General features: G+C 43.8%; 1 protein-coding gene across 1 annotated transcript; it reads left to right on the top strand.

The window, feature by feature from the left end:
• Window positions 1-48,409: 48,409 nt before the first annotated feature.
• LOC126416106 (protein dachsous-like) lies at window positions 48,410-281,200 on the top strand. Its single transcript, XM_050083615.1, has 3 exons — window positions 48,410-48,795; window positions 113,108-114,918; window positions 281,125-281,200. The coding sequence occupies exons 2-3, from the start codon at window positions 113,152-113,154 to the stop codon at window positions 281,158-281,160; spliced, it is 1,803 nt and encodes a 600-aa protein (XP_049939572.1). The 5' UTR covers window positions 48,410-48,795; window positions 113,108-113,151; the 3' UTR covers window positions 281,161-281,200.
• The last annotated feature ends 7,158 nt before the right edge of the window (window positions 281,201-288,358 follow it).

The following is a 288,358-nucleotide window of genomic DNA, read 5'->3' as shown; positions in this document are numbered from 1 at the left end:
CAGAAAGTAAAACAAAAAACATGGAGCATTTGAATATAATACTCACTTCCCTAAACATTTGTCAGGAGACCGTCAAGAACTGTAAATATATACAGCAAACTGCCACTGCTAATATTTACAAAATTAATACACTCTCAGAATTAAACATACTTCTGCATTTTAATAAATTTATCGCTCACAAAATACCAATCTTAACTGTTGTGACCAAGTGCTGTCAAAACTGAAATCTAACAGACATTTTTATTTAAGCTGATTTAACGGTCCCTGTTAAGATATTGTACTGGATCCCTTATTGGACCAAGGTAAGTGATTTTAGGTCTTCATGTAGATTGTTGTTATTCCTAGCATTGATACTACGTCCTGAGCTATTGGCCGGAAATAGAGACAATGTTATTGGCAACAAATTTTATTATGTAACAAATATATTGAGCAGCAATGGTTAGAATATCCGGTTCCCTGAACAAGTTTCTACATGGTGTTCTTGAATTTACATCACTAATGAGGATTATTGCATGCTTTTGCACTCTAAAATTTTTTGCTCGGCTTGACGAGTTACCCCAGAATATGGTCCCATACGACATAATAGAATGAAAGTAAGCAAAGTATGCAAGTTTTTTAAGTTTATGTCTCCTACATCTGACATCATTCGCATTGCAAATACGGATTTGTTTAGGTGCTTCAGCAATTCCGTGGTACGCCCTTCCCAACTGAAGCTGTTATCGAATTGTAATCCAAAAATTTAACATTGTCAACCTCATCCATTTGCATGTGTTCATACGTAATACACACGCTGGAGGGAAATCTCTGCAGGGTTCTCCACTGCGTGTAGTGGGTCTTTTCAAAGTTTAATGACAGTGAATTAACTTTAAACCATTTATTAACGTCAGTGAAAATTTGATTAGCAGCCAGCTCTAAATCTGTACTTGGTATGTTATTTATTGCAATGTTTGTATAATCTACAAACAAAACAAACAGCATCTAGCAATGCGACACAGAAGAGGTCTTTAATTTACTCAAGAAAATGCGACGGATCCAATGTGGAACCTTGAGGAACATCACATGTAATTAATTCGCAATCGGATGAAGACTAATTGCTTATTTCACAGGTATTTCACAACGCCACATAATGTTTCCCATTAGTTAGATAAGACTCGAACCATTTTACAGCACTGCCAGTGAAACCATAATATTTTAATTCACTTACGAGAATCCTGCGATTCACACAGTAGAAGGCTTTTGATAGGTCACAGAAAATGCCAGTAGCCTCCAATTTATTATCTAATTAATTGGGTACATTCTCACTGTAAGTGTAAATAGCCTTCTCTATATCGGAAGCTTAGTATCGAAATTGTGACTTGGATATATATTATTTGCAATCAGATTCTCAAGAAGGAGCTTTAACACAACCTATTCAAAGGTTTTTGAAAAGGTCTAGATTGGATTGATTACAGCGAGGACAGAACATAAAAGCAATCAACGTTTCCGCACTCCATACGCGACTGGAAAGCGAAGAAATCGTAACAGACGGTACACTGCTAGTAACCTCTTTCACTGCGATGTGCAGACTATGTATGTAGGTGTAGATAATGATAGTGTAAGGTGGCTATTATTTCGCACCTTACAAGCACTCATCCACATTCTTTTCCGTGATCTACAACGACATTAGGTATTATTTGCCAGGTAGTACATTGTATATATGAATTTAAAGGAGACTGAGATTGTCACATACGCCTTGTAAATAATTGTTAACGCTTATTGCAGCCGGCCGAAGTGGCCGTGCGGTTAAAGGCGCTGCAGTCTGGAACCGCAAGACCGCTACGGTCGCAGGTTCGAATCCTGCCTCGGGCATGGATGTTTGTGATGTCCTTAGGTTAGTTAGGTTTAACTAGTTCCAAGTTCTAGGGGACTAATGACCTCAGCAGTTGAGTCCCATAGTGCTCTGAGCCATTTTTGAACGCTTATTGCATGAGAGGTGACGGAGTGTCTTTATTATCATACGAGTGGAGGTTGGGACGACAGTGGAAATGAAACGGCAGACGGAACTCAAGCCCTGGGTGGAAGGCCCACACAGGTGTGTTGGTCCTGCTTAAAGACAGGAAATAGCAAGACGGTCGTCGTAGCAGCTAAGCGCTGAGCACAATAGAGTCGCGACCGGTCAGTTGTAGCCGAACCGGAAGGATTATACTTCGGAAACGCTGAAAATCTTGGACGCAGGTAAGAGGAACGAAGGAGCGGCGCCTCGGAAACTATTCAGGCTGGGATATTTCCAAGGATTTTCACTCAGAGGTACGAGTATAGGCTTTTCCTCGCAAACTTTCCGCGCTGGACGACAAAAGACTAAAATATGGTTGGGCGGTTTTCGGAAGAATCTGTAGAGAGGGAGAATACTTCGTGGTTTCGGGAATATGATTCGTTTTCGGAATTACTATGGTGGGGAGCCGAGCCTTGCTGGGAGGCCAGCGGTGGAGAGACGAGGTCTTCCGTTGTGAGCGTCCTTGTGTGACGGTCGTCCGATATCAGCTTTTGCTGGTACAGACGCACTTGCTGTCTTTGCTCTCAGGAGAGTTTATAGTTAGAACAGTTAGGAACTGTATTGTTGCGAACTTACACGATTCTGGACTTCACCTCCGGGTTGGAAGTCGTCGTTGAGTACGCAGCGTTCACTTCCTCTGCCTATACTTAACGTCGAGACGTTATCTGAACTCCGATCTTGTGGCTGGGAGTTCGTGTTTCTCGTCTGTAGAACACAGAGAGGAGAAGACAGTATTAGAGTATATTAGTCAGAGGACCACCTTCCGCCGTCCTAGTGTTTGAAAGAGTTTATTTGTGGCTGGAGTCCTTCCATCGTCGCAGACGAGTACGAGAACCGTCACTTCGACGCATTGGGCACGGTACGTACGGTGATATGGCAAATCGCTTCGGCGTATTAGGGCTATAAAAGCCAAACAGCTGTGATCACGTTAGTTTATTTCCACTGAGGTTCGACACCACCGTAGGTCATCTTTGAAAGTAGTATGTTCTAGTGTTTGGTACGTAAATGATGTCAGTCATCCCGCGTTATTGATATTAGATCGCGCAGTCATAATAAGGGGCAGAGTTGGGAAACTGATTAGTAATTTTACTTAGGAAATGAAAACTTTGTAATATAAAGGTTTTTTTAAATCTACAATAAATATATAAGCAGGAACAACGTTTATCATTTAGCAGTATTAGTTGCCTTAATCATTCATTTATGTTTACGTTGTAATTTATATGTTGAAGTCCATTAAGAGATCCTGAGATCGGCTTCAGGGGATAGTCAGACAGGGCCAAATCTACATTTCAGCGTTTATTATTTTCCGTTGCGCACATTCAGTTTACAGCCGCCTGGAGTAGCATCTTCTGTAGAAATGCAGTTAGACGGCCCCTACCAGCGCCTTTTGTGCCGCCAGGTTTCGGCTAGGACATTGAGTATGCCGCGCAGCTTGCTTGTCTTTGTTGACGGTAATTACCGCTGGGCCGTTCGGCACGGCACGGCTCGGCGCGCGCAATCGACGGGGCGGCCGGGCCGGCTGCGGCAGCACTCGTCGCCGGACGGGGACCCCTCGCGTTTAGGCAGCTCATGCATAATTCCACGCGCGCCCTTCTCATCCGTGTCGCCTAGCTTACGTCAGGCGCCACGTGATCCTGGTAATTCACTGTCCTCTCAGGGGCCGAGCTTCCTCCGCGCGGCCGCTGCGTTCCGCACGGGTCGCCACGCACCGCGAGCCTGCAAACGGTAATGTCCACTCAATTTCACGGACGAAAACGGAAAGTGTTACACCACCAAGCACCAGCTTTGTGGAGATGTTCGTCACATAAGGGATAGTACATGACTGAATCTCCATTCCATTCGGAACCGATGTCGATCCTCTAATAGGTTGGTGTGTAAGTTTGTAGCCCTTTCGTTTTGCTTGTTAGTAATCTAGTTGCTGGGGGTTTATTTATGGTTTGTCATTTTGTATTTGAAGTTGACAGTTGCTATTTAAAAAATTGTCATTTGGAGATGGTGAGAGGAGCTGGAAATGGAGTTCCAAGTGGGGAAATCGGAACATTTCTGACATATTCTCCCGTTTGAGTTGATTGGAGGGGGGACAGCAGCGGAGGCAGCCAGAAACATTTGCGCCGTGTATGGGAATAATACTATTGGACAGAGCACGGCAACAAATGGTACCCTCGTTTTAAGGAGGATGGTGTTCACATTAGTGACTCCCCACGTTCAGGAAGACCTTTGGGGTTTGATGAAGATCGTTTAAATGCATTAAATAACAATGGTCCTCGTCAGTGTACTCGAGAATTGTCAGCTGTGATGAAGTATGAATCATTCCACCATAGTGCGACATTTTCAATAAATGAGGAATCTTCAAAAATCGGGTATACGGATACCGCATGCTCTAAGCCGAAACCTCACAAAAATCAAGGGGTGGCCGCCTGTGCATCTCTGCTTCGTCGTCATCAGTTGGCTCGTGAACAATGCCGACGATTCCTATCCTGCATCGCCACTGGTGACGAGAAATGTCTTCATGTAACATAAGGAAGAGAAAGGGATAACTGAGCCCAAACGAAGCAGCAACTCCCCGTACATAGACCTCGGCGTATCCACAAAAGATAATGTGATGAATCTGGTGGAACAGAAACGCGGTGGTGTACTAAGAATTGCTTCCCCGAGATGTTCAAATGGTTCAAATGGCTCTGAGCACTATGGGACTTAACATCTTAGGTCATCAGTCCCCTAGAACTTAGAACTACTTAAACCTAACTAACCTAAGGACACCACACACATCCATGCCCGAGGCAGGATTCGAACCTGAGACCGTAGCGGTCGCGCGGTTCCGGACCGCAGCGCCTAGAACCGCACGGCCATACTCGAGATGTAACCATCGCTACTCACATTTAGTCTTGCAGACGCAATCCAAGAACAACGACTGCGTATAAGATGCTACTCCAAGATAACACCCGCCCGCATTCTGCTAGACTGACAACAAACACTGCACAGGTTGGTTGGTTGGTTGGTTTGGGGAAGGAGACCAGACAGCGTGGTCATCGGTCTCGTCGGATTAGGGAAGGAAGTCGGCCGTGCCCTTTCAGAGGAACCATCCCAGCATTTGCCTGGACTGATTTAGGGAAATCACAGAAAACCTAAATCAGGATGGCCGGACGCGGGATTGCACTGCACAGGAATTGGGTTGCCAAGTCATTCCGCACCCATATAATTCATCTAATGCTGCGTCTTCAGAATTTCACATTTCCCGCTCTATATCGGAAAACCTTCATGAATTTCCTTCCCGAATAAAAATGCGGTCCGAACATGGCTCGACGAGTTCTTCGTTTCAAAACCATATGATTTATACAGACGCGGAATAGAAAAGTTGCCCCGTTTGGCAGACTATTGAAAATAGTGAAAGAGAATATTTGTTGTGTACATTAAACTTACGGGAAAATGCTACGAAGTTACGAAACAAACCCAATACTTGAGAATGAAGTGCAATTAGTTGCATCGGTACAAGTCTCAAGAATTTCTGCTTCCTGTGACTTCTCATCAGCGGTCTACGGATACGTTAGAACGTCTGTCTAACCGTAGACAGATGGAATTTTCATACATGCCATACACTCTTCCTCTCAACTCTAGCTGTACTCCATATTCCTAGATTTCCGAAAAACATTTGACGCGGTACCCAGCTGCAAATGTTAACGGAGGTACGAGCATACGGAATGGGTTCGCAGATATGTGAGTGGCTTGAAGACTTCTCAAGCAACAGATGAAGTGAGCGTATGGCATTGTTGGCCGGGAGGCCCCTATACGGGGAAGTTCGGCCGCCAAGCGCAAGTCTTATTTCATTCGACGCCACTTTGGGCGACTTGCGCGCCGATGATAAGGATGAAAGGATGATGAGGACAACAGAAACCAGTACATTGACCTGGACGGCGAGTATTCATCAGAGACAAGGGTATCGTCAGGAGTGTCCTAAAGAGGTGTGATAGAACCACTATTATTCTCTGTATGCATAAATGATCTGGCTGACAGGGTGGGCACCAATCTGCTGTTATTCGCTGATGATGCTGTGGTGTACGGCAAGGTGTCGAAGATGAGTGCCTGTAGGAGGGTACGAGAAGACTTAGACACAATTTCTAGTTGGCGTGATGGCTGACAGCCTGCTTTCAATGTAGAAAAACATAAGTTAATGATTATGAGCACGAAAAATAAACCCGTAATGTTTGGACTATATTAGCAGTATCTTGCTCGACACAGTCACGCCGCGTCGTTTAAATATCTAGGCGTAACGTTGTAAAGCGATATGGAATGGAACCAGCATGTGAGTATTATGGTACGGAAGGCAAATGGTCGGCTTCCGTTTATTAGGAGAATTTTGGGAAAGTGTAGTTCATCTGTAAACGAGACCAAATGTAGGACGGTAGTGCAACCTATTCTTGAGTACTACTAGAGCGTTTGCTTCCGAACAGGTCGGATTAAAGGAAGAAATCGAAGCAATTCAGAGGCGGGCTGCTAGATTTGTTATCGGGAGGTTCGAACAACACGCAAGTATTACGAAGATAATTCGGGAATTCAGTTGGGTATCTGGAGATGTAGACTGAAGTCTCTGTTGTCTTTGGTATGGCTTCACTGTAACTAATGCATGGAAACTCGAGATCTCAAACCAGCCTCTAGCATTCTGTTCCACACGTTTCGTGGTGACACTCTGCCCGGATTTCGCCTCTCTATTCACTAGAGCCAGCCGAACACTACTACGACCCTCTTGTGATCTAGTGCTTCTAGAAGGACCCGTGCCTACTCTTCTTGTCACATCATTGTCGTGAGTCCATCTCATCACATCTGCAATCACTGCACTACAGAGAACTGTCTGCTGATCTGTCCGTGCGATGCTCCTGCGTCTCTCACGCCAATGATTGACCGCTTCTCAAAGTCTACATCTACATCTACATCTACATGACTACTCTGCAATTCACATTTAAGTGCTTGGCAGAGGATTCATCGAACCACAATCATACTATTTCTCTACCATTCCACTCCCGAACAGCGCGCGGGAAAAACGAACACCTAAACCTTTCTGTTCGAGCTCTGATTTCTCTTATTGTAGTTTTATGATCATTCCTACCTATGTAGGTTGGGCTCAACAAAATATTTTCGCATTCGGAAGAGAAAGTTGGTGACTGAAATTTCATAAATAGATCTCGCCGCGACGAAAAACGTCTTTGCTTTAATGACTTCCATCCCAACTCGCGTATCATATCTGCCACACTCTCTCCCCTATTACGTTATAATACAAAACGAGCTGCCCTTTTTTGCACCGTTTCGATGTCCTCCGTCAATCCCACCTGGTAAGAATCCCACACCGCGCAGCAATATTCTAACATATGGCAATAAAATGCGCGTGCACGTCTTCAGGGCATGCTGTATTGCGATCTCAACATGAAAAGTACCAGTAGCGAAATGCAAAGACATTAGCTACCTTCTGTTTACGTAATTCTTCGCATGTAGACGTTTTTTATACTAAAAATAAGGTCGTATAAGAATGAAAATTTAATCGCTGTATCCGACTGGCATGGAAATAATGTTAAGAAGCATTTAGTGAAGGTGAGAACGGTGTTACGCTTTCCATTTCCGTCTGTGCACGAAGCTGACGGCCGCGCAGATGGCCGCGCGGTTTAGGGCGCCATGTCACGGATTGCGCGGCCCCTCCCACCGGAGGTTCGATTCCTCCCTCAGGCATGTGTGTGTGTGTGTGTGTGTGTGTGTTGTTCTTCGCATAAGTTAGTTTAAGTAGTGTGTAATTCTAGGGACCGATGACCTCAGCAGTTTGGTCTCTTAGGAATTCGCAGACATTTGAACGAAACTGCCGCAAGGAAACAACATTTTCTTTTTTACATGTTCAGTGGATCGTGTTTGCGATATTTTGCTACGTACCAGTTCTTTCCTATCCTGCATTCGTTCTAGGGCACCACATCTACATCAGTAACGTTCTAGGCCACATATTCTACATCAGTAATATGCCTCGCTATGCATGGTGAAACGACCCTCCTCAGACATTCCGTGGCGTCGCGCGAAGCCACACTCGCGGCTACTGCCTAAATCCACGTACTTTTACCGAAGTAAGGTGCGCGAGGCGAACTAACCAACCTACTATTCCGCAGACTAATCTGAAACATTTATTGACGCACCAAGATTTATCTGTTACACTTCCACACATGTTGTTGTTGTTGTTGTGGTCTTCAGTCCTGAGACTGGTTTGATGCAGCTCTCCATGCTACTCTATCCTGTGCAAGCTTTTTCATCTCCCAGTACCTACTGCAACCTACATCCTTCTGAATCTGCTTAGTGTATTCATCTCTTGGTCTCCCTCTACGATTTTTACCCTCCACGCTGCCCTCCAATACTAAATTGGTGATCCCTTGATGCCTCAGAACATGTCCTACCAACCGATCCCTTCTTCTGGTCAGGTTGTGCCACAAACTTCTCTTCTCCCCAATCCTATTCAATACTTCCTCATTAGTTATGTGATCTACCCATCTAATCTTCAGCATCCACACATGTTAGCTCTGTCTAAATAAGGATCGCCAACCTCACTTTGAGCCACCAGACACAATTGCCAAAATTAATAATTGAACGTCCTGCAGCCATCCAACTACTGTCAGGAAAGATTCCCACATCCGCTCATTAGACTGGAATATGTTGAACACTAAAATAAAACATCAAAACAAGAACGCAGTTCAAAGTCAGTTGGGAAAATGTTGCTCAAAAACACCACGCTACAGCGATTTGTTCGGTTTTTTTTTTTTTTTTTCTGCAGCCATGTGTGACTGTCCGAATCCAGTTTATCTCTCTGCTCCTCATTATAACATTCCACAATAGGTGTGTCTCGACGACTTGACATTTGTCCTTTCATCATTTGGAAATGAAAGGACAGATTGGTTCCAGCAAACAAGTAGTGTGGATCATGGTGTTCGTGGTAACTTGATGATCTGGGAAAACGGGGAGGAGGAGATTCAGGAACAGCTGATGCTTGGGAAGAAAATGTGAGACAATATGGAATGAAATCTTATGTAAACAAATATGAGATTCTGGTTACAACTAGAAACAAAAATAAACCAAATAAATGAATAAGGATTGGAGGTGAAGAACTGAAGAACGTGGAAAATATCAAGCACTTGGGAAGTTTGATAGAGGAAAATGGAAGAAATGAGAAAGATGTCGGTGAACGTGGCAGACTGGCACAAGGATTCCTGCAAAATGTTGGGAGACTGGTTTGGGACACAGACGTCCCACAAAAAGCAAAGAAGTTATACATAGAAGTTACTATATCCCAATACTGACCTACCCATCTCAAACATGGGTAACGAAGAAAAGAGAGGTAAATAGATTATAGGCATGTGTAATGAAGTTCATGAGAAGTAGTGTAGGAGTAACAAGGAGAGACAACAGGAGGAACGAAGGAGTAAGGGAAATACTGAAAGAGGAACCCTTGCAGAGCAGGATAGAAACATAGACGCTGAGATGGTATGGGCACTTAAAGAGAATGGAAAACAAGAGGGTTCCAAGAAGATATTTGAAAGGGAGACGCGTAGGAAACGACCACGAGGAAGACCAAGGGATAGATGACTGATAGGTGGGAACGATTAAGTTGAGGCGAGGACTGGACCAGAGTGGAAACAGAAAGATGGTAGGAAAATAGGACTCGATAGCAAGCCTTATGTTCCAAACAGACCCAGCCTGGTGCTGGAAACTGTTCAAGATGACAATGATGATGATGATGATGATAATGATTACATCAACGGGCAGATTCGTAAGCGTTTCTCGAAACTCGACAAACTCATTCAGTAATGTAGAATTCCACTGCGTGTCTTCTTCATCCATCTGAGTTTTCAACGCATTCTGAGACTCAGTCAACTCCTTGTGTAAATGACACTGCACTGACTTAATCTCATTATGTAAAGTATTCTGAACTTCTTGCACTTCATTCGATAGTTCAAGCGATGCTTTAAACTCTGTTAGATCCTTCTTTAACTCTCTGGATAACTCTTGCTTTAAGTTTTTAGTTAAATCCTGTTTTAGGGTTTCGGATTGCCTAGACAGCTCCTGGTTTAGCTATTGAGATTGTTCTCGTTTATGAATTTCTAACATTGCTTGTATTTTCTGTAACATTTGGCCGATTGTATCCTGCTTTTGCTATTCTGTTGTGGCCTGTACTTCACTCTTCACCGTCTGTTCAGTTTTAGTTCTGGTCGGTCGTGCATTGTTATATTGTTTCGGAGTCAATACAATGTTCTTCCGGAAATTCCTGTCACTCTTTTCCCAGTTATTAGGATTTTTTATCTATAATCGTAGATTAATGTCCTTGTGGCAGTTAATACCATATGAAAGAAAACCGTGTAATGTTGTCAATTGTATACACACAGTCCTTTCACGGGCGCCGCACTAAAATATCCTACTTACACTATTCTTATTGTGGCTAACCTAACTTCCATTCTCGAAATAAAATGTATGTTCCTTTTCTCAACGTTCCTGAAATAGAAAAACATTACTTCGACCGGTGGGCTACTACATTGTAGTGTCTGTCCTGGTATGGAAATCTTCACTCTCATGACACAGAGAAACAGGCTGGAGGCTCGTCCGCTGAATTTGCTTCTCCCTATACGCCAGAGCCCTCGATCTGGAGCCTTTATAACTAATCAGTGAAATGGGTTACCAGAAATGGACAATTTATTGATCATTCAGTTCTTGAATCCAAATAATTCCTCAGACAACATTGGCGTAATTCAAGAATTTTTTCCAGTTTTACGTACAACTTAGTACAGAAATTATATCTTTTCAGACAAAACTCGACTCAAACTTACATTCATCCAAAACAAAAACAAACTGATATTCATATATCGAGAGTTTACTACAGAAGAATATAATGCACCTACGATAGAGTATTTGTTCAACGTAATATTTTTACTAGGCAGTTCCCATTTTTTCTGTCCCTATTTTACCAAGACGGTGATCGCCCAAAACATTGACTAAGTAGATGTGCGTACCCCATCATGTCGGGAAAAACATTCTCTCTACTGCCGTCTGTAAACCTGTGCTACCTGAATATTAACACAGCAGCAGGAACATTTTTTCCCACCACAGTACTTTCAAGCAAAGTTATTTCATAAGTCTTAAGAGAGAAAAAAACAGTGTATCAAACGCAACCTTTTACCTAGCTGTCTACAATTTTCATTATTTGGCGAAGAAATTGGCACAATGTTGTATCATATCTTGCGGCATATGGTTTAACAACTTTTTGTGTGTTAATGGTCGATGTGTAACTGCAATATTATCCTGCACGTAGACCTAAGAAGAAGATATGCACCAAAAATGACGCTAGTATGCCCGCATGTTGCCCTTTTCAAGTGTGACCAGCCTTTAAAGGAGGCGAAACAGACCAAATTCACGGGTAAAAGAAGTGGCAGAAACAGCGGCCTGACGTTGAGATAACACGTCTCCTTTTCACTGATTACATAGCTGCTTTTAACACGATTACAATACTGCCTCCACTGTATTATAGTGGAGAAAGACAAACTTTTATTATCCACAGAATGGTCGGTGTAAACACTAAAAAGCATGGCAACTGCCTGTCTTTTATGTCCTTGTGCAGTAAATTAATACTTGCAGCGGAAGAAGTCTGTTTATCTACAATGTGATTCGCCCCATCGCGTGACACTCCACAAATGCATAGGACATGACTTGTCGACCTCATGATCACCGCGCCTGTCAGTACTACCACCTGAGCTACGCAATGTAGAAGGCCTTCCAGATTGGTGAGAAAAACGTCATTTTATAATCAATTTTTTTCCTGGAATACTGGAATAACAAGCGTCCTGCATCCATGTACGTGTCAGGACCACATCTTAAACCATAGCTATACATTACCATAAGGAAACCGTTCAGTACCAGCTCGTCATGCAGCTAGTCAGCTCCACACTGAGTGCCTTTGCCGAGGTGCCGTGGCCCCCGCCTGTCTCGGCTTACCAGCCGCGCCGCCGCAAGCACACACAGATGACCGGTGCTGACGATGCACGACGGGTACCGCGCATGGCCGGCACTCGTCTTGACGCAGCGCGCTCTCGTTCCAGTTTAGTGATAAGCAAAGTCGCATAAATCGTAACTGTCACGACAATTTTATTTTGAATCATCAGTCTTCCGACTGGTTTCATGCGGCCGGCCACGAATACTTGTCCTGTGACAACCTCTTCATCTCGGAGCAGCACTTAAAACCTACGTCCTCAATTGAATGGTTTATTGCAGAAACCAGTCAAGCGTCACAACCAGAAAAAAATGATTTAATGGCGCCATATTTGTCTTTGAGGGTAACTGCACATTTCAGCGCAGAAAGTAGTCAAATACCTCCAACCGTTGTTGTCTGTCGTGACATTTATTTTCGTGTTTACATCAGAAACCAGTCAAACGACTCCGTTTGTCTGGTTTCTGCAGTAAACTGTGGGGACACTTCATGTTTCTTTGTTGTCAGTTTGTACTCGCGTTCCGAATCAACAATAGTCAGATATTCAAATGTTTTCATTGTCGCCACTCATCAGTTATCTTCAGGTTTTCGAATAAGTCAGTTCTGTTTTCCATTGTTCATATGTGATAACAGCAACCCTATATCAAAGTGAGATGTCTGCAAGTCCAGTGTGTGGTTTGGGGATCTTATGGACGCTCAACGGCGAGGTTACCAGCACCATAACAATGATTAAAATAAACGAATGTGGATAAGAACGAAAACTGTCGTACACGCATGCACACGAAATGAGCACACAATTACTCTATAGGCACTCTCACATGCACTAAAACCAATGAAGAGGCAAAATAGCTAATCAAGAAATTAAAACAGAGGTAAAATAAAACACAGAAGAGCTAAAAGAACACCAGAGAGAAATATGACTGGCTGACCACTTCCAAAAAACTTGGGTGAGCCAACTACCCTGTTGACACATTAAAAACATCTCCCCAAAATCTTGTTAAAAACGTGGGACAATTCACAAAACTTTACAACGCGAACCACATTCGTTTGTTCATAGCATAAAGTAGACTGCAGATCCGCCGGCAAATTCGCTGCAGTCCGCTGGTCAGCAAATAAAATGCAGTCCAATAAAATGTGGTGCACCGTGATCTGCACGCCACAAGCACCACACATCGAAGGGTTCTCTCGCCGAAGTAAAAATCCGTGCGTCATAGGGCTGTAGCCGATGCGAAGACGAGTAAGGAGGATCTCGTCCCGTCGACGTGGCTGGAATGAAGTACGCCACGGCCGAGTTGTGGGCTTGACCACACGGAGCTTGTTGTCGGTCACTTCTAGCCACTCGTGTTCCCAGCGACACAGGACATTATACCGCGACGGCGAGGTGAGGGCATGCACGCGCATAGCACACTGAAAGACCTGACAGTCATGACACGCCTCCTTGGCTGCTCGATCAGCCCTTTCATTCCCCAGAATTCCCGCGTACCCTGGCACCCAGCAGAAAGACACCTCCTTCCCCAGTCGCTGTAGTTGGAGGAGGGCATCCTGGATAGTCTGGGTTACTTTATCTGCTGGGTACAAACGCTGGAGAGAGTAAAGGGCGCTCAAAGAATCTGAACAGACGAGAAATCTATCACTGGGAGAATGTCTCATCTGCTCCAGTGCCCACAAGATTGCATACAATTCTGCGTCAAAGATGGTAAATTCGGGAGGCAGTCTGACCTTGAGAACACGATCCGGAAAGACGACAGAGCAACCAACGGAGTCACCCTGCTTAGACCCATCCGTAAAAACAGCTAGTTGGTCGTGCTCAGATAAAACGGCAGAAAAGACCTCATAAAAAATGGAAGCAGGAGTGCTATCTCTCCTGTACCGCACCAAATCTAAACTCACTCTGCCCCGCTCCAGTAACCAGGGTGGCCGACTGTTAAAACCCTGGACTTGGGGTCGCTCTGGCGCCACACCGAGTGACTCCAGCACATGCTGCACACGGATCCCAACTGGTATCGTAGCTTGTGGACGGTTGGAAAAAAGGCGCTCCACATGTGGACAAACAACAGTATGGTGTGAGGGTGAAGTTGGAGCTGCGAGGAACTTACGTGCTTGGCTCACCATGAGCAGCTGGCGCGGGATGGTAAGTGGCGGTTCCCTCGCCTCACCACAGAGGCTGGGTGTGGGACTGGTCCGATAAGCACCCATGGCCAGCCGAATTCCCTCCTGGTGGAAAGCATCAATGATCCGCAAACAAGAGGGCCTCGTTGACCCATACAGAAGACGAGCCTCAACACAAAAGGAAACGAGGAGTAGTAAACGATGACTCGGACAAATGTAATCGTATTCGGAAGGCTAGGGTGAAAGGAGAAGATTATGTTTCTTACTCTGGCAAGGAAGTACCTACGAGAAAGAGGCCCAGCAGTATCATTTGTACGTGCAATGCAAATTGTTATTTAAACATTAACCAAGGCCTCATTAATGAAACGTGGATATATTTTCATTCTCTTGAAAATAAAAACTGTCAAGACATCTATATTCAGACTTTGATTGAGGTTACTGAAGTTAAGCGTAGACGGGGGAAACAAGGTCCAGAAAAAAGGTCAGGCAAAGAAAGTGGTTGGCATACTGAAGGCAGTTTTAAAAGACATCACTCTTATAGATATAATGTAAAGATTGGCGGTGTACTAAATCATGTTTGCAAGAATGTGCCGGCCGGAGTGGCCGTGCGGTTCTGGGCGCTACAGTCTGGAACCGGGCGACCGCTACGGTCGCAGGTTCGAATCCTGCCTCGGGCATGGATGTGTGTGATGTCCTTAGGTTAGTTAGGTTTAATTAGTTCTAAGTTCTAGGCGACTGATGACCTTAGAAGTTAAGTCGCATAGTGCTCAGAGCCATTTGAACCATTTTTTGCAAGAATGTGTTTATGGAAATCCATGGTACGTCACATAACAGATTAGGGAGAATTTGCCATTTATTACCTCAAAATACTAGCCTTAAAGACATGAGGCACCAGAGCAGGAGTGGCAACACTCTTCCTGGCAACATTTGTGTACATATCCACGAGTATATTGAAAAATTTTAAGTTAATGAGAGCCATTGTGGTGAGCAACACAAAAAGTATTTGGATGCTCGTTTAAATGTCACAAAACTTTATGAGATGTTCATTAATGACAACCCTGACTTAAAAGATAGTGTCAAGTACCATTTTTGCTGTTCTTATTTTCATGAAAACTTTGGGTTCGGTCGACCACAGGTTGATGTATGCGGTGAATGCGAAAGCCTAAACGCAAAATTGAAGGATAAATCCTTGAATGATAATGCAAAATGTACGGTAACTGCAGAGCTCATTGTACAAAACAGGAGGGACAAAACATTTTATATTAGTATGAAAGAAGTGTCTCAAAAAGATGGCGAATAGACCGCCGCTTTGTGTTTTGATTATATGCAAAACTTGCCGCTCCCTAATATTACTGTTCAGGAAATTTTTTACATGCGGAATTTATGGGTTAACGTTTTTAGTATTCATGATTTGAAGAGCAACAAGTCCAAAACCTACCTTTATCATGATGGTGAAGGTAACAAGTCTTCAGATGAGGTGTGTAGTTTTTTATTGAATTACATAGAGACTGAAATATCCAGTAAATAGACTGAATCATTTTAGTGATGGTCCATCAGGACAGAACAAGATCCACACCGTTGTTAGGTTTTTGATGAACCTCTGCGACAGAAGGCGATTTGACAGTATCACCCACAACTTCCCTGTTCGTGGTCACTCGTATTCACCAAATGACAGAGACTTTGGAACTATAAAACGAATCGTGAAAAAAGTGGATCGAATTTATACACCAGAGCAATATATGAAGCTTACACTGAAAGCCAGTAAAACAAATCGTTTTACTGTTCACAAAGTTTCCTTTCAGGATATCAGAAGTTTCAAAACATGGTGGCCTCATGCACGCAAAAAGCTTAAAAACTCAGACGAAACTTCTGATGGAGGTGCTCCTAAAGACCAAAAGGAGAATTTCAAGATATCCACATACAAACAACTTTGTTATAACAGTAATACACATGGGAAAGTGGCCGTAAAGCCACGTATTGATGGAATCATTCAGTCAACTTTCACACTGCTGAAAACAGAGCCTGCTCCTAACTTACCCACCAATTTGGCCAACCCTTCAGGAAAAGTAACTTTATAAATAGTGTAACATATTAGGCAAATTACACAAAAATTACTGTTAGGTTTAACTATTTTCTTTCATTCAAACGTTCAGCTAAGATAATGTAGTGCAGTCTGAAATAATATATTTTTTGGCCCTTCTCCATTCGTGTTTAGGTCTGAACCCTAATTCCCTATTTATTATTTTAGGTTCCCATCAATATCCAGAAGTTGCGAGACCTAAATGCCTTAAGATCTTACCTGGTGGGGTATGCAACATTTTATGACAGCATTTTATAGTGGCATCCTACAGAGGCAGAATGTGCTGTGGGATTTGTTTATGAGGATTGAGTAGCCCCTGCCATGATCATTAGTAATGTAGTATCAATATCATTAGAAATTCCGTACTTTTCCAAATATACTAGTTTTATTTGTTGTTGTTGTTGTTGTTGTGGTCTTCAGTCCTGAGACTGGTTTGATGCAACTCTCCATGCTACTCTATCCTGTGCAAGCTTCTTCATCTCCCAGTACCTACTGCAACCTACATCCTTCTGAATCTGCTTACTGTATTCATCTCTTGGTCTCCCTCTACGATTTTTACCCTCTACGCTGCCCTCCAATACTAAATTGGTGATCCCTTGATGCCTCAGAACATGTCCTACCAACCGATCCCTTCTTCTGGTCAAGTTGTGCCACATACTCCTCTTCTCCCCGATTCTATTCAATACTTCCTCATTAGTTATGTGATCTACCCATCTAATCTTCAGCATTCTTCTGTAGCACCACATTTCAAAAGCTTCTAATCTCTTCTTGTCCAAACTATTTATCGTCCATGTTTCACTTCCATACATGGCTACATTCTATACAAATACTTTCAGAAATGACTTCCTGACATTTAAATCTATACTCGATGTTAACAAATTTCTCTTCTTCAGAAACGCTTTCCTTGCCATTGCCAGTCTACATTTTATATCCTCTCTACTTCGACCATCATCAGTTATTTTGCTCCCCAAATAACAAAACTCCTTTACTACTTTAAGTGCCTCATTTCCTAATCTAATTCCCTCAGCATCACCCGACTTAATTCGACTACATTCCATTCTCCTCGTTTTGCTTTTGTTGATGTTCATCTTATATCCTCCTTTCAAGACACTGTCCATTCCATTCAACTGCTCTTCCAAGTCCTCTGCTGTCCCTGATAGAATTACAATGTCATCGGCGAACCTCAAAGTTTTTTATTTGTAAATCCTAAAAGTTTGGAGAATTATTCCAATAAAACTACGTTTGCTCTTCTCGTTTAATGCAGAAAGCAGTTAAGTAAAATTTTTTTTCGTTCCATTGATAGCAATGTTAAATAACCCAAAATATTTTTTCTTTGATACAATGACTTGCAATATATACTACTTTCAGAAAAAAATACCGAAGTCACTACCGAAACATTTAGTATGATGGTAGGCAGTTTTCTGTGTTTTCCCAAAATGGACAAACGTGATGTTTGACTAGTTTCTGAAACAAACAATTCAATTATTTGCTGGATGTTTTCCTGTCTCTGCCTTCGTCTACAGTTTTTCCCCTCTACAGTTCCCATCCTGCGCCTTCTTCTTGTCAGTGTTTTCCATGTACTCCTTTCCTCGTTGATTCTGCGCCAAACCATCTCATTCATTAACTTGTCAGTCAACATCATTTTCAACTTTCTTCTGTGGCACCACGTCTCAAATGCTTCGATTCTCTTCCGTTCCCGTTTTCCCACAGCCCATGTTTCTGTACCATACAATGCCGTGCTCCAAACGTACATTCTCAGAAATTTCTTCCTCAACTTGAGGTCGATGTTTGACTTCTCTTGGCGAGGAAGGCCCTTTATGCCAATGCTAGTATGCTTTTGATGTCCTCCTTGCTCCGCCTATCATGATTTATTTTGCTGCATACGTAACAGAATTCCTTAACTTCATCTACTTCGTGATCATCGATCCTGATATTAAGTTTCTTGCTGTTCTCATTACTGCTACTTCTCATTTATTTCTTCTTCCGTCGATTTACTCTCAGTTCTTATTCTGCACCCATTAGATTGTTCATTCCGTTTAGCAGATCCTGTAATTCTCCTCCACTTTCACTGGGGATAGTAATGTCATCAGCGAATCTAAACATTGATATCCTTTAACCTTGTATTTTAATCTCATTCTTGAACCTTTCTTCTGCTTCCGTCATTGCTTCTTCGAAAGTATAGAATGAACAGCAGGGGCGAATACCGTTTTCATTCTGGGCACTTGCTTCTTGGTCTTCCATTCTTAAGGTTTCCTGTTGGTTCTTGCACATATTATAAATTACGCGTCTTTATGTATAGCTTACTCCTATTTTTCTCAGAATTTCGAACATCGTGCATCATTTGACATTTTCTTCAGTCCTCCTTCATTACCCCAGGGGCAAGAGGGTGCCCTGAAACTCTGTCCGCACCGCCGCCCTCTTTGACATGGGCGTTGGCAGAATGAGGGCGACTTCTTATGCTGGAAGTCTCCGGCAACTAATGCTGCTGATTTTTATTCAAAATGGTTCAAATGCCTCTGAGCACTATGGGACTTAACATCTATGGTCATTAGTCCCCTAGAACTTAGAACTACTTAAACCTAACTAACCTAAGGACAGCACACAACACCCAGTCATCACGAGGCAGAGAAAATCCCTGACCCCGCCGGGAATCTAACCCGGAAACCCGGGCGTGGGAAGCGAGAACGCTACCGCACGACCACGAGCTGCGGACTGATTTTTATTCAAAATTTAAGCGGTGGAGGGGTTCGAACCCGGGACCAAGGGCATTCTGATTACTAATAAAAGACGCTATCCTACATTTATATGAGAAATAGAATAACTATTGCGGACTCGGAAAGCCTTCGATTCACTGTTTCCTGAAACATCATACGATTACGGAACGCTTGAGGACATTGCACATGCGCCGTTCATGGTTACACAACCTGCCTGCTTGACCAGTACATATTTCCTGTAGTACCCTGTATAAGGTTAATAGACAGTAAACAGCCGATGTCTTTTAATCACATACCTATACGGTATAATCACGAGTAATCAGCAGACTAAAACTGATCAGTGATCCCTCATTCAAATAGAATCCGGGGTGTCACGGCTCCGTACACAAAGACGTCGATTCAGCTACCTAAAGTGAGTTGCAGAATAGTAGTTCATGCTATGCTGATGTGATGGCTCTGCATCACAATCCATATAATACTCAAAGAATATGTGACGTGTCGAGAATCAGCTAGCATTTTAGTCTGATGCCAGTTCGGACATTGTATATCTAAATACTGGGCTAGTTTACCATCTCCACAGTAAAAAAATAGGCTTCCATCGTATTTTCTCTTGATAGGTATACCTCACATCTGTTAATCCAACCTGATAGGTGGTTCAAGTTGATGAACGAATCCCTTATTTCATACATAACGTACACTACGAAAACCTGAAGCGTGTTATACAGGTGATAAATGATTGTAGATTGGATCGAACATGAAGGCCAATCTCGGGTATTTTACAACTGCATATTGCCGTTAGCGTGTCGTGGTGATAGTTTAGCACACATAATGTTATCTGTTGTTGTAGCGATGGAGCACTAAGCTGGTCATGTGACCAGCTTGTAATTCCTTAACAGGTTACGCATTAAGTCTGCTCAACACATTGACTCCTCATTGTTTTTATATGTTTGCCTGCAAGATAGTCAGGTCCCCAGAGATCAACAGCTATTATTTGCACTCCTCTTACTAGATTTTACCCTGTTCTTTCCACTAGTAAGGAAAACTGCTGGGATGGTGATGCTTTTGCAGTCGTAGTAACCGCAAATAATAAACATGTTTCTCAGATTCTTCATCTTATCCACTCTTGTCCCTAGAGCATGTATCCGACCACAGTAACGTAACTAAAAAATCGATTACAACGCAGACGAACTACACGGAAATTCCGCAACAAACAGCTAGTCATCAAACCGCTCCAGCCGTTAAAAATGCTGTATTAAAAGCAGACAGTCCTGTACGGCATATACACACCATCATATTGCACCAGTTTCCAGCCACAGGCTGCTTCTGTTTGCGACATAAGACTAGACATCTGATCCTATTTTCCCACCATCTTTCAGTGTTCTCTCGGTCCAGTCCTCGCGTCAGTGTTCTCCTCCACAGCTGTCAGCTGTCTCTCCCGTAGTATTCCTCGTGTTCATTTCATTCGCGTCTCCGTTTACGTATCTTTTTGGGAATCCTCTTGTTTTCCATTCTCCTTAAGAGCCCATGCCACCTTAACCTTGTGTTTCTATCCTGCTCAGTATAGGTTCCTCTTTCACTATTTCCATTACCCTTTCATGCCTCATCCTATCTCTCCTTGTTACTGCTATCCTACTTTTGAGAAACTTCATCTCACATGCCTGTAATCTGCTTGCATCTCTCTTCTTCATTAGCCTTGTTTCGGATGCGTAGGTCAGTATTGGGATGTAGTAACTTCTATATATCACTTCTTTGCTTTTTTGTGGGACGCCTTTTTTACAAATCAGGCTCCTAACACTTCGCAGGAATGCTTCTGCCTGTCTACCACGTTCACCGATATTTTTCTCATTTCTTCCATTTTCTTCTGTTTCATTTCCCAAGTAGTAGAAACTCTCCGCCTTCTTCAGTTATTCACCTAAAGTCCTTATTCTGCTAGTGGTCTATTTTTCTTTCTAAATGTTATCAGGATATCACATTTGTTTACATTAAACTTCATTCCTTGCTGTCTCACAGTTTCTTCACAAACATCCAGCTATTCCTAATCTCTTCCTCCCTGTTTTCATCAAGACATCTGTTTCTATCTTATGTTGTCCAAATTTTTTCTGGCACGTTAGTCATTATCTCACATACCATACTGAATATGAAATATAATTTGCTTACGAAGACCAGACAGTCATCCAGTAGAACAACGTAGATTTACATCATATAGGTACCCTAGTTTCGACTACTTTTCAAGGTCACGCAACCATCAGTCTCCCATATCAGAAATAAACGTATGCGGACGATAATGAACAGGAAACTTCTTAAGATCTTTTACTGGTTTGCGAAAAATACAAGCTAATATTGTCGTACAAATAATTTATTAATTTCCGCATACTCATTTACACACAGAAAATAACGTTTTCTTTATGTTTGTATCGTGTAGCTTTATTAGTATACAGCTAAATTTTTAATTTTTAATTTAAATCTGCATTGTAATCTTCTAAGCCTTCTTTCATCCAGTAATTTGACAAATATATATAAGGGGTATTCTCGACTTCTAATAGACATCTAGTTGTCTCCTGTAAAATATTAGTTGTCTGGCTTTAAAATTATTTTCGTCTCCTACTGCAAATTTTCAGGCCGAGAGCATTTGGGAAGTTTAATTTTACCTCTCACTGCCTGCATGATGCTACTGTTATAACACTCCACATCTTCCTTGATGTTTGCTACCGACTCTATTGCTGCACATTCTTGCGGAATTTCCCTATAGAACTTAAAGTTTAGAGGTTTTGCAAATGAGTGACTATTAACTGTAGTTATTCCACTGTTTTTAAGCTCTGCTAATGGCTGGTCTGTTGCTAGCTGCACAGTGACCAATCCGCCACATTTAGGTACAATGTCACCACTCTTTTTAAGGAGATCCATATGGAAATGGAGATTCGTGTATCCTTTAATGTAGTCAACATTTCTGATACCTTTGTTTTTGGCCAGTACTGAAAACCGTGACATATCTCCATTGCTGTTTATTGTAAATGCATATATTTTATATTCCCTAGTGACAGCTAGATTTTCCTATATGCTGTGTTTAAAGCAATGTGTAAACCTTGCTGGCACATCTCCGATAGTGTCTGCTTTTTCTCATAGCAGTTTACATTCATCCTTCATAGCAGTTACTTTCGTCAGATACTTCAGTACTGAGTTTTTGACTTCAACGTCTTCCAGTCTGAGTTCCCTTTTGTGTGTGCGCGTAGCACATTAACTGCACTTAAAGGTATAATTTCTTTAACGAGGAATCATTTAAGTCCACTTTTTATTAAGACTTATTCAATAATATTGTTTGTGGGTACCAATCCTAGTTCGCAAATGTGCATATTTGATGATATTGTGGAGAACAGTGCGCTAAATTGCGAAAAGTATATGTATTGTGCTTTAATATAACACTTCCGTATGCTACTTATATTGTTTTTGGTGCGGACAGTGTTAAAAAACTCCCTGTAGTTTATGGGCAAAAGTTTAAACTGTACGCATACAGAGCACAGATTATAAGATTTTCTTGGCATCGAGTGTATTGAAGATTTAGTTGCACACCTGTCAAATTACGGATATTGTTATCGCCTAAGTAGACAAACTGCAAACTGTGTTGAACAGCACATCACCGCCAGTCGTAAGCTATTCGTTACTTAGCACAGCATGATAGCGATTGGCACAGGATGAAGTGGAGTACTTTGGTGAATAGTTTAGCATTAAAGGACACGCATCGTCTTGCGCAGGGTCAAATACACGATCCATACAATAGTTGTGTGCTGTAGTCGCCATCCTGGTGATGCCAGATTCTTTAGATAAGGAGGACGTAAAAGTTTCTCATAGTCGCATATCAGAAGCCTTGATAAAATTGATCATGTGCTTACAGATAGTCTTGTGCACTCCTGGGCTTGTGTTTTGTCATAGAGATTTGTTACATACTTTTACCCTACCATTACTGGAATCATCAATGTTAAACAGTGTGAATCGCAACTGTGTTATCGTTGTCCACAACCACATTACTATTTGCCTGACAATCTCCTTGCATGAAACTTCCTGGCAGATTAAAACTGTGTGCCCGACCGAGACTCGAACTCGGGACCTTTGCCTTTCGCGGGCAAGTGCTCTACCATCTGAGCTACCGAAGCACGACTCACGCCCGGTACTCACAGCTTTACTTCTGCCAGTATCTCGTCTCCTATCTTTCAAACTTTACAGAAGCTCTCCTGTGAACCTGCAGTTTTGCACAGATCATAATTTAATCGTCGCTAACATTTGGTTTAAGAATAGTAAAAGCAGGTTGTGTATGTGAAGAGACCTGGAGACACTGGAAGGTTTCAGACTGATTATAGAATGCCAAGACAGAGATTTAGGAACCAGGTTTTAAACTGTAAAACATTTCCCGAGGCAGATGTGGACTCCGATCACAATTTATTGATTATGAGCTGTAGATTAAAACTGAAGAAACTGTAAAACGGTAGGAAACTAAGGAGATGAGACTTGGATAAGTTGAAAGAACCAGACGTTGCCGGGAGTTCCTGAGTAATCATTAGGCAATGTTTGACTAGAACACGGGAAAGGAATGCAGTAAAAACGAATGGGTAGCTTTAGGAGAAGAAATAGTGAAGGCAGTAGAGGCTTAATTAGGTAAAAAGACAAGGCCTAGTAGAAAGAGATGTTGAATTTAACCGATGAAAAGAGAAAATAAAAAATGAAGCATACAAAAGAGAATATAAAGTTTAAAAAATGAGATTGACAAGAAGTGCAGAATGGCTAAGCAGGAGTAGCTAGAGGACAAATGTAAGAATTTAGAAGCATATTTCATTGGGTGGAAGGTAGAAACCGCCTACTGCAAAACTGAAGAGGCCTTTGGGAAAAAACAGCTGTGTGAATATCAAGAGCTCAGTCCTAAGTAAAGAAGGGAAAGCTTAGAGGTGGAAGAAGTATATAGAGCGTCCAAAAAAAGGAAAGAAGGACAAGGAAGATACACTTGAAGGCAATATTATGGAAAGGGAAGTGGACGTAGATGAAGATTAGATGGGGATATGATACTGCGAGAAGAATTTGACAGAGCTCTGAAACATCTAAGTCGAAACAAGGCCACGGGACAAGACGATACTCAATTAGAACCAGTGATAGCTCTGGGAGAGCCAGCCGTGACAGATCTCTTCCATCTGGTTAGGAGGATGTATGAGACACAGCGAAATACCCTCAGACTTCAAGAAGAGTACAATAGTTTTAATTCCAAAGAAAGCAGTTGCTGACAGGTGTGAAAATTCCCGAACTATATGCTAATATGTCACGGCTGCACAATACTAACACGAATTCCTTACAGAGGAATAGAAAAACTGGTAGAAGCCGACCCCAGAGAAGATCAGTTTGGATTCCGGAGAAACCTAGGAACACATGGAGTAATACTGACCTACGACTTATCTTAGCTTAAGGAAAGGCAGATCTACTTTCATAGCATTTGTAGCCTAAGAGAAAGCTTTTGACATTGTGGACTGGCAAAATATCTTTGAAATTCTGAAGGTGGCAGGGGTAAATTACAGGGAGCGAAAGGCTGAGTACAATTTGTACGGAAACCAAACGGCCGTTATAAGAGGGGCATGAGAGGGAAGCAGCGGATGAGAAGGATCTGCGACAGGGTTGTAGCCTACCCCGGTGTTATTCAATCTCCACTCTGAACACACAGTAAAGGAGATCAAAGAAAAATTAGGAGTAGGACTTAAAGGTTAGGAAAAAGAAAGAAAAACTTTGACGTTTCCTGGTGGAATTGTAATTCTATCATGAACAGCTGCTGAACGAAGTGGAATGTAGTCGAATTAAATCAGCTGATGCCAAGGTAATTAGATTAGGAATGGGGAAGAAAGTAGTAGACGAGTTTTATTATTTACGCGGCTAAATAATGGGGATGGCCCAAGAAGAGATGATATAAAATGTAGGCTGGTAATGGCAAGAAAAGCATTTCTGAAGAAAAGAAATTTATTAACGTCGAATATAGATCTAAGTCTTACATAGTCTTTTCTGAAAGTATTTGTCTGGAGTGTATCCTTGTATGCAAGTGAAACATGGACGATAAACAGTTTAGACAAAAAGGAGTAGAAGCTTTCGAAATGTGGTGCTACAGAGGATCGTTGAAGATTAGATGGATAGATCACGTAACTAATGAGGAGGTACTAAATATAATTGGGGATACAAGAAAGTTGTGTCAGAACTTGACCAAAAGAAAGGATCAGTTGACAGGGCGCATTCTGAGACATCAAGGAATCACCAACTTAGTACTGGAGGGAAGTGTGGGGTTTAGAAATGGTAGAGGGAGACTAAGATATGAATACAGGGAGTAGGGTCAGAAGGACGTGAATTGCAATAGTTATTCAGAGATGTAGAGGTTTGCACAGAATAGAGTAGCATGGAGAGCTACATCGAACCTGTCTTGGGACTGAAGGCCACAATAACAACAACAAGGGATAATCTGGACAGTCTTGTTACCGACGTTGGAAACTAAATTACACCGAAAATGATATGCTCATTAGCAAGAAGAATTTAAATGTGTTACACCAAGTGTACTGTTATGCGATAACATTATGATAGAAAAAACCTGTGGTCTGTAAGGAGCGCTTAGGAAAGGAACATTTAGTAATGTTAAAGAAGGAGCCGTAAGGGTCATTTAGTTGAACCGGTGAGTTGGAAAAGAGGTCATATCCCAGGAGACATAAAAATCTGTTTTACTACACAACGAATGTAAGCACGATGCCGTGGAGCCGCCATGTAGCAATTGGCCTCAGAGTGAAACAATTACACCATTGCAACATACGTTAGCTATTGACTGCGGTCAGCAGTGGAGTTTGAAAGTTTTCGTCATTCGCTGCAGTGAGAAGACCATTAGCAGCAGAGTCAAAAAACTGCAAGGCAAGAAACTTTGACATTATAAATTAATGATGTCATATAGGTAAGAAAGAGGGGTGACTATGCTTTCGACTACTTTTCAGAGTCAGTCAAGTACCCACTTCCCCTGTCCGTCATACATGCATGTAGATAATCATAAACAAGGAAACTTCTTATAATTTTTGACAGGTTAGCGAAAAACGAAAGCAAATATTGTCGTACAAATACTTTCTAAATTCCGTGTACATTCACACACAGAAAACAACGTTCTCTTTATGTTTGTTTCGTGTAGCTTTATTAATATACAGCTAAATTTTTAATTTATAATGTAAATCTGCATTGTAATCTGGTAAGCCTTCTTTCATCCAGTAATTTGAGAAATATATAGAAGGATATTCTCGACTTCTAATAGATATCTAGTTTTCTTCCTGTAAAATATCTGTTTTCTGGCTTTAAAATTAGTTTCGTCTATCCTGCAAATTTTCAGGCCGAGAGCATTTGGGGAGTTCAATTTTACCTCTTACTTCCTGCATGTTGTTACTGTTATAACATTCCACATCTTCCAAGGTGTATTTCTGCACATTCTTGCGGAATTTCCCTATAGAACTTAAAGTTTAGACGTTCTGCAAATGAGTGTCCATTAAATGTAGTTATTCCATTGTTTTTAAGCTCTGCTAATGGCTGGTATGTTGCTAGCTGCACAGTGAGCAGTCCGCCACATTTAGGTACAATGTCACCACTCATTTTAAGGCGATCCCTATGGGAATTGAGATTAGTGTACCCTTTAATGTAGTCAACATTTCTGATACCATTGTTTTTGGCCAGTACCGCAAACCGTGACATATCTCCATTGCTGTTTATTGTAAATTCATATTTTTTATGTACTGAAAATGAAATGAAATGATAGTATGGCATTGTTGGCCGGGAGGCCCCTTGCGGGGAAGTTCGGCCGCCGTATTGCAAGTCCTTTTTAGTTGATGCCACTTCGGCGACTTGCGAGTCAATGATGATGAAATTATGATGAAAGACACACAACACCTAGTCATCACGAGGTAGAGAAAATCCCTGACCCCGCCGGGAATCGAACCCGGGACCCCGCAAGACCACGAGCTGCGGACTTTATGTACTGAGTTTTTGACTTCAACAACTTCCATTATGAGTTCTTTTTCTTTTTTTGTTAGTACATAACACATTAACTGCACTTAAAGGTGTAATTTCTTTGATGAGGAATCATTTAAGTCCATTCGGTACATTTACCCTTTTCTTAAGACTTATGCAGTAATATTGATTGTAGGTACCAGTCCTAGTTCGGAAATATGAATATTTGATGATATTGTACAGAACAGTGCCAAAGATTGCGAAAAATATATGTCTTGTGCTTTAATATAACACTTCTGTATGATACTTATATCGTTTTGGCGCGGACAGTGTTAAAAAAACCCTCTGTTGTTTATGGGCAAAAGTTTAAACTGTACTCATACAGACCATAGCTTATAGATTTTCTTGGTATCGAATGTCATGAAGATTTGCTTGCACACCTGTCAAATTACGGATATTGTTATCGCCTAAATAGACAAACTGCAAACTGTGTTAAACACCACACCACCGCCAGTCTGTAAGTTATTCGTTACTTAACACAGCATGATAGCGATTGGCACAGGATGAAGTGGAGTACTTTGGTGAATAGTGTTGTTTAGCATTTAAAGGACATACATCGTCTTTTGCAGGGTCAAACACACGATCCATTCAGTAGTTGTGTACAGTTGCCTCCAACCTAGTGATACCAGGTTCTTTAGATGAGGAGGACGTAAAAGTTCCTCACAGTCACATACCAGAAGCCTTGATAAAATCGATAACATGGATACCAATGACTTTGTGCACTCCTGGTCCTGTGATTTGCCATATAAATTTGCTTTACATTTTTACTCCACAAACAGTGAATCTCATTCGCTTTATCATTGTCTGCAATCACATTTCTGTTTCTTGGTAGTCTCCTACCAGGCAGAAGCCTTAGTCTCAAACGAGACACGCCCGGAAAGTAAATACCTCCTTGGAAAAGAACTCATAAAACCTTTTTTTTAGAACCAAAATCTATTTTTACAAGAAAGAGTATTTTTCAACATAGTTGCCACCATAGTTAAGATATTTGGCATAGCGGGAAACCAACTTCTTTATGTCCTCTTTAAAGAAAGATGCTGCCATTGAAGACAGTTGCTGCTGAACACCGATTTTTGTGTCTTCATCCCTGTCAAAACGCCTTCCTCCAAAATCAAGAGATTGAAATGCTCTCATCCGAACTTCTGAATAACGTTTTGAGAGACCACAGCAGAATTGGGACGTGCTTTGTCATTAAGCAACACAATTCCTTGACTAAGCATGCCACGCCTTTTATTTTGAATTTCATTCCGAAAGTTTTGTTTCACAGTATCGTGCCGCATTGACAGTTACACCCGTGCGAAGTAACCGAGCAGAATGCCCTGTCTGTCCCTCAAAACAGTGCATGTGAGTCTTTGCGTAGACTGTTGTTTTGAGTCTGGAGTGACATGATAACCCAAGTTCATCACCGGTCATAATTCTGTTTAACAATTCATTTCCCTCATCACTGTACCGTGTAAGAAATGTCAGGGCTCTGCCAAGTCACTTCGTTCTGTGGACATCGATAAGCAATTTAGGAATCTACGAAAATTTAAGCAATTTGCGACAATCTCGAGCAAAACATTTTTTTTAGCTTGTGGAAACTCGTTACAAAGTATTGCAATTGTAAATCGTCTGTTTTCAATAATTTTCTCATTCACTTTCCCAACCAAACCATCACTGAGAACAAAGGCCGCCTACTCCGTGCTTCACTTTCACACCCACTTTCTCTCCATTCAATCAGTCATTACATTTTCGCCATAAATCTCTATAAGCTGACGATGATTTCAGCTGGCTTAACGTTCTTTGCATTAAAAAATTCTACTACGGAACGTACTTCAAAGATGTCGGCCTCTGATTTTTTTTTTTACACATTTTGAACGGTCACTAGCGAGTCTAAACGGAACACATTCCGGCTGTAATGATGAAAGTGAGAAGACGATGAACCAGAGAGACGAGTGCAAATGTGCGAAAGTACTTATTTTCTGGAAACGCCTCGTATTAGGTAGCCACACATTTCCTTTTATTAAATATATCGACAAAATCTTACTGTCACACTGTCATTTCCATGTAGGAGAAATAGGAGCTTTGTCTTGACAGCGCGTCTACATCTACATCTACATTGATACTCCGCAAGCCACCCAACGGTGTGTGGCGGAGGGCACTTTACGTGCCACTGTCATTACCTCCCTTTCCTGTTCCAGTCGCGTATGGTTCGCGGGAAGAACGACTGTCTGAAAGCCTCCGTGCGCGCTCTAATCTCTCTAATTTTACATTCGTGATCTCCTCGGGAAGTATAAGTAGGGGGAAGCAATATATTCGATACCTCATCCAGAAACGCACCCTCTCGAAACCTGGCGAGCAACCTACATCTACATCTACATCTATACTCCGCGAGCCACCTTACGGTGTGTGGCGGAGGGTGCTTATTGTACCACTATCTGATCCCCCCTTCCCTGTTCCATTCACGAATTGTGCGTGGAAAGAACGACTGCTTGTAAGTCTCCGTATTTGCTCTAATTTCTCGGATCTTTTCGTTGTGATCATTACGCGAGATATATGTGGGCGGTAGTAATATGTTGCCCATCTCTTCCCGGAATGTGCTCTCTCGTAATTTCGATAATAAACCTCTCCGTATTGCGTAACGCCTTTCTTGAAGTGTCCGCCACTGGAGCTTGTTCAGCATCTCCGTAACGCTCTCGCGCTGACTAAATGTCCCCATGACGAATCGCGCTGCTTTTCGCTGGATCATGTCTATCTCCTCTATTAATCCAACCTGGTAAGGGTCCCATACTGATGAGCAATACTCAAGAATCGGACGAACAAGCGTTTTGTAAGCTACTTCTTTCGTCGATGAGTCACATTTTCTTAGAATTCTTCCTATGAATCTCAACCTGGCGCCTGCTTTTCCCACTATTTGTTTTATGTGATCATTCCACTTCAGATCGCTCCGGATAGTAACTCCTAAGTATTTTACGGTCGTTACCGCTTCCAATGATTTACCACCTATGGCATAATCGTACTGGAATGGATTTCTGCCCCTATGTATGCGCATTATATTACATTTATCTACGTTTAGGGAAAGCTGCCAGCTGTCGCACCATGCATTAATCCTCTGCAGGTCCTCCTGGAGTACGTACGAGTCTTCTGATGTTGCTACTTTCTTGTAGACAACCGTGTCATCTGCAAATAGCCTCACGGAGCTACCGATGTTGTCAACTAAGTCATTTATGTATATTGTAAACAATAAAGGTCCTATCACGCTTCCCTGCGGTACTCCCGAAATTACCTCTACATCTGCAGATTTTGAACCGTTAAGAATGACATGTTGTGTTCTTTCTTCTAGGAAATCCTGAATCCAATCACAAACCTGGTCCGATATTCCGTAAGCTCGTATTTTTTTCACTAAACGTAAGTGCGGAACCGTATCAAATGCCTTCCTGAAGTCCAGGAATACGGCATCAATCTGCTCGCCAGTGTCTACGGCACTGTGAATTTCTTGGGCAAATAGGGCGAGCTGAGTTTCACATGATCTCTGTTTGCGGAATCCATGTTGGTTATGATGAAGGAGATTTGTATTATCTAAGAACGTCATAATACGAGAACACAAAACATGTTCCATTATTCTACAACAGATTGACGTAAGCGAAATAGGCCTATAATTATTCGCATCTGATTTATGACCCTTCTTGAAAATGGGAACGACCTGCGCTTTCTTCCAGTCGCTAGGTACTTTACGTTCTTCCAGCGATCTACGATAAATTGCTGATAGAAAGGGGGCAAGTTCTTTAGCATAATCACTGTAGAATCTTAAGGGTATCTCGTCTGGTCCGGATGCTTTTCCGCTACTAAGTGATAGCAGTTGTTTTTCAATTCCGATATCGTTTATTTCAATATTTTCCATTTTGGCGTCCGTGCGACGGCTGAAGTCAGGGACCGTGTTACGATTTTCCGCAGTGAAACAGTTTCGGAACACTGAATTCAGTATTTCTGCCTTTCTTCGGTCGTCCTCTGTTTCGGTTCCATCGTGGTCAACGAGTGACTGAATAGGGGACTTAGATCCGCTTACCGATTTTACATATGACCAAAACTTTTTAGGGTTCTTGTTTAGATTGTTTGCCAATGTTTTATGTTCGAATTCGTTGAATGCTTCTCTCATTGCTCTCTTTACGCTCTTTTTCGCTTCGTTCAGCTTTTCCTTATCAGCTATGATTCGACTACTCTTAAACCTATGATGAAGCTTTCTTTGTTTCCGTAGTACCTTTCGTACATGATTGTTATACCACGGTGGATCTTTCCCCTCGCTTTGGACCTTAGTCGGTACGAACTTATCTAAGGCGTACTGGACGATGTTTCTGAATTTTTTCCATTTTTGTTCCACATCCTCTTCCTCAGAAATGAACGTTTGATGGTGGTCACTCAGATATTCTGCGATTTGTGCCCTATTACTCTTGTTAAGCAAATATATTTTCCTTCCTTTCTTGGCATTTCTTATTACACTTGTAGTCATTGATGCAACCACTGACTTATGATCACTGATACCCTCTTCTACATTCACGGAGTCGAAAAGTTCCGGTCTATTTGTTGCTATGAGGTCTAAAACGTTAGCTTCACGAGTTGGTTCTCTAACTATCTGCTCGAAGTAATTCTCGGACAAGGCAGTCAGGATAATGTCACAAGAGTCTCTGTCCCTGGCTCCAGTTCTGATTGTGTGACTATCCCATTCTATACCTGGTAGATTGAAGTCTCCCCCTATTACAATAGTATGATCACGAAACTTCTTCACGACGTTCTGCAGGTTCTCTCTGAGGCGCTCAACTACTACGGTTGCTGATGCAGGTGGTCTATAGAAGCATCCGACTATCATATCTGATCCACCTTTGATACTTAACTTAACCCAGATTATTTCACATTCGCATTCGCTAATAACTTCACTGGATATTATTGAATTCTTTACTGCTATAAATACTCCTCCACCATTGGCGTTTATCCTATCCTTGCGGTATATATTCCATTCTGTGTCTAGGATTTCGTTACTGTTCACTTCCGGTTTTAACCAACTTTCCGTTCCTAATACTATGTGCGCACTATTTCCTTCAATAAGAGATACTAATTCAGGAACCTTGCCCTGGATACTCCTGCAGTTTACCAATATTACGTTAACTTTTCCTGTTTTTGGTCTCTGAGGACGGACATTCTTTATCAACGATGATAATGTCCTCTCTGGTAAGCCGTCAGGTATTTTATCGTTTCGCCCAAGGGGGGGTCCCTCTAACCTAAAAAACCCCCGTGTGCACGCCACACGTACTCTGCTACCCCGCGATGCAGAGCGTCTCTCTTGCAGAGTCTGCCACTTGAGTTTATTAAACATCTCCGTAATGCTATCACGGTTACCAAATAACCCAGTGACTTGCTTGGAGAAATCACTATTCAGATACTTCTTGAATCGCCGAGTTGGAAAAAGGGTCATGTCCACTTTGTTTTTCAACTTACATTTACCAGAGATAACTGATCTTTGTATCTGTAAGCGTCGTGTGGCATAACATCCCATAGTATCCCATCAACAGAAGTACTTGTTAGAAGGATACTGAGTTAGAAAAGGGGCCATGCTTGTATAAAGAAGCGTATAGTGGACCTGTTCCAATAAAAAAGAAGAAATTAGACAACGTACAGAAATTTCAACAGTACCTACATGACTTTCAGAAACCATTTTATGAGTTTGTGTCATGCTGTATTTCGCTTGTGATTGTATTTTGGGTACATTATGAATAAACCTGTTTGGGAATAAAACATTCTTTTATTGCTATAATGAATATGAATACTATAAAATCTTAAACATGGCTGCGGAACTGCAACTGTGTAACTCTGAAGAGGCTGAAACATCAGCCAACCAGTTGAAAAACAAGCTAGGTTTCGATGTTTTTAAAAAGATCTTCTTCACAAGGAGTCGACCTTCTGAAGAAGATATTTTTAAAAATATCGAAACGTAGGTCAAGGGCTAATAAACCTTTGTTTTGGAACTGGTTTCCTGATATTTCAACTCTTCATGAACAAAATAAGCTTACACAACACAACCCTTCCGCTGCAAACAAAACGCTAGTTGCTTCATCAGTGTCATCAGGTTCGTAAATCTGTCTTCTCTAGCGTAACTAATTAATTTCTTATAACTACCACCCACACCCTAATCCTCTCACTAGAGAGCACAGACGTAGAATGGAGAGCAAATTTCTCAAGAGCAGTGGAACGCTACGTCTACTAGCTGAGAGCAACAGCTCATGATTGATAAGTATTTCATATCATTCCGTTACTTTTGACTACAGGCTACATTGTAATATTGTTATCAGTTCTTGTTCGATTGCTGTTGGGCGAAGACGTACACTTAACATCAGCTAATTATTTACTTTGCATGTATCTTTATCTGCAGGTGTGGATGCATTTGGAGTTATACATCGTCATAAAGTTGGTATAATTGCATTTTGGTGTATCCTACAAGTTTAAAGTTTTAGCACCCTACCTGTTTACCAATGTTACATCCAGTTTTCCTATTTCCATACTTGGTGTCCTACAAATTTCCGTATTTGGTGCCACTCCACCAACATTTTACAGACTATGATATGATGTAATTATTTCGTAGTGCCAAAAGTATCTTACTTCATCGTTTTTTTTAACTCTGCTTCTGACTGTGGCACCTGATTACCTCTCCACAGAATAGATGCCTCAAATGGAGAGCAGCAGCACATGACTGATAAAAAATACAAGTATTTTTGAGCACTGCCTCTGCAGCGCGTGATGACAGTGATATAGCATGACACCAGCATAAATGACACGCCATTGCGACGCCATGCATACGAAGCGATGCCGTCAGGTCGTTGGGATTACTTTTGGCAAAAAAATAATTTGTTATAACAAACACCCGAGCACTGAACTAGAGTGGAGAGCGCATTACTGGAAATCAGTGGGAGCTGCTTCATCTTAGAAGCGCAGACACTTGTGAAATGACAGTGTTCGTGCAACTGAATTACAAAAATTAAAATTTCTCGAGGGATGGGTGGCCGAGCGTGCACGCCGTTGGTGCCCTTGAGCCACAGCGCAATTGACAGATAGGACGATGATGTCGACGTGTGCTCCCGCAAAATGTGTGGTGGGCGCGGAGTGAAGGTGACCTTCAAAGGGTAGTAACATGATGATGTCATGCCCTTGGTGTAGATGTCCAGATGCGTTGATGTTAGAATCCCAGGAATGCTGATGTTAATTTCATCGAAATATAACAAGCACAACTGCCTAAGCACTGGATGCTGGCTTCCACGATTCCGAGAATGCTGATGTCATCAGCTGCTGCGACATCAGCGAATTCATGACCAGAACCTGCAGTTATCATCTACTGCGAATGTCTTCAAATGTTCCTTCCACTTACCCACGATGGAGCATTGATGTTTTAGAAGTTTATCCTTACCACTGAACCAGTTGGATTTCTACCAATCGTGGTTGGAGCATAAACCGATTTTGTGGCTTGCGAGAACTGTCGTATAGTGTGGGAGATTTTGTAACTCTTCAGCACTTGTTATCCACCACGCATTCTTCAACGCATGGGTAGCTCTTTGCACTTGTGCTATGTCAAGACGATAGGCTTCCTTCTTAGCAATGGAGCTCACGTTCTTTCGCCTTGCTTACAATGCTTTCGTGTTCTCTTTCCTAATGTTTCTTTGCAGGCATCCAGAATAATGACCTTCACGTTCTCCCAGTATTGGGTTGCTTCATGATGGCATTCCTTAGATAGAGTATGATGAAGCTGTTTTCTTGTAATGTGAGGTATATTCTGACTTGCCAGACTTCTCAACATCCGACGCGTGCCTACAGTTCTTTTGTTTCCTCCTCTGGACTGATTGTTACAAACGCGTGCGAATCTGATGAGTCGGTGATCTGTCGTACAGTCATCGGCACCCGTCGTTGCTTTAGTGAGGAAACATCTTGTCGATCTTTCTTGCAGGCAATTACATAGTCGATCAGATGCCCAGTGCTTCGATCTAGGATGTTGCCATGATGTTTTGTAGCGATCTTTTTGACAAAAGAAGGTGTTGGTAAATGTTAATTTATGTTCAACACATTTTGAGAAGGATATTATAAGATTCGAGTTTTCACTTCCAACTCCCTTCTTGCTAGTGACACCACTCCATACTTTGTGATCCTCACCACTCTAGGATCAAAACATCAAGTGAGATTATTGTGTCTTGGCGACTAATGTTTCAGGGGATGTGAGCCAGATCCGAAAAGAATATTTCTTTTATGTCACTATCAAAACCTGAGCGGGGGGGGGGGGGGGGGGGGGGGCACGTGCTTTGATCGCTGTGGCATGCTGACTCGACTAAAACATAAGAAAACATTGAAACAGAAAGCGTTTTTCTTAGAAAGCATTCTTCTTAGAAAACGACAGTTCTAGCAATGTATGTAAGAACAATATTTATTGTCAGTGATTAAGCTCAGAAGTGTTTGCGTCTGCCATTAAACACATTTAAAACAGATTACGGCCATTTTCTCTGATGTATAGTAGACTGATTAAACCGTCTGCTTTTCTTTTCAAGATACAGCTAGAAACATAAGAGAGTGAAACGTAGCAGGAGTGTTGTGACCGTGAAATGGTACCGCGTTGTTAAATCCATTTTCATCCTTGAGTACTTCGACTTCATCCTCTTATCATAGTGAAATCTCCGTATTTGCGGTTGCCGACAACATAAAACTATATAGTGAAATCTTTTCATTAAATTAAGAAGGAGTTCTCCGGGTTTTCGAGACGGTGTGGAGACTCAACCATAAGAGGTACTATTATTAAAGTGAAGATATAAAATTGTATAATGTACTCCTTTCTGTGCCTTTTCACTCAATTTTGCTTTTGCAATTTGAGATTTCTCCTTCTGTTCAAATGTGTTCGAAGAAGTTTTACCATACCTCCGCATTCTGGGTTTACTTGAGCTATTGGCATTTATATCGACAAATAATTTATCGTTCAAACAACAGCCCCTGCGAGTACCCCTGTTCATGTATCAGTCGGCGCCTTGTTTTAATGTATCGATCTTAAGAGTCATCCCTAAATATCTCGGCTGCCTGCAGGGGTGACGCCGTTGTTCACAAGGTTTCGTTGTTTCATTTCAGGAAATACTGTTTGGATATTAGTTTTTGTAATGCCAGTTCGATCACAAAACGTGCACAAATTTATGTCAGTGAATTCTGTTACCATTTTAATTAAGGGAATAAATTTAGTAGTATTTGCTGGACAATAAGAAGATACCTGAATAAGAATAGTCTGAAATTTTATAAGATTGTTGTCCTACTAACATGGCTAAGTGGAACTGAATCCATAGCCAGAGAACAGAGACGGAGTTTCTAAGACGTATTATTGGATTTATAAAGAACAGATAAAATAGAAAACCCTAAATGTAGGTATCAGAAGTTAGCTAAATATATGCAGCGTAAAAGCAAAGTTAGAAGAAAATACGAGGTGGACTGGATGTGTGCAAAACAAGAATCAGAGACGCTTATCAGTAGACATACAGAACTACAAACCAAATCAAACCGAAGTCCTTTAAGACCAAAGAAAAGATGGGGACCGAAACAAATAGCAAATAACTTAAACCGTGTGCTGAAGAAGAAGATTTGTTTCTCACAATGCGCTTCGAGTCTCAGCTCAGAGTCGAGTAACCACTCGGCTTGCGTTATATCTGCCGATATTCTGACACAAATATACATTTCGAGACGTCACTGATGAACAGCGTTCTGCAGACTTCTGGCGGTCATACGTTCCTGGGACATGTACAATATCCGTGCCCCACCTGGGAAGAACTAAAACAAAATGCTGTTGCAAAATGAATACGTGAACACTGACTTCTCATTCAGTTTATTTCGTCGTCCCTACAGCTTTCCCCATTGTTGCTGCTGCATGTTATTATCTGTGGTCTCCGTACATGATCACGGATCCATCAGAGTTCAAGGCGTTTCTGCAGTATTAAATTTTAATGATTGAAACTTAGCAGTCTATTCTTGGAGCCCAGTTCTCATTCTTCTTTCACACTTATGTCATTTGTAACTGTCTTCGACTCGTGCATCTATTTTTATGCCAGGCCTTTCTATTGTCTCTCCGGTAAGATTGTCTAATTCGCGTATTGCATTGTAAGTACAGATCTTAGTAGAGACTTATACTTTATTGGTGATAAATGGAATATTTACTGCAGGAAGCGAAAAGTAATTAAATTCGCATAATGACAATAATAACACTACCAACAAAAATAATACGTCTGTAACTTCCATCTAGTGAAAGAAGAAAGAGAGTGAGCAAGATGATAGCCGTGGCCTATAGTTAAGAATCATCCTAGCATTACCTTGAAATTCTGGGAATACTTTGGAAAAACCAAACCAAGAGGTTTTAAACAGGTTATATCTTGAATCGTTGTTAAAAAAAAAACATTATTTGTTCATTTCAGTTTCAGTAAGCTACGATTTCAATAATCTTAGATAACTGGAACTTAGGTATTCTTTCGGCGAGTAGAACGAGTTTACCAAGAGAAAACACATAAAATTTTTCTTGAAAATACATACTTCGTCACTGATCGTATGCCGTTCGCTTGACAACCTGCCGGAAATGTATGAGAACGCTGCGCAAAGTAACACACGCTTTTCTGAACGGTAGCCAAAACGAATTCCCCACAGGTATGTAACTCCTCGTCCCTTGGTTCGCTGAAAGGAATTAGCTGCTCCTTCTCAACAAGTACATGTGCGTAACAGACACCTGACGTGACGTTATTACTTTGTCAGGAATGTGAAGTTTATGAGCGCTCTATATGGCCGGATGACGCACTACTGAACTAAAAATAATACTTGACGGTGAACGCTATTAGGAAGCAAGCGTTGTTAACTTAGTGGTGTTGCAAATAAATGTTACACGATGAATTCTGAGGTTTGGAATTGTATCTCTTGTCGGTCCTTAGAAATGTTTGTCTTTTTCCAAGCGTGACATTCACATCTGGCTACGTTTCTGCATGCTGTAGATGTAAAATTGGGACGTGGTTCGAATTCGGCGTAAAATAACTATTCCTCCAATTACCGTTTTGGTAACTTACACATGTTAACACTTTTACCATCAGTGGGACATTACGTCACCCACCAATAGATACACTTCCTGCTGCCCACAGGGACAGGACTGTGCCACTTCCGTGTGGTACTGCGACACGTTGTTGGGCTGACGAATTATGTGAAACCGACAGGCCCATAGAGTGGGACCTGAAGGGCGGGGTTTTGATTTCTCGTTACTGAGGTCGAGTTTGTTGTGTTGAGGGAGTTTCCGCTATTATACAGTTATTTTTATGAGAGACAAGGTCAGCGAAGATATTTCTTACCTTTTTCATGTTATTTGCTGAATGATTACAGTTTACTACGACCGTTGCAGGGGTCATATTGTTTCCCCCTGCAACAAGCAAGTGTGCATAAATAGACTTTTCATCCCTTCATTTGTATTCAAAACTATTTCTGTACGTTTTTAGGTTTGAATTGTTTCTACAAACAGTTTTTTTTCTTCTTAGAACGTGCATCATCAATTTTATTTTCTATCAGAAATCTCAATAGTGAACATGTTCATGATGTAGGCTGTAGTAATGGTGTGACCCAGTGTATTTTTCACGTTGCCCTTGTGCGGCAGATTTTGATCGAGCGAAAGAAAAAGAGAAGCCGATGGCACTACTTCTCACAAAATCAAAGGAGGAGTTGTGGATTTCTTGACTGTAGTTGGCTGGAATTAGCAGGAAAATATTATCCAATAAAGGCGACAAAAAGGCTATCAAAGAATGCAGCGTACGAAAACAGAAGGTAATAAGTAATATTGTAATGATTGCAAAGTGCCACTATGTGTCAAAATACCCTTTGAAAAATTTCATAGACCTTATCTTTTGAACAATTAAATCGTACTGACACAATATTACTGCTTTTTGTTCTCTCTCCCTTTCCTCATGAAATGCATAAAATGGTTTCTTAAGTTATTATGGCACTGCTTGACTAAACGAAGTGATTGATTGATGTTACACATCGTCAGGCATCAAAGAATCGTCAGTTTGGTGATGGAAAGAAGTGTAGGTAGTAAAAATTGGAAAGGGACGCCCAGGGTGAGTGCAGTAAGCGGGTTCAAGTCGATGTATAGTTACATGGAGATGAAGACGCTTGCAGAAGGTAGAGGAACCTGGAGAGCTGCGTCAAACCTGTCTTCAGGCTGAAGAACACCGTCGCAGCAACAAGCACAACACCAAAAAAATTATTTTCATCTCGACTCCAGTGGGACGAGGACGTCTCACGTAAAAGAATGATGAAACTATTTGGCTATTTAGTCGGAAAGATTAAAGAGATTGGCTTACTCACTACGCATTCAAGTGAAAGTGCAACAATTAGTGCAGCAATATCGGTTATAAAAATTAATTCACTCTTGAAAAGGTTCATGGCAGGTACTGACGTACCATCTCCAATACGAAAATGGCTAGTAAAACACTACGTTGTTTGAACCAATCTTTTGGTTAAAGTGAATGTAGACATTTTGATTACGTCTAATCTTGACTGTTACGAATATAAATTCAAGTACACAAAAATTGAAACTACTCACTTTATTTTACTCTTCCACGGTATGTTAAGGTACATTACACGCCCATCATCAGACGGAATCAATTAAAAATTGTAAACCTAAATGTAAATTTTTTAATGTATGGTATTGTGGGTAACCTACGGGTACGTTTTCGCATAGTAGTTGCAGACAGTGTCATACATTGTTCACAAAGTCGCACATAGGAAATTTACATTTATTATGGCAAAATGCGTTTCAAAATCGTGAAATAAAAGTTTACTGGCCACAGTGCCATTTAATTACCTGTTATCCCTATATGCTCTTAAGTTATTAGCTATGGTATCATTTATGAGGAACCCAAGACATAGAACATAGACACAAAGTTCATACCACAAGGAAGAGCCATAATAGTAAATAATAATAATAATAATAATAACAATAGGAACTGGTTTCAGTGTAATTAAACAGCTCGAGATTAGAAGAACAAATCCCAATCTGTTATGTACACTAAGAAAAATATCAGTAATTATTCCATTAAAGTGGCATTAACAATAATGGAATAAGATCCAAACGCAATGTACATTTACCGAGAACAAATAAACAGGAAATATAACATTTATTTTGCTACTGGGGAATAAAAATGAACAATAAATTGCCTTATGAGATAAAGGAAATAGCTAGAACCCGCTGCTAATCTCACAGTTGAGCTCTCATAAACCACACGATAAATAAACGCACATATTTTAAACTCCGTTAAGGCATACCTCTTAAATAATACATGCCAAACAGTTAAGTATTATGTGTAAAACACAGGGTGAGTGTTGATAAAAATCTAATGTAGCTTAATCATAATAGAGAGGTCTGCCATTCTACAGTATACAGTCAATATATAGTGCAGCTTACTGTGAAATCCGCTCAAGATCTGAGTGGATAACATATTCCTGAGCTCAATATCTATTTCAGCTGTGATGGTATGATGACAAATAGTAAAATACGAAAGACATAACGGAAAGTGAGAAGTATCGTTATGATTGTGATATCAGCACCATTCGACTGTAGTAATATGGCTTTATCTTTGCATTAATAACTTTCATTTGTTTATCTCTTTGTGTTTAGATTACAAATCAGAAATCATCGTGTAGAACGTCTGTAGGCGTACGAACTGAATAACAATTATATATTGGTACATTTCTAGCATCGATTTAATGAGAGCTACATTTTATTTTGTACAAAAAAATAAGAAATAGAAAGGTAGATTACTTTGGCATCGAAAAGGTTATAATATTTCAGTAGTATATACAAGTACACCTTCCCCATGAACCATGGACCTTGCCGTTGGTGGGGAGGCTTGCGTGCCTCAGAGATACAGATGTCCGTACCGTAGGTGCAACCACAACGGAGGGGTATCTGTTGAGAGGCCAGACAAATGTGTGGTTCCTGAAGAGGGGCAGCAGCATTTTCAGTAGTTGCAGGGGCAACAGTCTTGATGATTGACTGACCTGGCCTTGCAACATTAATCAAAACGGCCTTGCTGTGCTGGTACTGCGAACGGCTGAAAGCAAGGGGAAACTACGGCCGTAATTTTTCCCGAGGGCATGCAGCTTTACTGTACGGATAAATGATGATGGCGTCCTCTTGGGTAAAATATTCCGGAGGTAAAATAGTCCCCCATTCGGATCTCCGGGCGGGGACTATTCAAGAGGACGTCGTTATCAGGAAAAAGGAAACTGGCATACTACAGATCGGTGCGTGGAACGTCAGATCCCTTAACCGGGCAGGTAGATTATAAAATTTAAAAAGGGAAATGGATAGGTTAAAGTTAGATATAGTGGGAATTAGTGAAGTTCGGTGGCAGGAGGAACAAGACTTTTGGTCAGGTGAATACAGGGTTATAAACACAAAATCAAATAGGGGTAATGCAGGAGTAGGTTTAATAATGAATAAAAAAATAGGAGTGCGGATAATTTACTACAAACAGCATAGTGAACGCATTATTGTGGCCAAGATAGAAACGAAGCCCACGCCTACTACCGTAGTACAAGTTTATATGCCAACTAGCTCTGCAGATGATGAAGAAATTGAAGAAATGTATGATGAGATAAAAGAAATTATTCAGGTAGTGAAGGGAGACGAAAATTTAATAGTCATGGGTGACTGGAATTCGAGAGTAGGAAAAGGGAGAGAAGGAAACATAGTAGGCGAATATGGATTGGGGCTAAGAAATGAAAGAGGAAGCCGCCTGGTAGAGTTTTGCACAGAGCATAACTTAATCATAGCTAACACTTGGTTCAAGAATCATGAAAGAAGGTTGTATACATGGAAGAATCCTGAATATACTAGAAGGTATCAGATAGATTATATAATGGTAAGACAGAGATTTAGGAACCAGGTTTTAAATTGTAAGACATTTCCAGGGGCAGATGTGGACTATGACCAGTTATGAACTGTAAATTAAAGCTGAAAAAACTGCTAAAAGGTGGGAATTTAAGGAGATGGGACCTGGATAAACTGAAAGAACCAGAGGTTGTACAGAGTTTAAGGGAGAGCATAAGGGAGCAATTGACAGGAACGGGGGAAAGAAGTACAGCAGAAGAATAATGGATAGCTCTGAGGGATGAAGTAGTGAAGGCAGCAGAGGATCTAGTAGGTAAAAAGACGAGGGCTAGTAGACCTCCTTGGGTAACAGAAGAAATAATGAATTTAATTGATGAAAGGAGAAAACATAAAAATGCAGTAAATGAAGCAGGCAAAAAGGAATACAGACGTCTCAAAAATGAGATCGACAGGAAGTGCAAAATGGCTAAGCAGGGATGGCTAGAGGACAAATGTAAGGATGTAGAGGCTTATCTCACTAGGGGTAAGATAGATACTGCCTACAGGAAAATTAAAGAGACCTTTGGAGAAAAGGGAACCACTTGTATGAATATCAAGAGCTCAGATGAAAACCCAGTTCTAAGCAAAAAGGGAAAGCAGAAATGTGGAAGGAGTATACAGAGGGTCTATACAAGGGCCATATACTTGAGGACAATATTATGGAAATGGAAGAGGATGTATATGAAGATGAAGTGGGAGATACGATACTGCGTTAAGAGTTTGACAGAGCACTGAAAGACATGAGCCGAAACAAGGCCCCGGGAGTAGACAACATTCCATTAGAACTACTGATAGCCTTGGGAGAGCCAGTCCTGACATAACTCTACCATCTGGTGAGCAAGATGTATGAGACAGGCGAAATACCCTTAGACTTCAAGTAGAATATAATAATTCCAATCCCGAAGAAAGCAGGTGTTGACAGATGTGAAAATTACCGGACTATCAGTTTAATAAGGCACAGCTGCAAAATACTAACGCGAATTCTTTACATACGAATGGAAAAACTGGTAGAAGCCGACCTCGGGGAAGATCAGTTTGGATTCCGTAGAAATGTTGGAACACGTGAGGCAATACTGACCTTACGACTTACCTTAGCAGAAAGATTAAGGAAAGGCAATCCTACGTTTCTAGCATTTGTAGATTTTGAGAAAGCTTTTGACAATGTTGACTGGAATACTCTCTTTCAAATTGTGAAGGTGGCAGGGGTAAAATACAGGGAGCGAAAGGCTATTTACAATGTGTACAGAAACCAGATTGCAGTTATAAGAGTCGAGGGGCATGAAAGGGAAGCAGTGGTTGGGAAGGGAGTGAGACAGGGTTGTAGCCTCTCCCCGATGTTATTCAATCTGTATATTGAGCAAGCAGTAAAGGAAACAAAAGAAAAATTCGGAGTAGGTATTAAAATCCATGGAGAACAAATAAAAACTTTGAGGTTCACCGGTGACATTGTAATTCTATAAGAGACAGCAAAGGAATTGGAAGAGCAGTTGAACGGAATGGACAGTGTCTTGAAACGAGGATATAAGATGAACATCAACAAAAGCAAAACGAGGATAATGGAGCGTGGTCGAATTAAATCGGGTGATGCTGAGGGGATTAGATTAGGAAATGAGACACTTAAAGTAGTAAAGGAGTTTTGCTATTTGGGGAGCAAAATAACTGATGATGGTCGAAGTAGAGAAGATATAAAATGTACACTGGTAATGGGAAGGAAAGCGTTTCTGAAGATGAGAAATTTGTTAACATCGAGTATAGATTTAAGTGTCAGGAAGTCATTTCTGAAAGTATTTGTATGGAGTGTAGCTATGTATGGAAGTGAAACGTGGACGATAAATAGTTTGGACAAGAAGAGAATAGAAGCTTTCGAAATGTGGTGCTACACAAGAATGCTGAAGATTAGATGGGTAGATCACATAGCTAATGAGGAGGTACTGATTAGAGTTGGGGAGAAGAGGAGCTTGTGGCACAACTTGACAAGAAGAAGGGAACGGTTGGTAGGACATGTTCTGAGGCATCAAGGGATCACCAATTTAGTATTGGAGGGCAGCATGGAGGGTAAAAATCGTAGAGGGAGACCAAGAGATGTATACACTAAGCAGATTCAGAAGGATGTAGGCTGCAGTAGGTAGTGGGAGATGAAGAAGCTTGCACAGGATAGAGTAGAATGGAGAGCTGCATCAAACCAGTCTCAGGACTGAAGACCACAACAACATAAAAGGACTTATTTTACTTTTTTAATATGAATATAGCTGTCAATTTTTTGATTCAATCATATCAAATTCGTCGACATATGATTAAATCTAGGGTATCGAACAAGTTATGGAATAAAGCCAGAAAACTGCCAGAAAAATATGTTCCCATTCCCATAATATTAAGATGAAATAAAAATTAAAATTAGGCAAAAGCAAAAACGTCAGCATGATTCAGAAAATGCCACATTAAATCTTCTCGCTATGAGGAAACAGGGAACAAACTTTTAAAAAAGGCTCATTGAACTTAGATGACATTTACGCAAATATGTTTGCTCATAAAACTTCACATTTGATCACGTTAATGTATTACATGTATTACATAGCATGACTTTCATGCTATGTAATTTTTATTGTGAGTGGCGTAACTGAAGTCGAACAATATGTGTTTTGCAAGCTACATATTTTGTTAGTTAGGTAAAATGGACTCCAGTGTCAGTATACGACACGATGAATGTAGGAAACCTCCCAAAACCATCCTCACGGTAGAATCGACTTTTAGCAGCCCAGGAGTGAAACACGGTCACCTCATGTCTCCAATTTGTCACATCATTGTGCAGCCGTGCCAAGTGGAATGCAGAATTCGTAGCTCTGTGACTGTATGTGGTGCTTTGTTACATTCATAGATGTTGAGAATGTCCCATTCCTGAAGAGAAAATCTCTTCGACCTCGAAATTTCATTTTTTTCCCTCCCTTCTAGCGCAAAACAGTATTTTCTTTTTCGTGTTACGTATTTTGATTAAGTACAGATATGCAAACAACTAGAGTTTAGCATGGCTGGTTTCTTAATAGGGCGCTACAAGAGCTCAGCCGTGTAAAACTGACTGAAGAATCAGCGAGCTATCATGGACTTTTCTTGTCCACCGACAAACGTTAACTGCTGTTTTGATTCCACTATGGAGCAGTGATGTGGGAGGGTTGACTGACGCGTATGTTACTGCAATGTTTATGATGCGTTGGGAGATGGTAACGGAATCCCTGCGCTGTGGTGTTGGACTGGCTTCTTTCTGCAGCTTGGTAAGGGCTGACAGAAGAAGCGACAAAAGAAGACTGAAGACACTATTTCGGCACTCTTCTGTAAAGATTCAGAACCAACCCTACTGCAGAACAGCGATGAAACCGCAGCCGCACCACGGAATCAGCATAATTTCTCTTTAACAGACTGTCAGCCAAGAAAAAGCCAAGATCTACAGTGATTGCTAAGCTGTCGCAGTCGGCAGTGATAAATCTGTAGTGTAATGTAGTAGTAGAGGATGACTGTTAGAAATTCGACAGATAACTTGCATACAGAGTCCAGGAGGAGGCAAGTGCCGCCTCTTGCGTCTCCTTGCGAACACCTATCGCCGTGCACGTGCTCGTCCGACAGGAATCGTCGACTCTTCGAGGCCTTTTTATGGGTACCGAAGGCGAAGTAATCGGATGGGGACAGATCAGGACTACAGGTCGCCTGCTCGAGTGCCTCCCACTCGAATTGGCGTTACTTCTGCGTTACGACATTTACGGTATGGGGACATCGGTTATCATGTCGCACCATTCAAAACGGTGGTCTTCGATAGACATGCTGCCCCGTATACATTCTTCATTCTCCGTGGATGTGTACCGGTGTTTTTCCTTCGGCAGCGAAGAAAAGAATAACAGGACGCATTTGGTAATAATGTCGCCGTTGTTCACGTTTCCTCGTTTGCCGGAAAGACGCGAATACTACACCAGTCGCTTACCTAAGTGTCGGAACTTACATGCCCTCGTCGAAGTCACGCTACGTTTCATATACCCTGCAGCAACGCCTCAAAAGGTTCCCGTTTGGATAGCGCCTTATGAACACTCTACCACATTTAAGCAGGGTTCGAGTTGTATGATTGCTATTTTCTTTTTGAGATGTTGTTAGTGTGGATGAAGAAGCTTTATGTGTATTAAGAAAAAGATGACGTATTCAACTGATCTCCAAGTTATTCGTTTCTTTCTTTCAATTGAAGTGAAACACATTTAAACTTTATTAGATGAATCAGAAAAATCGAGTGGATTGGCAGCAACCCCAAAATAGCTGTAGCACTGACTGATTTGTAACCTGCTATACTCATTCTCCCTTTTAAGCCGCAAATGCTCTCGTACATAATAAATGGCTGATGATAAAGCAATTGCTAAATAAGAATGTGTCTTTACTCACTTATTTTACTAGCCATTCTAAGTATCGGAAACGTTGGAATGCAATTATTTCCATAATGCACGTGCACTATGTGAGTGTAGTAAAACAGTTTCGAATCCATTAATTGGGGCCCATAAAATTTATAAAAGTCTTGCAAGATTAGGTACACTGTCTTATTGAAAGTCAGTGACAGCCTTGCAAAACTCTTTTCCTACAGACCTGTGTCATCTACCCCGTTTGTAGTGCACATCTAGCTTATTTACAACAGTAGTTATTTTTTACTAATTTTCTCTTTGAGGGAACTTTCTCTCGCAATCAATATCATATTAACGTAAATTTTAATGTTATTTTTGCAAACGCTCGTTGCCAGTTTGTGCAAAGGCCTCGTCGCTACTGCTGTGAAGGCCGACGTCCCACGGTAGGCCGAGTTCGCGAAAGGGCTTCTTGTGCAATACACCGCCAATACAATTTCTCCGTGTCACTCTTACATAGGTATGCCCGAGGGTCATCAGGTAACAGGATAGGAGAGCGAAGGTTTTACTACACTCTAACAAATTAGTAAGAAAGTCACACAAATGAGTTAAAAAATTTACTTATCTTTGCGACTTCTTGAATACACCGCACACTGCAACACTGCTTGTAATATAACACAAAAGGCTCTCAATGGATAAGAGCAAGTAATAGTATGTAAACCCCACACTACATAGCAAATGCAATTTACAACAACTGCCTGTTCACTTCTAAGAGTTCACTAAATGACGTTCCTCGTCTAAGTCAGCCCTGGACGATGATCTATAACCAAGTGGGCGAGAGATGCTCTTCTATCTCCCTAGTAGACTTCTGTCAGTTGTCATCGGGTCATTGGCGGATTATACTCGGCCGGCAACTGGCCGAGACAAAGTCGATATCTTGATCCTCAGCGCCGGCCGTGCCGCTGGTGGAAGTCGCTCAAGTGGCGAGTCTCAGTGGGAGTGGGGCGGGCTCGCATCTTCGCGCCTGTGGTGCTTTTTCCCTGACCGTGTCCTGTTCGGATGACACAGCAATTATAATTGCTGTTTATGAGTTAGCCACTGTATACTGTTATGCAGTTAACTGTAGCCTTCAGTTCGAATAATGAGAGTGAAGTTACGTTTAGATTGTGAGAGTCTCTGCGGGTCTGTTCAGTTAGCGTGTTATTATGTAACATATTCAAGTACGTATAGTAGTGTGTTGGAATCAGTCTCATTTACAATTTAGTTTTCTGGTATTTTATTATCTCCCCTTTTACTTTCTTTTGGAACTGATCATCCGATGAAGACTTGCTAATAAGTCTAAACCAGTAGTTCCCAAACTTTATCTCTGACAGAATTCTCTGAGAATCCTGGTACCATGTTTATTTCGAAGGTTTATATATATATTTTTTTAAATCTGAGAGAAACATTTTTTTCAGTGAGTGGTTCAGTTTTAAATCATAACCAATAATACTGGTGTTCTGCGGAACCCTGGTCCAAACCGATAATGATGCAATTTCTGTGATCTGGGGCTGAAATATAGAATTTTAAAATTTTTTGAACGTCCCTTGTAAAATATCGTTTTTGCTCCTCTTTACGAATTTTCTGACATCCACAAGGAAATCAAAAAATCGTAATCGTGCACTGCACGAAAAAAGCGAAAGTACTAATAACGTTAATCGGTCAACCTGAGGAAATTTGAACAGCTGTTTGTAGACGCCTTTCGTGTAAAACAGATGACGCTCGGGAACCGACGTTCGGTACGGTTGGCAAAATCGAGTCAGTTTGTGATACATAAACATACGAAAAAAGGGGTCCGAACTTAGGTCTCGTCTTTCGGAAGTCGCGTGGCTCGCAAACGTATCGATTGAGACGCGTCAAAAGCCGGAGACACGCAGCGTGCAGGGCAACAGGTGTCGGCGCAGTTCAAACGGTGGCGCGCCGCCCCCACCACGCGGCCCGCGCGGCGGCGGCCATCTTGGCGGCGCGCCGAGAGTCGAGTTTCCCGTTTCCGAGCGGCTCCTCCGGAGCCCCCGCCGGGGAACCTGTTGTGGCGGCGGCGGCGCGACCGGCCGGCCAGTCTCTCGTCGTCCAGTCAGTGGCAAGGTGGCTGCAGACCGCGACGGGCGTCACGCCGCGAGTTCCCGGGCACCGCCACGCGCTCGCCGTCGCCGCACTCGCCATTCGCCCTTCCCCGTCGGTCGGCACGGCGCGGCGTTCGCTCCCACCTCTCGGTCCGCACCCGGGCGCCCCCGGACGATGGAGCGGCGTCGGAAGCGCCGCGACGGCCTGCGTGCAGCACGTGTGAGGGCGACGAGTGTGACGGCGCTGTGCTGAGCCGAGCCGTGCCTCCTGTGTGTGCCGTGCGCGAGTGACCGCCTCCTCCGGCTTGTACAGTGGATTACTCCGTTCTGGTGAACAGTGGATTCGTACGAGTGGCTTTTTTCAGTGTTTTACTTGCAGTGCTTAAACGGCCTCAGGATATTGGAAGGAAACACTGCAGGTACGTCCCCTGTTCTATGAGATTGGGTGCGACTGGTAACTCAAAATTTGTCGCCGACACACCTTTCTTCATTCGTGAAGTGCTTTACAAACGCTCGAGTACGTCACAAAGATTAGTAGGAGAAACTGGGCAGTGTGTGCGTCGTAGCTGATCGGAAAGGAAAGGACGCTGTGTCACTACTCTCAGACCTTCTCGATAGCACGGTCTTCGGTGTTGTTGTGGCGCGGTGCGCGGTGACCGCAGTGCTGGCGCGTTGTACTCGTGCGGTTTAAAACGGCCCGTCGAGTAAGGCAGTGAGACGCACGTGGCCCCCGTGACGTCGGTCCGCGCCAGGCAAATTCGGCAGGCCGGTCGCGGATCCGGGCAGCAGCGAAATTCCTGGCCGACGCGTTTCTTTGGTTCGCAGCTCGCCGTGCTCCCTTTTTTCCCCTTTTCGCATGCCTCCTCTGTCAGGCAGGCCGGCGGCCAGGGGCGGCCAAGGTTGCCGCGCCGGCCCGGTCGCCAGATGCACGACCTCCCTTCCGGCGCTGCTGCACCGCCGAGATGAAAATAATGGCAGCCACCGCCGCGGGCTGCGCTCGTGAGCCACTGACCCGATTGCTTTGCCCTGTGCTACGAATTTACCCTCTAATGCGGCGCCTCTTACTGTCAAAATCGGGCACGTTTCGTGAACTGCAGTTCTTACTTAATAAGTGTGCACTTCCTTCTGCGAACACGGTAGTCTGCGCTGTCGAACGTGAACTACGAAGACTAATAAAAGATAAAATCATTGCTCGATCTATTTTCGTCAATCTGCCACCCACACGCAATAGGACTACTGGATCAGGCAGAGAAAATACAGAACACCGGTTTGTTTTGTAAGGACGAGAGACACATAGATGTTCACCAGACTGCACTGGCTGACCCTAAAAGAGGGGCATGTCGTTGAAATTCTGAAAACACCCGGACCGAGAAGTGTCAAGCAACTTGCAATACCTCGCACAGTTTCTGTTGTGGTCCTCAGTCCGAGTACTGGTTTGATGTAGCTCTTCACTTTATTGTATCCTTTGCGAGCCTCATCATCTCTGCACAACTATTGCAACCTACAACCATTTTCACCTGCGTACTGTAGTCAAGTCTTGGTTTCCTCCGACAGATCTTACCGCCTTAATTCCTTCCATTACCGAACTGACGAACCCTCGACACCTCAGCATGTGTCCTATCAAATGAATCCTTCTTTTAATCAAATTGTAGCATAAGTGTCTTTTTCCCCAGTTCTGTTCGTTACCTCATCATTAGCTAACTGGCGTACCCGTCCAATATTCGACATTCTCCTGTAGTATCACATTTCAAAAGATCTTTTCTCTTCTTGGGCGAACTGTCTAACGTCTGCATTTCACTTCCAAACAGTGCTACCCATTACAGGTGTTTTGCGAAACGTCCACAACGGAAAAATGATAGAAATTGGAGCTTACAGCAGGGGTTAGCTACGGTAGTTTTCTGAACGCACCATTCGCACGATCTGGAAAAATCCTCCGCCTTACGCCCTAACTATTTTAGTTGAGTATACAGGTACACACGTATACGTATTGGTTTAACAATATTTCTGCTACACTGCCACTTGTCAGCAAAGTTGCTTTTGTGACCACACACCACAACAGTTCTTCCACCGCACCACTGGAGAAAAAAAACTGGAAGACGTGGGAGGGAAGGAGGGGAGACGACAGTGCTGCCTGAAGTACCGTCTGCCACACTCCTTGCTGCTGCTTGTGTCGAGTATGTAGGTACACGGAGGATAAACTATTCTTCCTACGACAGATGCCTTTGTGACCACGGCAGTCCGTAAAGGATCGTGAGTGTCAGTCGATACCGAATGTCTCGACCCGGAAAACAGGACCGGCGTTGCGGGCGAGTGCGAGCGCGACCTCGCGCCGTGACGGACGGAGGCGCTAGGTGCCGCTGGGCGCGAGTTCGCCGGCCGCCGCGCCTGCGACATCGAAGCAGTGACCTCCGCTCCGCGTAAAAAGACAGCCGCGACGCTGGCTGGCGCTTGACCCCGCTGCCGAGCGCGCCCGCTTGCCTACACACGCGCTCGCCGCGCCGCGCCGCGGCAGCACGCGCTCAATGGAAGGCTGCTGCCTGTCTTCTGCACGCCGCGGCCGAGCTGCGCGTTTCTCGGACGGCCCCACCCGCGCCCGTTGCACAAGACTCGTTCGCCCGCTCGCGTTCCAGCGCAGGTCGGCCGCCGCCAGCGCGCGCTCTCGCCGTGTCTCAGCCTCCACGCCGAACACCGGTAGCTCAGCGCCAGAGGTGACGACGAAGCGGCACCCACATCCACCCGTTTGTACCTTGTCGCGTGTACTAATGCTTCATGTTCCATCTGTCTCTATAACATGTGCTTATAGAGACAGCCGATGACATTCTGGGAGCGAGAGTAATGAAATGCTGTCAGAATACGAGGGGATTTCAAAAAGTGAGCTGTACATTATTATCGCAGGCCGAGTAACTTTTTTTGAATGCTGCACTACACTTCAAAGTGACTCAGATGCGTGAAAGTACTTTTTAGCATACTCACCAAGTTTCTGTAATCGACGGTCGAAACGTACTACCAGTCGTTCAGTTCCTCGACGACAGAAATGCGTCCCTCGGTCACTGAGCGATTCGGGATCCGCTGTCTGAAAGTCCGATAGTCGAAAATCTGCGAGTGCTGCGACTCACTTCCTCGATTGCCTGAACATTGTACTCTATGGTCGATGGGCTCCCTTCCCGATCAGCATTACCGACGTCTGTCGGGCTTCGTCAAATTGTTGGCACCGTTTCGTTACGACTGGGCGCGACATCGCATATGGTCCACGTACCGTCAGAATAGCGCCGTGAATCTCCCCGCAATTTAGACGTTTGACCCACAAGAATCGAACTGTCCCGCGGACTTCAACTTGGGAGTACGTTTCCAGTTGCCGCGCTTTCTCACCCGCACGCTGCGATGCACCTGTCATCCGTACCGCCGCAGAACTGTGTCTGCAGGAAACCCAGGGCATGTACTGCCCTCTGTCAACGCGTCACTCTTGTTGCGCAATGGTCTCAGCGTGGGAGGACCTATGTAACTTACTTTGAAATCCCTAGGAAATCAGGCGTTGCTGACGAAATTAGATTAGGGAATGAGACACTAGACGTTGTGAATGTGTTTTTGTTATTTTTGCAGCATAATAATTGAGAGTGGCCGAAGTACGGAGGATGTAAAACGCATACTGACTATAGCACGAAAAGCATTTCTGACAAGAGAAATTCGCTGACGTCTGATATAAATTTAAATGTTAGAACGTCTTTCGTAAAGATATTTATTTTCAATGTAGCTTTGTATGGAACAGGAACGTGGAGGATAAACAGTTCGTATAAGAAGACAATATATCCAGAGTGTGGTGCTACAGAAGAATGTTATAAAATTATATGAGTAGATCGAATAATTACTAAGGAGGTATTGAACCGAATCGGGGGTTGGGTTGATTGGGGGGGAGGAGACCAAACTGCGAGGTCATCGGTCTCATCGGATTAGGGAGGGATGGGGAAGGAAGTCGGCCGTGCCCTTTCAAAAGGAACCATCCCGGCGTTTGCCTGAAGCGATTTAGGGAAATCACGGAAAACCTAAATCAGGATGGCTGGACGCGGTATTGAACCGTCGCCCTCCCGAATGCGAGCCGAATCGGGGAAAAAGAGGAGGATGAGATTAGTGTTTAACGTCCCGTCGACAACGAGGTCATTAGAGACGGAGCGCAAGCTCGGGTGAGGGAAGGATGGGGAAGGAAATCGGCCGTGTCCTTTCAAAGGAATCATCCCGGCATTTGCCTGAAGCGATTTAGGGAAATCACGGAAAACCTAAATCAGGATGGCCGGAGACGGGATTGAACCGTCGTCCGCCCGAATGCGAGTCCAGTGTGCTAACCACTGCGCCACCTCGCTCGCTGGGGAAAAAGAATTTATGGCACAACTAAAAGAAGGGATCGGTATATACGACGCCTTCTTAGACATCAAGGGTTCGTCAGTTTGGTAATGTAAGGAAGTGCGGAGGGTAAAAATTGTAGAGGGTAATCGAGATAGGCCGGTTCAAAAAGGATAGTTGTACTCAAATGAAGAGTACTGCACATTGTAGACTAGCGTGAAGAGATGCGTCAAATGAGTCTTCGAGCTAAAGACCACAACAATAGACACAGCGTGGGGCAACTGGGTCCGTTCCGCAATAGATTCGAGGTGGCAAGACTTTTCCGGCACCTGATGGCAGCCTATTACAAGCTTGGTGACTAACATCTGGAGCACGTTACATCGCTTGAATATTCAGTGGTAATACTAACAAGCGATTCGGAATGAGGCGAACACATGAAACCAGTGGCTTTTGTTTTCCAAACGTTGTGAGAAAGTACACTGCATCTGTTAAGAAAGTTGCACCGAGGTGCTAGTGCTAACAATGCCACGATATGCACTTCGCACTGGTTTGCAGGGTATGTTTGTAGACTTAGAATTATAGAGCATTCCTGCAGCCTTTGGAGACCTTGTCAGGGAGTCACGGCAGCAGACATCGAATGCTTTCGGAGACGGGCTGCCTGGACCGTGACGGGTCGGCACAGCCCATACGCAAGAGTAAGAGACGCTGAGGGGAAACTGAGCGAGAATCTGCGGGAGATAGGAAACGACTTTCTCGCCTGTTGTATACATTTAGAGAAACAGTATTCGAGCAAGTCTGTGCCACAGTTCTGCTGCCAGCAACGCATGTCTCGCCTAGGGATCGTGAGAATGACATGAGAGTTATCAGGCCCGCACAGAGGCGTGAAGACATTTTTCCCTCATTTACTACGCCGTTACAATACAGCAGAGAATCGTTGATATTAACGAAGTACTCTCCATGGTGAACTGCCTCGCGGAATATGTTTTCAGATTTACGCAAACACACAAATGTTCTTCGATAGTGTTTCCGCCAAAAACTGTTTTTGGCAAGATAATCAGTGTTCTTAGCATTTGGTGTTAAAGCTATGCTGATGGCAGAGGATCCTATACTGATTAATTTGAGATAAAGACCTAACAGCTGGAAATAAACACTTAATTTTCTATTAACATGAACAATATATATCTTATAATGCACGTTCCCAAGTAGCCCTGTTTGTTGTACACTGAGACTGCTAACTAAGACTCTATTATCTAGTTACTCTTCAGCCTCTAACTAGCGACGTCATGCAACAATAAAGGGAAAAAAATGTTGTCGTGGATACTGAACAGAAGACTGGTTAATGTGCTCGAGGTCAGCACCACAATCGTTGATACAGCAACGCAAGCAGCTTACGGACACGTGCCTCAAACGCACTGCTCATTCGGGACATAATGCCAACTGAAATATTTTTTCCGACCATTCGTTTTTTCAGGACAGGTCCTATTTACAAGCAGGACTTTTAGGACTTTTCCGGCTTTCTTCCTTTGCTGCATTACTGTACTCGTACTAACTTCACTAGCCGTCACATGCCGCTAAGAAATGCGCATCGTTCCACTAAGAAAAAAATTAAAATCTTCTGTTTCCTGCCATATAAAATAGCTGCACTTATAAACTGTCTTTAAAATCAGTATACACGTTCACGTGTTATTATTGCCGACTGAAGTATTAAGAATGTGTAACGGAAGATCGTCATGTTGTGTACTAGACATGCTCCGCCCCACGAGTTCTCTATTAATGTAGGAAGTTATGAAAAATTACAGTTCCTATGCCTCCGTAATCTCCCTGATCCCTCATATTTAATTCCTGTTGTAGCCACGCAAGATATACGACAGAGGCGGCCGAATCGTTACACAGTCTTGCTCCAATACCGGTTCTCTAAATTTACCCAACACGGTTACACGAAAACAGTTTTTCCTACAGAGAATCCACTTTAAATTCCCTGAGCGTCTCTGTTTCACTTACGTACCACCTATGCCGCCTTTTTGCGAGCGTAGAATAGCGTCTTGGAATTAATCGTCTTCGTTCAGTCCGACTTCATAACAACCTAACTGCTGGGACAATATCGGCCTTCTATGGCATTACCTTAACACATGTAACGCACTTTTCCGGTACCTTTTCAACAACTTATGGTATTCCATTCGCCTTATTTAACACTTACCTCACATTTTCACCGTATGCCATATCGATTCGTGGTGTCAACAGCTGATATTTAAAATATCTAATAAACTCTAGAACGGTACCACTAATGTCATAATCTGATGGTATTGAGTTCCTCCCTCCTGCAGTTGAATTGTGTCGCATTAAGACTCATTCTCCTAGCGACTATTGAGCACGTTCGACAAAAAGGAAGCCAGAAAAAATACTAATGATGTGTCTGTAGATGCTTAACAGTTTGTGGTGACGATGTACGAGTTCGGCTGTATAATTCATAGTTGAAACCAAATACAAAAATAAAAAAATACACTTTTGTAATCAGTCGGATATTTTTCGTTGATTTTGTTGCTGTTAAACGTCGCAGGTATATAATAATAAAGTCTGTTGGATAGCTGAATTGAGTGACTACCAAGAAGACCATTACAAACAAATTTCTCAAGTAGTGACCGAGCGTTGGTGTAAAACGTTGCAACCATTCATCAGGGGGACCGTGTATTGATCGATACATAGACCAGCTATTGAAATGACTGACTAAACAGCGCCGGTCTGATGAAGACCGCTGCAGCAGTGCCCGAAACGTTAAAAAAATTTACAGCATGACATGATCACATGTCAAAAAGGAAACTGTAAAAACTTGAGAAAACCTGTGCACATACTCATAACTAATGTTCACAAAATTATCACCTCAAGTTTTTTAAGTAGACGTTCGTCTCTTGTTCAGCTGGTCAGTGGCATGAGAAATGCGGAGCCATTTGCTGTGTTTCTCTAGCTGTTCGTGAAAAAATTCCAGAAATGAGAGATATTTTGTGCAACAAGATTTTGTAAAAGTGAGCTTAATTGTAGTTGTCAGGCGGGTCAGAAAGTAAAATTATTGATTAGTTACTGATAATAACTGCTACGATCCAAACCGCATGTTACAGGGGGTAAATTATTTCGTTAAATGCGCAGAAAATATAGTGTAGTAGCATATTAGGTCCGTCAGTCGGAGAGTAACCTTTGAAGCTTCAATTGTGGGCATACATTGCATCACGCAGAGACGCAAGAGGTTACTAGCGACAAAGACGAAAGCAGCTACAAGATCTTAGAGTTACACACAGTAGGTATTAGACTTCTGTTATCCTGATCGGCCGAAAATAACTGATCTGCAATGAGCCGTTGCAGAAGTGGTATTCAATAGTTCAGTCTAGCTGCCACGCTGCGTGGTTCTACCAATGGATAAGACACTTAGGGTCACCGTACCGTGGACGATCCTGGTTAGAATTTTTACCAGAATGTCAACTAACGTAATATTCTTGCAGACCGGCTTAGTAGCAGTGTTAGAGGAAGATTATGAAGGACTCAGAAAAACAATCGAACGGGCAAGTGCTTTCCATAATGGAGCAGCTTGTAACTGTTTTCCATAGGGCTGTAGAAATTGCGTTAACATACCGTATTAGAGAAACTAGTAAACATCGAATATACAGATTTTTTGTTTATTGGATCTGTGAGTATGGTTTCCTTCAAATTTTATATAGAATATACTGTGTTAGTAAAACATACAGAACAACCGCTCGTGTAATATTGACTGCCAACAGCTCCTGATTGAATCTGTTGGTGTGGTCTCGCCCAAATTTTGTATAGAACGTAAGTTTAGTTAGGGGACAGAATACAATATTTTTAAGATACTCTGAGAGTAATTATTGAGTTTTCCTAATTCTAGGTAATGTAACCGTGAGCAACAGAAAGAATTTTTCCACGCTGCAGAATTTTATAGCATCACTTTTCAACGTTTTCATTTCTACTAGAATTTCGATATGGTAATATTCACTTCACGCTTTAAAATTTTCTTAAACTGGTTTTTGCTCGTACTCGTTACCAAAAAAATATTTAAAAGTTAGTTTTGTTAGATGTTTCTGCAAGCAGTATAGTTCTACACCATAATGAATGTAGTGTTGCTCGGTGTTTTTGAACGATTTTGGGTGATTAAGAGAAAATAAAATAGAATTTTCCTCAGAATAGTATAATCGATTTTTGATCGCTCTTGTTCGGAGTTTTTAAATATCTCTCCGACGTCCCCACCTTTAATATGCTGGGTTATTCAATCACTTTATTACACGTATTACTCTTGCACGTACGATAGGAACCTTACTGCAGGTTCGAGGATGGATCGTAGTCAAGGCCAGCTAATAGTTCAGTGAGAACCATAGAATTCCTAATGGACAACTCTATACTACTTATTGTAAACTTAAATCGACGCGCTTCGACAATTGTTCTAGAAGAAACTGATACGTAAATTAAATAGATCATGTGTCTGTTTTAATAAATATTCGACACTTACGATAATTTGCCGAAAACTGACATTCTGACACCGTTGCTGTGTACAAAGTACAGGTTGATTCTTGCTAAGAAGGAAACACCAATCAGTCACTATTTGGAAAGCTATTTATTTACAAAAATGGCGTCATTACCGCTTTCTAACCGAATAGTTCATCTTGAGGCTGCTGTTCACGTCCAGATACCAGTTGTTCGTTAGTTTCCGGCTCTTTATTGTGGTGAAAGTTCCTTGGGGTGGCGATACCCTACAGCAATAAACTGTCAGAGACGACCTGTTTAAACGTAATTATCTCTAATAACGACTGAACGCAATATAAACAAATCTTTGATATTGAGTTGTTTACTTACGTCGAAAACCCGCGCCACTGTGTTGCAGCGTTGTTCGCTTGTCTTTTACGAAATTGTGCAGAGTATATGAAGCACTTCGTAAAGCACCACTCGTACACGCTGAAAAGTTTTTGCCACTTGGGAAAATGTATACAAATACAGCTTTGGCCACAAACATACGGCTAATAACTACCGTCGCATACTCGGAAGCAGGGCTAAATGAGGACAGGCAATAATGTCAGCATTCACTAGACCATTGTTTTGGTCGTAGGCTACATTTAAGGTGCCAAGAACTACAAACTGAATTTATCGACATGTGAAATGTAAATTACAATTTATGGAAAATGTTCACTACTGAACAAGTTTTTTGCGTTCGCGGACACTACACGCTGTTACTTGGAGTTGACAGTTTCACTGCTCCTTGTTGTCTCTCCAGAAGTGTCCGCCCGCTGGCACAGCACGTTACCGAAAGCCGCCCCCTCACAGTTTTACGGCGTGCGCTTTTGAAATGGACCAGACGTAGCGACGAATGCGGAAAGGCACCTGGCCGGCTTGCAGCGGCGGCGGTCCACTTTCCCCGCATGCCACAGCGCGGCGGGTCCACGGCTGCCTTTGTGGTTCTCCTTCCCTCGCAGCGCCCTCTGCGGTGAGCTCCCCTCTTATCTGCCTCAGCCAGTCCTTTTCGAGATTAACAAGGATTCTGTCCCACTACTCGTGTTACGTCGACGAAAGCTTTTTTGAATCTCATATACCATTTTCTCTGCGTCCCTCTTCGTGAACGGCTTTATTAAAAAATTATTCCCACAAATTTGTTTGTTTCAATATTTGGCTTCCATTGCTTGCGTCTTCAAATGCAAGGACGCAACAATTGCTTCTTTACCGTACGTTGAGCTTTCAGTGTTTTACATACCAATACAGTAAGGGACTTTTGTTCAGTTGTTCGAATTTTAACGGGTTACGAATCCAGTCATGATGTAATTTCACCAAGACAGTGTCCTTTTAAATGGAAACTACTAAGAAATAAGTATTCCTTTCCTAAAACTGCACAGACGACATGAAGACATTAAGGCAGTTAACTTCTAGATCTATATCGACGAATCAGTGAGAAGTGCCTGGCACGTGGTACTCTGTATTGTATTGTACGGTATCAAGTGAAACGTGGGCAGTGAACGTTTCAAACAAGAAAAGAACAGAAGTGTGGTCTTACGGAAGATTGCTGAAGATTAAGTGCATAGACGGGCTAAATAGTGAAGAGATACTGAAACGAATCGTGGAGAAAAAGCTTGCGGCACAACTTGACAAAAAGGAGGGATCGGTTGATAGGACACATCCACCGAGGCTTGAGTATGGTAAGCAGGTTGAAACAGATGTGAGTTGCTACAGGCATGCAGAGGTGAAGAGGCTTGCATCGCGTATACTAGCGTGGAGAGCTGCATCAGACCAGTCTTTGGACTGAAGACCGCAACGGCAACAATATTACGGTTTCTTTCCGTTCCTTTCACGACCGTTTGAACTGCTCTGTGCGCGCTGTTTGCTTAATTTTACCTGCACGATCACTGTGCAACAGGTACGTGGATGACTGAAAAATCTACATAGTGTCTGCCGTGAAACGTAGTCCTTGAAGTTTGTTAAGCAGCTTTCCGAGAGAGGTACATAATACGGTGAAATGTTCAAGTGTCTGCTGCCAGTTAAGGTTTATCAACATGCCAGATACGCTGTGTTGCAGTCAGACAAGCCTGTAACCATCTGCCCAACGGTTCGTCGTATCTGATCGATGCCTCCTGCTAATCCGACGTAATAGTGGTCCCATACACTTGAGCGGGTCGTCCGAGTATTTTACCTGCACTCTCTTTTGTAGGCAAACTCCAGTTTCCCAGCATCCTACCAATAAATCGTAGTCTGAAACTTGCTTCGCACAAAACTGAAGCCATATTGTCGGGCCACCTCGTATGCGGTATCGCAAATCTTTTTGTATTATTAACTGTCGGTGACATTAATCTGGTAGTGACAGTCACGTTCCGTGAAGTGCACAACTTTGCATTTCTCTTGCACATACTGGTACCATACTGAACCCATTGGGGTGGTTTTTTCAGTATTTGGTCTTTTGAATTTTAACCAGTTATTTACGTTTATTAGGTAGTTTTGTCAAAAAAATATTTTTTTTGTGGGAACTACTAAAAAATAGATGGTCCATTTCTATTGATGCACGAACGACATGGACATTGTATTATGTTCCACGTCACTTATTTGTTTGTTTATTGTTATTCCGTTGGAATCTGCGTTAGTATAATATGATAATGAAATGTATCATAGCAAGTACAATTCTTGTCGAAAAAGTAAGATCAGAATACTAATAATAATTCTAGAATGAAAAATAAGAACAGTCGGTTCTGCCTCTTTTTGAATTTATTTTTCTTTTGTTTTACTTAATTATTCAATCGAAATTTTTCAAAAATCTGTTAGTATAGTATGGTCAATTTTTTGCGTGTGATGCCTTCATCATTCATTACTGGGTTTGATCTTTAAAAAACTATTACTAAGTTGTTTAGCGAGGTGGCAGATTTAGATTACAGTGAAAAACTCGTGTTTGCTGTGAGTGTTTCTTCTCGTTTGGTGTAGGTGGCTCTCGTGAGAGCTACAATGTGTGACTGCCGGATTGTGTGATCGATATCAGGCAGCGCTGGCCACACACATAGAAGGCCTTGATTCGCAGGAGACTGTCACAGCAATGCTGCTAAGCTCCATGTGGCCGACACTCGATGAAAGACGCCCAGAATTCCGAGGAAAATTATCAGTGTGCAATTCGTGTTCATTCTCCGGTCCACTGTAGCAACCAGAACAGAGCCAGATAGACGGTTATTCGTCCCACGCTCGGCTCGCGAGTGAAAGGGTAAAATCATTAATTTGCCGCACACAGTACACATAAAGATGATTCTGCAAAAATGCGTCCATTAAGTGCATTATTGGTCTCTCTACACCGAAAAATAAATGTTACTGGTGATTTGTGTAAGCGAGATTCTTCTCTCTGTACCCGACAAAGAAGAATCGAGGAACAGAAATAGTTGCAACGATACGTTATAGCAAGCAAAGTACACTGTCTGTATAACCTAAAAAAAGTTCATGGCCATAAAACGAAAAAAAATACAGTATCAGTAGTGCCCACAGCTATTTCATATGCTTTCTTAGGCACAACGCTTCTACTCAAAGGAAAACTAGCCGCTCCTAATTTTTATAGACTGCGGAACTATTTATTGCTAGTCCGTGATCAGCTTCCAGTAGAAAGTAGCATAAGGACGCTGTGTAAGTGCTCGGAAACACTAAACGCTCCTACACATTTTTACACAATAGGTCGCGTACTGCCGACAACAATACTAGCAATACCATTGTCTTAGGTCTCAGGCGTCTTACTATTTCGTGAATAAGCGGTCTAGATTTCTGTTTCAGAATCGATTAATTAATCAAATCAGTGTAAACTGAGAACTCTGCTAGTACAGTAAGGCGAATCATCTGCTGGTTAAAAAAGTGCTGTACTGCCCTGTCTCAACTGCTCAAACGTGACAGTAAACTAAAGAGTCTCTCTTCGCTAAGTATTGTTGTACGTAGTATGTTACATATATGCATTATTTATATATCTGTAATAACACTGATCTAAATGTCTGTGAAAGAATACTAAATAAGGCACTAGGAAGATTGTTCATTGTCGTGCGTTTACATACTTCAGATGTATCCTGCTTAATATATTAAACTTCTACGTCAGTACAGAGAGACAACGTTGCGACGCCTGTAGATTCTCCGACTTCTTGCCGTTCCACGAAGACTTTTAATCACTGCATCATATTTTTCTCTTCAGCCTGTCAGCTGTTATATTATTTTGCAGTGAACACATCATGGATAGTGGGGCGATTACTCTGTTGTAGAAATAATTCAAAAGCCAAGATCGCTTAAATACTGTTTACTTGGTAACCGGTTTCAACACATTAAAGGTGCCATCATCGGATCTGAATGTAGATTAACATTTATAAACCATTTGGATATAACGATACATGAGGCAGACCAGCTGATATAAAATCATTGTCACAAAAAATGTAAAACAATTGCTCTCACGGTCATTCTTTTCCATAAGATATGTAAAACGCAAGTGACAAGATAAAACTATTTGGTACATGACCGCTGCTCGACTGACAACGGTCGGCATCACACTCATTCTTGAAGGCTATGCATCTACTAACCTGTCAGTAACACTTAGGGTTTAAAGTTGAAATTTTATGTTGCGGCTCTGCAGTTCAAAAAAAGTAACAAAATATCATTCGAATGCTGCTGAAATGTGATTTTTCCTTTGCTTATGGATCACTTCCTGCCAAGTTTTTTTGGTGGTGAAAAAATAAAATAAAATTATATAAACAGTGTGAATCGATTATAGCCATTAGTTTTCTTCTTTACTCAGCATTCCACGCGTATAAAAATAGCAACAGAAACATTACTAAAGGGCAAATATAAATATGTTTCTGGTTGCTGCAGTGTATAGTAGTCACATATACCAAAACATATCAGTTTGCATTTAGAATGGCTGGTGTAAAGATTTCCCGCAAGTGAATAACGACACTGCTCCGAAAGTGAGTAACTGGAGAGCAGAAAATGTCAAAAGCACTGTAGTTGCTTGACCAAACGCAAAAGTGGCAGTCGTAAACTTCCATCAACAGCAACGCTACAAGGAAAGTGTTAAAAGCCGAAATAGCTGTTCATGGTCTAATGGGAACTGAATCGGGCAACAGGTATATGTGGTAAACAAAATACCTTTTTGTTCCTATTTTGTTTGAAATGTCGCCGAATGCGCCTCTTCGGCATAGATAAGCCGGGCCTTGAGAGATTATAATGTGTCAACATCTTCTGCTTCTAGACTATATACAACATTGCTAATTATTTTTCTTGGCGTTCTCACTGGTCCTTCACGTATAAATAGTTACCAGACATTATGTTATGTTTCACATCTCCCGTCTATTTATTTTTATCATGACTTCTCACTGCATACGAAAATAAATTAGACCGGAATAACAAAATATGTAACTATAAAATGAAAAAGCTGAAACAGTAGTAATAATAATGAAAAAAAATTTAAGAGTCACGAAGGTCCACTGAAATAGTCCCAAGAAAAAAATTCGCCAAATGAATCGCTTTAATAAAATATGAGCTTTAAACGCTCAGTAGCAAAAATACCGACAATTTATGCTTAACAAGCGTAAGGAAAAAGTGCGGTTTGTGTGTGGGAATTCCAGTTGTCCAGATACGATGACCTACACAGACATGTTTCATAATAATCATGTGTCAACTACGAATGATAATCTGTTTGAGTCATCAAGGGTTTTTGATGCTAAATAACCATTTGATTTCACTGAGAGGACTAACACTCTAGAAGACACCTTTGGTCGTTGTTAAACCTTTACAGCGCTGTTATGTCTACAGTGTGAGTTCATCAATGTTGAAATACTCCAGATACGCAGTTCGTGAACACTTGTAGAAGTAAAACTCGCAGTTGCAGAAACAGAGACGAACTGTTGGAAACGAGTGGTGGTTTCCGTCTTGGGTGTGTACCACAGAATGTTGTGAGACAAGTACTTCTACGGAAAGCTGACATTAACGAAGAAAAGCATGTTCTGTTTACACAGTAAAATCACACGAGGGTCAGAAGTGCGGCAAGGACATACTTTTTTGTAGTCCCCTTCTATGTAGAAGGTCAGCAAAATATCCGTCTGCTGCTATCATAACCCTTTCATTGCATCCAAAACGTTGCATAACTATAGCCTAGGCTACGTCGACTTATATCTGCTTGCTGTTCATCGTATTCAAGTCTTGGCATCCATCCTCAATTTTAACGCCCCCAGCCCAGTTACTAGGTAACTAATTCCTTGATGCCGAATGATAGGCCCCATCAACCTATTCGCTCGTTTAATCGAGTGATCAGTAAGACGAACCCATTTTGCATCCCTGAAAACCCACTTTCCGCAACGTTTCCGGTGGATGAAATTGAGATCACCTTTTTTTTCGTTCAGGGCCACCAGCGTCCACCCACTGTTCTGCTTCAATTGTTATTTCGTTTCGGGCGTTACGCGGTAGACCCATGTGTCATCCACAGTAACAAATGTGCGGGTAAATCCAGATAAATTCTTCTCAGAACAGTTCAAACATAGCTGATAAATTTGTTTTCGCATTAGCTATCTGTTCGCATTCTACAAAGTCACCGCACACTTTGAATAAAACTTTCTCATCCATTCTTAATGTAAAGTGTAAGGCGTTCTTCCAATAAGTCTATGGCGTCAGGTATTTCATACAACTTTAATCGTAGCTTGCACTTTCTAGACGTTTTCCTCTGTGGACGTCCTTCATATGAATGATCTTCAAGAGAAGGTAGTGAGATCTGAACTTGGCCGCCTATTTCTTAAAATTTGAAAATGAAGGAGCTGATTCAAACAATTTACATGTTCGAGAGCACGGTATTCCAGTTTATCATTTTGGACGTAATACGTAAAATACGACCATATTGTAAATCTGTGCAAACAAACATATTCTGTAGATTAAGTTGACGTTGAACTAGGTTACTGTGAAGTAGGTACCAGTAAAATAAAAAGAGTTCACTGATTCAGTGCTTAATCTTCCATTAGACATCACCGGGAAAATGAATCAGGCAAGGTAGTTCTACGTCACCAAAAATATTCTCAGCAATCAAGAAGAAGTTCTCAAATCCTAAGGCTGAGATGTCGAAGAAGAAATTCAAGTTAGCGGAGCGAATCTGAACCACTTCTGTTTTGCTGACGAGATGGTACTCTTTGTGTATACTTCCAGGTCATATTTCAACAACCTAAGCGAGTATTTAATAGGTTGAAATTAGACCTGAAAGTCAGTTGTAATAACAATAAAATAACTTACAATGAATTCGTCGAAGTAAGTAAAGTGTAAATTAACAATGCTGGGAACCACGCGACTGCTACGGTCGCAGGTTCGAGTCCTGCCTCGGGCATGGATATGTGTGATGTCCTTAGGTTAGTTAGGTTTAAGTAGTTCTAAGTTCTAGGGGACTGATGACCACAGATGTTAAGTCCCATAGTGCTCAGAGCCATTTGAACCATTTTTGAACAATGCTGTCACGGAACCAGTTGATGATTTTTTTTTTAGGGCAATGGAAGACAACGATTAGATGGACAGCAAAAGAAATAAACGAACGAGTAAATGTGCTGTGGAGTCCTTTTAGTTTTTCAAAAACAAGCTTCCGATGGATCTGAAAATAAGAGTTAACACTCTCTAATAGTGTCAGCAGTTGACAGCTGTACGTTAGGAATTACTATCAGAAACATCAAAACAAACAAATAGACCAAGCAACAGATTGGAGTGGAAGACGTACTTCTGCTGCATGGGAAAGGTAGGGCAGGGGGAGGAGGGGGGGGGGGGGAGGGGCCAGGACTGTAGCCTGGAAAATGGATGATAGATGGACCAAGGAATTTCTTTGCTGGATTTCAAGAGATAAGAACAGACCGGTAACATAATATAAGGTAGGTTGATAGTATAGGGTGTGTATAACAGAAGACCATAATGTATTGAACAGAAGACCATAATGTATTGAAAAGTTGCAGAGAGCTTTACCAAGCAGTGGAAATCAAATTTATGATGGTGATGATGATGCTCCAAGGTATGTCGAAGCCAGGTTGAGTTCTTCTCGTGTTGTTCTTGTACGAAAGACGCGTAGTCGTGTGGAGCACTGGAATACATCTATCAGCAAGTGGCGCGCAGTTGTGAGCTTGGCTTGTACCGTATGACCGCGAGTCGCACTTGGATTCGTAGCTAGTGGGTACTGCTCGGAGTGTGCCGGTAGTGGTCAAACCTATACCTAGGCTTAGTCCGGGGCACCATCGCCGTTCACGTCTTCCACTTTTTTCCCAAGATCCTCTGCGTTACACAAGAGCTGCACTAAAATTCGTCCTCTCCAGCCCTCCGCCTCCCTCCCGCCCTTCCACGTCTACAAAACGGAGGTAAAAGCAAAACAAGAAGAAAAAGAAAGATTATTTTCGTCAGGAAATTTGGTGGTCGCTTTATGACAGTGACCGTAATGAGGCAGAGGATTCCCGCAATCTCGAAACATATAGCTCTGTACAAAAACGCCTCGTCTCGTCGCACTGAAAACGAAAATGCTTTTTTTTATTTCGCGCATCTCGACCTCATCCTCTGACGCATTACCCGCCACGCTCACCCCGCACTTGCAGTTGATGCTTATTGGGGTCGTGAATTTTCGGTGGGGTCATTAGCCCGCGGACTTGCTTCTATACCCTTCCTCACTGCTTCTTTAATGTCGTACTTCGACAGATTAGAACAGCTGCGGCAGAGTTACAAGCCGACGATGTTTAGCCCCTCGAGGCAAGAGGACAAAACCCTGCATTAGACTTATGGTGTGGCCGGAGACCAAAGCGAGTAAATTTTGTGTCAGAGCATGCCGTATTGTATGTCGCAAGTGTTCGAGTGTTATGTTCTCATATTCGTTTTTACACGACTTTTAACTTCAGCGATGCTTCGAATGTGTGACAAATTCCCAGCCGTGCCATCGTTCTCCTTCCTGGTAAAACAATTTCGTCTAGCATTTTGATCAGTAGTGAATATGAACTTATAGTTCCCCGCACTAAATAGTTTTTACTGTTGTTTTTATTAAAGTTACTTTCGTTTCTTTAACGACAAGGGATTAAGCTGAACGATGGGTGAAGATGTTTGATTTTAGAACAGAAAGTTTAAGTGACAAGTCAAACATAAGTTCTGATTCTGTTTGTTTCCCGATAAATATTCTTTCATATAAACAAAAACAAAATAGTTTTTGACTGCATCCATTGATTCGAACTGAAAGTTTTGGCTCACAGAGAGATGTTTAAGTTACGACTTGGGAGAACACTCTCAAATAGAGCATGTATCAAACAGTATGTGCCTAAACCTCCGACTCTCCAATGAAGTTGCTTGTGTTTAAAGTGCTGTCGTGGCCAGCGCATGAAAGTGTGGATATTTCAAAATAAGGAAAAACGTCGTCCATGGAAAATACATAGCGTTCGGAAAATGGAAAGAAATTGTACGGACCGTGATGGATGGGGAGGGCAGGGGACGGAGAGCGGCGCGGCGCGGCGCGGGCCTGCGTTTCTGGTCTCTTTACAGGTTAAGTATGTAAATCATAAGGTACCGTGGCGTCGGTGGCAATGAGGTTTTCAAATGACGCCGTAAATTACACAGTTTCTGGTCTATTCGCCTCTGGCGCTTTCCGATTGGTGCTTCGTGACTGCCAGTGATTATCCATTACACTCGGAGTTCGGAAGCGTTTTAATGCGGGTGATGGAGGAAGGGGCCAGAATGGCTGCGAGATACAGGCTGCGCGTCTGTGCTCGCGGTCAAACCACGCATCTCGAGAAAGTAGTCAACTGCGAAACAGATGGGACTGCAGTCTGAGTTTAATGCGTGGCGTATCAAGCACCAATCGAAGGGAATGTACTTCTGTAATAATAATTTCCTTTGTATATTCCAAACTGGAAGGCACCTTAAACCTGTTTTAAATGGGATGTTTTCTCCTGAATATCTTCCCCATAACTATTAAGAGAGTACTGAGCACACGTTTCTGAAACATCTGCTAATGTACGAGTCATCAGTTCCCTGCGTTTTAGATGAATGAAAATGTCGCATTCTTCAATGTGCTAAAAGAAAAAAAAATAAGTAGAGAAATAGTGTCCAACTTCATATTCTCTCTCTTTTTGTTTTGTTTCGTGATGGTTTAACGCTCTGTCAATCGTGAAGTGGCTAAAGGCGGAGCGTTACTACATGCCTGTAAAGAGTCGGCAATTGCCTTGTTAGAATATCCAATCTTACGTTCATCAAATAATTTTCTACTACCAAGGGAAACAACGTTAGTATGAGTTTACGGAATCACTACAAATTAAAAGAATCTATGACTATTTTGATGGTGTTTATTGATGACGGCTGGTTCCAACAATCACTTGCACATAATTAGAAAAAAAACGTTCTCAAAGCAAAACGTGCAGTGTTGGCAATCTGTCCACCGCCGATCTAAACAAAAACAGAAAAGTAAATGCTGTGTTGTTTCTCTAAGTTCCGAACTACGCTATACGTAGCACTTCTTTCCGATCCTTTGGCATTCGACTTACATACAACTCTAAACATTCCAAACACTTCAGCCTCTGCATTTAGAAACGAATAAACAAGCATAATTTCATTGTCATGAGAAATAATCAAAGCATAATTTCACGGTCATGAGAAATAATCAACGTGTGGTTTCCCAACCGAGGTGTCCATTCAGATTAACGTAAACCCTGCTGTTGACAAATCCGGCATCAGAATAAGTACATTGAAGAAGGTAGGTGACGACAATAATAATGAAGGGTTTTAAATACAGATAAAAAGAAAAAGTAAGTGCATATTTAGACGGAAGCAATTAATATAGTGTTTTATCAAATCATCCTCTGAAAATGTGACATTGTTATTTGTTGGGAAATATGTCGCTACGGTCAAACTTCTTCCCGTGGTACGAACTCACAGAAAACAAGTGTGGACGTATGTTGTGCTGTTAAGCACTGAATTTCGTGACTTCCTTTGAAATAATTGGATCAACTTTTTTCGTCGAAATTACTAAGTGAAAGGAATAAAATACAGGGAGTGAAAGGTTATTTGTAACTGGTATATTAACCAGACTTCAGTATGAGTCGACGGGCATGAAATGGAAGCACTAGTTCAGACGAAAGTGAGACACGTTGTAGCCTATACCTGGTGTTATTCAGCTGACACAGAACAAGCTGTGAAGGAAACCAAAGAGAACTTTGGAAAGAGAGTTAAAGTTCGGAGAGAACAAATAAAAACTTTAAGGTTTACCAATGTTGTAATTCTGTCAGGGACGGCTAAGACCTTGGAAGAGCAGTTGTACGGGTGGATAGTGTACTGAAATGATATTATAAGATAAACATCAATAAAAGTGAAACGAGATTAATGGAATGAACGCGAATTAACTCATGAAATACTGAGGAAATTAGAGTAGGAAATGAGACACTGAAAGTAGATCACTTTTGCAGTTTGGTCGGTAAAATAAATGATGAAAGCCGAAGCAGAGAGTACATAAAATTCAGACTGGCTGTAGCAAGAAAAAATTTCTGAAAAAGAGCATTTGTTACCATCTAACGTAAATTTTAATATTAGGAAGTTTTTTGGAGGCATTTGGAGTACGAAAGTGAAATATAGACGATAAACAATTCAGACAATAGGGGAATAGAAGCTTTTCAAGAATTCTGAAGATTGGATAGGTTACTATTGAGGAGGTACTGTATCGGATTGGGGAAAAAAAGAAATTTATGACTTAACTTCACTAATAGAAGGGATCGGTCAATAGGACACATCTTAGGACCTCGAAGGAATTATCATTTTGGTTGTGGAGGGAAGGGAGAGAGAGGTGATCTTAAAATTGTAGAGGGAGACTAGAGGAAGGTACAGTAAGCACGTTCAAATGGATAGAGATTGAACACGTTTGCACAGGACAGACCAGCGTGGAGAGTCGCATCAAACGAGTCTGTGGACTGTAGATAACGACAGTACAAATAGTTATTACCACCTGGAAAAAAGAGGGATATTAGCTTATACTACGACTATATAATAACATAAACCTAGAAATCTTTTTGCCTGACTAGGCGAGTTAACGAGAAATTTACACGAGTATAGTAATCCACGCAAAGATAATAACACTAATATGTTAAAATAAAGAGGATTACCAGTTTAGCCGTCTTCAACGAAACTTTCAGAAATGTCTAAACTACTACTGAAATGTACATTATTTGTTTCCTGCATAAATTGGAAATTTGGAAGCTCTTGATGACAGCCCTGTAATTGTATATCAGACCGCTAGTAAAGTTCCCCGTTTGTTCAGTAGGACTTCGGCTTGCTATCACCGCACTGTTGAGACGTGTGAGCTATTGCAAAAATTCGTTTGAGAACACGTAAGATCATCTTTTAACCGACGCACACTTCCTAGACCATGATGTTATTTTTTATGTTCTTATTGATAACTTGCACGGCAGTTCAATCTTTCGACAGAATTAGGTAAATTAATATTTTTAAATTCTTACTGTACAAACCAGAATTACAAAAATAACTTAAAAGAATGCGAGAAATGCTAGGAACACGTGCGGGATCGAGGCTACGAGAGTTCGCTTCGGGTGCGACTGACTGCTTGTAACAGTTATGCCTCAGCGAGAGCTGCCTTCTTATTGCACTGGAACCGCTTTAAGTAACAAAATTATAATTAAAGGGCAATGCATCAAGTTTTACAGGAAGAATATACTGATCAACCTTCATGGACAATAATTTCTGTTCATTACTTTTAGATAAACAAGAAAACTTTGTGGCTTCTTAAAGTTCTATGTTTGTATCGGTATGGTGCATTAACGACCGTAGCACTTCTATACCTGGCTGAGTATAGTTTCTATGTGGTAAAATGTTGCCTACACAAAGGCCGCTTGAAACTGATTTAGACGGCTGGCACACAAGACTCCCCCACCCATGTTTAGTTGGGCGATGATTTGGCGAGATGAAAGGCACTCAGCTACAGTTACATTATAAGCTGCCTAGTCTGCCATTTTAACTGTCCGGCAGATGGGGACGGCACTAGCTCCAGGAAGCAAGGAAAAGACCATTGTAATTTTTTAGCCTGGCTTATGAAGGGACATGGTTCCTCTTCACAGGCTGTAGGTCGCTATCTATTCAGAAAGTAAGTTGCTTGCTAACTGCTACAGTCACTGTGGGAGGTATTAATGGTATGTTGTTTACAGGAAAAAACGAGCAGTGGTTTGCTTTATCTTATAGATGCTTCAACATATCAGAGGGACTCCATTTCTAATTTTCGAGGAGTGGTTTAGGCCTTCAGTTAGACTTCTTTGACACGTGTTCCAAATGTTTCCAACGTTGATTGCTGGGGTGTGTGCCCCGATTCATACTAGGCTACAAAGTTTCCACACCTCAGCCACGTATAAGTCGTTCATCAGTCCTATATCTTCCGTAAACTTGAGTACCAAGTGGCATGAGATGACCAGTGCGGAGAGCTATCCCACAACAATAGGATGAACAGATCTCAAGGATTATCTCAAGGTCTTTGGCAGGTGGTTAAATTGCTCTGGGAAAGTATATGGAGCATTTGAGATGTTCTCATACAGGTACGGTGACAGGCCGGAATTCTCAATGATGCCGTCGCTACAGCATCCCCCTATCATTGAGAATCCCAGCCTGTCACCGTACCTGTATGAGAACATCCCAAATGCTCCATATACTTTCCCAGAGCAATTTTAACCACCTGTCAAAGATCTTGGGATAATCCTTGAGAACTGTCCATCCTGTTGTTGTGGTATAGGTCTCCGACCTGGTCTATCCCATGCTAGTGTTTTCATCTCCGCGTACCTATAACATTTTACGTCTACTAGCTCAGTATAGTCAAACCTTTGCTTACGTCCATTACAAAATTAACTACTTGTTAATACCTCTTAATGTACCTCGTCAACATGTCCTATATTTTGGCCAAGTTGTTCCATTAAAGTTCCTTCCTCCCAAATTCTGTTCAGTACGTCTTCGTTGATTGTCCGATCTACCCATCTAACCGTCAGCATTTTTCTGCAACCCTACTTTTCAAAAATTTCTATTCACTTCTTACTTTTGCCGTTAATCGTTCACATCTCGCTTCCACGCAATGTTATATTCCAGAGCAGTTTCTCTCTTTCAGACGAGCTTTTCCTGTTACTGTCAGTCTACACTTCTTAGTCTCTTTACTTCTGCCCTTCTCAGTTATTTTGCAAAATCCCACATGTTTTTAAGCTAATTTACCCTTTCATTATCTTTATTGATATTCGGGTAATCTGTTTTCAAGACACTATGCATTCCATTCAACGAATCTTCGCAGTCATTTGCTGTCGCAGTCAGAATTGCAATGTCATAGGAAAACTTCGAAGTTCTACTTTTTTCTCCCGGAACGGTTATTATTCTCTTTCCAAATTTCTCCTCAGTTTCCTTTGCTGCTTGCCATATATGCTGACTGAATAACGCGTGGGGTATATTACAACCGTGTCTTAGAGAAGAGTTTCTGAGACTTGGATGTGTGACTGAGGTTAACATATTTCTCTCTTTCAGACGAGCTTTTCCTGCTACTGTCAGTCAGTTTCGAGTATGTCCTTCCAAATTCCTAACTGCAATCTGTTTTTTTTTTTTTTTTTGTACAAGTTGTAGACAACGTTACACTCATATGTATTACCTCTGATAACTTTATAGTTTCAAAGTCTGGCTAGTTTCTAGTCAGCGTTGTCAAAGGCTAGGTTTTATATTTTTTTATTTGTAAAGCAAAGGCCGGAGCTCTTATTTTTTTATTTTATTTGCTAGCAGTAACTAGTTGCTACGAGTAATGGGTTTTCACATTATTAAATTTAGTTTTACTAGGAACAGAGCTAACTTTGTTTCTTAGTGCTTTAACAAAGCTACAATTTCTTACACTTGGAAACATTAGACTATTAAGGAAAGGGAAATGCTTAAAATCAATAATTTGTGTATTAAGAAGACAAAAAGACGGCAAAGAGCTTAGATTTACTGAGCCCGTCGCTCCTCTACAGCCATCGCCCGATCTACTGCTACTTTCCATTTGAGAGCGACAACCTCAGCAATACTTTTAGCTCCCACCCTGAAAAGGCATGGTCTTGCGTCTAACTAGGTTCCGTTTTCCCTGTTTTTTTTACATGGAAGCATTTGCTGTCCTATTTATTTCTCTATATTCGTCAACGGTGTAATCTTAATTTCTAATGTACACTACTTTCTTGGCTGTCTGGTGACAATCACCAATCACATTTCATTACAATCCTTTTTACAATTTTACCATTGTAAGTTTGTTAAGCTTCTACCACGAGCGTATGTAAGTGTATGATGCGTCCTGTACAATGTAGTGATCTCGTGCCTAGAATATACAATGAAGAAGTTCCTGTACCCTAGGTCAAAACAGTATAACGCATATTGGAGTTGTTACAAATTAAAAAAAAATATCCATCCAGCCGATCTTTAGGTGAACCATCGTGCGTTAGGAAGAAATCTATGTCGGCTTTAGACGTCTTGCGAAACAACGCAGGCGTTATGCTTCGATAGACTCCGCAACAGTTTTACAGAATTCTTCATTACTCTTGTACCAACATTATCCACATGGTATCTAACTAAAGGAGCTGTCTGTTATGGCAAGGTCTTGACCCATATCACAACATGAGGCAGGTTCCTTACCAGTTCTGACACGTAAAGGCGATTTTTAGACCAGAAAACCCATCCTCCCTCTGTGAAATGCGATACATCGTACATTCAACAAAAAGTAACTGTGTTTAGCGACACACGGCATCTAGAAATTATGAGAACAAAGCACGGCAGGCTGCAACTCCCTGCTGCATACATTGTCAGACAACTCATTCATAAACATCGGTCCAAATCATTTCATTTTCATATCCTTTTCAATACGGTTATGCATTGTGCATTGTTGGGAGACGGCTCATTTGATTGAACGGCAGCAGGACACGTCTCCTCTCGCGTCTTCTTCAAGGGTACGGAACTTCTCAATCACCCTGTAGCATTCACATACGCCAGTAGTTAGAACAGATGAAGAGCTCCAACTCGGAAGCTGCCAACAGTCCACCCCTCTTCGGGTGGGAATGTGAGTAACGAATAAATATTAAAGAAAGCGCGTGTTAGTGGGGTGGCACGGTAGCCGGGGGTGGCGACAGCTCGCGCAGGCGCGCGCCGAGCAGAGGCGTGCATCCTCGCATCCTGCGGGCAGATAGGGGGCCGGACGAGCGCCCCGTCTGTTTGTTTCGGGGGATTACGGGAAGGCCTGGCCGCTCCATTGTGTTGGGGAGATAGCGGCGCTCACAATGGCCGCAAGAATTCCGTGACGAGGGGCGCGCTCGCTCACTCGCAGGCCGCGCCGCCCCGGCCAGGCACACACGCCGCGCGCCGCGCGCCGCGCGCCGCACTTGTCTTACACCGGGCGCCGTGTAATTGTTTTTACGCCGCTCACAACTTAAAAATCCGCGTAAGCAGCCCCGCTGACAAAGCGCACTAAACTCGGCTGCTTTATATGCGCGCGCTGGCTTTTTATCGCCGCATCGAGCCCTGCGATTTTCCTGCCGCATCCGTAGCATCGCGCTGCACCACTGGCCCAGTCTCGCTCCGGCGCTACTTGCCTCCGCCAGCAGCTTTTTCCTCTTGCAAAGTTGCTAAATGGATGTGTAAATTTTGTGGAAAAGTTGTTGTCGTAAAGGACGCTTCCTTTGATCGTCGTTTCTTTTGATGTTAGTCTCATCGAGAAGAGCAACTGCTGTCACTATTGGAAATGAGAGACTGCGCGCCGAAGTCTGATGCTGTAGCTTATGGGAGTAGGTGAGGTGATTGAAATCGAATTATATATATCGACGTTGGCTTCTGCCTAGTCACTGGCAGTGATAATTAGCAGGAACACTGTCTGCAGCGCGTTTTTATATGCGAAAACTGAAGCGACACGAACACTTACCGATCACTGCTGTGTAATTTGGTAATTTCATTTGGAGTGTTTTTTTATTGTTTTTATATCTGTTACTGACACTTTAGACACTTTAAAGACAGAGTTGGCTCTGAGCACTATGGGACTTAAAATCTGAGGTCATCAGTCCCCTAGAACTTAGAACTACTTAAACCTAACTAACCTCAGGACATCACACACATCCATGCCCGAGGCAGGATTCGAACCTGCGACCGAAGCGGTCGCGCGGTTCCAGACTGTAGCGCCTAGAACCCCTCGGCCACTCCGGCCAAAAACAGAGTTACCATTTAGCTCAAGACGGCAGCAAATGTAATTTGTTCAAAAGCTGAATGAATTTATATCGATTTTTGTTGATTCAGCTACTCCCAACATCCATCTTGCAAAGGGACCTCTTTAGACTACGGGTGTAGTAAGTAATAGTGGCTTCCTAGCCAGAACTGGAAGAAAATAAAACGAACGCTTACATCTGCGAGGACGTGCAAGCCAATTCCTTTATTAAATTTTTAACTGCTTTTGAGAAACTAAAGATCTTCCTGTTTAATGTGTATTTTTTAAATTATCTTTCTTGGACTCACTCGACCAATTCGAAAAAGAACAAAATACTACACAGTACTGCATGGAGAAAAAAATGAGATAGAGCCAAACTCTATCATATGCTAATGTGCATAAACATCAATCTGAGTACTGAAGCAGGTAAATACGAATAGAATCCAAGTCTAAGGGCCCCCTAATGTGAATTGCCTTAAACATTTAAAATGACAAGCGTTATAGGCATCACACAAGCCAGAACATTGTTTTGTAGAGTAAATCGTGAGGTTGTAGATGGTTGGATTACACGAAGGAAGTCAACAACAGCCTGTCAACGAACTCCAACTGCAAAGTCACAAAGCAGCTATTTAATGACAGCAAAATACCACTTGTGCTGCGGAAATACTAAAATTGCAGTTCCTGATACTAAGCCATATTATTGTCAGATTATGTTTTCATTAATGCAGCGTGCTTTCTATGATGATAGTGACTCATTTCCGTCAATCATTTTGTGGTTATGTTGCATGATGCTATTGCAAACACACACTCAGAGAATAATCTACGTTTGTCATTTGCAAAATTCTTTCACGCTTTACCTACCGAGGAAGCTGTAGAACCTGATATTTAAACTATACGCGTTGTTTGCTAAACTTTGTGTTTCGGGCGAAGCTAACAAACTCAGATACAGGTAACGCTGCACGCACGTCTGTGCCGGGAAGTGGAGTGCGTAAATTTCTGTTCCGCTGTGTTACAGCACACTGTTTTGCGGGGCCGACGCCCATGCTAGCAATATATTGCGTCTTACAGTAGGTGCAGGTAACAGGCACTTGCTTTGGATGACGTATTCATGGCCAAGCAACTTGATACTTGTGTACATTCGCAGCCTACTGTTTCAGATTTCTCACGATGCTGCACTTATAACGCTTGCACTGCTGGCTAATGGAACACATTTCCGATTATATTTATTGCGCCGGTTACTTTATCCCAAGAGGTGTCTTGTTAGTTCCAAGTTAGTTAATTTCAGCTAAAGTCGTAAAAAAACTGAAGTCCTTGAAGTTCATTTTTAAAAGTTTACTTCAATACCTTATTTCTTCAGAGTGTTAATATTATTCTTTCTACACGTTTTCCTACTACTTCCTGCCGCTACGTACTATTTTAAAGAAGTGCTGAGTGTTGCGCAGTTTATTTTTTACAAATGAATCTGTAGTAAGTACAGTTTTTCGGTTTTCTCTTCCCCTCCAATTATAGTTTGTGAATTCATTTGTTTCTATGACGTTCATGTCACGTACTTGCCATCACAATAAAATACCTCGATAATATGCCGTTTGCTTTCAGTGACAATTTAAGTACAGTTTTCATATGATAAGAGATGTACATGTTAATCTGAGGATAAAACTGAGCCGTTTTGTATTAGGCTATTTTAAAAGGTCAATCCTTTGTTATAGTAGGCGTTGATTGGCGGCAAACATGTGCAATATAAATGAATGCTCTTACTCTCCCTTGTGCGTCATGAAGTCTTTGCTTATCACTTTGACATTTCTGATAACACCTACTTCTCAGGAAAATAGGTAAATTTGTTAACTAATACTGCGCTCCTTGTGATACACGTGCACAACAAGAAAACAACATATATTTATTTCTGGAATGATGAATGTTAATTATTAATCGTTGTGTGTAATGAATCAAAAGCGCCTTATTTTTAATTTAACGTTTAAAAATGTCTCGCTCCGCACGTGCTATGGTATTTCACCAGGTCTGACTGAAATTTTACCTCCTACTAGTTGATAAGCTGCTTCTTGCCCTTATCTTCGTATGAGCACGGTGAACTCCTAGCGTTCAATTAGTAGTTCGAGGTTTCACGCAACCGTGTTGTGATGTGTTTATATTTATCATACGAAGATGTGTATATCGGCAAGTTTTTCAAATTACAGCCTTTCTACGTTATTACCTCGACAGAATGCGACATTTTCTGTGTTACTGCTTTCGGGCAGGTAGCTGCCATATAGGCTCGTAGCAATATGCCACACGCACTCTGTAAGACGACGTTGTAACAACGGCAGACTAAGAGCCTAACCTTGTTTCCTAGCCTCTGTTCTTCCGTAACAAGTTCTGCAGTTGTCAACAATGACCCGTTCTGATATCTTATGGAAGATGTACGGCATTCTGTTAACGCGTTCGCTGTTCAAAGTTTTACCGCTGTCGCGGTAGCAAGCACCAAAGAAAAAATTAAAAAAATACGGAAACTAATGTCGGTAGTCATAAACGCGGAACGAAGTGGCAGAAAGACGGAGCGCCTCCGTCATTCCAGGAGGACAAGGAATGTAGTATCGCAGTGGAAGAAGAACTTCCCGCGGTGGCTCAGGTATTTCTGTATCGTTGCTACTAATCTGATGAGTAACGTTTCTATTCTTTGACGCTCGCCGCGAGAGTCCACTCGGTGCAAAGATTTAAGGCAGTGGCTCATTGACATTCCAAAGCGTGCCGCCGCCGGGATAACATCCGTGCCACTGTGAGAGGACATACGTCTGTATCTCACGTGCTGATTATCTATTGGACGCTCCTATGCTTACTGAAATTGACATTTTCCCAGTCTTCTCCGTCACGGATGCAAATGTTAGGACTGACCAAAGAAGGATTTCACCAATTTCGCGTGTGATTGCATAGAAGTAACTGTTGTGTTACTGTATAAGATCGATATCACAAACGCTGTGTTACGTTAGGGCACGTTGCTGAGGGTGGCACGCTTTGAAAGAGATGTCTAAGAGCTTCCAGATCCCTCACATCTTCTCAGACCCTAATGCATCGTGATACCATTGAAAAAAAAAAAAAAAACTAACTAAAGGCATTGTTTTTATATATTTCACCCACGTTACAGATTCACAGTTTTGGAAAACAGCTTTTTTATTAATATGGAAGTGACTGCTTGTCAATTATTCCCAGAACAATAACAACTGCAATATTATGGACACAATCCCCTAACTTTCACTACTATTAGTCGTTAGGAGAACTCTCACTCCACAATCACGAATTATGTTTGTCGCGGATGTCCAGTATATCACTTCAGGTGAATTCTGGAATGTTTCATGTTTCCTACCACGATCCTTGTCCATCTGATGTCTGCCTGTAGTGATTTCAGTGTCTGCAAGACGCTACACCCGCCCCTCCTTCTGTAAACGCCTAGAGGAAAATGGTATTCTAGATGCGAATTTCACATCATTTTCATCCGACCTAACATCACAACTCTCTTCGCTGTAACCGAAAGAGGTACCGGAGGTATTTTTTCCATGCCTTTGCCAACGTCCATGCTGTGTGTTATACCTTTCTCCTGACGTATAATTTCCTGTGACATCACAGTGGTTTCTGGCTATACTTGCACTATGAAGAATACGGCCAACTATCTTTAATTTCCATTTTCGCAGAGATAGTTTAAAGCTCACGAAAAGGGAAGACAATCAGCAGACATGAGATCTGTGTTAGTGGTAAGACGCCGTGGACTTTGGCTTATCCTTCCATCTTTGAAGTCAATTTATGTATTTTTTGTGCGTAGTTGATTTCCTTTTCAGAGATCAGATGATGCAGGAGAAACCGAGGGTGGCGTCCGATCCCTAAAATATTCCGTCGTTGCAACGGAAATGTAAGACCTACATTGCCTTGCACACACTACCCCACTCTGTTTGTTTAAGAAGAAACTGTAAGCGGATTTGCTGCCATTGCATTGGTTTCAGATATTTAAACTAGTATTTAGAACAGTTTTACCTACAGATTTTCTAGTACTCGCTCAGTAAAATTTACGTTATAGTATTGCTGGTCACATATCAGGTGATGAAGTCAGAATGTAGCTTTCATACGAAGGTATAGTGAAAATGTAAATAAGATGATCAGAACTACGAAGAAGTAAGAACTCTGTTCCATAACAAGCGTCGACAAAACACAACCATGTTAGGAAGCAGGCATTATTTGGGATGGGTACCATCACATCTGCATCTTCACAGGATGGCCAGTTGCGCAAATCTTGCATACAATGGACAGTGCTATGTTGCAATAGGCCTACCTTAATTTAAATCAGATAATTCGTTTGACTGTGCCAGACAACGAGTTGTACATCCTGACGAATACTGAGGTCGGTACAGACATGTTTACAAATTTTTAACTCCAGGAACGGATAGAAAAGAAGATAATGCTTTGGGAATCAAACTAAAGCATTGTTGTGAAAGGATTAATTTTTTTTGTCTTGGCTGACAGTTAACTTACACTACACTTAGTCTACTGATGCATATTATAAATGAAATTTCCTGAAGATTTCGTGTGCCGAAAATGAATTACCGGGTAGCATTTTTAATAAGTCCTTCATGATATATTTTATATCATTTCATCCGTAAAATGACTTATATTCTATGTGTTTTCCTAATTAAGTGATCTGAAAGCAGGGGAAAGAGATTTGATCTTTGCTTTACATAAAGAAAACTAGAAATAAAATGCAGTCAATGTGGTACTGAAAGTAAATGCGTTCTCTGTTTTACAAGAGGAATGTGCCTAAAAATGCTATTGTTCGCTGGATATTACATTTGCGAGGCGTATTTGGACCAAGATTTCTTTGCACTATTAGTACGCGAAAATACAGGGTGTTAGAGTATGAAGTCCATGTTGTTTGTTAAACAACTGTGAGATTTGCGTACGGCTTCATACGGTCAGCTAATAATATACTTAAAATAATTTTCCGTGGTACTACTCACATACCCATATTTTTAGTTAACTTGTGGACCATATTCACACCATAAATACGCTTGTGATTAAATATGAAAAATATTTGTAGAATGCCTTTGGTTGCCACTGCCAATGAAGTTCCCGTGAGGGTCGATGTTAAGACGCGGTAATAGAATTATTGATAAATGATTTTCTGCCTATAGGTAGCACTCGTAAAGAACAACAGATTTGTAGTGAGCATGTGTGCATTCCTCGTCTTTAACGAAGTATGTACGTAAGTAACGCAAGTAAATAGTAATAAGTGTTGTTCGTGAGTAAACCTAACTTATGCACGGCTATAGTGAACACCGTAACGTTTTTAAATAGCAAAGTCTCTCTCCACCGATCTGAGTGCAATTCTCCACTCACTGTTTCCCTTCATATCTGTTCCTCTGTGGTTTTCTGAAGAACAGTGTATAATAATTATATTTTACTACATGGTCAGCCTTTAAGGGTAACGCAATCTTATATGTATCTTTTTAGGGAAGAAACTCTTTCAAGGGGTTCAGTACTGCAATGGTTGAAGGTAGTACTTCGACACATTCCGCCTGATAGAAGTTTCGGGATTAAGATAGCGGTAGCGGTAGAAAGTGGCGCCTTTACTTTTTGACTGTGGCTGATATCAGCAAAGTAAATTGTAAGACAACGTCATGTTTGTCCGTATTTGCGTACTGCTTCCGCATTACGCAAGAAAATGTGGGATTCCATTCTCAAAATAGCTAAGAGCTACTGAAGTCCATTCCGTCACTAAACAACTAACGATGACACACACGATAGGCGTGCAGTATACATGAAATGAAGGGCTTATCTCAGTAGTGGTACAAGTCCATTACCTCCACTTTTTTGTCTATAATGCTCCTGAAATTAATGGTCGAAACAAACAGAAAGAAATGTTCATCTCTAACAAGAAGCCATGTGCTTGAATATTTCTGGTATCGCAACTGTAGATTTTTCAGCGCTCATTTAACTTTAGGACTCTGTATCTCAGAATGAACAAAAATGGACTTGTACCACCATTGAAATAAGTCCTTCAAATGTCGTCTATTCGAAGACTTGGCACTATTTAATTCCTCTTTTCCTGATGTTAGCAGAAAGTAAAAGCACTGATAAATTTATAGGAACTTGTGTTTCATAAGCTTTATATAGAGTTGGAGTAGGTATAAAAATCCCTAAATATTAAATAGGAAGTTACATTATTTATTGCATGAAATCTGTTAATTACGGCGAAGTGTGTTCATGATGATGAATACAAGAATATCTGATAATACTGCAACTACAGCAACTAAATTTGTTATGGTGATTATAAAAATATTTTTTCCGTGAAAAAATAAGTCTCATAACTCGCCAAACAGTATGTATACGATCAAAAAGTGCATGTGCTATGCATTTGAATGGTCTTCAGTACTTTGGCGTGTCTGTACCCAAAAAGCGTTTCAGTTCGACCTTTGCACGGCGCGTGCACAGTGCAGCGAAAGACATGAAAGACAACAATCTTGCAGCTCACATTGACCTATATTCATATACTCTTTCTCTATTATAGACACATATGTGTCTATTGACACTGATTTGAAGTACGATAATGAAGTCGTAAGAGATACTATGCAGAAATCTCTCTTAATGATACAGAAGAGAGAAAGGACGTCGTTTTGGATGTAACAATTATAATTCCTTAGAAAGGAACGCAGTTGATAACGCCACTGATTTTGGTGTGTTCTTTGACTTCCGGAAGGCATTCAGAAAACAGTTGCCGCCTAGTGAACAAAATACGAGCTTACGGAATTTGGAATCACAGTATTGTTAGGACTGAGGGCATCCTACCAGATATAACTTAGCGCATCGTTCTTACTGAAGAGAAACAGTCAGATGAGGAAGTAAGTTGAGGCGTATTTCAAAAGAATGTTATAGGGTCGTAACTGTCCACGATTTGTATCATCTGGTGGATGCAGTTCTGGTGCGGCTGTTCGCGGATGATACCGCTGTTCGTAGCGAGGCTGCACCACCCGGAAAACTGTAGCGAGCTGCATGGAGACTGCAGAAGATCCAAGCTTGGTGCAGGGACTGGCAGTGGACCTTCAACACAAACAAATGTAACGAAGGGCGCATAGTAGGTAGGTAGACCGGTTACTGCTAGATTACACGATTGACGATAAACCATTGGAAACTGGCAAAACGCCCGAAATATCTAGGAGTTTGCTTCCGGAGCGACGCGAAGTGGGAACACCAAAAAACTATATGTAGGAAAGGCAGATGCCACACTAAGGTTCGTTCGGAGAATCTTCTAGGAAACAGCGATGCTGAGGCACATGTCACGTTATTTACAGGATTCCCTTTCATTAAGCTGTACGAGGTTTTACGATTGTAACTGTTAAAGCCAAAAAAATGCTGTACTTTTGCAGTACCTTAGTGCAACTTTAGAATTGAACTTTTCGCTTTTTGTGTCTTTTCACACTATACAATTTTCTCTGCAATTTCTTCACGCTGATCTTCAGTGACCTGTAACGACTTCCATTTTTTAGCTCGTGGCAACTGAAAATACCTTTTCTTCCGTTTGCGTTAACGTTCTTTACGCAGGAAAAGAATGATACCGCCACACTAAACTCCATGCTCTTGTCGTAACTAGCGTCATTGCTTCAATATTGAGTGAACGATGCCTCAGTCTCTCTCTGACTCTTTAATTATTTAATATGATACCTTTCGAAACAGCTGTATTTCTAAGTATTTCTTACTTTTTTTTCGTGTATTTAGTGTTCGGTAGAGAACGTCATTCCGGAGGCAACAGCTATCTCCCATATCTATCTGACACGTATTTTTTCAAACAATTTTACTTGCTTAATTTGTTAATTTACAGAAAAGATTGCTACAGGAATTTGTTGGTATGGCTAAAACCACGATACAATATAATATTGCAAGCTGATTTATGGACAGTGATGCAAATGTTGCGCTACCTCTATCCTGTTGCCCTCCCACAAGAACTCTGTTGTATGGCTGTCAGCACCTGTCCAAACTTCTCCATGTCGGTAAGAGTTCCGTGGTGCCTCATACATTGTAAATCACTTCTATGCTTTGGCTTTCTGAGGAAACGTGTTCAAAATCGACGATTATACGCTAGCAAATGAATTTGATAAAGTTGTTTACCATTTAGTGATCATTTGACAGAGTTAATTTGTGTCAACGATCGTCGTTCAGGAAATGCTATTCATCGTGTATCGAGATGCGTGATTTGCTTCGAGCACTCCAGCCTGTCAGCGAGCACTCAGTTTAATTCCAGTAACAGACTCATCTAGTTACTTCTCCTGAGCAGATACGCGTTATGTTCGACATGAGTGTTTTGCCGCACAGGAACCTTACCGACCTTAAAGGTCCACTAGTTCGTCTTTCATCTCCAGAATTTCGTAACTGACAACATATTAAATTCGAAGCTAGCTACTTCTTCGTCCTCAGTGTCTTAATTCTCACTGCTCATTTGTTCTATCCGTAAGGGAATTTCACAGTTTACTTGCGTCTGTTGCTCACATAGCTGCATAATACTCTTCATCTTCCTTACATCTCCAGTTTGATTCACAGCTTATAGTTAATTAGTTTTACTCCTTGACAGCCTTTTAATATTGATTTCAGTTTACGTGATGTGTCTAGTATTGGATGATTGAGCTCATTTTATTTTTCGACGTCGTAAACTTCCGTACGTCGGTAGTAAATATGGTACTCTGCATCTCTCATATTTTGTTCTTTTGTTATAAATTGAATTTTGGCAATACATTTTTATTTAATGTTTCATAGCTATTATCGGAGGCAATAGTCCAAAGAATTAAGTGGAAAAAGGGCTACAAAAATAGTGTTTCCGTGTTGCCGAATTCATGCATAAACATGTAGATATCATTATTACATGGATTAACGTGATTTTCTTGCTCCGTGATAGAGGTTCTTCGTTAGACGCAGCGTTATAATACGCAGATGCTGCTATATGAGTTACTTCCATTTACTGCTACTAGTTTCATTTTAAAATGTATTTGGAGGAGAATTAAAAATATAAGAAGCTGTGAAATTTGGTATCATGCAACAAGAAACTAAGTCGAAGAAAGATTCCTTACAACTGTGAATTTACGGCGTACTTTCAAAGTAGAAAATATTACTCAAGGAAGCATTTGTGACATTACATGCAACTTAGAACAGACTAGCTAACCGTACCGAGGGAATAACACTGCTAGCGCACTTTTATCGGGATGGATCCTAGCTCGGTTTGCGTCAGAAAAGAGGTACCTGATTACTCAAGAACAATTGGAATAAATTCCTGAGTCCCCGTAAAATATGAATATATGTGTGCCATTTAGCGCCATAGTGGTTAATAAAATAACATAATTCTCGTATAGGCGTCGTTCGCTAAGGAAAAATAGCATTTGCATGACGTCAGATTAAAGAACGAAGTAGTAAATCACAGCTTTGTATTACAGAGAGGGCTGTGTGTACTCCTGGATCTACAGGAAGAGCCGTATGATATTTATAAACAGGTTCTGCCGAGATCGCTACCAGCCACAATTCCTCTTTAACTGTCTTAAATTACTTAATTATGCAACATGCTTTGACGTATAACCTTATTAGTCAAAACATGTAATATAAAACCAGTTAACATGAGTACACACACATCTCAAAGTATTTGTATTGTCTCTTGCCACGTGGCCTGCTCTCTTCGTCTGAAGTGACTTTTTGTGACATATTCACTTTATGTGGCTGTTAACTTGGCTTGTTTTTGTTTTTTTTATTACACTCTTTAAAAATTTGCGAACAATACTTACATCGTGTTGATTATTACAATCAAAGTCCCTGTGCAGTAAAAACAAGATGACCAGCCGGATTTGCCGTAGTGTTCCTCGGCTCTCTGTGTGCAACATGTTTAGCTGGTTAACTGCAGGTTGATGCGGCTGATCTTTGATACCGAAATACAGGTTACCCTGGCATCGAACGCATGTACGCCTTGACAGCAATGAACAGATTTGAATATAATCAAAGATCTGTGGGTCGAAGTAAGGTTCGTGTTGCCATTAACTAGACTCACATGCGGTCATCTGTAATGATACGAATTAAATGAAAAGCCTATCGAAAAATAAATCACATCATGGTGGGAATTTATCTAAACAGTGAATACAATTACATGGAGGTGCATTTTGTGTGGCATGTACTTTAGGACCGCAGCGAAAGCTTCTTTAGGATGCACATTTGTGTCAAAACCGTGCACCAAACAGCAATGACCATCTTTTTTTGTCAATGAGAGCTCTTCCATTTCACTCAGCGTGAAGGACATGACTAATCTATTTCAACTATGAACCAGCCACTACATCTGTTTTTGTACTATGAACTCCACAGTTACATTTATGTTTGAGGGGCGCATTACATTAACAATTGTGGAGAAGAAGGTAATAATTTTTTCCCGTGCTAAGCTGGAAGAAACTGGTACGTATTCGGATGCGAAAAATTTGCAGGTAGGATTCTTCTTTAGCTGATGAGTTTTCTCGAAAACTGATAAACAGATGAATAATCTCGGAAATAAAACAGTCCTGCTAGAATTTGTGTACAGTGTACAAGTTTTGTGGGCACTAAATTTCTCATCGCTTACTGTTAGCATTCTGAAGTCGATAGACTACTAAACTGTTGTGAATTTTTTTTTCTCCTATTGTTCGAAAGAGAACATAATAAAATATCTATCTTGATTTTACAGCTGACCAATCAAAGTGGTTTCAGGAGATCCTTGTATAAGACTATTGGGTAAACATTGGACTGTGGTCAGTTTGAACCTCATCTCATCTCAACGTGATCAACCTGCATTTCGAGTGGCCTGTGACGTACACTACAAGCTTTTTGTAGTCACTTGCGAGTATATTTGATACTGTGGTCTTATGTTTATGCCACGTAAATGCATAACAACTACTAATGAGTCGTCTCCCAGTCATATTACAAGTATGTCACACGGAACCGTGTGATATTGCGCGGATGTTCCTTATGGAGGAAAACACTTTTTTTATTCTCCACTTTTTATCTCTTTACTTTCTACACTCGGCTGTATTTATTATTTTCCAGTTTACATATTACAGATTTCAAAGCCATCTTCAGGCATACAGATGCAGGAACTGATTTACACCCATAACATATATCATCTGATAGAGAGCACGAGGATAGAAACGAATGTACTTTTTGAGGTCTCTTAAGACTTATGTTTCACTTCAAACAAGTTTTTTGTGATAAAGCTGTGGGTTTTCTGCATTTCGCCAGTCACATTAACCAATGGACCAGCTGATCACGTCTCCAGGACTGACTCAAAACTTTCATTGTCACGGTGTTTCCAGTAATGATTTCCAAACATTACTGCGCATATTCTTCTACAGAGCATGTAGGAATAGTACGGCTTGGGGAACGGGACCGTTGGAGGACCGTGGCGTACTCTGTCGCAAGGTTTATAAAGGGTGAAACAAAATTCACGCATTCGAACGCCTTAGCGCAGTTCTTTACATACTAACAGTGCAAAGATATCTCTTAAAATTTCTTCCCGTCAAAGAAAGGCAGTGTGGCAACACTGTAATCACATGCAAGACAATTAAGTGGAACACCCGAGGACGAGAGCTCGATTCCGATTGTAGGTGTACTTCCTTCCTAATTTTTGGCTCATGGTAAGGTGCATCTTAATCGCTGTACAGTAATTACTGCAGGTCTTATACAAACACTGACAGTTATATAATACCAACACCGAAATGAGGGGCCAATCGTTTTTATTATTCAGTTTTCAAAGACGTTTCCACCGTTCTCTTCCTCGCCCTACGCCTCTCCATGCTTTGTGGTCCAATGTCAGCATTGCTTCCCTTTTCTGCTGGTACACTCCTTCGTCCAGGGTACAAAAAAATCGACTCCATTCGCCTATTTCTTGTTTTTATCCCTGATCCATTTATCCTAGGCAGTTTCCCTGCAACTGTGTAAATCACACACACACACACACACACACACACACACACACACACACATCGTCTTAGCGTGCTGTTTAGTACTAATCCATCAACTAGATTCGAACCCAGTTTCCTGTATGCCCTACTACCATTGGTTCTCTTCATTAGTACCAACTATCATACTTACCATTATCATGTCTAATACATTTCTTTACGACATTACGTTACCAGTAGGGCTAGCAACCAGTTTCACAGGTAGTTTAACTGGTCATTACTTTCCATGAATATTTACGACATGTCTGATCAATAACTGTTACGTTCAACGTTGCAAAAACTACTGTTGTGTGATATGTATAGTTTAAGATACGTGTATTCTACAGTGCAACTGGGAAAATCAAAGTTAGAAAATTGAAAAAAATAAACTTGATCCGGAATCGAACTCTCGAACTCGAATATGCTAAGGAAAAACTGTACCCACAGCACTAACTGGTTGCACAGTTGAAGGGTACTGAATGAAGGTACACGGGGTGGACAGAAGTATGGAAACACCAGAAACACAACACATTAGTATGCCTGGTAAGGTATAAGAAAACGCTTGAAATTCAAAACAGCTTCCGTTTGACTCGGAAACTTGGAAATCTGTGGTAAGGTTCTGTGGGACCAAACTGCTGGGGTCATCGGTCGCTAGGCTTACACACTAATTAATCTAACTTAAACTTACGCTAAGGACAACACACACGCACACGCCCGAGGGAGGTCTCGAATCTCCGAGGAGGGCAGCCGCACGAACCGTGACAAGGCGCCCCAGACCGCACGTCTACCCCGCGTGGCTTTGACTCGCAATAGATAATATAGACCCTGTATGATTTCCAAGGGAATCTTGTACCCTTCCTTCTGCAAGGTATTGGGAAGTTCAGGTAACGATGATGGAAGCGGTTAACCACCATGCATCCTTCTCTTCAAAGTAGACCACAAAGGCTCATACTGCTGAGATCTGGTAACCGTGGTGGCCACGGGAGGTGCGACTGTTCATCCTTCCCAAGCCAGTCCTGGACGAGGCGAACTTTGTGAACAGGGGCCCTGTTGCCGTGGAATAGATCATGACCATTTGGGAGCAAATACACTCCTGGAAATTGAAATAAGAACACCGTGAATTCATTGTCCCAGGAAGGGGAAACTTTATTGACACATTCCTGGGGTCAGATACATCACATGATCACACTGACAGAACCACAGGCACATAGACACAGGCAACAGAGCATGCACAATGTCGGCACTAGTACAGTGTATATCCACCTTTCGCAGCAATGCAGGCTGCTATTCTCCCATGGAGACGATCGTAGAGATGCTGGATGTAGTCCTGTGGAACGGCTTGCCATGCCATTTCCACCTGGCGCCTCAGTTGGACCAGCGTTCGTGCTGGACGTGCAGAACGCGTGAGACGACGCTTCATCCAGTCCCAAACATGCTCAATGGGGGACAGATCCGGAGATCTTGCTGGCCAGGGTAGTTGACTTACACCTTCTAGAGCACGTTGGGTGGCACGGGATACATGCGGACGTGCATTGTCCTGTTGGAACAGCAAGTTCCCTTGCCGGTCTAGGAATGGTAGAACGATGGGTTCGATGACGGTTTGGATGTACCGTGCACTATTCAGTGTCCCCTCGACGATCACCAGTGGTGTACGGCCAGTGTAGGGGATCGCTCCTCACACCATGATGCCGGGTGTTGGCCCTCTGTGCCTCGGTCGTATGCAGTCCTGATTGTGGCGCTCACCTGCACGGCGCCAAACACGCATACGATCATCATTGGCACCGAAGCGACTCTCATCGCTGAAGACGACACGTCTCCATTCGTCCCTCCATTCACGCCTGTCGCGACACTACTGGAGGCGGGCTGCACGATGTTGGGGCGTGAGCGGAAGACGGCCTAACGGTGTGCGGGACCGTAGCCCAGCTTCATGGAGACGGTTGCGAATGGTCCTCGCCGATACCCCAGGAGCAACAGTGTCCCTGATTTGCTGGGAAGTGTCGGTGCGGTCCCCTACGGCACTGCGTAGGATCCTACGGTCTTGGCGTGCATGCGTGCGTCGCTGCGGTCCGGTCCCAGGTCGACGGGCACGTGCACCTTCCGCCGACCACTGGAGACAACATCGATGTACTGTGGAGACCTCACGCCCCACGTGTTGAGCAATTCGGTGGTACGTCCACCCGGCCTCCGTCATGCCCACTATACGCCCTCGCTCAAAGTCCGTCAACTGCACATACGGGTCACGTCCACGCTGTCGCGGCATGCTACCAGTGTTAAAGACTGCGATGGAGCTCCGTATGCCACGGCAAACTGGCAGACACTGACGGCGGCGGTGCACAAATGCTGCGCAGCTAGCGCCATTCGACGGCCAACACCGCGGTTCCTGGTGTGTCCGCTGTGCCGTGCGTGTGATCATTGCTTGTACAGCCCTCTCGCAGTGTCCGGAGCAAGTATGGTGGGTCTGACACACCGGTGTCAATGTGTTCTTTTTTCCATTTCCAGGAGTGTATTTTACCTGCCAAAGTAAACACATAACATTGGCAGTAACGCGACCTTGCAGAGTAACCGTGGAGTTTATGGAGTACGACGATGTTGCAGCCCCAATCATCACCAAACCCCCGTCACGTCTCACTCTTGCATCACTGATGAATGGTTTTGGAAGTCCAGTTCGCCTTGTTCCGGAGCCCCCTTCGCGTTGTTTTGATGAGCTCCCTTAGCGCTGTTTTGATGCAGACCTTAAGTCCTGCAGTGACTTTAGCAGTTGTCGCCCTATTTTCTTCAGTGGCCTTTTGTCGTTGTCACTCAACACAAACATTCATAAGTGCGGGCCGGAGAGGTGGAGGGGTTCTAGGCGCTTCAGTCTGGAACCGCGCGACCGATCCGGTGGCAGGTTCGAATCCTGCCTCGGGCATGGATGTGTGTGATGTCTTTAGGTTAGTTAGGTTTAAGTAGTTCTAAGTTCTAGGGGACTGATGACCTCAGCAGTTAAGTCACATAGTGCTCAGAGCCATTTGAACATTTTTAACTTATGGTAATGCTGTTGCCAGATTGCCTTTCTTTGGCGTCCACTTTCCACCGAAAGTAAGGACTGGACGAAATTTTGTTACACACAGTATTGTGCCTTTAATATGCAAGGATTCGCGCTGTGGCGTCCAAGAGCGAGATATTTTGTTCAGCCTGTATATTGAAAGAACTTAATACACTGAAATGAAATAGAGATCAAATCAACGAAAATGCATTGAGATGAAATAATGTAAATGCTAATCGTTCAGATGTGCTGAAACTGCGATGTAGTGAATATTGTGAACGGTTTGACGGAGTTGTTCTCTCGTCACTTACTTGGTAACTGCCTTCGGTTCAGTGATTTCAGTTCAAGCCGTGTAATTCATATCATAATTTTCTTTCTCTTTTTGGGCTTGTCTCTATATGTCCGTCTGCCAAAACCAGACGACATGGTCGGATGTCAGTGTAACTTCATACGTCACATCAGCAGCTATGTTAATGATTAGAGCTGCAATCCTCTGTGAAAAGTAGGACAGCCACCTGAGTGCCTTCACGTTGTTGGTGTTTAAATGTTGTTTCCAGGCGTGATACTGGTGCGTGAATGGCGTCATATATTGAGTGATCACTTTGAAACCGTGGGGCATGCGGATGTGACAGTACCCGATGTTGGACTGCATGTGAACGTGAAGTCAGGCGCACTCGTCAAGGCTCCTGTCGACCACATCTAACCACCACATGGGAGGGTCGCCGTATTGTGCACCAGGCACACCTTAACACGTTGGCGACACTCTGTGTCATCCAATACCGTGAGTCGGAGAGCAGCAGCAGCTGGACTAGCGATTGCATAGGCTGCCGTCAACGCCATAACACAAACGGCTGCGTTTGGAGTTCTGCTGTGACTGATAGCATGGACTGCTGATGAATGGCAGTGCAATGTGATCAACCACGAATCTCGGTTCTGCACTACCCCGGATGACGAGTATAGAATCTCCTTTTTTTGTCTGTGGGGTGGGGGGCGGTTAATGTTGGGGAACAGAGAAAGATCTTTGACAGGAATGGTGATCTGCAAAAGCAGCAAAATGATGTGAAATCTTCAAACACTTCTAATTACCATTAGGGATATTTATATGTGAGATGTGGGATCAACAAATTTAACAACTGTGGATAAGCCACACTCGATACCAAATCTTTACTGTTGTAATCCCTTTCACCTATTACACATGGGCTCCCTGCTACCAAGAGACAAGAGCTACCTCGCTCCTTGTTCTGAGCACTATTAAGTACACCACTACGTGTGTCTAGTTCAGAGACAAGTACAGTCGTTGTCGCTAATTTGGCGCCTACTGTGTTAATGGTCACTTGGCCTAACTCTAATAAACGGCCCCTTGGCCTAATTCACGGGGGACAAGTACTGTGCAGGTACTTGTTCCTAATAGCAAATGAAATCCGCTGCACTGCTATTTGAGACAAAATCGGGCTTTCTCTGTTCAACACTATTCAATGAAACATATATAAGACATAAAATTGCTGCTCATGTATCAGTCGTGGTTGTGCTGCCAGAGTGATACTGTTTTCAGGTAGATGAAGTTCTACTCCTCCGTCAGTGGCGACTGCTGTCAACAAATGTTGCCGGCTGCTTCTGGATACTTCTTCGAGAGTCTTCCACTCTGCTGGTCTACTGCTCTCCACTACTGCGCGATTTACTATTACTGATTTCATAGAGCCTATTGCTGTCCCTTGTACCCTTATTAAGGGCCTTTTTCTACTCGGATCTGGTTATGTGCTTCGTTATCTTCCTGGTAGATTCAGTCTACACGAGATCGCTTAATTTCTGTGTGATAGCCAAGAGTCGTAGACACATGAAACCTGTCAGAAGCGTGGTCCCGAACCTCGCCTTACTTGACGGACCTTCTGGGTGGCTCCTCACATACCCACGTACATGCATGCATGCCGAGAAGTTTGGTATGAACCTCATGCACTTATACCTCAACATTTAACTAAAACATTCTCCGATCACGAAACGTGCGTCGAAAAATTGTCTCTCTTCTTACCTTTATGTTTTTTATTAGCCTTTTTTTCTCGTTGACTCATTGCAGGTAGCATTCAGCAGCAGCTGTAATCTCAGTAATTCGAAATTACTGAATTTTCGTGCAAACTTATTGTTCTAGTTAGAGAAGAACAAGGAAGGATCTTTTTCCTGCTAGGCTTCCGCTGCACTCGATTCGATTCAGAAACGAAGCTCTCCTCTGATGTAGCAGTTTCGAATTTCCGCGCCTGACGTGCGAATATTAACTCGCGGCCGCGTCGCACGCGAAGCGAAACCGCGGGGTGCGAGAGTGGAAAGCTGGCGCCGCGGAAATGGTAATTCGGCGGAGCGCGGCCGCCCCCCGCCGCCGCCGACAGCGCCCGGCCTGCCACTCGCGCGCGCGGACGGGCTCATTATCCCGTCTCGCGCCGTAACATTCGCGAATGCGCGGGGAGGGGGCGGGAGAGAAGCCGGTGGCGCGAAAGAAAAATTGCCATTACAAAATAGCTGGGCCGGGCTCACGCAGTGGCCGCTCTTTTCTCTCGCTCGCCGGCCGTGAAGGCGGGAGAGGAATATTGAGATTGGGACGCGGCGCGGCCGGCCGGCCGGCAGGTTTCGAGTGACGCATGCGCGCTGCGGGCGAGGCGGCGCGCCGCGTAACGCGAGCGGACAGGCGCGAGGGCCGAGCGGCGGCGGCGGCGGCGGCGGCAGCGGCGGCCCGCCTGCGCAGCCGCTGCCCCTGCCCGGTCCTCCCGGCCTTCGTGTGCTTTAGGTGAGCACCGTTTCTTCAAAGTTGATCTGGACCCACTGTATCCGCTGCGGACTCGGTCCGTTTTTAAATAAAACGCACACTGAGCTCACAAAAGTCGTGGGGTACCGCCTAACATCTTGTCGGGCCTCATTTTGCCCGGCGTAGTGCACCAGGTCGACGTGGCACGGGCTCAACAAGTCACCTGAAGTCCCGTGCAGAAGTACTCAGCCGTTATAGCCGTCCGTAAGTGCCAGATTTTGTGCACGAACTGCCCCCTCGATCATGTCCCACAAATGGTTCGATGAGATTCGTGTTGGGCGATGTGGTCCGCCAAATCATTCGCTCGAATTGTCGAGAATCTTCTTCAAATCAAACGCGAACAATTGTGGCCTAGTGACGTGCCGCATTGTCATCCATAAAAATTCCACCGTTGTTCGGGAAGACGAAGTCCACGAATGGCTGCAAATCGTCTCCAAGTAGCCGAATATAACCATTTCCAGTCACTGATCGGTTCAGTTGGACCAGAGGACGAAGTGCATCCTGTGTAAACACAGCTCACACCGTCGTGGAGCCACTACCAGCTTGCTCAGTGCCTTGCGGACAACCTGGGTCCGTGGCTTCGTGGGATCTGCGCCACACACCGACCCTACCATCAGCTCTTACCGTATGAAATCGGGGCTCATTTGACCAGGCCACGGTTTTCCAGTCGTCAAGGGTCCAATCGATTTCGTCACGAACCCACTCCCGTCGGTAGTCTGCTGCCGTGACTCATTAACGCCAGATTTCGCCGCGGTGACTTAACGTATACGTTCGCCTTACGCACACTACTGATTTCTGCCGTTATTTCGCGCACTGTTGCTTGCCTGATAGCACTGACAACTCTCGGCAAATGCCACTGGGCTGCTCTCGGTCCTTAAGTAAATGCGGTGTCAGAGCTGAAACATAATGCCTGAAATTTGGTGTTCTCGGCACGCTCTTGATACTATTCATCTCGGAATATTCAATTCCCTAAAAATTCCGTAATGGAATGTCCCATACGTCTAGCTCCAATTACCACTCCGCGTTTAAGATCTATTAATCACCTGCTCACAAATCATAGCTCCGCGAATGTACTGCCCTTCTATATATTGTGTACGAGATTCTACTGCCATGTGTGTATGTAAATATCACTACCCCATGGCTTTTCGTCACTTCAGCGCATAAAGAGGTGCAGCACATTCACCAAATTTGGACATACGCTGGGAACGGACGAAGTCAAGAAATGGGAAGCTAGAATTTAAAAAAAAATGGCTCTGAGCACTATGGGACTCAACTGCTGTGGTCATACGTCCCCTAGAACTTAGAACTACTTAAACCTAACTAACCTAAGGACATCACACACATCCATACCTGAGGCAGGATTCGAACCCGCGACCGTAGCGGTCGTGCGGTTCCAGACAGTAGCGCCTAGAATTTCAGTAGGGCCAAATAGCATAGATATAAACAAAGTGGCTAGGTGGACATGTTTAAGAATAGGAGGGGATGAGGTGCTTGGTAGAACTGGATAAGAGGACTGCAACATGGGCGTCGCCATGACACGAAGACTAAAGGAGTTGGGGGGGGGGGGAGGGGGGAGGGCGATAGGAATAGAAGAATTAGAGCTTATCGGAAGGATAATTATATACAACTTGTTCAGAGACCAGACGGCAGTTCTAAGAATCGAGGGACAGGAAAGGGGAACAGTGGTTCAGAACGGAGTGAGACAATGTTGTAGTCTATCCCCGATGTTATTCAGTCATTCCAACGAGCAAGCAGTAAAAAAAGTCAAAGAAAAATTTTGTGTAGGAATTAAAATTCAGGGATAATAAATAAAGATTAGACGCTTCCTGACGACTTTGTAATTCTGTCAGAGACAGGAAAGGACTTGGAACAGCAGTTGAACGGGAGGGACAGTGTTTTTAAAGGAAGACATAAGATGAACATCAGCAAAAGCAAAACAAGGTTAATGGAATGCAGTCAAGTTAAATCAGGCGATGCTGAGGAAATTAGATCAGAAAATGAGACACTAAGAACAGTATATGAGGTTTGCTATTTGGATATCAAAAACTGATGATTGCCAAAGCAGCCTGACAACAGCAAGAAAAAATTTTTTGAACAAGAGAAATTTTTTAACATCGTATGTGGATTTAAGTCTTGAGCAAGTCTTTTCTGGAGGTATTTGTCTGGATTGTAGCCTTGTATGGAAGCGAAACGAGGGCGATAAACAGTTCACCCAAGAATATAATAGAACTTTTTGAAATGTGGTTCTACAGAAGAATGTAGAAAATTGGATAGTTAGATTATGTAACCATGTACTGGTTAGAATTGGGGATAAAATAAATTTGTGGCATAACTTGACTAACAGAAGGGATCGGTTGATAAGACACATTACGAGATTTTTCAAGGGACCAGGAATTTAGCATTGGAGGGAATTGCGGTGCATAAAAATTGTAGAGGGAGACCACGAGATGCATACCATAACTAGATTCAAATGGACGTAGGTTGCCGTAGTTGAAGAAGGTTGCACAGGATAGAGGAGGGTGTAGAACTGCATCAAACCAGTCTTCGACTGAAGACCACAACAAGAAGACGAATAAATACCGAGGTAGATTTCACTAGCGAAAAGAGTTACAAGTACTATCGCTGGGACAGTGTAAGAAGTGGATACAGGCAGCGTACCTGGACTGCCAGTTATAGGCAAAATAGTCTCCTATTTGCTGGTGGTGTAAGATACACGTAGGTGTTCAGTGTGGGCGAGAAGGACTGGTAAATTGATGGGATGGTACGGAATCCATATAAACGGATGCGTAAAGCAATGCAGTGTTCATAGAGTTTAAGGGTATGACAATCGAGCGAGAGAAAAGAGATAAAAAGCACAAGGGACATAAAATTAGTCACCCCCACTAGACATGACGCTAATACCATGTTACATCGGCAGTGGCCCTGATAATGGTCTCAGTAAGGCAATTAAGAGTATCCACAAATTTTTATACAGATGAAGCCGGATCAAATCCCGCAGAGCTATACAATTGGTGGGGTGTTGATTACTACGTTCCACGCGCTATCCCAGAAAGGCGCAGGCATTTTCTATGGGACTAAGGGAGGGTGAAACGGCGGGACAGGCGAGAGGCGATTGAGTGCGTGCGGGTCAGTGAAACCAGGGACGTGTGTGTGCAGCGTCGTGAGCATGGCTACTGTCATTTTGGAAGACGGGTGTGGTCCACATCGTGCTCGTCATTAAGATGTAAAAGAAGAGGCCGCCCTTAGTCATCGAGAATGCTGAAATAAGCACCCTGGTTCATTTGCACGATTAAACTATATGACTGGACCGAAAACAGCAGCAGGACATTACAGAGTTGAACCACAGTTCATACTCCCAGTCAGCTACTGTCCTGTTTCTGTATTGTTCGGTCCGTTGAAGGTATTCAACTTTCTCTGCCGGTGTGAAAAATGACATTGTGCAAGGTACCCGACACCAGATATCCATTGCATTCAATTCCCTTCGTAATCTTCGAGCGGCGACTGGCAGCAGATTTTCCTGTCGGTTTTGCAATTCAGCTATTCTCGAATTTAAGAGCGACGGTGTACGAGACGCAAGGTGGATACTCGTCTCCGCTAAGTCGTTTAGGATCTTTTTATGACCACTGTTCTAACACACGTTTCGTGACTGGGAGTGGGACACTTTTCCTTGAAGATATGATGGACTGACCACGCTGATACACCGACAAACCAGGAAACTTCATCCAAGGGTTGGTCATGGAAACATCCAAACAATATATGCGGGTTTTCTTTTTTTCAAGCTCCGATGAGTCGCGAAATAGAGATCATAGTGAAAATCGCAGATGTTAAGCTACTCTTACTAGCTACTTCTCTGCATAGTCGCCGCTCCAACTTAGACACTTGTCGTAGCGTGGTACCAACGTTCCATTACCGTCCTCATAGAAGGCAGGTGCCTATGCTTCCTGCCAGTTTCTTACACTGGTCTGCAGCTCGTTATCTGTGTCAAAATGGTGTCCTCATAGCCAAGTCTGGGCTACACGGGGATGATTACTCTGCAGGAGCGTCATTTTTGCACCTGCAGTGTGCGGCCGAGCATTGTCACGAAGAAGGAAATGCCTGACAGCTACGTAGGGTAGGGTGCATGAAATCAGGCGGAATTCCTCAGAAAGCACTTCACACTTGGCGGTAGACATTATTGTTCTAAGTATATTTATTTGCCCACTGTGCGCTCAGCAATGAAAAGTGCGACGGTCATTCTAGAGACACTGTGCAAAGCATCTTCGGATTTTCACTGTGGTTTCAATTTCGCGTCCGACTGGCGCTTGAAAATAAAATAGCCCTCGTAACTACTCTCTGTCCAGGGTGTTTGTGTTGACCTCATCATTTCATCATCATTCATGAAAGTGCCGAGATTGGACTGAGCAAAGATTGGAAATTAGTATGGGCACTGATAACCGCGCAGTTGAGCACCCCACAAACTAAACATCATCATCATCATCCACATAGACCCATTGGCATGACTTACGTCAACGGTGGAGGATCACACGACTGCCTGCTACCAGTGAGCTTGCTTACGAGTAGCATAGCATTAAGGAGGAATACAAACTGAGTCGAACACGTAAAACATTTCACGCAGAAAACTTAGATACAATCAAAACCTAGATTTTGGCAAAAGTTACGCACCTTAGCTAAATCTCAATGCTGGGAATGGGGCAAATTCGCAATTAAGAATATTTGGGTTGGAGTGTCGAGTTGCAGTAATTAATTCACAACGAAGGAAAACCTCCCAAAAGTGCTATACGGAGCCGGCAGATCGCAGCTAATCTTAATTTTTTCCCAAATCGGAAAGCTTGATTGGTGTGTGTGTGTGTGTGTGTGTGTGTGTGTGTGTGTGTGTGTGATCGAGAGAGAGAGAGAGAGAGAGAGAGAGAGAGCGAGAGAGAGAGAGTGAAATCAGTGGTTTGATCGAAATGTGTTGCAGCGTACCTGATGCTGGAGGTTTCGTCTCCATGGCTGATCACGGCGAAGAGCTAACTTGCGCTACACAATAGTGGATGTCTTTCATCTGTTCGAGACATGAATGGTTCAAACTTGCGACGGTAGGTTAGCAGGATACTTCTCTGGCGCATCTTCTTTGGATGTACGGCAATGATCTAGAATTCAATGATTTTCGGAGAGCTAAGAGTGACCATAGTACAAGACAGCAAGTCTGAGAACTCCAGAAAGCTGTTTGGATACGGTGGGAGTGTGCCAACTAACTTGATTTATATTTGTAAAATAATTCAATCCCTAGCATTTAGCGACATATAAAAGTAACGGCAGGCCCAATGTAGACGCTTTGTGTATGTGAATGATACCCATTGTTTTGAAACTGTTTCGTAGGCAGTAATTCTTACAGTTTTGGTGACTAGCGTTTGATTTGCTGGACCTGTCCCGAAATTTTCTTTCATCCTTTGATGTTAACAAACGGAAGTGCCGAAGTGGGCACATGTGAAACAGTTTAAAACCGTAGTCTATCGGCTGGTTTCGTGCTGTACTCGATTTATACCTATTTTGAGTCCAATATCCTTTTTAATCTGCATTTTATATTCTTGTATTTGGCTGCCCGTACTATTTTCAGGCTGCACTGTTCCTTCCATTACTGAAGTTAATGGTTCCTAGATGACGCAGCCTTACTGTCACACACTATCGTGTCGCTTCTTCCGGTAAGGTTCTTCGCTCACCTATTCTTTTTAGTACTTCTCCATTTCGTACTTTATCTGACTGTCCATCTAATTTTTACCATTTACAGATAGCAAGACGTTTCAAATCCTTCTGGTAAGCACCAGACACGCTTTCCACTATTGTGTGATCCCCAGTTTTTATCTAAAGAGAATTGTCTATTTCGTATCGAGCACATTCGCATTTACGATAATTTACGGTCCAACATTGTGTCTCTAAGAGATATCTTCTTCGCTGCGTGCCCATTGGATGATAAATTATTGACATTAATGTCATTCAACACTACGGTGGATATACTGCGTTATATAAGCGTACGTCTTAAATCACTAAAAATAACCGAAAACATAAAATTCAGTAAGGTATGTCTCCAGGGTAAAATTATCCCAAATTATGCGTGTATCTAAGTCATCACAGCACCCAACATTGTAGCACAAATCAAGATGTTTGAAGCAAAATTACAAATGCTGTAAGAAATAACCAACAAACTGAACGAGAAAGTCTCATTAAATCGAGAATTATATGTAGCTCATCTGGAACTTTGCAATACCTCCCCTCCACTAATAGCGGATCATTTATTTAGATTCATTGATATATATATTTGTTCCACAACTCATAACGTACGATGCGCTCATAACAAAATAGGACAGAATGTGAATTATCAACAAAAATGCACCAAAGAATCACTAGCCACAGTCACCTCTCCAATATAGTTTTATCCAAGAACAAGAAACCTTACAAACATTACGTTTACAGCAGACGAACAAACGCCGGTAGACAGAGAATTGAAATATAATATCCAACAGATACTAAACGAAATAAACACAAAATGTAATAGGAACTACTAAAATAGCCACTGACACTGCAAAACTATCAATAAGGCAGCGAAATACACTAATTCTAAGAATAGCTCAGCTCATAGAAAGAGAAAGAAACCAACAACACAGAAAACATGATTACAGAACAGCTGAAGACATCATCTAAAACATAAAAAACAAATTCACCTGAAATCAAGCAACAGCAGTCAAGGCAGCCCAGGGCAGCAGCCACATCATAATCAATCAAAATGATTATGTGAATGCAGTAAAAGACCTTTTCGCAACTAATAACATAATGCAAATCCCTAGAAATCCTACTATCAAATATGCAGCTGAAACAGAAAAAATGTAATAAAAAGCTGCAACAACTAACAGATTTTGAAAGAAGACGAAATATTATCATGAACCCAATTATTGTAATTAACCCAAGAACACCACGACTACATGGGCCACCAAAGCTTCATAACCATCTTATTCCAATTCGTCCAGTGCTGAACAGTATTAACCGACCCACTTACCTTATCAGCAAGAAATTGAACACATTACTGTCAAAATTATATACATTAAATATCAAATTCACTAAAAGGACTCTCGTATACTGGCACAAAAAATGAAGGACATCAAAATTCCTCCTAATGTCAAACTAGCATCCTTTGATATCACCAATCCGCAGACAAATATACCAGTGCAGCAGCTAATTACAATCACCCCAAATAACCTCTCACAGTACAGAAAAATTTCAATCTCAGGAATACAAGAAATAATGGACCTACTCAATTTAGGTGAACACAAAATTATTTTGAATTCAACAATAGTACATACACCCAATTAAGAGGAGTAGCCATGGGTTCCAGTATTGTCGACACCTCAGCAAACATTTTTTTGAATATATTAGAAAAAAAATTGCACCCACAAATCCCCTAACCAAGAAAATTATCTGTTATTTCAAATGTGTGGATGACACACTTGTCCTTATAGACTGAGATGAACTTGATCTCCAACATATCGAGCACTAAATATACTACATCCTAAAATGCACCTCACCATTGAAACAGAAACGAACATACCAAGTAATTTCCTGAACCTCACAATCACTGACAATAATAATTAACACATTTTCGAAATTTACGGAAAGCGCGCAAGAACTATCAGCTTCATGCGTGCTAGTTCATACCACCCATAGACACATAAGCATCCGTACTTCGAAATCATCACCAACAGAATACATAATGTACCTCTAACCCAAGCTGCCACACAAACAGAACTCGATACATTACGATATACGGCACAACAAAACGGTATCAACCCAGACACATTAATGCAGAAATACAGGCGAAAAACTACACCTACACAAACAAAAAAGACATAAAGGACATAAAATTATCCAGAGAAACACCAAAAAAGACTAAACCAACATATATGCCTATAACATATGAAAGGCATAATATCAAACAAATTAAACGCAGTAATGAAGTACACAAGTATCCAGTTCGCATATACAACCAAAAGCGATATCCGCCATAAACTTCCTCAGGAAAAACAAAATTACCAACATACGCAAACCCAGGCATATACAAAATCGATTGTCATGATTGCAATAAATTTTTCGCGGGACACACAGGGCGCAACTTCAGTATAAGATATCGAGAGCGCACGAAAATTAGCAAAAATAATCCCTCTTCATTCTTCACCAACTTGAAGAACGGTATCCATAGAGCAGAACGAATGGAGTTAGCAATGAAAATTTTACACGTGCTATCTAAAGGTTTAATAATGAATGTACTTGAAGAGATAGAAATCTTCATACACGAAATACAACGTCGTGATGACATTTTAAATGAACAAACGATTTAAGACATAAACATTTCATGCAAAATTTTATAGGATTGCTAACCAAAGACAACGGATAGACACAAACAATTAACCACAGACACATCGATAAAAAAGATCATACATGCAGCCCTAAATGGTAACATTAATATAACGTAGCAACTGTAACCATATAGCATTTTTGGTCAACTGTGACAATCGCCAGTCTGCCAAATCTGACTATAAAACGTCAGATTATATAAATAACGAGAAAGAACGATTAACAGCAGCAAACCATAAAAGAGCTTGTAGCACAAGAGTCCTAAATCTACACCACAGTCGCCATTGATCATGTATGGACGACAGCACAAAATTTGTATACCTGAAAATACAATAATCAAGATTACAGTAAAATGTAATAAAATAAAAGTATTACGTCACTTTCGCAGATGGTCTGAAGTTTGCTATATAGCCGAAATGGATCTATCACGATAAAAAAAACACTAAACTCCTATTTTCAACAGGTCTCTTAAGTATCTCTTACATCCAATCAGAACGCCTATGAAAATGGTAAGATAGTAATTGAAGAGGTCGGCAGGAGAAATTGCTAACCCTCAATTTAGTAAAGATTTGTCGGATCATGCTGTCTGTTGTGTTTTCGAGTTCATCGCATGCTAATAACAAGTGCTCCATATTTATCTCTAGTTAGTGCTGTCTACTACATAAACTGTTTTGTCTTATTGTATTTATACTCTTGTTTTTGAATTTATCCAGAAATATAATATGTGATAATACAAAATACTCTCCTTTGAGTTAGCACTTTCTTCCATCAACCTCTTCAATGAAGTGTATTCCTTGCTGTGCGTACTGCCGATTTAAAAACGGGAACTGCTGATACGAGGAAGGGAATAGGATCTCTTAGTTAATTCATAAATATTTTCCTTCTACTTGGGCATAGAATTACACATTTGGAAGTAAATGTTCTTCTCTTGCTATGCTAGCCAGAGAGCAAATTATTATTTACAATAAACCATCCCTTCGTACTTGTCATTTGTCTCTCCCGTAGTAACGCGGATCCGTAACTTACCCGACAAGATTTACGTAGAAATGTTTCGACCTGTTAATGATTAACGGCTGTATAAGGGACGAAAATAGAAGTCTGCGACGCCCAAAACTTAATAAAAGTCCTCAGGGCAGCGGAAATTCAGACAGGGACACGGTTGGCTGATGCGTCGCTGTCAGCAGACAATAGATGTGATTACGACGATCGTCGCAACACGAACAGCGAGACACACGTGCTTGCATATTTCCGAGCCCAGGCGCGGACCGGAGGAATGGAAATGATGCATTTGTCATACGGCATTGAATGAGGGAATTGTTGCTGGCCATAAACAGCTCGTCCGGCCGGGGAGATTAGCGGTGGCGTGTGCTGTAATCTCTCCTGACAGATCTTCACGGGCTTAAAAGGAAAACGAAATAAACTCCTCAACACCGTTAGGACACATTCGGAGTGACAGTACTTTTAAAGAGGACGCTGTAGCCGTGTTTCGCGGGCGCCTGTTTGGGGCCGCAGGCTCCTGCAACACGGCCCCTTTTTGGTACCGTTTGCGAACAACGCAGAGTACTAATAATCTGGAGTACTGTGCTTGGATTTGCGTTATTGATACGTTCCCTCACTCTTGCTTGATCTTGTTAAAGCCAGAGAGATGTCATTTGGCAAGAATACTGCACTAGCGCGGAAATCCGACTTTAATCCTGATCACGGTGTGTTAAGACGAAGATGTTCCACCAGTGAAGCCTAATGCTTTCCTCTGAAGAGATAAATATCGTGCATCGAAGTACTGCAGGGAAACGACAGATTAAAGGTGTAATCCATTTTTACCTTCCGGAACAACAAAACAGACCAGCTCGTATTACGCTCAGTGCTCCAGTTTGCGAGGTAGGAATGTGACGCAGTCGTAGGTCAAAGCCAACCACGCACACGATTAACAACCACAGCTCTGATGCACAGTCAGTGAGTCCATGGCGTTTAGACAGTTTTTATAACTCGTCAAGGTAAATGATCGGGTCATTCCTCGTCTGCGTATTGAAATCACGTTTGCCCATCATCACCTTACAAAATTAATTTATTGATACTATCATTGTCTCTTGTCGAGGTCGTTGTTATTACTGACTCAAAGAGACTGATGATATTCCAGCCAACCGATTGAGCTGGAGCAGAGATAAGATTTTGGACACACATTTGGAAAAACGGCAGTTCATATCTACGTCGGGCCTTCCAGATTTAGTTTTACGTGGTTTCCCTAAATCGCTTAAGGTCAATACCGGGATCATTCCCTTGAAAAAGGAAACAATCGAATTTCTTCTGCAGCCTATCCTAGTACGAGCTTGTGCTCCGTATCTAATGGCGTCTTCAACGACGAGACGCTAAATCATTATTTTCCTTTCTTTTCGTGTCATTAAGATGTCTCAGACCGTTGTTTTTTTTTTTCTTCATCAGTCTTCTGAGTGTTTTGATGTGCGTCGCAACAATATCCTCTCAGATAACTATGGAATATTTTTAATTTTTATGGATATTCCCTCCATACGAATTCGGAGAATCATAACCATCACTGGCACGTACTCTAAACTGAGCTACAACTGTAAGTAATAAATAACACGCCAGCATCACTGCTGGAGAACGTGCAGCAGGTAACCAGAACTGCTCTGAGATTAAATTATATTCCAGCATACAAAAGTGATACCAAAAATCAGTCATGGAGGTAAGCGTAGTTAAAAGGTGTTACATTATTTCGTGGTGCACTTAGAGAGAGAGAAAAAAACGGAACTTGAATTTTAAACCATTGACTGAAAGAGCTTTGTTTACGCATAGCCCAATCCAAGAAGAGACAGTTTATGTAAATTTGTGGAATAAGAGTTTAAAACACAATTTCTTTCCTTTCTATTGGTGGTGGCCGGTTGCGGTTATCATAAACGTCATCTGACCAAATTAATTTACCCAGGTAACATGGGGAGACTATGCTCGGAGCCGAGGGGGCATATTATCAGTTACCAGTTAAACTATTTTTGTAGCTTCCATATCATAAAATTGTCACCATGCAATCTTTAATTCTAACAATTATTTTAAATTTAAAGAGATCAGAAACAATGAGAGGTAGATCTAGTTCATCGAAGTTGACTGAAATTCCATTGAATGCTTGCGGTACTGTGTAAACCCTACTTTCGTCAGCAGCCGACAAACGTTATGTCTAATGGTTTCTGGGCCATAAGCAAAGTACACTGCATGACAGAAAAAAGTAAGGCATCCATAAGACATGGGCGGATGTCAGTGTAACTTTGCACACGTGTACACCGTTGATATGTAAATGGTTAGAGTTGCATTTCTCTGTGACGGGTAGACAGCCACCAGAGTGCATTAGTGTTGATAACAGCGTCAGATGTGAGTGATCACAGTGAAGGACACGCAGATCTCGCGTACTCGTGTGAGACAGTGTTGTTAGCGTCTGACAGAATTTGAAAGAGATCTCGTTGTAGGTCTCCATTTGGCAGGCTGGTCGAATCGTGCACTATCCAGATTTGTGAGGCTTTTGGATGTGCCAGTGGCCTGATGCCGACAGCGTAGGAACATGAGGGCAGCCGTACTCGCCGTCAAGGATCCGGTGGCCACGTATGACCATCGTGAGGGCGGATCGCTGTTTTGTAACCCCCGACGTCTGCGCCTGCCACCCGGTTGCGTTTGGAGTCGTGCGGTGATCGGGACTCCTGATAAACGGCATCGCAATGTGATTAGCCATAAATCGCGATTCTGCACTGCCCAGAATGACAATCGTCGGCGAGTATGAAGACTACCCGGGGAGAGGTCCCAGTCTTGACGTTTTGGGGGAGAACCAGTGGTGTTGCACCAGGAGTCATGGTGTGGGAAGCCATCGGGTATGACTTCGTGACAGGGCTGGTAGTGTATGAGGGAACTCTAACGGCACAACGGTGCATCGCGGACATTCTGCACCTTCATGTGTTACCTCACGTAAGATAGTATGGTGGTGTCATTTTTCAACAGGACATGGCACGAGTCTCTATCAACTGTCTGCGTAATTTTGAGGCACTTCCACGGCGAACGATATCCCCAGATCTGTGCTGACTGTGACTTGTGTGAGACAAACTCGGAGGTCAGCTCTATCCCAGCGCCAGTAACCAGTATATTAAGGACCAGCTACAACAGTTGTGGGCCAGCTTGCCCTACGAGAGGATACTGATTTGACACCCTTACCAACCGAATCGGTGCACGCATGTAGGGCAGAACGGGTGCAGCATCAGATTGATAAGTACGGTCATACTGGCAAGTTGTTTGTGAATGTCACACAATTTGTAATCATTGAAAAAACATCACATACCCTTTGAACTCGTGAAGTTTCTCATTGGTTCCTCTTCGCCTTCTGAGCGCTTCACTCTTTTTCTCAGGCGGTGTACATATGCAGTTACAGTTCCGCATACATATTCCGTAAATCACTGTAAATCACGTGTTTCAGACTGCTTTGTACCAGTACTAATCACGTGCTGGTCCATTTCACTCGAGCCTCCGTATGCACCCTGATCTTTGTCAATTTTAGGGATCCTTACGTGGATTATACTATGGAGGCAGAAGAGTTGAAAATCGACTATCCGAATTTATCATGACGGTTCACGACAATATCACCTTCCTTCTGAAGATTCGCTCTAAATTATTTGAGCAACACCACCTCACCTTCGGATGTGGGCTATATCGATATGTCGGGATTCTCAGAATTCGTTCGTTTATTATCATACTTTTTTGACGTTGATTACAAGCACTTGAACAGTACTCTAGAACAGGTCCACAAGCATCTCGATTACGATGTCCTTGATACAGTTTTTTTTTTTAAAACAAGAAAACCTTGGCAACGACTTTGTAAAGAAACTTCAATGCATCGATTTTTAGTTACTTCGTTCGTGAATGATGTCTGTTGTGTTTCCATAGTGAGAGATCGAAAATGGGATAATTCTGTCTATTTCTGCGATAGGTTTTTCTTATCTATAACATTTATACTTTTTGAAACTCTGAAACGATGTTTTTTATTTAAAAAAAAACGTATATGATGACGAAGCTCGCGGACTTGTGAATGTGTTGATTACATGAGTGTAGATAACTTTTTCATTTTACAGAGGAGAGCATTACTGAGCATATGTAACATGATATGCTGCGTAAGACGTAATAACCCTTTTATTTTGTGAACAGCTGAGAATATCGAAACTAGATCTTCACCAAACGCTAGTACGCAGATAGGGGCGAAGTTCTCTTATATTGTCAATATTCTTAAGTTTTGTATCTCCCTTATATTATAGTAAGTATATTCTTTTTATTCCGTGGAACGGCGTAGTGTTTTTAAAAGTAAGGAGGCGAGTTAAATGGTGAACGCCTCTTAACGCAAGTTTTTCATGTTTCTGCAAGAGTACACACGACGCAGTGTAGCCGCAGTAAGCTACTGCTATGTAAATAGCGCCAAGCAGGGAACTCATGGCAAGCGCTATCCGTACGCGCAGAAAGAAGATAATCCAGAGCTACTGATATAAAACTAATTTCTACTGACACCAGTTTATATGGCAGAGTTAAAGATTTTTGTATCCAGAACTGCTCTAAGTGTTAGCATGTCAGAAGGCGCTTAGGAAAACTATTTCAAGTGTGTGTGTGCCATAGTGTTTTCGCGAACAGTTTTTATGAAAACAGCTGCAGGTAGATGACGTAGTTTTTCAGTTATGTCTGTGCCCAAGCGTTTGGCTAGATGCGTACGCGTGTTACCACTGAAATAGAAACGTCATCCGTCGGGCCTCCGTAAGAAAAGCGCCCTGTCCACGGAGAAAATCAATACCTGTATTTGATTCGACCTCTGAACGCCCCATGAAGGTACTACTCAAATACTTATTTAAATGGAATGCACAGGTCAGTGAATGAAACATTTTACTGAAACATAGCACCGTCTCTCCGGTGTTGTGGAGAAAACCGATAAAATTGTACATGATGTACGAAGCCACGACTTTCGAGTGTCTGAAGTACTGACAGATGAAACGATTACTGATCCCATAGTCTTTGGCGATTCTTGTCATGTTGTCATTCCGACTGATAAGATTCGTAGCCAGAACAGTTTCTTCGTGCGATCTGTCAGTTGCAGTCCTTTTACATCCTCTTTCAAAAAAATTGTTCAAATGGCTCTGAGTACTATGGGACTTAACTTCTGAGGTCATCAGTCCCCTATAACTTAGAACTACTTAAACCTAACTAACCTAAGGACATCACACACATCCATGCCCGAGGCAGGATTCGAACCTGCGACCGTAGTGGTCGCGCGGTTCCAGACTGTAGCGCCTAGAACCGCTCGACCACCCCGGCCGGCATCCTCTTTCATTCAAGCAAGCTGCCTGTCCACACTGATGTCCTGATAATCCCTGCAAGTGCCCGATGCACTGGACACTGGCGATCAGAAAATGTGTCACTATACCGCCATCCTTTTCTGACAACATTTCTTTGACATTCACAGTAACAAGCAGCATGTTATGTAACTCCTCACCATTGATTACTTGTACGAGAGCGAGACACGTAGTAGAAATGAGCTGTCATATAATAAATAACAGACAGGTCAATACACGACACATTACCTCATAATCCTGCTCTATTGACAGGTAAACAGCTGACAGACTTGACACGAGACTGGAGTTTGGCAAGAGACACCTGCATGGCGGTGTTATCGGAGTCCGTGTGCCTTGCCTCTCAGTTTTGTCACGCTTCTTGGTGAAAAGTTTCAGATGCAACATTAAGAAAGGTTGTATCACTGTAGTCGTTAGTCAATGAACTTTTTGTTGCTGTAGGAAAACAATACATCGTTCCAGTTAAGAAAACCATACTTTCTTTAAAATCTCGTTGAATGAAAGAATACTAATCACATAATGAACATAAGTGCCCTTCTGTCTGTTATCATTTGCCGGAGACCCTTTGAACTGTTAACGAAGTAATCGGTGATTTACATCGTTTGACACTCATCCTATTTGTGCTGGATGTTTACAAAAGACGTGTCCCACATGGCACTGGTGAAAACTAGAAAGAAAAGTCCAACGAACATGCGTCTGGAAAGAAATACTTGTTGAGGTATGGGCCATTTTATTTGCGTCGAGAACGTTCAGTATTCCGTGCTGTAGGCTATGTTCCTGTTGACGTCCGTTGCTCATTTCCAGTTCGTTGTGTTTGTCGCTGTGCTTAGTTCCCTGTGATTCTGTTGTCAGGCAGCACTTCCTCTTATCTCCTATGTCAGCCATTCCTAACGTATCGTTTTCAGGTTCTGTTACCACTGGAACGAGATTACAGATTCTCTGGAGTGCGAAGAACTTAAACAGTGAAATGGAGACCTATTATTTCACGTGGGAAATGTTGTGGTTTGACTAATGACAGGCACGTGTTATGTACGCCGAACGACGTCGTCAATGCCGCATTCCATCTGAAAACTTGTTCTCCAGGATGTTCCAGCCACTTTCAAGCACGGGATCACTCGCAACAAAGGCAAGGTACCGCTGAAGATCCACCACAGTTCGCACACCTAGGATGGAGGAATAAGTAGACGAGTAGAAGAAATGCTGAAACAACTGTGCAAAGATTTGCGTCGTAAATTCTGCAACAGCCGTTATTTTATCCGTATCGCATACACCGTGTGCGAGATCTCAAGCTATACGATCACTAATACAGCCTACAGCGCTGCCAGTGGATTTTAAAAAGAAGCGCTGTGGATCTGCAGTTACAACTTGAGATTTATTTACAGATGAGGCAAGATTGACACAGAGGGAGATAATAAGTTTTCACAATAACCACATTTGTGCGGATGCAAATGGGAGTACTAACGGGAGCATGCCACAGGATTCGCTTTAGTGTCAGTTAGCGACCCTCCCCGGCTTCACACTGGCAGCACTGAGTATTTACGGCCGACGACTTGTTTGGCGTAGTAGTGAAAACCACATCAAAATCCCTACAGCAGTTCCTGAAATTAGCCTTTACATAAAGACTGAAAAACGCGGTGAGGGACTTCGTTTCAGTAATGTGTATATATGAGTGAGCAAAAATGATGACATGCTCTTAGGGCGATACACTTTACGGAACAGATGGACCGAAACTATCGTCAATTTCTGCAAATTATTTGCTCTTTTGGAGAACATTATGCTTGCAGAAAGACAACGGATATAGTTAATGCATAACGGTGGCCCATTTTCTACGTCTCGTACGATAGCACTTAACACAAACTTTAATAAGCGATGGATTGGTCTAGCAGGTCCAGTAGCATGGCCTTCCCGTTCATCTGACTTTATTCTCTTGGATTTCTGATCATGGGTCATTTAAAGACATTGTTGCATTTTACACCCATTGAGAACGTGCATACTTTACAGGATGCGCATGTGATCAAATGGGAGGGCTGCCATGAAGTGTTCGCACGAGTACACGATTCTTTGAGAAAGATGGCTGAAGTATCTAGTGCCAACAGATAGACAGCCAGGATTGAACAGAATGGCCCATGTCTGAACAGATATCTGTCTGTCTCCAGATAGATACTTGCAGGATGTTTTTTGTGGTTTTGACCTGTACTATTTCTGTTAGAGTATGTGACACTTTTTGTTAAACACCGTGTATTTGCACTATTGCTACAGCTTGTAAAGCTATATCTTCTAGAACACAACAACAGGGCATACAAATAAAGTAATCCTTTTAGTTCTACAACTTGTACGTTCAAATAAATTACTAACCTATTCCTTATATTTAAGTACAATCTCGGACCAAGTTATCATCAGTATTATCACTCAAGTCAACATCCGTTTTTCTCAGCACATGCTAATCGTACAGGCATGAATTGAAGTTCCGTTAGAAAGGTTTTTTTAACCGGCTTCTGACATTGCATACCGATTTTGCGCCGAACTTACCATTTGGGGAACATTTTAACATAAATGATACTATTACCTATCATAGGCAAAAGATCTTAATGGATGCCCAGCTTCGTATCTGTATTCTATGAAGCTAAGTTATTAATCAGGACTAAGAGGCACTCTTTTCATATTTCCTTATCACAAAAACCATTTGTTTTAAAGTACTTATTAATTGGATAATATGCGTTCAACATTGGCATAGGTAATAACCGTGACCACTGCCGTAGACCATTATTTTTGTCCGTAGTACAAGTTGACTTTTCTAAACGAATATACTTCCCAAAACGACAATCATCCTGTAGAATTCTTACATTCATTAGATCTGTCAGGATTGCCTTTATCCCAGCCATTACACTTATTCCAGATACTATCGTTCTTCTCACTGGTCACCTGGTCGAAAAAGCGTAAAAAGTGAAAAGGAGCTACACCTAGCCCGTAATAGTCGCTGGATAAATTGAAGGTTCTTGTCTTGCCAAACGGTCTTTTATTTCCATGTCTAACGATTTAATTTGAAGTTGGTCAAGAGTCAGATCCGTGCTGTGTGTGTGTGTGTGTGTGTGTGTGTGTGTGTGTACGCACGACCATTCAAGTTGGTACTGCAGTTATGTCTCTGTTTGGTTAGTTACGTGTTGAGTTTCTACATTTTAACAATTACAGTGTCTGCTGTATGAACCCAGCTATACGCAGCTTTCAAGCACAGATCGCAGATGCCAGCGTCAGTAGTTAGTGAGAGCCATAGTCGGCTAGAACTGCAGCAACACTAAGACGTTGCCATAGAAATGGTCATAGTAGATGTATGAAGCAGTCGCGCGAAGCTCGCCTCAACTGACAGATATTCTATGGCCGACTGGAACGTAGTTAATGAAGCCAGTGTGTATTTGTGGATGATAAAAAGTATTAAATTTAAGGCATTTCTCGTGATGGAGAATCGTGCTTTTCCATAAAAATACGTTACGAGTGATAGGAAGCTCTAACGTGCATTTTCATTGATTCAGAAATAATAATATCAATAATGTGATTTCGTAAACCAGACATTGCATTACGGATCACGTTCCCTCTGTCGGGAGGCGTGTGTTTTCTTTTTATGTTTCAATGGCGAAGTTGTCCAGTATCACCAAATAGTCATCGTCCAATTCCCACAAAATTTATGCACAAACTGATGCTTGTCGATGTATGCTTGGACTGTATGGCTGCGAAGAAGATTTGTGCATGCTTGCGAAAAATGCCTGAGCATGCATGCTCGTCAAGCTTATAGCAATTTGTGTGGCCGCCTTAAAAGCAATTTCAATGAGGCTAAAGTACCGTTTTGCAGCGTTGTGACCTGCAGTCTCGTTACATAATTCCGGTGTTATAAAGCAAAAACAGTCACAAATATTAAAGCAAACCTTCATAAAATCATTGTACAGTATTCACTGTATTTTCCACAGATAGAATAATCCATCCCAATAACCTACCACCTAATCTCTTGAACTAAATATCAGTGTTATGTCACTTCGAATGGGTGTGCATTTTATAAAGGAATTACGACGTGGTATTCTTGGTGCAACTGGTGCTCCAGCACTTAGACTTTCCACTCAAGTATTCAGGAAAAACAAATTATAACTGTTTAAAAAGTAATCGCAATATCATTCAATGCTTTTATCCCACTATGAGCCAAGTCGGTCAAAGTCTTCACGGAAAAATGTTGCCTACAGAGCCATGATTGTACCCTGGCGTTCACCTCTACCTCCCGAAGCAAATCTACGGCCACGAACGTCTTTCTTCAGTGTTCCAAAAATATTGGAAATCGCGTGTGGAGAGGTCGTAACTGTATGGAGGAAATGTAAAGGTTTTCACCCACATATTGGCAAGCATGGTTCAATAGACAACAGCAAATATTTTTCCATAAAGGCACTGCGCGTCTTACCTCACAGTGCGATAAATATATCGACATTTATGGCGACTACTTACGAAGTGATAAACAGTTTACTTACTTTGTAGGGTTCTCTGCCTCAGTAGGATCAGTTTGTTTTCCGTCTGTCTGTCTGTCTCTGTATGACTGTAATCTCTTTTTCTGAGAGACTATATATGAAGCTGAAATTTATGTCACATACCAAGGTATATGGTCGCTTGGCGATGTGAAACATTTAAGCTTCTCCGCCAATGCAGTCCGAAGGTACTGCCATCTATGTCACATATGTTGACACTCTCAACCGCACTCATCAAAACCTACAGTATAGTGGCTATGTACATATGTATGGACGAACTGTCCATATAGATAATTAAGTATATAGGGAACCCACAGAGTGCGAATCCTACTCACACTTGGCCAATTATTGTTCATCTGGATCGTTTTCATTTGACTGACCTTATACTCTGTCATCCGATGCATTATCTACTACACTGGACTCGCATTCGGGAGGACGACGGTTCAATCCCGCGTCCGGCCATCCTGATTTAGGTTTTCCGTGATTTCCCTAAATCACTCCAGGCAAATGCCGGGATGGTTCCTCTGAAAGGGCACGGCCGACTTCCTTCCCCAATCCGATGAGACCGATGACCACGCTGTCTGGTCTCCTTCCCCAAAACCAACCAACCAACCAACCATTATCTACTTCATTGGAAGTCTTTGCCCTCTCTCTGGGCGAGAGATGAACAATGTGTAGGCCGGCCGAAGTGGCCGTGCGGTTAAAGGCGCTGCAGTGTGGAACCGCAAGACCGCTACGGTCGCAGGTTCGAATCCTGCCTCGGGCATGGATGTTTGTGATGTCCTTAGGTTAGTTAGGCTTAACTAGTTCTAAGTTCTAGGGGACTAATGACCTCAGCAGTTGAGTCCCATAGTGCTCAGAGCCATTTGAACCATTTTGAACAATGTGTAGTCTGGAAAGTTTTCCAAGTATCACATCGGTTTGAGATTGAGATTTTCACCCTGCAGCGGAGTGTACGCTGATCTGAAACTTCCTGGCAGATTAAAACTGTGTGCCGGACCGAGACTCGAACTCGAGACCTTTGCCTTTCGCGGGCAAGTGCTCTACCAACTGAGCTACCCAAGCACGACTCACGCCCCGTCCTCACAGCTTTACTTCTGCCAGTATCTCATCTCCTACCTTCCAAACTTTACAGAAGCTCTCACATCGGTTAACCTACACTCTCTGTGAGGCTTTGTGACGGCATCCAACGCTGCATCCCCACCGGACCCATTATCCACGTATCTCCCGATAGCAGACGGTACTGAACGCCCCACCCCACACCATCAGTTGTACTAACAAATGTTGACTACTGTTAGTACTCCTTTTGTCGCTGATTTTCCATACACTTCTGTAAGCTAGGCTTCACAGCTTTTAGAAGTTTTATTGTTCTAGAAATAGTTTCTGCAGCTTCACACTTTGGCAGGCTTTTTTAAGTGATGTATGTCTTTAAATATGTGGTAAGCTCCATTTTAAATAATTATTAAGTCTGTCGAATGATGACGTACTATCGAGATTAGTTGCAAAACAATAACGTTTTTAGCAGTTTCATGATGATTATAGGCCCTATGTCAGACGCAGACTCTGGACTGCTCTCCATTGCTGCAGCAGTCATGTCTCGACCTTGTGAGAACTCGTAGTAATATTTCCCCGCCTGTAGCTTGCTGATGTGTACTGGTGGCGCAGGATGGCGGCGGCGGCCGGCTAGGCGCCCGCTGCGGCTGCTGGAGATGGCGCCCCTGCTGCTGGTGCTGCTGCTGGTGGCTGGCGGCTGCCGGCGCGCCGGCGCGGAGCGCGTGCGCGACCTCGAGGTGTCGGAGGGCGCCCCCGTCGGCACCCGCGTCGGCTTCATCGGCGACGGCGGCGGCGGCGGCGGCGGCAGCTCCTCCAGCGGCGGGGGCGGCGCGGGCGGCGGCGGGCCGCCCTACCTCATCGTGCCCGTGCCCGGCAGCGCCGTCGACTCGGACCTCAGCATCGAGCAGACGACGGGCGAGATCCGCACCAAGGTGCCGCTGGACCGCGAGACGCGCTCCTCCTACTCGCTGGTGGCCATCCCGCTCAGCGGCGAGAACGTGCGCGTCGTGGTGCGCGTCCTCGACGAGAACGACAACGCGCCCACCTTCCCCACCGACGCGATGCTCATCGAGTTCCCGGAGAACACGCCGCGCGACGTGAAGCGCACCCTGCACCCGGCCCGGGACCTCGACCTGGGCGCCTACAACACGCAGCGCTACAACATCGTCTCCGGCAACACCAACAACGCCTTCCGGCTGTCGTCGCACCGCGAGCGCGACGGCGTGCTCTACCTGGACCTGCAGATCAACGGCTTCCTGGACCGCGAGACCACCGCCGCCTACAGCCTGCTGATAGAAGCGCTGGACGGCGGCAACCCGCCACTGCGCGGCACCATGACCGTCAACATCACCATACAGGACGTCAACGACAACCAGCCCATATTCAACCAGAGCCGCTACTTCGCGACGGTGCCCGAGAACGCGACCGTGGGCACCAGCGTGTTGCAAGTGTTCGCCACCGACACGGACGCCGGGGAGAACGGACGAGTCGAGTACTCGATAAACCGCCGGCAGAGTGACCGCGAGGGAATGTTCCGCATCGATCAGGCGACGGGCCTCATCGCCGTCAACAGGCCGCTCGACTTCGAGACGAAGGAGTTACACGAGCTGGTCGTCGTGGCCAAGGACCGCGGCGAGCAGCCGCTCGAGACGACCGCCTTCGTCTCGATACGCGTCACCGACGTCAACGACAACCAGCCGACGATCAACGTGATATTCCTCAGCGACGACGCGACGCCCAAAATCTCCGAGTCGGCCCAGCCGGGCGAGTTCGTGGCGCGCATCTCCGTGAACGATCCCGATTCCAAGACGGAATACTCGAACGTGAACGTGACCCTGCAAGGAGGGGACGGCAAGTTCGGACTGGCGACGCGCGACAACATAATCTACTTGGTGATCGTGTCGCAACCCCTGGACCGCGAGCTGCAGCCCAACTACACGCTGTCCGTGATCGCGACCGACCAGGGCGACCCGCCGCTGCACGCGTCGCGCACCTTCCACCTGCTGGTCACCGACATCAACGACAACGCGCCCGAGTTCGAGCGCGCCGTCTACTACGCGAACGTGCTCGAGGTGGCCGACCCGGGCACGTCGGTGCTGCAGGTGCGCGCGCAGGACCGCGACGAGGGCGACAACTCGGCGCTCTCCTACTCCATCGCCGACACGCCCGAGACGCACTCGGGCTGGTTCCAGATCGACGCCCGCTCGGGGCTCGTCACGACGAGGGCGCACATCGACTGCGAGACGGACCCCGTGCCGCAGCTGACGGTCGTCGCCAGCGACAACGGCACACCGCCGCTCTCGTCGTCCGCCACGGTGCTCGTCACCATACACGACGTCAACGACAACGAGCCCATCTTCGACCAGAGCTTCTACAACGTGTCCATCCCCGAGAACGAGCCGCGGGGACGCTGCATTCTCAAGGTAAAAGCAGCGTTCGTTTATTATTGCTCTACAGGGACAAACTCCCTGCAGTCACTAGTGGATTGTGTGATGGAGCGATCGTCCCTCAGTGTGGGCTACTCCAGACGGTGATCGACTACTCGTTTCATCACCATCTATAATTATACCTCACAAGATACTTGTTTACAGTTGGTTTTGCATGAAAGTGTTCGGATATTTTTTTCTTTTTGTGTACCGAAGGAACAGCATCAATCGATTTACCTAGAAACTGGGAAAACAACAAACGTGAAGCAAAGAGTCGAAATATATGTGGCTACATAGATTACAGATTTTTTTTCATGTCTTTTTTGTTATCAAGAGATCGATGATAACATTACTCTAAATTTTACTGCAGTTCCAAGTGTTCCAAAGGAGATGCTTAACCTTACGAGACTGCATGTTCTTTTATCTGCCTATTCTGTTTCTACCTCAGGAGGAGGAGGCAGAAATTCTGTGAACGTTTTCCTTCGGGCCTTAGACAGTACCCCTCTTCCACCTATCTTTTCTCCGTATATCGCCAGAGTGCCATTATTTTCTCTGGCTTCGTTATAGTGTTTGCGCTATTTTGCTCACGCAGATCGGTGACAATAAATTATTGTTTGCATTGACACTGTTTGTAGAGAACATGCTCGTCTGTAAATATTCAATTTGTAGTGTACGTGTGGCAGTCATAGTGGAAAGTGCGCATTGTACATCCGCTCCACTTCTAGCGCTGGAGCTTGTTAACGAAAAAAGAACTGTACGTGTCACCTAAAGCGAGAGCCTCTTTGATGTTACTTCGTTTCATTCCTTTTTCCCTAAGCTTCAGCGCGTTACTAAGTGCTACTAATGTATTGGGTAAGTGGTTTAGGTTGCTGTATTGTTCCTATCATTTAGTTCATACATTTAAAAAAGTTTTAGCTGGTGAATTTTTTCGAGTTAGATTTTGGTATTAGCTGTTCATAATGATGCCCTTACGATTAGCTATTTTTCAGAAACGAGAATATAAATTTAGGACTTAAGGATGTCATTAAAGATATTGTCATCAAACACTAATTAAAGCCCTGATTGACTCCATTAGAGATTTTCTCATCAGATATTGATTGAAAGCCGTGATTGGACAATGACGGATGTGGACTCTTTCAAGGAACCTTCCCTTTCTCACACGTAATACTTTAGGGAAGCTTCTAGAAATCTTTATCAGGACAGGCGAAAGTTGTCAGAAGACATATCCTCCTGTAAATGAGTAGATTGTCTTAAATCGCTGCAGGTACCTTTGTAGGTGTCGGACTTGACGTACCTCGCTATATGTGCTTGCTTCTTTAAACTGACCGTAGCATGGTGTCTGCGCAGTGTGAAATGGAGGTAATGAATGAAACAAACGACAAATTCTTGACGTAGATATCTATTAAAATTTCGTACATCTGATCATCTATTTGTGTATGCCAGGAGGAATAGTCAACCAGTCGAAGCAAAAAGATACAGTAAATCAGGGGGGCTCTAAGATGCTTACCTTGCGAGTTATGGACACTTCGTCTTCGATACTGGGAAATAAATCTCTTCTACTACAAGGTCTTTGCTTTCCATATTTCGCGAGGTGATAGTATGGACGCAAACAAGAAAAAAGTGCCCAGTAAACATGAGCGCTAAAGCGCATACCTTAAGAGCTACGAACACTTGTTCATCTTCGGTTGGTGTTTTACAGTCCCTGCTAATAAATACTGATAGAACAAATATCGTACTAGACTAATTTGAGACCGCTTTTCCGGAGGAGCACGTAAAACTCCGCTTTAAAAGTTACTTTGTTTGTGACGGGAAACAGAAAAATAGTTTCCGCTGAAAATGGGCTTCGCATGAGCACTATTTGTTTGGGGTGATTCCAGCAACACATGATATAAACGAAATTGTAAATATCTGGCACATGAAGAAAGAAGATCACAACTTGATAGCAAATGTGACTCTTCTGTAAGAGTGAGTTAAAGTTGGATTCTTCACGAAAGTGGTAAAACTCAGTAAGCGGCACACATGTGAAAATCTCACGTTTCCAAAGTGGTGTATCTTTGAGGGACGTAGAAGTATAACAACACATTGACACGTAGAAGAAATGGTAAATAATGTACAAAGGAACCAGTGTAAATGATACCTTTATGTTATTCACATGTCAGAGGATGAGCTGTCACGTAAAGTTCTCCAGTACAGATCCAGAAGAAGGAAAGGGATCGAACATTGTGTGCAGTCCCAGAGTGGGTGCATGCCGAATACTGGTGGTGGTAAGCGAGCGAGGTTTCTATGTGAAACGGGTTTTCCCATTCCGTGTAGCTCAGGTGACAGATTTCGTATTGAAGAGTTGCGTCTGTTATCTCACTGAGAATTAGGAGAGGGTAAAACATAACCACGTCCTCTTGAAATAGTCACAGCGCACGGCAAAGTAGGGTGAAGGGCGGAGGAATCTCGTACGGACTTCCCGGAAGCAACTCCTTAAGAGAATGTAGACAGCTCCAGCATTTGTGCCTGGACAGTAGAGTACGTACTGAAGTTGAGCTTTCGCGCTGAATTTAGGTACGGTCATTTCTTACACAGGCAGACCTCGAGCGAGCAATTCCCGGCTCGCGTGCCTGCACGTTAATGCGATTTAGCGAGTACGGCAGTGAAAGCGTAGTAGGAGCAGCAGGTTGCTACGTGTACTGTGCGGGAACAAATGAGGCGGGCCGGCCGGCTGTAGGTACAGTAGAGGCTGGGCAGGGCAGGGGGGCGGCACGGCAGTACTTCACGGCCCGGCCCCGGCGTGCGGCGCGCGGCTCCGTGTCGGCCGCGCCGGCTGTCGCCGCGATCCCTCGCTGGCACCTGGGGCCTCCACGTAGGGACACCGCACTCCCTCACTCCTCCCTCCTACCACAGACAAGTCTTAGCTTCATTTCAACTCTTTGGGACTACGAGTTTCATTCGAATTTGTCAAACACAAGCAAAAGTCAACGTTTATAACAAAAGTCGCTGCATCAGCTCTGTCAGCATTGTTCGGTCACTAGCACTCCTGAGGAATAGGATACTGCGGAGAAATGACTTCGTTGCAGATTACTTTTTGTCTTCCAAGGTGACCTGGTAATATAGACGAAGAAGTGCCTGCACAAGTTACTTGGCGATTTACTTCTAAACAAATCTTCGAATTTTGCGTAAATAAAAAGCCTTGAAGTGTGACGCAATCTATGGAGCATCTAGGCCTAACGTTACAAAGCGATAGGAAACGGTACGAGCACACAAGAGTAGTAAGACGGAAGAAAATTGGTTCAAATAGCTCTGAGCACTATGGGACTTAACTTCTGAGGTCGTCAGTCCCCTAGAACTCAGAACGACTTAAACCTAGCTAACTTAAGGACATCACACACATCCATGCCCGAGGCAGCATTCGAACCTGCGACCGTAGCGGACGCGCGGTTCCAGACTGTAGCTCCTAGAACCGCTCGGCCACCCCGACCAGCAGTAATGTTGTTTTTGTGGTCTTCAGTCCTGAGGCTGGTTTGATGCAGCTCTCCATTCTACTCTATCCTGTACAAGCTTCTTCATCTCCCAGTACCTACTGCAGCCTACATCCTTCTGAATCTGCTTAGTGTATACGTCTCTTGGTCTCCCTCTACGATTTTTACCCTCCACGCTGCCCTCCAATACTAAATTGGTGATCCCTTGATGCCTCAGAACATGTCCTACCAACCGTTCCCTTCTTCTTGTCAAGTTGTGCCACAAGCTCCTCTTCTCTCCAACTCTATTCAGTACCTCCTCATTAGCTATATGATCTACTCATCTAATCTTCAGCATTCTTCTGTAGCACCACATTTCGAAAGCTTCTATTCTCTTCTTGTCCAAACTATTTATCGTCCACATTTCACTTCCATACATAGCTACACTCCATACAAATACTTTCAGAAATGACTTCCTGACACTTAAATCTATACTCGATGTTAACAAATTTCTCTTCTTCAGAAACGCTTTCCTTGCCATTGCCAGTCTAATTTAATATCCTCTCTACTTCGACCATCATCAGCTATTTTGTTCCGCCAAATAACAAAACTCATCTACCACTTTAAGTGTCTCATTTCCTAATCTAATTCCCTAAGCATCACCCGACTTAATTCGACTACATTCCATTATCCTCGTTTTGCTTTTGTTGATGTTCATCTTATATCCTCCTTTCAAGACACTGTCCATTCCGTTCAGCTGCTCTTCCAAGTCCTTTGTTATCTCTGACAGAATTATAATGTCATCGGCGAACCTCAAAGTTTTAATTTCTTCTCCATGAATTTTAATTCCTACTCCGAATTTTTCTTTTGTTTCCTTTACTGCTTGCTCAATATACAGACTGAACAACATTGGGGATATGCTACAACCCTGCCTCACTCCCTTCCCAACCACTGCTTCCCTTTCATGTCCCTCGACTCTTATAACTGCCATCTGGTTTCTGTACAAATTGTAAATAGCCTTTCGCTCCCTGTATTTTACCCTTGGCACCTTCAGAATTTGAAAGAGAGTAATACGGAAGGCGAATGGTCGACCTACTGGGAGAATTTTAAGAAAGTGTGGGTCATCATTAAAGTAGAGTACGTATAGAACACTAGTTCGACCCATTCTTGAACACTGCTCGAGTATTCGGGATCCCTCCCAGATCGGATTAAAAGCAGACGTCGAAGCAATTCAGAGGGGGCTGCTAGATTTGTTACCGGTACGTTCGATCAAGAAGCGAGTATTACGGAAATGCTTAGGTAACTCAAGTGGCCTCCATGGATGAAAGGCGACGTTGTTTTCTGGATACACTACAGAGAAAATTTAGAGAACCGGCGTTTGAAGCGGACTGCAGAGCGATTCTACTGCCACCAATGTACATTTTGCGTAAAGACCACGAATGCAAGATGAGAGGAATTAGGGCTCGTGCGGAAGCATATACACAGTCATTTTTCCCTCACTATATTTGCGAGTGGAACAGGAAAGGAAACGGTAGTAATAGTACAAAAAAATGGTTCAAATGGCTCTGAGCACTATGGGACTCAACTGCTGTGGTCATAAGTCCCCTAGAACTTAGACCTACTTAAACCTAACTAACCTAAGGACATCACACACATCCCTGCCCGAGGCAGGATTCGAACCTGCGACCGTAGCGATCGTGCGGTTCCAGACTGTAGCGCCTTTAACCGCTCGGCCACTTCGGCCGGCAGTAATAGTACAAGGTACCCTCCACCACGGACCATACGGTGGGTAGCGGATTATGTATGTAGATTTAGGGTTAAGAAAGTATGTGCACAATACGATCCTCATTGAAAGTATAAGTTTTACGAGTAATTAGTGTCGCAGACCTACATAAGAAGATTGATTTGAACACTGCAAAGCTTTGTTTGGCTGTTGTAGATGGTACGCTCTTCCTTCCTCCGACATTAGAAAGGACTTAGGCGCCAGTTATAAGGTAGACCTTCAGTTAAACGTGGACTCCGGATCGTGGTGCAAAGTGTACAAAATACGAGTATTATGTATAAGCGAATAACGTCAAAAAGAAACTGCATTACATTTCCAGTAGGGAGGTACATGATTAGTGAAAATTCTATTCTATTCTAACAACCTCCGTGCATTTCTCTGTCCAATTTCACCTTTAGTTTCCACAGGAAACTTATTATCCCAACAAAATTCCCTGCGTAGTAAGATGAAGCCCTGAGGTTCAAGCTATTGGCGATTAAAAGAAAACTCTAGTTTTAAGACAGTCAGCGCAATTTTTTGTGTAACCTTTCAGTCCCTTAGTGTCTCAGGTTAGTCTGTCTCATCATTACTTTCACGAAGACAAACACACTTTTCTCGAAATTTAACAAAATATCTTCTTGAGAATGGCAGGCAGTTCATTTCTACATTGATATACGCTACTGTAATGGAAAAAATTCAAGAAAAAGAGTCAGTCGATTAAACATATTATGTCCGTGGTGGTTTTGGTGGCACGTTTATTTTGAGAAAATGTCTCTCAAATAAGGAAATTAACCATTTTCTTGGATTTGGAAACACCCGAAATAACTATTACGGAATTCAAACATTGGAAACCATTCCGTATGTTTAACCGTAATCTTAATCAAAAATATAGAAAACGTTATATATTACAGATAGCTTACGTTACTTCTTTGACTGGAAAATGTGTTCGACACTTAAAAGCGTGGCACGGTGTAGTATTCAGTTCCAGAAAATGAAGTCCTCAACCCAGGGATGGGAAATTGGATTTGCCGGTTTTCAGTTGTTTACAGGACATCTTGTGCTGGTCATTATTTCGCGGATTGGGTGCTAGTAATTAGAAAATGCAGATGTGTAACGTAGCAGTAAAATACGTGAAATGTTGGCTCGCAGACAGCCGCTTGAACTCGGATAAGAGAAGATGTTCGTGTAAATATGTTTGCTCGACTGCCTCGGCAGGCATTAAGAACGAGAGAGCAGTGCAGAAGAGGTAATAAAAAGTAGGGCTTAGCGAACGCGTTGGTGCGGCACGCGGGTCGAGTCCCATTCTCTCTATCACTCGTCTCGATTAGTCTTTGTTGTTCATTATTGCCTCCTCTAAAAGCTTTTCACGGTTACTTTGTCATGAAATAACGTTAATCCTCTCTTTTTATTGAGTGAAATTTACATGGGAATGGTTGATTGTGAGAAGCAAGTCGAGGTTTCGCTTTGGCCCGCAGTGACATTTAGTGACGTATTTAAATATCAATCAAGTAAAAGTTAGGGGCATAAATAAACGTGGCTGTTCCCTAAAAGTTTTTTTTTTTATTTGTCCTCTGGTAACGCTCTTCCGCCCTTAATGATCTATAAATTCGTCGTTTATTCCGGCGCGGCTTTCCGCACCGACAGGACGCCGTGAACAAGTCCGAAGTCGCGTTTTCGCCTCCACGGCCAGTCGGCCGGTGCACGTGTGCATGCGCAGAGCGCGCCAGGCAGTAATTTGCGCGAGGGCCGCACTTGCCTTCTGCGGTGGCAGCGCGTAATCAGCGGCCGCGCTAAACTCTTCACTCGTTACTCCCCACCCGGCGCTCCCTTCTTTTTTCAATACCGACCTTTCTGTTTGTTCCGTTCCGAGTTACTCCTATTATTCTTCTTTCTCTCTTCTTTCCCTTACTTTTTTTTTTTAATAAGGAAGAGGAAATTTTGCTTCATCTCGAATAGACGAAAATGCGAGAATTTCTTTGTCGCATACATGTCTCTTGCACCTTATTGAGTCAAAGTTTTAGTACAGTTGGTGCTTCACCATTTTACATTACAGTAGAGAACACTTTGCAACAAAGATGTTGAGCTGTATCACCTCTATCAACAATTTGGAGAGGCACTGAAAACAATCTACATAATACTGCCGGTAAACACGTGATTTCTCCTTTTCATCGTCATTTACTCTTTCCAGGAATGATAATTTATAATTCATACTTGCCCGCAGTCAGATTCTAGGTTGTCCCAACGTTTCCTATATTACCTTATAAATGCGTTATGAGATCTGAAGTTCGTCATGTCTAACCTGCGGTGAATCTGTAGTTGAAAATTCAGATGGAAAACCAATTATTACAAACGTCCCTAAAACGAACTGAAACTTACATAGTGAGCTGTGAACAGCCTATCAGTCAAAGTTAATGATAAGTTTAACGAAGTTAGAGATCATTATCACAGCTCTCACCCGTATTAGGTGTTAGTTTATTCTACGTACTAGTCAGTGCGATGTTACTTTGAAGTTCAGTCGATAATGCTAATAAATTAAAGCTAACAAAAAATCTTCGGGTTTTCTTTACGTTCAAACAGCGTAATTACTTGAACATTTAGTCCTCCCATGCGCGTGATTCATTAAGGTAGTGGCTAATTGTGAGTCCATAGGCACAAAGATTAGGGGTTCAGTCTTTAATGATCCCTAGATGTCACCTCTCAGCTCATTCACCTCTGATAACGGTTTTTGAGTGTGAAAAATGTCAGTTTGCACCGTGTTTCGGAATCGGACTTAAACTGTTGTTCAGGTAAAGGGCATGTCAATTCAGTGGTGAGAGGAAGGCTAAGACATGTTACTCTTCTCTTTGTAGTTTGAGTACAGCGTTATTTGTTTAGTTATGTCTTCCGCTTACTCTGTACTTTGATACAACTATCTTGATATCAGTTAGTCAAAGTAAAGATTATTGTCTGACCAATAATAAATCTTTTACTGACTAGTTTAACTGGTGTGCTATAAATAACAAGTGCAAAGAATGAGCAAAGCTCAAACGCCACTGCGTAATTACTATGATTTAAAAAGACATAGTGAAACTGATTTCTCACAATGCTTCCGAATTTCGTTTCGCAGAGATACACAGTGCTAATAAGCATTACCACCACAATCACCCAGAACTTTCATAACTTCATCTCTCGCGAATAAGAAGTAAAGAAGCACAATAATTCCGTTCGCTGTTTATCATAGGCGAAATCGATGATTCGACACACTAATATGTCACCGGAAAATATCGTAGCCATCAGAATGCGTTAAATGCAGGTACCATCACTGAAGATAAGGTAAAAGAGCTCGAGACCAATATGGTGCCACTAAACAAATACGTAAATCGTAAATATAATGGCTGGTTGCCGTTTGATCAATTCAATGGTCTCCTGACAGATAGTATTTGGTCATTAATGTACATTTGATAGTACATCAAAAAATACTGGAATAGTAATTATTACATTCGCTTAACGTCCTCGGAAGGTTGATTTTTAAGTTCTTTGAGTGACCAATCGCGCCATAGTACTAGTTTCACAGAAAATTCTCTCAAATCAGGCATTAAAATATTATTAAATGACACTTAGACGCTGATATAGGCAATTCTGACGTCGCGCTCAAGGCAACGAAATTTAAATTAATAATTTACCTAGCTACATGAAACTCTTGTATGAAAACTCATTTTACCAGTTTCAGAAATTGGACTATATAGTTGCGATTTTAGTACACAATTTCTGGGTTTGTTTTTTACGACATACACACCGCAAGTAACTGATAGATGAGAGTTTTCACATTTGGCTGTCGCTGGGTTAACGGTAAAATACTAGGATACAAATCTGAAGATCGTCACTCCTAGAATTTTAATCTGTAACTTATCACTTGTTTCGCCCCTGGATATTATTTGTTTATGTGTAAGAAAGCCGAGTAGCACAATGATTCGGAGGCATTGTTGAACTGTAAGTGGCCCTGTAACTAGATGGGTACGTCAATTCAGAGATCGGAGTGAGGAAACTGCATACCTGTAGTTTCAAACCAATCTTCGGCTTGATGAAAGCTTTACGTTTAAAAAGGATGCTGTTTCTGTGGTTGGTGATGTAGAATCGCTGGCCTCCACAATTCACAGAATTAGTCAGAGATGCGCCTTACCGCGTTTGATGGCGTAACGGAAGTACGGTGGGTAGTGACGTGCGAATTTGAGAAGAACCTGATGGTCTGTGTGTTGCAAGTTGGGACCAAACAACAACGGCCAGCAGCAGGCGGCAGCCGTAAAACTCGAGCCCAAGGCAAGTCGCCAACGTAAGCGAAGACCGCAACTTGTATTTCGTAAACTAGTTACCTGCCGGGGAGGAAAAAATTCATTATTTCAAGAAATATAACAATAGAATATGGTCGGTGATTGTAGGTTGCACTTAATAGCGCCGTGTGAGATGGCGGCCGGTAATTATGTAGGTTTCCTCTCGGCGGTGGAGCGAGGAGGGAGGAAAAAATGGTAATTCGGCGTGGAGCCCGGGGCTGTGTTCTTGCGCAGGACGGCACGGCACGGCACAGAGGAGCAGGCGGCGCAGCCAGCACACATCGGCAGCGCAGGTTTAATTCCGGGCCGGCACGCCCCCCTCCCGATATTTTTGCGAAATTCTCGGCGCGCCGGTGCGGGCCGCGGGGTTGCCCGTGCGTAACCTCCCGGCGGCCGGCTGGCTGACCTTGGGGCCCGGTGCCTCTCTCCTCTCCTCTCCCCTCCTCATAGCACCGGCTCCTCCTGGGGCGGCCCCACCACTTCCACGTTTGCTGCCGGGAGAACTGAAACAGATGCCAGTGCTCTGATGTCTGGTATGTAGCCTTGTACCGGAGAGAGACGCGGACGGTAAACAGTTCAGCGAGGAGAGAATATAAGCCGTCGAAATGTCGTGCTACAGAAGAATGCTGAAAATTGCATGAGTAGACTGCGTGAAGAGGTAGTGAATCGAACTTAGGAGAAAAGAAATTTATGGTACAAATTGACTAAAAGGAGAGATCGGTTGATAGGACACATCCAGAGGTCAAAAGGAATAGTCAGTCTGGTAACGAAGGGAACTGTCCTTGTTAATAATTATAGGGGTCCATTACTTGACTACAGTATGGAAGCTTGAATATATGTATGTTCCAGTAGTTATGCAACGATGAAGAGTTGTACAGGATAGACTTTAACGTGGTAGTGTGTGTGTGTGTGTGTGTGTGTGTGAGGAAGGGGGTGGGGGCGGCGGCGTGTATTTAACTGCGGTTGCGTCAGATAAAGGCAGCTGTTCGATCTGAACTACGACAGTGCAACCTACACAGACAGTTGTGCAGTAGCCGTTCCAAATTCGTTGTGGTCTCCGTTTTGCTTTGTCTTGTGCGCTACTTCTTATTTTCTTTTCTTGTTTTAAAATAAACGGAGAGACTAATTCTGGTCCATGTCTCAGCAAACAGTTGCACTGTAGCTGTTACCAAATTTCTTGTGGTCTCCATTTTGCTTCGTCCTGTCCGTTAGTCTTTATTTTCTTTTCTTGTTTTTAAATCACCGAAGAGACTAATTCTGGAACATGGCGGAGTTCGGGAACGACCCTCAAACCGCCAGAACGAATCGGCGATCCGCATGACCATTATGCCTGCTCTTCTTTCGTAGGAGCTTAGAACATTGAGAGGAGGGCAAGGTTCTTTCCTCCACCCTCCTCTTATCCTCTCGGTTGGTCTAAGTTCTAGTTTGTTTCCGATCGCGGCCGCCTGCCACGTTATACTGAGCCCGCACTGTACTAGTCTTCGGACTGAACATAACAGCAACAACAAAAGCGCTCTAGTTCGCAGACATCGGACGACTTTTGTCCGCAATTGAATGAGACTCCAGTAGAACTTTAGAATAGAATGCACAGCGTATTTAGGATAGATTTGATTTAAGGATAAGCAAACGTAAGGTGAAAATGATCAAATTTAGCAGGAACAAAGCTGCTAAATAAATTTGGGAGAGACCGATAAATACAATGCGTGACGTAAATAATTTAAAAATAAGAAAAAATTACGTAATTAACCCTTAGTGTGTGTGCACATGAGAGCTTTTAATGAGTTTTAGTGACCAGTGTAATGCACACGCTGGTCAATTTGACAGTTGAGAAATATACTTCTGTTCATGCTAGTAGTTAACTTTGAAGCACATTGCGCTTTTTTCACTCCTTTTTATCTCGCTCTTTGAATCGTATATTCTGAGGTCCGACACACGGTGTAAATCGAGTTTAAGTCACTCAACAGACAAGCAAATGATGTACGTAAGCGAAGTTATACATGAAGAGGGGAACAGATGTCCAGATCGAGAGAGAGGTTAAGTCTTTCAGCAAAAACTGGTACTGTAGCGTTATTCGGGGTAAGATAAACAGAGAGAAGACGGGCATTCGTCGACAAAAATGGTAAAAACTGAATAGAGCATAGGTACAGATTTTCACATTCCTTAAATGTAAGGACAGAGTATTAATGAATTTTTAAGAAAATGCTGTAATGTAGAAAAAAAATGGTTCAAATGGCTCTGAGCACTATGGGACTTAACATCTGTGGTCATCAGTCCCCTAGAACTTAGAACTACTTAAACCTAACTAACCTAAGGACATCACACACATCCATGCCCGAGGCAGGATTCGAACCTGCGACCGTAGCAGTCGCGCGGTTCCAAACTGAAGCGCCTAGAACCCCTCGGCCACTACGGCCAGCTATAATGTAGAAGATATGCTTTTGATGTTCATAGTTTAACATCTAAATGACAGCAGTAGTACTACTCTCCGACCAGGTACTGATCAGTGTCAGCATCGAGCTGGAAGAAGATACACGCCGCGATCCTCTGGCGACATGGCGAGGGCTGAAGAGGAGAGACGCTAATAAAGGTCCCTAATGTACCAAACATACACGTGACACTGGGGGTAAACAGATAGAATCTTTAATTGTATAAGCTAGACAAGGCATAGCTGTTTCGTCTCGATACAGCTTACTCGATAACCTCTCCGTGAAGACGCAACATTCTCAGTGGCTCAACATTGCCGATTCTCTGTGCCGTTTTTGCCGTCGGAGTAGGGAGCGAAATGACGCAACGGCAATAAATTTCCGCAGGCGAAACGGCGACTGCGGCACGGTGCACTTTGAGATCAGTACTTAACCGTACTGATTGCGACGCGAGTCTGCTTGAGATTCCAGCCGTCAGAGGCGGCGTAACCGCAAGTGACAGGCGGACGAGCGGCTGTCTCGCGGCCCCGTCACGTACACTCACACACACACACACACACGAGCGCGGCGTACAGTGGCTGGGGCACAGCGCGTGTGCCGCCTACCCCGCGATGCCTCGACGGCGCGGCGCCCGCCGCAACAGGTTTCGCAGTGCACCCAGGAATGTCACTCGCCCGCCGCTCAGCGCACTCCGCGCCTAGCCGCGCCACTCCGCCATGACCGACAATGTACGCAACTATCTTAGATTCCGGCTTTCATTCGGCTGCTCAGCTATCTGAATGCCGCACACACGACAGAGTCCGCGTACTTACAGGAGTAGAGATGGCCAGAGGTCATTCTGCGTACAAATGTTGAAAAGATACACGGGGTGCGTGAGAAAAGTAACAAGACTGATTTTTTTATCTACCAAAGTTTTAATTTTTTTCAAACAATAATATTGGCCCCTTCAAAGTAGTTCGCTTCGGCAGCTATACATCTATCGAGTCGTTCTTACCAGTCTTGTTAGCAGCGCTGAAGGGCTTCAACTGGTAGGGTCACACTCTTTTGAGTGAAGTCCTTTTGAAGATATTTTACGATTTCGGGAAAAGTAAAAATCCACGAGACTCAGATCAACTGAATAGGGGGGCTGTGCAACAACAGGAATGCCGAAACTTCCTGGCAGATTAAAACTGTGTGCCGGACCGAGACTCGAACTCGGGACCTTTGCCTTTCCCTGGCAAGTACTCTACCAACTGAGCTACCAAGCACGACTCACGCCCCGTCCTCTTACTTCTGCCAGTAGAGCCAGTAGAGCACTTGCCCGCGAAAGGCAAAGGTCCCGAGTTCGAGTCTCGGTCCGGGACACAGTTTTAATCTGCCAGGAAGTTTCATATCAGCGCACACTCCGCTGCAGAGTGAAAATCTCATTCTGGAAACAGGAATGCCATTTGAGGCCAAAAATTGCCGTGGCCGTGAGACATATGACGTTGACGTGATGGAGCATTCAGTTGTCTGCAATGTGCGAATCTTCAGTCAAAATTTGATGTACGGTGAAAGGGTTTAATTTTAACACGTCACCTTTCATCCTTATTGTTAAACGTCGGTCTGATCTCGCAAGAGCGCACAAACGTTCAGTGTTTTCGTGGGTTTTTGAAGTTGAAGGTCTCCCTGAGTGAGGTGCATTTCAACGTGTTTTCCGCCTTCCAAAGATGATTTGTGTCAGCGAACTTGTCCTCTTGATAAGGAATCTTCCCTATAGGCCTGCTTCACCTTTTCAGAGGTCGCATTCGTGGATTCCCCGAGTTTAACACAAAAACTGATTGCTTAACGTTGCTCTGAATTCTGCTGTTCCATTTTCATAAAACACAACAAAAACACATCTTCTCTGATTGAGCTGTCAAAAATCACGTGACAGCTGTACGGAGTTTAAACTCGGACTGAGCATCTGGGACAGGGGAACACACCGGTCTACAAAGTAAGAACAACGCATCGTTGCAACACCGCTCGTTGTCTTCTCACTCCCATTATTTTCCTCACACACTTCGTATATATAGAAAACATGGCCATGCCGGGACCTATGTTTATTTTACCTTAGTCTCCCGAAAAATTCGTTCAAATAGACTTAAACTGGTACATATTGTTATTACGAATATTCACATTTGTTCTTGCGCTTCCTTTCGGTGGGTCAGTGCTAAAGTGCCAGATTACCGATCCGTAAGTCTCAGACTGGATCGCTGGATAGTCAGAATGTGTGTTAGTCATTTACCACTTCTTTCTCCCATGTAAGATTTTTAATGAGAAAAATGTCGAATTGCACCATATTTGGGTCTCCATGCCCCCCTATAAATGGCTGAGTAAGTAATTTCAAAGGTCGTAGGAGGGAACAACATATCACCTCCTAGTAAAGGATTGTGGCGCTCAAACTAATTTTCGGCTTGACGACAGCTACATTTTTTCTTCAAAGTCGGTCGATTACTCTTTTTATTGAGGTTCGTCCCCCTCGCCACAAATGCTCTGTGGAGGGTCAGAGTGAACTGTGGGCGGTACAAACATTTCGGTTTCAACATAAGAGTTTTAAATCACATAAAATCGGTATAATTCAATTATAAAAATTAATTATTTACAGGTGTTTTTAAAATTCTGCATGATAATTTGCTTCGATTGTATTTAAAATATAACCATGGCATTTTTTCACTTTAAAATAAAAAAGGATGACTCATAAATGGAGATAATCTTACAAAGAATTACGGGCCATCCATTAGAATTTGAAGGACCTTTATTGGTAAAGAATAGAGTTAGAGGACAGGATTGAAAGGGTTGCACACAAAAAAAGGGTCTTTTGGTTTGTAATGTATGTTTTTGAGGTAGTCTGGATACTTTTGATCACATAGTGTATGAAGTGTGTGTAGGTGTAGATCTGGTGGAATTTATCGGTATAGATGCAGCAGCATACCAGAACTGGATAGAGCAAACAATGCCGAGTTTGTGAGTAGTATCGAGGTGTTAAATGTGGACGAGAAGAAATGGAAATTTTTCGAGATAGTAAAAAATTCATGTCGGGAAAGATAAAGAGATGTAAAAGTCAAGGCCGAACACTTGGAGTTCAAGGCCAAGTCAATTGAGTGGGAGAAAGGGTTAAGCAACTGAGAATTATCTAAGCATTGGCTTCCGCTGCAGTCTGTTAAATACGTGAACGCTCCATATAAACTGTATATTTCGGCTACCTAATAATTTCGGCATTGTCACATCGAGCAACCTTTTGTTGAGACTGGGAAACAGCTTTCGTTCACTCAGTTCATCCTCATTCGTTCTGAAGTGTTTGTCATGCCATCTGCTCGTGAATCGTGCAAGTATTATTGAAACATCTGCGTGAAAACTGAAATTTGGCAATATAGCACAGCTTTCTGAAAAGGATTGTTTCAGGAACGTCGACTTCAAAGGCACTGTCACACGAATTAACTGCTTAAAAGCCACCTCCACGCAGTATCCGGTCGTTTTACTGCATACGACAATGTAGGAGTCTGTGCTTTAGTTAAAGTACAGAGTACCGTTAAATATTCATTCCATCAGATTCCGCACAAAGAGGGAACGTTTCTGAAGCGATAGTCTGTGCTTTTATATCAAAGTTCTGTTCAGAAAATCAGCTCTGATTCTTTTTTTTCCGGAACTCTTCCTGCCATAAAAAGCAATTTGGTTCCCATTTACTGCACAAGAAAATCCAAAGGCAGTGAAATAATCAAAGCTGGACAGACCCAGAATGAAGTGCTACAATTTGAGAACAAGACGTGTGCTCTTAGGTAGCAGACACAACACGCTTTTTGTTTCCATACTTGCCATCTTGTGGCAGGAAATCAGGGGTAATCTCAAAGCGAAGGAAAGGAGTTGAAACTGGTCACTGACTCGCGTTGATGTCTTCTTTGCATGTAAAAGGGTTGCCGGTGTTGCATATCTAACTTGTCTTCGCCACACGTTGTTGCACAATATAGTTGCATCTAGTTGTTCAGTAGAAACGACACTTCCTCCGTAGAAAAACTGGGGAAGAAGAAGAATTGTTTGACAGGGTCCCCTGTGTACTCAGGTTAACAACTATGGTCTGTAAAATTGTCAGCGGCCGACGGACGCGACGACTGGTGACTCAGATTTATTGCGTCCGGTGCGTGCTTTCCTGCCCGCCACAATTCGCCCAGACTTCTCCGGAGAAACTTCACGCTGTTTCTGCTCCCAAACGAAATGTTTCACCTATTACATTCGAGTGATGCTACTGTTTCAGGGAAGACTTTTTCGGAAGTTAAGTTGTGTGATGCTAGATTATCCAGTATTAGAAGTTGAACTCTAGTGACAAAATACACCTTAAACTTTTGTTTGTATGTGTAGGTAAATTGTACACCTGTGTGGAAGAGTAAAAGTCTTTGCCAAATAACAAACTCCAATTAGTAAACCATAAATCAGCAGTATTCTGCAAGGCTTCCTGTATTTTGACAAAAATACCCATCGTATTGTTCTGTATTATACAACCGTGTTTCATTACCTGCAAATGTACTCCACAACGACATATTTTCCATACGTCCTAAGGGGCCAAACTGCTGAGGTCAACAGTCCGTAGACTTCACGCTACTTAAACTTACTTATGCTAAGAACAACACACACACACACCCATGCCCAAGGGAGGACTCGAACCTCCGGCCGGAGGGGAACTACGTTATCCTTAGAACTAATATAAAACGTGTTTTTCATTCACACTGAAACAAACTGAAATGCTGATTTGGACGGCTAGCTGTCTTGAGCTACCATTCACTATTGACCCGGAAGAATCCAGTTGTTTGTGTTGAACTCGAGGTCAGTGGGACGTTGGAACACAAAGTATGTGACCACGTTCTCTGCCACTCCAGACTGTTTAATTTTTGTTTTCAGGAGGGGACAATAAACTGTAATGAGACGGTACTCTGCTGTCATAGTGATGCAATTTAATTTGGGAAGCGTAACTATGTCATTACGTGCGAAACAGCGTGCTATAATAGAGTTTGTAGTCTCAGAAAAGGTGCCTCAAATTGGAATCCATAGAAGAATGAAAGCTGTATACGCTGATGATTGTATCGAAATCAGTAATGTACGAAATGGTTCAAATGGCTCTGAGCACTATGGGACTGAGGTCATCAGTCCCCTAGAACTTAGAACTACTTAAAGCTAACTAACCTAAGGACATCACACACATCCATGCCCGAGGCAGGATTCGAACCTGCGACCGTAGCAGTCGCACGGTTCCGGACTAAAGCGCCTAGAACCGCTCGGTCACAGTGGCCGGTAGTAATGCACGAAGTTGGGTTGTTCATGGTCGTAATGAAGGAAATAGTGGTGCTAACATCAACGTGTGTAACAGACCTTGCAGTGTTGCCCAAACGCAAAGAACACCTTAGAGGACTTCACTTTGAGGTGCTGAGGCAAGTGGAGGTTAGGTTTTGACTCAGTTAACAAGGTCAAACATTATACAGTGGCGATCCAAACTGGTCTCTCAATCCGAGAAATGCGTTCGTCGCCAGGATAACATCGTTGAGAAATAAATATGTAGACGTGAAGGATAATGATGTAAAATGTTAATAAAGTTTGCTTTATTTCAAAAGCCTTAAGAGTTTTCACATAAAAATGTCAGAGGCGTTGCTTTTCGGCACTCCCTCCCACATTTATGTCGAACTCGTTGTCAACAGGATGATCAGACGTGAATATATGCACACGCCTGACTCTCCTGACTATTTCAGTTCTGAGTTCGGTTCTGAGTCACGCATTTAAGTCACCTCAGTAAACTGAAACGAGATGGCTGCCGAAGTGGTGAATCAGGAGAAAGCTTGAATAAGGACGTATCCGTGTGAACTTTGATATCAAAAGGCTTACTTTGATATCAAAAAGCATGGAATATAGACCCGTTGACTTTCCCGGCTGTTTAAATTCTGAGTTCGTTTCTGTCTCAGGCGTTGAAGTCTCCGCACTGAACTTGGTATTTAATTGATAATAAACTCTGGCTGTAAGATAGGGGTTCAGTATTCGAAACCTTTGTTTGTTACTATATAAATCGACCTGAAAGCGTGGGATCTGACGGATTTTAACGCTCGGATGAACACCACTTATCTCAACTTTTTTCGCATCACTTGTTGCTTGCTGCAGAAATGTGATTACGTTTATGTGGCAAATTTCTTTCAAGTCTTTGCTTCTGAATATCGAAATACGTATTCTGACACAACAGTGCCACCTATTCCAATGAAACTTACGTTTCTGCAATTTTTAGTTGGTTCTTCCCCGTCAGCTGCGGTAGACAAAGAAATACCATCTGGAAGCTGCGTCTATGCCTTGCAAGCTAAGAGACATTACAGTAACAACAAGTTGTTACGGGCTAAAGTGCGTAATGTTCCTGTCCTGATCGTGTTCTCTTGACAGGTATTCTTTCAAAAATCAAGAGCACCCTTGTTGTCTGTCATGTATATGTGGGGTACACAATAGTAAGTCATGCGCACCCGTCGCTGTTGGCGATGGTCGGGAGCTGGTTTGCGAAGTAGGTGAGTTTCCAGTGAGACGGAATTTGGAGGAGCAGGCAGGCGCGTGCTGACGGCCGGTGGCTTCGGCTTCGGCGGCGGCAGCAGCAGCAGCAGCAGCAGGAGCAGCCGCCGCCGCCGCGGCCGGCACGCACACGCTACCGCAGGTACGCGCCGCCTGGGGCGCCGAGCCCTGGCGCCGGCCGTCAGCCGCGTCACTATCTTCCCGTCACCCGCGGAGGACGGGCGGCGCGCGCGCTCGCGAACGGCCAAACTGCCAGTGCAAAACGGGTAACTTGCGAGGCGGCCACTGTGCATAATCCACGCAAAACTCTCCAGTTTCTGAGGTTAGACGGTAATCATTACTAACATTTTCACTTTGCGCGGATTCCGCCCAAAACGTTGGAACGTATGTGACGTTAAAGAAGGAAATGCGAAGACCAAGATGTGACGGTATGTATCATTATGCAGGAAAGACATAATATATACGTAAGCTCTGTCTTTAATGTTTACCAAGGCAGTTATTTGAAACGCCGGGAATGGAATGATATAAATTAACGAAGCTTTGCCTGTTGCTGGGTTGGGTTGTTTGGGGGAAGAGACCAAACAGCGAGTTCATCAGTCTCATCGCATTAGGGAAGGACGGGGAAGGAAGTCGGCGGTGCTCTTTCAAAGGAACTATACCGGCATTTGCCTGGAGCGATTTAGGGAAATCACGGAAAAACTAAATCAGGATGGCCGGAGGCGGGATTGAACAGTGGTCCTCCCGAATGCGACTCCAGTGTGCTAAACACCGCGCCACCTCGCTCGGTTTTACCTGTTGTGCTCTGACTCAGTTTGCCATAATGCTGCAACGTACATGGTGCCGGACGGAGCTCCTGCATATTGCAAAATAAAAAACGCACAGTCGTGGTCATTGTATCGGCTGCTCAGTGTTTTTGTACAACCACCAAAGCAATCCGATCTTTCTCAACTAGATAACTTTTTGGGTGTTGTCCAAAGTTAAAAGCTTACAGGCAAAAGTGATCTACAAGAGAGTAATAACATAGTCTCGTTTTAAAAAGCCTGTCAGAGCATTAAAGAAGTAGTTTGAAACACAGTATCTGTCAACGTGAGGTGAAATTCAGCGGAAATGGTACCATTATTTGAATATTAGTTGTCATGGGCAAATAAGAATAAATCAGTTGTAAACAGAACAAACGGTAACGTGTTTTCTCTTTAGAATGGTCCTCGCTGGTACGTAATGAAGTATGTCGGTATAGTCCAGAACCGACTTTGCATTCGCAACTAGGCAGTTACGAAATGCAACAGATCTGAAACCGTGGGAAGTCAGTCGAATTATTCTTGATCAGTATAATTCTGTACACCATTCCCCGTAGATGTAGTGTTCGAATCGAATTGGTGTTCCAGAAACCAAATTATTAGAGATTACAAAAAAATTAAGCGAGGGTAATGTGCCAATACATCATATGAGAGAACAGTGAAATACGTTATTTACCAAATCGAAACTGTGTTATGTCGCAGGTTCGAATCCTGCCTCGGGCATGGATGTGTGTGATGTACTTAGGTTAGTTAGGTTTAAGTAGTTCTAAGTTCTAGGGGACCGCAGATGTTAAGTCCCATAGCGCTCAGAGCCATTTGAACCATTTGAAACTGTGTTGGTGAGTTCATACCAGCAGCTACGCAATGCACTGCTTTTAGCAATAGTAGCAGAATTATCCCAACAGCCAGCCGGGAAATTCAGAAAATCTATCTAATTTAATATGAAAATTCGTCGGTTATGAGGTAAATACATATATGACATCACTTCAATTAATTTATGCGGAGCTGCTATGAACGAATATATCAGAAATCGAAAATCTAAACATGGATCTATGAAATTTTGACAATATGAGTAATAGCAATCACTTTCCCTTTAGGAATAGTATATATTAATTCATTATAACTTTCAACAAATACGAATAAAATCCAATGCGCATTTCATTTCAATATTACAATAAAAATAGCGAAGAATTGATAATCCAGTGTTTCTAGATGGGAATGATCGCGTATATTATCATTCTCAAAGGCAGAATAAGTTAAACGCTTATCATCACAGCACTGTGGACATTTACAATGAAAATTTAGCGATAACTGAGCCGATACGTACCACTCTTTCTTCTACATTGCAACAGACAGGCAGGAAACAGACTGAGGACATCATTACGTTGCTGGAAAAGCTCTGGCGTTACAGTTATCGGTAAAAAAAAATTACAGTACAGAGACTGTTTTTACATAGATGTCGCTACACTTCGTTTACTGAATCCGGAAATAATGATTCGCTTCCACTGATGGACTTCGTATTTAGTAAAATGACTAAGAACACGGTTTGAGGTGGATTGCCACAGATATTGTGTGTCAATTATCCAAGGCCTTTCACTGCCTAAAAGCATATTGTGATGAGGAATAACATGCGTGACAACGTTTATGTAATAGCCAGGGACTAATGCTCTTCAGTCATGTTGTGTGAAAATTCAATATAAAGGTACTCAAAATACATGATACATGTACACTGTCTCAGCGTATTAAATAAACTACCCCCTTCACTCTTCTCTCTTTCATGCACACACACATACACACACACATACACACACACACACACACACACACACACACACACACACACACACACACACACACACGAATAAATAAGCGATGTACAGGCATATGCTGAATGAAATACGTTGTTGGACTGGCCATCAGCAAGAAAAGTAAATAGCAACGGCATCGAAAACGCACTTTCATAAAAATCTGAGTTCTACACAAAGTTTTAAAATTCGTTCCATACTTGTCCCACTCTCACCCAAAATAGACATACTTATCAGACAATTGGAGAGTTGTTCACTGTCTGTAAATATCTACTTAAATGAAATAGGATAAATGAGAGTGGCCCTGCACCACAACCTTTACATACTGTGTCCGTCACCACTGATGATTGTTTCTGATGGCTTGTGACTCTCTAGGTGAACTATTATTATTTAGCAAGTCTGTGTACAAATCACATATTTTCTGTTACGTACTCGCTCCTAGTTCTTAGTAGCGAGCGATGGTCATCTACATTACAATGGGGAAATATCTGAAACGATCAACATGGTACTGCCCAGCAATGTACGTAGCGTGAAGAAACGCAGGAAAATTATTTCTGTGGTGTATAGGTACTCACCGGACATGGAGACCCATCTTTGCAGCGGCAGTCAACAAAGGGGAGATGTCCGTAGGCTGGAGGTAAATTGGCTGCAACCGCTATCGGCTCCCAGCCGCCCCGTCGCGATATCGATTTCGTGGATTTACCGTGTCAGAGTGCGCGTTACAGATTCGTTTGTACGCTAGGCGGTGTAAGTCATCGTTATACTGTAATCTCGCCCGCGGTAAACATCGTAATTTGAGCGGCCGATGGTGTGCGATAAAATTAGCTCGCGAGTAGCGCGTACATCGTCGGCCGATAGCGAGCGCGTTGACAGAGGCCAGTCCTGCTTTATATCGCCTGCTCTGTGGTTAGTCGGTTTTATACGAGCTGCTTTCCCCGGGCTTCTTTATTCTGTGGCCGATAATTGTGCCTGATAAGCCGACCGAAACGGAACCCAGCCAGCCAACCTCTTTGCTGCTGTACTTGCGTTCCGCAGAATACGTCCAGCGGGTCGGTGTTGCTTTCCGGGGAAGACAGCAACATTATTGAGTTCTTCTGGTGTCTCAAAAATTGAACAAACGAAACAAGTTGCCACGATTTGGCCTTATTCGTACTACTGATCATGATGAATCCACCGAAAGAGGGTTTGATGGCCCTTACTAAATATCGTGTAAAGTTTGTGGAACAAGTGAGGTGATGAAATTTTCCATTTGACCTGGCGGTGCTCTGCATTTACCGTATTACCTCTGCTGACATCAATAACAAAAGAGCGTGTTTACCTACTTGCATCTTCACTAACACCGCTATTGAGTATGAGGAAACCATATATACCTATAGCCCACATTTATTTGAAGGTCCATGAATACAGGTGCACATGTGTGTGTCAGTATTAAAGAAATCGTCGACAGGCAACTAGAGACGAGGCACAAGCGGTGCCTACGTTCGTTATTTGTTGTGAAACGCCTATCATGATGCAGCCACTAGAATGAGCCTTGTGTCTGCAGTTCGCTAGTCTCCAGTGAGAATCTATACCAGGAAGTAAAACAGTTTACTAGCAGCCATTATGAAGACAAAGCGGTGATTTGCAGGCGAAATGATACTTGGCGTTGTCAGGCATTTCATTTTGGAGCGTTGTGAGGCATTTCATTTTGGAGATAGTCCATTCTAGCGAATGCTAACGTCCCCAGTATGGCACAGTGATGAATAGCGATAGTATTATTTTTCCTTGAGACGGAAAGGAACAAGAATCGCATCTGAGAAAAAAACTAGGTCCTTTTCTCTCCGGTGCCTCATGCCGCTGCTACACTTCAAATCCTGAAGGTACATAATATTCAAATCGTGTTTCTTCCTCGTGGTGTTGGGGAGTAGTACTATTGTGATAGCTCTGTGACATTCTGTAAATTGTACCGACAGCCAGTGCGAACAACTTCCTATAACACTAGTTGCCTAAGAATGATTTTTTGCATGGCTTTCGCGAAGTTGACAGTCCTTCCTGGTAGCATCAAGTTCTTCGGTCACACTACGGCCTCATGGGCCATACTACACATGTCTTCTTACTGCGGTCTGAAATATAGCGCAACACCGATGTTGAAGAAATGGACCTCAATCATTTTGCCCAGTACACTGGTTAGCTACATGCTGAAACGGTTATCACAATAATTATTTCAGCGTTTCACTGTGTCTACAGGGACCGCTGTCGTACCAGTAATACTGCGACAGCGCCATTTGCTACTGGTTGTGTGGAGAGTTAGCGCCATACAAAATGTCAGCTTTTAACTGTTGGTGGTAACTCACAGTGGGAATTGCCTTCACGACTGAATGTGGAAAATGAAAAAGGAATTGCGCTACAATGCGAATAATGATGCAAAGGCGCCCATACGCGGAGTCAAGGGGAGAACCGCTCCCACGCCCCCCCCCCCCCCTACTTCCTCTCACTGAAAGGAAAAATACAGTGTAATCAGTGTAATCTTTCAATAGAATGAATTAAAAGTCTGTATTACGCAGGTTTTTAACACGTTCGGAACTGGAACTTCTTTATAGCTACTTCATATCGCCCCTCCTCCCGGTTTACTCTCCCCTCCAAACGCTCTTGCACTGTAGTGAATTTCGGTGTCTGAATTGAATTTTCGTCATCGGCATCTTGGTAGCACTGGGGTGAGGGTTTATGATTTACAGTTCGGGACTAACAGACAGCGTGCCACTCTCAAAGTAAATACGAAAGACGTGTCACCAGCAGCACGAGAGAAGTCGTAGTGCTCAAGACTTAACTCGCTTTCCGAAGAAGTCGGGATGGGATGCTCGCCCCTCTATCGACATTTCGGTTCCTCAGCAGCTGGCAAGGCAATTAGTATAAGTTAGTGTTTCCATTCACATTTTCGTACCACTGGGGGAGGGGGGGAGACGAAAAAGAAACAAAATCGTAGAATTAACAGAAGCAAGCTTTATTAAGAACGAAATACTAGAATTAGACGACTTTCGAAGCAGAAAACACGAGGAATCAGGAACAACAAGGACAGATGAAAGGAAAGGACGGGACATGGCGAGAAGATGGAGTGCTGGAAAAGTGGAAAATAACAAAGAGGAGGAATGGAAAACGTCCCGCTATCTTCAGTATGGAGATACAAAAAGCAGTCGATACACCTTTTATTGGTGGTCATCTACGCCTAACAGTTACATTTAATTCGTATGAGTCACATTTCGCCGAAAATTGTATTCGGTGAAGTAAGCGAGAGGAATTCTTTCTAGTTCGACAGCTGAACTATCAAAGCCCGTGTCTTACCATGCGAAATTTAACTCACTTTGTGGAATATTACTTTGCGAAATCTTCTGTAATGATGCCGAAAGGAATCGGCAACTGCGTTGAGTGAAGAATATCGCAGTGAACAGCGCCAAGTCGTACATGGATACTGCGGGAACAGCTAAAGGCAATATGAGAGGCATTTGAATATCAACGTTCTGAAGTACGACTATGGCCAGTTGCAACTACGGCATGTCTCTTTATGAACCGAAAAAAATAGGATCGTTCATTAACGGGTCTAAAAGGGCGGCTTTGTCACTCGGGCGAAAACAAAAACAGAGGCGACGGTGGTGGGGTGTCGGTCTCGCAGCGCAGCACGGGCAACGTTTCCTGTATTTAAATACAATGCGTGCTGGACGGCGCACGGCCGCCGCTCGCGCGTGAGATACGAGAGTGCCGGGACGCCGCGCCTGGACGCCACGCACGTCCCACGCCGACGCCGCGCGCCGCTGATTGATTCGCACACCGCCCCCCCCCCCCCCCAGCGGCCTCTTAAATGCCGCGCTCCATTGTTTTTAATTGTTTACTGTTCCTGCGAAGCACGTGGAATCAGTGGCTGACCAATCGCGCTGCGCCACGCCGCACCAGGCCTTGCGTTAACTCCAGACAACTGATGCAAACTGCATAGCTTCAGACAGGAAATGAACTCGCTTATCGTCTTGGGTTCGACGGTAGGAACCGCAACGATTACCGTATTAAACATTTCACAGCAGGAAGGACCATCTACAACGAGGAAGCACAGGTACCGACTGCGGTATTCCACATCCGTCGCCATTTGTAGGAAGCGGACGGACTGATTATCGCATTTGATGAAACTGTTGTGTGTCACAGCAGTAGCTTCCAGTTAACGATACAAACTGATCGTAGTAATTACTATCCCCTGTTCCTCCTCCTTTTGCGCGTATTTAATTATCAGGAAATAAAGGCTGTGGATTGGAAAAATAATAAAATATATGGCATGTGCGTATGATTTGGCTGTACTGCTTGAATAACTAGCAGAGGTGGAAATCAATCTCTTCGAACAGATAGCCAGAAGGAAGAAGAGGGCAGCAGAGAGCCAGAATAAAAAAGTACGTGGAAGCCAAAAAAAAAGAAAAGAAAACGATGTCATAAACCAGCTGTTTCGCGTGCTCATAAATTGGCCAAATTCTAATGATAACAATAATAATGGTGAAATAGAAAATGTGTAATTATCCAGGAGAGATAACGCAGGGAAAGGGGTTTGAAAAAATTGCAGTTGGTGAAAGGTTTCACTCAATAGGAAGGAGATTTGGCATAACTGAGAATATTTACAATATAAAGTTCTTTCGAGATATGCAAAACTTTCACATGAAAACACTGGAATAAAACCAGAATACCTCTTTGCAATCGACGATCACTGAGCTATAAAGAAGACGAACCAGGATTAGTAGGAGAGGAGAAGTGGGAGGAAATTTTTTCCTCAAATACGAGCCAAGAAGCCCGGAAATTAAGAAGCGGTGGTGAAATATTTAAAAAAGCAGAAAAAGGGTAGCAGTATGGAAAAGATGACTATTATTTTGTGGACATTCATAGACAAAGACAAGCTGGATCTGAGAGGTTAAAAAGTAGCTATAGAAATATAAAACATCGAGGTAGAAGGGGCAACAGAAATAAGTTTTCAGAGAGACAATGTTTAAATTAGAATGGTTTCGAGGAAGAACGAGTAAGAGAAAAAAGAGTGGAGTTGTCTGAAGATAGAAAAAGCGGACATCGTGAAGAGGAAACAAGAAATGGGAAGGATTTCGAATTGACATGTGGTACTTTTGGTTCCTACCCGGCCATAAGACAAATCTGTCGTCAACTCGAAGGTGATTTGAAGACTACAGTGCTTTACTAGGCACTGTCCAATTGGAGTTGGTATGGTCTTTCCTTTCTTCGATGTTTGTAGTGACTTACCGAACCAGTTGCATAGTGGTGGGCGGCGTTTGCGGAGGGTGGAAGGCGGGGGGCACGAACCACGGTGGAGATGGACATTTTTTCCATTAACAAACACTGCCTGAGGAGAAAGAAATGATACGTGACAGATGAATCTCTCAGAACTGACAAGGGACCGAATCCTAGACCTATTCGGGTATGTAGTCTGGTATTTAACCACTGAACCACCGACCCCATACCCGGAGATAAAAAGTAAAAAACGGAGCAAAAAGATGAAAAGTAGCGATGTTTTGTGTGTGCGTTCTTATCACAATACTGGAATACGCTATTGATTTGCGAAATGTAAGTAATTTTTTGCTGTTACATCGCAGCTGTAGTGTCCAGCCGGGTCCTTTAACTCCCTACATCCCGAGTCGGCATCTGCGCCGGCAAACAACGTCGATTCGTCGACACCTCGAGTCTGCGCCACGGCAGCGCAGCCGACGATTTCGAATAGACGCCTACCTCACGGCTGCGTGTTAATTGCTTACAGCGACTGTGGACCGCGGGGGATTTGTGCGTGTTTGTGCGCGCGCGCGGAACGCCGCGCCGGACCGCCCATTCACAGCCGTTCACACTTGCGTCGACGGCAAACTAAAATACTTTGTGAAACCGTAGCCGTTGTCGGGCGCGTAATGACCGGCATTAATCAGTGCGGGCCCGCCGCCGCCGGTGCTTCCCACTACCAGTATTGGTTCTGTTTGCAGTCGTCAGACATAAATTTAAATATCTCACGCCCGTGGCCGCATGAGTTATGGCCGGCATTTGCATAAAATGCGCTCAGCGACTTTTCGTATTTGCAAGTTGTTAGTCGGCGCTAGTTGAAACGTATGTTACATTTTCAATCACGGCTCTCAGCTGGTGGTTGACCTCAGAGAGCGGGCCCTATGACCCTCCCCCCACCCCTCCGCCTTTTCTGCACACGATGTTCTGAAAGTCATTGCTCAGAAGAGCAGGAGCAAAACGAAACGATTACCAGTGCGAGACATACAACGAAGTCCTATTTTTGTAAGAGACAAACTGCGTAGCCGTTTCTTAGTAAGTGTGATCGAACTGTGAGTCGTTCTGAATAAAAAAATCTTTTGCGAAATTTCAACACATCTTTGCAGGAAGAATCAGCAACTAGTATCGAAACTTGGTAGCTGATTAATACTGTGTGCCGGACTGGAACTCCCGCCCGGAACTTTGCCTTTTACGGGCAACGCTCTTACCCAGTGAGCTATCCAGGTGCAACTCGACGCCCACCCTCACGGATCACTTCTGCTAGTCTCTTTCTCTTACTTTCCAAGGCAAATTGTGAGTCAATTCTGAATAGCTCAATCGGTAATGAAGAGAATGACAGAGTAACGAGACGTTCACTGTGCTTGAAAATGGATTTCCTTAATTTACTAAGTTTAATGTAATTATAGGGTACATATTACGCACACGACTCTGGAACACAAAGGCAACGGCTTTACACCTAGCATCTGCCTCATTTACTGGACATTCAGATTAACTGCTTCAAGAAGGTTTAGCGCAACTCAGTCTGACGGTTTTGTCACTGAAGGTTTTTTTTTTTAAGTTCCAATGAAAAATTTTCGGTCTTTTGTTAAGAAAATAATATTTTTAAAAATTTAAATTTCAGTAGTTTCCACCTTTTAGTTTACGGTTCCAGAGAAGAAGAATAACGACGCTGAAGCTAGGCCGAGAAGGCAGGGTAGTGGTGAGAGCAAAGAGCTGAAGGGGAGGAGGTGAGAATAAAAAGAAAAACGGCCTGTAAGAGCACTGGAGAAGAAAGGCAAGGTTCCGAGTTCTACTCGCGGTCCGGCCGACTGCTGGGAAGTTGCAACTGCGCGCATTCCGCTTCAGAAGATTCATTTTGGGGATAATATTGCTACAATGTTATTTTCTCTGGTAGCTACGTTCGCACTCAAGCTTACTTGTGACTAGTTTCGAAAACAAAGCTTACTTTCGTTTCGTAAAGATAAATATATTAAATGTATAAATGTGAACTGTTCACAACTGTTCTATCCAAATATGTTACTAGATTGCACGTGCTTAAGACTCGGATAGTGGTATCAAAATGAACATTGTGTTTGTTCGAAACTAATGACAAATAAATTTGAGTTTTTTATCTATTGTAACATGAAATAAAAAAGTGCCACGGGGCTCTGACATAGTTCTCAGGCTACTGAATGCTGAAAACAGTGCAGAAACTGCAATCAAACAGTTTCATATTAATTGAAAATTACTTCCACGAAGAACTAGGCGCGGTCATCCAATGACTCAACAAACTTAATTGCGTAGAAAACCAAAAAGAGTAAATAGGTACGGACTTTGTTCTTAAAATTACAATTCAAGATACAGATACATCCATACTTCGTAATCGACATGTTCTCTTTAGTTTGAGTGAGATGACGTTTTCTTTAAGACACTACGCTCGAATTCGGGAGGAATCCGATTCATTTCTCCGTCTCGACATGCATATTTAGTTTTTTTCCGTGTTCTCTGTAAATATAAGATTTTTGAAAACATAGCCAGCGATCTTAAAAGTAGTTAAAATTAAAATTTTTAAAATTTAAGACTCTGTAAATATCTTGAGGCGAATGCAAGTGTAGTTGCTTTGGGTAGGCCAAGAAGAGACGCCAACAGAGTCGTGTCCAGACAGCCAGACCTTGCTCTCCATCTCTAATAAGCTTATCATCGACAGGGCGGTAAGAGTAAATATCGTATCCTTCCGCGTCCTTTCCGGGTCGTATTTGGAAATCGTATTTCACACGGAGATAGCTCTGCGCAAATTTAAGAACAGTTGAGAACTGCACCGGGACGGGTCCATTGGTTCGGTTCGAGCGCCACTCCCAGCCCTGTGGTAGCACCTCAGATTGTTAGTGTATCATTACAAAGTAGCGTCGGTAGCGTACGGAGCAGTGTTGTGCAAGCAGCGCTAGATGTGACGCAGTAATAACAATAATTGGAGGCCTCGCCGCGGGGCCGTGGCGGCGTCACGCAAGCGGCCGGCCGCGCCGCGCACCCTGGCCGGCCCGCCTCCGCTGCCCCGGCACATGACGCGAATGCCGGGATGCTTGCTCTGACCATGCCACTCCGACGATCTGCGTGGATCTTAGCGTCTGCAGAACATCACTCTCGTTTCGCGTTCTCACCACACTGTCGCCAAGTCAAGATCAAGACAAAGGTCGTTTTGTGCGACACAATTCGCAAACGATTTAGCTTGATGGAGATCCATTTATGTGTATATCACACGGCATACTTCTCCATCGGCCCACTATAGGAGTGACACGCGTTAAACAGTGACTGCGGCAACGAGAGAAATGATTTTGAGGGATTATGCACCTGATCACTTCACGTGTTTTGGCAAAGGACGACTACCTTAAGGTGTATGCTGGAAGGTAGTTAGGGTTCCTTCCCTTTTCTCTTCCCGTCGCGAAAGGTGCGCCGAAAGAACGAGTGTCGGTAAACCGCGGCACGCCCTTGAATATTTCAAACTTTCCCGTGATGGTTATTTTCAGTGATTTTTGTGGGAGTGAATAATATAGTGCCCAATTCGTCTTTGAACGTGCGATCACAGAATCTCAGTTGTATAACTCGCAGTAATATACACCATCTGTCCCGTAGAGCCTGCCAATGGAGTCGAGTGAGCACCTCCGTGACACAGTTGAGCTTACGAAACCTTTAATGAAACACGTAGTTCTTATTTGGATCTTGTCTACCCCCCCGATTAATCCTACCTTGAAAAGATATCAAACTGCTGAGCAACACTCGAGAGTACGTCGACCTAGGGTTTAGTAACCGGTCTTTTTCGTAGGCAAATTACATTTTTTTGTGTTGTCGCCCCTCCTTAGGACGTTCTGGATGCATACTCCTGGATATTTTGCCGATCGCTAATTGTGTAAATATACAGTACTGCGACTTTCCGCCTATTTGTAAGCAGTCCGTCACAAATGTGTTTGTTGATGGACAATTATACGTCCCTACACCAAGCGTATACATAGCAGAAAGCCATTATTGTAAGATTACATGATTGCAAAACTATCACTGGAAGCAGTTACTCCATAAAATTTGTAAGAGTATGCGTATGGAACGATTTAAAGAGGAACGACCACATAAATATAATCGCAGGAAAGCCAGATGACAGACTGAGGTTCATTGGAAGAATCCTCAGAAAAAAGAGGTAGGTAACTTACAACTACTTGAGCTTCGACCAGAACCTAAATATTGCTCGTCAGTACAGGATTATACAAACAGGACTGATAGAGGAAATAGAGAAGATCCGAAGAAGAGTAGTGCGTTTCGTTACAGGTTCATTTAGTAAGCACGAAAGCGTCACGGAGATTATCAGCCCCAACTCCAGCGGCAGACGTTAGATGTGAGGAAATATGCATCATGGTGTGGTTTACTGTAAAAATTTCGAGAGTGTCAGTTCCAGAAGAGACAACAAATACATTGATTCTTCCTACTCACAAGTCGCGAAAAGAGCTTGAAGACAAAATTAGACAGATTCAAGCCTACACGGAGGCTTACCGGCAATCGATCTTCTCCTCTGGAACAGAAAGTACCCTCCGCCACACACCGCAAGGAAGTTTGTGGAATATAGATGCAGATGTGGTCGTAGTCTTGATGCGTTTCGCTACAATTTGCTGACGTTGCGGCTTCGCTACATAAAATAGCATCATCCGCGAACAGCCTCAGGGAGCTCTTGGCTTAAATTTCAAAACGGAAGTGAGGGTTGAGAGGCGTTAGAGAATTCACGGTGAATGTTTAGTGAACACTTTCTTTCCGTGTATTCCTCGCCCTCATAATTGTTGCTCACGTAAACACACCCGCACATCTTATTCATTTTTCCTCAATCACACACACTACTTTCTGTTCAACGGAAGTGTCCATCAGTATCTGTAACTGATCGCGAAATTTGGAATATTTATGTTTTGCAGGTCATGGGCCAGGCAGGACTTTTCAAGGCGGAACGTAGGTACGCCAGCCTCTAGGCACCCAGTGAACTGCAGAAAACTACCAAGTACAAACACCATTTCTCATATGCTGCCGCCCTCGTGAGCGCCATTTCCCCGAATATCGTAGCACTTCTCATCTGGTTCTGCGACAGCAGTAAGCGGTGAAGCGTCTCCCGCTCTCACACAGAAGCCGGTGCGGAAGACAGGAGCGCGTGCACCTGGCGTTCGCCTGCCGGAGGAGCAAAATGAGCGGATAATAGAGGGAAGGGAGGTCTGGCGGGCGAATTCAGGGTGCGGTTCCGGCCACATTTTGTGCCGCCGTCGCCGGCTGTCAGGCGCGTGATTTGCTCTCTGTTTTACGGTCTGCAAATAGAAACGTTCCGCTGCGCAGGCGCCGCGTGGGCGGCGGCCACCGACCTGTCGGCCGGCCGCTCGCCGCCCAGACCGCCGCATCACCGCCGCCCACTGGTCCACTCTGCGAGCTGCGCCGAGCTGTTACAACCTGTACGGCGGTTACGCCGTCGAATTAACGCTGAACGGATGTTACCACCGCTCGAATAAAAACTTTTCTTATGGACTACCGGTTTCGATTATACGTATTATCATCAGGTCCCTGTAAGGGAATGCCAAAACATGAACAATATTTGAGTAATTTTGTCATAAAAATAAACGTATTATGCTGGATTTCTGACATAAAATTATATCAGCTTGGTTTTTCTATGTTTCAGTTGTATCACATTTAGCTTTTCATGATAAAATAAGCAAGGGTAAGGGGCAGTCGAATGAAAACGAGACAAATGGAAAAAACATTTTGCCGTACCTATTGATACATTTATTCCACAGTAAGACAAGACGATCAGTACCTCTATGGAAAGATGGTTGCAGTTGCCTAATGCACCTCTTCGTCCAAAGCAAATCGACGACCACGAACATTCTTGAAACTTCCTGCCAGATTAAAACTGTGTGCCGGACCGAGACTCGAACTCGGGACCTTTGCCTTTCACGGGTAAGTGCTCTACCATCTGAGATACCCAAGCACGACTCACGCCCCGCCCTCACAGCGTTACTTCTGCCAGTATCTCGTCTCTTACCTTCCAAACTTCACAGAAGCTCTCCTGCGAACCTTGTAGAACTAGCATTCCTGGAAGAAAGGATATTGCGGAGACAGCCACGGCCTGGGGGATGTTTCCAGAATGTTAGGGCGTGGCCTCCTGGCCTCCTTTTAAGAAAACGATAAATGTGGAAGTACTTGAACACATTTTACACCGTTGTATGCCGCATACAAATGAGGGACAATTCTGAGACGATGATTGTTTATATTAGCATGTCAGTGCACCCTGTCATAAAGCAGCATCTGTCAGATAATGGTCTGTGGTCAACAACATTGCTGTAATGGGTTGACCTCTCCAGAGTCGCGACCTCACCTTAGTGGAACACCTTTGGGATGAGTTAGAGCGTCGTCTTCGCTGCAGACACCAGTGTCCAACTTCGCTGCTTTCTATGTTTTTGGCTGCAATTCCTCCACAGACGTTCACACAAATCGTTGAAAGTGTCCCGACGTACAGGAGAAGGCTTAACGCACCTCATTTTAATATCCACTGCTAGGTGTCCGGATATTTTTTATCAGATAGCATACTTGGTATGATATATCGGCCAGCCTGAGCTTCGTTTTTAGTAGTTTTTATCCATCGTTTAGGCAAATACTGCACTGATCCCCAGTTTCCGCCACAGAAAATACCATGCATAAACAGATGAAATGCGATGGAACACAGAGCAAAATCTACACGGTCCACAGACATACGGCACATACTGCTTCCCTCACTCAGCTTAACTGACGACTTTGACGACAGTAAGGCGTCTCACCACAAAAACTGTGAAAAAATAGTGGAGCCTGTACGACCGGGAAAATCTTAGGAAGAAACGTATTCAGTTGTTGGTGCTAGTGGTCTTATCGAGTTAAGCAGGCCGCTAAATGTGAGAGATATTTGCAAAAACTAACCCACCCTGTATTTTACTTGTTGTTGTTGTTGTGGTCTTCAGTCCTGAGACTGGTTTGATGCAGCTCTCCATGCTACTCTATCCTGTGCAAGCTTTTTCATCTCCCAGTACCTACTGCAACCTACATCCTTCTGAATCTGCTTAGTGTATTCATCTCTTGGTCTCCCTCTACGATTTTTACCCTCCACGCTGCCCTCCAATACTAAATTGGTGATCCCTTGATGCCTCAGAACATGTCCTACCAACCGATCCCTTCTTCTGGTCAAGTTGTGCCACAAACTTCTCTTCTCCCCAATCCTATTCAATACTTCCTCATTAGTTATGTGATCTACCCATCTAATCTTCAGCATTCTTCTGTAGCACCACATTTCGAAAGCTTCTATTCTCTTCTTGTCCAAACTATTTATCGTCCATGTTTCACTTCCATACATGGCTACACTCCATACGAATACTTTCAAAAATGACTTCCTGACACTTAAATCAATACTGGATGTTAACAAATTTCTCTTCTTCAGAAACGCTTTCCTTGCCATTGCCAGCCTACATTTTATATCCTCTCTACTTCGACCATCATCAGTTATTTTGCTCCCCAAATAGCAAAACTCCTTTACTACTTTAAGTGCCTCATTTCCTAATCTAATTCCCTCAGCATCACCCGACTTAATTAGACTACATTCCATTATCCTTGTTTTGCTTTTGTTGATGTTCATCTTATATCCTCCTTTCAAGACACTGTCCATTCCATTCAACTGCTCTTCCAAGTCCTTTGCTGTCTCTGACAGAATTACAATGTCATCGGCGAACCTCAAAGTTTTTATTTCTTCTCCATGAATTTTAATACCTACTCCAAATTTTTCTTTTGTTTCCTTTACTGCTTGCTCAATATACAGATTGAACAACATCGGGGAGAGGCTACAACCCTGTCTTACTCCCTTCCCAACCACTGCTTCCCTTTCATGTCCCTCGACTCTTATAACTGCCATCTGGTTTCTGTACAAATTGTAAATAGCCTTTCGCTCCCTGTATTTTACCCCTACCACCTTTACAATTTGAAAGAGAGTATTCCAGTCAACATTGTCAAAAGCTTTCTCTAAGTCTACAAATGCTAGAAACGTAGGTTTGCCTTTCCTTAATCTTTCTTCTAAGATAAGTCGTAAGGTCAGTATTGCCTCACGTGTTCCAGTGTTTCTACGGAATCCAAACTGATCTTCCCCGAGGTTGGCTTCTACTAGTTTTTCCATTCGTCTGTAAAGAATTCGTGTTAGTATTTTGCAGCTGTGACTTATTAAGCTGATAGTTCGGTAATTTTCACATCTGTCAACACCTGCTTTCTTTGGGATTGGAATTATTATATTCTTCCTGAAGTCTGAGGGTATTTCACCTGTCTCATACATCTTGCTCACCAGATGGTAGAGTTTTGTCAGGACTGGCTCTCCCACGGCCGTCAGTAGTTCCAATGGAATATTGTCTACTCCGGGGGCCTTGTTTCGACTCAGGTCTTTCAGTGCTCTGTCAAACTCTTCACGCAGTATCATATCTCCCATTTCCTCTTCATCTACATCCTCTTCCATTTCCATAATATTGTCCTCAAGTACATCGCCCTTGTATAGACCCTCTATATACTCCTTCCACCTTTCTGCTTTCCCTTCTTTGCTTAGAACTGGGTTTCCATCTGAGCTCTTGATATTCATACAAGTCGTTCTCTTATCTCCAAAGGTCTCTTTAATTTTCCTGTAAGCGGTATCTATCTTACCCCTAGTGAGATAGGCCTCTACATCCTTACATTTGTCCTCTAGCCATCCCTGCTTAGCCATTTTGCACTTCCTGTCAATCTCATTTTTGAGACGTTTGTATTCCTTTTTGCCTGTTTCACTTACTGCATTTTTATATTTTCTCCTTTCATCAATTAAATTCAATATTTCTTCTGTTACCCAAGGATTTCTACTAGCCCTCGTCTTTTTACCTACTTGATCCACTGCTGCCTTCACTACTTTATCCCTCAAAGCTACCCATTCTTCTTCTACTGTATTTATTTCCCCCATTCCTGTCAATTGCTCCCTTATGCTCTCCCTGAATCTCTGTACAACCTCTGGTTCTTTTAGTTTATCCAGGTCCCATCTCCTTAAATTCCTACCTTTTTGCAGTTTCTTCAGTTTTAATCTACAGATCATAACCAATAGATTGTGGTCAGAGTCCACATCTGCCCCTGGAAATGTCTTACAATTTAAAACCTGGTTCCTAAATCTCTGTCTTACCATTATATAATCTATCTGATACCTTTTAGTATCTCCAGGGTTCTTCCATGTATACAACCTTCTTTCATGATTCTTAAACCAAGTGTTAGTTATGATTATGTTGTGCTCTGTGCAAAATTCTACCAGGCGGCTTCCTCTTTCATTTCTGTCCCCCAATCCATATTCACCTACTATGTTTCCTTCTCTCCCTTTTCCTACACTCGAATTCCAGTCACCCATGACTATTAAATTTTCGTCTCCCTTCACAATCTGAATAATTTCTTTTATTTCATCATACATTTCTTCAATTTCTTCGTCATCTGCAGAGCTAGTTGGCATATAAACTTGTATTACTGTAGTAGGTGTGGGCTTCGTACCTATCTTGGCCACAATAATGCGTTCACTATGCTGTTTGTAGTAGCTTACCCGCATTCCTATTTTCCTATTCATTATTAAACCTACTCCTGCATTACCCCTATTTGATTTTGTGTTTATAACCCTGTAGTCACCTGACCAGAAGTCTTGTTCCTCCTGCCACCGAACTTCACTAATTCCCACTATATCTAACTTCAACCTATCCATTTCCCTTTTTAAATTTTCTAACCTACCTGCCCGATTAAGGGATCTGACATTCCACGCTCCGATCCGTAGAACGCCAGTTTTCTTTCTCCTGATAACGACATCCTCTTGAGTAGTCCCCGCCCGGAGATCCGAATGGGGGACTATTTTACCTCCGGAATATTTTACCCAAGAGGACGCCATCATCATGTAATCATACAGTAAAGCTGCATGCCCTCGGGAAAAATTACGGCTGTAGTTTCCCCTTGCTTTCAGCCGTTCGCAGTACCGGCACGGCAATGCCGTTTTGGTTATTGTTACAAGGCCAGATCAGTCAATCATCCAGACTGTTGTCCTTGCAACTACTGAAAAGGCTGCTGCCCCTCTTCAGGAACCACACGTTTGTCTGGCCTCTCAACAGATACCCCTCCGTTGTGGTTGCACCTACGGTACGGCTATCTGTATCGCTGAGGCACGCAAGCCTCCCCACCAACGGCAAGGTCCATGGTTCATGGGGGGGGTATTTGACTTATTCGTAAAATTTGAGTTGTTTATCGTCGACTCTTTCTGAACACATTATTTGATTGTTGCGTGCTCGGAAACTGCTAGGAAGCAGAAAAGGGCGTCTGTCTATCATTCACGGACGTGTTGGTCAGTCGGAAAGTGGATGCATCATTGGGGCATTCCCCTTACTCTAAGCCCATACTTATACGCCTGTATTTGCAGGCGTCTAGCTGCCACCACCCATCACAAACTATGGCCGTCCTTCGATCGTTGGGCACCGGGCACGTGTTGTGTCTAATGGAGACAGCCTTTCAAAGGAGCTGGAGCACCGACAGTAAGAGTTCAAAAATAATTGATAGTTTCCACATCAGATCAGCACAGCTTTAAGGAAGAAGAAATGTGACCACTCACAAGATCAAGAACAGAAGAAGCGGTTCAAGGTCAAGGTAGTCCTCCCGTTGCTTGGAAATATTTCGTTGAAATTGGGCCAATCTTAAGGAAAAACTGTGTCAAAGTAAACATTCAAATTGAAATCATTCAAATGGCTCTAAGCAGTATGGGACTTAACATCTGAGGTCATCAGTCCCCTAGAACTTAGAACTACTTAAACCTAACTAACCTAAGGACATCACACACATCCATGCCCGAGGCAGGATTCGAACCTGGGACCGTAGCAGCAGCGCAGTTCCGGACTGAAGCGCCTAGAACCGCTCGGCCACAGCGGCCGGCAAAGTAATCGTCAGCCCATCTACAAATACTTCTGCTCTTCTCGATTCGGCAATGGACTACCAGTGACTGCGGAAGGCTAGAATCTGCGGAATTCTTTGCCAGTGTGCCAAAGTCTACATTGGTCAGACAACGCGCACAGTGGTTGAAAGATGCGTTGAACATGATCGCTTCACCGCCTTTTGCAGTCCAGTAAGTCAGTCATAGCCGAGGATTGTATCTCCACGGGACATTCCATGAATTATTCGGCTACAGAAATCTTGGTCTCAACGTGATACCGCGTTAGTTATTAAGGAATCAGTGGAAATATGTTTTGCAGAAATTCGTGCTAATCATAATGGCGGCTTTCAGCTGGATAAGGCATGGGACCTGGCGATTTCCTTAATATCTACAGAAAGAAAACATTTTCTGACTAGTGACACGTCTAGCGACACCTAATTTTATTAATTTTGCAACCGAATTTTAACTCTGCAGGCCGACATTCCGACAGAGCAGCATTACACGTGTTCCTGCGCGCGTTAGATGGAGCAACACTCGAAGAGGACGCGGAACTCGACAGAGGTCGCTCATACAAGCGGCTGCCTTTGCGCATGTGTCTCAGCGCCAATTTTTTGGTATAAAGTTGGCGATGTATAGGAATTCCCTAGTGCGAAACAATTACGTGACGATGGCTAAGTGGTTGTTGTTATTGTAGTGTTCAGTCCTGAGACTGGTTTGATGCAGCTCTCCATGCTACCCTATCCTGTGCAAGCTTCTTCATTTCCCAGTACTTACTGCAACCTACATCCTTCTGAATCTGCTTAGTGTATTCATCTCTTGGTCTCCCTCTACGATTTTTAACCTCCACGCTGCCCTCCAATGCTAAATTTGTGATCCCTTGATGCCTCAGAACATGTCCTACTAACCGGTCCCTCCTTTTTGTCAAGTTGTGCCACATACTCATCTTCTGCCCAATTCTATTCAATACTTCATGATTAGTTATGTGATCTACCCATCTAATCTTCAGGTAAGTGGTAGTCAGTCGAAATATCGTGGCAAGATGTCGACGTTATCCGGCTGAAATCCAGAAATTTCACGGAATAAAAATTTGAGATTGGAATTTATCCATTACGTAAATAAAAAATGCAGATAGAGTTGATCCCCTGTATTATGCAAGTAAAGGTTGTACTCCGAGGAAAGTGTGTGGGATTCCGTTCAGCAGCGGTGGGCTGCCGCCTCGCCCCGATCTGGAGCAGCCGTCACGCGGAGCCGTCGCGCTCCACCTGTGCCGAGGAAGAAAGCCGCCCGGCGCGCCGACAGCACTCTGCGCAGAACGAGGGCGGCTCGCAACACTGGCTCAAATGAAATTTCGGCTGCGAGGCGATCTCCTGCGGATTTATTCACTCTGGCGTCAAAGGCGCCTGGTTCCCCGAAGCGGAGCCAAAAGCCATTGTAAATAATTTGTTAATGTGCCTAATACTCTGGCACATTTGGCGGCGCGGCATGTTGCAATTGTTAAAGCGGCCGACCGCTGGAGAGAGAGAAGTGTGCCGTCATAGTTCGACGAAGGCCGTGGGCCCGCCGGGAGGGGAGGGGTCCGCGCAGCATGCATATGTAGCAGCGAGGGCCGGGCCGGGCCCGCCGCATTGTTCCCTGGCCATCCCCCACCCCCGCCGCTTGCTGCCAGCTGTCCGCACTTGTTGTCGCCGGGACGGGGCCTGAGGCCACTGTGGCCGGTGCAGCAGCGTCCGCGGTGGGCGCCGGTTGAAAGAGGGAGTGCCGCACGTTCAACTCGGAAACGGGAATGAGGCAAACAGCTCACAGTTTAAATGTCCTTCCACGACCAGGGACGATAACATCAATCAGTTCGTGTATGGTGCCTGACCCGAGAGCTGCAAGTTCGAATCCTAGCTGTATTTGGCCGGAAAGGATAAGAGAGGTGTTAGTATACAATTCCCGGTCATCCGATTGGGCGCCAAGGTTCCGAATAAGTCACAAATCTATTGACAATGACTCATCCAGTTAGGGCGTATGATGTTGCTGACGGTGACACGTCTCATGAGGGGAAATTCGACGACTGTTTTCCTGCTTTTATGTGCCAACATCCTCCCACTTCTCTTTTAGATCGTCATCGCCAATACGGCCACAAATCGTAACGTCAGTCATCGTAACTAAACAGTGACACGCAGGACACAACACTCGCGTTATGAAAGGGAAGCTAACTGCAAACTTCACTTGCACGATACGAGGGCGTGCTGAAAAGTAATGCCAACGACTTTTTTTACGTCAAAAAGTCTTAAAGTTATTTAAATTAAACAAATGTCATTAACGTTCTACATCTTTGTTCTTCATCTCTATTTATGTATTTCTCAATATCACGAAAAGCGTGTGTATGTATGGTGACTATTTTAGACGAAGGCCTTGTTGGCCGAATCCTCACTTTCTGACAGTCTTTTTGTTGCGCCTATCTGCGATTCAGCATTTCCGCTGTATGGTGAGTAGCAACTATCCTTTTCAAAATATTTCTACATTCCGTGCCAGACATTGTTATTTGCTTCTCAGCATAGTTACCCCGGCGACGAACACATTTCTCCCAGCGGGAGACCAACTTGTTCATACCGACACTGTAAATAGTTGACGGAGCCACAACCTCACCTCTGCTTGCACCGCTTCATCGCTATGAGAGTCAGGTCCTCAAAGGTGTTAAGTTTCGAAAACAGATGAACCCAAGTGCAGACAGTATGGAGGATGGTCGATTACAGTGAACCCTGGGCGTCGGATTGTCGCAGATGTCGCAACGCTCGTATGTGGTCCGGAAATGTCATGCCGAAAAAAACGGAGCTCCATATATGGACGAAATCTTGGAATTCGAAACTCGATTTCAGGACGCTATTCCTCACACACCGATGTAGTTATGGTGCTACAGAAGGTTGCTGAAAATTAAGTGGACTTATAAAATTAAAAAAAAAGACGTTCTCCGGTGAATTCGCGGCGGAAACGTTAAGTAGAAGAATGGCTCAGATGATATGACATACATTAAGGCAGGAAACTAGAGGGAGCCGCAGAGGGCAGAAATTGTAAAAAAAAAAAAAAGGACAAAGATTGCTATATAAATGGCAAATAATCGAGGACACTGGATGTAGTTGCTGTTGTGAGATTATGAAATTGTCACAGAAGAGGAAATAATAGCGGACCTCATCAAATCGGTCAGAGAACTGATGCTTCAAAGAAATGGTACAGACAGAGAAACCGCTGCCGAATGAAGGGGCTAGATTGCTATGGAACTGCCCAGCCGGCATTAGGAAAAGAAGCTGTTCTGGAGGAGAGAAAATCTTTTCTACAAAAGAGAAATAAGTTAACATTGAATATAGGGTTGGGTTGTTTTGGGTGAAGAGACCAAACAGCGAGGTCATCGGGTTAGGGAAGGACGGAGAAAGAAGTCGGCCGTGCCCTTTCAAAGGAGCCATCCCGGCATTTGCCTGGAGCGATTTAGGGAAATCACGGAAAACCTAAATCAGGATGGCCGGACGCGTGATTGAACCGTCGTCCTCCCGAATGCGAGTCCAGTGTGCTAACTACTGCGCCACCTCGCTCGGCTAACAGGGAATATAGATTTAGGTGTTAGAAGCCTTTTCTGAAGATATTTGTCTTGGGTGTGTAGAATTATATGGAAGTGAAGAGTGAACGATAACAATACAAACGAGAAAAGGTGCTTGTTAAATGTAATGCTACAAAGGAATGATGATTACATGGGGTGATTGAATACGTAATGAAGAGTTTTGGATCGAACTCGGGAGAAAAAGTCCTACGGCTCAACTTGACTAAAAGGAGACCCAAGTGTATAGGACACATTCTAGGACATTAATAAATAATTAATTAGTTAATTTGATAATGGTGTGTGTGTGTGTGTGTGTGTGTGTGTGTGTGTGTGTGTGTGCGTGCGTGCGTGGGTGCTTGTGTTTGTGGAAAAGCTTAAATAAAATGCTTTAGTTTTAATAGCCATAGTCTGCGGTAGTTATGCAGAGATGAATGGATTGCACAGGTTAACTAGTTTTGAAGGCCTACACCAGATTCCTCTTCGGACTGAAGATTTCAACAATCACTTGCTGTCACTTTGTATCACCTTGCCTTACGCTAATATTCGCCGATGTTTCTTACCCGAACTTGAAGCCTTTCTTCTCTGTTAACAAAGGAAATGGAGACATTATTCTTAATATTGGCGTCGTAGGTACCGAAAATGGATGGCTGCCCGATCCTCCCATTGGACATTGGAATACCGACCATGCGCTGCGTCAACCGTGACTAATGGCTACAGTGAAGCGGCAACTAACCAGCACAACCCTCTAACGTCCGAGGTATCTTGAAAGCGACTACGGAAGCGGCAAAATGACTTCCTTCGGGTTTTTACACCGTGACCTGTTTAAGTTAAAAGATCTGCTCAGTCGGTGTCTGCTCCTGGCTGCGCCTGAGCTGTGTAGTGAGGACCATCCCGTTAGTGAAGGCGTATGCTACGAGCGCGCGGGTCGGGCCAGGCTATCAGACGTCGTTCAATTTCCACCCTTTTTTCTGAGAGAGCTGCGCGGGCAGGCACGAGAGGGAGGCAAGCACATAAATCTGCGGGCCTGGGGGGACCCCCAGGCACCGAACGCGTATTTCTAATTTTAATTAGTGAGCCCTTGCCCCTGTGAGATGAGCTCGGGGCCAGGTAAGGGGACTAGCTTTCTCTATTGCCGTGGATCCGAAATTAAACACGCGGCTACCTTGCGCAAGTAGCGGCATCACTTTTGTATCCAACCCCTGTAAAACTTCAGCTGAATCCACAACATTAGCAGTTGCTACTTGCGATCCAATACTTCTTTGTAATTATTGATTTGATACATACTGGCCGGCCGGGGTGGCCGAGCGGTTCTAGGCGCTTCAGTCCGGAACCGCGCGACTGCTACGGTTGCAGGTTCGAATCCTGCCTCGGGCATGGATGTGTGTGATGTCCTTAGGTTAGTTAGGTTTAGGTAGTTCTAAGTCTAGGGGACTGATGACCTCCGATGTTAAGTCCCATAGTGCTCAGAACCGTTTTCTTGATACATACTGACACTTGCACAAATAATCTTCTACTTGGACCTTGCACAGCAATAAAAAGTGGGTTATGTCAGCTGCTAAGAAAGTCACAGAGGGTAGATAATACTTTCTGACTCCCTCTTTTCATTTCTTTTTCTTTATCCACTAAACTGTATTTATTAATATACAGCTTGCACGCTTCACATTTCAGAAGCAAATTGCTCCATCTTAAAATAAAAGCATGTGACAATCGATGTAGATCTGCCTCCTGTGTCGTCTGATAGAGAGCCTGAAGGAACTGCACAGCCATCCATTTATCAACAAGTACAAGTATACAAAAATTCAAATGTATCCGTTAGCCTTTCAAATCAAACTGGAAGAAAATAAAAACAGATGAGTTGATAAAAAGACATAAAGAGAGTTACAGAAGTATTTGCTTTCGTCTGCGAAAAGTTCCTCTTGAACAATGAAAAAAAAAAGAATATGTCGCGTGAAGTCCTATCTAATAGACGTACTTGACGATATTATTGTCGTACAGGAAAATTGCTTGCAGGGTGATTCCGCGATGATGTTACAGACTTTCATGGATGGTGGAGAAGGGTAACTATATGAATCTGAGGTAAGGGACCCTGGTGCGGAAAAGACGAAGACGCAAGTTATGAGCAAATATTGTACTGATATCTCTGGCAATGGAATACACGTAGCGGTGCTATTATTGCTAAGACTGTAGGATAGGCATCTTTCAGAGGTGGTAGTACGAACCAAAACAAGAAAAAAAGTCTAGTAAATATACCTTTAGAGCTAGAGTACTTGTTCATCTTCGCTACTGTGAAACTGAACAAGTGCCCATAGTTCTTAAAATATACATTTTAGAGTCCATATTTAGTGGAGTTTTTGTCTTGTTTTGGTTCATACTATCTACTCCAACGATATGAAAAGGAGAGAGCTTGCAACAGAAGACATATGTTTCACAGTATCGAATATGAACCAGTACCCATAGATCTTACGGTATGCAGTTTAGAGCCCATTTTTACTGGACATTTGTTCCTTGTTTGGTTCGTACATCTACATGCACATGTACATACATACTCGGCAAGCCACCGCACGATGCGCGACCAAGAGTACCGTGCATAAATATAGCGAGAGAAAAACAATTGTTTGTATGCCGCTTTGTGAGCCCTGATTTCTCGTATCGTGGTCCTTACGCGAAACGCGCGTTGACGGCAGTAGAATCGTTCTGCAGTCAACTTCAAATAGTGTTCCTCGTAAAGAACGTCGCATTCTCTCTAGGGATTCGCATTTAACAGATCTGTAAGCTGCCTACCGTACAATCTTAGCAACAGTACCGATGCATATGTTCCACTGTCACAGGTAGGCCTATCAGAACGATCTTCGCTTGTAACTTTCGTCTCGGTCGTTTCCGGACTAGGGTGTCTTACCTTAAATTGACACATTTACCCCTCCCCATCTTCCCTGAAAGATTGTAACAACATAACGGAATCACCCTTTGCAGTTGAATAGCTGCAGACTTGTCCTTCTCTGTTCGGCTGAATGACCTTTGAAGGATATAAGAATAAGTTATGTGCAAGCTTAGGAACAAATAAAAAGTCAGTGTCGTTATTAAATGATGCCAACCTGCGAGACCGAGCAGCTACATTATAGCATTTGACGTCCCGTTGACGATAAGATCATATTAATGACGTAGTACAAGCTCGGTTGGAAGGAAAACAGCCATGTCCTTTTCCAACATATGGCTTGAGCGATCTAGAGAAATCACGTAAAACCCAAATCTGCGTAGACAGAACAGTCATTTGAACTGTCCTCTTCTCTAATACGAGCCCAGCGACTTGTCATTGCGCCACCTCGCACGGAGAAAGGGTCTAGGAGCCAGTATTCTAGAGTGGTGCTCGCCTATTTGCAATGTTATGTAACCAAGATTATCAAATACACCTACCAAAGAGATGGTGCCCTGTGTATGAGTGACAAGCAGAACAACCTTTGACTTTGACCGAAAAACGATAATATGCCTTGCATCCAGCTACGTAACGCGACGTGTCCTTTGTTTAAGGTATTCGGCTAGAATGCTCCGAGTTATAAATGGAGGTTCCCTAAATGAAGATATTATAGAGAGCGGAGGCTGAGTAAGCTCGCAGAAAAGCGGTCTTGCAGGGATAAAAAGCGGCTAGGCAGGCGAGCCCGCACCCCGAGGCCGAGGCTGGCGGCGTGCTGCGGCTCGGTACACGTCGCCCGCAAGAAACCCTCCGCGGTCTGCAGGCTTCTCGTTTAGCGCCGCTCTCTCCGCAGGCGCCGTTTGAGCGTGAAATTCCGCTTTTACGGGAAACGTGTTCGTCCGTCTATGGACGGGAGCTGTGGTCACTGGGACATGGCGCACTTCTCGTCTGCCTGCTTCAGTTTATGTATTAGGCTTTTTCCCTAAAATGTGTGTTTCCCTATTAACAGCCAGGCTGGTGTTATCAGAACCGGTTTTCAATTGATGCAGTGTTGTTGAGGGAGACATAGGAATCGACTTAAACACACTGCATCCACCATGTACATTGCAAAAAAAAGGTTCAAATGGCTCAGAGCACTATGGGACTTAACTTCTGAGGTAATCAGTCCCCTAGAACTTAGAACTACTTGAACCTAACCAACCTAAGGACATCACACACATCCATGCCCGAGGCAGGATTCGAACCTGCAACCGTAGCGGTCTCGCGGTTCCAGACTGTAGCACTTAGAACCGCTCGGCCACACCGGCCAGTCTGTACATTGCAAATTATACAAAACACATCAGTTACTTAAGTATATAAAATGTAACTGCAACCAACTATGAAACGGACCAAGTTGAGTGTACTGTTAAAGGTTGACAAAAAATGTTCAAATGTGTGTGAAATTTTATGGGACTTAACTGCTAAGGTCATCAGTCCCTAAGCTTATACACTACTTAACCTAAATTATCGTAAGGACAAACACACTCACACATGCGCGAGGGAGGACTCGGAACTTCCGCCGGGATCAGCCGTACAGTCCATGACTGCAGCGCCCTAGACAGCTCGGCTAATCCCGCGCGGCAAAGGTTCACACTAGTTACTGCTGTTATCGTAGTTGTGATGCAAATCCCATTGTCCTATCTCCAGCTGGATACAGATTAACGCGTCTTTGATCGTACAAAGACATTTTCCTCAGGCGCTGTAGTACAAAGCTCGTGTAACACACTCCTTACCTTTCAAATGTATCACTTATGTCTTAAACTCACTAATGCCTCGTCTCTGCCGTATGGGAACCCACAATCCAATGTAACACTATGGTATGTCAAGGAACACTTCGTCGCTGAGATCGACGAATCACGTCAATACTGCAATAAAGCCACCAAACATACCAATAGGCTTCGCCCTTTGGACTTTTCCTTCTTTATGAAGACCTGTAGTGAAGTTTCACGGATCGTATACATATCAATGGAAATTATTATAACAGTAAACAATTTTCTTCTCATAATTTGTGAACTGAATAGTAATAATAATAATAATAAGCTGGTTAACATACAGTGCTTGATAAAGGTCTCCTCTCAATCCTTCTATGGCTTTCGGTCGCTGCAGCCATCCATGTTGCTGCTGCATGATTTGTGTTGGTATCTGCCAACCTTTCAAATATATGTGTCATTAAATTTGCAGAACATTTACCTCCTGTGCTCCACATAGTTCACCAAAGAAGATTTCTTAAATTAATGGAATGATTACATCAATATCATAATCACTAGCAGTTTTTTGTATCTTTGTTACGTCATAGCGGACTGTCGTAGTAGTTTTGGCCCTATTTGCGTTCCTATTTCTGTCCCTTCACTCCGGCTCGTCCTGTACATGTTATTGTTTGTTGTGACATTATATAAACCCTCAATCTTGCTGTATTCCTTAGATTCCATGCAGAAATTTCCTCTCGGGAAGTTAAAAGAGCTACAAACATCGCTTGAACTTTGATTATAACTGGCGTGAGCCGAGTGTCGTAATGTCTGTGTACGTATTGAAGCTCTACACTGAAGGTGAGGCTACACACTGTGAGATGTTTCAAATATTGATTCCGCTACATCTGTGGACATGTAAAAGCCTCCGTAGCCGATGTCTGTGCGGGGTGCTACTCAACTTCGAGGTAGCTACGTCAGATGCTGGTGTCGGAAAAGATTTTCACCGGCCGCTAGTTTGCCAGCAAGAGCGGAGGGGGCGCGGGAGAGAGATCACGGCGTAGAGGTCATGAGGCTCAGCTCAAAGCTTCTGGATTAAAGTGTAACCTATCCGTAATGTTTCATAGACATATGACACTGTTGATGGTGATTCGTCTGTCGGATGAGGACTTATAGCTCGGGACAGTTTTAGTGCTCTTTGAGAAGAATAGACAACGTGCCGACATTGGGTTTCACCCTCTCCCTTCCCATTATCCATAACGACAAAAGAACAACACTCTGAACAGGAATTCATCACAGTCCACACAACACATATAGACACTAGACACTGCAAAACAGATCGAAGGAAGACAGTGGCAAACCACCTCCAGTTGACCTTGCCCAGGACGGCAGAATCAGGGTTCCCGCTTCCGGCCCCAACACTCATTCGATGAACGTGGGGTGTCACTGACTAGCGCTGTTACTTTTACACTGTCCAATCACATTAATATGACCACCTGACAAAAGCCTGAATAATGTTACTTATAATCCGTCTTGATTGCAATTTTTTTTTGTTCATATGACCGGTTTCGGTTCATCCAGAACCATCTTATGTCATGCAGCATGTGAAAGTTGCTGGATTGGGACGGGTTACTCGTGTAACTGAAATATCAGGTGCGTTCTGGTGCATTTTATGTTGATTAGATAGGATGAAAGAGATTTGCTTTCGTGAAATAGTAAATTAGTATCATTATCGATACAGATGTGAAGATGGTTCTGGATGAACCGAAACGGGTCATACGAATAAAAAAATTTTGCAGTCAAGACGGATTATAAGTAACATTATACAATCACTGATTGCTGCTATCCCATCAGACATTATGTCTGTTTTTGCAAAAAGCCTGAATAACCACCTTTCGCAACGTGGACCGCAGAAAGAGAGTCAGTGAGGCTCTGGAAGGTGCCGAAAGGGATGTGAAGCCATGCCGACTTCCGTGCCGTGGCCAGCTGCGATAGGTTTCTCGGTTCAGGGTCCACGGCGTGATCAGCTCGATCGAGGTGGTCGCACAGATTCTAGACTGGGTTTTAATCCTGCGAGTTTGGTGGCCAGGGGAGTGTGGTGAAGTCATCCGGGTACTCTTCGAACCGTGTACGTACGTTGTGACCTGTGTGGCGCGTTGCATTACCATGTGGGCAGAAGCCATTGTGCCGAGGGAAAACGAACTGCATATAGGGGTCGATAAAGTCCCCGAGGATAGGTACGTACTTGTGTCGATCCACTGAGCTTTCCAGAATGACGAGATCATCCAGGGAATGCCACCAAAACATTCACAAGACCATAACGCTCCTTCCTCCTGCCTGGTCCCTATACTTTCAGACCTTTCACGCCGTGCACGCCAACGGCCATTTGTCCGATGGAGAACAAAGCGCGATTCACCTGAAAAGGCCACCTGTCGCCAATCAGTGGATGTCCAGGTGCAGTACTGGCGTCCACATTGCAGCCTTCATTGCCGATGCATTGCAGTCAGCGTGGGCTCAAAAATGGCTCTGAGCACTATGGGACTTAACTGCTGTGGTCATCAGTCCCCTAGAACTTAGAACTACTTAAACCTAACTAACCGAAGGACATCACACAGATCCATGCCCGAGGCAGGATTCGAACCTGCGACCGTAGCGGTCGCGCGGTTCCAGACTGTAGCGCCTAGAACTGCTCGGCCATTCTGGCCGGCGTCAGCGTAGGTTCACAAATGACGCGCTTGCTGCTGAGGCCCATACGCAGCAATGTTCGCCGGACGGTCGTTGAGGAGACAGTTTTGGCAGCCCCTTCGTTCATCTGGGCCGTCAGTTGCTCAAAAGTTGCACGTCTGATGGCCTGTACACATATTCGCAGCTGTCGTGCACCGCCCCCTGGTGCACAACAGCTTCCTCGGCGCATTTTTTGGGTAGCGTCATTTTGTCGTGCTCGCCATACTTTAACGACGGCGGCACGGCAACAGTTTGCAAACTCAGACGTCTCGGAAATGCTTCCACCTCTGGCCCGAAAGCCAATGATCACGCACTTTTGGACGTCACGCTCTTCTTCCTCATTACACTTTATATACCCTCCACTGCTAGTGCTGCCACCTGCGGTCTGTCAGTGGTTATTGCACGTTGACGTCGAAAATAGGCGGTAGCTACATTAAAGCGAATGGAACTTGTATAAGGTTAGGGTTTTACTGGACCGTGTATATGGTTAGGGTTTCACTGGACCGTATGTAAGGTTAGGGCTTTAATGCACCGAGTGAGAAGATTACGAAAGTTGCTATCAGCACTTAAAGATACTTGTTTCGGTTTTTCTAAGGGTTTGGCATCTTGTAGTTGCTAGGCAAATAACGTTCGTTCCATTTTTATTGAGCTAGAAACGTCACGAACTCGACGTCGTGTTTATGGCGTGGACTAGCAGCCGAGGTTGTAATGGAGGTACCGTAATGTGAGTGCAATTGGCGGGACGATTGCAGGCACGGGGACAGGTAGCGAACAGACAGCATTCCGCAGATGTCGGTCGGGCGTTCACAAAGTGGAGTATAAGTGCGCTTTAGTGCCGCGGGCAGGGCGCCAGTCCCCGCGAGGCCAGCCCGCCCTCGGCTCGGCACGGTAGCGGCGGCCATCTGTTTCGCAACGCTGACCTCGGCGCCTAGCCGCGGGCGGGTCATCGCTGCTTTCATCTGACGCCCGCGAGCGGCGGCGGCGGACAATGTACCGCCACCGGCGGAGCGCGCCGCCGGGCCGGGCTCTGTGTTGACAATGGACGCCCACTCCTGTAAGAGCGGCATTCACTCTGACGTGCAGCCAGCGCGGAGAATGGCGATTGATGCTATGATCTCTTCTTCTCGCCGTCAATGAGTGTCAGGAGTGTCCTGACAGTAGAACATCCGAGTTAACGGAGGTACCTGCACTTACATCTGTACTCCGCAAGCCACCTTCCGGGGTCTGGCGGAAGGTACGTAGCGTCCTAGTACAGCCTCCCACCTTCCTTTTTTATTCTACACGTGGATGGTATGCGCTGTGTAAAGTTATCGATAACGAAAAAGGTACGTACAGGCCCGAATTGTTCTGATTTCAACAAACATGAGATACACTTTAGAGGTACTTTTATTGACTCATTTTGGAAGGCATCTCCTTACAATGTACGTACATCTTTCTTATTATGTCCCCCGTTGCAGGAAATGGTGCAACTAAACGAACGCGTTATGAATAGTGAATCTTTTCTTCTTCTTCCGTTATTCCAACTTATAAAGGAAACGGATTTTGTTCGTGAACTATACTTCTCTACAATTCTTCCAAAAAATATATTATCTGACTTCCCCAACTCCAAGTTAATGTTATCACTGTGTCATAAATTGTTCACTAGAGAAACTCCTAGACACCCGAAGGTTGTGACTGATGACAGTGACTGATAGACAATCACACAGTACTGTGATATCGGTCATTTTTTTATCTAATTACGCGCATTATATGACACTTGTTCGTTGCCAGTAGCTGCACCAGACTCTTATCATCTACAAGTCTCTCTGAATTTCATAACAAATTAGTAACGATATCATCCCCTTTACACAAATGCATCTTGTACTGACAGACTCGTAGCAGCTGCAGACTTTCACCTGGTCGTTGTTGTTTTCACCAAATAAATTTGGCGCACAGTGTAAGAGTGGCAGGAATTGAACTCCCTACCACAGAAAAGTGGTTAATGTACGGAAGGTGGCATGATTGCACGCTCGGAACTAAACTTGTCACAGGGCGATCAATCTGCAACAAATAATGTGGGGAACACAGTATAAAATAAGTAACAATCATTTATTAAAATCATATACAAAATAAGTACTCATTCTGAAGAAGATGCATGTCATTGGAATGAAAGACCTCAACTCAGTGTGTAAGAAAAGTTCCATCATGGGTTGCTGTCGGTTGACAGTCTACAAATTCATGCTTCAGTGAAAGTTAAATACTTTGACACTTCTCATTTACCGTCCGGTAAGCTCTCTCTCTCTCCTTTTTTTTTTTTTCTCATACCCCTTGCCTCATACGGTCGGGTGTGGGCTGCCAGTGGTCAAATATCCAACTCTTCAGCTTACAACATTTACAGATAGTAAATGAAGACATTATAAATAATATTTATGGGTGCAATATTTAAAAAGGTTCTAAAATATGATTTGTGGTATCGTCCAAAGATCACGCCGCCACGCCAAATCCAGCAATGCGAATCGTTGCCACAGACATGGTCGATGTCCCACTGCAGTTCGCAACCACGAATGGGAGAGACTGCACAAGGCACGACCTCTCTCTGAACACAGCAGCACCCTCGCACAGAGGTCAGTGTAGAGCCGAGCATGGAAGTGTAATATTTCCGATGTTCATTGTCTCATCTATGAAAGATAATAATGAAAACAAATAGTACGACGTGTGACATTTGTTTTTTGACGACCTATCCGACACCCCCCCCCCCCCCCCCCCCAGCCTTTGTTGGAATGTCTCCTCATATGATGTGAGTGTAGCGTAGTGCACTATTCAGCATTCTTTTCTTATACCTCATCTCTTTAAAGCTTATGTAGGACAAATAGTGTTATGACTTCCCGTTCTTCCTAAATCTTCCGATATCAGTTATTTCTTTTTGACGCTAAGTTATAGAGAACCGTTCACATCTTTTTCCTTATTTTCTTCGATCAGGAAGTGACGTCAAGTGTTTGACTAAAGTCGTTGCTTCAGATGTTACTAAATAAAATGTATCCAAACATGCCTAATGATAAAATACACTCCTGGAAATTGAAATAAGAACACCGTGAATTCATTGTCCCAGGAAGGGGAAACTTTATTGACACATTCCTGGGGTCAGATACATCACATGATGACACTGACAGAACCACAGGCACATAGACACAGGCAACAGAGCATGCACAATGTCGGCACTAGTACAGTGTATATCCACCTTTCGCAGCAATGCAGGCTGCTATTCTCCCATGGAGACGATCGTAGAAATGCTGGATGTAGTCCTGTGGAACGGCTTGCCATGCCATTTCCACCTGGCGCCTCAGTTGGACCAGCGTTCGTGCTGGACGTGCAGACCGCGTGAGACGACGCTTCATCCAGTCCCAAACATGCTCAATGGGGGACAGATCCGGAGATCTTGCTGGCCAGGGTAGTTGACTTACACTTTCTAGAGCACGTTGGGTGGCACGGGATACATGCGGACGTGCATTGTCCTGTTGGAACAGCAAGTTCCCTTGCCGGTCTAGGAATGGTAGAACGATGGGTTCGATGACGGTTGGGATGTTCCGTGCACTATTCAGTGTCCCCTCGACGATCACCAGTGGTGTACGGCCAGTGTAGGAGATCGCTCCCCACACCATGATGCCGGGTGTTGGCCCTGTGTGCCTCGGTCGTATGCAGTCCTGATTGTGGCGCTCACCTGCACGGCGCCAAACACGCATACGACCATCATTGGCACCAAGGCAGAAGCGACTCTCATCGCTGAAGACGACACGTCTCCATTCGTCCCTCCATTCACGCCTGTCGCGACACCACTGGAGGCGGGCTGCACGATGTTGGGGAGTGAGCGGAAGACGGCCTAACGGTGTGCGGGACCGTAGCCCAGCTTCATGGAGACGGTTGCGAATGGTCCTCGCCGATACCCCAGGAGCAACAGTGTCCCTAATTTGCTGGGAAGTGGCGGTGCGGTCCCCTACGGCACTGCGTAGGATCCTACGGTCTTGGCGTGCATCCGTGCGTCGCTGCGGTCCGGTCCCAGGTCGACGGGCACGTGCACCTTCCGCCGACCACTGGCGACAACATCGATGTACTGTGGAGACCTCACGCCCCACGTGTTGAACAATTCGGCGGTACGTCCACCCGGCCTCCCGCATGCCCACTATACGCCCTCGCTCAAAGTCCGTCAACTGCACATACGGTTCACGTCCACGCCGTCGCGGCATGCTACCAGTGTTAAAGACTGCGATGGAGCTCCGTATGCCACGGCAAACTGGCTGACACTGACGGCGGCGGTGCACAAATGCTGCGCAGCTAGCGCCATTCGACGGCCAACACCGCGGTTCCTCGTGTGTCCGCTGTGCCGTGCGTGTGATCATTGCTTGTACAGCCCTCTCGCAGTGTCCGGAGCAAGTATGGTGGGTCTGACACACCGGTGTCAATGTGTTCTTTTTTCCATTTCCAGGAGTGTAAATTCTGGTCTCGTCTTTTTCCATGTCTATTGGGCATTCCACTTTGCCAAGAGCATTTTCTTATTTCTTATAAAAGTGGGATACTTCTAGGTCTTCAGTTAAAACTATGGTTTTGTGTATCGATGATATACTATTGTTGTCTTCTCAAAATTAAAGCTGATATTATAGTTTTAGTTCACTGTCTCATATAGTGGGTAGATTGTTACTCAAATATTATTCCACGTACAAATTATTTGTTTCTCGCAGAGGTATATTACCGTTTAAATGAAATGACAAAAGTGGCATATACATTGTCAGACGCTTTTTCAAAATCTGTAAATGCTGTATATTTTTCACTGCTTAATTATTTTCTTCCTTCCACTGTCGTTCACGTTGAGCTGTTCTTTCTTAAAATATCCCGCGAAGAACACAGATGAGATACAGTCAACTACGTCAAGGCGGGCGAGACTGTATGGCACAAATGGCAAAAGAGGAATGGAAGAAAAAAAATGGCTCTGAGCACTATGGGACTTAACATCTATGGTCATCAGTCCCCTAGAACTTAGAACTACTTAAACCTAACTAACCTAAGGACATCACACAACACCCAGCCATCACGAGGCAGAGAAAATCCCTAACCCCGCCGGGAATCGAACCCGGGAACCCGGGCGTGGGAAGCGAAAACGCTACCGCACGACCACGAGATGCGGGCGAGGAATGGAAGAACCTAATGGTAAGAGAATGTTCTGGTTACCCCGGAAGGGCATCCACCACCGGGGAAAACCCTTTCCAAAATAGGAAACTATCTTCCTCGGCAGCTGCGTGATAGGATCAGTAGTCCAATCACGTACTAATCGCGTCCTTCATTCTAGTTTTCGGTAGTGGCAAATGACGTCATTGAACCTGTCGATATCAACTTGCATTTCTGTGGCAGAGAGATGAAGACACTACTAAGCAGCTGGCAAAAGAGTATTGCACTTTTTAACTAGTTAGGTGCGCCACAGTGTCGAATGCCTGTTTAAATCCAGGAACATAGTAACTGACTGTCGATCTGCATCCGTGACCACAATAAAATACAAGAGTATCTTCGACAGAGGTTGTGTAATAGTGTCATGTAGCCGAATCACGTAAAAAATCGCGATCGTGCAGCGCAGAAAATGCTGTACCAAAACCTCCGTCAAGACTGGCGGCGGTCGTGCGCTCGCGAACAGTTTCCCGGGCAGAGCGAGCACCCGATTCGCCGCGGCACGCGCTCATCACGCACACGCACGCGCACGCTCTCTGCGGGCGCGCCGTGCGTACGGCGGGCAGCACGCGGCCACCGGCGCCGCCCGCTGTAAAATGACCTAGCCAACAACATCCAATAAACGGGTGCTTCCTGTTTTTAATAATCCATAAATTTGGACACAGAGGCGAGCGCGATGTTTATCTGGCGCTATTTTTGAGCCGTGGCCGCAGGCTGCCCCCTGTAGTGCGCCGTGGCAGCCCGCCTGACTCACTCCTCACACACGTCCAGATGCGATCTCGACGCCGATACCGCGCTGCCGGCCGGCCGCTCCGGTGCGGCGTCACTCCCGGGTCCTCAATGGGCCCGTCTGCCGCTACCGGGGCGCCTCGCGAAGGGCAAGGGCGCGCCCATGATTTAAGGAGGCCCAGGTGACCGGCTCCGACCTCGCTAACACTCAGCGTCCTTCACTCGCGCTAGGTGGCGTCACTGTACCTACCGGCGTGAACTTAACACATCTGTATTTCCCAGGCCACCTTATGGTGTGTAGCGGAGGGTACTTCATTTACAACTGTCGCTTCATCCCTTCCTCTTCCAGTTGCGAATGGTGCGTGGGAGGAATGACTTGGTAAGCCTCAGTGTGAGCTCCAATGTCTCTGATTTTACTTTCAAGGTTTTTTCTTTTTATTTAATTATGTATTTATTTTTGCGATACGTACGTAGGAGGAAGCTACAATATATCGGTTGATTCTTGCAGGTACGTATGCTCTTGGAATTTTAACTGTAAACCACACAGTGATACAACGTGTTTCTTGCAGCGTCAGCCACTTGATTTGGATAAACGTTTCCGCTACGCTTTCGCTTTTACTAAGCGAACATGTGAAGAAACATACTGCCCTTCTTTCAATCTTCTCCATTTCTACTATCAGTCGTAATTGGAATGGGTGCCAGACTAGGTTCAAATGGCTCTGAGCACTATGGGACTTAACTTCTAAGGTCATCAGTCACCTAGAACTTAAAACTACTTAAACCTAACTAACCTAAGGACATCACTCACATCCATGCCCGAAGCAGGATTCGAACCTGCGACCGTAGCGGTCGCGCGGCTCCAGACTGTAGCGCCTAGAACCGCTCGGCCACCCCGGCCGGCTGCCAGACTAGTGTTACACAAACAAGGAGAGGGAGAGACACAGACTAAGCAGATGGCACTGAACTAATGCACGTTCTAACGATTCGAGTGTGGTACAGTTCGAACGCTTTCCGGAAGTCTCGTAACTTACACTCAGGAACACTGAATATAGCACACCCGGAAGGAATAAAGGTACACAGTTGAAACTTAACAAACATGTACAGTGAGATACGATATGTAAATGGTCCACATTTGGTTCCAGTGTGCTTGCTCACAGACCCTGCAGTGGTGCTACAACAGGGCCGGGAGCGCTTTTTAAACGGCGCGTAGTGGAAGAATCGTACTCGTGACGATCACACCGCGCTTCGAGGAGTACGTTACCAGGCATAGAATGCTACGTAGACCTGCTAAACGACATTTCTGACAGTTATGTCACTTGGGCCTATCATCGTCATGAAAGCCACAGAACTGTCAACACGCCGTGTGGCTCGCCAGGTCGATCGTTCGGAGTGTTCCGTTAGACGATGTTGGCAGCAGTGGACGCATTATGGCACCAACATGCGACGTACTGGCTCTGGAGCGACCAAGAAGACGACGAGGCGAGGGGAGCGGTGGATCGTGTGGCAAGTGATCAGGGATCTACACTGACTCGCTCCACAATACAAGCAGGTCTATGGGTGCCAACCGTTTCGCAAAAAAGGGTTAAACTGTTGCGCAACAATTTTCAGACGCCTTGCGGATGCGAATTTGCAGTCCAGATGCTCTTCTGTACTGCCATTCATACCGAGACCTTGGCGACTTCGTCTACGGTACTGCCAAGGCAGAACTACGAGGGCTGACGCAGACTGGCCAAACATGGTTTTTAGTGACGAGTTCCCTTTCGTTACTGGGACGGATGATAATCGCATACGGGTATGGAGGCAGCCTGGTGAACGGTAGAGTTTCAACCCGAGCTGTCGCGCACCACACCTCCCGCACAACCGGCGTAATGATCTGTGGTTACAGAGCCTACGATAGCCAGACCTCTCTAACTGTGGAACCTAATCGGGCCAACATTATGTTGATGACAGTTTTCGACCCCATGTGGGACCTTTCCTACATGGTCTACCAGACGCTTTTTTCCAGCAAGATAATGCTCGTCCGTATACAGCTCGAGTTGCTCAAGAGTTCCTACGTCACGTTTAGACTCTTACATGATCGGCCTGTTCCCCGAGCGAGCGTGTACCCTGTACAGCATATGCGCGACCAGCTGAAAATCCGGGATGCCGCTGTGTCACTTGTACGTGATTTGGAGACGGCTGTTTAAGACGTGTGGGCCAGTCTGCTCTAGGACAACATCAGACGTCTAACAAACTCGATGCTCAACCGTGTTGCGGCATTTATTGCAGTACAAGATGGTCCAACAGCTTACTGATGTTGCATTGTATTTGACTACTTGTACTCTATTTGTTTACATGTCTTCATTCTGGGATCAAGAGAATCTCTTATCTGTATCAATGTGTCTAATGAATTTCATTCCGACCCTGTGCTCCCCTCTTGATGCGATGTTTTCAGTGTTCCTGAGCGTAGAAATCGATTGTTAGCCAGAATCCAGGGTTTACTGGATACCATGGCCCAGAAGGGCGAACTGTGTTCGCATGGAAGTATCGTGCGTGCGGAACACAGATCGTTCTTTTCACACGTGAAATTCTGCAGAACATGGGTGCAGGCTAACACCCAGGTTTGTATTCCCAGATTTCTGCACAGCGTTTGACGCTCTGCTAAGATATAGCATGGACAGTTGACAAGCGTCCGAGCATACGGAATAAACTGTTAAATATGTGGTTGGCTCGAAGACATTTTGAGCAATACAAATTTCTATGTTGTGCTGGACTATCGATCAGAGGTAAAGATAACGTCGAAACTGCCCCAGGGAAGTGCGATAGGACCGCTCCTCCACGTACAGAAACGACCGGTCCAATACCGTGGGCAGCAACGTGCCTGCGTTTGGTGATGACACTGTCGCATGGGGAAAAGTGTCGTCGATCAGTGACTGTAGTGACTTCCAGGACGATATGGGGGGGATGAATAACACCGCAACTGATAAATGCAAACGCGGGATGGTTGTTTTGAAAAGGACGCGGCAGATTTAATTCCCCATCATTCAGCTGGTACTCATCTTTAATGGCCTCGTCGTCCACGAGACTTTGAACCCTAATCTTCCTTTAGATATCTGATTGGTCAGCGCAATTTTTGTATGAACCTTGATGTGAGTTAAAGTATATCAGTGCTTTGGGTATGTGAAAAATGTCAGGTTGGAATGTGGGCCATCGACTCTTCATTGTCATTGTCTGTCAGGAGGTCGGAAGCGCTGCAGCTGGTAAAGCATTGTAGTTACTGTGCTCTGCAGTCTGAACACTGATTTGATGCAGCTCTCCACCCTAGTCTGTGCTGTGCGAGGCCCATTACTTCCGCATACACATAGCAGTTCCCATCTAGTTCAATGTCCTTGCTGCATTCAAGTGTTGCTCACCGTCTACCACCTTACACTTAACCATCTTACAGCCCCTCCATTAGCAGATTAACTATTACTTGATATTTGTGTATGTGTCGTATCAAACGACTTCTTCCGTTAGTCAGTTTATGCCATTACGCTCTTTTCCCCTCGATCCAATTCAGTAGGCTTTCATTAGTTACCCTATCTACCCATCTAATCTTCAGCATTATTCCGTAACATATTTCAAAATCTTCTGTTTTCTTCTCATCTGTAGTGCTTATCACTCCTGTACAAGGCAACATTCCGTGCACAATAAACAGATTGTTAGAGGTACAACTGCAGATATTTTCATTGACGATTGAAGACAGTGTACCGAACAACATTCATCAATATTTACTTCATTTGCAGAATAATAAGTATAGCTATTAGGATCGGTATGTTTGTAGGTTGGTAAGTACCCCCAATTGCACGTGGCAGGAGCAAGCCATTAATGCTATTTTTTTTCCTGGGCAGCAGGTCAGGTGTTGAAGTGTGGACGCGTGGACAGAAAACAGTTAGTCTGTACAGACAGGTGTTGTCCACTTAGTGGTGTGGTTACGACCGTGCGAGAAAACATGAGATGTAAATAATGTGACACGTTTGTAGGAAGACTGTTAAGCGCAGAAAAAAAAAACAATTAACACACTAAAGTAGGTACTTATTAAGGTACCAAAGATCACAATACCTGCACTTATATCCTTAACATCCTGTATATTCGATGTTAAATCTCTGTTTCTCAAAATACCCTTTTTTTTTTTTTTTTTTTTCAAGCGGCAGTCTTGCAGTCATTTTACATCCCGTACGTGTTGGCCGTCGGAAGTTGGTTTGCTGCCCAAATACGAAAACACAGCTACTTTTAGCATCTCACTACTTAATCTAAAACCCTCTACATGGTTTGTTCAGTTCGATTTCATTCCATTACTTTTGTTTTCTTTTATTAGTATTTATGTGATAATCTCTTTTAAAGACACAATCCGTTCTGTTCCAAGTCCTTTGGCGAATATGACACATTTGCTATGTTATTCTTCTCCCTGATCTTTTAAGTTTCTTTGCAAAAATCTCACCGATTTCCTTCATGCCAGCTCACGGGGATAAGGTACAACCCTGTCTGATTTCTTCTCAGTCGCTGCTTCCATTTCAGGGATTTGTGCAGATAAAACCCGTAATATCGATGTCTGCTTTCTAAGTATGTCCTTTCGTGAGGCAGTACTTGTATTAGACGTAACTGACAAATGACTCGAAGTAAAAACTGTAGGATATTCTTTGTACTATAAGAACAGTTTATCATGCAAGTTAAGTGTTTTTTAACGGCGGTTACAAATGCATTAAAGCAAAGAATGTACAGGCTAAGAGCGAAATCAGTTTGCAGTTAGGGGGAATTCGATTGGCTGCCTCGAACCCGGATCTGGTTGGCCAGAGCCGTGGCCACGGGCACGGGAACGGGGAGCAGAGGTGTTGCGGCGAGCGGCCGTCGCTTCCATCAGCGAGCGGGCGGCCCGAGCGCCGTGACGCGGTACTTTCTGATTGTCCGCCGGCCGCGGTCCCCGTGTCCCAAGATGAACTCATTAACGAGCACAGCGCTCCGTGATATGTTTGAGAGGTGGGTTCCGTTGCTCTGTTTGCCGCGCCGGGCCGCGGTCGAGCCGGTTTGGGAAAACAAATCTCTTCTTGTGGAGCGGCGGCGGCGGCGGCTGCCGGCGCAGGCGCAGCCCGCGCTAAGCCGCCATATATCATCCATCCGTGTTCTGCGCGTGATTTCGGCTTGTCAGGCCCCGGCCGGCACATGTGCGCCGCCTGCTTATTGCTCCGACGGCGGATCAGAGTGGAAGGGATACAGATGAATCTGGAGATAACACTAAGTGATTCATTTCTCCGGAGACTGCCCTTGCGCTGATGTCTACCGAGAGTGTGAAATTTATTGCCGACGGTTGTTCGGAAGAACGGATGCGCTCGCTGCCTCGAAATATCTCATACGGTTTTTCGTTTTCCTCTTTGGTTCACACAGTTCTGTTTCACATAGCTCGAAAGCTGCCTTCGTGTATTTTGCCAAGTTGTTCATAAGACAGCAAGGGAAATGAAATTCCTGACAACATTTATACATTATCTCGTTTCGTGCTAGTAGTGTACATCGACATCCGATCTCCGCAGGCCACATTATGGCGTGTGGCGGAGGGCACTTTTCCCCTTTCCTGTTCCAGCCGCGAATGGTGCATGCGAGGAATGATTGTTTGCAAGCCCCCCTATGATCTCAGATCTTTCTAATTTTATCTTCGTGTAGTATCTTCGCGAGTATGGTGTCCCAGGAGCAACGGTCAATATTCTGGGATATGAGAGGAACGATCATACGAAGCAAAAAAGTGCAGAAATTATCGGCTCTAAAATCCATATTTTTTCATCTTCCCTTTTGAGAAAAAAAAGTGTTTTCTACTGAACAGCTGTTCGTAGTTCTTGAGGTACGCATTTTAGAGTCCACGTTTACTGTACTTTTTGCTTCGAATGATCATTTGTGTAATATCTCTGGATACTGACCATTGCTCCTGAAACACCTTGTATATTGCTTGACTCTTGTAGGAAAGCACGCTCACATAATTTCAACAGTAAGTCGCACCGTGATGCACAACGCCTCTTTCGTAAAGTCTTCCACTGGAGGTGGAGGAGCATTTCCGTGAAGCTTCCGCGCTTTCTGATCGAACCTGACACGAAATGTGCCTCTCTTCTGTGGATCTTCCCTAATTCCTCTATCACTCTTTTCCGGCATGGTCCCCAGAATGACAAGCAATATTCTACCAACAGTGAAACGACGATTTTGTAAGCTGCCTCCTTCCTGGGTTCAAATGTTCAAATGCGTGTGAATCTGCTCAGCTCATCGGTCCCTAGACATAAACACTACTTAAACTAACTTATGCTAAGAACAACACACACACCCATACCCGAAGGAGGACTCGAACCTCCGGCGGGAGGGGCCGCGTAGCCCGTGACATGACGCCTCTAACCGCGCGGCCACTCCGCGCGGCCCCTTCGTGGGTGGACGACACTTCCCGAGGATTCTTCCACTGGACGTGTCTCGCTTCTGCCATTCTTGCGATTAGTTTTATGTGATCGTTTCACTTTAAATCGGTTCGTACGCTTACTCTCAGATACTTGGTGGATGTGACTATACTTGGTAGACGTGAATGCTTCCATTGATTGTTCGGCAATCGAGTAATCACTGAATTACGGCTCTTCTGCCTACATGTGCGCGCCACTTTACAGTTGCATACGTCGGCAGTCAACTGTAAGCACTTATCACGAACTACACACCATTTGATTTTACAGTTCTTGCAGTAGCTGTGCTTGCAAACAAAATTACTGGATATAAGGTCGCCTGTTATGGGAAAATCAAATGTTTGCACAACAGGCGAACGTTATATCTAGTAACTTTTCTCGAAATTTAACCCGTATTCTGAAATCTAGTACATTGTTTTCATTATTGTGACACTGCAACAAGAAACATATCATTTCAATCAAATGGTGCACACAACGCTTACACTTCTTGGACACGTGTGGCACTGAAAACCGACACACTTGTTGCTCAACGCCACAGTTAAGAATTAAAAGAAGAAGTAAAAAACAGCGCAGTTGCTCTTGCATGTTTTTCCTATGAAGTAAAGCAAGGCTTGTTTCGTAGGAATATTTCTTTTAATATGATTCCCTACTTTTAACCATTTTTATTACTAGACTAGACTCATCTGACCAGAGAAATATAAACAAATGATTTGAAAAACATATCGTACGACGGACTCAGTTGGCCGGTTACAAGTACTGTTCGATCCAAAAGTGGTGAATGTTTCACGCATTGGTCACTAATTTTTTTCCCAAGTGGAAAAAGTAAAATAGTATCGTGGCTAACTTCTTAGCGAGCGCTGTTGGTAAGATTTGGAAGAAATCTGGCATCGACTGTGAAAGAACAAAAATGTTTAATGGCGCTACATTCGCATTCTGCACGCGGTTAGCGTTACTCAAATTTCCTCTGGACTGGACAACTGAATAACTCGGAGCATGAATCGAGAAAGAACTAATATGACACTGGAAGTTTTCATCTGTTCATTTGTTGTTGACACCACACCAGCATCTCATAGTTTGGGGCGCACCTCGGTATGCTTGTGGCTGGAACTGGCCTGAATTGTGCTTCGATCTCATGTTAAGATATTCGAGAGGTTCTCCTAAGGGTTCTATGAATATTTATACGTAGGACGCGGGAGGCGTTTACTGCAGAAAGGACCCCTATCCCAGCGAACGAACTCTTCGGCGGTCAAAATAATACTTGTGGCCGACACAGTGCAATTTTGTGTATAACGTGGGCGTGGAGCACTCTCCCACCGATCTTATCACCTGCATTTACTCAGTAACATGTAAACATTCTGATCTACTTAGCACACGTTAAAGACTGCACAGCATTACTTACCCAAGTATAGCAGGAATATACTGATTTCAGGCGTCGATTTTCAAGTGTGGAGCCTACATCAGTGTTGTAACACATTATGAACAATTTTTTTCTTCTTTGTATTTTGTCTCGGTAAGCTGCCTCGCGTTTTAAGTTCGTGTTTCATGTGCTCCTAACAAAAATTAGTATTCACGTTCCACGGCGAGGATAAACCATTTTGTTATGGTTAGAGACCATTTAATATTTCTAGCAATTGTTCTTTTTTGTTCTTCCTTCACCCTACCGCTTTAACGTGTTGTGGAAGATCTCGTGAAGCTCTTCGTTCTTCTTTTATTCTATTTCAGTTATTTTTATTTGTGAACTCAATGAAAATATGTTCCTACAAACGTAATTCATTGCATCATTGTAAACTCTTCCCGTAAACACCAGAATTAGCAAGATGTGTTCCAAATGTTTCGATCAGTCAAGAAGGTGTTATTGTAAAAAAAAATTGCTGGAAATTAAAACAACTTGTAGTGTGGTATAGATCTTGTGCTTGTTATAGGCACCTCATAATGATAAAGGAAGTGTCAAGAAGGTGTTATTGTAAAAAAAAATTGCTGGAAATTAAAACAACTTGTAGTGTGGTATAGATCTTGTTCTTGTTATAGGCACCTCATAATGGTAAAGGAAGTGTCATTCCAGGACGTCTCTATATTTTTCAGGAAAATAATGGATAACCCTTACCACATTTTGTTCGTCTTCCCGCTACAATAGCTATCTATTTTCAATCCTTTTTATGGGAGGATGGGGATTACCCTATCATCAAGCGCTGAAACTTAAAACATGCATCCTTTCTAGTATACAAAACGTCTACCACCCGATGGTTGATTTGAACAGCTCAGTACTTTACCAGGCATGGTCCAATTGCAACTGTTATGTGCCTACCTTCCACCGATGTTTGTGTTGACCTATATAGTCAGTAACATGGATACTTACCTTTCACCGTAGACTAATGCATGTTGCGCACAGCCTGGATGTACAGAGGTGGACGTGCAACTCTGTGCCTGCGTCCACGTCCACAGTAACATAAACCAGGTTCCTCAGACCGGTGTCGTGCACTGCAAGCGTGACAGGTGCAACTGTGTTTGTTTACTGCGGTACAGAACTCAACACACACTTCGAGTCTGTCGTTAGTTGCAAGAGAGACGTTGCAGTGGACACAGTGCATGGCGTGTGGTTTTTTGATATAACAGACGTGTATTGCAATATATAATTCGATCGCGTAACATGGATTCAAGCCGGCCAGTGTGGCCGAGCGGTTCTAGGCGCTTCAGTCTGGAACCGCGCGACCGCTTCGGTCGAAGGTTCGAATCCTGCCTCAGGCATGGATCTGTGTGATGTCCTTAGGTTGGTTAGGTTTAAGTAGTTCTAAGTTCTAGGGGACTGATGACCTCAGATGTTAAGTCCCATAGTGCTCAGAGCCATTTGAACCATTTGAACCATGGATTCAAGAAGAACCGAAATACCAGTGGCGGTGAGGAAAAATATTAGTGAGCTCAGTAAAAACGGTTTTTCACTGCTGAAAATTGGGGAAATTGTTGGAAGGAGCCATGCCAGTGTCCAGAGCATAATAAGAAATTACAGGGATCGAGGAAGTTTAGAAAAAAAAGCCAGATGTGGACGACCACCAAAATTATCTAACAGGGAGCACCGATACATCATTAGAAAAGTGAATGCGGATCCTTGAATTTCAGCTACGGAGTTGGCATTAAATGTCGCAAATACTACTGGAAATAATGTTCATCCCATAACAGTACGAAGACTGCTGCACAGTCATGGATTTGAAAGTAGAACAGCAAGGAAGAAACCGTTCATAAGCAGGGTAAATGAACAGAAGCGCCTAGAATTTGCAACTCTGGACCGAAATAAAGATTCCAGATTTTGGAATACAATACTTTTCACGGATGAGAGTAAGTTTAACATCTTCCAGTGTGATGGACAGCAAAAGGTATGGCGAAAAAGAAAGGAAAGTTGGAAGAAGAGAAATCTTTTCCCATCAGTGAAGTGGTGGAAATATTCTTGTGTGGGGTTGCATGCCTGGAGCTGGAGTTAGGAATTTAGTCTTTATTGAAGGTATTATGGATAAATGGAAGTATCTCATCATCTTAAAGGAGAATCTGAAGCAATCTGCGGAGAAACTGAGACTAAAAACAGACTGGGTGTTTCAGCAAGACAATGACCCCAAGCATATGGCCATTGTCGTAAAAGAATGGCTACTTTACAATGTACCAAAACAGTTGCATTCGCCTCCGCAGTCACCAGACGTTAACCCAATTGAACATCTTTGGGGAGAAGTAAAGTGTAGGATAAAAAAATACAGCATCAAAAGCAAAGATAATTTAAAAGCAGCCTTAGTGAAAGAGTGGAATAACTTTACACCTGCGTACACAAAAAAATTGGTGGAATTTAAACCTCGAAGTTTGGAAGCTGTGATCGGAGTAGAACGTGGCAATACAAAATATTAAGTTCGGCCTGAAAGTGAAGAACATCACAGTGTACGTTTACTTTTGTACCTGACCGCTGTTCCATTTTTATGTTCAAGATGTCAGTATATGGAATTATTATTAATTTGCCGTGTTTATGTTTTTTTCAGTTCCTAACATGTCTGTTTATGTCACAGAAAGTGAATACATAATATTTTCTTGATTGATTTTGACTTCAAGTGTTATTTTTAGGGTGTATGTCCGACTGTATAATTTCCAGAAGTAAAAGAAACGATAGATGAGACTAAGAAAAATCGAAGACTAACTAGGAACTGAGCCCCGAACTTCTGAATTTGTGGCATGATACTACAAATCCACACAAAACCACCAAGCAGCCCTAAAAAGTTGTTATCTAGAACTGAATTCGCGCATGTGAGAGCAGTACTGGAAGGAAAGAGGAAAGATTAGTGTTCCACGTCTCGCCGACGACGAGGTGATTAGAGGTGGAACAGTACAGCAGCTTGCGGTCGCTAAACGCCGGTCCGACTCGGTCAGCCCATTAAAACAATACGGGGGAGATATGTTGGGACGTAAAGCGCTGCGCAACGAGCCGAACGCGCCCTGTTCCTGTACTTGACCCACGTCGGGCTTAACAATGGACTCACTTATCTCGTTTGATAAATGTGTCAGTTGTAATAGTTGCCGCCACGAGTTACCGAGCCCAGCTTTCTGCTGCCTGCTAGATTTCCTGCCTCTGCGACAAGGCGCGCCCTCCTACGCGATGCTGTAATTTATTAAAGTCCATCTCCACCATCCTCCGCCTCCTCCTACTACTACTTATTCCTACAACGTTCTTTTTTCCGTTTATTTTCAGCATCACTTTTTGAGAAGCGCGCTTTCGTCGGCACTTTCTCGAGAAGCCGCTCGTGTGCTGGGACTCGTGAGGCGAGTGTGCGGGCAGTTTTGTATGTTGCGCTGCCACCGCGGCTTTTAAGACCCGCTCGCCCGCCGTCCGTCTATCTCGCTACTTTTCCAGGTCTGCGTGTCACGTTATTCTTGCCTTATACATACCGCGTTTCTCTCGGTCGGAATAATAATGTGCAAGCGGCGCCATCTCTCTCTCTCTCTCTCTCTGCCTGTGTCTCGTTCTATGAGAGCTCCCTGCAGACCACAGCAGTCACGTGTCTGACTTGCGGGATAGTGGCGGCGGAGGGCAGTTATCAAGATGCTGGGCTAAAGGTGCGCACGCACGCACAGATACACGGCCACCCGCCCCCGCCTCGGCTGCCGGCATCCGGCGCAGGGACAGCTCGGTCTCGGCCCCGCGGAGCCTTATGTAACGGCGGAGGGAGACAGGTGGACATCACGCCGGTCGTGATCTCGAGCGGCCACGAGCGGACGGTTCCAGTCAGCGGCGGCGGCGAGGTCCGTCTTACTTACTGCCTCCCTGGCCCCGCCAGCCGACCCACAGATCCACTTCTGCGGCCACGGCGGGGGAAGGACGCTCCCTCCTGTCTGGGGACAGCGCTCAGACTGCGGTGGACGCTTCCTTAAGCAGTAATGGCCGCAGCGTGCCACCGTGCCATCTACCAGGTGCGAAGGTGCGCTTTGTTCAACCTTTCACACTCTTACGTCTTAAGGTTACTGTAGGGCTTCATCAATTACGATAAGTGATCATTCAGTCAGATAGTTAACAGAGAAATGTCGCATCACAGCTTGCCTTTTAGCTAACTAACTAGCGAGGGCCAGCTCGTACTTGCTTTTGTCTCGGGATCTTCGGCCGACGTTCGTTTAACAATTTTTCTGACGTATCGTCAGCACTAGTGGCTGGAATTGCCGAAGGTCCTCCTCCACCCTCTACCCGCCATATGTTGAACTTTTGACAATGCCCACCACTGGTGCTGGCGAAACGTCGCAAAAATCGTTAAACACACTTCGGCCGAAGACCCCGACAGGAAAGCCAACAGGTAATGCATCAGCTGCTTCGTCCAACATTTAATCTAATAACTGCGCTGCGAATAATCAAAATGAACTAATATTTAACTATTCCCAGTGGTTTCTTGCCAGTGAAGCACGCAGTGTCGTACTTGGCCTAACGTGCTTCCATGAAGTGCTGCCTCCTTCCAGCTATTGTGTTGATGAGTCCACACGTTGCCTTGCGTCGGTTGCGGACGTGTGGAACCGGTGCTTCGAATCCCCATTCTTCTAAAATCTATTAGTTTATTATGTCCAGTGCCCAGCCCATTTCTTCTGTCTCCCTCTTCACAGTAAACAGGGTGCAGTGCCTGCAAGCTTTAGCGCCTCCGAGGAAATAATTCTGTAGACTGCTAAGAAGTCAACAGTCGTTTATCGACATCCTATCGATCTATTCAAAGCGCTAAAAACCTTGAGATCAAGAAATTGTTATATCTTCAGTGAGATATTACCACTTTTGAAAGACACTTTTAGAAGTACGTAAACAAACAGGTTTAATTAAGTGGTGTTTCGCAGTTGATGCGTGGCGAACGTGGTTAGAACGGAATACCAGTAAATTTTTGCGAAGTTTTGTGCATAGACTGAAATCGACACTAGTATACGGAATGAAGATAGCAGCAGAAAATTAATGCTTAAAAATACCTTACTCTTGAAAAAATTCTTTTGTTTCCGCTTCGAGAAAATGCTGTAAATCTGTTTCGACTGTTGTCATTTGTACCACCAACCCAAATGTTGTTTCATACAGTTTACGGTTCCTGTCGCATGCCAATTGCCCCTCCATTTCGATATAATTGCTGTATCACACAGCATAAACCATATTTCTTCCTTATTCATATTTAGGGCTACCTTGCGATTGTTTCCTTCCATTATCCCTTGGGCTACACTTTTCAATGCCTCAATTCGTAAATGTGCACAACCAGTCTGTTTCTTCGGTTCTTTTTTCTGTTTGGCTCGTTTAATCGTACTCCAACAAACCATCTCATAGTCAACAGTCTCTTGTGACGTCATATTTCAAAGGGTTCTTATCTTTTCATTTCCGTCTTCCTATTATCCATGCCTTGCTTTCACACAGATCCGTTCTACAACCACAACTTTTCTTTAATCATTTTCCAATCTCAATATTTCTCAGGATTTAAATTTTTGAATGTTGGCAGTTGTTCCTTTTTTCAGAAAGGTCCCTTTCCTCGTGCAATCATTGCATCTTTCTTCGTTATCTATTCTATTTCCTGGATAGCAAAACTCCTCGAGTTCTTCTTGTCCAAATTTCACATTCAGCATACCTACAGGGGTGGACAAAAATATGGAAACACAATATCACCATGCCTAGTAAGATGTAGGAGGCAACTTTCAATCGTCTCGAAATCGATAAATACAGGTATTGTACTGTTTTAGGGGGAACCTTACACCATTTGTACTGCAAAATAGTGGCAAGTTAGGTAACGACAATGGAGGTGGCTGGTGATCAAGCACCCTTTCCTCCAAAGTAACTCACAAAGGCTAAATAATATTGAGATCTGGTGACTGTGAAGACCAGAGGACATGCGACAACTCATCCAGGTGCTCAAAAACCAGCCCTGTGCGACGAGAGCTGCGTGGACAGGGCCCCTGTCATCTCGTAACACAGCGTCACCACTGGGGAACAAGCATTGTCCTGTGGGATAGACCTGATCGGCCAGAATCGTCACGTGTTCTTTGGTAGTAGCGGAGCTCCTGGAGTACTACGATATGCCTGCCGATAACATCACAGAACCCCGTGATGCTCCACTTTTGGGACGTAAACGCGGACGAAGTTGAAAACAGAGTAAAACAAGACACATCCGACCAAATGATATTCTTCCATTGCTCCGTAGCCCAGGTTTTATATCTTCTGCGCCACATTTGCCTGTTACGGGCATCTGTATCACTGATGAGTAGTTTTGGATTTCCAGCTGGCCCCGCAATTCACTGCTTCTGGAGCTCACTTCGGGTGTTTTGGTACTGACACGGATTTCTGCAGAGGCTTTGAATCTGTCCTCCCCTTATTGTGTGTCATAACCCTATTCAATCATCGTCTTTCCCGCTCATTTACCACACACTTCCGTCCGCGATAAGATTTAGTGTATGACGTTTTTTCCCTTTCCCTGTATGCGGTATAAATCTTCGGTTGGTGGCTCTTGAAACGCCAAACACTTCAGGTACCTTGGTGAGGGAAGCACCCACCGTATGAGAACCAACAGTCTGCCTCTAGCTCCAACATAATGCATTCACAACTATGCAGAACTCTGTCATGATCACGACTGACACTTGGACGTCGCACGGGTGCCGTTCGTAGTCAGATATAACAAGTCAACTTGCAGGCTTTGCTATTTTTTGCGTTTATATTGAAGCATGCCTTTCTTGCGTTCTTTCCATATTTTTGTCCAACCCCTGCACCTGCTGCGCACACGATTACCTTGCTTTTCTGCCGGCCGCGGTGGTCTCGCGGTTCTAGGCGCGCAGTCCGGAACCGTTCGACTGCTACGGTCGCACGTTCGAATCCTTCCTCGGGCATGGATGTGTGTGATGTCCTTAGGCTAGTTAGGTTTAAGTAGTTCTAAGTTCTAGGGGACTGATGACCACAGCAGTTGAGTCCCATAGTGCTCAGAGCCATTTGAACCATTTGCTTTTCTTTTTGTTTACGTGCATGTTAGAGAGTGTAGGTAGCACCCTCTCATTTCATTGGATACCTGATTGAGTTCTTTTAACTTTCAGCGATTACTGCTATGTTATCAGCGAATCGTGTCGTACGTTTTTCTATGACAAACCACTCTGACATCGAAATAGTCCGTGACTTCACTCGCAGTCTTTTCAATATATACGTTTAATGTCAGTTGTGACAATCAGCAACACTGTTTTTTTTCGACTACACCGACTTAAAATGTATGTATCCATGTAGCTGTAGAGGTAGAAAGGCAGATCGAGTGTGCTGCATGAAGCAGGAAAATTGTAGAATATTACTCACCACAGCAGAGAACACACATGCGATTCTGTTGGTTGTAACTACTCACATTCGGCAACAGCTCAGTGTTGACACTGACATTCTTTACATTCCACATATGCAGTCCTATACGTATTGCCATTATTATTATTATTATTATTAGTATTATAATTGTTTTTGCCTTCATGATAATTGTCCCATACAAATTGCGATGTTTACTCACTATGGAAATCTGATAAGATGCAAGAGAGGACCTGAAGCACCAAATATTTCCTCGTGAAATAAGTGCATAAACAAATAAAAAATAAGATCAATGCACAGATTTGCCATGTGCGGCATTAGGAGGAGAATGTGAGCGAGAAAGACGAAGAACTAGGAAAGGACAGAAATAGTCAGCCGACGCTGGCGCTCGCCTCTGCCCCTCTTTGGATAGAGCGCCGGCGTGGCTGGTGGGGCTGTGGTGGCTTTGTTTTTTTTTTCTGTTCTGTTTGACCTTCTAGAGTTCTCCGCGGCCGTGTTGTGGATTGTGGGGGGCGTGCGGCACAATGCGGGCCGCAGCCGGCTGACAGCCGCCCCTTTTGTCCGGCGATATCACAAATTTCCCGCCGGTTGAGAACCTGTAAAGCGATACCACTACACGGGGGACGTACCCCCAGTCCTTAATGAGTGCACCGCACAATGCTGCCGCTGACCGCCACGGCTGCGCTAAAGCGCGCGCACCACGCGTGCTGGTGGCCGCGGGCGGCTCACGCGAGTCTGCCGTCGCCAGCCGCGCCGCGCCGCGCCGCGCTGCGCTGCGCCGCTCCGTTGTGACATTCTGACCACATTTGCCTCAGCTTTGTGACGGGTCGCTACTCTGTGTATTACAGTACGAAGTTCTGCTGGCGTGGTCTTCTCTCTCAAGACCACACGCTCTTCACGTTAGATTATCCACTTCATACCCCTCCATCTCCGCATAACAACTGCATCCTACGTCAGCTTGAAACTGCTTGGTCTCCCTCTTCAATTTGTAACTACCCCTCCCTCCCTTTCCCTAAGACTTACCGCCGTTATGAAATTAATATAAGGTGTGCGTCATATCGAGCAATCCCTTCTTCTAGTCAAGGAAATCCAAAACACGGTTCTCTAAATCATGATTCCGTGATGAAGTTACAAACTTTCAGGGGTTGTGTAAAAGGACAAATGTATCAATTTGAGGTAAGGGACCCTGGTCTGGAAACGACCAAGTGGGAAGCAATGAACGGAACTTGTTCTGACACCTCTTACAGCGGAATACATGTACCGGTACTGTTGTTTTCTAAGCTTGTGAGTACGCAACTTTCATATGTGACAGTATGAAAAAAAATAATCTAGTAAACATGGGCTCTAAACTGTGTACCTTGAGGGATATGAGCACATTTTCATCTTCGATACTGTAAAACGCATCTCCTCCGGCAAACAAGTGACCAGAACTATAAAGGTACCGGTATGCATTTTAGAGCCCATATCCACTGGGCACTCTTCTATTGTCCTGGCCCGTACTACCACATCTGAAAGTTGCCTACCCTACAGTCCTAGCAGCGACAGTATCGGTACGTGTATTACATTCTCAGTGGTATCAGACCGATTTTTATTTATAACTTTCGACTCCGTCGTTTGCAGACCAGCATCAAAAATGGTTCAAATGGCTCTGAGCACTATGGGACTTAACTTCTAAGGTCATCAGTCCCCTAGAACCTTGAAACTAATTAAACCTAACTAACCTAAGGACATCACACACATCCATGCCCGAAGCAGGATTCGAATCTGCGACCGTAGCGGTCGCGCGGTTCCAGACTGTAGCGCCTAGAACCGCTCGGCCACCCCGGCCGGCAGACCAGCATCCCTTACCACAGACTGCTACTTTTATACTTCTCCATCATTGCTGGAAGTTTTTAATATCAGCACGGAGTCACCCTGTACAGGTGCCCTTAACAGGTGAAACCTGAACTCCGAAAAAAAGAAGCGCACGTGATGAAAATACTACAATTTTTTTCTGCGGTGAAGAATTTTAGCAGTGGAGAATTTAATGGGCCTGTAATTGTACCGTAAACAAATGCCGTAAGGATTACTTGGATTGGTCATGTAATGAGATCACAAGAAGAGATCGTAGTCACGACTGCGGTAGCAGAAACTCCAGAAGAAAACTATGTAAATTTTTTGAAGGAGGGTAGAAACTCGTCAGTGGAGAATGGCTAATCCGTAATAACGTAGCACCACATGACCTATTTTTATGACTTGGAGTAAACAACACAAAATCATAGTATCTCTTTGCTTCCCGGAAAAATGCTGTTGTTAAAGACAAATATATAGAGTTGAACAGAGGCAATTGTGAGAGATGTGAGAAGTTCCAATACCTGGGAGTGCTGGTTACGGAGGATAGCAGAATAAGAGAAGAAATAAAATCTAGGATTGCTGCAGGAAATAGAGCTTACTGGGCACTGATCAAGATCCTTCAGTCACGTACCCTGAGCACAAAATCGAAGGTGACTGTCTATCGAACAGTCATAAGACCGGTGGCAATGTATGGCTCAGAAACATGAACAATGGTTGTAGCAGAAGAAGAGCTCTGAGAAGATGGGAGAGGACAATATTAAGAAAGATTTTTGGAGCCGTGTATGAGGCGGGGCAAAGGAGGATAAGGGGAGCCAGGAATTGGAAGAACTGTACAGAAATCCTGACTTTGTGACTGAAATTAAGTGTAACAGATTGAGATGGCAGGGCCATGTAGAGCGAATGTCAGACGATCGACCTGTGAAAAAGGTTTACACAGGAAATCCAGGTGGCAAAAGGAGCAGAGGGAGACCCAGGAAACGATGGCTGGAAGATGTGGAAAATGATTTGAGGAAGTCAGGAGATGGAGGAAACGGGCAGAAAATCGTCAGAATTGGGCTGACCCAGGAAACGATGGCTGGAAGATGTGGAAAATGATTTGAGGAAGTCAGGAGATGGAGGAAACGGGCAGAAAATCGTCAGAATTGAGCTGTGATCATCAGAGAGCCCACGGCCCTACATGACCTGTAGCGCCAAGGAGTAAGTAAGTATTTGATGACCTATTTAAACAACCTGACATTGTACCAAAAATAAAACTTGAAAGGATTAATTGGATTGAGGATGTAACGAGGTCACAAGAACAGTCAGTCATGAGAGTTTCTGTGGAAGAATCATCAGGACGAAAAGACCAGGACTGCCGAGAGTGAAATTTTTAGACTATCCGAGAACATTTTGAAAATTATTAGCCGGCCGTGGTGGTCGTGCGGTTCTAGGCGCTGCAGTCCGGAACCGCGGGACTGCTACGGTCGCAGGTTCGAATCCTGCCTCGGGCATGGATGTGTGTGATGTCCTTAGGTTAGTTAGGTTTAATTAGTTCTAAGTTCTTGGGGACTGATGACCTAAGATGTTAAGTCCCATAGTGCTCAGAACCATTTGAACCATTTTTTTTTTGAAAATTATTAACTGGACAGAACATTGTAAAAGCAGACAGGTTTGGCAAATCGTCGAGTTAGCAGCAAAGAGTTAGGTGTACATAGCTCGTACGGTAACTGTTTTGTAATAATTTTATTATTTTTCGATGCGAGTTGCAATGGATCACTAAAACAGAGTGTGTCCCGCGTGGTGATTTGTCAGTGTAAAAAATGCAGAACTGTACCGCGCTTGCTGTGTCCACATTAAACTGTAGGTCCCCTTACACGTGCCCGGGTACGTTAGTTTACTGGTCGGAGGAAGGCTAGGTCGTAGCGTCTCCAATATTTATGTGTTAAAATCAGTCTTCGGACTGATGACAGTAGTACTACTAAGTAAATTGTTTCGCCCGCATCCAGTTGTCTTAAACTGCAGTATTCGTACTCTGATTCTGATGCTTTTTCCGTAAAGACGTCGAGGAACTGTATCGAAACACTAAAATTCCGTTGAAGAATGGTTTGTGCACCAGTGGCTCGCAAGAATCGTGTAGAGTGGCGGTAAACAAGCGCGTTCGCCACTCGCCTTCGAGACATCGTCAAGTATACAGCTGTTGGTATGCGGGGACCTGTAGTACGAGCCGCGCAGACTCGTCCGGATCGGCCCGGGTCCGGCGACGCGTTCTTAAAAACCTGACGCCCTCGGCGACGAAAATGACACCGCGGTGAAACGAACGCCGCCTTTTTGGTCCCTTTGGCAATCTCCCACCGGCCGCAACACTTGACCGCCTTCCGAGAAAGGTGGAAGCGAGAAGGGGAAGGGGTGAGAACTGGTGAGGGTTAGGGCTGGCGGCGTGAGGGGGGGGGGGGGGGGGGAGGTAAAGAATCATTTGGCCGGCCACCTCGGAGGAATGCCCGGTACACGTGCTCTACGGCCCCGCAAGTTATGGCGGTGGAACAAAGCCGCGAGGCTACTGCTTGCAAAGGATTTATCCCGCGCTGTTAATTGACGTGAATACCGGGGCAGGGAAATTTCGGCGCGAGAGGATGCGCAACCTCAGATTTATGACGCGGGCCACTACATCAACCGACATTGCCGTCCATTGTCGTCGCCGAGAAAAGTTGTAGCACCAGTGAGGTATCTAGCCGTCCCTTTCTTAATAAAACTGCTTATTAAATTTCATTCTGACTTCTTAAATAAAGATCTACGGCGACCTTCCCGCCGCTATATTCTCGTTCTTCCTGTTCCCGCTCCGTCCGGTCGGCTCCCCCCCCCCCCCCCCCCCTCCTCTACCCCGCCGTGGGCGCCACGAAATGTCCTTCCCCTTCGGCAGAACGCCCACCGTCGCAGAGGAATTGGACACAAAGAGCCACTGATTCCGCGGCGAGTTGGAAGTTCAAGGACCCTTTTAGCTGAAAAGGTGCCTGCCGTAGAGCTCAGCGCCGGCTAACAGGGTTAATAAATAACAGCGGCGAGCGGGCGCGCTGAGTCTGCTGAGCAGCGGACACACTGAGGCAACGCACATTGGCTGGGACCGGTTGCGGCACAAAGTACGGAAACAAGAACACACACACAAAACAGGCGCACAAGCCACAACAAAACGTACGAGCAGTAATTACACAACCAGGTATCTGTGAGATGCAATTTATGGCTCATTGATAGAAACATCTCTCCATCTGAGAGGATTAAAACTAACCCTAATTAAGCCTGAATTATACATGTGAATATGCACGAGACTGCATGCAAAGAAAAGCTGCAGATGAACGATCTAGATTTTCGCTTAAAAATATGCATTCACTCTCAACTTAAAAGAAACTTGTGATTGTTTTTGGCTCCATCTAGTTTTAATTACAAGGTGTACTCTGGAGAGGGAGAGGGGGAGACTCTACACGTAAACAAGCCCGATGCTGGATAATCGCTACGACCTGCCATCAGAGAACGAGAAGGTCGGATGGTGTCTCACTTCAGATTGCGTGTCGTTTATGATCTAGTTTCGTGATAATGTTGGCCTCATTACAATAAAATGAGGCGGTATACCAGGACACGGTGAGGTATCAAAGAGCTGGATCTGTTGGATTAAGTAAATGGCACTGTCCAGCTGGAATATCATTCCAGTCGCACAACGTGTACGATTAGCTTAATTTACGACTGTGGAAACTAGATTTCACTGCGGACGAGTGGTGAGATACAAATCTCATTCTGCAGATAGCAACTTTCTGACTTCCAGTCAACCGTGGGAAAAGTCTTCACTTTTGTGGCGACAGTAATTGCAAATAAAAGTCAGCGAAACAGTGACTTTGTGCGTACAAAAATGTTGCAGTTTCTCTCGGCCTTGTATTTAAATATCAGTTCGTTTTACGACCCATTTCACTTGTGAATTCTGACATAAATACACAGAACGATAAAACTGCGTTCGCGCAAAACGACGAACCGTGAAAACTACACTTGCAAAGCGTGCCAACGTTTCCTTGTCGACGACGGAGACGTAGGAACATGTTAGGAGAGCATGTTCTGACATAAGATGAAGTTTTCTACTTAGTATTGTCGTTATTTAAAGTTGCACAGTAGTTCAGCCATACCATTTTAACATAATGTTTTCAGATGTATTAGCTGAAGTCCAGAAGAAGAAGAAAACAGCTTTTGACTTTAATAAGTGAATTTAATCATAAAATATAAATCAGAGACGAAAAAAGGCTGTTCTAATTGCTACTACATACGCAGCGAGATAAAAATTCTTTGTTTTGTATCCCGTCCTTCAAAAATTTCAATTTTGTACCGTCATGTTTTGTTTTCCATCTGCACCCCAACAATCAGACTGTTCAGACTGACAGTATGCTGTAGATGCGGTATTGTGCTAGTCTGCAGAAACTCTATAGCTGCAAATATTCGGCGCCAGCACAATTAGTGCTTCCGTGACAACAGTCGCCACCCAGTGCAACTACGATGTTTAGTGTAAACGTATTCGACAGGAAAAGATAAAGACAACAGCGAAAGAAAAACTAAACTTATTGACAGAGACACAAGGACATCTGGCTAAAAACCAGTTATCGGGCTTAATGTGCTTATGGAGAACTCATTCTCATCGAAAACGGTATAGAAACAAAGCATTCGTGGTACTGCTGTCGTTGGTAAACTTCTTGCAAACCAAATGGAAGCAAAGAAGGTGAGGGGATCATAAAAGCTGGTGAACCACCCACTAGTAATACGTACCGTGCCCTCATGTATCTACTTTTAGAACTTCCCACGTTTTACACGTGGAACATATTGTGGAAAGCGTACAACAAGTACAGCCTTTCTCTGTAATAGTTTCTCGGTCATACTGCGGTTTGTAATTGGTTATATGATCTCAATTAAAGTATCGGTAACTGGCTTGTCTCTACAAAACCATCTGCGAGTTGTATTTACGCACTGAATACACTAGGGAAAGGGTACAGTAAGTACAGTCTTTCTCTAACTTTGAGGCGTCGGGCATCTTCTTTAATAGCTTGGGCCATCATATTGTAGTTTGTAGTGGGTGTTTGGTCACAATAAAATCACCGGTAACTAGTTTGTCCCAATGAAACTATCTTAGCTGACCATGTTCATTCAATGACACAACTATTTTCCCGATAGGAAAAGATGACAATGTTCCCACTCAGAAGCCTGAAAATGCTAGATTTTGGTTTGATGGGCGTGTTGATATCGCTTGTACTCTGGCCGTCATAAGTGCCGACTTTTAGGCTTATCGAGAAAAAATTGACGAAAGTACTGAACTCATCTCTTTGAGAGGAAAGGACAAAACTGCCCCGAACATCATATATGGTATATATGCATCACCTAGGCGGCATCGTCAGTCATTTAACACCCACTGCAAGATAAAGGTCTTCTCCAGGCGCTTCCATGCTTTACGGTCGCTCGTGTTTTTAATGCCATCTACCCAACTTCCACACGGTCGTGGAAAAAAGAACTTCTGTGGTCCATAATCCAACCACTCGCCTGCCCATCTCCATTTCAGTTTCCTTCATAACTGCATCTTATACTCCTGTATCTGTGTTGGTCCCTTTGTTTTTCTTCCTCTCTGAATTTTCCTCATTGTACAACCCTCGACTACTTACTGGGTCACTGTATGTTTGTAAGTGGTTCTATGTTTGTAAGTGGTTCTCACGATAGAAGTTCACATCTCATTATCTAACGTGAATATTAGTAATACACACTAGTTATAAAACTTTTCATCGAGATACATCGGAAGCTTAGTTTTGAAAATGAATTTAGTGTGTCAAAAGAACTCCACGCCATGTTTACTGCTATGTTTATTTCTTCTGACGCAGTCTTTGCAAAAAATGGTTCAAGTGGCTCTGACCACTATGGGACTTAACATCTGAGGTCATCAGTCCCGTAGAACTTAGAACTACTTAAATCTAACTGACCTAAGGACATCACCCACATCCATGCCCGAGGCAGGATTCGAACCTGCGGCCGTAGCAGTAGCGCCGTTCCAGACTGAAGCGCCCAGAACCGCTCGGCCACAGCGGCCGGCCAGTTTTTGCATTCGACTGTTATAAAAACAATAACTCGTTTATAGGTTTGTATGATTCATAATTGATTTCCGGTGTCTTTGGTGTACGTAGTTGTAATTTTAGTCTTATTACAGTTAATTTTCCAGCATGATTTCAGAATTGGTTTATGAAAATCTTCTATGCGTTATTATGTTTATCTGTACTAGAGGCAAACAGCACAATATCATTTGTAATTTGTAGGTGATACTTGTGTTTCAATCAAGAATAATTTTAATGGTATAGTATGTGATTGTCTGACTTGTCTTTCAATTCTGAATTTTTCTACTGACCGGTGAAGTTCAGCGGAAACTAGAAATTACGTAGATCTTCTCCAGTTTATTAAGTTAGATTGAGAATTACTCGCGTTCTAATTTATAAGCAGTAGTTATTTTATTTATTTATTCACTTTATTCGGCAAAATTCTTGAGTGTAAGAAGAGTAAATTATTCACACACAACGGAAATGATAGGACACCTGAAAATGTGGAGAATGATATATAATGCGCAGATAAAAAGAGTATCAGCATCCGTTTGGTGAAGCTCAAACTGACAGGTGGAAATAGCGAAGGCTGCTACGCACGATAGCTCAATTACCGTGCTGTGCTGGAATGCGACCGCACCTGCAGGTCTTCGGTGAACTAGAGGCGGTTAGAACAGATGCGGCTGTGTGGAGTGGATGTGCTGCTTCTGTGTTGTTTTACTTTTTCACAGTCGAACCACATTACAAACAAATTCATCGGCATCGGGTACTAAATATTTGAATTCATCTCGAAGCAGCTTTTCTCAACTTTAAATACGACCTCTATTGCAATCGCTGCAGCTAGTTTCAGCCGTAAGCGTTGCGCCCACCGGAGATTGGTTTTTCTGAAAGAATTCTCGGAGATGGTAATTAACACGTTATTTTTACGACTTGCCAGCGTGTTCTTAGCTAATACCTATTAACGGCTCGACGATGCAGTTGGCCTCCTAAATGCGTTTCGGCGATAAGGTTGCCGGCGCCTGTCCGATAGCCACCTCAAGAGCCGAGTACGTCCGTGTGTGTGTGTGTGTGTATGTGTGTGTGAGTGTGAGTGCGTGCGCGCGTCCCGAGGCGCGAGCGATCCCACTGGAATGTGCCCGGTTTTCTATCGCGTCTGCCACATTGTTACCTCGAGTCGAATTACGGCAGCGCTTCGTCGCTCCGCACCAGCTTTGCGCTTCCCTCTGGCCCCGGGCATTTCTCACGCACACGCCTCGACTGCCTGCTGTACACTGAGGATCGGAGAGAAGCCGAATGGTCTCGATTATATTCGGTGGTTGAGGACTCCGAGCAGAGCGGTTATCACAAATCGTTTTTCCACCAGAGCAGCCGATGGACGTGGCGCGAAAACACATTTCGGGAAATGGTAAGACACGTAGCAGATGATAAGCTACGCACACTGTGACGCCAGAATGTTGCATAGAACCTTGGACAGGGCGATTAGAAGAAAATGTGAATCACTCCGCCATACATATTGTTGTATTAGTTGAGGGTTCTAGTATTTAAACACGTTTACACCATAAAAAGTTGTCTACTCATACAATCGTACAAATTTGACGCTGTGTGCACTACTGCTTGAACTCTGACCATATACTTCGCAGTTGAACGCACTAGTTGGTGCAAATGTGGTCATGAAAACATATCTCGTCGATGGCAGGGCCAACAGAGAGGGTCCCGTCCTTGTTTTTGAAACTCTTTTATGGAACCGTCATTTCTTGTGAATGCTGACTGTGACTTGCGCGGAATTTTTGCACCAGAGACGGCAATGGCCAACTAGAGCTGCCTTCCCTACTGGTACAAACATAAGTTGCGAATGGGTTTGGCTCAAGCACACATAAAATCTTAATCATCATAAAATCTGATCACTTTTGAAACACACTTATGAATTGCGTATGGGTTTACAACGTGAACTGCACGGCGTAAGTGATAACGAACTATTGCCTGGGTCCACCCTCTCGCTGCTTCTTTCTCATAGTGAATTGGGAAACACACAAGAGCCATTTCATGCTGTTGTCTCTACGGACGAATTGATAATCCATCGTACGATGCGTAGTTAACGGATTCAGCGGGGAATTCATTGTTGTGGTGTTCAGTATTCCGAATTGTTGTACTGTTACCACGATAATGAATGATGAAAATTTCTTAAAATCGATATGTTTACAATAAGGTATTATTTGTACTACAGAAAATTTGTTCTTAGCATATTTACTATAACTACACTTTTATTCATTATAACTCAACAATCTTAATAACAGCTTTAATTATCCGAAATATCTACCCCAGAATATTCATTCCTGTCCACTTTGTTTATGGGTAGTACACAACATGTTTTCGACATTTCTACAACATTGGCGACAGTGCTACATTGGCAGTGCTAAAATGTATGCTGTGCAGGGTTATCGTCTCCCAGTAAACTGTTTAACTAGCAAGACTGCTCTTACTGCCGTTCACAGTCATACTTTACTCTTTTATGCATTACCAGTTTGGGAATATCTACATTTAACGGGTAACAGTTTGTAGAACAAGGGGAATTCGCTCAGGGACTTTTATTTCCCGCGCCTTTCCGTTGTAATTCTTTTCAGGTATACAGTGTTTGAGAGAGCTTAGAGCTTTCTGTATTGTGGTCAAATGCAGGCTAAGCCGTGTATATCTACACTAACTGCAATAGCTGTCCGGCCGGTAGTGGCTGTGTTTACAATAAGGAGTGTAATTAATTGTGACTAGTTTGTGTCTGTAGTCCCAAAAAAAAAAAAAAAAAAATTCAACGTGTATTTATCAGCAATTTCTTATCTTTTTTTTTGTCAGAGTGTCTCAGACGTTTAAGAATTTCTTAGTTACGTTATCCAATATGTTGCTATTCTATTGAAACAAGTCTTTGAAATCGACAAGTGACACGGTTTCATACCTTCATGCAGTTTCAATGCATTCTGTTGTTTTCTTTTTTTTATTTGTCCTCCCGCTCATTATATTCAACCTGTTGATATTCTGCATTTTACTGTTCGTGTCAGGCGGACTAATTACATGTTCTTGAGGCTTTTCCACAGTGTGGTGGAACGTTCTGGATTCGCAGTTGCGACCTATGTTCTGCGATGGAAAACAAATCAGCATGCATACATGTTTACTTTGCATACTATGTCCGGAGCTTTATTGCTGCGTTTTTAAAACAGCCAATTCATTTGGGACTGTGCAACTGGTATACAAACGCAATTTCTGAGCTTTATCCTGACAGTTATCATCAAAAAGAGTGCTGCGCTCTTGAAAAATGACACACGATGATCCAAGTATATACGAGGAAGACTTGTTTCTGCGACTGTCTGTAGTATACTCGAATGTCATCTGTCGTGCGTATGAGTTCAGTCTTCAAAATTTTGCATTTGGTTACCAGGGCTTGTATTTTTATATTCTTTGTTTTTGCACTTGGATCAACATATGCCGTTTTGCAATGCAGCACGAGTTTTTCTGATGATTGTAGTAGGGGTAATTTACAGATATACCGTTACTACACCATCTGTACAACGCCAAATGAAGTATTTGCACTGAAAATGTAGCTATTATGCTCCTGAACCGCCATACGAAATAAACATGTTTTATAGCTACATGGTGAATTTTTTCCCCTTTATACGAGTACAATTACCCAGTTACGGCAGACGTAACGCAATAATACAACGTGTAAGAAAACGGCAAAGCCGTAGCACCACTTTTGAGACTTAATACGTTCGTAAGGGAGTCGATTAAAAGAAAGCGCGCTACCTTCGGCAGTAGTGTCTGTTTAAATTTCAAGCAGCTTCTCTCCGATGGCGCCGGCAAAAGAAACGAATCTGATAACGAAGCTGCCAGGTGACAGAGGAATGAAATAAATGTCCCTAGTAATTTTATTGGCCCGTGGGACCCCTGTGTCTCCACCTTCCCCCTCACGGGCCGAGCACACTCGGAGGCGGAAACGCTTTTCCACGTTTCGGGGCTAAAAGGATTGTCTAGTTCCGGGGTTTTTTTCCTTTTTGTCCGCCCGAGGGTTGCGTAGCATTTTTTGGGGTCCCGGTGCCGCTGCTGTGGGTGATGGCGATGCTGGCGGAGCGCTGGCAGAGGCAGCCGTGAGGCAGCGGCGGTGGCGGCGGCCGTGGAGGGGGGCGGCCGGTATGCGCCGTTGCCACGTCTCGGCGGCCAGGCGCCCACAGGTAGCGGCCGGCCGCCCAGAGCGAGCCGAGCCGCGCTCTGCGCTCGCGCTGCGTTACCCCGGGCCGCGCCGCGCCACGCTAGTCGCGATAAAGCTGCCCGTGGCGACGGCGGAGACCCAGCCGCCGGCCCAGTCTGCCCGGCCCGGCCACAACTGGCAACGCCGCCGCTCTCCGCGCGGCCGTTTAATTGTTGCTCGGCTAGTCCAACTATTTACAAATTTGTGTGGCCCACGTCCGTGGGCAAACGAAAGCGTGTCGCTCAGCGAAAAACTCAACTACTAGTGCCGTCATATGGAATTTCCCCCCCCCCCCCCCCCCCCCTGCTCTAGGTAAACTGATATGTCCTATTGTTGTTTCAGTCATCAGGCTGGAGAATGGTTTCGTTCAGCTTTCTTACCGAGGATATCTTGTGCGATATTTTCATGACTGCATAGGTAAATAAGTGCATACGTCTCGAGCAGCGTCTACTAAATCTCTTTGGCAATGGGAGCAATTTCCAGATTCGAAAATATACGCTAAGCTACTATGTTTGATACCAGTGTTTCTTTCAGGCAAAATGCTTTGGAGGGAGACTGGAGGAGGGCACATATTTTGAAATTTAATATGCATATGCAGTATAAACCAGTCATTTTCCTACTTTTAACCTACCCGAAGAAATACGAAACGTCCCAAATCACTCCTCTGAAATAAATGCTGTCTGGAACCATTACGGAATGTCATATGGTATTACTCTTCTACAATAAGCGGAATACTTTTTTTTTCCTAGTACAATTTCCTACATTATAATATACGAATATAAAGATTCAGGAAATTAGAAAAAAAAACATATTTGTATGTTATGCGTTAATAAGAGGTATGGCACTCACTTTCGTTCTGTATCTGGCATATGTCAGGGGGTAGTGTTTGTTAGTCACGTCCATTCCAATGCAATTGTCCAGTTTTCATCCGTGAGTCTGTTTGTATACCTGTTTTTAATCACATTCGTAGTGGAAAAAGAAGTATCGCGCAAGTTAGTTCAAATGGTTCAAATGGCTCTGAGCACTATAGGACTCAACTTCTGAAGTCATTAGTCCCCTAGAACTTAGAACTATTTAAACCTAACTAACCTAAGGACATCACACACATCCATGCACGAGGCAGGATTCGAACCTGCGACCGTAGCGGTCTCGCAGTTCCAGACTGCAGCGCCTAGAACCGCAAGTTAGTAGAAGTGAACAATACAAGGGCCGAAATACTTTAAGAAGTAAAGAATTTTATATTGTAACGATTATTGTGTTACTGATTTATTTTTCAGATACCTCATTTTTTCGTTTTTGGGAGCTGAATGTCGCGGAAAAGGCTCAGAACTCCTAAATGAACTGTTTTATAGCACAATTCTGTTTCCTTTCTGGGCTACTCTTGCGTTACACAGTAAACACACTCCTTTACAGTTAACCTATCTGAAGAAATAATCTCTGTCTCCCAATAAAAATTTTTAACGTTTTTCTTGCACTCACCATTTATAACAACTCCCTCATAAAAGAAAGAACAAGGACCTTCAACTGGAGTCCGACGATGTACGGTAGAATCCAGTTCAACCAACAGTGGGTGAGTGATCCACACAATACACTGCCTGACAAAAACAGAGCGAAGCATCCGGAGACTGTCGAACATGACAGTAACTTCTTACGCGTGCACACCATTGGCGACTATGCATATGATTAGAGCTGCAATTCCCTGTGGCAGGTAGAGCGGCCACTTGAGGGAATTAGCGCTGTACGTGTTCACTGTTGTTACCAGCGCTGGTAGGGCAAATAAGGGGCGTTAAAAGCGCCATGTGTTGGACGACCACTGTTAAGGACACAGAGATACCACCACTCGTGTGAGATACCGTTATCACAGCGTGACAGAGTCTGAAGAAGGCCCCATAAAGGGGCTCCATGTGGCCGGAGGCTCAACTACTGCAATATCCAGACTTTTGGGATATTCAGATGTCAAGTGGCTCGATGTTGGACTCGATGGGAACGTGAAAACAGGCGCACTAGTCGGCAAGGCTTCATTACAAGGGATAGTCGCAGTCATGTGCAACAAGCACTTCGTAACCCCTTTACATCTCTGCGTGCCATCTGAGAGCAGGAAATGTAATCTCAGAATCAGTCACGCCAATCCCCGAATGAATCATGTCATTCCATACCATTGGTCGGAGACTAGCAGCAGCCGGACTAGGGAATAACCTGCCATGCCTAGGCTGCGGTGCGCGTGTAACGTCGCAACGCAAACAACTGCTCTGGGACTGGTGCCACGGCCACGGCCACGAAGCATAGACTGCCGATGAATGGCGTCGCGTTGCGTCCAGCGATTAATTGCGGTTCTCCCCTACCACGAGTCACCACCGTCGACGAGTATGGCGAGAGGTCCCATTCTTTCAATATTTTGAAGGGATACAGCGGGGTTACTCTTTCCCTCAGGCTGTGGAGGGTCGTCAGTATGGCGACAGGTCACGATTGGTTCAAATGGCTCTGAGCACTATGGGACTAAACTGCTGAGGTCATCGGTCCCCTAGAACTTAGAACTACTTAAACCTAACTAACCTACGGACATCACACACATCCATGCCCGAGGCAGGATTCGAATCTGCGACCGTAGCGGTCGCGCGGCTCCAGACTGTAGCGCCTAGAACCGCTCGGCCACTCCGGCCGGCTCACGATTGGTAGTGACTGATGGAGCGGTACTCCATGGACATTCTGCTTGGTCGTATATTACCTCTCAGGCGATAGTATCGTGGTACCATTTTTGAACAGGACAATGCTCGTCCACACGTGACACGTGTTTCTGTGAACTGCCCACGTGATGCTGAGATACTCCCGCGGGCAGCGAGATCCCCAGATCAGAACACGTGTGGGACTAACGCCAAGTCACTGCGTCCCAGTGGCAGTATCCGGGATATCAAGGACCACTTACAACAGTCGTCAAATTCTCCTCTGATGGCCAACACTTCCATCGTTAGCATATTTCGTCACTCGTATGTCTTTAAGAGGGCACAGAGGCCAAGGTCGACAAGTAGTACGAGGGTCTCACTTTGACATGAAACGTAGCATCGCAAAGGTTGATATGAACACTGCAATGCCTTACTGGACATGGTCCTATTGAAGGTGGAATTCGCTTACGTTCTTCCGATCTTTTAACTGACTTACCTGACCAGTTACAGTGGGAACTACAGTTTAACGTGGCTCTGAACCTCTTATGTCGAATACAACAAATCTGTAATATGGAGGCTCATTATTGCCTATAGGGGTGACAGAAGTCAAGTAGTCAAACTATTCTACTCGACATGAAAAATGGCGCATGAATAGAACATATCAACCAAGCTTCCTAAGAGGTGAGGCTACAGCCTACAATTAATATTATTGTTCATTATGGACAGTAGTTGGAGGACTACGACTGCTAATCTAATCAAAAAGTGTAATTCTGTGCCTGACAAAATTAATTTTTACACTCTGCAAGCAAAAAGGATACACGATGCTTTGGAAAAAGAGAAGTAACTGCATTGCAAGTCGACGTTATGGAATAATATGTTCTCAAGGGGTTTCAGAGAATATGACACAATCTATAATATCTACTTTAAAATCATGTTCATTGCGTGTAAGTGAAGAAAGTGAGTGATATACATAATACGAACCACAAGAAACACAACTTGTTTTATTCATACACGATTTCTTGTACAAGGTAGATGCAGGCATACGAGCAGATTTTATCTTTCTCGATTTTCGGAAGTCAATTCGACACTGTACCACACCGTCGTCTAACAACCAACACACGATAATGAGAAATACATTCGCAGATAAGCGATTTGCTAGACGAATTTTTGCAACAAAACCCACTGCGTTATGCTGGAACCCGAATAGTCAACAACAACGACTGTAACGCTGGGCGTGGGAGAATAAAACGTAATAATACGTCAGATTGTAAATAGACGATTTATTGGATAGGATCAACACTATCGGATTGTTCACTTACGATGCTGTTGACGAAGGAAAAATATCGTCATTGGACTTTCGTAAGGAAATACAGAGGGAAATACAAAATTTCCAGCTTTTGAAACGTGGATTAATGGAGGGTAAAGTCATTAAAGGAGAAGAAAGTAAACTGGTGGTATCCGATTAAATGAGTAGTGGTGAGTGTCTGGAGCACGTCCTATTGTATGATTATTTAGCAGCAACAAAAAATGGTTCAAATGGCTGTGCGCACTATGGGACTTAACATCTGAGGTCATCAGTCGTCAAGAGTCATAACTACTTAAACCTAACCTAATCTATGGACATCACACACATCCATGCCCGAGGCAGGATTCGAACCTGCGACCTTAATAGCAGCGCGGTTCCGGAATGAAGCGCCTAGAACCGCTCGGTCACAGCGGCCGGTGAGGAGCAACACAAAGAAGCAATATGAAATGGGATGAACACGTAAAATTGGTAGTAGAGGATTTAAATGTTACATTTGTTGGCAGGGTTTTGGGAAAATGCGCGTATCTGTAAATTGCATTAAAGGTGGTAGTGCGACAAGTTCTAAAGTACTCTCCCTGCGTTTGGAGTCCTTACCAGGGAGGCAAGATAGCAGAAATCTTTTGAACACAAAGGACATAGTTCTGGCGAAACCGTACTGAGCAGTATTTGAGAAACCCTGTGCAATAAATCTGCTAGAACCATCGTATATGTGGGAATAAGAGAAGATGGATCAAGGCGCGTACAGGCCTGTTTCACTGTCAAAACTCTTTGACAAAGGTCTTCAATCAAAGCCCTTTGGTGAATCGCTGACAGTGCACTGGGAAACCTTATACCAGATATATCGTTGATCGAAAATCTTTGTTCAAAGTTAGAGCGTTGACCTAGCTTCGATCAAAATTCGCATTATTGTATACTTGTTTGACTCTCTTAGATTGCTTCTAACTTGTAAAACGACTGCAAAGTTTACTTGGTGTGTGGCTGCTATCACATTCATAAGTTCCAAGTATGAGGAACACGACATTTTCATAACATTAGATATATTGATAACAAAAATCACAATAAGCAATTAGACGGTCACAAAGAAACGGGCGCAGGCTTCAGCTGTTTTCGAAGTGAATGCGCTGTGGACGATTTAGGAAAGAAATTAAATGGACTAAGGTGATGTACAAATAAAAGTGCACATAAGTGAAATATATGTATTTATTTGTTACTCTAAATAACTTTAGCTTAAGAAATTCATCCTTAAGTGATTTATATATTGGTTACTTGCATCTGTAATAATAACTGAAGTGGTACGTTGTGGGATGCGGTTACTATGTATACTGCAAGCTCGAATAGCTTCCGCCTGTTGCTAAAAATCTTAAAGAAACGATAAGACGATCTTTGGGAGAAATCACATTTTTTAAACATTTTTGGGGAAAATCACATTTTTTAAACGGATGTATAGGACTACTTTAATAAATGTTCGTTGGTCCGTTCTGAAATAATTTTCGTAGCTCTCTATGTCCTCGCAGTTAAGCTCAAGAAGCAAATTCTGTATACTTCGAGCTTCCCTTCTCGCTAACCATGGTTTCACCCACAATCCTGTCCGTTTCTCTTTCTTTTTAAGCCGTGCTTTCGCCGGTGAAGTACTTTGGTCGAAGAAGTTTGACAAAGTTCTTTGATCAGAGAACTCTGACGGTGTAATACGGGCTATAGATAGTAATTTTTTCGACGCTGAACATATGAATGTCATGAGACGGCAAGTCGCTAATACTAGTACATAGTAGACTCTATGCTCCACCACGTACTATGCAGCGCCTTGCTGTTTGTACATGTAGAACTGAATCTTTTGCGCGGACATGGGGATACGAATAATCAGAGAAAAGACGAATTCATTTGGAATGATGATGCAAGTATAGAAGGTATTGCTACTTGGACGAAAGAGGATGTTAGCGCGTCAGCGGCTCGGTAGCAAGGCAGTGATCTGCGTCGGGGAGCACGCGATCGCTGCTACTGCTGAAGAGCAGGTGGGGGCAGAGACGATTATGCGGCAGATCGGGTGCCGCCGCCACGCCGTATTTTAAAAGCATGAGTAACACAGGCCGACGCCTCCTGCAGCCCGCGGCCGCCTCACCGGCCCGGCGCGCATTTCTCTCCGCACGTCGGTCCCCGCTCGGAAATGTTATTTATGGCGATTAATGTATTGTGTCATCAGGAGCTGTCGTGGGAAAGAAGACGTGTTACAGAGGCGGTAGCTACGTCGCCTGAGTTCCGATTTCAGTTAGTGATATTGTAATTTAATTTCCGTACTGATGTGGTAAGTTATACCTCGTTTCGTGCAGTCCTCTCCGGGTGGAAGAGAGAGACTGGCGTGTTGCCACCGAGTTATTTTACAAGACTAGGAAGGTAATGGGGCCAGGAACTTCTCCAGCCGGCCTCAGAGCGCGATTGTATCATCAAGAGCTGTCATGGGAAAGGACACTTGTTACAGAGACGGTAGCTGCGTCGCCTGAGTGTTTACCGACTCTCGAGCGAGCGTTGCGCTGCCGAGCCGAGTAGCGGAGGCGGCTCACAGCGATCGTCACGAGGCAGAGCCGGCCTCTCTGTGTACTTGAGGGCCGCTTCTGCTCTCTTCCCACTGATTTAAAAGTGAAGCACTGCGCAATATCTGACAGCTTTCGACACTAGGAAGGATCTCGACGCTTCGCTCTTAACGGATCGAAATCGATAGATGGAAAGATAATTTCAGGAGTACTCCAAAGAAGTGTGTTAGGACCATTACTGTTTACAATCTGCAGGGTGAACATTAATAAAACCGACAAACTGCAGGAACGGATTTCTGACTGGAATTCGAGGAAAAAAGGTCCTGTGAACGTGTGTCGGGCATGGATGTGTGTAATGTCGTTAGGTTAGTTATGTTTAAATAATTCTAAGTCTAGGGGACTGATGACCTCAGATGTTAAGTCCCATAGTGCTCAGAGCCATTTGAACCATTTTTGAACGTGTGTCCGGAAGTAGACGGTGTGCGTGCAACGACTACAAATCGTTCCGGGACACAGTACAGAGGTGCATCGCATCCACGTCACAAGATTTTCAGAGTTGTCTCCATGGGATTGAAGCTGATAGGGATAGTATCGGTTGTCACGCGGGATACACATAATCGTACACCCTGTTGGCGGGCCACGTGCCTCTAGCTTGTTCGCCTAAGTATCCTGTAGAACCCGGACCACCATCTCTGGTGTATGCACAGCCCACTGCCTTCTAGCACGTTCGTCTGTCTGAAAGGACTGATGATCACACAACCGACATAAAAGGGCCTGAAATGTTGCGTGATGTGGTTGGTGTCGGTGAGAGTACTTGTTTTGGTACAGCCGTGCTGCCTCTCGACCGTTTCCATCTGATTGCCATGCTGTGTCAATCACACGGCGTGCAACACACAAGGAAAACATGGCACACGGTCAGAGGAACTAACATTCGTCAGCGCCATGTACCATGGCATCGATTCATTTCCGGACACATGTTCATAGGACCTTATTTCCTCCATTACCAGGGCTCGCCGGCCACTTTGTGGAAACAGAGGTTATCGGAGGGCCGCGCCTGTTAAAATGATAGCATGTATTAGTTAACTTTCCATTTAAGAAAAGGAAAAAAATTATACATAATAAGTCTCACTGTCTTGCGGACGGCACAAGAAACGTCAGCGGACTGCGTGCAGACCTCGGGCCGCTATTTGCCCACACGTAATGTAGTGGATAACGTTGGAAGCCCCATAAGCCTGTTCGCAGATCACACAGATGTCCATAAGAAGGTAGACCGTAAAGGCTGTAGACTGCAACGAATTGCAGTAAGACCTGCAGAGGGTCGATGACTGGTGCAGGGACTGACGGTTGACTCTGAACATAGATACTTGTAAAGTAGTGAACATAAATAGGGGTTAGAAATCCACTACTATGAGGTTATACACATGGCGACAGATCCCTAGAAACAGTAACTACCTGGTAGTAACCATTCGAAGCGACCTATAGAGGAATGAACACACAAAAATATTATAGGAAAAGCAGATGTCAGGCGGAGATTCATTGGAAGAACCTGAAGAAAATATAACTCATCCACGAAATAGGTTGCTTACAAAACACTTGTCGACTGATTCTTGGGTTTCGCTCAGTGTGGGATCGTTACTAGGTTTGAGTAGTTGAAGAAATAGGGAAGATACAGGCGAAAAGAACGGCGTGTTTCACTCGTGGGTCGTTTAGTCAGTGCAAGACCGTTAAGGAGATGCTCAACAAACTCTACTGGCAGGTGCTACAAGAAAATGTTCAAATGTGTGTGAAATCTTATTGGACTTAACTGCTAAGATCATCAGTCCCTAAGCTTACACACTACTTAACCTAAATCATCCCAAGGACAAACACATACACCCATGCCCGATGGAGGACTCGAGCCTCCGCCGGGACCAGCCGCACAGTCCATGACGCGCTACAAGAGAGGCGCTGTGCATCACGGAGTGATTTACTAAGGAAATCTCGAGGGAACCCGTTTCGAGAAGGTTCGGACAACATACGACGAGTGGACTTCAAAAGGTAAGCCCCTCATGTCGTTCCCCGCTAAGACCACTGCGCCACGAGAGTGGCGCGTTGTCAGAAGAGAATGCGTGTTGTTGGTTTCCTTCAGATCCACTTTTCCTGCGGTACGGAAGCGTGTGCATTACAGGATGCGAGGACATTCACGCAGCGGTTTTCGAACGGTTCCGTGAACAAGGAGCGGATTTCTGTTTTTGAGAGATTAAATGATTGTCTGAACCTTCAGCCCATTGTTTACAGAGACTTCGTGACTGGGTTGAAAAATAGTGTGATGCATCTGTGTCGCTTTGAAGTATAGTGCAGCACTCAATATAAGTTACTTGGCCTGTCATAATAATAGGTAATTTACCTTTTGAAGTCCTCTCGTACTTCATTCCAACGTCTCACGAAATTACCACGACGAGGGAATCATAGAAATAGGAGTTATTACGGAAGTTTACCGATAATTATTCCTCCCACGCGTCATTCGCAAATGAAACAGGGAACGGTGGACCAGATAGTGGTACCAGAATTACCCTCCGTAGTCTGTAGCGTCGTGTCGACGAAGAGCTCTTTAGAGAAGAGCACAAGTTCGCTTTGTGAAAGAAAATCCTCCATGTCCTTTGTAGTGGAACCATATCAAAATTTGCCTTAGGCGATTACGGGAAACCATGTTGTTGTTGTTGTTGTTGTGGTCTTCAGTCCTGAGACTGGTTTGATGCAGCTCTCCATGCTACTCTATCCTGTGCAAGCTTCTTCATCTCCCAGTACCTACTGCAACCTACATCCTTCTGAATCTGCTTAGTGTATTCATCTCTTGGTCTCCCCCTATGACTTTTACCCTCCACGCTGCCCTCAAATACTAAATTGGTGATCCCTTGATGCCTCAGAACATGTCCTACCAACCGATCCCTTCTTCTGGTCAAGTTGTGCCACAAACTTCTCTTCTCCCCAATCCTATTCAATACTTCCTCATTAGTTATGTGATCTACCCTTCTAATCTTCAGCATTCTTCTGTAGCACCACCATAGTAAAACATAAATCTTAATGGCCGAGTGGATATCAGGACCGCTGTCCCCGCGAGTACGAGTCATTGTCTCGAGGCTAGGACTAACAACACTCACGTTCGATCCCTAAGTTCCATCTACTTCCAAAAGGCGTTTCAGGTGACGTCTGCATGTTCTACAAATTTTTTCCTTACGTAATGTCGTTACAATAAATTAAATTAAGTACAAAAGAATTACGACCAGAACATACGCAGTAGTAAATTTAAGCTTTAAATTTTCATACTTATGTTCGCAGCAGGAAAAAAGAAGTTAAAGAAATGAAAAATAATATTCCTGATGTGAGACTTGTATCTTCTCTGGAATGTGATAAAGACAGTAGGTGAAAAGCATAAAGTTACTGCAACACATATCAATAAAATGTGCTAAAACTTTTGAGCGTTGTCCTTTACGTACACGGTTGTCTCTCGGCCGGCCGAAACTTCTGGCGATATTACGGTCTTGTGCTCTGCCAAGCCATTCCATCCACTGTCTTAATATAAATGGTGAACTAGAACCTCACAGATACACTTTCGGAGATGGTACTATGGGCCAAAATAAGAAAAAAAAGTCTACTAAACTTGTACTCTAAAATGCGTACCGTAAGAGCTATCAGCATTGTGTTACGGGTCTCTTCTACTGCAAGCTCTTTTCTTTCCGTGTTTTAGGAGGCTACATGGACGAAAAAAAACAGTCCAGTGAGCATGGGTTCTAAAGACTAACGAGCTATGAGCATTTTTTTCAGCAGCAGCAAAGAGATGTGTTTCACAGCAGCGAAAATGAAGCAGTGTTCATTTAAAGTATGCATTGTATACCCCACGTTTACTGCACATTTTTTTCCGGTTTGGTATGTACCAACACCTCTCAGTAAATGAAGAGCAAATAGCTTGCAGTAGAAGTCATGTGTTTTACAACAGCGAAGATGAAGAAGCTCTTGATGTGCACGTTTTAGAACCTTTGGTTACTGGACATTGTTTTGGTCGCCAATAGCATCTGTGAAAGTTTGTCGGTGGAGTTCTGGTTCACGTACAGGTTAAACTGCTCTTTTAGCTGTAGGCAGAAGTATTGTACAATAATTCCGGATGAAACGCCGGCCAGAGTGGCCGAGCGGCTCTAGGCGCTACAGTCTGGAACCGCGCGACCGCTACGGTCGCAGGTTCGAATCCTGCCTCGGGCATGGATGTGTGTGATGTCCTTAGGTTAGTTAGGTTTAAGTAGTTGTAAGTTCTAGGTGGCTGATGACCTCAGATGTTAAGTCCCATAGTGCTCAGAGCCATTTGAACCATTTTTTGAACCGGATGAAAGTGTTGTTTTCAGAGAAATGGTGGCGTTAGTTGTTCTTAACCGGAACGAGAGTAATACGGCTGCTCATTCTGTTTACGGTTGCCGAGAGCAGATAGAAATATCGACGATACAGAACTTTACAAATATCTCAATTTGAAACAAAATTTTGTCTGCTTGCTGATGATCCATTAACTAACCTGACGAACGACGCGGGGTTTCTTTCGAATTACTGCTTCTGAAATAAAGATATTTTTTCCGCATTTTGAAATAAATTATCGCAGACAAATTTTCTTGGGAATTCATTTACTAGTATTAGTAGCTGCACATCATATTGTACGCAGTTCGTACAGTGGTGTGCCTGTTTGAGGCTGAGTCTGCCCGCCTTCGCCAAATTCTCGATCAGAGCCACAACGAGTGCTCATAGCCCTAGTGCCTCACGTCACCGCATCTTCTGCTCAACATGAGCAACAACGCTGCGGCTAATTTCGTCCTCAACGAGTTAGCAGTTAGCTGATGTACTACTCGAATTCTCTGGTCTTTCTTTATTATCAAAGCAGACTGTAATTGGCGCGTTGGACGAAAAGAGATCAGATAGTTATGACCTCACCGACGATGCTGAACCTCCCCCCAAAAAGATTTACCGCATGTTCAAAAAGTTTCTGCAAAAGCAACCTGTGCTAGTAAGGCGTCTGCTGTCAACACTGGGTGGGACGGACTTGGCAGTAACAATAGTGTCCCCTGTATAACTATAGCGGATTCTTCTCGCGTTATATTGTACCCAGAGAAGAGGCGCTGTGATCCCTCAAATAGGCGGCAATAACATTAAGTCTAGTTGAGTGGTGTTATAGTGCATAAGAGAAGTAGACATTGATGCGTGCGGTGTGCTAGTCTAATTGGTCAACCAGGAAACTTCGCAATTATGAAAAAAAATACTGGAACCTTGGTTTGCACCCCACTGAACTGTAGGTTCTCTTGTAACTGCCCGAATGAGACAATGTTTTGGTAGAAAGAGACAAGACCAATAGAATTACGCCTGGTAAAGAATAGTAGTGTTCACACCAGCTTTTATGTTTCAAAAATGCAGCTTTTTCTAAATTGTTTTCTAAATATATACCGACAGTCTTTTATCTCATAAGGTGGCTCATGAAGCTGCTGTACAAGAACAAGTTTATTGCATGAAGGAATATGTGCACTGTATGTTCAAACAAGGCGACAATTTATCAGGCAGGATGCGTGATGTAATGTCATATTAATGTATCTGTGTTACATTGACAATTCAGTGAAACCACATGAAAGGTTTTATGATATGGGCAATACCTTAGTTTCGTAACTGCTCAGAAAGTACGTAGTTCTTCTTCTGAATAATATGTATATCGCCAGTCGTTATGTGATCCACGCGAATACGTTAAGAAAAACACGCCACCAATCACAAGTTGTCAAGGAATAGTGGATAAACAAGCAGTACTGCGAAAGGCTTCACTTTGTGCAAAAACAACAGTGTGAGCGGATCTCCCAGCGGCGTAGTCGCAGTGTTCGTGAAGATTTGTGGGCACGCATAGCGCCTGCGACGTGTTTCCACCGGTCGTGACACATAATTTAAACGACCGTGGCAGAGTCGTGGACTAGCTGCCCTATAAATTAAATTAGATTTGATTGTATCCCGCCCCCAGAACGCAACATATCAGTTTTTAATTGTCCGCAGCCACACTGTCGGGACCTTGTTACTGGCGAATGTTGAGCGGACGCTTGTCGCCACATTACAGCTGGACCTCCGCGCCGAAGGGCGCCTCCAGTCTGCGCATGCGCGCCGGGCCTCTGCCTCCAGCTCGTAGCACGAAGCTGTTTCTGCACTTCGTAGTGGACACAACCGTGACGAGGAATCTAAACAGAATTGAGGCCCTGTTACCTACGAAACTATTTTACCTTTCTACACCAGGTGTTACAAAATAACTTGCGGTACTGTTCTTTTGTTTTATTGAAGAAGATCCTATCTGGATTTTCTAAATTTATTGTTGTGGAACAGTTACCAGTGAAATTTGTTTGGCAGATTTATATAACCGATAAAGTGCTAGGAGTTTCACATATTTCTTTTTAGACTCGTAATTTCCTTATCGTGGCTTCAGTTATGTATCTGCCGTTCCCAGGCGATTTCACTTCGGCTGTGCTTCATAAAAAGCACCAACAAGTTCTGCTTTACTGATATTCCGTCACATTTCGGCGAGAAAGTCCCACTGTCTTCGTATAAAAAACTACTACATAAATACTGTCACGTTAAACGGAAAATCACGCGCCACATAACATCGTAAAACGCGTATCTACATTCAAAACTTTTATCACCGAGCTCCTGGGTCATTTCTGCCGATGCATTTATCTTCAACCGCGAAACACTTAAATATGACCGCTTACATTGGTAGATTGTTAATGTACTGTCTGCAAACATCAATCATTTTCTTAGTACTCTAGGAAAGCAATCGAGGATACATTATTTATCTGTGAACGATCACTCCCTTGCTCCCTCTTCGGAGACTTCGATGAGCGGGTAAAACAGCAACACATCATTTGAATAACACTTTCACGTAGACGCAAAATAAAGCTGAATAATTGTCGCATACTCATCAGTATCTGTTCGTAATAGTGATAAAATTCCAAGTTCTCGCCCGACTTTATGATGTGTCCCGCAGCATGCAGCTGACCGCAACTACAACCGTTGCCTTTACAGTGTGGATATTGTTCGTCAACACATCGTCACTATTTCTAAGACTCTTACCGCGTTTTAAATTCTTCCTGTGAAAGAGGACTTTTTACCTCAGAAGGACACGGAATGATTGCTTCCTGGTGTCTGCATGTAGGCGAACACAAAATTTAAAACTTGTCTTGTGATGGTTGCATGAAGCAGAGTTCGCAGTGGAAGTAGTGTTTACGCACAGAAGATTGCACTGCCAAGTCGTCAACATCGGCTGACGGAAGGGAAACGATTGGTACCGATTTGAACCCAATCGTCGGCCCACAATATAGTACTTCATAATTTTCGTCGTAGTTTGTACGCTGCCTGTCAGAGAAGTACGTGGAGCAAAATTTCTCAAGATATCAAACAGAGCGCTATTAATAGACCTTGTTGTTGCTGTAGTCTTCAGTCGGAAGACTGGTTTGATGCATCTGTCCGTGCTAGTCTATCCTGTACAATCCTCTACATGCCCAAATATCTACTGCAACGTACATCCATTTGAACTTTCGTATCGTATTCATTCTTTGATCTCCCTATAAAAGTTTTACTTCCCACATTTCCCTCCAACACTAAATTTATAATTTCTTGATGCCTCAGGAAGTGTCCTGTCAGCCGATCCCTTCTGTTAGTCGAGTTGTGCCACAATTTGCTTTCTCCCCAATTCGATTCAGTATCTCCTCATTAGTTACACAGTAATCTAAAATTCGGAGACCCTGCGAAAGCATTGAAAGTTTGGGGACGTAGTCTACGTCCTGTCTGAGCTTTCACATCATTCTCGAAACTCAGAGGTACGGGAATGCGTTCAAGGCAAGGGTTCGACGACAAAAAATGACAGAGTTGGTGAAATGTACTACGGAGAGACAGTGATTAGTCCAAGAACCACGCCAAAACGAAGCAGTGCCACAGTTCCGGTATCAAAACTGAATTTCTGCGAGTGGTTTCAGTTTATAGTTCCAAATGTCCATGGATCGTGATCAGTCAGATGATTCCACATTGTTATTCTATGTTGGTAAGCTATAAAGACGGTTCATAATTTACGTTACTTTTGAAGACTTCTGAGTCCTCATTAATATTAAATATAAGGAAGCTCCTTGTTCTCGATCGCATGTGTCAGTCGTAAAGCAAGGTTCATTCCTGTAGCATGTTATGCGTTGATGACTGCTCACGCTGTTACATTGTACTACAGTGGAGAGCTGCATCAAACCGATCTTCGGTTTTAAAAACGCAACAACAACAAGAATAGAACTGCTGTTTTTATATATTACTTTTACAACACGAATTCTTAATGTTGTACGTGGATGTGGCAATATTTATCATCCACTGAATAAGAGTGCCACAGATTGTGTATATTCTGGGCAGTAACTGTATTTTTTTGCCAAAAGTATGATACGATAATCGTTCGGAACATTAACATTTTCATATCTGCTACAGTGCTTCGTTATAGTATTTGTTAAGATAAATTTAGACTCTTTTAGAGTCGTGTTTTGTTTCGTTGCCGCTATATTTACATTGTCAGAGTACGGGTCCTAACAGAAAACCTATCTGGGCTATCGGTAGACGCTGTTAACTGCCACTCATAAAGTTGCTGTGGGTATTAGGAACAGTAGCGCGCCCGCGGGCCCAGACTGCTATCATATTTATCATGATCGCAGGCTCTCGAGAATCCCCCACTGCTGCCCCTCCCTCTCGTCTTCCCATTCACAGCGTAGTGCGCCTCCTCGCACACGCACCGTTTTTTCGTGAATCCTGGCGCGGAGATGGGCGATACGACGGTCGATACGCCCGTGAAGTAACAAAGGGCGAAAGACACGCTTGAGGGTGATGCAGGAGAGGAAACGAGTATATTAAAAAACATGGTTAACTCATAGACAGGGTCAACTTGGCAAAACATGGCAACGGCGCGCGAGCCGGGCGGCAGACGACATGAAATATCTCCATAGCCGCGAGCAGCACAACCTCTTTGCTCTGTCCGCCGCTGGTGGCGCGCCGCCCGGGAAGTGGTGCAACTACACATACTCGCGTGTGCAGAACGGCAAGGTTGTGAAGGCGGAGGCGCGGCGCAGCGCGGCGCGGCGCGGCGTGCTGTCAGCGTGTCACCCGCTCGAGCTGGCTTGTTTGTAAACAACGGTGCTGCTTGCAGCGCCCGCAGCCTGCTCCGCTGTGATTGCTGTTGTGTCTAGGAAGTCAATGCCTCCGGCGGACGTAATCAGTCGGGAATTCGGCGCCGCTTCCTCGTGTGCCGCCGCCGTAATCCTACCCGACAGGGACAGCAGGTGCTACACACTGACGATGATTTTCGTGAAGTATCTCTGTTTCACATCGCAGTTGTTCTTCCGAAAACGGGGCGTCCAGTTAGACCGAACTGTTTGCGTAATAGTACAAACTTATGCTGAATTTTCAGACATTTGATAAACGCCATTCATTCTAATTGACTATACGTTAAAACAATCTGTCACATTCTGCTACTATTTCCTTTATTATTATATTCTTTTAGACGATTCCGGAAGAAATTTTAGCGGGTCTTATCGTACAGATGTTTGAAACCGTCAGCAAAGCAGTCTTGAATCCATTCACCGTATTTGAGAAACAGAGTGCATATCTTAAAATCACTACAAAGTACAACTTGCGGAACGTACAAATTAACATAATTCAGCTAGAGAGGAGAATGATTACTTGCATTAAATAGACGTACAACGATAGATGCAAGGGACAGGTCTTGAGTCCCGGTCCTGCACATAGCTTTAAGGTTTAATGAAGGAACACAAAAGCTTAATCGCGAATACAAGGGTTACTCAACATCATTTTACGCAGCACAGAATGCATGAAAGAGTATAAACACAAAGAAATAACCATCGACCTGCACTAAGAATACAGAAAATACTTGATCGTCTACACGACACTGGCTACAGGAATCCCTCATTAAATCGTCGTGTGCTACACAAACCTCGTGGTTACAATTGTCGTCTGTAAGCTATTTCCTGTTACGTTCTGCCAGTTAAAAGAGTTGGCGCAAAACAGTAATGGTTAATGACTCGCATGACAGCATTTGGGATACGGGACTTGCGTTAGAAGTTTGTCTGTGGTCTCCCCACATCACTTCAGTCAAAACCAGGACGCTCTCATCTAAATCATCCTTAGCGCCCCCCCCCCCCTTCCTAGTCATGTGTTTCCAAAGTACTATTGAGTACAGAGGTCTCATTTACGGTGAAATATAACTGGACATGGGAGAAACCGTATATTAATGGAATTATTTCTTTTACTTGAACTGTGGATTTTATTCAGTAGGCTTAGATGAACTAAATAAAGCGGAAACTGGATGCTGCTGTTAGTGTCAACGAGTAGAATCTGCCAGTTAGTGAGCATTCTTAGACCTACACTCACGAGGAGACATCACCAACATGGCTTTATACATACTTTATGGAGAAAGCAGTACAACTGCAAGATATCAGCTGTTGAAGAATCGTGCATCTCCCGCAAATATAATTCACTTTAATAATGGTAGCTTTAAAATCCATAGAAAATAGAGCACAACAACGATGTTAATAATCCAATAGCGCTACGTTACTTCTTTAATAACACTTGTTCATTGCATTCATCTGCACTTCATTTTTAAATCGCAACACAGAAATGATCACAGAAGCAAAGTGCTCTGTGGCACCGACTAGAGGTTAGAAACCGCGTAGTTTGACACAACGAAGAACGCAAGATACCAATGTCAGAACTGTGTTTCATAGTGTCGCAAGATTTGGTCCGCACGCAATAAAATATGGACAAAGAGAGGAAGATGCGCGGGCTCAATGTACAGTCGGCGATTAACAACATTGCCCAGCTAGGACTGTAGTGCAGAACGACAAACTGTTCAGCACATCATACGTACATGCACAAATCGATCCTTTCCTGGCTATTCAGAGGAGTTCCTGTTAGAAACTAGGGCATCACCTGTGTATGTTCAGCAGTCGGACGTAAACCTTTGAGCTTCTGTGGTTTGTAAATACTGTAAATTGAATCAGCTTGTAATCATGACTTCCTTTCTGAGTTAAATGTCTGTATGTGTACTGTAAAGAAAAAAAATTTGCTAGTGTGAAGTGATGCTAGCCATACGCTATAAAAATAATAAATACAGTTAACTGCACCCCACTGTTACAGTTCTTCGCGCTCTGGCTCTAAGCGTTTGCAGTGAGCCGGCCGCGGTGGCCGAGCGGTTCTAGGCGCTTCAGCTCCGGAACCGTGCGACTGCTACCGTCGCAGGTTCGAATCCTGCCTCGGGCATGGATGTTTGTGATGTCCTTAGGTTAGTTAGGTTTAAGTAGTTCTGGGTTCTAGGGGACTGATGACCTCAGATGTTAAGTACAATAGTGCTCAGAGCCATTATTCGAACCATTTTTGGTTGCAGTGAGGCGGGGCGAGTGACAACCGGTGCGCGCGCTTGTTTAACAACTGTACGTTCAGACGGTCATAAGTGCATGCCAGAAGAATTATGGCGCAAATTTTCACGTGGGATCGACTGCTGAAGCTGAAACCTTGCAAATTTGCTTTTTTATTCTTGAAATGTGAGATCATATTGAAATGTGAGGTCATATTGAAATGTGAGGTCAAGCTAGTGAAGTTTCCCTGTCGGCGAAAAACCGATTCCGGCTCAGATTTTCTTGGTGTTCAGAGTCTGGCCGAGGTCATCAAAGACAGATTTGTGGATTCATTCCGATTAGAATAGTGAAAATGTCTTTGGAAGACAACTCCTTCACATGTATAATACCATCGTGTTTGTTGACATCCGCTGTACACCCGGCTCAGCCGCCGTGTTCACTCGTGACGCTGGATATACAGGGTTACGTGGTGATAACAACGTGATCTCTTCACCTCGACAGAGGGTCTCGGATAAGGGAAGCGATCTAAACTTACTCAGCGTGTCTCATTTACAAAATTTAAATGCGTTACCTTGCAGACTAACAATGATCGCGATTTATATTCAATATCTACTGACCAGCAACACACATGCGGCGTTGCTGTTGGTACTCGCCCTTTAAACGTATTCAAAGTGGCCCGTCTTTACTCCAGTAATGTGGAGTAATTGAGTCGTCCTGTTATGAAATTCAAACATTATACCCGCTTTTGAATGTTTTGCGGGCACATAATTTCCGTGTTGTTGAAAAAACGCCGGTAATGGTTGAGTAAGAGTTACTGGTCGTAAAATGATTTAGGAGGGAGGGTGGGGGGTTCTAGAATTACAGTACTGATCTGCAGCTTAGGCAGGCTGTAAGTGGCCTCGACCCGGCACGTGATTCCGTGACGATTTATGTGCCGCTGCTCGGAGATCAGATCTAGTGACGACTTCCCTGGCAGAACGCTTCCATCCTGCATACGCCGGTGGCGGCCGTTGTGGCGTAAGAAGTTGCAGTTGTTTGTCTGGGTGTGCGTCTCAGCTGGTGAAACAGTGCCTACGTTAACCAAATAGTAACAGATGGACTTCGTAGTAAGCGATAGTCTTAAGGCGACGGAAAATCATTCATCCTATACGAAGATACTTGCAGAGGTGTCTTCCTTTAGGAAACTCGTTCGGTACGATAGTGACGATGTTATCTAAGCTCTATGTCAGATCTCTTTTCAGATGTGTGTGAAATCTTATGGGACTGAACTGATAAGGTCATCAGTCCCTAAGCTTACACACTACTTAACCTAAATTACCTTAAGGACAAACACACACACCCATGCCCGAGGGAGGACTCGAACCTCCGCCGGGACCAGCCGCACAGTACATGACTGCAGCGCCCTCAGACCGCTCGGCTAATCCCGCGCGGCTAAGCTCTATGTACCTACGCACTATTGTGCTAAAACATAAACAAGGTAGCAGGAAGAACAGTCTACGTTTTTCATATGGAAGTACTTTCTGAAAGACATAATCATTGTTTGACAAATACAAGACACTACAAATATCTGTGAGACCAGTGTAACTCTTTTGCAGTGAAGATATGAAATGTTTTTCATTCAAAAATGGATGGCAGTTCTCGCATATTATGTGAATGCTTGCCCTAAGTTTATCATCTTTGATTTAGTAATATGCTAGCTTACAAATCATGTGTACAGTAGGGGACTACTATCAGAGACTGTATAATTAGCTATTTATATCCACTTAAGGGTTTTCACAGAATGCTTTTGAAGAAATTTAAAAATCTACCATTTGGAATAGACTCCAGAACAATACAAATTGTCCGCAATGCTTATCTCAGATGAGGTCAAAATTAGGGGGGTTAGAGCTAGCACAGAATTATACAGGCAATCATTATTCCCTTCGTCCATTTGAGACTGGACTATGAAAGGGAATGACTAACAGTACACTATACAGTGTCTTGCAGAGTATGTATGGAGTTGTAGAATATGTGGGATTATTTTACTCATTCTTACTTTCGACTTGTATGTTTAAAATGCCCCGAATGCTGTACCTACGGCTCACGTTTCGAAGAAGAAAAAAATTGCGGAAAACGAAATAAATTTAAAATGGTGCTCGTTGTCTGGAAACCGGCATCCGAGCTGCGATGTCTTGCGACTTGAGCTGAAGCCTAGCTACTGAAAAATCCAATCATCACTAAACCACTAAAGTACTCTAGCACGCAGCCCCCCCCCCCCTCCCCCAGTCGCCTCCAGACACACACACAAAGACGTGAGCGCGTTTTCGCACAAACACCTCCGATATAGCTTATGGGTAGAGGTAGGAACTACGAAGAGAGCGCGCTGCCCTGCCGCAGAACGGTGCGGCCCTCGCGCCAGCGCGCGACCGGCCGGGCCGGCCTCGCCGGCCGGCAGGCGGCTCTGCCGGCGCCCGGACTCCCGCAGGCTGGCGCAGCGCCGCGCCGTTCTGCCGTGTCAACAAACAGAAGAGTGGTAAACACTACACGCAAGGATGTTCAAATTCCTGGGTTCGCAGGCGCGTCGATGTTGCCATTTCCCTTCCCAGATATTTCAACACCTACCAGGTTGTCTGCGTTAGTCGTCGAGCGCATGTTTCTTTACTTGCTGTTTGGACTCCAACCACACCCGTCTCCGGCAGCCAACTAAATCAGTTGTACCTCAGCACTGCTTCAGCTGTGAACGTGGAGTAAGATACTACAATACCAGCATCGTGGCGCAGGTGCCCAACTTTTAGGGCAGTGTAATAAAAAAGACAATCGATATTAGAGTGACGGACAAATTCATCACCAGGTACAGACCTTTTAATCTAAATAAAATGAGAGATCTGGCGCTGAACTTGCTTAAATTACGTCGGGAAAGATATCAATATTCTCTCTACTAATAGATAAATGCCACTCACGGTATTCTTCATGAAGTGCGTTGTATTACGACATTCTTCTTGTAACTGTTTCACGTTTCAATGTAGTACTTTGGTGTGTTTCACACTTTTGTGTGTCTACGATATTATTTAACGGTGCTGCGAAGCCATCGGTACGTCGACATGCAGTACATTCTGTTCAGAATCCGGTTGGAGTCCAAACAGCGAGCAGCGAAACATGTGCTCAAAACCTGATGAAGACAACTGTGGAGGCTGGCGAAATATCTTGGAAAGAAAACGGCAAGATTAATTCGGCTGCAGACTGATAAACTGAGAATTTATCAACTACGCAAAGAAAACTAGAAGGTTGAAACACACAGAACACTAAAAGTTCCTATGCCCATTGTGAGGAGGAGGACAAAACACGACGAATTATTACGTGTAATTCTATAGCATAAGAACGCCAGCAGGAAAGACTGTACTGGTTTTGAAGAACTCTCTCAGATGAGAGTTGCCGTACTGCAAGAAGCTGCAGGCAAAACAAAATTATTTTACTAAACCAAATTTTGTTTGTTCAGATTCTGCACAACAGGAAGCAGCTTAGCTGATGAAATTTTGTTAGACGTTCTCTGTAGACACTTTAACGTGGCCACGCTTTCGTAAATTAGTAAAATCAGTAGAAATTTAACATTTTAACGTGGCGACGCTTTCGTAAATTGGTAACATCAGAAGAAATTTCTTATACATTACCTGGCGCATTACGGGGCTGCTGCCGTAGTGCCAGCAACAGTGCGGTATCTCATTACGTAGTGCTTGACAGTTTACTTTCAGTTCTTAATGTTACGGCGGATCATATACGGCTTTATCTACAGTCGCCCGCATCTGCGGTGCAGTGAGTGTACTTGTTGTGCAAGGTTATCGCTTAGTTAAAATGATTAATATACACACTTCTTGTTGGGTCGATGCATTCTAACCAATGGAACTTTTTAGATGACTGTTCTCGCACTTGTAGTCGCACTTTCAACTTTTATTTCTCATGCTGAACTTGCGTCCGACCACAGTTCATTTTCGACAGTCGTCGTGAAAAAAAAAAAGACCAAGTTCATTTTATAACGCATCCACCTGTGTCTGGAGATAATGTTATTAAAAAATATTATTACATTTCCAGCGACAATCTGTACTTGCAATTTTCTCGTTGGCCGAGACACGACAGAAGCTCTTTTCACATCTTTAGCGGTTGGCTGTGTTTGCTTGAATTTGATGGGAAGGTAGCATGAGAATAGACTACGAGGCCATATGTAGGTACTGCTGAGTTACGAACAGAAACGTGTAGACACCGAAGAAGACAAGCTTATGGGATGCAGAAAGAAGTGTTGGCTGCTAGAAAAGTGTTAAAAAATTGTTTTTGCGCTTTCGCAACGTGATGTGAAGATCTGAGTAAAAATAACTGACCTGTATGCCGAGACAAGGAATATAACCTAGATAGTACTCAATTATGAGAGGTATTTTTGGGTGCTGTTATCACTGTTCATTTATCTCATAACCTACCTTCCCCACTTTACTTAAGAGAAAGGATATTCATTTAAGGTACCACAATCGCTCATAGGGAAAGGATAGGCATTCTACGGAATTCCAAGCTCGTCTATACGAAGGAAATCGAACATTTGTGTAATGTATTTGAGAAAAATGGTAGGTGCTCCTTCCATTGCACACCCTGGCGAAATGTAGCCAATTGTTGTAATGGAATTGTTTGTAAACTTTGGATAGGCAGTGGTCTGCAGCGAAGAGAAAATGGTGTGGTGAAATTTGTAAAAAGATCCAGAACGGTTGAAACTAAGAATCCGAAGGACATACAATGTGAATGGCCCTCACGTCATACACATACTGTTTCTTCAACCTGCGGTGGGTCCCCGTTATCGGAATCGTGTGTTCCTTTTCTTAATGGACTGACATGTAACTCCACCAGTGTTCAGTCTGAGTATTCTTGCCACCAAATATTACATAAACACATTTACTAATGAGACTTTTCCGCACTCGTAACAATCAATAATCGGCAGTCAAATCGCAGATTTACTGACGATGTTTTTTTCTATTTTCCTTGCTTCGCAATTTTGTTCGACGTGGGACTCGTAGTATGTAGCTATAGATTTTACCGAAGCCGACTGAAAGTTCTACAAGTCGTAGTTTTTGACGGGGGTTTGAGGAGAAAGCGTTCGTGAATTGTATGAATCGAACGTACAAAAAATAAATTGTAAACCTTTACTTCATAGTTGTGAAGACGTAAAGCAGCAGTATAAAGAGCACGGGACTGCACAGAGACTTCCGTTGCGTCGTGCCAGTTCTGCCCGAGTGCTCCCTCATGAATGGACGGAGACCGTGCCGTGGGCCCCCCACCCGGTGCATGGGAAGAGCAGGGGCAGGCCCGGCCCGTTATTAATTGACCTTATTGACGATGCTGACTGTTATTCTGCTGGAGGAACGCCGAGTGAAGAAATCAAAACAGTCAGTGATAGATGCGAGAGATGGAACGCGCGGCCGCGAGATGATGTGCCCCGATAAGGGGCGTCGTGTCTTCATCCGCAGCATGATGTCTCGCTCCGCGCCGCTGATGCGCGCAAATCGCTTAGCGTGTGCGCTGCCTCACTGTTTTGCTATTATGCTTCTTTATCTTCTTCTTATGCTGAAGGAAATCATCGATGAACATCTCGAAACTGTAAAAGAGGAACTGGAATCTAATGGGAGAAGCTTCACGGTCCAGATAGTGACATTCAAATAAGCGAATGCTAACGTGCTTCAGATGACATTTTGTGATATTCCTAGATATGAGGATATTAAAAGCAAAGAGGCGTTTTCTTTGAAAACTGAGATAAGTTATTGTCAGCGAGGCTAACATTGGTTTTTAAAACTTTTTTTCGTGTCTGAAATAGCTTACCAAGACTGACGATCAGGTACATAACAAATCTACGGTATTATGACGGGAAGTAGGCAGGTCTTGTATGGCACTATAAGAATCCACCATCTTTGACCTTTACTTCGAACATTATTTTTAATCTCGCGCGACATTCGATTAACGTGCAGTTCGGATGAATACACTGGTGCCTAGAGTTACGTCTGTTAAATTACATTACAGTCAGTTTTTTATTTGTTGCTTGTTCACTAGGTCAACAACAATGGAGAGAGAATTGCCACTTAGCTACCCTTTCATTCTACGATATGATAGCTCGCATTCGTTAGCGTGTTCAATACGCGATGAACAGTTATGGAATATATACATAATTTTCTGCAAGTGACGAGGAGATGGTTGGATATTATTTTATTGCTAATATGTCGAAAACGGATGAGAAAATTCAATTACTGTGCATGCTGGGACGTTTCCTCATTAATTCAAAACTTTCCTGTCTTTGTAAAGTTTTCTTCGCGACGTCCGTCTTTGTTGCAGTAATGGTGTTTTCTCGAAGAAGTTTACATAGTCTTCTTCGCTACTTTATGTATGGGTTTCGAAGTTTCAGTCTCAATTAACAGTGGTTGGTAATAAATGATCGACGTCTGCAAGTAGTGGTCTGGTTGCACTAGAATAACACTTTTGTCTTGACGTTTTTTTTTTTTTTTTTTTTTTTTTTTTTTTTTTTTTTTTTTGCTTCGTTACACCTTATGCGTTTCGGCGTTACGGCATCGGCATTTTCAAAGGATCAAATATATGACACAAAATGTCGAAGGACCAACAAATAACAAAAAGTGCAAGTGCACTTACGTCTCATGACATTAAGACTGACGAGATACCGGGTATATATATATATCGCACAGATTAATTTTTGCTGTTTGTTGGTCCTTAAAACATTATGTGTCACATATCCGATTATTTGAAAATGACGTAACGCCGAAATGCGTAAGGTGTAACAAAATCAATGTAAACTTTGGTCGAGACAAAAGTGGTACTGTAATGACACGCGGTGTATTTCAAAGAAAGTTTTTGGACATTTTCAAACAACTATTCGTAAATAAAGGATATTACAATGAGACAGTACCCGCGTTATGTCTAGAAAATGAAACCCCGTTGTTTAGACATCCGGGATAGAGAAAAGAATTTTATGTGTGGGGGTCCGTAGCTGATGAAGTATTTTCTGGGAACAAGAGTTTCGCTAGACAGTTTGGGAAACTTAACGCGCACGAGTGCTAGAGAATGCAACGGCGTCCTCTAAACTAGTAACGAAGATGTAAATGGGGAAAAAATATAATGCAGATGCAGAACTTCCCGAAGAATAGTCAACTGAGACTTAGTTTCAATTAATACCTAGCATTCCTCTCAGCTGTAGAAATATTGGCGTCCGCGTCGCAGCTGACGTAAACAGCTTACTGATTGCAGGTAGCGAATGGCACACCCCTCAAATCAGCTCACGCCTGGGAGCAAGTGCGTGCCAGGCGTGTCCCAGCACACGCAGGAGACTTGCATGAATTACCGGCGGGGACAACTCGTTAGCGGAGCGCAACAGACCGCGCCCGGCGCGGGCGAATCAGATTAGGAGCCCCTTATTGTGTCGCAGAATTCGGCGTGACATTGACAAATCCCGCTCGGAATAAATCAAACATCTCATTAATTAGCGTTGTCCGGCCGAGCGGTGCGGATTTGGACGCTGCGGCCGGCCGGCGGCGCGCGGGCAGCTCCCAGGCTTCGGAAGCGCTGGAAGGGAGGAAAATAAACCGAGAGCGCAGAGAAAGAGGTGAGATTTTTGACACCTCGAAAGATGGATTGGGCAGATAACATGAATAATTCATCTCACATAGCGATACAATAGTTTTCTTTTGGCTGTTGGTTACGTTAGCCACAACTCGCGCCAGCCTCGATTACCTGAGGTGACCTTTATCAGAGGCACTGCGGAAGGCGAGGAGCATCACCACCTGTCCGCGCACCGGAGATACTCTGCCCGGCATTCTGTAAGCTGACTGCTTTCCGGAGAACTGTCCGTTCGATACTAAGAAAATAAAGTCACGGCGAAAATACGGGAGTGCTATTCTGTCACTGTTAATTAGCCCCAAATTATCAACGCCAATGTTAAATTACCAGGAATAAAATTCTGGGAGCGAAAGATTACCTACAAATTGTGTGGAAATCAGACTGTAGCTATAAAAGTCGAGGGACATTAAAAGGAAGGAGTAACTGAAAAGGGACTAAGACAGGGCTGTAGCTTATACCCAATGTTATTCAATCTGTACACTGAGCAAGCAATAAGAGAACCAAGAAGAAAATTGGGAAAGGAATTCAAGTTCGAAGAGAAGAAATAAAAACTTTAAAGTCTGGCGATTACACGGTAATTCTGTCAGATATAGAAAAGACTGCGAAGACTAGTTAAACAATACGTAGTGTCTTGAAACAGGGTTATAAGACGAACAGTGACAAAAATAAAACAATAGTAATCAAATGTCTTTGAATTAAATCGGGCGATACTGAGGAGTTAGGTTAAATAGAAACAACTTTAAAAGCTGTAGACGTGTTTTGGTTTCTTAGCAGTTAAATAACTGACCAACGCAGAAGTATAGAGGATGTTAAAAGCAATCTGGCAGTAGCAATATAAGATTTTGTGAAATAGAGACAAAAATGTTAACGTGGAATATGGAAGAGAAACTCGGACGATAAACAGTGGAGATAAGAAGAGAACAGAAGCTTTTGAATGTGGTGTTTACAAGAATGCTGAAGATTAAATGTTTAGATCAGCTATCCAATGAAGAGGCATTGAATCAAATTGAGAATTGTAATTTATGGCACAAATTGAGTGAAAGAAGGGATAGGTTGGTTGGAAACATCCTGATGCATCAAGAAATAGCTAATTTAGCAATGGAAGGACGTGCGGGAATAAAAATTGTGGAAGACTAAATCCAGACTTCAGCTAGCGCGTTCAAATATATGTAGGCTGTGGTAGGTATGCAGAGATGAAGATAATTGCGCTGCAAAAAATAGCGTGGAGAGCTACTTGTGCGTAAAACAAGTCTTTAAAGGGATACCACAACAAAAAGAATGAGTCAGAAACCTTAATCAGGAAAGCAACACACATCAAATTCGAATTACTTAACTGCAAGCTTATAAAAATCGGTACTGTAATTATTTCTCGAAATTGGAATTCAGGCTTTATTTTCATTAGACACATAAATAATACGGTTCCATTTTGATGATATAGCAACAATACATACATGACATATCGTCGTAGATGGAATGCGTTTGGTCGCTTAATATTTTGAATTTTGTATGCAAACTGAACGCGTTGGTCGATTGTAACATGTTCAGAAAAAGACTAGTACTACAAACTTCGAGGACTGATAGAATGCAAAACGCAAAGCCCATTTGCATAGCAGAAAGTGAAATAACAGCATTATCTGACAAATCGTAGAGCACGTTCTATTATTGGAACATTGTTACAAGGGTAATGGCTTGATATTGCTCCTCCTCATCATCCGAACAGGGGCGTACTGAAAAGTGATGCCTCCGAATTTTTTGCGTGAAAACTCTTAAGGCTTTTTAAATAGAACAAACATTATTACTCATCATTTCTACATATTTATTTCTCAACGTAGTCACTCTGGTCCCGAACACATTTTTTTTTCCCCAATGAGAGACCAGTGTCTTGATATCGTCGCTGTAGAATGTTTGACTTTGTTGACGGAGCCACAACCTCACGTATGCTTACGCCGCTTCATCACTATCAAAGTGAGGTCCTCGAAGGTGTTGTTTAACTTCTGTAAAGAGATGAAACTCGGATGGGGCCAAGTCGGGACTGTATGGAGTATGATCGATGTCAGTGGACCGAAGGCGTCGGATTGTTACGGATGTCGCTGCGTTCGTATTTGGTCCGGCAGTGTCAGGCTGGAGGAGAGGCTGCTCCATGTGCGGACGAACTCTCCGAATTCGAACCTCCGTTACAGCACGCACCGACGTGATTCCGTTACACGCCACCGTGTCATGCGCTACAGTTCTGAGTGCTCAAGTGGCAGAGGGCTCCAAATAAGTAGACATGAAGAGTAATGATGTAGAGTGTTAAGAAGATTTGTTTTATCTGAAAAGCTTTAAGAGTCTTCACATAAAAAATTCGGAGGCACTACTTTTCAGGACACCGTCGTAGATAAGTTGAAAACTTTTGATTAAGGATTGCTGGTAGGTGGCTCACAATTTCGAAAGGACATGAAATGATAGTTTAGTATGATCCATGTCATATCTGGAATAAACCAAAGCATCCACATACATTACGTTCTGCAGTGAGATGTGGTCATCTCACATCCAAGAACTACGCCTCCTAGGGAACGGGAATGTTGGTTCTCGTCCCTGACTGACTAGGTACTCAGGACGCCGTGTTTTAACAGTGCTGTGTTAGCTTCTATTAGTGTGAAGTGTGCGGCGAACTTACGGATAGTTTTAACGCTCTGAATAGGGACTCCGTGGTATATCGTTTGCACATGCAACTATGGTACGTCTGAATCAGTTTTCCATGTCTTTTGTCATGTCATTTTATATAATTTAATACCGATAAACACACACGCTGTAACTCGGATCCGTAGCGGTAATTTGCGAATTAGATCTTCACAACAGTTTGTATATGAAGGGCTTATTTCAATAGTGGTACAAGTCCATTACCTCCACTGTTCTTTCAATAACGCTTCTGAAATTAATAAGCCAAACAAACGGGAAGAAAGATTCATCTCTAGCAAGAAGTCATATGCTTGAATATTTCTGGTACCTCAACTGCAGATTTTTCAGCGCTCATTTAACTTTAGGACCCTGTATCTCAATATGAACAAAAATGGACTTGTACCACTATTGAAATAAGCCCTTCATATATACTTTAACAGAAGGTTATTTACAGGTTCTAACTAGTAGGGATTTCGTACCTACGAACGACAATCAAGAACCATGCCAGGTTCAGCTACTGTTCGCTGTAAAAGTAGAAGTGAAGATGGCTTCATGATACAAGTGTTTACAGTAAATAAAGACGGAAACAGTGAACAGTATCATTTCGATGAGAAGCTACGACATTAGTAATGACTAACTAGTAATATTTCTTAGCATCTACTGTTCAAGAACATATTAACTTTGAAGTGTATAACTTTTATGTTGCTAACAAAAGAAAAAAGAAAAAAAAAACTCCCCTACTTCTAGTACGAAACAGCTGTCTGCCTATAATCTTAGCAGTACACAGATTGTTAAAATCATTTCTGATTTACTCCATAACGCAATGCAGTTCACGATAACTAATGCTCTATTGCAGAATAGTGCGTTATGAAGTCGACCTTTCTTTGTGTTTCCATATGCATAATAGCAAGGTTTGTTGAGTTTATGATTGTGTTGCGCTAGTGGCGATGCATTCATGTAACATAGATGTGCGTCTAGACTTTTACGTCTGAGTGATGCGAAATGTTGTGTATATGAAAACACTTTCTGTAATCATCGAGTATAACAAAAGTTTTAGAGTCACAATTGTTCCTCAAAAATACATTTACGGTGAAGAGCTAATATTTTCAAAGCCTAGTAGCTACTATCTTCGAAATGAGTATTCCAGAATCGCATTAGTGTCTGAACAAAAAATACTGAAACATTTGTTTGGACGATTCTCGCTATTTCGAGAACATAGAATCATGTGAGTAATGTGTTTCACTAATTATGCTGTTCTTCGAATACATGCACTGTTTCGCGGCAGACAGTGTTTATTTTTTATTTTCCCTTGTTAAGTTATTTATCCTAGCAAGGTTAGGGCCATCAGACCTTATCTTACGTCTAACCAGGCAATCTACATATTTTATTTTAATATTTTACTTTACACTCATTCCGACACACATATTATATGTGATGTTGCATCTAATGTGGAACCCAACGCTTAGAAACAACAATGGCATAAATAGTGGAAACAGGAGCAGCTGTAGAAAAAGAAATTTTTGTTCATTCGTGAAAAGTAGAACTAAAAAGGAAATAACAGGCAGATATATAAATATAAACTGAGAGCCCTGGCAGAATTAGACGTGAAGAGAGAGAGTAGGAGAGGGAGCGAGAGATGGCCTGACAAAGATGAAGGGAAAGACCATGACTGGGAGGCGATGGAAACACTTTTATGTTTCGCAGAGAAAACTGGCCCTATGCATTAATTTTGTAAGGAAAAGTTATGAGGTTGAGAAAATTAAGCGCTTTAGGTTTTGCTTGAATGTAACAGGGTACTGACTTGTGCACAGAGTGCAGGACAGCTTATTCCAGACGTGGACAGCAACAGCAGAGTTTGCAAGTGTTTTGTGTTATGGATAGGCATAGTTGGGATAATAGATAGATAGGATCTTGTGTTGCGATTATGATGAGATGAGAGGTACTTGATTTCTGATGCGATGCGAGGTACCGGAATGCAAGCACACTGAAGAGCCGATCAGATAGACATAATGTTGGTAATCACCTTAGCTCGCCTGGGTGCAACCTTCATAACCGGCATATGAAGCAGCAACTTGGTTCAAGAGTGGAATTAAAATTCTTGGTGAAAGAATGTCAGTGTTAAGACTCACCGATGACATTGCTATCCCCAGTGAAAGCGAAGAAAAATTACACGCTTTGTTCAATGAAGAAAACAGTCCAATGAATACAGAATATGGACTGAGAGTAAACTGAAGTAAGTAAAAAGTAATGAGAAATGGTGGAAATAAGAATTAGATGAAGTTATGGAGTTACGCTGTCATGAAAGCAAAGTAACCCGTGAAAGTAAAGAACGGAGGACATAAAAAAGCAGACCAAGACAAGCAACGTGGGCGTTCCGGGCCAAGAGAAGATGGGAATGTACGCTTGGGGCACAGTATTCAATCGTGGACTGTGAGAAAGCCGGAATCAGAAGAGAATCGAAGATTCGAGCAGGGATGCTACAGAAAAATTTTGAAAATCAGCTGAACTGAGAAAGTGAGTAGAGAGGTGGTTCTCCACAGAATCGGCGAAGAAAGGAACTTATTGAAAACGCTGACAAGAAAAAGAGAAAGGATGAGAGGACACTTGTTTAGACATCTTGGAAATACTTCCATCATACTAGAGGGAACTGTAGAGGAAAAAAAGAACTGTAGAAGAAGACGGAGATTGGAGTAAGTTCAGCAGATTACTGAGGACGCCAGTGCAGTTGCTACTCTGAGATGAAGAGCTTGGTATCAGAGAGAAATTCGCATCAAATCAGACTGATGACTCAGGAGGAAAATAAGGACGAATGTTAAGATGTAACGCAATCAAGCTCTCGTGGTTACAGCAGCTTGATTACACGAATTAATTACAGACACTGCAAATACTATTAGTTCTAATTGTCTATACGGATTTTTCACCATTCGTGCCGTGTTGGGTTGTACATCCCGCGCGCAATCCGTTAAAAACATAGCCTCCCGTAGAGAACTGGCCACTCTTTGTCTATTGTCTGTATTGGCAGTTTAGAGGAGTGCGTCGTCTGTGGCAATACGAGGCTTTCTTCTATTCTCAAAGAAAGCTTTCTGCCGCGGAGCTGTGGTCGCACGAAGCCATCGGCCGCCCCGTCGTGACCACCTACGTGTCCACGTGCGCCGCAACAAAGGGCGGAAGGCACCGGCCCCACAATGGACACTTCCACATTTATAGTAATACATTCTTTCTGGCGGTGACTCACGGGGAGCGGCAGGCTGCACCCCGGGTCCGCGCTGCAGCGGCGTGATATTAGTCGGTTGCCGTGGGCGGCGGCGGCGGCGGCGGCGAGGGCGGCGGCTCGGCCACGTACGCGCCGACTATGTGCGTACGTGCGTGGCGTGCGTGCCGGCAGCCGCGGCCGCGCTCACACGCGCCTGCACCGCGCACACAATGCCCGGCGGCGGCGGAATACGTACTCGCACCTGGGGAGCGGCGCTGCCGGCTGCCGGAATGCCATTCAGGAATGCGATTCTGTCACCGCAGCCACGCGCTTGCTCTATTCTTAGATTCTTTCATTCAGCAGCTTTCGGATCTTCTGTGTAATGACACACGTCCATTTTCGTGGCCGAGGACCAAAGTCAAGGCAAATTTTTCGGAAGACTTCGCGGTCGCCTATGACTCTATAAACTATTTATTCATAAAAAAAACAGCCTCACTTGTTGTCAACAAAGACATCCTAGTCGCCTTTGACTCTAGAACCTATGTATTCATAAAAACAGCCTCAGCTCCCACCAACAAAGCGTACACTATACATGTGGTGGGTCGAGGTGCCAACAGGTCTAAACACACAGCCTATGAACGTGATGATGAGCTGTATAGGATGTTTCGAAACTACTTTTACAAACTTTCGGGAAAGGTTCCTCACATTGAAACAAGAAAAAAATTGTCTAACAAACTTAGGACTAAAATGCATACCTTGTGAGCTATGAGCATTTGTTCAATAGAAGAGACGTTTTTCACAGCAGCGAAGATAAACTAGTGTTCATAGCTCTTCAAGGTATGCGTTTTTAGAGCCAATGTTCACTCTACGTTTTTTTTTCTTGTTTTAGACCATACTACCTACTCCCAAAATATGGGAAGCAAAGATTTGACACCAGAAGAGGATAGAAGAGGTGTGTTGTACAGTATAGAAGATAAAAAACAAGTGTCCCCAGCTCTTAAGATAAGCATTTTACAGCCATTGTTTACTATACACTTTTTTTTGTTTTGTTGTAAAGAATCTGTCCGCAAAGTTTGTAAAACTAGTTTTGAGACGCCCAGTATACATAATGACAATATTATCTGAAATTTTGATTAAGTGCCGCCCCACGACGTGGCATGGACTCGACTAATGTCTGAAGTAGTGCTGAAGGGAACAGACACCATGAATCTTGCAGGGCTGTCCAGAAATCCGCAAGAGTACGAGAGGGTGAAGATCTCTTCTGAACAGCACGTTGCAAGGTATCCCAGATATGCTCAATAATGTTCATGTGTGGGGAGTTTGGTGACCAGCGTAAGTGTTTAAACTCAAAAGAGTGTTCCTGGAACCGCTCTGTAGCAATTCTGGACGCGTGGGGCGTCGCATTACCCCGCTGGAATTACCCAAGTCCGTCGAAATGCACAGTGGATATGAATGGATGCAGGTGCTCAGACAGGATGCTTACGTACATGTCACCTGTCAGAGTCATATCTAGACATATCACACGTCCCATAACACTCTAACTGCACACGCCCCACACCATTACAGAGCCTCCACCTGTTTGAACAGTCCCGTGCTGACATGCGGGGTCCTTGGATTCAGGAGGTTGTCTTCATACCCGTACACCTCCATCCGCTCGATACAATTTGAAATGAGGCTCGTCCGACCACGCAAGATGTTTCCAGTCATCAACAGTCCAATGTCGGTGTTGACGGATCCAGGCGAGGCGTAAAGCTTTGTGTCGTGCAGCCATCAAGGGTACACGAGTGGGCCCTCGACTCCGTCGATTTTGTGTCGTTGAATGTTTCGCACACTGACACTTGTTGATTGTCCAGCATTGAAAACTGCATCAATTTACCGAAGGGTTGCACTTCTTTCACACTGAACGATTCTCTTCAGTCGCCTTTGGTCCCGTCCTTGCAGGATCGTTTTTCCGGCCGCAGCGAAGTCGGAGATTTAATGTTTTGCCAGATTCCTGATGTTCACAGTGCTCTCGTGAAATGGTCGTACGGGAAAATCCCCGCTTCATCACTACCTCGGAGATGCTGTCTCCCACCGCTCATGCGCCGACTACAACACCACGTTCAAACTCACTTAAATCTTGATAACCTGCCATTGTAGCAGCAGTAACTGATGTAACAACTGAGCGAGACTCTTGTTGTCTTACATAGGCGTTACCGACCACTGCACCGTATTCTGCCTGTTAACATATCTCTGTATTTGAATACGCATGCCTATACCAGTTATTTTGCCTCTTCAGTTTATGCAACCTGTGGACGGTTAAGCCATACTTCGTCAGTCGTTCATTATTTGTACCTTGCAACGGAAAGAGGTCTTTTACCATGCAACATGTAATAATTGTAAATGAACTAAGTTTCTTTAATCTCTTAACAATTTTACTCCTTAAAAATTAAAATTTGTGGCAGTTTTCAGTAGCTTGTATTTCGAAACGTATTTAACTTGTAATTAATTTTTGATAAGCTTCTGCCGAATATGCTGTCTCTTGTTAGTGTGAAGTAGACTATTAACGTAACAAATGGACTTTTAAATACAGTAGTAACAATATTCGTTCTACTGCAACGCTTTTAAAATTGAGTACAGTATTTTTATTAGGTACAAGACCATGTTATAGCTCGTAAAGTTTTTCCAAATGTCAAGAAAGTTCCTTTTCCGCAGAATTTTTTATGATTTCAGACTACACCACACAAAAATTGAATGCTATCATTTAAAATTTTGATTTGAGCTAAAGCACAAAATTTAATCAGAATCTCTATTAAAATTATTAAAAATCATTTAAAAATTTAAAAATGAAAAAGTAAATATATTAAACTTGTATTATAAGCATGGCTAGAGGTGGAAGTTTGAACAGTGTTTCAGAATATAACACTCTACCTTACTCCACTTGAAAACAGGTGGCAGAAATATCAATAACGAATTTTATGAAGAAATCGTTTTTACAGGCAAAGGCGACCAACAGCCGTTCAACGAACGGTTCTAGTTCAGTCGAAGGCGAAAGTGAACATTGCTACATCTCTGCGCTGCTAGCAAGTAGTTTAAAATTCCGTTCAACGTCGGGATATTCTCAGCATCATTCCCTTTGCGTGGACCGAGCTGTTCGTTCTCTTCAAATTGAAGTACCGTTATCATTGCCGGAACTCTTTCTCGGGCGTCCAGCATGTGCCCAACCAGTTAGTTTGCAGAGTAAACCATTTTTCTCAGGTCTTACGTCTTTCGTTGATAAGAGTTGTTCGTTGCAGTTGCTTTTTCATTCTTCTAACTTTGATTTGTATTGTATATCTCTAATTCCTGTCTGATGTTTTCGCTTCATATCTCATCTCTAAGGGTGTACAAACCCGTTCTTCCCAGGAAATTGATTTCCTCTGTTTTAATAGCTCTCTTCTCCTTTCCGTTCAGAATCGTCATTTTATAAAATTTCATTTGTCTGTCCTTCCTTGTTCGATGGAAAGTTTTCTGTTCATAGTAAGTCACATTAGTTGGAGCGTGTTTAGTTTATTTCGTAGACTTTTATCTTGTTTATAACAGATCATTAATTCAGTTTTCTAACCTCTCGAGATATGTTATTGTTAATTGCTATCTTTAAACGTACTAGATTACTAACCCTTGAGTACTATTACTATAGATATGTCAACGGGCATCACTTGCTCGTACTATAAAATTTAATTCAAGAGTTGCAACGTAGTGAACTGTAGGTCACATTGCCTACAACTAAGATCTGATTACAGTTACGAATATGTTGCCAGTTCTAAAATATTTTACATTGCTTTAGCAGTCTTTTATAGCTGCGTCAGCACTGACATTATTATAAAAACGATAGATGAAAAGAGGCACTTTTTTCTGAACTCCTGATTTGCTAGTGCTCCCGGGGATCTTCTGCTTGTGCTGACACACAGTCTTACCTATAATCTCTTTATGACTTCTGTTGCCGCCCGCTGTGGTCGAGCGGTTCTAGGCGCTTCTGTCCGGAGCCACGCGGCTGCTACGGTCGCAGGTTCGAATCCTGCCTCGGGCATGGATGTCTGTGATGTCCTTAGGTTAGTTATGTTTAAGTAGTTCTAAGTCTAGGGGACTGATGACATCAGATTTTAAGTCCCCTACTGCTTAGAACTATTTGAACCATTTGACTTCTGTTGAATGACTTGGCTAGCATTTATTTTTCGCAATTACCCAAGCTTGTGACTCGATACTCCGTCATATGCTTTTGTGTAGTCAAAACATGGGTTTCTGAGTCGAACTCTCGTCTCTTTGGCTTTGACTGTTTTAATGTGTATACACAGTCCCTATGAAAAGTGTCTACTCCTGGAACCTTGCTGTTCTTCTGTTAAAAGAGTTTCGCTAGTTTTGTTAAGACAGCTTGTAATAATTTTGGCGTAGACTTTATTTGGAGGTACGTTTACTGACATTGACTGACATAATTATGTTAGTAATGTGCACATACTTCAATCCTGTTTACACCAATTGACAAACTGTATCGAGACACGTTAAATGAAATGAATAGTGTCCCGGTACAGTTGTTTCAGCTGACATTTGAACTGAAATACACGCCCATATACGCTTGGGTTTACAAGAGTCCGGGCCTTGGTTTAGTCAAGCAAGTGTGTCTGATGACGACTAATCGCAATTCGTATATTTACACTAATAAATACAGCTGAAGGAAAAGTTACAGTTTTAATCCGTCAGAAGCAGCTGAATTTTCCACATCCACCTCCCCCCCCCCCCTCTCCCCTTCACACACACACACACACACACACACACACACAAATGGAAGAAAGAAGAGAGAATTAAATGATTTAGGGAAAATCCAGATAAATCTTTTTAGGATGTCCAAGCAGGAATTGGAACCTCACCTCTTCCAGCTGCAGATAGGATGGTGCCTCAGTCATTGCGCCACTTCACTCCCTGAAACGAAAGGAATCTCAAAGAAGGTCTCACGTGGATTGGATTCCGTAACGTAAGAAACTGAAATGGAACGTTGACCCTCGCGTCGTTCCACCTGCCTCCAGTGTTCTGCAGTATGTGCCATTAATTGATTCACGTGGCCTAGTAACATTCCCTAATGCTCTGTTGGCTCAACGTGTTGTAAGTACCCTCGAGAGCATCCGCACCGACGACGCGGACCGCGCACGCTGCTGCTTGACATTCAGCGCGGCGAACGCAACGTCGACGTACTGCGCCTGACTGCTGATTGTGCGTGCAGCTGCGTTCTTCGAATCCTATGGCTGTTTCTGGGAGCTCACCTAAGGTGTGTAGCTTTTGTACGCCTCCACAGGTGTTTATAGAGTACAGACCCCACTCCGTTTCGACTTACAGGTTCTGATAACAGCTTCAACACGCGGGTCTCTCTCTTTGAGTGGAACACTCGTGAAAGTGAATACACACAACACCACGTGCTAGCGAAAAGTGAACGGCAATTCAGTCTATAGTCTCGCAGCTGGCTGAGTCAAGCACTGCTTAAGGCCTCGCTGGATCGTTAGTAGACCACGAATTGCAAGGTGGAAGGCTGTTTTATTAATTCTCAGAGCTGGTAGATTCCATATGTAAAGTGATGTGGTGTATATGAATGCACAGTAACTTCTGGTACAAGGAATTCATTTCTTTTGACATGTTCCGGAGTATTTTGAAGCAATAATGCTGTAGATGTGGCTCTCGAATTACGACTGTAGAGATTGCCAACTAAAACAACGCCTCTCAGAGGCGTTATACGTCTGCTTTGTCGACACAACAAGTAACCACAGGTCCAGATACCTATAAAACACTTGTTCATTAGTCGCTAGCAAGGCAGCTTTTCTTCTTTTTTTGAACTGGTAAAAGCAACTGATGCTTTAGCACGAAGAGGAACTTGAATACGTACCACTTTGTTCTACCTCATCGTCGTTCTACTGAAGGTGGTATCCCCTGGCCTCCATCCGACTTCAGAGCTGGCTTATCTAGCCAGTAACAGGAGCACCTGCAGTTTATGGTTCGAACCACAGTGCAGCTTGGAATTTTTCACATATGAAAATCATTACCAATGGGGAAAGAAACGCTAAAAGAAAAAAAAAATGCTATGTCGAAGTGACATTTAGCCTTCGAGCCACCAAACTAATAAATAAAAAAAGTTTCAAAATAGTAAATATTTACCAGTGGCGATATCGCCAGCTTTCGTTACTCATTTTCTGCTTCGCACGTGAACGGCGAAAAATACTTGCAAAGTTAAAACAAAAACAAAAAAAGAGGTAATTCGCGTCTCTCACAGCTGAAGGTGTGGAGACAACCTCGACAATGGAATTCACTTTGCTAAAGTAAACAGTCGCAAGAAAAGCTGATGCTCCTAACTTCCCATCACATGGTTGTCATGAATTCAAGCCGCGACACTCTTGCTGCAGAAAAAGGGTAAGGTTGGGATGTGGTTCTAGAACAATGCATTTAACAAAAACCCTGTGAACGATTCTTTAACAAAGACCATAGCAGATTTGTTCCTCGTTCCCAATTTAAGCATCTAAACGTGTCCTCAACGGCACGTACTGGAACACACCGGACTCCTGCAGTAATCAGCCAGTCTCTTTGTAAATGATTTCCCAAGATCAGCGTCAGTACTTGCTTACAGTGGTTTCATACATGAAGAATTCGCTACGGCGTGTATTAGAGACTTCGGATCTTCCAATCTATATAGCGAGATTTTGCGACTATTTTGCATATCGTGTGTTGTTTTAATAGTGCCTGACGTACTTATGAATATCTTACGATGATTAAACAGTCAACATAAAAGTGAAAACGTGACTGACTTCTCCACACTTTGTATGCTTCCGACACGGGATTATAAATGTCGAATCTCTTCCAGGTTTCCACGTTAAGAGTCCACTGTTTGTTCAGAAAACATTGTTGATCATATGATCAACTTCTAATCAGTCTCTCCTCAGAATTTTTCATTTTTGAAGGGGAAATAAAATTTCAAGATGGTGACTACCTCTGAATTCACCGTTTTCTTATTCGGCGTCGGCTTAATTTCTCAGTACAACGAAAAACCAGTACAAAGTTGCAAATTTTACTTTTTCATTCACTCGATGACTAGTGAATATTAACAATTCCTTCTGGAACACCCTTTATAGACGTTTTGTTTCACCAACTGAGGAAAACTTAAATGGAGAGTGCCTAGTCTTCCTTCGGGTTTAAGTTGTCTTAGAAGCCACAGTTCGAGGGAAACTGGCTCTATCGGAAGCATAGTTTCGTAATTTCTCGTAGAGAGTGAATGTGTCGTATTGCTTTAGGTTGTCTGCATGATGCTTTGCGCAGCTGAAATTATGTTTGAGAGACATACACGATAGTCTGCTGTTGTTACCGTCTTTTGTCCTTGGAAAAAGAAAGCTCCAACAAAAGCAGTTACTCTCTTGCTTGATCCGAATTAATTTGAAGCAAAATTCGGCGCGATACTGGTTCGCAAGTGGAGATAACGAGAAGCAGCGTAACGTAGGTGCAAGCTCTGAAGCACTCTCAAGGTCTTCACTGTATACATTCGTAATTTTTTATTTGCTGGTGTAGTTGTCTTTGTTCCTAAGATGATGCGAGTCTGCTCCACTGACATCGCGTGAGTCAGGCTACACACAGAGACCGCAGTGAGACCGCTCTTAATAATTCCCTCGGTATCTCATCCGCACATTGGCCTTGACGGCAGCGCAAAGCGTGCTGGCGTAATTTACTGAGCGGCGTAACCCGTGCTACAGAAGGCAGAGGGCCGTACGTCCAGAGCGAAAGCCTGTATGAAGTAAGAATGCTTACGCGATTACATTCACAACTGACTGCACACCCTTTATCACGTGCTTTTCAGCAGGTCAGTAAATTCTCGGTGTCACTGGTGCTATGTGAATACCTCGACATCTTCCTCCTGAACTCAAAACGTCTAGCAGTATCCCCTACAGTGTTGAGTGTCATTTTCTGTATTATGTTTCTCAACCTGGTTAGTGATAGTAATCGGATGATCCAGAAACAACATTAAGCCGAAGAGTGAAGCAACTGTAAAAGTGTTGTCAGTAGCACGTTGCGTTTTTACTTATAAGACCTAAGAATTTTGTAATAATGAAGTAATTATTGCTAAAAAACTAAAATTTTTCACCGGCAGCTCCCGTCTTTATTTGAACAGACTTGTTGGCTATCGCTCTTGATATCGTGAGTGACTCTGAACCTTACAGATACTCGTATTATAGTGTGTACTGAAAATAAACTTTCCGTTTTAATGTGTTTCACGTAAGCTACGTGAATCATGTTACCTTTTCGAGAGAAAGTTACCTGTATTACCAGAATTCCAATCCAAGGATATCTTTAGGTTCCTTGTTTTACTTTACGTGGATCGACCTTATCATTCCACTCAAATTTGTGTAGCAAGTGTCTGAGGCGGTACTGACAGCTAGCAGAGCGTTCGAACGAATCACCACAGCCCATGTAGACAGGTTACTAGATAGCAAGCGGATTATTCATCTGACCATTTTATTCACCCATTTCTTTTCCATGCAATGGATAAAATGCTTAGAAACGACAATGAAACATAAAATTTACTGTGCAGATTAGGCAGAAGAACTCTACTTTTTGTTTGTTCAGTCCAAATTGCGGAGAAAAATTAGTGTTACCGAATATTGCCTTGACATTTGTTGGCAGTGTCGATGTAATACAATCAACGGTAACAGCTTCACGGCTATAATAGGTCTCATTATGAATAAGTGAAAACATTAAGTAGTTCGTTCTGTTATATATCATGCAATACAGATGATTTCCTGACATTCTTCTTCGATTACAGGGTTTGTTTCTCACCAATAGAGCAAATAATTATGAGAAATTTCAATAAATAGAGCAAAAAGTTGAAAGAGGCTACACCATGTTAGCGATGCACTATTTTTTCCGATGTCTCACAAGTAAGGGCATAGGCTACAACTGCCAACCTAGAGAGACATAAAATCACACACAGCCTTGCGTGGAAAAGGAAATTAACTGTATCTTCGACAAAAAACATTCTGCACGGAAACTCAAAGAAATTACTTACTTCGTTTCGTAGCTGCCAGATAAAAAGTTCAACAGTCAGTTCAACAGTCATTCAGAAATTGTATATCTCGAAGTAACCTAATGTTGCTACGTTTACCGTCACGATCATTATACGAAATATACAGTGGATGAATCAAGTGTTCCTCGACTCGTCCGTGAACAGACGCCATTTGAATTTTTAGAGACAGCCTTTCCGTGATACACAGTGTCTTTTCAGTAGCGCCTATCTCTAGAAAGTGTTTGTTTCCGTGACCCTCTTGTGCTGCGTAAAGAAATATGGTACGATTGGCGCAGATCTTCGATTTATTTAGTTCTTTCGTTAGTGAAAACTGCTGGTAGCCTCTAACACTTATAAACAATACCAAAAAGGTATCGGGTACCGGTTCTGTAAACTGCCTCCTGTACAGATAATTTGTCTTTCTTGTGGTTCTTGCGGTGAATTTCAGCTTGGAATTAGCACTTCCCCCATCTGATTGCCCCAGTGAATTCCGCTAGATGTTTCGCCGTTGCCATTTGTTTGCTAAGCTGTGATGCGATTCGTTTAATATGCACTCTTAGGCTGCAAAAAGAAATAATAATTCCCGATAGTGTGGTATCAGAAGGAGGTGTTGTATAAACTGCAAAGGTGTAGGCGGTTGCAGTTTACGAGGTGTGGCTATAAAATATCGGGACTGTTAATGTGCAAAATTTTATTTCAAAAACATAGATATTTACTTATTTTGACCCTCAATATGCTCCCCTGCTCTATTCCTACAACGCTGCATGCGAATTTTCTACTGTTGGATCAGAGCTGGAAGTCTTCCTCTATGAGCTCGTTGACGACGCGTGACGTTTTTTCCTTCACTGCTCCAGCGGACTGAAATCTTTTTTCTTTTAATGCAGATTTGACGTGCGGAACAGTTAAAAAAGTCACTTGGTGCTATGGCAGGCGAATAAGGTGGGTGGTCTACTAGTGCTAGAAACCTCTTAACAGACAATGCGGTATTTGTCGGTGCGTTGTCCTGATTCTTTTTTTTTTCTTTTTTTTGCGGAGTTGGAGATGGGCGAGAAAAAGGTAGTAATGTTGATTAATAATTTGACCTTCAGGAACCCAGTGAAGATACACAATTCCAAGACTTGAAAAAAAAAAGTTCATCACCTTTTTGAATCTTGATTTGCTCATTCGAGCGTTTTTCGCTGTGGGTGAAGTTGGGCCCATCCAGTGCATGAATTGGCGCATAGTTTCTAGATCCTACGTGAATAAAGGAAATTCCTCACGTGTTAGAAACATTTTCACGAGTTCTTTTTTGTCCGATCGTGAGAATTTTCGGCACCAGTTTCGCACACTTTTTTCGTGTTAAACTGGTTATGTAAAACTTAAATCCGTTTTTGTGTTGAAGGGCGTCCCGGACGTGAGTCATCTTCAAAGTCTTCTCGACCATCTTGGAAACAGATGAACCACTGAGAAACACATGTACATGATAAACGATCTTCGCCATACGCTTTCTTTAGTAAAGGGTAGGTTTCGTTAGCAGTTCTTCCAAGTTTCATGTGAAACTTCACAATTCATTACTCTATTATTAACTTATCATTTTCTCCAGAAAAGCAAAATCATGCTCATTACACAAACGAAGGCCACGGCCACCATAGACGACCAGTATGTCAGAAGTACAAGTCCTGTGTTACGACAAGGAAACAGAGAACGACGGCAGCGCTCCAAGTGACGTGGCAGTGAACTTTGAGTAAGAGAATAGGGCGCGGAGATTCGTATTGTTGCTTTTCGAAATACTTGCAGTGGATGATAATATTTTTCATTTATACTTTATGGGTGGGTCTGTTACATCTAGCTCTGCATCATAGTCTGCAATCTACCTAATTGTGTGTGACGGGTCCTTTTTGTACCACTAACTGAGCTCTCCAACCCTGTCCACTCGCGAATAGCGCGTGGCAAGAATGATCATCGGTAACCCTCCGTATTGTCCGTGAATACGTGGTCGATCGCATCAGAAACGCCTGTGTGCTGACATTCCCGGCCGGTCGGTTTAGGTAGTTCTAAGTTCTAGGGGACTGATGACCTCAGCTGTTAAGTCCCATAGTGCTCAGAGCCATTTGAACCATTTTTGACATTCCCGCAGAGATGCTTCTGTCCTATGTACGATCATTTGAAAAGCGGATGACTAAGTTTATTGAAGTTTGTGGTACTACGTTTGAACAGTTACTCTGATTGGAAAAGTAAAGTAGCACTCGCCTGGAGCCACTACCACAGTGGCGCGTCGAGTAGTCCCCTGTTCGATGTGTCGGATGAATACAACGTTGCTAATGGGGATTCCCATTAGAAGTTACGAAATACTGGCCTGTCCCACCCTCGCAGCATGGACGTGAGGTCCGACGTGCCATAGGATATTCAAGGGCCATTGAGTATCATGTCAAAAATTACGAGTGTGTGCCCATTTCTATTCTTACGATAACAGCGCTGTCTGTGGCGAAACGAAGAAAGTGCTTCAGACAAAACGTATGTAGATTTTTTTCGTACAATCGCAATCTGCAATAAGAAATTGGGGTTCCCTTTGAAGATTTCAAAGTTGCTCCCTGCCACCCACGCACGGGATGGGGTGGGGGGTTAAGTGTGCTATCATTGGATGTCCCCATCGAGACGAACAAATTGGAATTATAACTCTTTTGACACGATGCGTAGTTATTGAGATATTTCAGTGTCTTCAGTTAAAATGAAGACCCTGTATATTGTAAACAGTAGCCGTCCTATCAAACTTCCTTTACATCTGTCGATTTTGTTCCGTTAAGAGTGACATGTTGAGTTCTATCTGCAAAAAAGTCATGAATCCAGTCGAAAATCTGCCTCCCATACTCGATAAGCTTATATTTTTTCCACGAGACGGCAGTGCGAGACGGTGTCAGGTATCTTCCTGAAGTCAAGGAACACGGCATCAACTTGAGCGCCGTTATCTACGTAGCTGTGGGTCTTATGGAGGAACAGAGCGAGCCGGCCGCTGTGGTCGAGCGGTTCTAGACGCTTCAGTCCAGAACCACGCGGCTGCTACGGTCGGAGATTCGAATCCTGTCTCGGGCATGGGTGTGTGTCAGGTTTAAGTAGTTCTAAGTCTAGGTGACTGATGACCTCAGATGTGAAGTTCAAATGATTGAAATGGCTCTGAGCACTATGCGTCTTAACTTCTGAGGTCATCAGTCGCCTTGAACTTAGATCTAATTAAACCTAACTAACCTAAGGACATCACACACATCCATGCCCGAGGCAGGATTCGAACCTGCGACCGTAGCGGGCGTTCGGTTCCAGACTGCAGCGCCTAGAACCGCACGGGCACTCCGTCCGGCAGATGTTAAGTCCCATGGTGCTTAGAGCCATTTGAACAGAGCGAGCTGAGTGAAGCAGGATATCTGTTTGCTGAATCCATGTTGATTTTTGTAGAGGAGATTTTCATTCACCAAAAACATCGTAGCTCTTGAGCATAAAACATGTTGCATAATTCTGCAACAGATCGACGTCAATTATATGCGTCTATAATTTTGTGCATCTGTCCTACCGCCCTTCTTAAAATCGGGAATGATCTGCGCTTTCTTCCCGTACGGTAGTCTGGTGATAAAGTGTATTTATTTGTAAAACCCAAAATTGCAATATCCAGTATTGCAGTTTCGACAGTGTGGCCGTTATCGAGGGGAAACTATGTCCCTGATTAAGACCTCCTTGGGCGATCTGCGCTCTTTGAACTGCAACGTAAGTATGTTGTTCGTATTCTGCTTAATTTTTCCTCTCATCCGTAATATTGGGTGCGAAAATGGTTCCGCATTTGTTTTTGTTTCATATGAAATAGAAACTTGTTCCGTCACGTGGCACTTTGTGGACTCGTGTCTGTTTGTTAAAGCTTACGAATCTGTGAGCGAAGTGCTCGATTTAACTGCACTGCAAGAATATTTCTTGTATTATACGTTGTTTTTGTTATCATCCGTTTTTCGTACTCTGGCATTTAAAAGAGACCACCGAAATGTTCACAGACTTCTGCTAAAACGTACTATTTGTAGTAACATTTGCCTAACTACTGTCGCATTTTTAGCGTTTGAGAGGGAGAATACTCTAGTCTCCAAAGGGCCTACTCATCTACATCCACATACATACTCTGAAAGATACTGTCAATGCATGGCACTCAGTGGCAAGGAGCAACACCATTCAGAGCAAAAATTACATACTCATTTCCTCGGCAAGATACAATAGGACTGAATACCAGTACTGTCAAAACCTGCTGACGTGGAATCTTCAAAAATGGTTCAAATGGCTCTGAGCACTATGGGACTTAACATCTTAGGTCATCAGTCCCCTAGAACTTAGAACTACTTAAACCTAACTAACCTAAGGACATCACACACACCCATGCCCGAGGCAGGATTCGAACCTGCGACCGTAGCAGTCCTGCGGTTCCGGACTGCAGCGCCTAGAACCGCACGGCCACCGCGGCCGGCTGTGGAATCTTCATTAAATGCGAGAAAGTGCCGAAAAATGATGCAAACAAAAATAACGTAGAATACGAGCAATATACTTATAATGCAATTAAATGCAACAATTCACACTCATTCGTAAGCAATAACGGATACACGAAAGTCCGTAGAATACCATGAAACGACAGCAGCTTAAGAAATTTGGAGTCATCTACCCCACCCAACATTAGGGTCTCGAGAAGAACACAGAATGCGAGCAATATATTTACAAAGCAATACAAAGAGTGCAATACACAAGAGAAGTCGCAATCGGAAGCACACTGTGATGAAACCAGCTTCTGTTGTTGTTGTTGTTGTTGTCTTCAGTCCTGAGACTGATTTGATGCAGCTCTCCATGCTACTCTATCCTGTGCAAGCTTCTTCATCTGCCAGTACTTACTGCAACCTACATCCTTCTGAATCTGCTTAGTGTAATCATTCTCTCGGTCTCCCTCTACGATTTTTAACCTCCACGCTGCCCTCCAAATTTGTGATCCCTTGACGCCTCAGAACATGTCCTACCAACCGGTCCCTTCTTCTTGTCAGGTCGTGCCACAAACTCCTCTTCTCCCCAATTCTATTCAATACCTCCTCATTAGTTATGTGATCTACCCATCTAATCTTCAGCATTCTTCTGTTGCACCACATTTCGAAAGCTTCTATTCTCTTCTTGTCCAAACTATTTATCGTCCATGTTTCACTTCCATACATGGCTACACTCCATACAAAAACTACAAACAAAAACAAACGCGGAAGACTAAAAATCAGCCAGTAAGAAAGCGAGGCGATGGAGTGATAACCCTGCAGCGCTCCAAGTGGCCTGGCAGGGAACCAGGGCGCTTTACCCGATGTCCCTATATGAGTTTCACCCCCGTGACGGCACACTGATTTGTCTACAGGCCTCAGAGATGCTGCATTCGGTTGAGAAGGTTTAACGCTTCACAGATATTGGTCGCTCATCTTTGGTGCACACGTACTTACTCTGACAGCATCAATTCTGTTATTTTACAGCCACACCTTGCGTATAATGTAGTACAACACACTCTGGTTGCTACGTAAGAAATGCTCTGTCTACTTTACTCATAACTCCACGGTATTCTGCAAGAGATGTGCGCCATTTTTGCTGCGGAACCAAAGGCAAAGACGTGCCGAATTACTTGCAATTACGTTTCGTTAGACAAGAACAGAGACCAGCAAGAACATACAGCATAAAAAAAGGATTTATGCCCTTTTCTTAGACTTCGGTGTTCTGCGATAATGTGAGCACAGAACACAGGATCTACGGTCGCAGGTTCTAATCATGCCTCAGGCATGGATGTGTGTGATGTCCTTAGGTCAGTTAGGTTTAAGTAGTTCTAAGTCTAGGGGACTGATGACCTCAGATGTTAAGTCCCATAGTGGTTCGAGCCATTTGAAGCACAGGATCTACGCAAACACAGCAGTACCTGACGGTGTAGTCAGCGCGGTGGAGGCAGTGGTGGAACTCCCTGTGGCGAGCCCGGCTCGGCCTCACGCACACAGAGAACTGCGCGGCTCTCGGTGCACGCGAGGAAACGCTCTTCTTGTTCCTACAACTCTATACACGTCCGCGCGGCTTTTTGTGCGAGCGGTTTGTTGTGCCGTCGCCGCTACGGCGACGCTAAAAATGCTCCACTCCCACCACCCTAGGCCGGCGGACGGCGGACGTTTCCTTTCCGTGCGGGGTTGTGTTACAATGAGGCGGCTGTAGATACACTGCCGGCCGACAGCGACCACGCCTGTGCCTTAACGAACGTGGGACGTGGCCGGCGGAAACCCGCTCGCGGCGTGTCGCCTCTGCCTCGGCGCAGGATATCGATCTGACGCCGAGCACGGCGCATTTTTCCCGTTTTCACACGAGGTTCGCTAGAGCGGCATTGCCCCTTCTCGAGTTCTCTGCAGGTTTCTGGCCTTCGTCACCAACAGCGAACGAATTTTTCTTTCTTATCCTGGAAACATCTCTTTCTTTTCAAACAAACCGGACTTTTGTTGAAGTACATCAGTTGCTGTCGCTCATCAGTCTTGAGATTAAGGTGATACACATCTTCACATGTACTCTTCAGGCCACTGATGCAGAACCGATGGCACTTCGCACCAGTATTAGCGGTTTCCTTTCCTGTTCCATTCGCGTACTGAACGAGGGTAAAACGACTGCGTCCATAGCTCTGTTTCTTTATTTGTTTAGCGCATGGCAACACGATATTACAAGATATTAAAAGAAAAAACGCGTAAAATATATATTTTATATGCTAAAACTGGTTGCAGCTATCTACCGAGGGACATGGGTGTTGGAATGAAGTATTGCAGCACCCACCAGGGTATGCTGTCAGCTCACAATCTTCGACAAGGCGACGGATGGGTTGTCGCGAAGCCCCACAGTCGCAGTTTGGTGTCGGAAGCTTTCCGCCCCTTTGTCCAAGCGTAAATCAAATATAAAGGGTATTTTGGTTCCTGAGCGGCAACGGTTGCTGCGCCCGCGCTTCAAGTATGCTTCGGGTTGGGGTGGAAGGGGAGGGGGCAGTCAGTAAGAGTAGAGAAAGCCAGGCATTGCAGACCAATTCGCCAGCAGTGTTCACAGTGCCGGACAAACGGGTGCACCCCTGCATTGCGCAACGCGTAATTATAAAATTTCGTGTTCGTGAGAGAGTTCAAACGACAGAAATTTTTCGGAGATTGGCTGCACAGTTCGAGGATCAAACATTGTGAAGGTCTCATATGTTTGCCTGGCATAAAGAGTTCAAGAAAGGACAAGGACTCATGGAAAATAAGGACCAGCATTAAGGATGAAATATCCACATGGTTAGAGACAGTCCGAGCGGTTCTAGGCGCTACAGTCTGGAACCGAGCGACCGCTACGGTCGCAGTAAAGTCCCATAGTGCTCAGAGCCATTTGTTAGAGACAGTCTCGAAGACGATCGACGGTCGTCTATATCCAGAATTGCAGGACAGGTCGGATATCTATGGGAGCTGTCACGCTATCATTACAAATGATCTAAAGTTCCGCCAGTGTGTGCCAGATGGATTCCCCGCCTTTTGACCGCAGATCAGAAGTTGGGACATTTGGAGTTCTGTCAGACACTTAGAGCAAGATTTGCGAAAGAAAGTGATAGATCTTTTAGTCGAATCACCGCCTGCGACGAACCGTGTGTCCACCACTACACTCCCGACTCGAGACGAGCCGGTATGTGGTGGCGGAGGAAAGGGGAGGCAGCCCCCAGTGAAAGCAAAGACTCGACTGTAATCTGGCAAATTTCTTTTAATCGTTTTCGTTGACTGGTGAGGTGTTACGCTCCTTGAATTTTTTCGTGAGCGACGCACAGTCAGTGCTGCCTACTACTGCGAGTAGTTGAACGAGCCGCAAAAGGTAAGACCAATCGATTGGAGAGGCCGTCATCCTCTCCCACGACAAAACCAGGCCCCACACTGCACTAACGGTCTCAAAACTTGAAGAAACGCACTCGAATCAGCTTTATCATTCTTTCTGCAGCCTGGACCTCTAAGATTTTCATTTGTTTGCACAGCTTAAAGAAGCTGTAGGAGGACAACGATTTGATGATGACGAGAGCATGGAGGGTATCACGTACAACTGGCTTTTGACCCAATCGGCTGCATTATTTCTAGAACAGGAAACTATTTAGATAAATAAATTATATTTGCCTTTTATTTTTCGATAAATATTTTTAAAAATAAAATCCTATTGGTATTTGATTTACCCATGTAGATTTTCCGCACAAATACCGCGTCCCGTACGAATTCTGTTTAAATTTTCCATTATATGACAAGGGAGTTCAAAACCATTGGTTATTGGATGGATCTATTAGGCCACGTAGATAGTGGAGGGCGTTTTCAGTCTACAATTACAGCCATTTGGTACTGACATTAAAGCCGTCGCCAACGAACTGTAGAGGAGGATGCCACAGTCTCTCCTCTTTTCGTAATCCCTATGTGAGACACACGATTATGACAGCAGAATTATCACATTGTCTTCCTGAGAACCGGCTCTCTAAGTTTACCGAACAATGTTTCGCGCGACTAACCTCAAAGATTTGCATTTAAATTCAGCGGGAATCCCAGTTACAGTTTCGTGTGGTCTATGCCGACTTGTTACTGTCGTGGAAGTGCGTTGCTGAAACGACATCGCGTGCTCCAGATGTTCGCCACTGATCTGTGACGCAGACGGGTTTAAATCACCACCTGTCACTTCAAACACTGCAGTTATCAGTGGTTTCCTTTAATCACTTCTTGTGAAAATCTCGGCTGTACCATCAACATACAACATAATCGAGAGAACAAACTCTACAGCCAAAAATTTTACTGATTTTCGCTTCCATTTCTAAAGATGGCGGAGATGCCATTAATAACATTTATAAGATCTGGATTGAATAGTTAAGGAAGCCGCTGCTTGGCATCTTTCGCAAAATGGTATTGGGCTTCTTAACGTTCTTCAAACACAAAGGTCTATTACTTCACCAGTGAGCCTTCTTCAGCGAGCGGTTAACCGATGATGTGAAGGTATCAAGCAAAAAGGGGTTGGCGCGGGTGGTGAGGTATTGTTTTATTTCGAAACTCTCGTATATTAGCGAGGCAGCAGACAGTCTGCAGCGCAGCCACGTGAGCATAAAAATGCTGTCATAAAATCGGAGTTTTATTAAACACAGGACTTATTTACGGCAATAACTTGTGTCAAAGCTTTGTAGATGACAACAAGCGCCTAACAAATTTTTCCTATCGTGCAAGGCGGGCATACGCTGGGCTGCGGATACAAAAAAGGGGTAATAGTCCTTGCTCTGGGCTCGAACAGCAGTGCCGGGGCTCTGGAATCCAACGGAGGTGCTTCTTTCCTCAACAGGCGTAGGATGCAGCGTAAATCGTGTAAGGCGATTTGTTGTTTCTTCTGCACATTACAGCTTCTCATTTTTAGAGAAAAAAGGAGGAACTTGCGTCTGTAACTGGGAAGTATAGCCTGCTTTATTAAGTGGCTTGAAATAAACGCAGCACGAATTCGCGATGAATATCTACATCTTTCTTGCAATATATACAATTTAAATAAAATAACAGTCAGGGCGAAATGCAGGGAAATGTAAATCACTGGGGCACTAAAGTAGCGAATGGATGCTCTCGTGTAACGGCAAACGGCAGGGCTCTGTCGTTTGTTGTCTGTCACTATCTCTGTAAAGCAAAAAAAAAAAAAAAAAAACAAACAAAAAAAGAAAAGAAAAGAAAATTCATAACATGTCGTTTCTCAGATTTCCATTACCATACTGACACACTTCCTCACTTCCACGGAGAGTAGCCGTGTTATCAGTGAATCATCGCCCTATCTTCAAATGTGAAAGTGTTTATTTCCCTGAGTTATTTCTATAAGTTCCTATGTACATTTTATCCATTTTAGATCAGTATGTTATCCATAGATATAATTAAAATCCACATAAGGGAACCTGTCCAAATACTTCTTGCAAAGTGTTCAATTACAGCTAACGCGGCAGGATTGAAATGCTGTTTAAAGTTTTGGTTTGTTTGCTGCAATGTTATTTTTTAACATTTTCACTGTTGTTTACACGGCGAGTCACTTGATGGTTTGTTGCAGCTCACCAGGATTTCTTCTCCTGTGCCACACCCTTCATATCAGAGTAGAACTTACGCCCCAAGGCCTCAATAACGTGTTGCTGCATTTATTTCAACCACTGTCTACCCCTATAGTCTCTGCTCTCAAACCTCGCTTTAGTACAACGCAAGTTATTCCCTAATGTCTTAACACACGTTCTATTGTCTTGCTCTTTCTTGTAGTAAATGTTATACTACTGTCCACGCTGATTCGCAGATATCTCATTTTTTTAGTAAGTTAATTTTGAGAATCGTACTTTAATACCACGTCTCCAACTCTTCGAGTCCCTTCTTTTAGAAATTTCTTGCCTCATTGATCAGGCGATAGTGTCCCTGACAGCAATAGGTCTGTTGATCATAACCTGTAATGTTGGACCCTGAAGCCGCATGAGGGTGTGTATGAACGACTGGGGGAAGGCCATCTGCCGCAGCAGATCTCAAGATAATCGTGTCGTACCCTATTAAAAGCGTGGTCGAAGTCAACTGACACTAAGGCTCTGCATACACGACACGTCTCTGCCAGTGCGATGACATCGCGGTAACCACTGAGCGCCGTCTATGTGCTGCCATTAACGCCACAACTTATCTGATCGGTAGAGACGACTTGGTGCAGGACTCTCCGAATGCGAACACCCAGAATTCTCGTAAATATCTTGAAATCGCTCTTGAGCAGCATAAGAGTCCGGGAATGGTCAACGCACCTTTTGGCAGAAGTCTTGGGGAGCGATGTAAGGATGCTGTCAGAAAAGGCAAAAGGCATCTGTACTGCATGGTACACTGTAAGCCACCGGGTCATCATAACAGCACAAAACGTACGATAAACTTCATCGGGAGCCTTTCTGGGACTGGTGATTTGATATTTGCCTTTTTTCTGAGGGCGTCGACGACGTCCCCCACCGTTATGGGGTCTGTGAGGGTCGCCACAGCATTTCCATCGAGGGTCCGAGACAGCAGATGGAAGACTTCATCTGTCGCCGAAGCATTCTGGTCTTTTGCAGCGTAGAAAGACCGGTAATGATGCAAGAAGGCGTTGGCGATATCCTTTTCGGCCGTCAGGTGCCGGCCTTCCGGCTTATCCAGCACGGGAACCAATGATCTTAGACATTTGCGATGTTCGCTGATAGTGTGATGAATGGCCAGTGGTCCACCTCCAACCCTGTCTTGACTACGCGCGCACACAAGCGTGCTCTCAAGACGACGGTGTTGCAATCCTTGGCCCTCAGCCTGACGTCCTGGTGATGCTGGCTGGGGGAGATATCTCCCAGAGTAGCATAAAAAGATATTCCAAGGTGTGCCATTGCTAACACATAGCGTCTTGACGGCAATTCATCATCACATGCCGCAGTGCAGGTTTTGCGCAATCGAGCCACCACTGGATCGTGGAAGGAAAAGTGACTTCTCACGGTTTCTCCAGGTCTCCGCTATTCTCTGCCAACACTCTGGATCCTCGAGGAGTGCTGCGTTCATCTTCCATATGCTCCTGCTCCGTCACGCCCTCTATCGTGGGAGGGAGATAGTGCAGAGGTAGGCACCATGATCTGTAAAGGCTGCTGGCCATATCTCAGCATCAAGCGTCGCTGCCGTAAGTCCCTTGGAAACATAGACCTGGTCAGCGTGACTCGCCAAATGCCTGGTAACTGTCTGTTGCTGCGAATACTCCACCCAGTGTCGATGAGGTGAAGGTCTTGCACCAGGTGTTGCAGTTCCTGAATGTGCTAAAGTCCTGTGGTGACAGGACGCAACTGAAGTCGCCCCCTCGGATGGTATGATCGTAGCATCCCTCGAGTAAGGGTACGACCTCCTCCGCACAAAATCTCGGACGGCCTCTCCTCTTGTGCACATTGGAGGGAGCATATACATTCACAGTCCTGCCGCCCTGATACATGAGAGCAAGTTCTTGTGCTGACAGAAGGAAAGTCATACCATCGATAAAGATGCCTTCCTTCACAAGAATGGCAGCACCACTGCCATTATCCATGAATGTCATCTTATAAACGTAGTATTTATAAATAAACGGGAACTGGTCGACGCGCACTTCCTGGAGGAGTGCGATGTCGAGATCCTACAACAAGTCAAGAAACATCTGTAGCTTGACCTCAGAACATATTGTGTTGAGGTTAATGGCGCCCATCCGGTAGGCCCTGCACGGGGAGGTGGTATTCTTGGCATCTGAAAGAAGGCCGCACCGTCAACGACGGGTCACCTCCTATGTCCACTGGCCTTTAACTGTCGTGATGTGAAGCAACTGCAATCGTTTTAGCGACGGCAGCAGACGTCAAGTCCTCGACGTAGTCGGCCCACGCAATCAGGTTGTGCTGCGGTCGTTCCTCGGAATTAACGGGTTGGCTGAAGGTTGTAGTACATCGGTGATAAGGTCAGATACTGAATCCATCCGCTGCCCATCATCGAGAAGCATGGCACTGGGAGAAATCCCCTTCGAGCCCGCTGCTGATCGAATCCCGTCAGGTGAACCGACGATCATATCTTGCTGCTGGGGATGGTCCTCACCATCAAGATCTTCGTCTTCTGTTGACATCATCCAGCAGGTATCGGATGGAGCCAGTCGACGTCTCTTCAGTCGCTTTGGAGCCCGTTGTTTTCGGACATGAGTGGCGGTATCCGACAACGACTCATAAGCGACTTCTAATCAAGCTGGGGGCCTATGGGGTATCGTCTCAGTTGTGCAACTGGATTCGTGATTTCCTGTCAGGAATGTCGCAGTTCGTAGTAATAGACGGCAAATCATTGAGTAAAACTGAAGTGATATCAGGTGTTCCCCAGGGAAGCGTTCTGGGACCTCTGCTGTTCCTGATCTATATAAATGACCTGGGTGACAATCTGAGCAGTTCTCTTAGGTTGTTCGCAGATGATGCTGTAATTTACCGTCTAGTAAGGTCATCCGAAGACCAGTATCAGTTGCAAAGCGATTTAGAAAAGATTGCTGTATGGTGTGGCAGGTGGCAGTTGACGCTAAATAACGAAAAGTGTGAGGTGATCCACATGAGTTCTAGAAGAAATCCTTTCGAATTCGATTACTCGATAAATAGTACAATTCTCAAGGCTGTCAATTCAACTAAGTACCTGGGTGTTAAAATTACGAAAACTTCAGTTGGAAAGACCACATAGATAATATTGTGGGGAAGGCGAGCCAAAGGTTGCGTTTCATTGGCAGGACACTTAGAAGATGCAATAAGTCCACTAAAGAGACAGCTTATACTACAATCGTTCGTCCTCTGTTAGAATATTGCTGCGCGATGTGGGATCCTTACCAGGTGGGATTGACGGAGGACATCGAAAGGGTGCAAAAAAGGGCAGCTCGTTTTGTATTATCACGTAATAGGGGAGAGAGTGTAGCAGATATGATACGCGAGTTGGGATGGAAGTCATTAAAGCAAAGACGTTTTTCGTCGCGGCGAGATCTATTTACGAAATTTCAGTCACCAACTTTCTCTTCCGAATGCGAAAATATTTTGTTGAGCCCAACCTACATAGGTAGGAATGATCATCAATAAGAGAAATCAGAGCTCGAACAGAAAGGTTTAGGCGTTCGTTTTTCCCGCGCGCTGTTCGGGAGTGGAATGGTAGAGAGAGAGTATGGTTGTGGTTCGATGAACCCTCTGCCAAGCACTTAAATGTGAATTGCAGAGTAGTCATGTAGATGTAGATGTAGAGATCGTTGTTATCAGCGACAAAAGCGTCGGTTCTCACCACCAGATCTGCGGTGGCTAGCCTCTTCTGCATTGCCGTTCCCCCTTCGCATCTCACGGTCTGCACGGCTGCCCCTGTCGGAGGTTCGAGTTCTCCTTGGTGCATGGGTGTGTGTGTTGTCGTTAGCGTAAGTTAGTTTAAGTTAGATTAAATAGTGTGTAAGCCTAGGGACGGATGACCTCAGAAGTTTCGTACCGTAGGAACTTACCACAAATTTCCAATTTTTCCTTCGCATTGCAAAACGTTGCTCTGGCTGTGCAGAATGTCCGTCTGAAGCCCATGCCGAAACGTCGGAGGCTGCTCAGTGTCGACTGAAGGTGACGCTTCCGTCGGCAGTCGATTACCAGAAGGAACAGATTGAGGGGACCCCATGTATGTCAACAGGAGCACCGTTAGGTCGGGCGACATATTCTCCTTCCCCGTCGGTAGTTGTGTGATTCGACGTTGCATACAGCTTTATCTGAGATGTCCCTCTTGCCCATATCCCGAACAGGTCTTTGGCTGGCCGTCATAAATTACGCTGGCACGGCATCCCCCGATGTTCAGATAGGACGGGACATGTATAGTAATGTCTATGCGCACCTGGCATGTCATTTCAAGAATGTGTCTCAATTTTTATCTTTCTACTTACGTTTTCCGTGAAGTGTTGAATTTTTCGAAATTGAACAGATGTTTGAGACAGTAGCGGACCTTCTGGACCACGTGATTAGCGAGAACTTAATGTGTTTGAATTGTGGATCAGTTTGGACTCTTCCATTACGACGGCTGCTGCTTAGTTTCAGAGAAACCGCCATAAACCTTAGATTGAAAGAATGTCTGAATGGAGTTGAATACATTGTTTAAAGTTTCATACAGACTTCCACACAATATTGTTTCCGTCGTCTTGAACAAGTTAAGACACAAAATGGGGCTCAGTCCTTCTGACCGTCAGTTGTAATAGAAACGTTTACAGGTACCATACGTTATTACCAAGTTGTTGCAGAGATCCTGGATGGTCTGTTTGCGACCTTTAAAAATCGGATCACTCACTTCCTGAACTTTACTGGATCGTTATCATCACTCGATGTTCACCTGTTTTTGAAACGCTTATACCAGTTGTAAGTCCGTTTCTGAGCTAAACCGTTATCTTCAAAACGTGCTAATTGGTGCGTTTTTGCAGCGGTTGTCGCAAGTTTAAAACGAAACTGTATACAGACACTCTGCTGTTTCAGGTCGGCTACCTCAGACTCAAAGAGAGACGAGAAAGGTAGTATGCTCACCTACAACTACTGGGCACTCTGTGTAACCAAAACTTACAAGTTGTACAACATAACGGATCACATTTTTCTGGTATCATACTTTGATTCTTTTGCATCGTCATGGTGTATTCTGGCTATAGCCTCCTTCAGTCTTCCTGCGTTGGAAAGACCACAATGTTTGGTTCCTGGTTTTCGTTTGTAAAAGGTAGCCATGTTAATTAAATCTACAATAAATTAAATATAATTATTAATTTCATTAGGTGTTATGGTCCAAAATTTAAAAAAAAGTGTAGTTTTATTTACAAACTGAATCTATTTATTTTGTCAGTATCTGGCGAATACTGAATAATATTGCCCACTCGCCCTCATGATAAGCCATTTGAATGAAAATACAAAGAAAACAGAAACGTTTTTATTTTTTTCGAAACTGTTACTTGATTTGTGCGGCAAGTATCATTAATGAAAAGATGTGCAGCATATGTACCGAATTTTATTACGGCGTGTACCCCAATCTGTAGGTGAGAGACGCCGCACCTTACAAATTCGTGATCTTGATAGCCAAGATGGCGGTACTAGAATCAAAACACGGGCAATAGAACAACAACAGAACTTACTGCTAATACGACCACTCAATATTTGGAAATATCTGACTATTCAGCATAGACTAAGAACTAATCGTGACGCTGAAAAGGCTTTGAATGGATATTTATACACTTACCTGAATTATTCCCCCAGAGCTTATGTAAAACTTACTCGAACGGAACGTGACCACTTTTATTATGGTCTGGCGTCAACTGATCGGGTGCTGATACGCGGTCACTGTGTTTGCCGAAACTACGAGGGTTGCGCAGTCTATGCCACATGCGGCGCGACTCCCGGATACACCCAACTCTCAACCATTTACGTGCAGAATTATACTTTAGGGAAGTTTTGGACAGCAGCTCGTGGACTCGCCGAGCGAGGCGGCGCGCCGGGGGCTGCGGCAGCAGGGTGGCCCCCCGCGCCGCGGGATGCGTGTTGGGGCCGCTGTCGCCCGGCGGGGTGCCGGCGCGCGCTCCCCGCGCCCCATTAATTGGGGAAATACGTTAACAGTGCGATTTAACGAAGGCCGCGCCGCCACGGCGACATGATGTACTGGCCGCCGGCGTTACAGTACATCACCGCTCGGCGCGGGCCGCGTTGTTTACGTGGAATTACCGGCCACTAAACAAGCTACCGGGCTCTGCCGCCGCCCGCCCGCTGCCCGCTGCTTTACAAGCGCCCGCGGCCGTTAACGGAATTAAATACGGGCTGGCGTAATTATTTGAATTACGCCCGCTGCGATCCTTACAGTTAGGGGCGGCGTCGTATTCTGTTTACAGTATCCGTGGGGCTCCGAGGCATTACTGCCGAGAAAGCAGTGCTTTTAGCTCCCTGAAGACTTTCAGCACTGAAGTGGTGTCGGGATTTTCTACCGACTAGGCCCACTGAAAAGTGCGACCAGAAAAAGTAGAGGAAACGTGCACTGATCCCCCTGTCGGAACTCCGTAACTCTGCCGGTAGTGAGAAGTGCCGAGCCCTCTTACATAGCCGGCCGAAGTGGCCGTGCGGTTAAAGGCGCTGCAGTCTGGAACCGCAAGACCACTACGGTCGCAGGTTCGAATCCTACCTCGGGCATGGATGTTTGTGATGTCCTTAGGTTAGTTAGGTTTAACTAGTTCTAAGTTCTAGGGGACTAATGACCTCAGCAGTTGAGTCTCATAGTGCTCAGAGCCATTTTTGAACCTCTTACATAAAGTGCTAATGAAGAGTACTGTAGTTGCTCGAACGAGAAAAGGATTATCAAGTTTTCTCCAGTCGGAAGTGATCAAAATTTATCTTATTTTCCGTCGAACGTAATCATAAAAAAAATTGCGCGTATGACCTCATCTTCAGAACTGCGACTGAAAACATGAGAAGCAGATTACAAACATGGAATTTCAAAATCTTTTTCTTGTGCTTGACAAAGCGTACTTTAAAACAAATAAAAAATAACATATAGTCCATCATCATACGGAACATGTAGGCCTCATGTACATACTAACGATAAGGCGTGGACTATGCACTTAGTACCCCGCCCGATTGGTCGTGTTGTCTAACGCACGGCTTTCCGGGCGGGACGGAGCGGGCGGCGGACTTGTGTCGAGGTCCGGTGAACCGGCCAGTCTGTGGATGGCTTTTAGGTGGTTTTCCATCTGCCTCGGCGAATGCGGGCTGGTTCCCCTTATTCCGCCTCAGTTACACTATGTCGACGATTGCTGCGCAAACAAGTTCTCCACGTACGCGTACACCACCATTACTCTACCAGGCAAACATAGGGGTTACACTCGTCTGGTGTGAGACGTTCCCTGGGGAGTCCACCGGGGGCCAAACCGCAAATAACCCTTGGTTCGGTGTGGGGCGGCAGAGGGATGAAGTGGACTGCGGTAGTCGTCGTGGGGTTGTGGACCACTGCGGCTGCGTCGGGGACGGAGCCTCTCCGTCGTTTCTAGGTCCCTGGTTCACATACAATACAATACAGTGCACGTAGTATATGAATGACATAAACTCTACATAGTTTCTGTTCCTGTTCCAAGCGTTACACACTCACGTTCTCTATATGTGACTTGAAAATATGAAAACAAATTTCTTTATATTATAATTCTGCGTATCATTGGCCTTTATCGCTGCTCCCCCCCCCCCCCCCCCCCCCTCCTCCTGGGTCGGAATTTATGTACTCCAACTGTCTCTGTCTAGTATTATCTCATGTGCAAATTTTCGAAATGTTTACAATTGTGCAACTGAGACAGGAAATGGGTACCAGCTCGGTCTTCACCAAGCCGGACGTGGAAAACCGTCTAAATACCACATCGAAGCTGATCGTCATACCGGCCCTCGTCGTTAATCTGCCAGGCGAATTCGATCCGGGTCCGGCGCGCCTCTCCGTGTCCAGGAAGACGGCGCTTTAAAGGCTCGGATATCCGGGCGGATATTAGTAGAAGAATGACTATAAAATAACTTGCGTAATACCAAATAAATTTCTAAGGTGACAATGCATAATACGGTTTTTGTATTAGGTGAGTGCGGGCGTCATAAAAGAAGGAATGGCAGGATCTAAACGGTAGAACCAGAGCAACGTTAGTGGCATATCGTTGAACGTTCAGCTGATCATTAGTGGCGCTCTTCTTCCAGCAGCAGGAAGCTTACGTTGCTGGTCATTTGCATGGCAGCCTCCACACGAGTCAGGCACGGACTGCAGCACCTTACTATTTATTGCCTGTAGGAGTCTTCACAGACGAAGAGGGCTTTCAGGGTCTAGGTAGGCTGGGACTTTGTGAGCAAGTAGTTTCCAGAAGAAAAGGACACAAATTTTATAGATTTTCCAACGCGTTAATTTCATTGGGTGCAATTTTCGTAGATGTTGCGGTCACGAATTTAAATTCTGCTATAGTCACGGTCTGCGCAGGTAAGAGGTATGCCATCCGCACCACATCCCCGAGTCCCTTAGCCGCTTGTGTAAGCCTTCGTGGATATTAAAGTACTGGAATCTTATTTAATCCATTCGGTACACTGTAGTCCGGACGGTAGGATTGCACCAGCGGTGAATTTTCGTGTGATGACGTTGACCTCGTAATTGGCGTTTCACAAAGAATGCAGAGGGCGATCACGACCAAATTTTAACACAACATAGTCTGTCATATTATTGATAAATTCTGCAGCTCACGACTTTCTGTCATACTTCCTGAACCGTGTTGTATGTAATTTTGTGAAAAATATTTCATCAACTGTGGGAAGTCAAATGAAGTCGTGTTACAAGTCTTCACATCTTGCATACTGTTAAATGTTGACCATATAGTTCGTCTGTCACATGTACGCTAAATCGTAATAACGTTAAATGATATTGACTGGTTACACTTCTCAATTTAATAAGCATTGCATTGTGTATTTTTAAAAATTTCCAAGAGAAACGTTGATAGCGACACTGGCTTTTTATGGAACATTATTTATGTCGTACATAACACACAAACAGGAATCAGACCACGAAGCGCAGTTCCTGCAGCAGCCTTCAGTTCGCTTTGTGGCAGCTTTCGGTAATTACTTAAGTGACGTATGATAGTGTAAATGAAACCTGAATGACTGAGGCGTCAGACAGCTGCTGGTACGATGTACGCTGAGGTGAAGAAGGTCAGGGGAGAGCGATATTTACGTATACAGATGATGGTAGTATCGCGTACGGAAGGTATAAAAGGGCACTGCATCGGTGAGATATCGTTTGTACTCAGGTGATTCGTGTGAAACGCTTCCCTACGTGGTTGTGGCTGCACGACGGGAACTAGTAGACTTTGGACGCTGAGTGGTAGTTGCAGCTAAACGTATGGGACATTTCGTTAGGGAATTCAGTATCCCGAGATTCACATTCTCAGAAGTGTGCCGCGAATACCGAATTTCAGGCATTACCTCTCACCACGGACAACACACAGACCAGCGCCCCTCACGTAACGACCGAACGACCGAGAGCAGCGTCGTTTGCACGGAGCTGTCAGTGCTAACAGACAAGCACCACTGAGCAGATATCAATGTGGGACGTATGACGAACGTATCGTCAGGACAGAGCGGTGAAATACGGCTTTAATGGGTCACGACAGCAGACGACCGATGCGAGTGTCTTTGCCAACAGCACAGCATCGCCTATAGTGCCTCTCCTCGGCTTGTGACCGTATCGGTTGGACCCTAGACGAGTGGAAAACCTTGACCTGGTCAGATGAGTCCCGATTATCAGTTGGTAAAAATTGACTGGGTCTTCTGGTCCGACTGAATCGATCATTGACTGGAAATTGTTACGTTCGACTACTTAGAGACAATTTGCAAGCATTCGTGGACTTCATGTCCCGGACAGCGATGTCATGTCACCAAGCCACAATTGTTCGCGATTGCTTTGCAGAACATTCTGGACAATTCGAGCGAATGATTTGGCCAGCCATATCGTCCGGAATGAAACCTGTCGGAACATTTATGGGACATAATGGAAAGGAAAGTTTGTGCAAAACATCTTCCACCGGCAAAAATTTTGTAATTGTGGAAGGTTACCGAGGCAGTATGGCTCAATATTTCTGCAGAGGACTTCCAACGAAGTGTTGCATTCATGTCACGTGGAGCTGCTGGAGTACGCCGAGCAGAAGGAGGTCCGACACTGTATTAGGATATATTAAGTGACTTTTGCCACCCCTGCGGACGTGTAGTTGTGCGAAAAATCAGGAATTTCGCTATGTTGTCATTTTTAGACACTGCAGATATTAACAACACATCTACCGTATCCTTCATACGGGACACTGAAGCCAATTTAGAAGCTTTCCTTCTTCCTTTGAAGAGGCATGGCCAATTTCTTTGCCTACGCTTTCTCAATTCGAGCTTGTGCTCTCTCTCCAATGGTGTCGTCATCGACGATACGTTAAACCAGAATCTTCCCACCCCCATTTGTATTTCCTGCCAGCTTCCATTTCATTTTCATTACAATCATAATTGCATCTTCCATCCCATTCTTTTCCGTGGCCCTCTTCTTCGTTTTTCTCTCTCTCCTACTAATTCTCATCAAACATCTCTCCAGTGGTCTCTAAGGATCCGCGAGTTTTTGTATAATTTTCAAAGTCAAAGCCCCCGTCTCGTGTATAATCTGTGGATTAATCTAATTTATAGTTCTGCGTAAGGTGGCTACTGTTTTGCTGATCGTATAGGCACTTGCATTTGCTTGTGGGAAGCACTCTCGTCAATGTATTTAGTAAAACACAAAAACGCAAGGCAAAGCAGTTTGCAGTAATCAGTAACGATATTCCACAGTTCCGGGAGTGACACGTGGCAACGTCCCACTGCAGAAGATACGAAATTCGACCCGAGGTCATCAGTCCAGGGGGCCGGGGCAGGAGGATAGCGAACAAAGGCTCTGACGTCACAAATGTCGCTAGCAATCTGCGTGAGCCGGCGAGCGTCTGTTCAGGAATATCACGACTGACGGCGACGGATCACAATAACCGGGCTTCGTATTCCCTCCGCCTCCTGTTCCCGTTCCCCTTTCATTGCGAGTTCTGCCAGCAGAAGACCAGAACAAGAGGGGGAGGGTGGCTGAAATAAAGTAGAAGCCACGGCGAAGAGGTACAGCGAGAACACCTAGGGAAAGAGGTTGGGAGGGGGTGGCGTAACCCCATAGGCCAAGTAAATGTTTCGGGACTCCACCCCCGCTGCTAGCGGGGCAGCGTCTCGTTCGCCACGTGAGAATGGACATGTCAGCGACGGACAATGTAGACGAGCTGACAGGGCCGGGACAAAGAGCGCAGCTACCGCCGCCTTTGTCGGGGCTCGCCACCGGCGCCTCGGTCCGTGCCTGGTCGGCGCGCCGAAGCGCTTGTGCTCTCGCTCTCGACGCCACTGGGGCCTCTCCTCGTCGCTACAGTGCCAGCCCGAATGCAGACTCTGGTCAGCCTCGGATGTCCACGAGTAAACTCAGAGCACCGAGGAAAAGCTAAAAGCGTAGCGACTCGTTTTATTGGGCATACACGAACTCCCAAATTGGAAAAAGGTTGTGGAAGGGTCCACTAATCAATCTACCCGAATTGTGCTCTTCAGATAAAAGAAGGCGTGCGTGATATTTCTCGTAAATCTGATCCTTGTGGCAACTCCATCTTAGTGCCTGGTCGCTTTTGGCTAGCGGCAGAGACCACCGTGGTAGTGCCGAATCTGGTGCCAGAAAGTACATTACTGAAAAGTGCTGTTACTTGGGTTGTCTCAGGAGGAACGGCCTGTATTCGGGGGATATGACGGGAACGATCATTCGAAGCTATAAAGTCTAGTAAACAAGAGCTATGGGTACTTGTTCGGTAGAAGAGGTGTATTTCACAGTAGAGATGAACAGTACTCATAGCTCTTAAGACATGTACTTAAGAGGCCATACTTACTGGGCTTTTGTTTCTTGGTTGGTCCATAATACGACCTCCCAAAATATGGAACGCAAAGAGCTTGCAGACGAAGAGATGTGTTTCACAGTATCGAAGTTGAAGACGTGCTCGTCGCTCTTAAGCTACGCACTTCAGAGCCCAAGTTTGCTGGACCTTTTTGCTTTAAAAGATAATTCCTGTTTTATCCCCGAATATTCACCATTCCTCCCGGCACACCCTGTATATGAGGCACAGTGTTATTGAAGATGGAATAATAGTACCTGCAATTATACTTTCTTTTTTTTAAACACTTTTTTCGTCATCTTTCTGCCAGTTATGTGTAATAGTTCTCTTCAAGTTTCATTACTACACTCTTACAGTTGGCTTACTGATGACTTGCGGGGAGTGGGCGAGAGGGAATCAGAGGTCTGCTGTCTGGCGGTAAATGTTGCATTTTTTTTTTTGACGATAGCTCTTCAGTTTTGACTTCCTGGTCTATAATATCCTAATCCTACTTGCTAAAAAATGTGGACTGATTTTCACTGTATAACGAGTACCGCCCATCTTAGAATTCTGCCTCCTGCAAAAATGGTAACGCATAATTGCTGTTATGTTTCTGCGATCGCGTACCATTACTAGTTATTGTGATCGCTTCTCAGTTTTGGTTATTGATAACTTGATACCAGTGTCTGAGTTTAATTTGTACAACACTGAAGATGATCACTATGTGATCGAAAATCGATTCTGCTATCAATAAAACATCAATATTACGGCCAACGCTGACCTTCCTTTTAATTTAACATATATGGTCGTTGTACACACAGCACTCCACGGAGTCGCCAATCAACATTCCATTTTGCTTCCCTTCTTGTATATTGGACATATTGTAGCCAATTTCCATTCTTCTGGCAGTGTCTCCTTCTCCCATATCAACTGGATCAGTTTACATATCTCTAAGTGTAAGCTCTCACCTCCCTCATTGATTAATTCTGATGTTATTCTGTCCTCCCCTGGGGCTTTGTTGTTTCTGAGTCCTTTGATTGCGATCTTCACGTCTTATTCACTCTTTAATGTGCAAATTAAAATGTATTTCTTTCAGTAGTTTATTCATTATTTCTCTTCCACATGCCCTCGCAAATGTTTGCACAAAGTTTCACCAGTTCTACGATCACTCTTTTAAAGGTGGTCCTTGGAAGTGATAACGGAAGGGCGCTGGAGAACTCTCAAACTTCGTTACTAACCGGGTCGTTTAGCGGAGCACGTTACCTGTTTGAGAGAGACAGAATCCCTGAAGAGTGACATGAGCGAGTGGATGCAAGAAGTCAAAATGAGAGTCGTTCTAATTTTTCCGTGACGCTACGTTGTCACAGACGCATGCTGGCAGGCTGCAGCAGCTGCGTTTTTAATAGCAGCGTAGCGTTGTTTGCAGACGAGTCTCTCAGTCGGGCGGGCAGAACCGCGCCGTCATATTTCGCGGTAACGAGCGGCTCTGCTCGTGCCGGCCTTCGTGCGTATGCAAGGCGACTGCGGAGTCCTCAGCCGCGGCGCACACGGCCGCCCGATAGGAATCGCTTTGCTGCTCTGCGCCGCACGAGTCGAGAAGTCGGCGTAACGACGGGCCGCCAGCAGTCGGCTGCTGTCGCCCTGCTGGGGGTTCCCCGGCCAGGTTTGCGACCGGCGCCACCGACTGCTTAAAAGTGTTCGTCAAACCATGCAGTCAGTTTCCATAGTCTCGCCCCCCCCCCCCCCCCCCCCGCCTCCTTCACGTCGCGCGCCGTTTGGAGGCGTATCACTGAGACAGTATGGTCATCGGACGTTTGACTTTTCACAAAGAAACAAGCCAAGAACGGGTGTTCGAGTATAATATACACCACGTAATTCATTGGTACACGCAAAAAAATGATGATGTGTTGTGTCCGATACTACTGTTTCAGAATCTGAAATTACATCACTGTGCTCGGTGTCACGAACCTTCAGGTTCAAAATTTTGGAGACGTAACTTTCGAAACATCCTGGCTAATAAAAACTGTGTTCATCCAAGAGAGCTACCGGCAGAACTGGAGCCCTGAAGGCCGATCGTCAGTTGTACATGCATAACGCTGTCTGAAACAACGTGGTTCGTGAAAGGCATTCGTTAGCAGCACACATTTTTAATCTGCCTACGTTAACACATTTACCACCGTCGTGTCCCTTCCTTCCGTAATGACTTTCAATAGTCTTTGACCTTCTCCTCTTTCTTACATTTGGTACTTGAATTTCCTACACATCTGCTACGTACATACAAATTTACAAAATTATGTACATTTCAGGTGTTTTCTGTTCCACGGACTGCTTGATTTTTGAGGCCGTCTAAACATGCAGTTATCATCATCATCACTATAATCTGCGTGCACGGATTAGGTTCAGAAAACCTTTTCCGGCTTCATCTTCTTAGCCCTATCGTTTCCTACCCCACCCTACGTCCCTTAACCCTCTGGGTGTATATCGCGAAGCAATTTTAGAGTAACCGCCTTGTTGTGTTCTGCTTACGTGTTCCTTCCATTTCTGCTTATATGGATCGATTTTCTCTTTTATTGCAAATATTTCAAACGTATTTCTAATAGCTAAGTTTCTTCATCCGTACTGTACTTCACATCATTCAACTGTTCTGAGGAATTTCATTTCTGACGTCATTATTCGATTTATGTCTTCCTTATTTGCTATCTGAGCCTCAGATCCGTAAAATAGCTGTGGAACAGCTAGTTACATTTCTTCAGTTGTCTTTTCGTATAATTTTCTTTTTATTGTTCCAAGGACACCGTGAAATTTTGCTGTCGTATTCTTTATATCCGTCTTCTAATCAAAAGAAACATCATGGCCCAGGTTTAATTTTGTCGCATATGTTGTTTTGCTCGGAATTCCATTAACCTTGTTTAACTACTTGGTTCGTTAAAGTGTCATTCTTACTTATTTTGTTCTTTGTCTTTACTAAAAATTTAGGTTCATTGTGACACCTGTCTGCAGAGACAAGGCGGTCGGTCGGGGGCCTACCGAGGCTTTTCGGAGAGAGAGAGACAGAGACAGAGACAGAGAAACAGAGAGAGAGAGAGAGAGAGAGAGAGAGAGAGGAGTTTCATTATGTAAGCTCTTTACGGCCCATATTAAGTGTCGCAGAATTCTATTTCGTTGTAATAATGACAAGTTTTTGTTGTGTTTAACCTGTCAAATGCCTTGACATAGTCGATAAAAGCCATGTAAATCTCATTATTAAATTATCTCAAAATATCTTCAAAGTGAATATATTATCCGTTGTTGTTCGTTCAAATCTGAACAATTTGGTCTTCAGTTAAAATGGTTTCTTGGCTTTAGACTTAAAATGTTTGCATATACCTTATACCTAGCTATTGTAACACTTATTCTCCTATAATTATTACAGTGTTTTCGATGTCCTTTCTTAAAAAGGGAGTAGACAACAGTTGTTGACCGGATTTGCTGTATTCTCGCTTTTTCTCACCATAAATTTAGTAAATTTAGAAATATTAATTTAAGGAGAATTCCACCGTATTTTAATAGCTCGCTGTTAATGACATCTATGTCGGCTGCCTTTCTCACTGTTTTTAAAGCGTCTTCTAATTTCAGTGATGTTAGTACATCTACCCCTCTTCTACGTTCATACATTTCTGTTTCTTTCATTACGTTTTGGCCGTACCACAAGTTTTTGTAGTGACATTAAGTAAGAATGGAACAAGCAATATGTAAATATAATTTATATCTGTGCACTCTGTCCACATCCACGCAGAGTATATTACCATAGGGACCAGTTAGTCTGATATAAGTAAAACATCTTATTTAAATGAGAAGGAGCCCTGCAGGATGTCCTTTTCTGTCGTTCGGTGGTGATGTGTGTCACTCAAGCCTATTGCAAAGCCAGTAATTTCATCTCTTTATTTCGAATCGTCACTTCTTAGTTTATTTTAGTGTCCCAGCGGACGATGGGAAAGAGCCGAAAAAAAAGGGAAACGCGACAGCGAAACTTGGCCCACTTGGCGAAGGAGAAATGTGGGCGTGCGTGAGTGGCCGCTGCATTCCCGTATCAGCATTAGCGGCCACGGCCTCGCCGCTGATTATTTACTCGCGACGCGAACCTCGCCGGTCACGAGCCGCGCTCGAAATACAGCGGGCGTTCCTCGTAACGTGTGTCCGGGCACACGGCTGCGGCGGGCGCTGCGTGTCGAGACGTTCCCAGAAGTCTGGCTGCAGCGCTCTGGGTGCACGGGAGAGAGTTAGTGGCGAGAAACTTATTTCGTTTGTGCATACTATATACAAGAGACAGCAGGCTAGGAAGCAATCACTGGAATAAGCAAACGGATCGACGCTCGCAACTGCAACCGATACATTAGGACTCGAATGCTCTGCGCACAACACTGTCCTGCAGTTTCCGTTGCGTTTAGACGCGAAGTGGTGACAAGGAAGTGGAGTTGACTCATTTTGCTTGTTTATCTCCAGGACGGTCGTACGATGTTCAGTGTATACTAAACGTGCCGCGGGGAATGGGTGCTCGGTTTGAGGCGCCATGCCGCGGATTGAGTGGCTCCTCTCGCTGGATATTCGAGTCCTCCTTTGGGCATGTGTGTGTGTGAGTGTGGTTCTTAGCATAAGTTAGTTAATTTCGTTTTAGTAGTGTGTAAGTTCAGGAGCTGATGACCTCAGCAGTTTGCTCCCTTAGGAATTCACACACATTTTGCACTAAGCCTGATTTGTTTCTGGATTTATCTGCTAAGTGTAGAATCATTTCCAAAATAACGCCTTTTTAGGTCTCGTTCTTATATGACTCATTTAAATCTGTCCACACCTCGTGCATCGCTTCTTAGTTTGTGGTTCAAATGGTTCAAATGGCTCTGAGCACTATGGGACCAAACATCCGTGGTCATCAGTCCCCTAGAACTTAGAACTACTTAAACGTAACTAACCTAAGGACATCACACAACATCTTACGTTGTGCAAGTGTTAAAAACATCTGCACTAGTGCTCCCCTACGTACTGCACAGTATGTTGTGTTATGGACGTCGTGCAGCAGAAGCTCCCTCCGCATGATTACTTTGTGCTTTTCAGAGGGCGCAAAAACCAAATTTTAAATTACGTCTCTATAGTTCCAATTTTTAGACAGCGCTTAGTAAAAATAAAATCCTAAACCTTTCTGTGCGAGCTGTAATTCCTCTAATATTATCGTGAGGTCATTTCTGCATATGTAAGTGTGAGGTAATATAATATTTTTGGCATTCAGTGTAAGTTTTAAATAGAAGTGAAAAGATTTCGCTGCAGCGACTAATGCCTTCGTTCTATTGATTACCATCATAACTCGCTTACCATATACATAGTAACACTAGCCGGCCGCTGTGATAGAGCGGTTCTAGGCGCTTCAGTTCGGAACCGCGCGACCGCTACGGTCGCAGGTTCGAATCCTGCCTCGGGCATGGATGTGTGTGATGTCCTTAGGATAGTTAGGTTTAAGTAGTTCTAACTCTAGGGGACCGATGACCTCAGATGGTAAGTCCCATAGTTCTCAGACCCATTTGAACAATTTCTTTTAGTAATACGAAACCAGCATCCTTCCTATCAAATTTTTCGATGCCTTCCATCAATCTTTAATCGTTTTTTTTTTCATCATTCTTTTGACTGGGTTGATATGACCCGCCATGATTTCCTCGTCTGTGCAATCTATTCATCTCTGATTAACACACCGAAAACTCTCTGGTAAGGATCCCATACTGCGCTGCAACAGTCTGGAAAAGGACGGACAAGCGTACTGTAAGCAAATTCTCTCGTGGAAATGCTGGAGCTTCTAAGCCTTCTGCCAATAAAACGCTGTCTTTTGTTTGCCTTCGATACATTACTCTTTATATGTTCCCAACTCTTATCCCTAGGTACATAGTCGAATCGACGCCTTCCAATATGTGTCATTTGTCACGTAACAGAAATTGACATATTCATCATGCTGTTCATGTGCAGGACCTCACAGTTCATTATTTGTTAATAGCTACCACATAAGATAAAGAACTGTATCATCTGGAAATTGTCTAAAGGGCTACCAGGAGTGACTTGTGAATGATTTATATAGAAACAATGACCCTCTGAATTTTGACAGTAAGAGATGCACAATGTCTAACTCGACGCGTCTGTCCTGGAGTGTGGTATCAATTCTATAAAGTTCTAATGCTGACGAAACAACCCGTGGGGAAAGGCGTGTAGCAGTGTCAGCCGGTTACAGGACGGTGCCCAGCGTCTGCCAGTCGGCTCCACCGGCGGCCGCCGCCCCCACCATCGCCTCCACCCCTCACCAAAGCTCGGTGCGGCGGGTAATTAGAGCTATTCGTTACGGCTGTTACGTCCACCTCGCACACCCCTAATGGCCCCCAGAGCGGCGTTTGGCGCATCAATCACGGAGCAGTGCGCGGGACTGACCGACCGACAGGTGGGCGACGCTAGCGGGCTCTGCCGCCCACGCGCCGGGCCGCCTCCGGGGGCCGAAGGCGATTACTGCGTGAAAAGGGAGCTTCTCAAACGGGATTAAAAGTCAGGCTCAAAGGATACCAATGATAAGATCTACCTTTACTGAATGTGACGGATGATCAAAGAGCCTATTGATTGGAATGAACAGTCCTCGGAGTATAGATTACTGATTGAGAGTACATCATAGACACCAGAAATATTGACGAGTAAGAGGTATCAAAGCGACGATAGACCAAATCGATGACCACGTCTTTGACGAATTACAGGAATTGTGCATTTCGAAGTAACACGTTATGGAAGAAACAAGGCGATAAGAAGCAGACCAAAGGTAGCAGTGATGCTAAAAAGAAACTTGCTAGTGTCAAACATGTGCTTTGTTAGAAGAAAGAAATTTTCTAAAATCTACGCCTTGAACAAGAATTATTAGGAAGTGAATGATGGAGGGTGGGGAAAGAGGGCGAGAAGAATAATATTGTTGTGTGTAATTACAGAAGGCTCAAAATTAAGTGGATGGTAAGATAAGAGAGGAAGGGTTCTCCACTGAATCCTGGATGAGTAAATTTGTGGAAAACACTGGCAGAAAGAAGAGACAGGATAGTAGGCCATGTGTTAAAGACATCAAGGTCTAAATTCCATGGTGCTAGAGGGAGCCATACAAAGCAGAAATAGCAGGGGAAGTTAAAGACTGGACTGTGTACAACAAATAATTGAAGACGTCGAGTATCACGTGCTACTCTCAGATGAAGAGATTGGCACAGGAGAGGTAAGCGGTGTGAGGCCGCATTAAAACGACAGACCGACCTCGCTAGTGCAGTGGAAAGGCACTGGGCTCGCATGCGGGCGAACGCCGGTTAAAAACCGCCTCTGGCCCTTCACATTTAGGCTTTTCTTGATTTCCGCAAAGCGCTTACTGCAGATGCCTGTATGGACCCTCGATAAGGCGCTAACAGTTTCATTCCTCCTCCGTCGCCAATCCCAGCTTGTGCTCTGTCACTACTGACCTCGTCGTCGACGGGATGTTAAACCTTAAAGCAGTCTTCATCCATTATATTAGTCAGAGAAATGATGACCCAAAAAGCAAGGAATGTAAGAAAATGTATTCTGTCTGGGGAACTGACGTATCTGAAAGCTTCACAGGCCCATACAAATCTCGAGAAAGTTGGCAAAGTTAAACAAAAAATAATTCAAGATGTTCCCCGTTAACAAATCCATTCTGACTGGCGGTATAGTCACCTGGAAGTTCTGTCGAAGTGGACGATGTAACATGCAAATGCAATCACCACAAAGTACGTGGGAAACAACATTGAGAATGTAGTCTTCATCTTCTGTGCTGCCGTAAGATCAGTGGCGCAGCGACTAAGCTACTGAACTGTCGTAAAGGTCACACACTTCCTCCGAAGGTGTTCTCGCTGCAGCAATAACTGTCACTGGGTCTGAGCTATAGTATTTGAAGTGTTCTATAGTTTACAAGGAACTGAACCCGAATTCTGTAAGTGCGTCGAAAATTACGGTACGAATTGAGTGTTAGGATTAACAAACAACAGATCATTTACATATTGGACGCTAATATGCCATTTCTGAATGGATTGTAAGGAACTGATTTCATTTTTAGGTATAAGACGCTCGTTCCCAGAGCATGTAGTTGCCAACCGAAGAATGCACCCTAGTAACTGGCAACAAAACGCTAGATGGACTCCTGTGACTGACTGTAACGTTTCTACCGAATTACTTGTATGTACCTTCAACTGTCAGGCTCCTCTCATTCTTACGAAGCGCATGAATGGCTCCACTGCATGCAGATATCAATCAGAAAGTCAGTGCTGTAGCCCTGACTTCTTTATTCTCCAGGACACTCACTAGTACCAAATTTCTTTGCTGGTTAGATATTGGCCAAGGATTCCGACGTAGCTGTTAAGTTATTCATCCTGTTTACATTGTGAACATCGTTATCTATTGTCAGACTTATTTCTCTCGCTGACAGTTTGATAGTATCGAGAAACTGCGTTCCGTAGTACATCGCTCAAACTCAGTAGGACATTGGAGTTACAACTGTATACGTATCCAGATTCTAGTGAATAACTAAGCCATTTAGACCTGTATTGTCTTACCATCTGTACTATATCCTTAAGGAAAGCATCTTTCACTGCAGAAAACATGATTCGACGTCCTCTGCTGGATACCTCTGGATTCACAAATTAAACCAGAAAGTGTCGATGTAGTTAATCTCTTAATTTTTTTCATATGCTTGTGTGATAAACGGTAAAGCGTAGCGTACAGAAAATCAATAATGATTATTAAATGAGGTGGGAGAACTGTTGCTGCTCATTAGAGCATAATAATTGGTTCTGGCAGGGCAGTACTCGGTGACGATAACACTGAATACCGGCACCTTCACTGTAACAGACTCTCTCTTAGTGACTGCATAGAGCTCGGTTTCTGTGAGAAGGGTCAGAGCAAGTGTCCAAGAGCCCTCTCGAAACAAGCTTAGTACTTTACTCAGAACAGCTGGTACGAGACAAGTACAAAAACATTGTCCTGGAACGTAGTTCAGCAGCTTAAATATACAATTTAAAAAAAAATAGGTGGGGTACGTTGTTAGACAATGTTACCGATCGTAACGACCCCATGAAATGAGCTGCGTGAAAAGCGTGGCGGACTTGTGATTTACGTTTTCTCATATTTTAATTATTTCTCTCGTGAGTTTCTTCCCTCTTTACCTTTCTCTGAAATTCACACGCCATTCTTTGAAAACTTTTTCCGGAACTATAATTTATTATATCATACAGCATTTTTTAATTTTTCGCTGACTCCAGTCCTTTGGCACATCCTCATCTCGAATATCTGTTTAGATTATAGTCAGTAGTGGTAACACTATTCATATCAGTGCCACTGGAAGTTTTAATAGGCAGTGATTTTCTGATGCTGTAGCATTAGCAAATAGACTCTGTGAGGTGTAAAAGTGAGTAAGGAAGTGAAAGTTAATCGAGGAACAATGCTGGTGATTCTGCAGCTGTGTTGAGGCGCTGCAGTACAGGACGTGTCGTCTCACTTCATACGTCTTGAGGTGGACGTCTAGTTTAAAGCGACGATCGTCCAATATACATCCCGAAATTTGTTGTTAGCTCAACATTCTTAAATTAGGGTGGTAAGAGAAAGGAAGCACCAACTATTCTTTTTCGCGCAGGTCAATTATTATTCCTAAAAGTCTCAAACTTGGTTAGAATACAGTGTTCAAATTTTCGCAGTCTCGTAGGTCGAGAAATACAGCGAGACCAAGATGAAGTGAAAAATCGTACATCTACATCATACTCCGTAAGCCAGCTGATGGTGTGTGGCGGAGGTTCGGAAAATTGCAGCCGCTGCTCCAGAAAAAAGAACGCTACTAACGAGGAGTGTTGGAGTCACGGCGAGGGTGTTGGTGGATGCTGATCTGAAGCGTTCGCCCCCGTCTTTGAGTGAAGCGCTTGTCGGCGGCCGCACTGGCTCCGCGCTGCCGTCTGAAGCCGCGGTCGGCCGCACGTCAGCGACGCGGCTTTCCGGCCAACGTCGCCGTGGCGCGCGTCCGAGTTCCTCGTGTTCTCCGGCCTCTGCCGGAGGGCCACGGCTGACCCCAGCGCCGTTGACTGATAATGAAGATTAATGAACGCCATCGGACATTCCTCCGGACAATGGCGCGCGTCGCTTTATCCCGAGCCCTCCGGATTCTGATGCACGTGTAGCTTAAGGACACGAAGGCGCGCGTGAATTGTTTCTAAAAGTGCGGCGAATTGTGTTCGGTAAACGATGTCACGGCTAGCTTGTATTGCCGCCGTTCGTGTAAGCGTAGTTTTCCAATAACTGTAGATGGTTGTTATTTCATTGGTGAAGGTGCGTTAAAATTATTATGTAAAATGAATTCTGATAATTTTCTTTCGTTATTGTTGCTTCAGTTGTCCTGGAGAAAACGGGCTGCTAGCGGATAAATCCGCTTTTCATCCAAAGTGTTACATAGTTTACATATGTTCTATATATAACAAATTAGTCTTACGGTGAAGCGAAATATATTTGTTTCTAACATTTCAAAGAATTTGTAATATTTACGAGGGCTGAAGATCTTAATAACGTTGCTTAAGTTAGGGTGAGACGAATGAGGGTGAAGGATGTTAACCGCAAGTGTGGTTTGTTAGTAAATTTAGTTAGTTGTGCGTTTTGTGGTGGAAGGGTGAGAAATGTTCTTTCGAGGTTATTTTTCTATCAGATTTCAGTTCGTAGTATTTTGGTGTGTTAGTGAGAGGAATAGGTGGGTTGAAGATGGAGAAGGGGAAAATAGTTACGGTAATTCAACAATGTTGCTACTTCTCTTGCCTAAAGACCACTGCTCTCTCGGGTAGATAAAACTTATTATTTTTCTTTAGCGCTCGTCTCACTGCGACAGGTTCCATTAATGGCGAGTATTTCGTGATTTGGTTATTTGGTACTTATTTAATTTTAACTCTGCAGTCGGATACCCTTCTTGCCGCTGGAATTGCTGACGGAGTAAAGCCGTGCGTACCAGTTGTTTGCAAGAAGCGTAACGTTTGTTCCTCGTACATTCGTATGTCAAATGCTCGCGCATGGTGTTTCTGAAGCGGACATGGAGAACCAGCTAATATGCCTAAAGTCCTCTCTAAAACTGGCCGGCCGGCCGGCCGGTACTCAGTTCTAGGTCTAACTCACCTCCCTTTCTCACAAGAAAGACCACTGCGTTTTTAGCTATACAGTTTAGCTGTCTAGAGCACTTTTATCCAATTTATTGAGTCAGATGTGCTTGTGAAAATTTTAACAGCCTTCCCCAATTCTCCTCGTTCTTCTAGGCTGCTGTATCGGCTGCACAAACATGGCCCTACCCATTTCCTCCAACACCACATCTTCCGCATCTTGTTTCATGAAAACTTCAGCAGGCTCTCTCTCATAACTGCGTGCTGACTTTTACCCATTGTAGCAGCTATAACCCTAGCCCTCATACCGTATCCTTCGATCAATAGCCCTCCCAGTCTCCTGACTACCATAACTGCATCCGCGCATCTTCTTTTTGCAGCTTCTACTCATCGTAAAGATGGTTTCCTGTCAACGTCTCCAGCCACCTCAGCTCCCGCTCTCACATGCAGAGATCGATCCTTATGATTCTTCGTCCCCACCTCCTACTCTCCTACCCTCATAATACTAACAGGGAGTTGACCTAGGGCTTCATAGAGACAGCATCGTCATGTACATCGTTGAACCAGCCACAACACCGCCATCTGTGTTTTTCTGTAGTCATCCAAGGATATCATTTTTATTGTATTTGAAACACATCACTGTATTTGCTTTAACAGTAAAAAAAAAACTTTGTGAATATTTTGATTCCATTAGGCTCAAGAGCTACGGCATGTCTGCTGCCACCCGACGCCGTCCCGTCTGGGAGTGATAACGTGAACAACAAAGAAAAAAAGATGATAGTGTTGTTAAGGAGAAACAACCAAGTCAGATGAGACAGCAGTATGAAGGCTGTGACCGCAGTGTCTTTCAGAATATGACTGGAAGGTCCACGAAACAGTTCTCCGCTGCGTCTGTGGCGAGTGGTGTTGTTCTTGAGAGTGATATGCTACCATCCTGAGATGCTTCTCCATTTTTATCCCGTGCCATGGAGCCCTCCCTTGGTTCCCAAGTTTTCAGAAGTTGCCTATTGCTTTATCTTGCTTTATCCTCTGCGGCTGTCACGGTGTGCCGTGTCGCATTCTGTATATTTGATGTTGACTTAGGCTGCTTGTCGGCCACAAGATACCTTCTCTCTCCTGAGCTAGTGCGTTCGCCTTCGGAGGGAGTTGTATTTTCAGGCACCTGTCGGAAGTGTCTGATACAGGCGAAAATCTTACCAACTCGCACAGGTCGGGTCACGGCGCTATCGGGAAAGTTGAGTTGTCGGTGTTATCTCTTCTCTTCGCGAGCGTGCTGTCTCGATTTGCAGCCCACGAACACCGGAGTCGCTTGTCGGCAATTCGAATCGTTGCGAGTGACACGGACTCCCGCACTCTTCTCGCATTGCGGTCCTGGCAGGCGAATGAGAGCAGTATCTGCATATCGCACTTTATGGAGCATCTTTCGCAGATAAGACTCGCGGAGCAGGCCCTTATTTAAATACTGCCGCGGCGAGTTCTGCCGCGTGTTGCAAATAGAAAATTTTCACTTCGGTTTTCGTCGTCGTGTCGGTTTCGAATGTACTTCTCGGCGATTTCTCGGCGGGGATGCAAAGGGGCGAATAGTTTATGCGTCCGTCCGGGAAATACGTACACAGTCGCCGCTGCTGTCTAGATCGCCGCCTCTCGCCCTGGTATTAGGAGACAAATGTGCGGCCGCGAGCGCGCCGATGCATCATACCGGGGCAGCCGCGTACTCTGCCCTTTTTTCCCTTTATTTCTGCTTCTCATTCCTTTATTTATTTCTGGTGCTTCCCACGAGTACACGTCCTCGCACTGGTGTGAAATATTTGGGATGTACGATTTGCGAATTTGCATATTTATTAGGGTCGTCGGCCACGAATGTACGCGACCTGACGCGTACCCCCGCCCCCCCCCCCCCCTTTCCATCCTTCCCCTCCCGCAGGGCTCCCTTTATTTATGGGTGAGAGCTGTCTCGTCCGCCACGCCGCGCTCGCGGCATTGGGTCAGGCTGGTCTGGACACGCTCGAAATCTCTCTGCGGGGTGTGTGGTGTTCCCCTCCCCCTTGTGCAGATATATGTACACGTGCACATTCTGACAGCGGCGCAGATATGGACAAGCAGGTAGTTGCGGGTGGCGTTTATAAATTTGTTTTTATTTCGTCACTGCGGCTTGGGCCACGATGATGGTCGTGGAGCGTAAGGGGGCAACCGAGAGAACGATGACTTAGCTTCAAATAGCAGAACATGGCGCATTTTGGAAGGTAACACGGAGACACTCATGCACACGTTTTTCTGTCGCCTTATTTATGCGTAATGGTTTTATATATACTCGCGTATCATCATACGACGAAGGCGGCCCAATGTTAATTGGTTTTCGGCAAGAACCACTTTACTCGTTTTGGCATTGCAAGACCTGTCGAGTGGAATGAACGACTGAGAGTATAAGAACGACTGAAGTATTTAGAGGCAGCAGAAGTGAGGTTAGCGGAAAATTCCTAACCAAAATTGGATACCTCGAAGTAGCAATTTTGCTCATTTGGAAATAAAATAACGCCTGACGGACGTAGCAAGGATGACGTAAGAAACAAATAGTACAAAAAGAGCATTTCTTCTCGCCGGAAGTCTACTAGTATCACAGGCATTCTCTTGGAAAACAATGTTCTGAGAATGTACGTTTCTGTAAAAGTGAATTATTGACTGTACGAAAGCCGGAAAAGGAGGGAATCGAAGCGTTTGATACGTCATGTTACAGAAGGAGGTTGAAAATTAAATTGAATTATAAGAAACGAGGAGGGTCTACGCAGAAACGGCGAGGAAAGGAATATGCTGACATAAAACTAGAATTGTAGGGGAAAACCGATATTAGAGCATGTATGACACATAATTGAGGACATTTGGTGTAAATGCTACTCTCATATGAAAACGCTGGCACAGGAGGGGAAATCGTTATGGTCCACATAAAACCAGGCTGAAGACTGATGACCCCGCACCGCCAACAAAATATATATACATAACACAACTTCCATCTTTTTCATCTTGAATGTGTATGTTTAAGGAGGATGTGGGACAGTCTTCATCGGAGATGGAATATACACATGTCAAGAAGACCGATAGAAACGCCCACACCGGAGATTTGTCTCGTTTAAATAGTACGACAAGAGTAGCTTTATGTGCCTCGCTCAAGATGGTACACTGCATATTGCCGAGAGTGCGTTTCGCTGGAAGGACATTCTGATTTCCCATTCTAACAACATATTTTGTTGTGGTATTATATGTCAAAGAAATTTTTAATGTATAGTATCGAATAATCTCCTCGTAGAAAAAGCGTTTGTGCAGTATCTTCTGAGAGGGCTTTGACCCTTGCTTCACTTGGATGTCCGCTGAGCGTCAATAGTTAGAGTAGCTTTTCAAATAAGTGGAAACGTCAGCGTGACTCGTAAGGTGGTTATCGACTGGGTGAAAGCTCTGCGATCGCAGTCCACTTCTGACGACATAAGAGCACCAGCTAAAACATACGAGTCCACGATACTCATAATGACGACGTGGTTCTGTCGTTCGTACATTGTTGAAAGAACGAAATATGACCGACTATCGACCTATATACAATGAGTGGAGACCAAACAAAGAAATAAAAGCTTTAAGGCGATGCTGGAGAAGTAAATCAGCAAGTTATAGAGTGCAGTGTATGAGTTTTGCTATTTGGAAGAAAAATGATGAAGTCAGATGAGAATGTAAAATGCAGACAGGAAGACTGGCTGTTCTGTGAAATAGATACGTGTTTACGTTGAAAATAAATTAAAACAATAAAAAGTTTTCTGAAAGTATTTAGCTGGAGTGTAGTCTTACATGAAAGTGAGACGTGAAGGATAAACAAGACAGACAACAAGAATGTTGAGGACTAGAAGAGTGGACTAGGCAATCAGCGATGAGGCGCTGAATAGTGTCGTACAGAAAAGAGCATTTTGGCACAGCTTCATTGAAAGGACGGTTCACTTGAGATGACATGTCGTGAGCAGTAAGGCATTGTTAAGTTGGTTATTGTGGGGAGTGTGTGTGTGTGGGGGGGGGGGGGGGGGGGGGAGGAGGAGGGGTGGACTGTAGAGGGAGACGAAGGTAGAACAAAGCTAACGGATTCAAAATTATGTTGATTTCAATGATTATGCACAGATGAGAAGAGAGCTGCACATGAACTGAGATCTACAACGAAAACAAAAATAAATAAATAAATAAATAAAATAAAGTAAAATGATAAGAACTTGCTGAGGTGCCGACTAATCCGGTTGAACAGTGTGGCAGAACGGAAGTTTCTACAGTCGACTGTTCAGTATAGTCGGGTCCAACGCTTGTTGCAGACAGAGCGCGTTTCGAGAGTGATACAATCACAGGTCTGGTCTGAGATGCAGAGTGAGTTTGAGTGCTGCGGAATGCACTCTTGCGAGTTTAACGCCGCTGCCGTCCTGCCACGCGCCGAGCTCGTTTGTCATCGCGAGCCGGTGCGCACGGAGCGCTAAAAGCATTCTTAACCGTAAATGGGACACGGGTATATTTTGCTCCACTTGCCCTCGATTTCCCCGTCTTTCCCCGTTATACGGACTAGCGAGCGTGCATTCAACATTTGGCGAAGATGAAATATTTCCCTACAGCGATCCCTTTTAATTTCGGAGCTGCAGGGGCATAATTTAGATTAGCGTTTAAAATACGCAGAATTCCACGCCACGGTTAAAAATGTTGTCACAGCAGCTGTTGAGATGAGGCGGGCGCAGAGACACACGGCAGCATGGGAGCCAGCTAAAAAGAAGCTGGTCGGGCATGTGGGGTTATTAACTGCCGGCCGGCAGCCGCGGCATCACCGTGAAAAAAAAAAGAAAACGCGCAGGCGCCCGCGCTCGGATACCTCGTCCGCGCCGAGCGGGTCGCCCCTGGCACCGCGGTTGCGTCACTTCGCGAAATGCGCCGCCCCGGGAACTGGGTTAATTGTGCGCTCGGCACACCTCCCTGCGTCCTCTCTACAAAGTCGCCTCTGTCGCGATTCGGCCCTTTCGTCGCTACTTTTCCTATTTACCTATTCTAGTGGATAACGTCGGAAGCTGTGTGAAGCTATTTTTCAGTAAATGTCTCCCCTATTTCAACCCGTTGTTTTTGGCATATACTGTATTCAAACATTATGAATCACCTCGAAGGGAACGATCTATTGATACGTAATCAGCATGGTTTCAGAAAATATCGTTCTTGTGCAACGCAGCTAGCTCTTTATTCGCACGAAGTAATGACCGCTATCGACAGGGGATCTCAAGTTGATTCTGTATTTCTAGATTTCCAGAAAGCTTTTGACACCGTTCCTCACAAGCGACTTCTAATCAAGCTGCGGGCGTATGTGGAATCGTCTCAGTTGTGCGACTGGATTCGTGATTTCCTGTCAGGAAGGTCGCAGTTCGTAGTTATAGACGGCAAATCGTCGAGTAAAACTGAAGTGATATCAGGTGTTCCCCAGGGAAGCGTCCTGGGACCTCTGCTGTTCCTCATATATATAAATGACCTGGGTGACAATCTGAGCAGTTCTCTTAGGTTGTTCGCAGATGATGCTGTAATTTACCGTCTAGTAAGGTCATCCGAAGACCAGTATCAGTTGGAAAGCGATTTAGAAAAGATTGCTGTATGGTGTGGCAGGTGGCAGTTGACGATAAATAACGAAAAGTGTGAAGTGATCCACATGAGTTCCAAAAGAAATCCTTTGGAATTCGATTACTCGATAAATAGTACAATTCTCAAGGCTGTCAATTCAACTAAGTACCTGGGTGTTAAAATTACGAACAACATCAGTTGGAAAGACCACATAGATAATTTTTTGGGGAAGGCGAGCCAAAGGTTGCGTTTCATTGGCAGGACACTTAGAAGATGCAACAAGTCCACTAAAGAGACAGCTTACACTACACTCGTTCGTCCTCCGTTAGAATATTGCTGCGCGGAGTGGGATCCTTACCAGGTGGGATTGGCGGAGGACATCGAAAGGGTGCAAAAAAGGGCAGCTCGTTTTGTATTATCACGTGATAGGGGAGAGAGTGTGGCAGATATGATACGCGAGTTGGGATGGAAGTCATTAAAGCGAAGACTTTTCCGTCGCGGCGAAATCTATTTACGAAATTTCAGTCACCAACTTTCTCTTCCGAATGCGAAAATATTTTGTTGAGCCCAACCTACATAGGTAGGAATTATCATCAAAATAAAATAAGAGAAATCAGAGCTCGAACAGAAAGGTTTAGGCGTTCGTTTTTTCCGCGTGCTTTTCGGGGGTGGAATGGTAGGGAGATAGTATGATTGTGGTTCGATGAACTCTCTGCCAAGCACTTAAATGTGAATTGCAGAGTAATCATGTAGATGTAGATGTAGAATCTACTAGTTTCTGTCTGGTATCTTATAAACGTTGTGTCGTCCTTGCACGATGTGTGGTTCTGTAGTGGATGCAGCACCGAGCAACGAGATACCGTTCTGAAGAGAAAATTCAGATATTAATTTAGTCTGAATCTAGTGTCGAATAGTACAAAGAAAACATAACTCTTTGCGGTAGTTTTCAGCGTCAGTTGTTATGATGAAATTTGAATGTATAAATATGTACAGATATAAGAGATTTATAAATCTGTCACTCTTCAGTACAATGTCTATTCAGAAGATGTCGAGCCCTGGCCACTATGAAACTGTGTAAAAGTTATTCAACAGGCAAACACACAAAATGGGGCTGAATGCACGGATGTTCGAACTTATGTACACTCACCGCCGCAGCTCCGGAGAGGGAATGCTTGTATCTCATTGGCAGCGCCCTCTTGTCGCGGTGGCGGCTGCAGGAAACGCGGTGGCGTAACAGGCGGGGCGCGTATTTGAAAGTGCGGCGTACCAGATAAAGGCCGATATCGCGATAAATACATGCTTATTCGTTGGCGTCACATTCGTACCAATTCTCCAAATTAATAAGTTCGAAGTAATGGTTAGTTGTTATTCTAGTTTATTTTAATTTAGCAGACATGTTAATTTGTATTGTTAATTATTTTTTGTACGTTATGAAAAAATGTGATTAAATTTCGCGAAACCCTGTAGTGATCTCCATGAAAACTCAGGGTTCCACGGAACACAGATTAAGAAACGCTTCTGTAGGCAGTACAGTTGATACTAACTGCCACAGCGACACTCGCAACGAATGAAACCGTATTGTAAGACCAGGCAGAAACCAGCAATGTGTTCGATTCTTACCCTTACCCAACAATAATAGTTTTTTTTTTTTTTTTTTTTAGAAGTTGCACGGGTTGGAATGAGGGAGACATTTATTGAAATAGTTATTCCGTACCTGAAGACTTGAATTAAGCTTTTATTCAGCAGTTTCCAAATGAAAAGGTGATTAAATATCGAACCCACTTTCGATCATGTCAGCAGAATAATTCGCTACTTTAACCCTTTGAGTTCCAACAACATTAAAAAAATTAAAAAATTTTCAAAAAACTGACATTGTTATAATAGCAAGCAACGAATACGAGAAGACACTAGCAAAAACTAAACAATCAATTATTTTAAGGAGGTGGCTTCTCCTTTCGAATTGCTGGGACATATTATAATAGCAAGCAACGAATACAAGAAGACACTAGCAAAAAGTAAACAATCATTTATTTTAAGGAGGTGGCTTCTCTTTTCGAATTACTGGGACATAAACTTTTCAACCACCCATCGCTTCATGAAATATATTTGAAAGCAATTTCGCCTTTTTCCTGGACAAAATCCACATCTCGAGACTTTCATCATCTCAGAAAATCCAAAACAATTAAAGTCCTAAATAACAAACAAAAATGGGCCTAAAATTTAAGAAATTTATATCAAAAGTACATACTGCTTCAGTGGTTTCATTTCGAAATCAACAGTAAAAGCAGCAGTATAGACTGAATTTTACGTTACAGTACCCTTAGATTCATCAATGTCATCACTATAAGAAAGCACGTCACAATCTCCTACAATTACCTACAATTACGTAGCATTATCTCCGCCCCGGCTGTTGCTTTGAACTCTGCAACTGACTGCCACAGTGCACTGTGTGGCTACTGTATCACTAGAGGTCTTGATCTTATATAGTATAGATGGTTTCATGCGGAAGGCACTGGTACCTTAAAGAATTGATAAAATGCTGGTTTCAGGCAGAAACCTCTGTTATTCAAGGGGTTAACTGACCTGGCGTCCGATTCGTCGTTGGAAGAAAAATTTAAATTAAAATTATTATCAGAATTCTGGTATAATTTAAAAGATGAGTAGCCTCAACTGTTGCCAAATGCGCGTTACAGGTTCCTTTAGTAAGCACGGAAGCGTCTCGAAGATGATCAACCAATTCCAGCAACAGACGCTGCAAGAGAGGCGTTCCCCGTCACGGTGTTGCTTACTTACGTGCCTAGAAGAGTCAACATATGTATTGCTTCGTCGTACATATACCTTACGGAAAGACCATGAGGATAAAATTAGAGAAATTCGATCCCACGCGGAGTCTTACCGGCAGTCGTTATTCGCCACTGGAACAGGAGGGGGGGAGGGGTAGAAGTGACAGAGGTACACAAGGTACCCTCCGACCCACACCGCAAGTTGGCTTGCGGAGTATAAATGTATATGTAGATGCAGATGTAGAAGGTTCTGCTGATATTTTTGCAATTTACAACTTCATATACGTGCGAAACCAGGTTCTTAGCTGATGTGTCGACAAAAAAATAAATACCACAACAGACGTTAAGGCAAACCTTCATGGGAAATCAACTTTCACCCATAAAGGCCAATATTGAGTATATATGCACAAACGGAATACAGTACTACTCATCTCATTAAAATTTAAAATTAAAATTCCTACTTGATTGCGTTATTTTAAATTTGAGTTAATTCAAGAAGTTTTGGGTTGATTTTGAAATCAGTTTTTCATGCAAATAAATATTATTTTATTTGAAGTACTTGTCATTTTTGTTGCAACTTATCCATATTACGTATACGTGGTATCCGAAAGAACATACACCACATATATATAATTAGGGCAATGACGGCCAGTGATTCATTCAGTGCAGATGCACACTTAGTTCGAACTCTTATGGGAAACAGCGAGATGCCGTGAGTAATGTGTCCAATGAGCAGGCCCGCTATACCAGTGGTGTGTGGTGTTGAGAATTTGGGTCTGACCGCAGGCGTGCTAGGGTCGTCCGTGCAGTCATGGTGAGCACTGTGTTCGTATGGCGTAATGGTCAGCGAATCTGCCTAGTAAGCATGGAGTCGCGCATTCGAGTCCCGGTCCCGCACAAATTTTCAGCTTCCCCCCTTGATTTAAATCAATGTCCACTGATTGCTAATATTTTTAATTCCTTTGTGTCGTAATCTATATTACACTTAAAAACGTTACATAGGATCGACGATAAAAGTGGACGTTAAAAAGGGCTTCACACATCTCATAAATTAAGAAACGCTAGTCAGCAGCAAGGTTGCAACGCCAGAACGCTATAGGGAGATGTGGGAATGCCTGCAGGGATCGACGACTGGTGTAGCGGCCGGCACTTGACTCTGAACGTAAATAAGTGTGGCGTGATGCGCATAAGTACGCAGAAATGTTCATTACTGTTCGTTAGACTATTGGGGGTGAATGACTGAAAACAGTGACGACCGTAAAATGCAAATGAGTAGATTTTAGTGATTGCTACAGAATACCCTTTGCCTGTTATTAAAAGAAGTGATACTGTTCCGTCTGAAATTTCTTTAAAATCTGTACTATTACTTTTAGTTTCCTTAATTACAGTAACACTTCCACTTGAATTCGCTCCTTGGTCAGTTCTTCTGAAGCGTGGCCTGCATCTTGACTTTAATTCTGTTTCGTATTCGTTGTTTCGCCTCAGTATAGTCCATTTGATCATGTTTACCACCAACCTGTCTTCTGGTCTCGAAACTGTGCGCTCTGTTGTCCGTAAACGAATATGAAACTGTAACACTATGAGCCATAGCTATATAATTGACAATGCACGTATATTCTTTTATCTTGAGCTCTTCATGCAACAATTCAGTAGCTTATATAGAACATACGAAAAGGAAAGACAAAGGGATTTATATGTCGTGTAATTTGCTGTGTTGTTTCCTGGCAACGGTTTGTGCAGATGTAGTCATAGTATTTGGTTAATATCTAATCAGTGATAATATTTTCTTCACAGTTTCAGAGCATCTCTGAATCTTCCGATCATTAAATTTTCTAGCTGTATGCTGTGTCAGTATCGCAGCAGTGACGCTCACGTCTTGTGACATCTCTACGCGATGACGGTACATATTTTTATAACAAAATATTCTCATCATACTGTACTATGTATTTTTGGTGTATAGATTAGGTGGAACATATTATTTACGTACCACAAGACCCATCGATTGACATTTAATATTATCTCAAGACAGCGATACTTTTAACTACTCGTATGTCTTGCTCCTGCAGCTGTGGGTACGTTGCTTTTTCTTTTAGTTACATGTCTCTGCAAGTTTCGAAAGAAACTTACATTTTATGTGACGAAGATTTTATTACATCTAAAACTGAAAAGTCGCTGTAATAATCTGCCAAATAAACATGAGCTGCTACTGCAATTTGCCAGCAAAAAATTCCATTGCCAGGGCATCAAATGTACCGCTAATTGCGTTAGAAACACTTAAAAATCTAACACAATTTTCAGCTCCAAGAGTTCGCAAACACTTGGTTTCGATCACTTTGGGTCCCCTCAGTCCGCTTTTCTTGTCTCGCTCGCTCACGGAACGAATATGTTACGGTCACGCAATGCAGGCAGGCAGTGCCGACCGAAGCCTCAACTCCTGTAGATTTATTGCCATTGTCCATTTCCAGAGTATGATAGATAATACATGTTAAATCACACGATAAACTAATTAATTTCGTACACTGTTTCTCGACAACTATTAGAATGTGTTTTCATTGCCCATGGCGTGAGCTGGGGCAAAAACCACAACAGCCACTTTAATATTGCGTTCGCATTATTTTTGACTAATCTAACATCTTGTTTCGTACTGTATGCTACATTTGTTCAACAATTTATTCGCGCTGTTTATCTGTTTCAGGTAAGTCTGGCCAACTACTTTAGAGCAGAAACCTGAAGACTGCATCTCAAATGGTGAGTTACTGTGGATAATAGGCTAGTGCTTTGCCGTCACTATAGATGATTTATATATGGCAATGGATGGTAAAATTAGCTTTCCACTACTGTTAGTAGGTACTGCACTGGGATTCTGAATACTGGAATCGTACCTGTAAGATGAAATCCACTCTTGTAGCTTATACTTTAACATTTCACAATTATAGGAGATACTTCGTTGCATTTTTGTAGAGCTCCGTGAAAGGCGTAGGTCGGAGGAAAATCCCTCCTTGGAACAGGAATTACGATTCAAATTCTTAAACATGAATTACCTGCAAATGCGTTGTCGACGAATGTGATTGAGTACACAGAAACAGCTCGAACGTTGACAAATTCATCTTCTAACATTACATATACTCCAGTAACAAATATTCCTTCCAGCCAAACAATTCAGTGTTACATAGAGGTACTGGCAGAATTGACGCTGTGAGAGCTGGTCATACGTGGATAGATTAGTCGATAAGAGAGTTGCCCGTGAAACGTAAGATTCCCGAGTCAAGTCGTGGTCCAGAACACATTCTTAAGTTGTCAGGAAGTTCGAATTTCGCGCTAGTTTACATAACACAGTAAGCGTGTTATGGAGGAAAATAAAGACCGGCACCTACACCTGTTCTCCGCAGCTTAGCGCACGCTGTGTACCATAATCTTCTCCATCATTTTCGAAGGAGAAGAGATTTTATTTGTGGGTCCGTAGCTTTAGCCGGTGATGATGCGAAGTTTTAGCTTAACAGTTTCGCTGACTACAAGAATGAGCGGTTTAGAACGGCACTGCGACCCCGAAGCTTGTCGCAAAGAATGAAATGTAAATAGACAAAAATGCAGCTCTTGAACTTGTCTAAAACAAAGAAATACGTGTGTACTAGGTTGCAGTATCGAGCCCTCTCCTCCTCCCCGGCCGTCCCTTTCCCTGGCCCCTTTATCCTATTCTATTCGCCCATATAGCAAGAGAAGAGAGGCTGTCACTGATCATCTGTATAAGCCACAATTTCTGTAACTTGACAATCGTAGCCGTTACGCTGGATGTATGATAATTTTCATGTAATCCGCCTCTTTTTAAGTCTGCAACGGAATTCACTCTGTCACTTTTCTCCGAGAAAGCGTGAAACAAATCGTCACTTTTTAGTCCTTTGTTCAGGTTATAAACAATAATTGCGTCCTTATGTACACAAATGATTAGAAGTACAAACTGTACGTGTACTTTGACCGTTGGAATTAAGTATAACACGTAGCCATCATGTGCTGCAACCAGGGCCTCAAGACGTCGTAACATGGAGTCAAAGAGGGCCTGCATATATTACGGGGGAACACACAGCCCCACAGTTGTAGGCACGTCTACAAAGCATCGACAGTGGTTTCAGGAGGACCAGAACGAGCAAGTTTGCAACAGAGCATATCCCCGACTGGAGATGTCAAGCGAACGTGCAGGGCACAGAAAGCAGTGTCACCTGTCGTTCTTCGGAGAGGACTTGCACATTCCTCGCCACACGTACTCGAGCAATGTCCTACTGAAACATGGCACGAGGAGCTGCCTACAGGAGGGACATTGCCTCGGACTCTAAGCTGTCACTGATGTAGTAAGCTGTCACTGATGTAGCGGTTGCCGTTCAGATTGCTCTCGGCGCGTTGCAGCCAATGGCGCCCCTAAGCGTTACACTTGACGTTTGTCCGCTATACCGCTCAACAATGTAGTCTGCCCGATAGCTGTCACCACGGTAGCGTCTAACACAGGACAAATTGAAGCGGCACTCGTCCGAAAACACTAAATTTTGCTGTTCAGCACCTCAGTGACGACGTATATATGTCCATAGCGGTCTGAGGCGTTGTTGTTTTCTGGACAGTGGAAGCGGACACTATGGAATTCGTGCCATCAGTCCATTCCTCAGCAGAAGGCACCATCTACGCAGACATGTCCATATTCGTGACAGTGCTTCTACGTCGAGGCAACGCTGTGGACGAGGCCGTTGTGTCGTTTACGGCCACGCGGACAAGATGGAGGTCAGCCCGTGCTGTGGTCGCACTGTGTGGTCCGGTATCCGCTTATCGCTGTGTACGACCCTCTTCTTTCCAGTTGTTCAACACATTCGTCATTGTTCGAACCTCCATGTCACGGTGCGACAAATCCGTGTGCCGGAGAACAATCTTTCAGCCACGTTCGAAACCATTACGATGCTGATATTGTGCCCTTTGACGCCGACAGGGCGTACCGGCACTATCTCTCACGTTTGCACTCGGTTTGACGGCTCTGCGCCGACTGTGCGTGGCTCAGCTGTGACCTGTCCGGGCGCAGAAAAGTGGGCGCTGCTAGCGCTAAGTGCACTCAGTCTTAACCACTTATTATAGTTCTACTGTCTATGCATCCTCCGATTTTGGAGTGATTCATACCATTCCTTCTGGGTGTTACAATTTCACAAACAGCAGTGTATTTCGATGAAGACATTACAGATATGTGTTGTTGTTGTTGTTGTTGTTGTGGTCTTCAGTCCTGAGACTGGTTTGATGCAGCTCTCCATGCTACCCTATCCTGTGCAAGCTTCTTCATCTCCCAGTACCTACTGCAACCTACATCCTTATGAATCTGCTTAGTGTATTCATCTCTTGGTCTCCCTCTACGATTTTTACCCTCCACGCTGCCCTCCAATACCAAATTGGTGATCCCTTGATGCCTCAGAACATGTCGTACCAACCTTCTTCTAGTCAAGTTGTGCCACAAGCTCCTCTTCTCCCCAATTCTATTCAATACCTCCTCGTTAGTTACGTGATCTGCCCAACTAATCTTCAGCATTCTTCTGTAGCACCACATTTCGAAAGCTTCTATTCTCTTCTTGTCTAAACTATTTATCGCTCACATTTCACTTCCATACATGGCTACACTCCATGCAAATACTTTCATAAACGGCTTCCTGACATTTAAATCTATACTCGATGTTAACAAATTTCTCTTCTTGAGAAACGCTTTCCTCGCCATTGCCATTCTGCATTTTATATCCTCTCTACTTCGACCATCATCAGTTATTTTGCTCCCCAAATAGCAAAACTCCTTTACTACTTCAAGTGTCTCTTTTCCTAGTCTAATTCCCTCAGCATCACCCGACTTAATTCGACTACATTCCATTATGCTCGTTTTGCTTTTGTTGATGTTCATCTTATACCCTCCTTTCAAGACACTGTCCATTCCGTTCAACTGCTCTTACAAGTTTTTTGCTGTCCCTGACAGAATTACAATGTCATCGGCGAACCTCAAAGTTTTTATTTCTTCTCCATGGATTTTAATACCTACTCCGAACTTTTCTTTTCTTTCCTTTACTGCTTGCTGAATATACAGATTGAACAGCATCGGGGATAGGCTACAACCCTGTCTCACTCCCTTCCCAACCACTGCTTCCCTTTCATACCCCTCGACTCTTATGACTGCCATCTGCTTTCTGTACAGATATGTATGAAAAAGAAAAGAAACCTCAGTCTAGTTCGTGCCAATGCGTTACGGAGACCTGCAGCTGTTGACAAGATATCCACGTTAGATGGCCCACGCTGTACTTGGGAGTGTTTGGCGTTCGGTGGTTAGCGGCCTGTGCTGCCAGCCAGCTCGCTGAGCACAGCTTAAGCCGTCGGCACACGGACCGTGCATCCGAACGTTGAGCGTGCCGAGTTTCTGACCTCATAGCGTGGAATAGCACGTTCGGGAGTCTTTCCGAACGTGCAGAGCAATATCTGGCATGTCAGATATTCTGAGCGTGCGTCTGAGCGTTGACCAATGAGATGGCACAACGCCACCTACGTCACACGCACGCCGTCTCCCTTCAGTACAGAGTTGTGACGCGCCACATTGGCATTCATTTCAAGCCTATATGTATATTTGCCGTTTCTGAGCACCAGCAAATTGAGAATCACTGGAAAACTCGTTGTTAACTGTGTGATTCGTTCCAATAAAATAATGAGAAACATCATATTCGTGGCAAAAGAATTATTGTAACTTGCGTATTATGAGAGTAGGCTATTTGAAGGCAGCGACACACTGAAGACCCACCCAAAACGCATTGTTCTTGGTACAATTTGTTATAATTAAATTTCAATTAGTAACATAGCTACGATAAGGTTTTTTGCAAGGGGTAAGATACTATGATTACTTGAAATAGGTGTGTTGTTGGTTTAGCGCGGTAGCTCAGCGTGTTCGGCCAGAGAGCCGGTGGGCCTCTGTAATAAAAAACTGAGTGGAGGGATCAACCACCTAACTTGAACGGGATGTCTTGCGACGTCCGCAACGACCGAACACAACGATTCAAAAAAAAAAAAAAAAAAAAAAAGCGTAATGAGTAGCGTTGTGATCTTGTATTGATATGATGGTTCGGGCGGTGGTTCGCGTCTTGACACTTCCAACTTTTATTTCCTAACATTCCCGTTTTTATTAGATTCTGATACTTTATTATTAGTTTAATATAAGTTCATACTATAATATTTGATGTTATGTAAATATAAGTTCACCTTTTTTTTTTGAGGGTGACTTTGTTCCATTGACTTAATCTACTGGACAGCTTGCGCTACTTGTATAAAGATATTTTGCTCCTTTTCCTTTTACGCTTCGTAATTCACATGTTGCAAAGATTCTGCTGCTGTGCAGGAACAGTGATCAAGTAAGACTGGCCTTGGAGTTTTACTAAAATGTAGGAATGACGAAATAATATTTATCTTATGCGGAGAAGTATTCCAAATTTGTACCGCACTATTTGTGATGGCACTTTTATAAGCCTGTGTCCTTACTGAATGGACATGGTATTTTCCTTTTCGTGGACGATGGAGGAAATGTGCATTTTAACGGAGCTAACGTCGGAATTTTACGCGCGCCCGTTGAGTAAACAGCGTGATTTACGAACTAGAAACATCCCTCAACTGCCGCTGGAGTGCATTGCGATCGCGTATACCACGTTGGGGCCCACGTACCGTATGCACAAGTCGCATAGTTCCTGAGCGTTCAGCAGCACGTTGAACTTGGCACGCTCAACGTTAACGTTCGATAGCACGGTTCGTGTGCCGACGGCTTTACGTCTCACTCGGCAAGTGGCGAGCGGCGGTACACGGCGGCAGCGGGAGGCGCACACGGAAGGCGCGGCCGGCGTCCGTGCAGTGGCCGGCGCGGCCTTGACCCTCGCCGCTGTCCTAGGTCGCGAAATAGCGCCGCGCGCACTCCTGTGCACGGGCACGAGCACGTTGCCAGCTTAGTCTCAGTCACTGTGGTTTGGGTTCCCCGCGGCTCCCACAAAACATTTGACGCGAATACCGAGATGATTCTGTAACTGATTTCGCGGGCGATTTCCTCCGCCTTCCTTTCCTTGTGCTCATTTTCTAATGACCGCGACGCTGACAAGACATAGAAATCATTTTCAAAGTAATTTTCCCGTGTCGGCTGTTTTTTTTTTTTATATTTTAACAGTCACTTTGTTTTACTGCCGGTTATCTACTTTCGCTTACTCGGGTATAATCGAACAACCTTGCACAAAAATTACGTTATGTGCTTCCATTTGACAAACTGTTTCTCTGTGTCAGCCATCCTGTCTCTCTCTTGATACTCTTACACAACTTACACTTCGCTGGGAGAATTCCTTTAGTTGTAACTTTGAATCAATTTTGTTGGGCTTCGCTTGGGTTGTTTGGGGGAAGAGACCAGACAGCGAGATCATCGGTCTCATCGGATTAGGGAAGGACGGGGAAGGAAGTCGGCCGTGCCCTTTCAGAGGAACCATCCCGGCATTTGCCTGGAGCGATTTAGGGAAATCACGGAAAACCTAAATCAGGATGGCCGGACGCGGGATTGAACCGTCGTCCTCCCGAATGCCAGTCCTGTGTGCTAGGCACTGCGCCACCTCGCTCGGTGGGAGAATTCTTTTATCCTCAGAACAATGCCCTTCTCCGTCCATTTCCTTATCAGTATCTTCCAAACGTGGTTTCTCGATGCAGTGTCATATGATTTCTCTAAATCCAAGAAACCTGTCAGCAAGTCTCTCAGATAGTCAGAGTAATGTTCCTGTAGCGCTCTTACTTTGAACTTTCCTGGCCTGAAGCCGTATTGTTCTTTTTTTAACTGCTAGTTCATGTTATCCAGATTCGTCTCTCCAGAACCATCCCATAGATTTTTACACAGTTGCACATAAAGTTACAGATTTTTACTTGCTTTTGATTTCTCTTCTTGAAGACAAGTACAACTATTCCCTTATTCCAGTCTTCCGGAGTTATCATTTCCTTCCACATAACTCTCATAACCCTATACAGCCACCGTGTAAGCACCTCTTCAGCTGCGCTTATCCTTTTCACACTTATTTCATCCAAGCCTGGTGTCTTCCCCGCTTTCATGGTCTTTCAAGGTCTGTAATGCTATCCATATTAAATCTTTTTCCAGTTCCAATTCACCCTCCATATGCTCTACACCTCTTATAATACTCCACTGTTCCGTCTGGATTCAACAAGTCATCAAAATATCTCCTCTACAGCTCGCCGACAACCTCCCCATCTGCTACTTTATTCGCATCATTATTAACCATATTTACAATATCTGCCATTTCTCTTCTCCTGATCATTTCAAACATCACTTTCTTATTTCCTTTACTATGCTATTCCATCGTCTGACCATTATTCCATCCATTTTCTCTTTTCCTTTAGAACTATTATTTGCGTCTCCCTCTTTCTCACTTCATATATCTTACTGATGTCCTTTGTTGAAACTACACTCCAAATACCTTATTCTTTTTCAAAACTGCTTCTTTAACTTCAGAATCCAACTTAAGTGTCTCCTTATATCTCGTACTATTACCAGTTCTTCCACACACCTCCCCTTCTGCTTCCGCAAGTGTGCTCTACATCTACAGGATTATTTTGCAATTCATACTTCATTGTCCGTGCGACCACGTCCAGGCTATTTATCGACCGTCCCACTCCCGAACAGCACGTGTTAAATAAATGTCGTGTGACTAGGGCCTCCCGTCGGTTAGTGGTAAAAATGGACATCTAAATCATTCCGTGCGCGCTCTGATTTATCTTTTTTTTATTGCTGTGGTTATTTTTCTCTACGTAGGAAGGCGTCAACAAAATATTTTCGCATTCGAAGGAGAAAGTTAGTGATTGAAATTTCGCGAAAGCATCGAAAACCCTTGCTTCCTGAATGCCATCGCAAC

The sequence above is a fragment of the Schistocerca serialis genome, chromosome 8 (assembly GCF_023864345.2).
Source record: "Schistocerca serialis cubense isolate TAMUIC-IGC-003099 chromosome 8, iqSchSeri2.2, whole genome shotgun sequence".
NCBI classification, from domain to species: Eukaryota; Metazoa; Arthropoda; class Insecta; order Orthoptera; family Acrididae; genus Schistocerca; species Schistocerca serialis.
Note: the sequence above shows the minus strand (reverse complement) of the source record. Positions and strands in the feature narration are given on the sequence as shown.

Coding starts and splice junctions, on each gene's coding strand:
- LOC126416106 (XM_050083615.1), top strand. CDS start 113,152: ATGGCGCCCCTGCTGCTGGTGCTGCTGCTGGTGGCTGGCGGCTGCCGG. Junction 114,919..281,124: donor GGGGACGCTGCATTCTCAAG/GTAAAAGCAGCG, acceptor TATCTGTTTCAG/GTAAGTCTGGCCAACTACTT.